Below are 257,347 nucleotides of genomic sequence, written 5' to 3'. Positions count from 1 at the left end.
ACAGAATTGATAAAATGTACCCTTTCTCTAAAAGTTCCTTTTGTAAAAATCTTTTCTATTTGATTTTCTTTATACATTCAAACTAAGTACCGTAACAGATGGATATTTTATGTGAAATTGTATTACAGTTGTATATTTTAGCAGTATATTATATTCATTTGTTCAAGTTGCCTTTTCACCAAACGTTTGGGGTAGCTAGCAGCAACTTTTGCAAATACAACCCAGTATAATGAAATTCAGTTAAGAACATCAACAATATGCAAAGTAAAAAAAAACCCCACACACAACAAGGCATGTAAACATCCATTTTAGACATCCAGTTATTGTTACAGTGGAGAAGAAAAAAAAGCTTTATAAGGACATTATTTTTAACCACCTACGTCAAATCTGAAAGCACAATGTACTCTTGTTTTAAACATTGTTTGTTAAAGAAATATTTTAAACCACCACTGGTTATAATAAGCAGACCATATGTACAGATCAACTTAAAGGCCAGAGAGCTGACTAAACTGAAATGTTTTTGCCTGCTGGCAGATGATCATCATCAGAGACTTATTGTAAGTTTGGAGTCTTTTTTAAAAATGCTAAAATAAAGATTGTTTTAAAACCTAATTAATCTATTAGCCCAGTCCCCCTCGGCCATTTTGCAGAGATGTTACAGGGAGAAGGAGGGGGGGTTGCTTTCATTTTTTTTGCCAAGGCATATCATTGCAGCTACAAATAAATATTATTCACGTGTACAATCTTCTCTAACACATTTTTGAATGTCACCCAGCAAAATAATTCTCGGTTCTTACCTTCATGGATGCCTTCAGGTGCCAGTCATTTTCTGCAGTATACTCCCATCCCAGGGCTTGACTGATTTTTGACCCTTAAAAGGTGGATACCTCTGACCACGGCTGGGGAATCTTTTTCATCCCGGGGGCCACATTCCCTTCAAGAAGACCTGTTGAGGGCCACATCCCAGGGGTGGGCAGAGCCAAAGGAGAAAGTAAGTGAAGCAATGGTTACAAATTGTACCTTTGCAAAGTAGGCTAGCTTCCACACACAAACCCCTCTCTGTGGTCAAGACAGATGGATGCCAATAACCCCTCTGTATTCCGAGGCAAATGACACAATCAGGGTTCTACTCCAGCCAGGGGGAAAACACTCAAAAGGGTGCAAAACTGGGCCAGTGTGGACCCAGATAGAGTTGGTTGGAGGGCTAGATGTTGGACCCCGGACCTGTGGCTTCCCATTTTAGCTATTAACAAAAATGCAAACGCTGGCTAATAACTGTTAGTGAATATACAATCAGTTGTGATGTCATTCAAAATATACAAACAAGCCACTTCAAAATGATGTATATATCATACAACACATCTCACAAAATATACAAGTAACTACAAGTTGTTATATGTATCAGAGCCAAACAAAGAATCAAACAAATCAATGAATAGCGTGGAACGCCAGGCTGTCTCTCGAAGGAAGAGGTCTCTCCAAAGTATCTCCGAAGTGAGCACTGATCCTACCATGATCCCCACTAGTATGAATATTTCATTGATAATTATTCACTGATGAAGACTTTATAGTGGTACCTCGGGTTAAGTACTTAATTCGTTCCGGAGGTCCGTACTTAACCTGAAACTGTTCTTAACCTGAAGCACCACTTTAGCTAATGGGGCCTCCTGCTGCTGCCACGCCGCTGGAGCACAATTTCTGTTCTCATCCTGAAGCAAAGTTCTTAACCTGAAGCACTATTTTTGAGTTAGCGGAGTCTGTAACTTGAAGCGTATGTAACCCGAGGTACTACTGTATTCCGAAACAGTTGAACTGTTCTGGATATACTGTCCTTTTGAAACCGGAGAGACGTCTTCCTTGTATATTTTGAGAGATGCATTGTATGATATACAGTGGTACCTTGGGTTACGTACACTTCTGGTTACATACGCTTCAGGTTACAGACTCCGCTAACCCAGAAATATTACCTCGGGTTAAGAACTTTGCTTCAGGATGAGAACAGAAATTGTGCTCCGGCGGCACGGTGGCAGCAGGAGGCCCCATTAACTAAAGTGGTGCTTCAGGTTAAGAACAGTTTCAGGTTAAGAACAGACCTCCAGAATGAATTAAGTTCTTAACCCGAGGTACCACCGTATACATAATTTTGGAGTGGCTTGTTTGTATATTTTGAATGACATCACAACCGAATATATACTGTATATATTCACTAACAGTTATTAGCCAGCGTATTGCGTTTGCATTTTTGTAGGTTGTTACATTTTGCAACACAGGGGTTTGTGTTTGTTCATTTTAAGTGTTAAGGCACAATTCCTCTATGTTGTGATCATGAGTAAGCACTCTCAGTGAACAGCCGAATGTTGCACCTTGTTGTAGCAAAACAGGTGTGAATCTGATCAGGTACCACCATCACTGAGTTGTATTCGCTGCCGACACTCAGGCCCACAATCAACTTGTGAAAATAAGCTAGTCTGTCAAAAAATACAAAACTTTGCTAGAAGATAAGAGGATGTTCCTGGTGAGAAACCCTCCCAAGCAGCGGCGTAGCGTGGGTTGTCAGCACCCGGGGCAAGGCAAGTAATTTGCGCCCCCTAACCCGGGGCAAGGCAAGCAATTTGCGCCCCTAACCCCTAACCTGCCGCCGCTGCCAGCTTCTTCTTGCTGCTGCCTGGGCTGGGGTATTTACGGTAAGGTAGCCACGGCGGCGGCAGGTCCGTGTCAGGTGATCTGAGGCGAGTTGCTGCTGGCGCTGCCACCCAAACGACGCCGCTTGCCCGGAGGAGGAGGGCAGAGAGGCGAGGAAAATGCAACATGGCCCAGCAGCTGCAGCAGCAGCAGCGGCGGCGGGGCTGTGAGGAGGGGCTGCCTGGCGTGCCCTCCGCGGCCCTGATGCGCGGGGACCACGGCGAGCGCTGAGAGCCGCTGCCTGCCGGACGCCTTCAGCCCGGACGCGCTCACAGCTCGTCGGTTCCGCGAGACATGGGGCTCTGCTACAGCCTGTGCCCGAGGCTCTTTGGCGACTCCGGAGGCGGCGAGCACGCCCTCCCCCCAGATGTTGCGCCCGGTGCGGCCGGCCCCCCCTGCACCCCCAACGCTACGCCACTGCTCCCAAGCTCTTGCCTTGAAGAATTAATCCCGTGCTGAAACCATCGTCTTAATCTGCCGCTCAGCTACATTGCATTTTCCATTTTTCTCCATCTGTGGAAGCCACAATAGAAGTGTCGGCTTTATGGGAATATCTTGCTGATGGATAAATCCCATCCGTCCTCACCAGAGGGCAGCGAGGCAGATGGGTCCCCTCTTAACCTCATCACTTAGCTAATGAGGTTGTTGAAAGAAAGCCCTTTAGCATAAGTCAGCAGGCAGACCCAAGCAGGAGAGTGTGAGGCTAAACAATTGCTCCTTGGGGTATAGTGGGATGAGAGGGAATTGGGGCGGTGAGAAAAAATATATATACACCTTTCCATGATCTGTGACAAAGTTGGAGAACCTGCGGGAGAGAAGAGGTTTCTTAACAGCTCAGAAGTTCCTATGTCCAGCCATCTTGTGACACCCTCAACGTTTCCCCAAGTGGTGTGGAGTTCCACAGGAGCTCTACCTCTGGATGAGACAACGTTGGAGAGATGCCATTCAGGAGTTTTGGACCACAACTGCCATCCACCCTACTCAGTTTGCAACTTTTAAAAAAAGTCCTCATGAAAATTTGTCAGCATTTTAGTATGAATTTCTGTACTGTATGCAATATTGCTGGATGTGCCTCTTTTCATAGAATCATTGTTGTTGTTGTTGTTTAGTCGTTTAGTCGTGTCCGACTCTTCGTGACCCCATGGACCAGAGAACGCCAGGCACTCCTGTCCTCCACTGCCCCCCGCAGCTTGGTCAGACTCATGCTGGTAACCTCGAAAACACTATCCAACCATCTCGTCCTCTGTCGCCCCCTTCTCCTTGTGCCCTCCATCTTTCCCAACATCAGGGTCTTCTCCAGGGAGTCTTCTCTTCTCATGAGGTAGCCAAAGTACTGGAGCCTCAGCTTCACAATCTGTCCTTCCAGTGAGCACTCAGGGCTGATTTCCTTCAGAATGGAGAGGTTTGATCTTCTTGCAGTCCATGGGACTCTCAAGAGTCTCCTCCAGCACCATAATTCAAAAGCATCAATTCTTCGGCGATCAGCCTTCTTTATGGTCCAGCTCTCACTTCCATACATCACTACTGGGAAAACCATAGCTTTAACTATACGGACCTTTGTTGGCAAGGTGATGTCTCTACTTCTCAAGATGCTGTCTAGGCCTGTCATTGCCCTTCTCCCAAGAAGCAGGCGTCTTTTAATTTCGTGGCTGCTGTCACCATCTGCAGTGATCATGGAGCCCAAGAAAGTAAAATCTCTCACTGCCTCCATTTCTTCCCCTTCTATTTGCCAGGAGGTGATGGGACCAGTAGCCATGATCTTCGTTTTTTTGATGTTGAGCTTCAGACCATATTTTGCACTCTCCTCTTTCACCCTCAATAAAAGGTTCTTTAATTCCTCCTCACTTTCTGCCATCAAGGTTGTGTCATCTGCATATCTGAGGTTGTTGATATTTCTTCCGGCAATCTTAATTCCGGCTAGGGATTCATCCAGCCCAGCCTTTCGCATGATGAATTCTGCATATAAGTTAAATAAGCAGGGAGACAAAATGCAGCCTTGTCGTACTCCTTTCCCAATTTTGAACCAGTCAGTTGTTCCATATCCAGTTCTAACTGTAGCTTCTTGTCCCACATAGAGATTTCTCAGGAGACAGATGAGGTGATCAGGCACTCCCATTTCTTTAAGAACTTGCCATAGTTTGCCATGGTCGACACAGTCAAAGGCTTTTGCATAGTCAATGAAGCAGAAGTAAATGTCTTTCTGGAACTCTCTAGCTTTCTCCATAATCCAGCGCATGTTTGCAATTTGGTCTCTGGTTCCTCTGCCTCTTCTAAATCCAGCTTGCACTTCTGGGAGTTCTCGGTCCACATACTGCTTGAGCCTTCCTTGTAGAATTTTAAGCATAACCTTGCTAGCGTGTGAAATGAGTGAAATTGTGCGGTAGTTGGAGCATTCTTTGGCACTGCCCTTCTTTGGGATTGGGATGTAGACTGATCTTCTCCAATCTTCTGGCCACTGCTGAGTTTTCCAAACTTGCTGGCATATTGAGTGTAGCACCTTAACAGCATCATCTTTTAAAATTTTAAATAGTTCAGCTGGAATACCATCACTTCCACTGGCCTTGTTATTTGCAGTGCTTTCTAAGGCCCATTTGACTTCACTCTCCAGGATGTCTGGCTCAAGGTCAGCAACCACACTACCTGGGGTATATGAGACATCCGTTTCTTTCTGGTATAATTCCTCTGTGTATTCTTGCCACCTCTTCTTGATGTCTTCTGCTTCTGTTAGGTCCTTTCCACTTTTGTCCTTTATTATGGAAATCTTTGTACGAAATGTTCCTTTCATATCTCCAATTTTCTTGAACAGATCTCTGGTTCTTCCCATTCTATTGCTTTCCTCTATTTCTTTGCATTGCTTGTTTAAGAAGGTCTTCTTGTCTCTCCTTGCTATTCTTTGGAAATCTGCATTCAATTTCCTGTATGTTTCACGATCTCCCTTGCATTTTGCTTGCCTTCTCTCCCCCGCTATTTGTAAGGCCTCATTGGACAGCCACTTTGCTTTCTTGCATTTCCTTTTCATTGGGATGATTTTAGTTGCTGCCTCCTGTATAATGTTACGAGCCTCCATCCATAGTTCTTCAGGCACTCTGTCCACCAAATCTAAATCCTTAAACCTGTTCCTCACTTCCACTGTGTATTCATAAGGGATTTGACTTAGATTGTATCTTACCAGCCCAGTGGTTTTTCCTACTTTCTTCAGTTTAAGCTTGAATTTTGCTATAAGAAGCTGATGATCTGAGCCACAGTCAGCTCCAGGTCTTGTTTTTGCTGACTGTATAGAGCTTCTCCATCTTTGGCTGCAGAGAATATAATCAATCTGATTTTGATGCTGCCCATCTGGTGATGTCCATGTGTAGAGTCGTCTCTTGTGTTGTTGGAAAAGCGTGTTTGTGATGACCAGCTTGTTCTCTTGACAGAACTCTATTAGCCTTTGCCCTGCTTCGTTTTGATCTCCAAGGCCAAACTTGCCAGTTGTTCCTTTTATCTCTTGACTCCCTACTTTAGCATTCCAATCCCCTATAATGAGAAGAACATCCTTCTTTGGTGTCACTTCTATAAGGTGTTGTAAGTCTTCATAGAATTGGTCAATTTCAGTTTCTTCAGCACCAGTAGTTGGTGCATAAACTTGGATTACTGTGATGTTAAAAGGTCTGCCTTGGATTCGTATCGAGATCATTCTATCATTTTTGAGATTGCATCCCAGTACAGCTTTTGCCACTCTTTTGTTGACTATGAGGGCCACTCCATTTCTTTTACGGGTTTCTTGCCCACAGTAGTAGATATGATGGTCATCCGAACTGAATTCACCCATTCCCGTCCATTTTAGTTCACTGATGCCCAGGATGTCAATATTTATTCTTGCCATCTCATTTTTGACCACCTCCAACTTACCCATGTTCATGGTTCTTACATTCCAGGTTCCTATGCAATATTTTTCTTTACAGCATTGGACTTTCCTTTCGCTTCCAGGCATATCCGCAACTGAGCGTCCTTTCGGCTTTGGCCCAGCCGCTTCATCAGCTCTGGATCTACTTGTACTTGCCCTCCGCTCTTCCCCAGTAGCATGTTGGACGCCTTCCGACCTGAGGGGCTCATCTTCCAGCGTCATAACTTTTATATGCCTGTTGTCTTTGTCCATGGAGTTTTCTTGGCAGGGATACTGGAGTGGCTTGCCGGTTCCTCCTCCAGGTGGATCACGTTTGGTCAAAACTCTCCACTATGACCTGTTCATCTTGGGTGCCCTGCTCGGCATAGTTCATAGCTTCTCTGAGTTCTTCAAGCCCCTTCGCCACGGCAAGGCAGTGATCCATGAAGGGGTCATAGAATCATAGAATCATAGAATCATAGAGTTGGAAGAGACCACAAGGGCCATCGAGTCCAACCCCCTGCCAAGCAGGAAACACCATCAGAGCACTCCTGACATATGGTTGTCAAGCCTCTGCTTAAAGACCTCCAAAGAAGGAGACTCCACCACACTCCTTGGCAGCAAATTCCACTGTCAAACAGCTCTTACTGTCAGGAAGTTCTTCCTAATGTTTAGGTGGAATCTTTTTTCTTGTAGTTTGGAACCATTGCTCCGTGTCCGCTTCTCTGGAGCAGCAGAAAACAACCTTTCTCCCTCCTCTATGTGGCATCCTTTTATATATTTGAACATGGCTATCATATCACCCCTTAACCTCCTCTTCTCCAGGCTAAACATGCCCAGCTCCCTTAGCCGTTCTTCATAAGGCATCGTTTCCAGGCCTTTGACCATTTTGGTTGCCCTCCTCTGGACACGTTCCAGTTTGTCAGTTTGCCAGTTTCTGCAAGCAATTTTTTCTCTCAGTATAATGCATTTTCATATGCTGTTTTCACAGATACATTCAATGTGCTCTTTAATGGTGTGTGAATTTCGGCACGCAATTTTTGTGTTTGGGGACTGCACTGCAAAGCGACGCCATTTTGTACATTATGTTCACTAACATATACATCTGTGTGCGTACTTTGCTGGGATTTTTTGTGCACTCAGCTGGATAACTTCGTTGCAAAATCTGGAGAGGTGCCGATTTCCGAGGATGGCTGGCTCTCCTGCCATTTCAGAAGGTGCAAATTAGCTAGATTAATCTCTCAATGCTAACTGAACCCAATTCCCTCTCATCCCTATGACTGCCACTGTACTCAAGACACACACACCCCCCCAAAAAATCCAATTGGTTTGCAAGCCTTTTCTCTGAGCCTCAAAATCCTTGGTGGGTTCCCCCCACCCCACAGTTGGCTCAAGACCCTCATACAGGGACGGGAGGAAGAGAAACTTTAGCCTCTTCCTCCAACCCCAAGCCTGGCAGCTGCCCCTCTCTCCTAATGGGATATAGGGTTACCTTCCTCTCTGCCTTTTGTTACCAGAGTGGAGTCTGGGGAGGGGAAAACCAAGGGGAAAACCAAGGCGCAGCCTTTTCATCTCACCTCCTGCAGCACCCAGGAATAGGATGGGGAGCCGGGGGCTGCTGGACTCCAAGTCCCATCAGCTGCAGGCAGCATAGCAAGCGATCAGGGGTGATGGGAGTCGTAGTCCAGCAACCTTGATATAACAGACATGGCTAGAGAAATGTGGAGCCAGGTCGACATGTTTAGGCAAAATAAATCTCCCTGAGTTCCTAAGAACATAGGAAGCTGCCATACTAAGTCCATCTAGTTCAGTGTTGCCAACTCTGACCGGCAGTGCCTCTCCAGGGTTTCAGGCAGAGCAATATTTCCCAGCACTTCTTAGAGATGCTCTACGGCATGTGTAGGCAAACTAAGGCCTGGGGTCCGGATCCAGCCCAATCGCTTTTTCAATCTGGTCCGTGGGTGGTCCGGGAATAAGCGTGTTTTGACATGAGTAGAACGTGTCCTTTTATTTAAAATGCATCTCTGGGTGATTTGTGGGGCCTGCCTGGTGTTTTGACATGAGTATAATGTATGCCCTTTTTAAAATGCATCTCTGGGTTATTTGCAGGGCATAGAAATCCGTTCATTTCCCGCCCCGCCCCCCAAATCTAGTCCGGCCCCCCACAAGTTCCGAGGGACAGAGAACTTCCGGGGCCTTCATTTGTCATGCGGCCCCCGGAAGGTTCCCAACAGGGCAATGCGGCCCTCGAACCAGAAAAAAGGTTTTGTTCCAGGTAAATGTGTTTAGGATGGCAGCATTGGTGCCGCACTGAACACCCAGAAGTAGCTTGCATTTGTGCACAGCAATGCAAAGGGTCCCTTGCTCATTCGGAAGCCTCTGTTCTCATGCGTACACCAACCCTGTGGGGTTTTGAGCGAAGCGTCGTGGGCGCCAGCAACAAAATGGCTGCCTCAGGCATTGCACAAAATGGCCGCCACGACCCTGCTATTCAATTTCCAACCCTGGTGTTCGGTGAAACGTGAACCTGTTCAAGGGGATGTGTTGTCAGAGGACCGAGGAGGAAGAGGCGACCATTGTTTTTCAGGGGAAATGTACTGAGAACTTTGATGGGCGCCATAGGAGCCGCTTGCAGGGACGAGGGCACCACATTGGCGATTCCTCCCGCATAATCATTCCTTTGCACTGATGCCAATCTCTCAAAAAAGAATAGAGACAGGCATTTGAGGCGTAAATGCCACCCTCCTCAGCTGCCTTTGATCCTTCCACATATATCATTCCTTTGTGTGGAGTTTCAACCGTGGGTGATGCAAAGAAATAATAATAATAAAGCTCTGACGTTTCCAGAGCTCGGTCTATATTAAACTGAAAATGTGTTATGCGCCAGAAAGATAGGAAGGACTCGAGTGCCACATTAGTCTGGAATCTGGCTCTTGCAAAGAAACCGACTCTGAAACTTAAGAGAGCTCAGAAGATAACTGAAGAATTAGTCACGATATGTGGCTACCAAGCTCGGTAGCCATATTCCCCTCACAGAGCTACAACTCCCAGAGTTCCCTATGGGTCATAGCTGTCAACTTACAGATTTGAAAATAAGGGAACAGCAGCCTTGAAAATAAGGGACCAGCAGCCAAAATAAGGGATTTTAGTCAACCAGTTAAAAGGGACCAGATAATTTTGGAGAGCAGTGCCAGTTTTTAGCCCTTTCGTTTCCAGAGGTTGCTGCTCAAGACACCAGCTGATGAAACACTGCAATTAAATAACTACAAGCAGTAACGACTTTTCGCGCAAAACGAAGTCCAAGCTACGAAGATGCTGCTGCAGTTCTGTATCTTTTCTCTCGTGCTCCATCTGCAGCTCTCAGTTCCATCAGGCGGGGCTGGAGGAAGGGGGGGGGATAGCGCCCGAAGTAAACCAGCAGATCAGACCATCTATGCTAGTCTACCACTACAAATCTATGGGAGAAGCGCTTGCGCTCCTTCCCTTGTAGCCCTTGGAACACCTGCCCGCGCCTCCGCCTCCTCCTCTCCCTCCTCTCTCTGAACTGCTTTCTCCATGGTTGCCCTCGCTCTCCTCTCAAGGCTCCTCAGCAATTCATAGGCTGCCCATCTCTCTTTTTTTATATATATATAAAATTTTTATTAAGGTTTTTACATTACAAAAAATGAAAAGAAAAAGAAAAAAAGAAAAAATACAGAATAAAAATTGTTAAAAACAGTCAATCTTTCCATCACATTATTTTTCATTTACTTGTTTCTCGGACCTCCTCATACCTCCCTTTTTCGTATTCCAAATCAAATTATTAGTTCAACCATTTCTTTCCCTCTTTACACTACCCAAATCTTATTTTTAAATTATTACAATCTTGAATTTTTACTTGTATGAACCCATTTTTTTCATATTCTTTTGACCCATTACAGCTAGAAACCACTTAGTTCCAATCCAACATTATTCTAAAATTCATTAATTTTACAATGTCTCTGTAAGTAGTCTTTAAATTTCTTCCAGTCTTCTTCCACTGACTCTTCTCCCTGATCTCGGATCCTGCCAGTCATTTCCGCCAATTCCATGTAGTCCATCACCTTCCATAGGCTGCCCATCTCATCCGGGTCCTTCGGTGGCCGGAGAGTGAGGGAGAGGAACTGCTTCCTTTGAAACCCAGGAAATTTAAGGGACATCCATCAATAAGGGACAGCAGCGGGACATGGCGCTGGGATAAGGGACTGTCCCGCCAAATAAGGGACGCTTGACAGCTATGCTGTGGGTGTTAAACCACTCTGGGAACTGTGGCGCTGTGAGGGGAATATATATATATGTTCAACTCTCAGCACCCTTAACGAACCACAGTTCCCATAAATATTTGGGTGAAGCCACCACTGATTTAAAATAGTACCATTGTGATGTAAAGAGACTGAAGGTACCTTTTTCCACCTTTGGTGGACCTGCCCAAAGATTAAGGCCTTCTGGGAAATGATTTATAATGAAATTAAGAAAGTGCTTAAGTGCACCTTTAACAAGAAACCAGAGGCATCTCTCTTGGGTATGGTCGGCCAGTTGGTGCCGAAGAAGGATAAGAATTTCTTTTTGTACGCTACTACGGCAGCAAGGATTCTTCTAGCAAAGTATTGGAAGACACAAGAGCTACCCACGCTGGAGGAATGGCAGGCGAAAGTGATCGACTTTATGGGACTGGCAGAAATGACCGGCAGAATCCGCAACCAAGAGAAAGAGACTGTGGAAGAAGATTGGAAGAAATTTAAGATGTATCTTAAGAACTATTATAAAATTGAGGAGTGCTAAAATGCTGAGGGAAAAGAAGACGTAGAATTGCAGCGGAAAATTGTGTTTAATTTTAGGGTGGAATTGAAAAAGAGAATGAATTTACATTTAATTGGTTAAGAAGGGTTGCTGAATAATGGTTTAAAATTAAGGATGCAAAAAGGGAAAGGTATGGGGAAGTCCGGGAAAAGAGGGTTATGGAAATAAGGTTAAGAAAATATGATTTTTTGTGTTTGTTTTTATGTTGTTTTTGTTTATGTTAAAAAATTTGGAAATTAATAAAAAAATTATTAAAAAAAAAAAATAGTACCATTGTGCTTTGAATGTATGGCATTTTCTGTGGCCCAAGGCACCAAAGTGAAACAAAAGGGTTTAGGGTGGCAGGGGGAAAAAGAAGCAAACCTGCCAGCGCAAGCTGCTTGAGGCAGCGCAACATGGAAGCTGTTGTGTCATGAGAAACTGACGTCAAATTAGGGGAGTTTCTGGCCAGACCTAGGGGACGTTTCTTGGGTTTTTTTGTCCCCCATGTTGAAGTGCAGGCAAGATGCTGGTACTCTGAAACAAGGCGAAAGGAAAGAAAAAGGGGGAAAAACACAACCCTGTGTGCTTTTATGAACCGGCCTGAGATCTACAGGTATAGGACAGTATACAGATTGAATAAATAAGAATAAAATAAGAATAACTTATGAGGCCTTTAAGCCCAAGAGCTGACACCCAGTTACTGAATGTCCTGTTGAGGCCTCCTAGAATAAGTTGGAAATAAAAATGATTTGCTCCACAAAAGGGCCATCGTTAACGTGGCACTTGAACGATAGGCCTGCCATACACCCTTAATTTCCTGGACGTAGCCAGGATTTGTCCGCCAAAAATAACATCCGGGCAGAAGTTTCAGAAATCGGTTAAAATGTCCAGGAAAATCCAGGTGTATGGTAGCACATATCGAAAGTGGGTTTTTTTTCTCTCTTCAAATTTCCTTAAAAATATAGCTCAAAAACTGTATATACTTTATTTTTTTGCGATTTTGAAAAAAAAGAGAAAAAGCCGCATATCGGGGTTGGTTTGTTTGCGAATTTCCTCAGAAATACCTCAGAAACGAATTTTTATTAGCTCAACAACTTTTGTGTCTGGATTTTCACTTTTGGAAATATGGCCACCCTATCTTAGCCCCAGCGGGTTCTGCCTTGTTTGCCAAATGGCTCCCACACGACATGAGAGAGAGAGAGACTCAATGCACAATAAGACAGCACTAGGCGCTGTGGCGGAATCGCCGCCCTCCATTTTGTGCCAGTAGTAGCGAAGATAAAAGGGCTTTGGGAGGCGGGCGTCAGGTGAAGAGGCCCGAAACCTTCGCCAATTCTGACAGGAATCTGATCCCGGCTGACGGGAGCCCGGCCATGCCTCCTCAGCTGCCCAGATGCTGAGAGACGGGAGCAGGAGGGCCGCCAAGTGCGGAAAGATGGCCGGGGCCTGACAGGAGCTGAAAGAAGCCGATGGTCTGGCAGGAGTTGACAAAGCGGCGCTTTTAATGGACGTGAAAGGATCTGATGGTGACGACAACAACAACAACAACAGTGGGGGAAAGATGGCCAGTGAAGAAACTCAGGGGCTGGAATGGCGCGTCGTTCAACTCAAGGCCTGTGAAAGCCGTTTGGGGGCCTGAGGTGGTGACAAATCAAAATGGCGCCTGCTGCCGCTCACACCAGTTCATGCGGAGTTGTTGTTGAATTTAAGGCACATTCATGTTTGTGGATCCTCTTCTGCGTAGTCTAGGCCAGTGTTTCCCAACCTTGGGTGTCCAGCTGTTTTTGGACTACAGTTCCCATGATCCCTGACCACTGGTCTTGCTAGCTAGGGATGATGGGAGTTGTAGTCCAAAAACAGCTCGAGAACCAAGGTTGGGAAACACTGGTCTAGGCATTCATCCACCCTGTTGTTTGTTGTGGACAGGGAACTTCCCGTGCCTCCATTATTTCTCTGCTGGCCATGTGGCATTCCCTTCCAAATTTTATTATTTATTATACTGAAATATACCCGGAGTCGAGAGTGGATTTCATGCTCTTTATTCAACTCATAGTGGTGAGGAGGAATGGGAGTTCCCCCAGAATGTCGGCTTTAAATACATTATTTACACAATGGGCCCAACGTGATTGGCTAATTCCGGAATTCTCCTGTAGGCCAATCAGGTTGCGGATTCACTTCCACCTGGAGCTGGATTGGGTGGCTCCTGTAGACCAATCAGACTGCTGCATTCTGGATCCTATTGTTCTAGGACCAATCAGACCGCTGCTTTCTGAATCCTATTGTTCTAGGACCAATCAGACTGCTCATTTTGGAACCTATTCAACTCAGTACATAACATATACATTATTTATTATTTGTATACCATCCTCCATCGGTGGTTCAAAATATAAAAATGCAAGATAAAAGCACACAAGGAAAAAAATAAGAAAAACAAGTACAAAACAAAGAAACCGTCTTCCCACAGCCTTTCCACACTTCCCTCGCTCCAGATTTTCTCATGCCCTCTCATTTTCGGAGCATCCCTGGTATGGGAATATCCAAATTATGGGAGGAGAAGGTGTGAGGGATTTGGAACAGAGCGTCATACAGACGATGGAAAATTAGTGGAGGTAAAGGAAGCTTTGCCATGCACACGAAGCAGCAAGACATAGATGAGCTTCCTTTCAGGGTGGGATCTACTTGGTAGAGTGATCTGAAGTCCAGCTTTTTTAACAACAGCGATAACAAAACGACTCCCTTCTCTGCAAAACCATACTGTTGAAATGAAGATACAGGAATTGGTTTTTGTGTGGAAAGATTGTAAACTCCAGTTCAGTTCTGGTATTTGGAAATAACGCCCAGACGCAGGATTTGTTCACTCTTAAGGGCATGTCCAGAGTATATCGCTATATACAGCTGAGATCCCATCACACGCCAGCAAATTCAGATCACACAATTATAGTTGTCTAGTGCAACAAAGCTGCTTCGCTCAGATTTGCTTTTTGCAGTGAAGCAAACTGACGGTGGAATGCAAACTGTGGGATAACTCTTGCTTTGACACAATGTCATCTAACCTCCCCACAAACAAATCAGAGTAAATGCCCATTTAAACAACCATTTCCTTGCAATCAAATCATAATGAATGCCCAGTGTTTGATCAGCAGTAATTGCCCTAAGGGTATTTTTTTTTCCTGTTTGGACACAAGTTGGCAGATCTTTTGGTGCTGCTAAAAAAACCAAAGTAGATGCCGTAAGCCTGAGACTGTTATAACCTCCTGGTTATACACATGACAACAGAAAATGATACACACACAAAAACAAATCTTTAGGGAAGGGGAACGTGAAACATATTAAGTCCTGAAACAAAGCTGCTTTCAAAAGCATCAAGTTTTTTTTCTTGCTCTAGATAGAAATGATAATTTTTTGAAAGTACGGTACTTGTTAGGGATGTGAAAATGTTGATAATAGCAGAACAGACCCCTTGCCGGGGGGTGGGGGGAGTTTCTTATCTCTTATTTCTCTGTTCTGAAGTTCCCAAGTTGACTAGTTTCACAAAGACCGCAATAAAGACTTGACTTGTGAATCTCACAAGCAGCAGCTGAGAATTTTGTTCTCGGGACCATTCAAACGGTGCTCTGCAACACAATTTAAAGTGTTGTAAATATTGTATGAAAGCTAGATCCATAGTATATGTGGACAACTATGCAAAATTCATTCCGATTCTTTATTCAGAACGATCTGCTTTTTAATTTCATTGTACACAGGTTGTGAAATATGAAGGTATTATGATATGATATGAAAATAAAAGTATTATTATTATTCCTTATTTATTTGCCGAAATTTGTTTGTTTGTTTGTTTAAATAAAATTATTTATTTGTTTCCCTTTCAAGAGACACAGCTCCACTCCAGCACTTACAATCCCTTCCACTTATTTTTCAACAAAGGAAAGAGCTAACTGCAAACCGTTATTTAATTTAAATTATATACTTTTGTCCCCTTCAAAGAATAACTGTCATTTAAAAAGGAAAAAAAAAGTTTCAAGCAAATATTCAAACGGTTACTTTTATTAAAAGCAATGTGGAAACAATTTTATGGGATTTGGATATTTGGTTATTCCTGTTTTGTTCCCTGATCAAGCCTTTTAATAATGATTTTACAAGAGCTATTTATGCAATTATTTGCAGGTTTCGGTGTTAACTCCATAGTGCTCCTCTCCCCTCCAGTTCTCTTAGATTGTGTCCAAACCCTACCTCTCGGTTCACTTTGATTGACAGTGGATGACATGCCCTGACTAGGAGCTGAAGAGTGATGTGATTCAAACCCAAACCTCTAACATGTTTATGTTGAACAAACTCCCATGCTGTAAACTGCTTTTAAAACACATTTTTTACTGGTTTCACCAATCCGGCTTGCAGGATCACAGTTCGGAGGACACAGGATCCGGACGTCTCCTTTAGCCCAACAGAACAGGGTAGTTATTTAACTGCTGATCATGTCCAGGTACTTAAAGATACTGGGAATGATATTATCTATAAGAAATAATCGGAGCAGAATTCGCTGAAGACCTTTTGCTTGGTTATTTGTAGGAGTTTTGGTCCGCAATAAATTGTCTGCCACTATTTGTTTACGTGTCTGTTCTTGATTTTATTGTCTTATCTTTTTGTAAACCGCTCTGAGGGTTTTTGTGTTTTTTGTTGGTTTTGTTTACAAATGAGCGGTGTATAAATATTATGAAATAAATTAATAATTTGTTGTAGGAAGAATGGTGACTATGAGATCATAGTGGTGCAAAAATTACTATTCAAGACATTAAAGATGGGGAATGCTGTTAAAGCTATTAAAGGAAAACCCTCAGAATGTTAGCAGGAGAAAAACCAGGCAAAAAATGGAAAAATGTGAGGGTTGCTCATTAATTTGGGGGGAAATTATCAAGATTTTTAAAAATCCAAAATTTATTTTAAAAGAACTAGAGTAAGTAGGGTGAACTATCAAGATTTTTTTTAAAAAAATCTAGATTTAAATAAAATAGTTTCTTTAATTGTACAGGGTTTAATGAAATGAATTATGGTTTACTGACTGTGAAGTGGAATTTTGATTACATGTAATTAATTCCACAATAATACACTGTTTTAAGATATTAAAAGGGGGCTTTTTTCCCCAGTGTCCATATGACATTGGTGTCATCAAGATATCAGCCTGTCATAATATCAGTCCCCAATTTATATCTGGATATGCGCTTTTTTAAAGTAAATCTTTTTGCAACAAATAAATCTTTCCAACAATCCATTTGTGATATCACAATGACCCATTCACAGAATTAAGTCTCCATCAGAAAGCACCTTAAGAAAATGTTCTCATCCCAAATATTTGATGGCATTGTTTAAAACACATTAAAAATCCACTGAGTAGCATTTAAACAAAAAACTCTGAATGCAATTAAATAGTTGGCTTTTCACAGAAATGCTCTAATTCTAAAGTGCATATAAAATCAGAATGCTTTGGGAAATTAATCATAACTATTGTTTTTTAAAATGCTTTGGAAAAATAATTTATAGCTATTGTTTTTTGTTGCTGTTTACCCACCCTTCAACATAAGGGTGGACTACAACAAATTAAAATACAGCATTAAAAACAGTGTAAAACAAAACAGCTGCACGGAGACCTGGTTTTGTTTGTTTAATTATGATGTAATATGGAAAATCTCACACGACCCTGGAAAACAGAGGACAGTTGGTGCCTCTGAATGTCACTATTTTGGGGAGGAATGAAAGTGCTTTCCATGAATTCAGACTTGTGCAACTGTCTGAAGTAAATGCTCTGTTGACTCTCTGTAACAGATGCACTTTTTGTGGTCTGGAAACTGAAAGAGAAACCCACTGAAAAGTGGAATGAACAAATTATTAACAGAAGACGTGCAACCCCCGAAAGCAAATAGAGATTATTGCAGGATGAATGCTGGTTGTCATATAACCACCCCGCAAACAAACTGTAACAAATGCTCAATAAATTACAATTATTCCTGCATCACTGAATGATTGGCAATTACTATCGCAGGCGCTCCTGTGCATTTTCAAATAATATCCTGGTTGGATCTGCAGCTCTAAATGTGTTCTTCCAATGTTGTTTGATGCTCTGTTTTAGCTACATATTCTTTTATCTATTTTCATCGTTACCAACCACTTCGTGGAACGGCGGGTCGTATGTCTCATGTGGCAGAAAAGGCAGACTAAAAGTGTGAAAATAAATACACGGATACGCAACATTATCGTATTTCAAAAGGCATAATTTAAAATATACAGCTTCATATTTCTTGAGAAAGTATAATCGTCGAATTTCAGGCAATTAATTATTCACTATGGTTTAAGCCCAGAACGGGGAGGGATTATTTTGCAAAATGGATTCAATCTGTCCCTTGGGAGCTGGAAAGCAAATACTGTCAGACACTGTCTTGTTTGTAGATATTTTTTAACAATGGGGAAATTATTATTCTCTCTCCCCATCCCCCCCCCCACCCCAAAGTATCTTATAAAACACTAATAGTGTTCTGTACGCTGGGTTTTATATCAAGCAATGCATTTAAGATTCAGGCAAAGGAACGGTGCTATGTCAGCGTAGAAAACGGGGCAGGAATTTGCCACATCGCTGTTTGATCAATCAATAAGCAATTAACAACAGCAAATACGTACACCAAACAATAATCAGTTGCTACTTCTGAGGCATCTAATCATAAGCCTGCATTTTTATCAAGCTTATATTTTGATCAGGGCCTGTATCTTAAAATGAGCTTAAAGATTTTCAAATGTTCATGCCAGGCAGAAGAGCAGCTGCCTAAGAACCTTGGCAAAATGTTTTTCCTCCTAGACAAGGAGGCCCCCTGATTTATAGCAGAAAACAATTCTCAAAGTCAAAAAGGGAATTATAGGCTGAGAGCGAGGACACTGACCCTACATATTACAGAAGATAAAAAAAGCAGAGATAAACATAATTAAGAGTGGGGAAATAGTAAAATAAAACCATGTGCCTCCCATTAAACTTGAGCCATATTTTCCTAAGGTTCAAAGGTCAAGAGCAATGGAAAAGCATCTGGCTGGCAGAAAGGAAGAGAGTATTTTGGGAAGTCTTTTTCTAAAGTTGTTTCTTTCTTAAACTGAGATCCTTTTAAGATTTCTTTTCCTTTTAAAAGGTTATTTATGTTATGTATTAAATATATTGGCTTAAATGTAATTATGCAAAGGAATTAGAAGCTAAGAAATGTTAAATCCTTATGCTAGATTCTTATTTCATATAGTTGGAAGAGATCACAGGGGCCATCAGCCACCAGCCCAGCCCCCCCTGCCAAGCAGGAAACATCATTAGAGCATTTGTCAAGCTTTTGTTTAGAGACCTCCAAAGGAAGGAGATCTTTCAGTGATGATCCTTGACATCTGTTTAAGATAAAAATTTAAGATTAACCATCTGTTTTGGAGGGCAATAGGGCAAGGAGGGCAAGAGGTGAGCTGGTAATTAAGGTTCCTTGTTGAGACACATGTAAGATATATTACTACTTATTTGTCATTTATAGATAGAAGAATATATAGCTTTTTGTTTCCCAAAAAAGGGCATGAGGAAATGGGTGTATCTTTTGTGATTGGTTCTAGCAAACAGCCAATAGGAATTTCAACCAGGCTGATTGGACAGAGGCAGCCACAGGAGGAGCAAGGGGGCTGGATTAAGGAAATATAAGTGCTGGCCAGAATGGCAGGAGGCCAGGCCAGAGCTTGGTAACCATATACCACTGTGCCTCATATTTATTTGTCTGACAAATAAATTATTATTTTAATTTCTCTATTGCTGCGTTGAATATTTCATTCCAGCTAAGCGTTAACCACAAGCAGGGTGCTACACTTCTATTGCTCTTTAAAATACAATACATTAAGTCTGGGAAAGATGACAGTATCATGGATATTTCAAAGAATCAAGTCAGGGTCCAGCAAACTTTTTCAGCAGGGGGCCGGTCCGCTGTCCCTCAGACCTTGTGGGGGGCCGGACTATATTTTGAGGGGGGGAACTGAACGAATTCCTATGCCCCACAAATAACCCAGAGATGCATTTTAAATAAAAGCACACATTCTACTCATGTAATAACACCAGGCAAGCCCCACAAGTAACCCGGAGATGCATTTTAAATAAAAGGACACATTCCACTCATGTAAAAACATGCTGATTCCTAGACTGTCTGCTGGCCGGATTTAGAAGGCGATTGGGCCGGATCTGGCCCCCGGGCCTTAGTTTGCCTACCCGTGAATCAAGTGTTGTACTCCACATTAGTTAGAGCAGTTCTGTTTAAATTAATGGGCATTTACTAACTTCAGTGAGTCTACTCCAAGTATAATTTAGTTGAAGGCAGCCTATTCTCTCCCCCCTCCATTTTATTATCACAACAACCCTGTGAGGTAGGTCAGGCTGAGAGAAAGTGACTGGTCTAAGCCACCCAGTGAGCTCCATTACTTTGTGGATAGATATAAGATCAGGGCAAAGGCCCATCTTAACCAACAGCCTGTTCTCACAGTGGCCAAATAACTGCCCTGATGAGAAGCTTGCAAGAAGATCCTGAGCAAAACAACTGTCATGGTCCGGCTCACGGGCGATCGAAGTCCCGGCAGGGGACGTCAGGACCGGGGGCAAGATGGCGGGGTGGGAGCAGGAATGGGGGTCCAGAAGCCAGGAAGCCAAAAGTCCGAGGGTCAGGAAGCAAGGAGTCACAAAGTCAGGGGTCCAAGGATCAAGAAGCAAGGAGTCACAAAGTCAGGGGTCCGAGGGTCAAGAAGCAAAGAGCCATGAAGTCAAGGGTCCGGGGATCAAGAACAAGGAGTCAGGGGTCTGAGGATCAAGAAGCAAGGAAGCTGAGGTTCAAGGATCAGGAAGCAAGAAGCCAAATGCAACAAGGCAGGGAGTGTGTTGCTGTGGCAAAGAGCCGAAGGGAAATGCTGACCTTATATCTCTTCTCGGCTCTTGCCAGCAGGTGCTGTGAGTTACCAATCAGCCTCACCTGTGGGGCCGTGCCTTGCCTCTTCAGAACAAACTTAGGAAGGCCCCAATCCTGCAGAGTCCTATTGGTCACAGGGCCTGGCTCCTGCACGTACACCTGACAACAACATTATCCCCAGCTGCGATTCCCAGCATCTGGCATCCAGAGACATGGTGTCTCCGATATAGGAGGTAGGGAGCACCCATCACGGCCAGCCTTTTCATCTGTGAATTTGCCAATCCCCTTTTAAAACCTTCCAGGTTAGAGGCCATTACAACATCTTGTGGTGTTGAAAACCATAGTCCTGTGGCAGAGCATTCCATAGGCAGCAAATCTCAGTGTGCCTCTGTGTCTGTGTGTACACTTCTGGATTCCTTGAAGGAAAGATGGGGGAGCAGTGAATGCCGTCATCATATTTATGTTAATCTGGGCAGGATAGTATATTTGCACTTCTTTGGGAGGCAAGAAAAGAAATGTCATCAACACGGCTAAATCAACAGTGTGTTAGAGATGGCAGTTGACAGCAGTATGATTTTGATATTTCAGTGATGGACTATTAAACGCTAATTTCCGCTTGGCCTCTGGACCAAATCAGTACTTTTCTTCCGGATGAACTTAACAAAGTGCACATTTCAGCAGAGTGTGTGTCAGTGGCCGCCTTGGTAATCAAAGCCGGAGAACTGCAATCTTGTTTCCGCTGCCGCCCGCAAATGAATGAGGATTTGGAGAGGGTTTGGCGATCAGCGTCACAAAGGTGGGATTGGCTAGAGAGCAAGAGGCCGGGCCACTTTGACTGGCTCAAAAAGAGAGGGAATTTGGTGGTGTCGATGGCAGTGGATGAGATGGGAAGTGCCTCCTTTGCCTCCGGCGTTAAGCAAAACATCCAGTTGGTTTACTGGCCAGGTTGACTGGGGCTGTTGGCCGGACCTGGGTAGGCCCCAGCAACGTCCACCTTCTCTGATGAGCGATGGAAGGGTTAAACACAAACAGCTGGGTCCTGAAATCTCCATTCAGCATCACTAACCTACTCCAAGATGTGGCCTCAAGCGGCGCTCCCAAGGGACCACTGTCATCACCGTTGTTGAGGGAAGACGAGAACGTCGTCGTAGCAGCAGCAGCCGCCGCCGCCGGTGAGGAACAGCAGAGGTTGAGAAAAGAAGATCTTTCTGGTGAAAGGAGAGGAAAACACGAGAAGCCACCTTTCAGCTACAACGCCCTGATCATGATGGCCATCCGTCAGAGCCCAGAAAAGCGCCTCACTCTCAATGGCATCTACGAGTTCATCATGGGCAGCTTCCCGTACTACAAGGAGAACAAGCAAGGCTGGCAGAACTCCATCCGCCACAATCTCAGCCTCAACAAATGCTTCGTCAAGGTGCCCCGGCACTACGACGACCCTGGCAAGGGCAACTACTGGATGCTGGACCCTTCCAGCGAGGACGTCTTCATCGGAGGAGCCACCGGAAAGCTGCGCAGGAGGCCGTCCACTTCCCGGACCAAGCTGGCCTTCAGGAGAGGAGCTCGGCTGGCTTCGGCCGGGGTGGCCCTGGCCGGATCTCTCTACTGGCCTCTGCCACCTCTTTACGGTGCCTCCTCAGCCTACCTGAGCCATCCCCCTGGCACCTACTCTTCCATTTTCTCCCACCAGGCTATTTCTCCTCCAGTGGGGCACAGACAGGTGGAAGTAGATGGTTCCTACAGCAACCACCAGCAGATCGCCACAGCGATGTTGGCTTCGGCCATCCCTTGCAGCCTCTCCTCACCCGACTGCCTGGACTCCTGCTCTGTCAACTTCCTGGCCGGACAGGCGAATTACATCTTCTCTCAGAGACATCACACCCTGCCAATGAGCCCTCAGGTTGTGCTCCCGTCCAAAGCCACGAGAGATCTCCTCGGAAGAGGTCCTCCAGCTTTCCCCGGGCGACTTTCTCCAGAGCTTCCAAGCTACTTTGCTTTTCAGAATCAGGGCGTTCTTTTTCATCCAAGCCTGCCTTGACTGTATACCCCACAAGCCTCTTCTTCCCTGAAAGAAACATTATTATTTTTAATTCCTGCCTGCTAATATTTGAACCCAGTCAGCCTCCTGTTGTACTGCGTGCTGCGTTGGTTTTCCACCCGTGGTCCGTGAAAAACTCTGGAGAAATGTCGGCGTTTCACCCCACGTGTTTCCTTCTGACCCTTCACTGGTGAAAGCGAGGGCATCTATCAACGTTTACCAACGTGAACTAATTTCTTTGAATGCCTCTCGCTAACCTGAACTATGAGAAAATCTTTGAGGGCTAAGACAAGTCAGCAAGCTTCCCGTGTAGGTCCGAGCTCGGCTTTGCTGCCGACATTTGGCATCAAGACTGGCACTCTGAACACCAAGTGAGACAGAATTGCCCCAGGCAGCTGCCAGTCGGTTTTGATGCCCATAAATTCTGCACATTTTCCCTTGCCTTGATTCCAATTCTACCCTCCCAATGCCTTTGATCAACGTACCGAATAACAGGACGGACTTTCGAACGGGCACAAATGAACAGCAGTAGCTGCCTGCTTCTTTGCAGAGCATGAAATAAGGCATGCCTGATCCTTCACCCAGCAAAGTTCTAACTTAGCTGGGCTGCTGTGATTCAGCCATTAAGCCTCTCCTGCGATTACAACCTTTGAGCTGTGTGATCCTCCAGGGCACATTGGTTTAGGAGCCAACAGCAAGACTTCTGTTGTGCTAAATATGTTTAAGGCTGAAGAGCCCATGGGTCTCAGACATCTTTGTGTGGCAGGTTTGGGGGTTGCTTTTTTTTATTGATAATTCATAAGCAGCATCAATGTGCATGGCATTTACTGAGGGGTGTGTGCGTGTGTGGAACCACCAGACCCCTATCCCCCAAGGAGCTTCGACTATAAATTTCATCAGTGCAGTAAGCTAATAGCAGAGGGTGGGAATGGAAGACAGAGGAGAAAACACAGTTTGATTGCGCTGAGTGTCAAGGCTTCTCATCTGCAGCTGTAGCGCATGGTCTGGAAGAAAGAAGAATTCCAGGGCAAAGCAGGTATGTCGTCGCCCCCTCCACCTGAGCACCTCTGCAAGCAGTGCAGGGAGCCGGCTGGTAGAATACACAACTCGCAGTGGTTCACACAACTCACTGGAATCATCACAGGGCAAAGTGTCTCATGTTTCTGGACTTGGGAGATTACCAGTGCAATAAAGCCTTGATGAATCGGGCCCAAAAGCCCATCTAGTCTATCGTCATGTCTCCAGCAGAAACGGCTAACCTCAGATGCTGAAAGAAAGCTCACACGCCAGTGTACTAGGGCAATATGCACCCTCTGTGGCTTTGTCCCTATAGCATCTTGGAATCAGTGGCGCACTGCTTTTAAACATGGACATGTAATTTATAATTATCAATGGCTGGTGGACATTCATAGACTTGCCTTCTTTGCAAATGTAACTTTAAAAACCCCCAAAAAACTAGCGAATTCACTGTCTGGCCATCACCACAGCTCGCGTCAACGAATTGCTAAAGTTAATTATGTGAAGCATTTCATTTGTGCGTAACCTGCCAATCGGCTTAATTGGGAGAGGCTAAAAATCTGCCGTTTTGACAGAGATGAAGGGTAATTGCTTGATGCTTGCTTGCTGTCTCTGAGCAGCACATCCAATCCTTAGAATTTGAGGTACTGGAGAAAATGCAGTAAGGTTGCAGTTCTAAGCATTTGACGGAAAATCCTACTATAAATGTGCTCAGTAGGATTTGCACAAAAGAGTGCGTCAGAATGTGCAAATTCCCTTCTGGATTAAATTGCTTTGTGAATCGGGCTCCAGTATCCCCAGATTTCTGCTGGACTTAATTATAAGTAATTAATTGTGCTTTTAATTGCCGCTTAATAATTGATACCCCAGCCCTGAACACATTTACACAAGGGATCGAAACAGTCAAGTCCCATTGATTTAAGGGTTGTGGTTTTAGGCTCTGTGGGTTTGGAAGTGAATTTAGAGACAATCAATTTCTATAGTGTATTTATTCCAAAGTTTTTGCGGTGATTGTAATAGTACTATTATTAATTAGTTCCTACAGTGTGTTTGTGTGTTTAATTATCCTTTATTCATTAGTGTTTGTGTGTTTTACAACTCTTCATTCAGAGAAAACACAAACTCTTAATGTGCGGCAAGAACTTTAGCTTGGAAACATCACACCCCTGAGGGAGCTAAGAGCAATTTATATCATTCAAGTATTTTGATTTTTACTTTCATGTGCATGTCTGTTTAAGATTTGGCTGAGAAGTGACAGATGATAGGCTCAAAAGAGAATACAATTAATGTTTTAGGACATAATAAATCATCTTCTTCATGGCTGTTTTTAATGGAAAAGCTCAAATGTGCAGGCTGAGGCTAATTTTTAGGGTGCTTTGCTTGCTTATCTACATTATTTCCAAACTGTGCGCTAGTTTGAATTGGGATGGGAAGGAGAGAGAGGATGAAATCCATCAAGCATGTCTTATGTCCATAAAGCCGATAAACATACGATATGCACAGCAACTGTGTGATCAGTAGACCTGTAATTTTGTTGAAATTAATTGTGTTTGCATGGGAGAGAGAAGCTCTGTGAAATGCACCTTAGAACGTCCGATATCGCGAACCACAAGTGAGTTTTGCCTGGGTGAATCAACCCCACAATAAAGATACATATCGATCCATTTGTTTCCCAAACCCGACGGCCGTGTTTGATTGTGAACTTTTGTGTCGTTTCATTTTGGTCAGTAGAAGGATCAAGGAATCGAGATGCAGGGATCATTAGGAAAGGAACGCAAAATCAAAATGCCAATGCGAATGAATGAATGAATTTTATTATTACGGTCACAGACCAGTTCCGGCTCACTTACAATATCAGGAAAATCATAAAACACAACATTGAATTGCAATTGGGTATAACAGAGACAATTCAGATATAGTAGCAGTTAAAATATATATATTAAATCTTAGGGAACGAGCTGTACTACCAAAATGATTCAGGTTTTAAATAACAATTTTAGGTTGTATTTTAATGATCAAGATTTAATAAACTGCCAATGTAATCGCGCCATTATACAAATCTGTGCTGCAACCACATTTGGAATACTGTGTATTTTTAAAAAATATTATTATTCTTAAAAGTGGACAGAGAAAAGTTTTTCTCTTTCATAACTAGAGCTCATGGGCATTCAATGAAGTTGATTGCTGGAAGATTTGGGACAGATAAAATGAAGCCCTTCTTCACACAGCCCATGGAACTCCCTGCCACATGAGGCAGGGATGGGTGGCTTTAAAGAGAGGATTAGACAAATTCATGGAGCATAGGGCTACTGATGGCTACTAGCCACAATGGCTATATTTTGCCTTCACATTTGGAGGCAGTGATGCTTCTGAATGTCAGTTGCTGGAAACCACGGCAGAGAGAAGAGGGCTCTCATTCTTGGATCCTGTTTGCGAGTTTTCCATGGGCATCCAGTTGGCCACTGTGAAAACAGGATGCTTGGCCAGATGGGCCACTGGCCTGATTCAGCAGGGTCTTCTTACGTTCTTCAGACTGACCGGCCTCACGAAACTGTGCAGTTCTTTTTTAAAAAAAAATGTTTATTAAGATTTTCCAAAATCATAAATACAAAAACATAATACAACAAAGAAAGAAAAAATACAAAATACAATCAAAAAGAAAGGAAAAAAAAGAAAACAGAAGAAATAAACCTTAAAAAAGTTAAAACAAATCCATTTTTTTTATAACTTTAAGCTCATAAACTTGTTTCTTTGACCCCCTCACACCTCCCGTTTTGTATTCCGATTAATATGATCAAATCAGCAAATCCTTACCCTCTTTCATTTATCTTAACTCTATATCTTAACATGTTAAAACTATGTTTTCACCCATTATCAATTCACTTTTGCATACTCTTTTTAACTTTGTTACTGATACCACTTATTTTCAATCCAACATCATTTTAACATTCATTAATTTTACAGTGTTTCTGCAGGTATTCTTTAAATTTCTTCCAATCTTCTTCCACCGACTCCTCTCCCAGGTCTCGGATTCTGCCAGTCATTTCCGAAAACTGCGCAGTTCATTAATATATACACAAATGGATCTATTTGAATAACAGATGACCTGTTTATTGAGCCTTCCATAGTTCTAGTTACAGGTAGGTAGCCGTGTTGGTCTGCCATAGTCGAAACAAAATTTTAAAAATTCCTTCCAGTAGCACCTTAGAGACTAATAACAAACTTAGTTGGTCTCTAAGGTGCTACTGGAAGGAATTTGTTTATTTAGCATTCATCCTTGCACAAGGTTTATGGAGAGGTTAGATTATATCTGGTCTTTAACAGGTTTATGGTGCTGACCTTTAAAGCCCTAAACAGCCTCGGTCCAGTAGACCTGAAGGAGCGTCTCCACCCCCATCATTCTGCCTGGACGCCGAGGGCCTTCTGGCGGTTCCCTCCCTGCGAGAAGCAAAGCTACAGGGAACCAGGCAGAGGGCCTTCTCGGTGGTGGCACCTGCCCTGTGGAACGCCCTTCCAGCAGATGTCAAAGCGATAAACAACTACCTGACATTCAGAAGACATCTTAAGGCAGCTCTGTTCAGGGAAGTTTTTAACGTGTGATATTTTACTGTATTTTTGGTTTCTATGGAAGCCGCCCAGAGTGGCTGGGGAGGCCCAGCCAGATGGGCGGGGTATAAATAAATTATTATTATTATTATTATTATTATTATTATTATTACATATGTTGTTGTTGTTGTGCCCTTCCCACCTGATTGGGTTTCCCCAGCCACTCTGGGCGCCTTCCAACAGATACAAAAACATAATAACACATCAAACTTTAAAAACTTCCCTATACAGGGCTGCCTTCAGGTGTCTTCTAAAAGTCAGACAGTTGGAGATGTTTAAACCATTATCTTTTATATGTTTCTTTTAGCTTTCTGGACTTTTATCTGTGTCGCTTTAATTTGTTTAAGCTGTCCTCGAGTCCCAGTCTGTGAAGAAGGCAGAAAATAAAATAACAACAGGAACAATTTATTGAGCATTCATTCTGAACTGTTTGCGGGGCAGTGAGCACTCATCTCACTTTGCTTGTGGGATGTTTATACATCTTCCCATTAATCAATTGTTCACCTCACATTTTCCAGGGGAGCATCCCCATCACACTCTCTTAACCACAAGTTTGTGTGGGGTTTTTAAAAGTGGATTTGTTACACTGGAGCAACAAAGCGCTTTAACCCACTTTGATTGCACAAACCTACGTTTTTTGGTGTGTGCTTGAATCCCCTCCTCAGAAATAATGACCATTTAGAGGAGCTTTATGTATCTCGCTAGCTGAAACGTAAAGGCAGCATAAAACAGAAATAAAAAATCTTTATAACCACAAAGAATAAAATGCAGTCACCTTCACATAAACCCTGAGAAGTCGTTGCTTTTTAATGCGTTTCTATATATGTAGAAAGGAGAAAAACAACATGTGCACAACAAAATAAAATAAAGAACACAAATTGAATCCCAACTCTTTCAGCTGCTGACATGTAAGATTGTATGGCCGGTGTAGCAGTGTATAAAATAAAGCTCTACCATACAGCACTGAACTATAGTGGCTTCTTGCTGCCTTGTACTAGGAGTATATATAGTTTTGAATAACTTGGGTTTTATAAACAAGGACCATAGGAATAATAAATTGATACAAATAAATAGAGAAATAAAAAGAATGATTTCCCCTCCAAATGCAGTGATTGACCAAAATTTACTATACCAAACTTGGATGATTAAATGGTCTAAGACAGGGGGTCTCAAGCTTTTTTCCTCTAGGCCACACTTTCAGAATAAAAATTTGCTTCTGCCACACTGAATTTTTGATTGATAAGAAATACATTGGAAAACAAAAAGGAGCAACTAGCAGTGCTTGGTTTTTAACCTAGAATACACCTAATTTATAATATGATCATGGGACACCCAAAAAGTATAAAATAATGCAGGGATGTCAGAACATGAATCATTACCAAAATATAATTATAAACGAGCCTCTTACATATGTACCTTAAGTACATATGAGAGGTGTGAGATTGCTTTTGCCAGGTAATCTCATTTATATTAAGTCTGTTTTGAGACAGACAAACTCTCATCTCATCCACACAAATAAGCCTTTTTTCTTTTCTAAGAACCGTTTCAAGTTAAGAACAGACCTCCAAACAAATTAAGTTCTTAACCTGAGGTACCACTGTAATTGCAGTATTTGGTTTTGAACTGATGCTTATTGTGTGTTTTTATATATTTTTTTAATCAAATAAAATATTTTTTTAAAAAGAGAACCGCTGTTATGAGGTCACCCACAGTCCTCAGATGCCATTATTGATATACCATATTTTTTTGCTCTATAAGACTCACTTTTTCCCTCCTAAAAAGTAAGGGGAAATGTGTGTGTGTCTTATGGAGCGAATGCAGGCTGCGCAGCTATCCCAGAAGCCAGAACAGCAAGAGGGATTGCTGCTTTCACTGCGCAGCGATCCCTCTTGCTGTTCTGGCTTCTGAGATTCAGAATATTTTTTTCCTTGTTTTCCTTCTCCAAAAACTAGGTGCGTCTTGTGGTCTGGTGCATCTTACAGAGCAAAAAAATACGGTAATTTTAAATATTTTAGATGAATGCCCATTTCTTTATCCAGCTAGACCATATACAGATGGTACATGACCCCAGTTAAACTCGCCAAAATATACCATTTGTCTGATAATAAATGTTGGAAATGTAAAGAACATGAAGGTACATTCTTTCACCTCTGGTGGACTTGCCCTAAAGTGAAGGCCTTCTGGGAAATGATATATAATGAGTTGAAAAAGGTATTTAAGTATACCTTCACTAAGAAACCAGAGGCCTTCCTTCTGGGTATTGTCGGCCAGAAGGTGTTAAAGAAGGACCGAACATTTTTTATGTACGCAACAACAGCAGCAAGGATACTTATCGCTAAGAGCTGGAAAACTCAAGATCTACCCACGCTGGAAGATTGGCAGATGCAGCTGATGGACTATATGCAACTGGCCGAGATGACTGGTAGAATCCGAGACCTGGGAGAGGAGAGGATTGAGGAGGACTGGAGGAAAATTTAAGATTTATTTACAAAAATATTGTAATTTGGTTGAATGTTAAGAAGGATGCTAGATCATAAATAATGGCCTACCACTGAATTAGATCTGATTTTGATGATAAGTGAGATTAAGGAAAATATAAATTTATTGGAGAATTGTTAGATTTTATTTAAATGAGTGGAGATAAGATTGTAAACAAGTGGGTAATTTGCTTGGAAAAATTTTTCTTTTCTGTAACGATGTAAGTGCGAGCGGGAGACGTGGGGGAGTCCAAAGAAGTGGTGAAACTATGTTATAATATAAGTAATGTTGTTTATTTATGCATTTTTATTCAAAAACTTTAATAAATATGTATTAAAAAAAAAAAAGACCATAGTCCCAGGCTTCCTTAGATTCCCACCAAAGCAGGGAGTGCCCCCCCACCCTCCATTCCTGTTGCGGCACCACGCCAGAGGGACACAAGCAAAACAGGCGCCTGCCCTTCGAGGGAGCTGTCTGAACACGCAGACATGCGAGATGGGGACGCAGCTGACGGTAACCAGAAGCTTCTGTGGATTAAACACAAATTCTCTCTCTCTCTCTCTCTCTCTCTCTCTTTCTGCTTGCTTGCCTGCCTGGCTGGCTGGCACCTGTTGACTTTTATGGTCCTCAACTCATCCACAAAGCACCAGCCACTTCCGTGCCCTTTGGGCGCAATGACGCACCATTCATAAAAAGGGAGGCCAAGGCAGTTACAAAACAAGTCTAAGCAGATTTCACTGGGGAAGAGCTACAGCTCAATGGTTTGCATGCAGGAGGTTGCAGGTTCGATCCCAGCATATCCACGTAGGGTTGCGGGATTTATAATGAATTGAAAAAAATGTTGAAATATACATTTATTAAGAAACCGGAGGCCTTTCTTCTTGGAATAATAGGTTTGGAATTGCCCAAAAAAGATGTTAGATTGTTTTTGCATGCCACAACTGCAGCTAGAATTTTGTTAGCTAAGAATTGGAAAACACAAGAAGTCCCAACAGTGGAAGAATGGCAGATGAAGATGATGGACTTTTCGGAGCTAGCTGACCTGACTGGAAGAATTCGTGACCAGAAAGAGGAGGAGCACCAGGAAGAATAGAAGAATTTCAAAGACTATTTAGTTAAATATGCTAAGATAGCTTATTTGGAAAAACTTGCAAATTCCAGATAGGCTTAGGAATTAATTATGTAATTTGAGAGAATAATACGCTTAGAGTCAAAATGAAAACAAAGTAAGAGGTTAAGTGATTAAGTTAATTTTATGAGAAAATAGGTTTTGGAAAACTGTTACAATGATATACACTGAAATTCAGCCAGGGGGATTTGAGGAAGTCACTTAACAATGTTACTAAGATTGGATCAAGTACAGCTTAGATGTATGTTTGTTTGTCTGTTTAAAAATTTTGGAAAACCAATAAAAAATTTTGGGAAAAAAAACAATAGGTTTGTGGGAGACTCCCTGTTGAAACTTTGAAAAGCTGCTGCCAGTTCGTGTGGAGAACAGAAGATGGGAGGACATCATCATCATCATCATCATTATTATTATTCTGCTTATTTAACTTATATGCAGAAAATGTAAAAGATAATCCTGGTTGTCATCTGTCTTGAATTTCCCGGACATAGCCAGAATGCTGCAGTCGGAACCAGTGTCCAGGAAAATCCAGGTGTATGGTAACCCATGCGGGAAGACTAGATTTTGGCGAATTTCCTTAAAAGTGGCTCAAAAACTTCTTTTTGGAGAGAGAGAGATTTTGGGAAGAACTAAAGCAAGCTCAACAACTTTGCTCAAAAACGCTCAACAACCTTTGTGTCCGGATTTTCACTTTTTGAAATATGGCAAGCATCCTTTCCCTTCATTTTTGCTGCGGTTTGACTGATTTAGGAACGCCCTTCCTCCATTATAAATGGATTATTATTATTATGATGATGATGCATTCCCCCTCCCCAAAAAAGTACAATGTCTGCAGGCCAGATCTTGCTCGAAAAGAAAGTCCAACAGGGGCTCCTCCCCCGGGAAATGCACTAGAACCCAAGCGAGTAAACAGCCCGCAGGCAGGGCAAAGCCGTTTCGCGGGGTGTTTTGCCTCTTCTCGCGCGCCGTAGCCGCAAAGCCATAGAGACGGTAGGCCTGGAAGGGCCGGTCGGGCAGGCTTGGAAATGCCCCGGAAGCGGAAGCCCGGGAAGGCACTCATATTTGCAAACCCGCGACGGAGCAGTTCGCCGCGCGAGTCGACGGCTAGGAAGACGAGAAGGGCCCAGCCATGTGAGGACGGGCCGGGGAGGGGGGTGGAAGAGAAGGAGCCCAGGGTTTTTTTTGGGGGGGGGGGGAGGTACCCTTTCTTGTGGGTCAGGATTTTTTTTGGGGGGAGGGGTCCTAATCACTATACCGTAAATATTCGAATAGGCGCCCCTGTTTAAGAGCGTTATAATTACTGCCGTATTTATGTATGCCCCACCTTCTTCCCTTACAGGGACTCAAGAAGGCTTACAAAAAAGAGAGACAAAATTTTAAAAAAATCCTTCCAGTAGGACCTTAGAGACCAACTAATTTTGTTATTGGTATGAGCTTTCATGTGCATGCACACGTCTTCAGATATTTTAGTTGGTCTCTAAGGTGCTACTGGAAGGAATTTTTAAATTTTATTTCGACTAGGGCAGACCAACATGGCTACCTACCTGTAAAAAGAAAAGAGAGGGAGGGAGCAGCTAAAAACATAGTGGGGGTCGTGGTGGAAACCAGTCATTAACAAAGCATTCATGGAATTAAATGGCTCCCGCTGCCTTTTTGAAAAGGCTACCCCCAGCTTTCCCCCCCTCCACTCCCTGACACCATCCTCTTCTCATGGCCTTCATGCGCTGCCTCTGGGCTTCCCTTACAAGCAGCTGGTTGGCTGCCTTAAGAACAAAATGCCGGGACTCGCTGCCTCCCCTTCCCCGCTTTGGTCTGATCCAGCTACTGGCCTCTTCCTCACACCCAGGGTCCCCAGATTCTTCCCTCTTGGCTTATTTGGATGCTTCCCAGTGGCTAGTTGAATAATTTTGCCGATTCGGATGGGAGGGTCCCACGTTAGCAGGTTTCCAACCACCTTGCCTTCAATTTGGTAAAGGGCGCTATGTAGCAAAGTAATTGGGTGCATATTTTAAACCTTAGAGTTTGTGACTCTTAACTTGTTTCAAAACTGTTTCTTAATATTGTGTTTTGATCGCTGTAATCTGCCCTGGGCCCTTAGGGTGAAGGGTGGGTAAACAACAACAACACAACAACAGTTAGGATAATTTTATTCCCTGTTAGTTATGAGCAGCAGAGATTTTGCTTCCACACTAATCCCATCGCTCCCCTGCACAGGAGACTTTCAGTGGGTTGTGTCTACTGCCTTAAAATGTTTGAGTGGAGGAATAATGATTCTTGATAGTTAGGATCTTTCTCTTTTTTTCCTTCTACCACCCCTGCACCACAGTGCTTCTTCCATGCTTGCCATGAAAGGATGAGTCGTATAACCACTAGAACATATTTTATATTGCCAAGTCACATTTAGTCGGTGCTGGTTGTCGTACACCAGATGCCTGCATAGTTATCCTATGGGACTTGACAAGCGGCGTCTCTTTTCTTCCTCCTCAGGAGCCTCTTAAACAAGCCCAAGAGTGAGATGACCCCAGAGGAGCTGCAGAAGAGGGAGGAGGAAGAGTTCAACACAGGGCCCCTCTCTGTTCTCACCCAGTCCGTCAAAAACAATACTCAGGTGCTAATCAACTGTCGAAACAACAAGAAACTGCTTGGCCGGGTCAAAGCCTTTGACAGGTAGGATCCTCTGTCGTTTGCTCAGAAGTAAATAAAGCCAGGTTAAGTTCAGACTTTCAAAATAAGTGGCAGATTTCCAGTTTACGTTTTCCTTTTGGTAGTTCCATCTCCTTCAGAAGTTCAGGGAGAGGGGTGTTGGCCCAGGAGAGGGGATTCTCTGGCAGCCCCAGAGTTGAGGAATGCTCTCCCCACAACAATGTGTCTGGTTTCTTCATTTTTTTTTTTTTTAATAATTTTTATTCGTTTTTCAAACACATAATAAAAACAGAACAAAAAAAACAAAACAAGAAATTCAAAACACAAACAAAAACATACAAAACAATTAAACCAATATAACTTCAAAATTATAATTTCATGCCCTTCTTTCTTTTGACTTCCCCATACCTCCCCATCCCTGCATCCTTGTTTAGTGATTCTTTAGCAACCCTTTAGTCAATTATCTTGATTCCCTTTCATTAAATTTCCTTTAGTTTTTTAGTTACAGCTGCAATTCTCTGCTTCTTACCCCATGACATCTTAGCATTCCTCAATTTTACAATAATTTTTAAGATATATTTTAAATTTCTTCCAGTCCTCTTCCACTGTCTCCTTCCCCTGGTCGCGGATTCTGCCCGTCATCTCAGCCAGTCCCATAAAGTCCATCACCTTTGTTTGCCATTCTTCCAGAGTAGGTAGTTCTTGCATCTTCCAATACTTTGCCAGTAGAATTCTTGCTGCTGTGGTGGCATACATAAAGAAAATCCTATCCTTCTTTAACACCAATTGGCCAACCATGCCCAAGAGAAAAGCCTCTGGTTTCTTAGGAAAAGTCCACTTAAGGACCTTCTTAATTTCATTATAGATCATTTCCCAGAAAGCTTTAATCTTTGGGCAGGTCCACCAAAGGTGGTAAAAAGTGCCTTCAGTCTCATTACATTTCCAACACTTATTGTTAGGCAGATGATAAATTTTTGCAAGCTTGACTGGGGTCATGTACCACCGATAGATCATTTTCATAATGTTTTCTTTTAAAGCATTACATGCAGTAAATTTAATACCGGTAGTCCATAACTGTTCCCAGTCAGCAAACATAATATCATGGCCGATGTCTTGTGCCCATTTAATCATAGCTGATTTCACCGTTTCATCCTGTGTATTCCATTTCAACAGCAAGTTATACATTCTTGATAAGTTCTTAGTATTGGGTTCTAACAATTCTGTTTCTAGTTTTGACCTCTCTTTCTGGAATCCTATTTTCCTGTCCGTGTCTGGTTTCTTCATTACCGAGCTTTCAGCAAATGCTGAATATGCATCTCTTTATCCTGGTCTTTGTCAACTGAGATGTGTGTTGATAGTGCCCATCCTATTCCTGCGGCGGTAATCCGTTTATAAATTTAACAACAGTGTAATTTGTGCACTCGGAATTGAACAGTTCCCTTTTGAGTTTCTTCTGGACTCTTCTAGTCTAGAGAATGGGGTTGTTCTTTAGTCACAGAGAGAGGCGTGTTTGTTGGTAGCAGGGAAGAGAGAGCCTTGCATCCAGGTAACAGCTTCCTCTCCCCACCAGGCACTGCAACATGGTGTTGGAAAACGTTAAGGAGATGTGGACAGAGGTGCCCAAGAGTGGGAAAGGCAAGAAGAAATCGAAACCTGTCAACAAGGACCGCTACATCTCCAAGATGTTCCTGCGTGGAGATTCAGTCATTGTGGTGTTGAGGAACCCCCTAATCGCTGGCAAATAATAGGCTGTCAGCAGGCTGTAGGTGCTTGAGAGCCTAGTCCAGTAAACTGGTCTAATCAAGAAACCAGCAAGAGGCTGCTAAGGTGCGCTGGTGGCTTTAGCCAATAGCATCTTCTTAGCATTTACAAGTATTTTTGAGCAATGAGTACCCAGTGAAGGAAAGTGCAAGGCTTTTTGCTATTCATAGAGGTGATGACGAAATTTCCAATCCCCAGACACCTGGTTATGTTCATATATGTTGCCTGATGACCTTTTCTTTTGTAATAAACATTTTGTTAACATCCTCTTTCTGCTTTTTTGTTTGGCACAGGCTCTTCTGCCTGGTGAAGTTTTTGATGGCAATGAAGGGAATGGGAATCTTGTGGCTGGTGGGAGCTGAGCTGTGGGTTACCGTATTTTTCGCTCTATAGGGCGCACTTTTCCCCCTCCAAAAATGAAGGGGAAATGTGTGTGCGTCCTATGGAGCGAATGCAGGCTTTCACTGAAGCCTGGAGAGCGAGAGGGGTTGGTGCACACCGACTCCTCTCGCTCTCCAGCCTTCAGGAAGCTATCCGCAAGCGTTCGGAGCCCGGCGGGAGTGCCCGGCGGGCTCCAAAGGCTTGCGGATAGCAGCCCGAAGCCCGGGGAGCGCAGCGCTGTGCACCCCGGGCTTCAGGCAGCTATCCGCAAACCTTCAGAGTGCTGCCCCAGCCCGCAAGCTCCAGGAACGGCGGCAAGGCTGCATTTTTTTTCTTTATTCCCCCCCCCCAAAAAAACCTAGGTGCGCCCTATAGTCCGGTGCGCCCTATAGTCCGGTGCGCCCTATAGAGCGAAAAATATGGTACATGCTTGGAGCCTGAAGTCCTCTGTGCTGAGAGCATTAGATAGGAAAAGAAGCCACACCCCAAACTGAAAGCTTTTGACTTCTCCCACTGATATAGGTCTATCCATATCCCCACCCCTTATCAGCATTCCCTACAGCTGACCAGCAAGCGCAGCAAAACATCTTCATTTGGTATGAGAACAGAAGTTGTGTTCTGGGCCCTGGTGGCTTCACTGACTTGGACATAGCTGTCTGCAAGTCCTAGTGTTTGGAACAAGCCTGCTGTTGAGGCATGTAGGTTTTAGCTAAAAGGTAGAGGAAAGTTCTTCACTTCTGTTTTCCCCATTCCTTAAAAATATCTCCAGACTCTTAAAAACTTAACATGTATTGGTCAGAAAGAAACCTAGAGACGGAATAATACAATATGCCTGTTCAGTCGTGCCATGGTACTCAGATGTTTGGGCTCCTGAACGCCGCAAACCCAGAACTGAGTGTTCCGGTTTGCGAATGTTCTTTAGAACCCAAACGTCCGATGGGGCTTCCACAGATTCTAATTGGCTGCAGAAGCTTCCTGCAGCCAATCGGAAGCCACCCTTTGGTTTCCGAACGTTTTGGAAGTCGAACGGACTTCCGGAACAGATTCTGTTTGACTTCCAAGGTACAACTGTACTTGAAACAAAATTTGGACCAATTTGCAGTCTTGGGAATTTTCAAATTCATATCCCAAAACATTGCATAAATGTACTGATCAGCAGCAGCAGATGGAGGGATTATTGGGTTGTCTTTGTTCTTATTTTTATGGTGTATTTTGTGTTTTTAATATTGTAATTTTATGTTGTGAACCGCCCTGAGATCTACAGTTATAGGGCAGCGTACAAATTTAATTAGCAACAGCAACAACTGCTTCTGCATCAATTTGCCAGCATCGTTATTTCATTGTATATTCTTTAAAAATTTGATAGCATCCTTGGTGAGTGTTGTAAAAACCACACAAGTGACCATTGCAGTTTATTATTACCACAATTTATTCATATACTGCTGTTTGGGCTTCCGAAGCTTTGAACATAGTATTAAAACGAAATACACAACAGAGCGCAAGAAAGTGCCAAAAATCAGTCGTCAAGCCAAACAATATAAGAGCAGAACCGCAATGAAGAAAAGTGTTTCCAAGATAGAAGATTAAAAGCTGTGCTCCCCAACTGCACATCCCACACACCTTGTGGCTGGAAACTTGAACAGACAATGAAATATTCTTTTTTTAAAAAAAAATACAAAATTGAGTTAGGAAAATGTTCCCCCAAGTTCAATTTAGTAGCACAGGAAGCTGCCTAATTCAGAACATTAGTTGATCTCCCTCAGTGCTGTCTTCACTGACTGGCAACAGCTCTCCAGGGTTTTAGACAGGATACAGTCACCTACTTGGGAGATGCCAGGGACTGAGCAAAGGACTTGCTGCATTCAGATCAGATGCTCCACCACTGAGCTGCAGCCATTTCCCTTTGCCTCTTAAGTAGAACACTGTAACTCTTCATAAAACATGACGCTTTGGGGCTGTTCTTCCTGTAACCCCCTGCTTACTGAGGCTAATGGGATTTGCAGTCTGAACCATCTGGGAGGCCACCAGGTTGAGGAAAGCTAGGGTTGTTCCTAAACCCCAAAGCTGTCTCCCCGTAGTATTTCAGCCTGCTTCTTCTGCTGATGGCTGTGCCTGGTATCTATTCCTCTCTATTGTCTGTCCATCTCTTCCTCTCCCTATGTCAGCATGAGCTCATTCCTACGGCCCAGCTGGCTTCCTCCCAGCCCCTAGGTGAAACCCTAACCCTCTCCAGCCTCTGAAAGTGACTTTGTCTTGCTTTGATACAGGGCAAACCTTTTACCGCCTAGTGCGTCCTACGAGCTGTGTCTTAAGCATTGCTTAAAAACAAATTTACTTAAAGTATCGGTTACCCCCTAGGGGAGGGCAATCAGTCAACGGGGCACAGCAACACAAACCTGCTGCTACACTGGGGAATTTTATACAGGGACAGATGGACGAATCGTCAGAAGGTGCCTGGCGGGGGGTGGGGGGACGACGACTAGGCTACTTGGGGTGCCCTGTGCTTTTTTCAGCATGGTAGATAGGGAGGAAGGGATTTGAGAAATGATTTCAGGCTCATGGGCACTGCATTGAACGAGGAGTGCAGAGGCCCATCAAATTGAGAAAGACTTGGGATATTGCGCAGGTCTTAAAAACTAACCACTTCTCCCCGAAGATGAAACACAAAATGTGCACCTCGGAATTTTGAAGCTCAGTGGGAACTGTTAACAAGCTGGAAATGGTAATTAATTACGTGTCTGAATCTGGTGAATTTTGGCATTCACAGGTGAGCGCTGATGGTTCCAGGTTTTTTCTTACATGTCTGAATAATGGATGTGCTTTTGTGCTTTCTGGATGTAACAGTCCAGTAAATGCTAACTGCTGAATTTTGAAACTTCCCAAAGCTCATCCATTAAGTCAGCCCCTCTGCTCCGTTCTAACGCCCCAACTCAGATTCTGCGCCCGAAGCTGTGAAGGGCGGGTGGTGGTGGTTTGTGAAGAGAGGATGCTGAGCTTGAAGGATGCTGAGCGTGATTTGAGCTGCTTATCACTCAAGAGCCTTCCGCACAGGGGAAAAAGGTGGTACTTGTGCAGGAGGAAATGGTAGCTGGAGTCTGGGAGCCAAAACTGGCTCCTCCACGTTCAGGACATTTCTATCGAGAGACTCGAAGTGGGATAAATAGAGTCACCAACTTGTTTCCTATCCAGCCGCTGATGAAACTCTGGCTGTGCCTACTTACTTTCAGCAGTGCTCCTCAGGTGTTCAGAGTGGTCTTCTTTGGCAATCACTCATAGCCGAGTAAGATTGTCTTCCAAAAACACGGTTTTAACAATGAGTCCGTAAGTGACTGTGGAGGCCAATTCTGGATCCACACATCCTTCCACAGCGGGGACACAGGTTTCCAGGCGAGAGTTGATCACGGTGAGGGTTTGCCAAACGTGCCTTCCTCTTAGCACGTTTCTCCCTTTCACCCTGAATTCAAACGTCTTCAAAGCCCATGACACCTTTGGTAAAGGCTGTTCTCCAATTGGAGTGCTCGCAGGCCAGTGTTTCCCAGTTGTCGGTGTTTATACTACATTTTTTTATATTTGCCTTGAGAGAACCTCTTTTGCAGACCACCAGCATTACGCTTTCCATTTTTAAGTTCGGAATAGTTTCACTTTGGAAGACGATAATCAGGCATCCGCAAACATGACCAGTCCAACAAAGCTGATGTTGAAGAATCATTGCTTCGACACTGGTGATCTTTGCTTCTTCCAGTACACTGGCATTAGTTTACCTGTCTCCCTAAGTGTAAAATTTTCCGGAGACACCGTTGATGGAATCTTTCGAGGAGTTGGAGATGGCGTTTACAAGTGGCCCATGTTTCACATGCATACAGTATGCATCATGGAACAAGTGCACTCTGGACTAGCAAGCAGGGGTGGCCAAAGGGGAGACCACCCAGACTGCAGTTCCAGGAAATATATCCGATATGCAGATGGTGTAAGTTACTTCTGCACATCTATGGAAATCGGTGATTAGCAGACTTCCTGCAAAAGATCCTGGGCCTGAGGCAATGGATATCTTTCTCAACAGCATGTTGACTCCTCTGTTTTGCAAGGTGTGAATTGGCCCATAGTGAATAAGCCTTTTGGAAGTGTTTCAGAGTCCCCTGGTAAAGCAGGAGGCTCTGGCCAATATGTCTCTTCTCTCCCCCCAACATCCCACCCCCTCCCCCAGCCAGCCAGCCCGGCCATCCATCCATCCAGGCAGGCAAGGAGATCCAGCTCAATATTGCAGCTCGGGTTTAGCGCAGGACGGGGCTCCAATTTCGACAAGTCAGAGGTTTCTGCAGAGGCGACAACTCATGTTCAGGAAACAGGGAGACAGCGGAGTCCTGATGATTAATTCAGGACGAAAGGGAGAGGAGGCTGATAAGGGGAAGCTTGAGAACTGCCAGGTCCTGGCTGGACCCATCGATACCTCTCACCAGCTTGAAGCCCAAAGCACTGGAGAAGACCATAAGAAGAGGGTGAGGCCAGTGGTCCATCTCGTCCTGTTCTCAGGTGGCCAAGCAGATACTTCTGGGGACTCTGAGCACAGGACGAGCCTCTCAGTTTGTAGTCCCCGGAGACTATTATTGAGAAGCATCACTGCCTCTGACAATGTGCACCACAGCCATTGTGGCTGTTGTTTAGTTGTTTAGTCGTGTCCGGCTCTTTGTGACCCCTGGACCAGAGCACGCCAGGCACTCCTGTCTTCCACTGCCTCCCGCAGTTTGGTCAAACTCATGCTGGTAGCTTCGAGAACACTGTCCAACCATCTCGTCCTCTGTCGTCCCCTTCTCCTTGTGCCCTCCATCTTTCCCAACATCAGGGTCTTTTCCAGGGAGTCTTCTCTTCTCATGAGGTGGCCAAAGTCTTGGAGCCTCAGCTTCAGGATCTGTCCTTCCAGTGAGCACTCAGGGCTGATTTCCTTAGTAGCCATCAATAGACCTCCATGAATTTATCGAATCCTCTTTTAAAGCTATCCAAGTTGGCAGCCGCCGCTGCTTCTTGCAGGAGCGAATTCCATAATTTAACTCTGTGCAGCATGAGGGAGAACTTCCTTTTATCCGTCCCGAATCTTCCAACCTTCAGTTTGGATGTCCCTGAGTTCTGGAATAATGAGAGAGAGAAAAACCTCTGCCTGCTTTCGCCATGCCATGCGTAGTTTTTATACACTTAAGCAGAGGTTGTATACCTGAAGGAGCATCTCCACCCCCATCATTCAGCCCGGACACTGAGGTCCAGCGCCGAGGGCCTTCTGGCGGTTTCCTCACTGCAAGAAGTGAGGTAACAGGGAACCAGGCAGAGGGCCTTCTCAGTGGTGGCACCTGCCCTGTGGAACGCCCTCCCAGCAGATGTCAAGGCAATAAACAACTATTTTACTTTTAAAAGACAATGATGTATTGCTTTAATATTCAGTTGGAAGCTGCCCAGAGTGGCTGGGGAAACCCAGCCAGATGGGCGGGGTTTGTTTGTTTGTTTATTTATTTATTTATTTATTTTTAATACCCTGCCCATCTGGCTGAGTTTCCCCAGCCACTCTAGCCGGCTTCCAACAAAATATTAAAATACAGTAATGCATCAAACATTAAAAGCTTCCCTAAACAGGGCTGCCTTCAGACGTCTTCTCAAAGTCTGGTAGTTGTTGTTCTCTTTGACATCTGATGGGAGGGCCTTCCACAGGGCGGGTGCCACTACCGAGAAGGCCCTCTGCCTGGTTCCCTATAATCTCACTTCTCACAGCGAGGGAACCGCCAGAAGGCCCTCGGCGTTGGACCTCAGTGTCCGGGCTGAACGATGGGGGTGGAGACGCTCCTTCAGGTATACTGGGCCGAGGCCGTTTAGGGCTTTCAAGGTCAGCACCAACACTTTGAATTGTGCTCGGAAACGTACTGGAATACCAGGTCTTTCAGGACTGGTATTATATAGTCTCTTGTAGTTTCTAGGTAGCCCCACGTAGAGCGCATTGCAGTAGTCCAAACAGGAGATAACTAGAGCACGCGCCACTCTGGCGAGACTGAATTTGGGACTGGAAAAATTAGAAACCAAGAGAACCTGAAACTGACAGGTTTGCACAGCCCCATTCAGGATAGCATTTCAACAGCATACACAGGGAAATGGTATGATTCCTCACTCCAGCTGAGTCTAGCTGGTGCTCTTGCTTTCTCTCTTCAGGAATTAAAAGTGGCGATGGGCAGCACAGGAAGGGGCTTGGGGACTTAAATGTGTGCGAAGTCTTGGAGCACCCTCTTGTGGAGAACGTAGATACCAAATCTCATGCAGCAACCGGTTTATAAAACCAATGAAAGGTCGGAAGGGAGCTGGTGTCATTCCCCGTCTCCCCATAATCCTAGCCGCAAATCAAGGGAATTGTCCAGTTAAAACAATGTCAGATGGAAGACCTTCCCGCAGCACACAATTCATATGCTATGTACCAATAGCAAAACGGGTATATTCTGATGTAGCTGAAATAGCCCAACCTGTCCTCAAGGGGGAGAGGAACTTTGGAGAAACTTCCCAGCTTTGCATAAGTCTTTTTGGGGAGGGAAACCCTACGGCGGGAGAGGTTTAGAAACCCAAAAACACCCCATTGGCGACCGAGCATGCCCAGGGGACAGGGGATGCAACTGATTGTTGGGTAAGGGACAAAATGGAATTAAGTAGAACGGAGTGTCCACGAAAGGGCATGACTGGCCTGGCTGGAACCCTGACCTGGAGCGCTCTTAGGGATGGGAGGGGAATTGGAGTCACTTCACATTTAAAAGCAAGCTTGTACTTTCTGAAATGTGGACAGAAACCCAGCCATCCTTTCTCTGAATTTTGCAATGCAAAAAGTCACGCGGCACAAAAATGCCCATATCATAGTGTGCATATTAAGGCACAGGTGAGCATCAAGGATGTTCCAAAATGCGTTATATTAAGGGAAATCGCCTTGCAAAAATGCATCTGTGAGGGAAAGGTGCATGCAAAACGTGTACATGCAAGGGAAATTTTTTCACTAAAATGCTGGTGAATTTTCGTGAAGACTTCTTAACGGAAAACGTTAGTTGTTGTGGAAATGTAGAGAGCAGAATTTAAGATGGAAAAGGTTGGAAAAGGAGTGAAATTCGACATCTTCGCCCATCTGTGTTCTGCAGGTGGACGGTCACATCAGGAAGTTGTAGCGGAAACTGGTCCATTCGGGTGAACGGGGGCACTGCCCCACCAACCTCAGCCACCCTCAGCCAACCGCCTCCCTTCCTGCCTCCCGGCGTAAAACCTGCCATCGGCTCTAGCACCACCTGCTGTCGGCCTCCTGCCTTGCACCCCCCGCCAGCCTCAATCTGAGATGCTGCATTCACTTCCCTGGCAAAGACAGATTCCGGAGAGGCACCTCCGAGACATTGGAAGGCGTTATCCTGGAGGTGGAGAAGGCATCCGTGGCGGGGGAGGAGCAGATGCCCGAAAAGGTGCTCTCGAAGGCTTTCCGGAAGGATCTCATGCGGAAGACGTAGATGACTGGGTTGATGGCGGAGTTGGCATGTGAGAGGATGATGGAGGCCAGGATGAGCTGGTTTGGGATGGGGCAGGTGGGGCAGAGCAGCATGACCGTGTTGAGAATGTGGACCGGGAGCCAGCAGACGGTGAAGAAAAAGAGGATGATGAACAGCGACGTGGCCGTCTGCAGCTCTTTGCGGACAATCATCCGCCGCCTCTCCTGGGCGCTGACGTCCACCTCTCCCTCGGCCACCTTGCGGATTTGCTGCTTGACCTCTAGGAAAATGCGCCCGTACAGGACCATCATGACCAGCAGAGGAGCCAGCATGCAGGCCATGAAGTTGAAGTAGACCATGTAGGTGTTGGTGATGATGTCGTTGAAGAGGCACTCCCCGCTGGCCGGCAAGGGCTTGTGCCAGCCCATCATGGGCAGCAGGCCGATCAGAAGAGCCAGCACCCAGGACGCCAAGATCACCAGGAGGGCGTTGAGGGGGCTCATCCAGGATTTATACTGGAAAGGCTTGAGGATGGAGATATACCTCTCGACGGCGATGGCCAGCAGCCCGAAGACGGAGGCTTGCGTCAAAACCAGCAGCATGCACAACATCAGGAGGCAGAGCTGCGACCGGTAGCGTGGCAAACCCAGATCGGTAAATTGGGCAAAAGGGATGACCACTGCCCCAACCAAGACGTCTGCCACGGCCAGTGAGACGAGGAAGTAGTTTGTGACGACGGCCCGCAGCTTCCGGCTCTGAAGGACGACGGCGCAGATGAAGACGTTACCCACGATGGAGAACAGCGCGATCAGGCTCTCGCTCAGCAAGTAGGGGACGTCCAGGGCCGGAGGCGACGTGGCGTTCACGGCTTGGAGCGGCTGCTGCTGCATGGACAGCGAATGGTCATAGGCAGCCATTATGGAGCAGCAGCCATGTTGACGCTGTTAGGGAAAAGCTCACCAGACTCTGCAGGTTGCTGGGCCCTTGTGGGTCCCGAGGAAGCCCAGGAGTCTGTGAAATGGGGCAGGGAAGGGGGGAAGAGTTCAGTTAATTGATAAATAGGTATTGCATACCCTCCAACATTTCTCTGAGGGAAATAGGGACATCCTATCCAAGAAGAAGAAGAAGAAGAAGAAGAAGAAGAAGAAGAAGAAGAAGAAGAAGAGTGGGACCTCAGGTTAAGAACTTAATTCGTTCTGGAGATCCGTTCTTAACCTGAAAGTGTTCTTAACCTGAGGTACCACTTTAGCTAATGGGGACTCCCACTGCTGCCGCTATTTCTGTTCTCATCCTGAAGCAAAGTTTTTAATCCAAGGTACTATTTCTGGGTTAGTGGAGTCTGTAACCTGAAGCGTCTGTAACCTGAAGCGTCTGTAACCCGAGGTACCACTGTACAGTGGAACCTCGGTTGTCGAACGTAATCTGTTCCGGAAGACCGTTTGACTTCCAAAACATTTGACAACCGAGGCGCAATGGGCAGCTGGAAAATTCCATTGAAAAAATGGAAAAACACGCCTTGGAAGCCGTTTGACTTTTGAGGTGCATTCAGAAACGGAAGCATTCACTTCCGAGTTTTCGGTGTTTGAAAACTGAAACATTTTGCTTCCGAGATGCTCGAAAACCGAGGTTCCATTGTAATAATAATAATAATAATAATAATAATAATAATAATATTTATACATTGCCCTTCTGACTGGGTTGCCCCAGCCACTCTGGTTGTCTTCCAACATATATAAAAACACAATCAAACATTAACATTTTAAAAACTCCCCTATACAAGGCATGTTCAGATGTCTGGTAAAGTTTGCATAGTTACTTATCTCCTTGGCTTGGGGTTCGCATAACTCCATACCCTCCAACATTTCTCTGATGAAAATAGGGATATCCTCAGGAAAAGTGGGACATTTTGGAATCAAATCAGAAACCGGGACGGCTTCTCTAAATACGGGATTGTCCTTGGAAAACAGGGACACTTGGAGGGTCTGTTATTGCTGCATCTACTACAGTGGTACCTCAGGTTACATACGCTTCAGGTTACATACACTTCAGGTTACAGACTCCGCTAACCCAGAAATAGTGCTTCAGGTTAAGAACTTTGCTTCAGGATGAGAACAGAAATTGTGCTCCGGCGGCGCGGCAGCAGCAGAAGGCCCACTTAGCTAAAGTGGTGCTTCAGGTTAAGAACAGTTTCAGGTTCAGAACGGACCTCCGGAACAAATTAAGTACTTAACCTGAGGTACCACTGTACATATTTTGAAAGCTGTTCATGTTTCCTATGCATTTGAACACCCTTTAAGACACCATAATCAAGTTTCGCATGTTGGTTCTTAAGATCGAGAAGGTGGTTTGTCCTCTATGTTTGGGTGCCATTGTTAATCGACACGGTGCTGGGCTGAACCTTTCAGAACTGCACTGATTTTTCACAATGCACTGAATTTTTTTGTTTATCAGAATTCCTGAGCAATGCCGGGTACCATATATTAGGGGCGCCTCTTAAGATATAGTAACCAAGTTTTGCATGATGGTTCCTGAGATCGAATAGCAGGTTTCTGTCTGTGCCTGGAAACTGTTGGACACCATATCAAATCAAGATGGCAGCCGGAACCTTTCAAAACTACACTGCTTTCTTTGGTTTGTTTGTTTCTTTCTTAGAACTCCCGAGCGACACCAGGAATGAGGCATGTTATTATTTACTTTTTACCGTATTTTTCGCTGTATAAGACGCACCAGACCATGACGCACCTAGTTTTTGGAGGAGGAAAACAAGGGGGGGTGGAATTTGAATCCCAGAAGCCAGAACAGCGAGAGGGATCCCTGCGCAGCAAAAGCAGCGACCCCTCTCGCTGTTCTGGCTTCTGGGATAGCTGCGCAGCCTGCACTCGCTCCATAACACGCACACACATTTCCCCTTACTTTTTAGGAGGGAAAAAGTGAGTCTTATAGAGCAAAAAATATGGTATATATTACTATCTGCCCTTCATCAGAAGGTCTCAGGCTGGGTTACATTAATATAAAATACAACCTTTAAAACAGTTTACTTGCATTGACTGACCAAAACTTCTCTGATAAACCAGGACTCTCTTTTGCACCAAAGACAGTCTTTGTGGCTGATTCTTCCACTTCCACTCAGACCGTTCCACTTACAAATATATGACAGCGTTCCCAGATTTCATCCTTCTTCGGTACCTGTGGTTTTCCAGACACTCTTCATTCAGGGAATGGCACCCTTTCCACATGGACTCATCTGCTGGGCGAGGTGTGAGAGCAAAAGAGAGGGAATCTGCTCAGTGGATTTAGGGGGAATGTTCTAAACTGCACCCTCAATTCACGCCAGGCACTGTTTGTGGCATCATTGCTCCCCTCAAAATGTACCCCAAATGCTTTAGGTAAAGGTAAAGGGACCCCTGACCATTAGATCCAGTCGTGACCGACTCAGGGGTTGCGGCGCTCATCTCGCTTTATTGGCCGAGGGAGCCGGCGTACAGCTTCTGGGTCCTGTGGCCGGCATGACTAAGTCGCTTCTGGCGAACCAGAACAGCACACGGAAACGCTGTTTACCTTCCCGCCGGAGCAGTACCTATTTATCTACTTGCACTTTGACGTGCTTTCGAACTGCTAGGTTGGCAGGAGCAGGGACCGAGCAACGGGAGCTCACCCTGTCACGGGGATTTGAACCGCTGACCTTCTGATCGGCAAGTCCTGGCTGTGGTTTAACCCACAGCGCCACCTGTGTCCCAAATGCTCTAGCTAGCAGAAAATTGCAGGGGAAGAATGCTAGCGGCCGACAAACATTATCACTGCCATTATTTATCTTCTCATTAAGGAAGCTGATAAGTTTCCAGGAAACCCAAGGGGGTCCTGTCTGAAGAACACAGAAACGTGGGAAGATGTTCAGACTATTGGTCTATCTAGTTTGGTATGGTCTATAGCACACGGGTGGCACTGTGGGTTAAACCACAGAGCCTAGGACTTGCTGATCAGAAGGTCAGTGGTTCGAATCCCCGTGACGGGGTGAGCTCCCTTTGCTCGGTCCCTGCTCCTGCCAACCTAGCAGTTCAAAAGCACGTCAAACTACAACTAGATAAATAGGTACTGCTCTGGCGGGAAGGTAAATGGCGTTTCCGTGCACTGCTCTGGTTCGCCAGAAGCAGCTTAGTCATGCTGGCCACATGACCCGGAAAAACTGTCTGGGAACAAACGCCAGCTCCCTCGGCCTGTAAAGCGAGACGAGCACCGCAACCCCAGAGTCATCTGCGACTGGACTTAGCAGTCAGGAGTCCCTTTACCTTTTTAGTGCTTTAAATTGGTGGCATGAGAGCATCCCAGCTCAGCCCGTTTGTCCTTCTGCCTCTGTTTTGTCTACACTGACTTGCCAGCGACACACAACTTATTTGTCAAGGGTTAGATGGCTTCCTCCCAGGTTTCAGGACCGTTCTTTCCCATACTTCCTCCAAATATATAGAATCATAGAACTGTAGAGTTGGAAGGGACCCTGAACATCATCTAGACCAACCCCCTGCCATGCAGACGGCCCATAAGGGGTTCGAACCTGCAACCATGGCGTTATCAGCATCATGATCTAACCAACTATCTCCAGCTTCAATCTGATGCCAATATTTTTGCCAATCACTCTTAAGACGTAAGAGGAGGACACACACACAACCCCAAACACAAACTAAATATTAGCTATGTATTTCACAAAAAAATCCGGGGCACAGATTTTCCCTCGAAAAGGAGGTAGTTAGATGTTCTGGGTTTTCCACAGCATTTGGGTGGAAGGGAATTTGTGGGGAGTAAAATAAGTCGCATTTCCAAAGCCTGCTTCAAGGCACAACCACCAGTCCTCGCATTCCCCCGCCCTCAGTGTGTTGCCAGGTGTTTGGGGCAAAGGCCCATGGCACAAGTTGGCACAATAGTTCCATATGCTAATTTGTATGTCAGGCTGCCTGTTGGAAATGAAAGGGGTGGCCGGCCGATCTCTCGCGAACTACATAGCTGCTTTTCCCGCAGAGTAAAAATAATATTTTTTAACGGGCACCCCCCCCCCAGACCACCCTTTAACCCTTGCCTCTCTCCCCACCGTTTACCCAGCCACACTTTTAATTAACAGCTTCCCCTCACTGTTTGCTAACTCCTCCGCACCGACGATGATCTCTGGGTCCAGCATCAGCAAGTACAAATCGGGCGACATTATTTTTAGTTTCCCAAGCGTTAAAGAGGCCAAGCTAGGAGTGATAAAGGGGGAATTTAGACCTCTGGGCAGTTGGGATAGCACAGCCTAATTCAGGTCTTAAAACAGGGGTCAGCAAACTTTTTTAGCAGGGGGCCGGTCCACTGTCCCTCAGACCTTGTGGGGGGCCGGACTATATTTTTTTTTTTTGGGGGGGGGGGAAATGAACGAGTTCCTATGCCCCACAAATAACCCAGAGATGCATTTTAAATAAAAGCACACATTCTACTCATGTAAAAACATCAGGCAGGCCCCACAAATAACCCAGGGGTGCATTTTAAATAAAAGGGCACATTCTACTCATGTAAAAACGCCCTGATTCCCCAGACCATCCGCAGGCTGGATTTAGAAGGCAATTGGGCCAGATCTGCCCCGCTGGGTCTTAGTTTGCCTACCCATGTCTTAAAAGTTTTCATCCTTGTTTCATTGATGAAGAAGCAAAAGGGATGAAGAAGCAAAAGGGACTCACCCACAGATTTTTGTCCCTGGACCGGCTGCTATTGAAAAGATCAAGATTGGGGTGGGAAAAGCAAGCTCACAGCCGACCCCCAAAGCACTTCCACAGCCTGTGCTGCCTATTCCGTCTGCGTCTTTGTCCTTTTTTTTGTGGCGCCCGTGTTGTGATGATTACAAAAGTCAGATCTGATAAGTGGCGGTTGGCATACAAAAGCACCTGTATTTTCCACTGAAAGGGATGGGCAGGCAGCTGGGCAGCCTGGCTCCGTGGCAGAACATCTGCTTTGCATGCGGAAGGTTCCGGGTTCAATCCCCAGGTTCTCCAGGGATCCAGCGGATCTGTCAGTCCCGGATTCCCGCCGTTGCTCGTTTCTCCCCCAACTCTTCCATTCAGTTCTCTGGGATTCTGCAAATCCGGAGGGGAGTCCCTAAGGCGCCTCTTATCATCATCATCATCATTTTTAATTTGTATACCGTCTTTCTATCTTACAATACTCAAGGCGGTTTACAAGCTGAAGGAACAAAAAATGTACATCTTATAACAATCTAACGCGATACAAAAATGTGATAATAAAACATAACTTTAAAATAGGCAACCTGCATCAAAAAGTAACATTCAACAATCATTAAAGGTAAAGGTAAAGGTAAAGGGACCCCTGACCATTAGGTCCAGTCGTGACCGACTCTGGGGTTGCGGCACTCATCTCGCTTTACTGGCTGAGGGAGCCGGCGTACAGCTTCCGGGTCATGTGGCCAGCATGACTAAGCCGCTTCTGGCGAACCAGAGCAGCGCACGGAAACGCCGTTTACCTTCCCGTCTGAGTGGTACCTATTTATCTACTTGCACTGGTGTGCTTTTGAACTGCTAGGATGGTAGGGGCAGGGACCAAGCAACGGGAGCTCACCCCGTCGCGGGGATTCGAACCGCCAACCTTCTGATTGGCAAGTCCTAGGCTCTGTGGTTTAACCCACAGCACCACCCGCGTCCCTCAACAATCATTAGAATAGTATGAAATAATAATATCAACATATAAGAGTTAAATAGAAATCCACTCAACAGTTACAATAAATAATATCTAAACTATAATCAATAAAACAACGGCAGGCCACAGTACATAATACAATACACATTGAGAAGCAGAGACTAGAGGGTAGAGCCAGGCAGGTGGAAAGAGGCCTTGCCTGATGGAGTCTCTCCCCTCACAGGTTTTCCTCCTTCTGGCAACTCTGGCAGCCAAGATGGGACCAATCGTCTTAATCTGCTTCCCTTGGACAGCAGTGAGACTGGGAGGGGGGTCCTGTCGCCTGGGCCTCCATTAACACTGCCCATGCTTGTGCCCCAGCAGTGATGCTAATGCAGTGGTTTGACTTCACCGCCAGAGGCAGCTAGACTGGTGACTGGGGGCGGCCGCTGAGACCATATAACACCTGTCTTGAAAGACCAACATTGGCTCCTAGTATGTTTGCGGGCACAATTCAAAGTGTTGGTGCTGACCTTTAAAGCCCTAAATGGCCTCAAAGGCCCAGTATACCTGAAGGAGCGTCTCCACCCGCATCGTTCTGCCCGGACGCTGAGGTCCAGTGCCGAGGGCCTTCTGGCGGTTCCCTCCCTGCGAGAAGCCAAGTTACAGGGAACCAGGCAGAGGGCCTTCTCGGTAGTGGCACCTGCCCTGTGGAACACCCTCCCACCAGATGTCAAGGAAATAAACAACTATCTGATTTTTAGAAGACATCTGAAGGCACCCCTGTTTAGGGAAGCCTTTAATGTTTAATAGATTATTGTATTTTATGTTTTGTTGGAAGCTGCCTAGAGATAATTTCTTCATGCATCACAGTGGGCACCGCAGAAGCAGGAAAGAGGAGAATCGCCAGCGTTTTCTTCTTCCGGGGCTCTATTGCCTTAAGCAGCAGCCGTGCACAATGAGTGAACAGATCGACTTTTTCTCCTTGCGGGGAGATCTAATGAAAGGTAAATAATCACCTGCAAAAGAAAAAGGAAAAGTCTCGTTTTCTGCCTCTACCTAGGTTTTAGCAGCACAGGAGCCCTGCAAGATATAAAGAGTTGGCCACACCCAGCACGGCACCTGTGCTGAATTAGGAACAACACGTCAGTTTATTCTCTGCATCTGGGTCAGCAAACAAGTCTCCTCTAATTTGCTTTATTTTTAAAGTTATTTACTTTTACGTCAAACGAGCCTATAAATCTCTTATCTGGGACCATGCCTGATGTAGAAGAAGCAGGGGGGGGGGGGCACCCAAACCATTGTGAGAGGCCTTTTATCAAATGGACGGCTCATTAAACTCGTTACGCTTCTAAAAGTGATGAAGAGAGCCGAGCACAGCTGTGGATACAGACTGGATAAATAAATACACATTAATAGGAGGTGGGAGCCCGGCCTGATTTCATGTCCGCAAAAGGGGAACATCGGTGGGTTTCTGTGAGGAAACATAGAGGATTGGGTTTGTTTCTCTCTCTCGGTTGTGTAATCTATGTTCTGGGAAAACTGTGTTTTGTATTGCCTTGGTGATAAACATAAATATTGATTGAATGAAACCTTGCACATTATGTGAGGGGGTCAGGATGTTAAATGAAATTCAAAGGAGCGCAAGAGGGCAGAGAGGCACAATCTCTCGCCGTAGTGCCTTTTATTCCTGGACTTGCTATAATAATGTTTTTTATAATAATGTTATTATTCCTACTCTGCCCATCTGGGCTATCATGGCCATCATCATAAATTTACTGCATTTATATCCAACGTTTTCTGCAAGGATCTCAGGGTGGCTGGCACGCATGGCTCCCCCTCTCCCATAGCTGTCAACTTACAGATTTGAAAATAAGGGACCAGCAGGCTCGAAAATAAGGGATCAGCAGCCAAAATAAGGGATCAACAATTACTTTGATAAAATACAGATTTTGTTGCGTGCAAATGGCATTAGATACCTATTAGGTCCATAAATTACCATATAGCATATATTCAACACAAAAAAACAGCAACAGTTTGTTGTTGACAAAGCACAGCTGGACATAGAAAGGGCCCCATTACCTTCAGTAGCTAATTTAAGGGACATCATCAATAAGGGACAGCAGTGGGACATGGCGCTGGGATAAGGGACTGTCCCGCCAAATAAGGGACGCTTGACAGCTATGCCCCCTCCTCATTTCATGCCCACAACAGCCCTGTGAGGTAGGTTAGGCTGAGATGTAGGCCCAGTGAGCTACATGGCCAAGTGGGATTCGAATCCAGCTCTCCCAGGTCCTAGTCCAACACTCTAACCAGTGTGCCACACAGCCTTATAAATTTCCACCTCACCGTTTAGCTCAAAGAATTCTCAAGATGGCAGAGATGTAGACAGATAGATGTTTTATTTTTATTTATTTATTGAATTTATATACCGCACTATACCTGGAGGTCTCAGGGCAGCTCATAGAACAAAAACAAAATATAACACCACAAAATATAGAATCAAATATAAAAAAACAACCCAATAGGAAGGCTTTTGTTGTTATGGATTGCTGTATATGCTTGCCTGTTCAATTTTAAGCTGTGTTTGTCTATTATTTTCTATTAGTCTGAATCTTCTTTCTCTCCAAGGTGGAATGCAAACCAATCAGTTAGATAATGTGGGTTCTTTACTAAGCCTTCATTCTGATTTGCTTGCAGGAAGGTTAGACAATGCTGTGTCAAAGCATCATCCCACACTTTCCAGTGCATTTCCAGGGGGCCGCATTCTGTTCTGGGCAATGTTTCAGGGGCCGCATCCTGGTGGTGGGCGGAGCCAGCATCAAACACAAGCAGAAGAGCAATTCAATGTTAAAAGTCACCATTGTACATGGGTAGGCAAACTAAGGCCCAGGGGCCAGATCCGGCCCAATTGCCTTCTAAATCCATCCCGTGGACGATCCGGGAACCATTGTGTTTTTACATGAGTAGAATGTGTGCTTTTATTTAAAATGCTTCTCTAGGTTATTTGTGGGGCATAGGAATTCGTTCATTTTTTCCCAAAAAAATATAGTCCGGCCCCCCACAAGTGGACCGGCCCCCTGCTGAAAAAGTTTGCTGACCCCTGCCTTTGTTCCTGCAGATATTCACCCCCCACTGAAGGAGGTGAGGACAGGTGACCCCTCCTAGGCCCGAAGTCACCCCCCCTCAATAATCATCCCAGGCCTCAAAACTGTCCAAAATTCCTTTTGTCTTTTAAAAATCCACAGCTAAAGCTTTCCTCTGCTTTTTCTCACAAGATGATGTGCATAGGCAAAACGTTAATTTTATCAGCACAAGAAGGCTTCAAAAAGCTAATGAATAGGCTCTGTCATTGCCAAGAATAATATTATGTTTGAGGACTGGGAAAGGTTGTGGACCACCGAGTTGAACTTCACTGCATGTAATGCTCTGAAGGAAAATGTAATGAAAATGATATATAGATGGTACATGACCCCAGTTAAACTTGCCAAAATATACCATTTGTCTGATAATAAATGTTGGAAATGTAAAGAACATGAAGGAACATTCTTTCACCTCTGGTGGACCTGCCCTAAAGTGAAGGCCTTCTGGGAAATGATATATAATGAGCTGAAGAAGGTATTTAGGTATACCTTTACTAAGAAACCAGAGGCCTTCCTTCTGGGTATTGTCGGCCAGAAGGTGTTAAACATTTTTTATGTATGCAACAACGGCAGCAAGGATACTCATCACTAAGAATTGGAAAACTCAAGATCTACCCACACTGGAAGAGTGGCAGATGCAGCTGATAGACTATATGCAACTGGCCGAGATGACTGGCAGGATCCGACACCTGGGAGAAGAGAGGGTTGAGGAGGACTGGGGGAAATTTAAGACTTATTTGCAGAAATATTGTAATTTGGTTGAATGCTAAGAAGGATGCTAGATCATAAATAATTGCCTACCATTGAATTAGATTTGATTTTGATGATAAGTGAGAAATAAGGAAAATATAAATTTATTTTGGAGAATTGTTAGATTTTATCTAAATGAGCGGTGACAAATATTGCAAACAAGTGGGTAATTTGCTTGGAAAAAACCTTTTGCAACGATGTAAGTGGGAGCGGGAGATGTGAGGGAGTCCAAAGAAGAGACGAAATTATGTTATAAGTAATTTTTATTTATGCACTTGTATTCAAAAATCTTAATAAATATGAAATTAAAAAAAAAAGAATACTCAAGCCCGAGAACTGACTTTTATCTCATTCAGTTGCAACATCTTGGACATGCTGAAGCACCAGGGCTCCTCGACCCCTTGGCTTCTCACCCCCCCCCCTTTCCTGGGAAGAGTCCCAACACAGGAACTTTCTGTACATGCTCAGGAACCTCAACATGGGGCAGGACTCCTGAGGGAGAAGAAAGGGGAGGGAACTGGAAGGGGAATATATGCTCTGTGCAAATGACTGTGAACTCGTGCTTGTTTGTGAACTATCACACTTGCTCCTTCTACCAGTTCATGGATGGTAGAAATAAAGCTTTTTCTCCGAAACTATTCCTTGAGTGTCTGTTGACTCCCATCTCCCTTTCCCGGGCGCAATATTTTTCCCACCCGAGGGCAAAGCCTCATAAGGCTACACCCCCCCCCACCCCCGATCTCTACCCTCTTTGCAGGCAAGCCAGAGACACTACCAAAATTTTGGGACACATTTCAGCCAGGCGGAAGCAGGGGAGACAAAGACTGTGGGAGACAAGAGTCCTGAGGGCCAGGCTGCAAGGCATGGAGGGCCACATCCAGGCTGTGGGCCTGAGGATCCCTAATCCTCTTAAAACACAAATAGACATTGTAAATGGATCTGAAATGAAAAAGTGGGGTTGGGGGAGAAGTATTTGCTAGCCTGGTGCCCTCTGGATGTTTTGGACTACAACTCCCATCAGCCCCAGCGATGGGAATGCTGGGGGCTGATGGGAGTTGTAGTCCAAAACATCCAGAGGGCACCAGGTTGGCAGAAGCTAAAGGAAAGCTTTCACAGGACAGATGCCACCTTGCCAAATGCATATATTGTTGTCTCTCCCCTGGAATACAGTGGTGCCTCGCAAGACGAAATTAATTCATTCCGCGAGTTTTTTCGTCTTGCGAAGCACAGACTTTGGAAAAGCTTCAAAAATCACCAAAGTCTTCAAAAACCTCAAAAAAGGCTACCACACTGCATGCTATGAGTTGCTCCTCGAAGTGAATGCACGGTTTTAAGAAAAAGGAAACAAACTTGCAAGACAAAGGAAACAAACTTGCAAGACGTTTTCGTCTTGCGAAGCAAGCCCATAGGGAAATCCATCTTGCGAAGCAACTCAAAAAACGAAAAACTCTTTCTTAAGAGAGAATATTATGAAAATGATATACAGGTGGTACATGACTCCAGTCAAGCTTGCAAAAATCTATCATTTGCCCGATAATAAATGTTGGAAACGTAAAGAGACTGAAGGAACATTCTTTCACCTTTGGTGGACGTGCCCAAGGATTAAGGCTTTCTGGGAGATGATCTATAATGAAATGAAAAAGGTATTTAAATATACCTTCTTGAAGAAACCAGAGGCCTTTCTCCTGGGCATGGTCGGCCAATTGGTGCCAAAGAAGGATAGAACTTTCTTTATGTATGCTACAGCAGCAGCAAGAATACTCATTGCAAAGCACTGGAAGACACAAGACCTACCCACCTTGGAAGAATGGCAGATGCAAGTAATGGACTACATGGAATTGGCGGAAATGACCGGCAGAATCCAAGACCAGGGAGAAGAGTCGGTGGAAGAAGATTGGAAGAATTTTAAAATCTATCTACAGAAACACTGTAAAATTATTGAATGTTAATGACGTTGGAATGAGACGAAGTGGTTCTAGCAATAAGGCAAAATAAGAATATGCAAGAAGGGATTGCTATCAGATGAAAATTTGAAGTTAGAATATGTGAGGATAAACAATTAAGGGTAAATTAAGAGGGTATGAATTTGCTGAACAAATTTTTAAATGGAACACAAAAAAGGGAGGTGTGAGGAAGTCAGGAAAATAGGTAAATAATTGTAAGATATCAGAAAGAGGGATTTTTTTTCTTTTTTCTTTTTACATTAAAGCTTGGTTTTTGTATTTTCTTTGTGTGTTCTTTGTTTATTGTTTACTGTTTTGTAATCCTTTTTTTTGTTAAAACTTAATAAATATTATTTAAAAAAAACAAAACGAAAAACTCTTTCGTCTTGCGAGTTTTTCGTCTTACGAGGCATTCGTCTTGCGAGGTACCACTGTATATGAAAAATGTCTATATTTTTCCCTTTGAATGCCTACATTTCAAGAGTCCCGTTTATCTTGCCTCTGGCACTCCCTGAAAATTGTAAGGTTACTTACTAAATAAATAGGAATATGTTAACAATAACAACCTCTAAAGGGGCCTGTTTCTTTGATTCTGGAAGCAAACTGTCTGATGAAAAACTGGTGGATGCCATACGGCTGCATTTGCGCAAATTATTTCCCTGGAGGCCAGAGGGCCTGGGATGTAATGTAGGCTTTAGGAACATTTTATCCCCGCTGCCTCGGCCCAGATTAACGGAGTAGCTAAACACTCTCCAGATAAGGTGGGCCTCACATCTGCTAGCTTTCCCAGAGAAGCGTGTGCTAGAAAGAAAGAAAATTAAATGCGTGTGTCCTGCTTCGATGTAATTCAGATTAACCTTTCCTGTCAGTAGCTGTTTTAAGGAGGATGCATCAGGGCTTTCCCCCACATCCCTTGTAATAGGAATTTTATGGTCTTAGATATACAGTAATGTTCATAACCATCCTCTGCTAAGTTTGATTTTGGGACGCAGGTGGCGCTGTGGGTTAAAGCCTTAGTGCCTAGGGCTTGCCGATCGAAAGGTCGGCGGTTCGAATCCCTGCGGCGGGGTGCGCTCCTGCTGCTCGGTCCCAGCGCCTGCCAACCTAGCAGTTCGAAAGCACCTCTGGGTGCAAGTAGATAAATAGGGACCGCTTACCAGCGGGAAGGTAAACGGCGTTTCCGTGTGCGGCTCTGGCTCGCCAGATGCAGCTTTGTCACGCTGGCCACGTGACCCGGAAGTGTCTCCGGACAGCGCTGGCCCCTGGCCTCTTGAGTGAGATGGGCGCACAACCCCAGAGTCTGTCAAGACTGGCCCGTACGGGCAGGGGTACCTTTACCTTTACCTTTAATGTTCATAAGTGTACCAACCAAGCACATACATAGATCAGCACAGGAAGGCCAACCTGGAACCGTTTTGATTCCTAAACTGACCGAATGTTTTCTCTGCAAGGTCAAAGTGGAAAAGCCTACCCATTGTCTCTTTCCTCACAAATCCTATCTTAAGGGTACAGTGGTGCCCCGCAAGACGAATGCCTCGCAAGACGAAAAACCCGCTAGACGAAAGGGTTTTCCGTTTTTCGAGGCGCTTCGCAAGACGAATTTCCCTATGGGCTTGCTTCGCAAGAAAAAAACGTCTTGCGATTTTTTTCGCTCCCCCCCCTTTTTCTAAGCCGCTAAGCCGCTAATAGCCGCTTAGCCGCTTAACCACTAAGCCTTTAATAGCCGCTAAGCCGCTAATAGCGCTAAGCCGCTAAGCCGCTAATAGGGTTGCTTCGCAAGACGAAAAAAACGCAAGACGAAGAGACTCGCGGAACGGATTATTTTTGTCTTGCGAGGCACCACTGTATGTCTGTGTTTGAATTGAAGGAAGGTGAGGACAGGTGACCCCACCTAGGCCCGAAGTCACCCCCCCCCAATAATCACCTCAGGCCTCAAAACTGTCCAAAATTCCTTTTGTCTTCTAAAAATCCACTGAAAAGGATATACCAAGAGCTCTGGCCAAACGTTTCAATACAAGGAATAATTCCTACTCGAGAGTTGAAAAGAAAAACGTGTATATTCTGCTAGGAATAACAGTTTTAAACTAATAGTAAATTTAAACACAACGTATAAGTGTGACAGTTTTAAAATAATAGTAAGTTTAAACACAACGTTTAAGTACAGAAATAATGTAGTTTCAAATATGCAGTGATATAGTATAAAGGTACATAAAATACCAGTACACAACAATTGTTTTATACAAGTCTCAATAGCAGTCAAAAAGAGTCCATGTTATATAAAGTCAGAATAAAGAATCAAATAGGGCCAAAAAGAAGATCCGGAGTATGAATTAGATGTACGACTCAGTAGTTGTGACCAGGACAGGGCCCTGTTTCGGAGTAAATGCCTTCTTCAGCTCGGTTTTTTAAGGAGTATAAATCTGTTGGAAGTCTGTATCATTCAATTCTTTTGTGTTTCTTTTTCAACATGCGTCTTAGATAAATGAATCCAAATTTTCTTGCGTTTCTCACAGAGAAACATGTTGAAAAAGAAACACAAAAGAATTTATCTTCTTTTTGGCCCTATTTGATTCTTTATTCTGACTTTATAAGGTCTTGCGCGCCATTTTCTGGGTTCCTCCTCCTTTCCTGCGGGTGAGGGGAGCACCCTGTTGCAACAGATTGTTACGATAAAATCTGGGTGCGAGGCTGCTCTGCCACCCAGCTCGTCGGACTAAGTCCGCGGGTCCCTGCGGAGGAAAATGAGCTCAGCCGGAGACAGGAGCAAGCTGCAGAAGATCCAAGTTTATTGCGCAACAGGTTCAAGGCGAAATTGAACAGCGAGAAAGGGGTGACATGAACTTTTGAAACTTCCCTCCATGTCCCAGAACATGAACTTTTGAAACTTCCCTCCATGTCCCAGAATACAGTGCAAAATACATCCCGGTCACATCATGAATACATTAAAGAAGAGGTTGGGTTACACAGGGTTAACATATGGAGGAGGGAGGGGGGAATATGCAGAGCTGGAGATATGCGCAGATAAGCACATCCTGAGTACCGGTGATGAGAAGACAATGGTCCATGTACTGGCATTGCCCAGAGGAAAGGCTTGGCAGAGTGATTTGACAGGATTAGGGTCTTGACACCTTGCTTGAGGGATTATGGAGGACAGGGGAGGTGTCATGGAGTCCTAGAGAAATTGAGCAAATTGGCACGTTGAGTTTCTATGAATTTTATAGATTTTAGTCTCTTTTGACATTGACAATTGGAAATAAATGGATATATTGTAGCGAAGAAGAAGGTGAAGAAGACATGCCCCCCCCCCTTCCGTATCAAGATCAATAAAGATCAGGCTTACTAGCTGCTTTGCTTCTCAATATTCTCTGGTTGGCCTCTGTTATTCTCCCCTACCAATAGGGAACCTATGTAAGGACTCTATATGGGCTCTTGGATACCCCATAAGGGAAAAGGGCATTTTTTAAATTTACAACACCCTCCAAGCAAACAGCCCCAATTTCCACAGCCCCTGTCAATCTCACTTCTCTAGGGGCAGCTGATGGTGGGAGAGGGCAACTGAGACTCCTTAGGCAGGGCAGATTTGGCCCTGGGGCTTCCAGGCTGCTGGTCCTCACTGAATTATTAATAATAAATAATATTTTATTTATATCCTGTCCTCCCCAGCCGAAGCCGGGCTCAGAGTGGCTAACAACAGTAAAATAACACAACATTCTAAAATCATTTCATTATAAAATCAGTTATAATAAAATTACTATCACAGTCCCCCAGTATGAAATATCAGGGACCCTATGATCAGCAGGTGAGGCCTTCTTGGTGCTCCTGCCTCCAGTGGGGGGCTGATCGGTTGGTGTGTTGAGCTGTGACGGGGCCTTCTCGGTGGTGGTTCCCCATTCGTTGAATTTCCTCTGTGGCAAAGTGTGCCTGCCATTTTCATTGACGATTTTCATGGGGAATTTGGAAACATCCCTGTTCACTCAAGCATTGGGTGGCTTGAAGATAATGTTCCTGGCAACCCTGAAACCAGTGGAAACCAGTTGCAGGGGGTTGGACTAAATGACTCTTGGGGTCCCTTCCAGCTCTACAATGCTATGATTCTATGATTAGTAGTATATATTTATTTAAATCCCGCCTTTCTCCTTGACAGCATCTCAAACCAGCATCTCAAACCAAGTAACAGATAAGAATAGGAACAGCTAAAGTATGGGGGGGGGAATTGTTACAAAAACGATTAAACATTAAAATAATAATAATAATAATAATAATAATAATAATAATAATAATAATTTATTATTTATACCCCGCCCATCTGGCTGAGTTTCCCCAGCCACTCTGGGCGGCTCCCAATCAGAGTTAAAAACAATACAGCATTACATATTAAAAACTTCCCTGAACAGGGCTGCCTTAAGATGTCTTCTGAATGTCAGGTAATTCTTTATCTCTTTGACATCTGATGGGAGGGCGTTCCACAGGTCGGGCGCCACTACCGAGAAGGCCCTCTGCCTGGTTCCCTGTAGCCTCACTTCTCGCAATGAGGGAACCGCCAGAAGGCCCTTGGTGCTGGATCTCAGTGTCCGGGCTGAACGATGGGGGTGGAGATGCTCCTTCAGGTATACAGGACCGAGGCCGTTTAGGGCTTTAAAGGTCAGCACCAACACTTTGAATCATGCTCGGAAACGTACTGGGAGCCAGTGCAGATCTCTCAGAACCGGTGTTATGTGGTCCCGGCGGCCACTCCCAGTCACCAGTCTAGCTGCCGCATTCTGGATTAATTGCAGTTTCCGGGTCACCTTCAAAGGTAGCCCCACGTAGAGCGCGTTGCAGTAGTCCAAGCGTGAGATAACCAGAGCATGCACCACTCTGGCGAGACAGTCCGCGGGGAGGTAGGGTCTCAGCCTGCGTACCAGATGGAGCTGGTAGACAGCTGCCCTGGACACAGAGTTAACCTGCGCCTCCATGGACAGCTGTGAGTCCAAAATGACTCCCAGGCTGCGCACCTGGTCCTTCAGGGGCACAGTTACCCCATTCAGGACCAGGGAATCCTCCACACCTGCCCGCCTCCTGTCCCCCCAAAACAGTACTTCTGTCTTGTCAGGATTCAACCTCAAAGAATCAAAACTATCCCTTCATCTAATATATTTAAACCCTACAAACCAGCACACCACCAGTCCTTTCATTAAAAACAGTCAGTTCCCCAAAGCCTGCTGGAATAAGAAAGTATTTACCTGCTGGCAGAAGGACAGCAAGGAGGGAGCCAGTCTAACTTCTTGAGGCAGAGAGTTCCAAACTCTGGGAGCAGCCACCAAGAAGGCCCTGTCCCATCTCCCCTCCAAGTGTGTCTGTCAGGGTGGCAGGACTGAGAAAAGGGCCTCCCCTAAAGATATTGTACAAGGGGATGCCATCTTTGTTATTGATAGGTTATTGATAGGTTCGCTGCTTGGGCTGCTTTGGGAGGAGGGTACCTTGTAAATTCTATTGTTGTTGTTGTTGTTAACTGCAGAAATTTTTTAAATACTGGATAGAATCTAGATATCTGCACTTTCCGGAAACAGGCTGAATAATTTTTTCTGAGCTGGGAAATGGATCTTTAATGCAAACATCCAATTGTTAGGGTTTTAGCCCTGTTTTAAACGTATGTTTGGTTTTTTTTTGCATTTTAAACGGGTTTTTAATTATCCTATATTGTGTGTGAACCCCCTTGAGGCGGCAGGTGATTAATAAAACGATAATCATCACACCCACTGTGATTTATATTTTCTTTTCTTTCTTTCTCTTTCTTTCTTTCTTTTTTTCTTTCTTTCTTTGGGTTTGTGTGTGGAGACAAGCATATGAGGCAACATGTGAAGCTTTTCCCTAGCGATAAAAAGGGAGCAATAGGCTTCAGCACAGCAACAAGACCGGCGTCCTTTCAAAAAAATAAAGAAATTAGGAGCCTGGCTTGTTCTCACTTGCTCCAGCGAGTGAGGGAAAAGGGAAACGCTTCCGGTGCCTTCAGCGGAGGCAACTGGGCATGCGTCAGAGATCGGCGCATGCTCTCTGGCGCTCACTGAGGGCCGGTGGGGGGGGATTTTTGAAGGGGCGCTTCGCTCCCTCTCTTCCTCCCTCGATTTGTAAAGCTTCCTCACGCGCTCCGCCTCCTCCCGTCGAGTTCACCAATCAGAACGTCCGCCTTGCCGTTCCGCAGGCCCCGCCCCTTCCCTCTCGGGAAAATGCCGCCGATGGCATTTGGGTCTTGCGCTCTCTCTCTCTCTCTCTCGCGCGTGCGCTCTCTCTCCTTCCCTGCGCTGAATTTCGCGGGCTGAAGCGAGCGCGCGCTTTCCCCTCCCCCTCCAGCCCCGCCTTCCCTTTGCTTGGTTGTGAGCGAAGGTATCCCTGAGGGGACAGATTGGAGAAGGGGCTTTTTTTTTTGGTGGGATGGGGGTGGGTGGAATATTCTGCCCACTCTTAACCTCAATTAACGCCTTTTATTAATACCACCATCACTGGAGAGCTTTAGATTCTCCTCAGTAACTTCTCTTCTCCCTCAAACTCCCACCTTTCCTTCGCAATTCAATATAACCCGCTTTTTTTAGTTCCTCACCCCACCCCTCACATTACATTTTGGAAACACGGCCCCCAAGGCACACACCCCATAATTTCCCCCCCCCCCCGCTCTGGGCCTCAGCATGGGTCTTGCTTGTTGTTGTTGTTTAGTCGTTTAGTCGTGTCCGCCTCTTCATGACCCCCTGGACCAGAGCACGCCAGGCACTCCTGTCTTCCACTGCCTCCCCCAGTTTGGTCAAACTCATGCTGGTAACCTCGAAAACACTGTCCCGCCATCTCGTCCTCTGTCGCCCCCTTCTCCTTGTGCCCTCCATCTTGCCCAACATCAGGGTCTTTTCCAGGGAGTCTTCTCTTCTCATGAGGTGGCCAAAGTACTGGAGCCTCAGCTTCAGGATCTGTCCTTCCAGTGAGCACTCAGGGCTGATTTCCTTCAGTATGGAGAGGTTTGATCTTCTTGCAGTCCATGGGACTCTCAAGAGTCTCCTCCAGCACCATAATTCAAAAGCATCAATTCTTCGGCGATCAGCCTTCTTTATGGTCCAGCTCTCACTTCCATACATCACTACTTGGAAAACCATAGCTTTAACTATACGGACCTTTGTTGGCAAGGTGATGTCTCTACTTCTCAAGATGCTGTCTAGGCCTGCCATTGCCCTTCTCCCAAGAAGCAGGCGTCTTTTAATTTCGTGGCTGCTGTCACCATCTGCAGTGATCATGGAGCCCAAGAAAGTAAAATCTCTCACTGCCTCCATTTCTTCCCCTTCTATTTGCCAGGAGGTGATGGGACCAGTAGCCATGATCTTCGTTTTTTTGATGTTGAGCTTCAGACCATATTTTGCACTCTCCTCTTTCACCCTCAATAAAAGGTTCTTTAATTCCTCCTCACTTTCTGCCATCAAGGTTGTGTCATCTGCATATCTGAGGTTGTTGATATTTCTTCTGGCAATCTTAATTCCAGCTAGGGATTCATCCAGCCCAGCCTTTCGCATGATGAATTCTGCATATAAGTTAAATAAGCCGGGAGACAAAATGCAGCCTTGTCGTACTCCTTTCCCAATTTTGAACCAGTCAGTTGTTCCATATCCAGTTCTAACTGTAGCTTCTTGTCCCACATAGAGATTTCTCAGGAGACAGATGAGGTGATCAGGCACTCCCATTTCTTTAAGAACTTGCCATAGTTTGCCATGGTCGACACTAATCCCATATAATTCTTCTAATTTTTCTTCAAAGGTCAAATGCGGGTATCAAATACTGAAACGTGACCAGCGCGCGTGCAACCTCAATTTCATGGAAGAGGCCCCCACCTCAGTTAATCCCCAGATCCCTTCTCTCCATTCGACCCAAAATCTTGAGGATTTCCTTGCCGTGTTAAAAACTTACCTCTGCCCCACATGGCACCCAATGGAAGTTGCTGCTACAGATGCTATATTGAAGCCCTTCTAGACCCCCAGTCATCTTTATCCATCTGAGCCTCGATCCATCTTTCACCCAAACGTGGTTTTGGGGACCCACTTCTTGTTTTGCCATAAATTTATATGGTGGTAGCGCTGCTGTCGTGAGCCATCTTAAATCAGGTCTCAATTCAATAAATAACAACAACAACAGCAACAGACCCATCAGTGGTAGACCATTGCTGCCTCTGGCAGATCCCTTCCCATTGCCACTGAATAGGTGATGCCAACACAAACACTGTCAGAATTTACCTGCCCCCAAATTTCAGTTAAGTGACCCTTGATATCCCATCGTGACCCAGGGAGCCTCTCATCATCTCCCTCAAAAAAAGTCTCCTCCCTAAACAGGGCTGCCTTCAGATGTCTTCTAAAAATCAGAAGTTCATGAAAGTTCCTCTCTTATTGCTGCTCTTCTACTTTTGTTGCCATGGAATTTTCATTTTCCTGTCTTTCCCTTTGATAATTTAGTTCCCCCCAGAATATATTACATTGTCAATTTTTCTTCCCCAGAACCTAAAATGGAAGCAAGGCAATAGCTTGCCTTTTGACCTGATATGAGAGTTTTGATGTAGTCTTCTCTCACTAGGATCTTTGCAAGGAATACATTTTAGGTCAGGCTTGCCCAATTTGACCTTCCGGGCCAGTTTTGGCACACCAGCTATATATTGTAACCGGCAAAATGTTTGACAATGGTCCTCTTATCATAGCTCCCCAGGCCCCTAACACATTGCTTTTCAAACATTTTGAAGTGGACCCCATCTGTAAACGTATTCAGACTTTCAGGACATGCTTGTAAAAGCTAACTCTCCCTTTCCTCCTCAATGACAGTAAATGGCAATACTGTATATTTTGCCTTTCATTATTAACATTAGATTATAAAGGCTGTATATGTTTTGATCGGAGTTAAGCATTGTTCTTCGGAAGGGAGGGAGCAAGCCTGACTCTTAAAATGGCTGCCTGACAGTGATGTTATGTTATTGGTCCAGTAAAATAAATGAAAAACACTTTTTGCCACCCACAGTTTGAGGTTCTTGGGCTTTTATCAGTTTTCTGGCTCACTAGTTGGGCAAGTCTTTTTTATATTGAGCAAGTGCTCTGTACAGTATTTGTTCTCCCTGCTGGAAAAGCTGCATTCTGGCTCCGGCGGATATACAGCAAATATAATGTGCTTCCCAGTTCCGTTTTTCCATTCCTTGTACCCCAACCCTTTCCCCTTTCCCTGTAGATTAATTCCCACCCCCACTCTCTTCACCTCCTTTTTTCTGCATCAGGAATTAACAGTATTTCTCTCTCACACCCCTCACCTTTCTCTGTTATAGATGCGGGACCAGATTGGATGTGTTTGCTCTGAGGAGTTGCAGCCAAACAGCAAGAATTCCCAACAGAATTCTGGTGACAGGTAAGGGGCGGGAGGAAGAAAACAGCTTGAAACCCTACATCAGGGATGGGAGACCTGTGGCGCTCGGGAGGCCCTTGGGCTCTCAACTCCATCAGCCCCAGTCAGCATGGCCAATGGTCAGGAACAATGGGCATTGTAGTGCAACATCTGGAGGGCCGTGAGAGTCAGAATTAAAGTGCTACCTATCAATCTACCGTATTGTTTGCTCCATAAGGTGCACCTGACCATAGGGTGCACCTACTTTTTTTTGTGGGGGGGGGGGAATTCAAGAAAAAAAAAATGCGGCTCTTGGGGGCTTTTGCGGGAGGTGGCGGAAATGAGATAGCCTTGCTCTGTCCCTTCCCCCACCTCCCGCAAAAGCCAGGGATAGCTGTGCAAAGCCTCCCCAGGGCAGCGGGATGAAGGCTCCCCACTGCCCTGTGGAGGCTTTGCGCCGCTAAGGCAGATGCTAAAACAGCTAGAGGGAGCGCTGTGCAGCGCTCTCTCTAGCTGTTCTGGCTTCTGGGGCAGCCTTTCCGCTGCTCCCTGACCTGCCTGATCTTTGGGGCTGGCAGTGGAGGAAGCCCGGCTTTCCTCCGCCGACAGCCCCAAAGAGCAGGCAGGTCGGGGCTGGCGGGTGAAGCCCGGGTTCCCCCCCCTCCAGCCCCAGTGACCACACATTCGCTCCATAAGACGCACAGACATTTCCCCTTAGATTTTAAGAGGAAAAAGGTGCGTCTTATGGAGCAAAAAATACGGTATTTATTTTCTCGCAGTTACATCCCACTCTTAATTCCATCCTGGAGCCCAAAGTGGCATTTACATGCAGGGGCGGACTTTAGAATTTCAACGATGCTTTGTGTGAGCCCAAAAGTTGGTGGCCCGCCCACACCTCTCACCAGTGGCTTGTGGTCAGGGGGACTAGGCTAGTCCCCTAAATGTCCCCTGTAAATTAGAGTATTAAAGTCTGGTGCCTCCTTCCCAAAGTCCAGGAAGCTTCTGCCTGGCTTAGTGAGGGAGGCACAGTGCTCCTACGGGTTCCAAGAGCCAAGGAGGCAGCTGCCTGGTGCCTTATTCCCAGAGCCCAGGAAGTTTATGCACTGAGCAGACCCACACCTGGCTTCAACAAAAGGGTGGTCTCTACACACTTCACTGGGAGTAAGTCCAATTGAACATGGGGGGTGGGGAGGTATTCTATGGAAACATATATCTAGGATAGGATTGCAGAGTTAATAATGTGTATCTGAAGGTTGCTTTGCTCCACAGCACTATATGCAGAACTGCCTCTACATGAATAATGAGATTTTGTTTTCTGCTTTGTTATCATCATTTTATTCTTAGCTATTAAAAGATAGCAAGCATCAGCATTTTAAAATAATATTAAAAATTACCAACTGACTTTTGAAGGAAGTGTCTGACTCCTTCCTTTAATTCTCAACAGAAGAAAATGCAATAACTATACCAGCACACTTAAAGAACTGGCTCAGATGTTGCCCATCCCTATGCGGAGTAGCTGCAAGAGGCTGACAAAGGTACTGTACTGCAGAATTTACCGTGTGCATTCAAAGAAGCTTTCTGATTTGTACAGTTGAAAATTGGCCCTGGCTCTTCAGAGAGTTTAATATGTGTCGCACATGGGGCCTTGTGGTGTTGCTGCGCCCAAATTTTACACTGGTAGGAATTGCAAACATTCCTCTTTTTATTTCCTCTCATTTGCTTTGGATTGTCTGACTTGAAACAGAAAGAAATTCTCCTCCGGGTCCTCCACTACATTGAACATTTGCAGGCGAGCGTTGATACGGCCAGATCGGTTCTCCAGGTCCGTTGCGGAGAACAGAAAGGTAATACAGCACCAAAGGGAGGCAGAGAAGGCAGCAAAACTTAACAAGTTATGTTGCAAGTGTTCTGGATTAAGAACAAAGAAAGGTATGCGGCCACAAAAGGGTTAATTAATCGGACACAGATATCTGTCTGGGAAGGGTGGGGGAGTAATATGAGAATGACTGCCCAAAAGGAGCTAAGGAGTGAATTGAGGCAGCTTATAATGCAAGATTGCAAATAGTCTCTCTCCTGAACTCCTGTGGTAAGAACTGCCTCCTAGTGACCAAGCAGAAGTTTGCTCTTTTCTTCTGGGTTACAAATGAGCTTGTGTGAGTTTATGCCTTCAGCAGAATGTGGATTTTTCTGGTTCTAGAATTAACACAATCCATTTTTTTAGATTAGAGCACCTACATAACCTAGTAAATGTACATAAATAAAAAAATAAAGAAAACAAGCCTTGCCTTCAGACTTGCAACCTATGCAGTGGTTGAGGACCAAAGAAAGGGGACCGTAATATAGAGATAGGAAGTCAGTTTAGGGAATGATGTGATGAAAAGATGAGTTTTTATTGGGTATTTAATGAGGAGCCAGGAAGTAAAAGATTCCAATGTAAGGGCAAAAGGGGGACACTTGAGGGATGGAAAGTGTGATTTCGGCTTTTTGGACAAAGAGTACCGGTGGAAAGATTAGAATAACAAGGGTGGAATGGGGGGAAAGGTAGAGAAATAAGTGGAAGCAAGGGAGTGAAGGCATGTTGGGGTCAGCTAATGTAGAGGATAGAAAAGTCTGAAAGACCTTTATGGACAATTATCTCTTTTATGAAAACAGGAGGGTCTGAGCAGATGGCGGCATCTGCCCTGAAGAGAGGACAAAGAGAAGCCACACCACGAGCAAAGAAAACCAAGCCTCTGGGCGTCTGCAAGAAACCTAGGAAGAGGAGACGCACTCGCAAATCAGGTAGCAGAAAGGATCCTGCAAGTGCTGCGTTCTGCAACCTCTTGCGTTATGTGCTTCAATCTGTTAGGCCTTTCTTTTCTCCTACCTTCCCAAGACAGGCTGCAGCAGACCCCTCCCCACCAACCCTGCGGATTGGGTGCCATGTGCCTTTTGCTTTTGGAGTGGGGGTAATGTGGAGAAGGAGTACCTGCCCTGCACGGCTAAGAGGGCAAAGCAGTTTACTTGGTCTATGTGTCCAATCTCAGAGAAGGGCAGCATGTATTGGAGGGAGGGGGCTCTTGAACCAATGAAGTTTGAGGCTACAGATGGACCTGCAAGGCTTCTGAGGTTCCCTTATGTTTCTGCTCCACGTGGGCATAAGAGTCTCACCTTTACTTAGCAAATGCGCCTGATGCCACAGAGCAAGTGACTGCGATAGCTGAGACTCTTCTCAATAAAGCTTGTGTCACTTGTTTTTGCAGAGCGGCGAGGGGTGAGCAAAAAAGTGTGCAAGTGCCTTGCTTTGGAGACTGGGAAGGGCCCTTCCCAAGCTGACATGCGCAGAGAGGAGAGCATGTCTGCCGTGGAAGAGGTGTCTGCGCTCCTTTCGTCCTCCCAGAAGCAATCTCCTTTCTTTCCCAGCTTCCAAGTTCCAGTGTCAGAATATTACCGGCCTGCAAGCGCTCCCTTTCTGGACATCACCAAAGGTGGAGCCCCGTTCCGTGCTGCAGGGGTGGTTTCCTCGTTGCTTTCTGGACGGTTTTTGTGTAAAGATTTTAACGAAGAACAAGGGCACGATGGTAACCAAAGTGAGGCTGATGTTGTTTAGTCGTGTCCGACTTTTCGTGACCCCATGGACCAGAGCACGCCAGGCACTCCTGTCTTCCACAGCCTCCCCCTGTGTCCAGTATATTAAAGATTAACCTGGGGGGGGGATCTGCAGTCCAGTTTATATCAGTTGTTTCTAAAGGAAATTCAGGTTTGGACTTTTATCAGACCTTGAAATGGAGCCCTTAACCTTGGGGAGAGGCCACCAGGAGCTGTTCTTTGCGTGCTGTTCCTAGCCGTACTTGGCTGTAATAAAACTCTCTTTCTGTAGCTCACAGAGGATGGAGTGAATGGGTTCTGCAAAGTTTCTAACAACTCTCCCCTTCCCTTCCCATTGTCACTGTTACTGGCAGACTGGAACTTGGGTCGCAGCCAAGAAGAAAGCAAGGATGGAGATGTGTTTTCTGTGTGTGCATCACAAGTAGCGTACGAAGAGCTGCGTCAGTATTCTGAAGAACCTGGATATTCACCAATGGGGTAGGAGCAGAGAGTGGATAATTGGCAGCTTGTAAAGTTGAGTTCCCACGAGGGAGTAGCTTGAAGCAGACCTCTGGTCTGGAACTCATTTTTGACAAAGACCTTATGTTTCGAACTGGGCAGGGGCTGGAGAGCCATAAGTATAGGCTTTATTGGATTTCTGTATCACCTTTCATCTGAGGATCACAAAGCCATATAAAAGCACAAAAATGCATAACATAGAAACAAACAAACAAACAAAAATACCTGCCACAGATTGTTTAATTAGCCAAAGGCCTGGGAGGAGAAGAGGAATGTTTTGGCCTGGCACTTTGCCTCTGAAATCTCCAACTATCCACCTAAACTGCTCACTCCCATTTGGCTGTGCCTGGCCTCTTTCGCAAGTGTACAGCTGGGCGATTTCTGGTTTTCAAAATCGCAATATGTCATCAGCTAAACATTGTGATATACCAATAATATCACTATGTCTGAAATAAGGATGAACTATGCAGAGGCAAAAAGTAGGGCTGGGCGATACCTGGTTTTCAACATCATGATATATCACCAGCTAAACATTGCAATGGGACTATGGATTAAACCACAGAGCCTAGGACTTGCCGATCAGAAGCTCGGCGGTTCGAATCCCCGCGACAGGGTGAGCGCCTCTTGCTCGGTCCCAGCTCCTGCCAACCTAGCAGTTCGAAAGCACGTCAAAGTGCAAGTAGATAAATAGGTGCCCCTCCAGCGGGAAGGTAAACAGCATTTCCGTGCACTGCTCTGGTTCGCCAGAAGCGGCTTAGTCATGCTGGCCACATGACCCAGAAGCTGTATGCTGGCTCCCTCGGCCAATAAAGCGAGATGAGCGCTGCAACCCCAGAGTCGTCCGCGACTGGACCTAACAGTCAGGGTTCCCTCTTTACCCTTACTTTTAAGCATTGCAATATATTGACATATCACCATGTCTGAAGTATGGAGCTATGTAGAAGCATAGGTTGGCTTCATGGTTCGTCACACATGTGTGATGTTTGCATCACACACACATACGATTTGCAATACATTGCCAGGTCAATAATTATGAAACTGATATCACGATAATTGGACTTCAAACCAGTTTTGGATGATATATCAATATATTGCCCAGCCCTATGCAAGAGTCAGCAGGCGAGGTGTGTTACTAGGACAAAAATGGAAAACAGATAAGGTACCAACGAAAGAAGAAGGGCATCTCAAACCGTTAGAATATGCGGAATTAGCAGGCATGACCACTAGAATAAGAAAATAAAATGATAAAAGATGTAAGGAGGACTGGATATTATTTATTGATTATATGAAAGTTTATTATAACCTGACAATTAGCCTAGCACAGGCGTCAACAAACTTTTTCAGCAGGGGGCCGGTCCACTGTCCCTCAGACTTTGTGGAGGGCTGGACTATATTTTTTTGGGGGGGGAGGGGGGATGAACGAATTCCTATGCTCCACAAATAATCCAGAGATGCATTTTAAATAAAAGCACACATTCTACTCATGTAAAAACACGCTGATTTGGGCCGGATTTAGAAGGCGATTGGGCCTGATCCGGCCCCCGGGCCTTAGTTTGCCTACCCATGGCCTAGCAGGATAATAATATTTTCAGCAGCGTTAAGTTAGAACTAGAGCTTAACAGGAGGAGCAGAGAAAGATTGGGGAAACTAAGAAAACGCGAGAGGAAGTGAAAGATAAAGGATCCATGGAAGGAGAGGAAGGGAAGTCTGTCAATGACTGGTGTAATATAATATGTAATATGTAATTTTCTTTTTCCTGTGTGCATGCACACGAAAGCTCATACCAAGAACTAACTTAGTTGGTCTTTAAGGTGCTACTGGAAGGAATTTTTTTATTTTGTTTTTCTTTTTCCTATTTTCTATTACTTTTGGGATTTTTTGTTTCGTTTCTTGTGTTGAAATCTATCAGAAATGCAAATAAAAAGAAACAAAAGAAAGAAAGGGGTGTTCAAAATATTCTGTAGGCCCAACTCAGGACCTTGTATCTCTTGGGTCCCATCTCCACCCCACCTCCCACCATCTCCAATATGCTCTTTTTTTTACTGCTGGCATCCTAAAATTTTGCTCTAGCACCCCTTGACTGCCTTGGCCACCCTCTCTATTCTTTCAGGCAAGAGCTTGTGCATTATTATTCTTGTGAGGAAGAAGAGGAAGAAGCATCCAGAGACAGCCCTTGGCTCTCCACCCAGTCCCCAGTGAACAGTTCCCACGGTGAGCTGCAAGCAAAGCTGTGGAAAGGCCCAGGAAAAGGCATTGCTGGAGGGCAGGGTGCTGGGGCTTTGATTCAGGGAAGCTGCAGGGCTGCAAAATGCCGTGTGCTCCTGAGCGTGTCTGCTTGGAACCAGCCCCACTAAATCCAATGGTTCCAGTTACAGATAGGTAGCCGTGTTGGTCTGCCACAACAGGCTCATCACAGCTATCTGCCAATCACCCATTCCCACCACCCTTCTGAGTAATACCCCTCCCCACCTTCTCACTATATAGAAGGGTCTGGTGACTTCTGTTTCAGTGTATCTGAAGAAGTGTGCATGCAAACGAAAGCTCATACCTAGAACTAACTTAGTTGGTCTTTAAGGTGCTACTGGAAGGAATTTTTTTATTTTGTTTTAAATCCAATGGGATTTACTTCCCCAGTGTTTAGGATTGTGTTAACGGAAAAATCTGAGGGCTCCCTTGGACAAAAAGTAAAGACACCAACCAGAGTAAATTGGAGCAAATCAGCAGCCTGTAGGCTTGGCCTTTATTGAACTGTTGCAACAGGGTGTTCCCTTCACTTGCAGGAGAGAGGAAAGACACAGAAAAATGGTGTGCAAGGTCTTATAAAAACTTTTGAAATTCCCATCCTGTTGGTCAAGCTCACCCCCAGAAACATCATGCATACATTACAGAAAGAAGGGGTTGAGGGAGGAGTTGCAGTGGTAACCTGAGTGTCCTGTCACCTGGCTGGTTCCCTTCTCTCCCCCTCCCCATGAGTCACTTCCAGGAGACAAAGGGGAGTTGGCAGTTTCCTGCCCCCAGAGGGAAGATCTGATCATTGTCCTTTGTTTCAGTCCATACTGAATCCACTCCCATATGCAAGTTCTTTGTGATCTTGATTGTCTTTTGTCTAGGACCATCAGGGTTGGCATAGCAACTGGGCAGGGCTCCTGTGGATGTGCTGGGATGGTGAAGGGATTATGGCTGCCCTGTATCAAACCTTCCCCATTTTGTAGTCCTTCCTTCATGGAGTAAAATAAAAGTGGAACAGTGCAAAACCGATGTATGGTTGATTTTCTATGAATTTATAACAGAAGCGTAGTGTATGTAGTGTGTGAGTGTGAGTGTGTGTGAGGTTTGTACAAACTGAATGATTGGGGTGGGGGGTTCCTGCTACAATTGCAACTGAAATGCCATTGAGAGGCAGGCATCAGATGCTTTGCACTGCGGTTGCCGTCTGCCAATATTCAACAGTCTTCCAGAAACGGGACACAAAATCTCTCTCTCTTTTCTTAGCAGGAAGCATGCAGCTATGTTCCCCTCGGATTGAGGCCCAGAGCAACACTTGCTCGGATTTGGGGCTGAGCCCTTCACTTTTCACCTCTCCTGCTCGGCTGCTTCCTAGGCATATCCTCCACGGCAGCCAGGATGAGCTTTCCCCAGGTAAAGTTGCAGGAAGGAGTGGTCTAGCTGTGCCTCTTGCTCCAAGTGTCTCCTCTTCCTGTCCCTGCAAGGAGGGGTTAGTAGGCACATCGCCTTTCCTGTGAAATCAGTTTTATACACAGTGTTTTTCAAAGGCAGGGTAGCTCCTAGAAGAAATTGCTTTAGCCAGAAATGCAAGAAAATGCTTCATGTTATTTACAAAAAATAAATAAGTGAGGCAGGGGAGAATCCAAAGTCTGTACTAATGAAAACCTATTTAAACAAACAGAATATATTATTTAAGTATGGAGAACCCTTAATCCTATCCCACCCACCCCCCGGTCTCTGGAAGTCTTAATCATTCCTCTCCCCCTTTTCTAGTTTCCAATATATATATACAGTATTTTTAAAAGTACTACTTACCATTTTATAAGCTTATCTCTGCAGCTATAAGGGCTGAACATTTTACTGGGGAGAAATTGGGATTTTCAGGCCACTAAGGCAGCCATCCACTATCAACTTATTTTAGAAGAGAGTGCACAGTTGTATCTTCCGATGAAAACTATGTGTAACACAAAGCATCTTTCTCTTCTCCATTAAATATTAAATATATGCATGGATAGAAGGCAAATCCCTGACTGCAGAATTACCACCATAGCGTACAAAATAAACTATTCCATCTGGCTCCTCCAAATAAATATCTCTGTGTGCTTTAGGATTGGCCCAATGCATCTGATTGGCCCAATCTCTTCCTCCGCCTCTTATACTCTGGAGGAGCAACAGAGAAATCTGTTTTTGTGTAATTAAATGACATGCGGCATTTGCCACATTCTCCCCTTGATGTGTTGCTTCACAAATAAGAAGCCATTATGTTGATTGGTGAGAGATGGTTCTGTCTTCTCCTGAAACAATTGTGCTGAGCTACAAGGTTGTTTTGCATTGGCGGTTAATGAAATGCAGCGCTGCGCCTCCGCAGAATTATACGGACATAGTGTATGTAATTCTACCACTGAGCATTTCTCATGTTCAGAATGCAGCTCAACGGTGTCTTGGATACTTCACAGTCCTCTACAGTAGATTTCATTGCTTCGAAGGTCACCAACAGTCACAATATTACCCTTTAGGATAGGATTTACATTTGGGTAAATTGTGACACGCTGAGAGACAGGCAGAGGGAAACCTGAGAGCAAATAAAAAATCTGGAACTTGATTGCTTCCGCACCTGCTTTGAGTTTGGGATGAATTTCACCTGAGATGAGGATACGTGGATAACCTTCTTTGAAAGTGCTTGCTTGAGATTTAGTGGAACCTTGTTTGTTATCCTGCAGTGTTATTTGAAGATGTGTATCTGTCCCCTCAGTCTAGCAGTTTTTCTCAGGCCCTTTCAGGAACCCTCTTGAGAAAGGTAAGTGCATTGCCCCTCAGCTTTATGTATATTCATTCATCCATTTCCTCCATATTTCATACCAAGTTGAGCCATCAATACACCTTGTGAGAGTGAGTTCCAAAATTTAACTACGCACTGTGCGAAGAAATACCATATTCTTTGCTCTATAAGACTCACTTTTCCCCTCCTAAAAAGTAAGTGGAAATGTGTGTGCGTCTTATGGAGCGAATGCAGGCTGCGCAGCTATCCCAGAAGCCAGAACAGCAAGAGGGATTGCTGCTTTCACTGCGCAGCAATGCCTCTTGCTTCTTCTGGCTTCTGCGATTCAGAATATTTCTTTTCTTGTTTTCCTCCTCCAAAAACAAGGTGCGTCTTGTGGTCTGGTGCATCTTATAAATACGGTACTTCCTTTAGTCTGTTTAGAATCTTGCAACATGCAGCTTCACTGGATGTTCCCAGTTCTAGCGTTATGAGAGAGGGAGAAAAACTTTTCTCTCTCGTCCTGTGGTCATTATGGCTTCTTTTCAGGGTGCAGTTCCTGGAAAAGGTGATGATGGGGCCTCTTGTGACATCCCCTGGGGATGGGCACTTAGGTGCCTATCCAAAAACAGTGGCCCAGTTAAGTAGTCATTCCCTTTGTTTTCACCTCAGGTTAAGAACAGTTCAGGTTAAGAACGGACTTCCGGAACGAATTAAATACTTAACCCGAGGTACCACTGTACTTGCAAACGGGCCTGCCTAGCAATGACGTATGTGTAGTAATCTAAATATTCATTTTATTTCTGTCCGAATACACCCATCTCTCTGATTTATGTGGTTTGTGATACAGTCTCTGTAGTTGTCCAATGCGTTTGCACCCCATGAGCAGTTACATTGCTCTGGGCCAAACTATGCGGTTTAATTTCAAGGAATTAAGGGCTGGTGGAATCTAGTCTAGAATCATATTGCGGCGATAGAAAACACATCTCTGTTTTCAAAGAAAAACTGCTTTAATTATAATCTATCTTTCTGTGCACCACCTCCCCTTTTAAGATTCTGTCTGCAAAGGTCCCCACCTCTAATTTCTTCCTTCGCCTCTTGCAGTCGGCATTCACACTGGATCACTGCTACCTTTCCTACAATGAAACAGGTAAAAGCAATTCCAGCCCCGTGTCACGAATAAATGGGAGAACATCTTTATGGAACAAACAGTATCTTCAAGAGGTGAGAAGAAGGTTGTAGAAATGGGTGTGTTAACTTTGTGTGTGTTGGGGAACCTCCTCTTCCATTATTGGAGTCTAGTGTGATTGACTGGTTCATGAATTCTCCTATACATTTGGGGGTCATATAGTTTTTTTTTTTTTTTTTTAAATATTTTTATTAGGTTTTGCATAACTATATTTCACAGACATACAACAGACAAAAGTAAATGAAATAAACATAAAAAGAAAAGAAAAAAAAAGAAAAGAAAAAGAACATAAAATACGTACAACATAAACAACACAACTTTAACAACACAACATTAATTTTACAACTTAAACAACACAACATTAATTTTACAACAACATTGATCGACTTCCCTTTATCTCGATTTCGGATAATGTTATCTTAATTATCTTTCTGCTGTATCTATTCCAAAATAAAATTTATAACGTAGTAAGCGTTATCTCATGCCTACTGTGTTTTTTTTTTTAAAAAAAAAAATACATCTATATTTCTGATTAACATTTTGATTTTCCCCTTGTCTCTATTTCCATATATATTCTAAATTTATCCCATTCATTACTAAATTTTGTACTTTTTTGATTTCTTATTTTCTGAGTCAATTTTGCCAATTCTAAGTAATCCATTAATTTAAATTGCCACTCCTTTAATGTTGGGGTTTTTGCTGTTTTCCAGTACTGTGCTATGAGGGTTCTAGCGGCCGCTGTTGCGTATTGAAGAAGGGTTCTATCTTCTTCTTTAATATCTTTGCCAATTATCCCCAGCAGGAAGGTTTCAGGTTTTTTAACAAACGTATATTTGAAAATTTTTTTTAATTCATTATAGATAGATTCCCAGAATTTTTTGAGAATCTCGCACGTCCACCACATGTGAATAAATTCGCCCTCTTTACTCTTACATTTCCAACACAGTTTGTCGCCTGTTCTATAAATTTTATGCAATTTTATCGGCGTTATATACCATCTGTACATCATCTTGTACATATTTTCCTTAAGTGTCGTGCATGCTGAAAAGTTCATATCTTTACACCATAAAGCCTTCCATTTATCAAACTCTATATTATACCCTAGATCTACCGCCCACCTCACCATCACCTCCTTTACTTCCTCATCCTTGGTGTCCCACTCAAGCAACTGGTTATACATTTTTGATAGTAATTTTGTTTTACTTTCTATTATTTCAATCTGGAATCTAGATTTTTTCTCATTTATTCCAATCTTTTTATCTTCCGTCCACATAGAATTTATTTGATGATATTGAATCCAACCAGTCAACTTATTTTTTATTTCTTCGTATGGTCTAATCCTCCACCCGGATTCTGTTTTGGTTAATAAGTCCTCATACGTCCATCGTTCCCCCTCAATGTTTAATTTTTTAATTGTTAAAATATCAATTGGTGATAGCCACCAGGGTGTCTTCTGCTCCAGCAATTTTTTATTCCTTTCCCAGACTTCCAATAGTGGCCCTCTGAAAATATGATTAGAAAAACCTTTATGAACCCTTCCCTTATCTCGCCATAGATAAGCGTGCCAACCGAATCTTAAGTTAAACCCCTCTAGATCTAACATCTCTCTATTTTTTATGACGATCCAGTCTTTTACCCAACAAAGACATGCGGCCTCATAATATAACCTCAGATTTGGGACCGCAAGACCCCCCCTATCTCTTTGGTCTGTAAGCAATTTAAATTTAATTCTGGGTCTTTTTCCCTGCCAAATAAATTTGGAAAGTAGTCTCTGCCATTCTTTAAAAATTGCAATTCCCCTAATTATTGGAATATTCTGGAATAAGAAGAGTAATTTGGGTAATAAACTCATTTTAATTGCCGCCATTCTGCCCAACCACGAGAGGTGTAATCTGTTCCATATATCCAAGTCCTTCATTATCTCTTTCCATGTTTTCTTATAATTATTTTCCATCAAATTTATATTTTTCATAGTTATCCAAATTCCAAGATATTTTACTTTTTTGGTTATTTTAATTCCAGTTTGTCTTTCAAGCTCATTTATGATGTCTTCTTTCATATTTTTAGTCATTATTTTGGTTTTTTCTTTGTTCAATTTAAATCCCGATAGTTTTCCAAATTCTTCTAGTAATTTTATGACTTTGCCGATGCTCTCCTTTGGTTCTTCCAATGACAACATAAGGTCATCTGCATATGTTTTCAATTTATGTTCATTCGCGCCGATTTTTATACCACGGATCTCTGGGGTTTTCCTTATCTTATTTGTAATTGTCTCTAAGACTATGATAAACAGCAGCGGTGATAGAGGGCACCCCTGTCGAGTACCTTTTGCTATTTCAAACTGTTCTGTCAGGTTGTTATTTATAATTAATCTGGCTCTTTGTTGTGTGTATATTGCTCTAACTCCTTCTAGGAATGTGCCTTCTATCCCTGTTTTTTCCAGACATTTTATTAGAAAACCCCAGGAGACATTATCGAAAGCCTTCTCGGCGTCAACGAACATTAAAGCGGCAGGGATTTCGTTATGACATTCTAGATATTCAATAATGTCTATTGTATGTCTGATGTTGTCTTTTATTTGTCTATTAGGAAGGAAGCCGGCCTGATCACTGTGTATAAGGCTAATTAAACATTTTTTAAGTCTATGTGCCATTATGTCTGCAAAGATTTTATAATCATTGTTCAGTAGTGAAATCGGTCTGTAATTCTTAATATTAAGTTTATCTGAATCTGGTTTTGGGATCAAGGTAATGTAGGCTTCTTTCCAGGATGTTGGCATTTTTCCTCCTCTTAATATCTCATTCATAACATCACATAGTACTGGTGTTATATATTCCTCTAGGACCTTGTAATATTTAGCTGATAAACCATCTGGTCCTGGGGCTTTTCCTAATTTCATCCTCTTGATCGCTTCTCGAATTTCCTCTATTTTTATGGGTCTGTTTAAGGCGGTTCTTTCTTCTTCTGTTATTTTTTTTGGACTATTTTCTTCTAGGTATTTTATAATGTTCGTTAAATCTTCTTTTTCTCTTTTGTATAAGTTCATATAAAATTTAAGGAAGTGCTTTTTTATTATTTTAGGATCTTCCAGAACTTGGTCATCTACTTTTATTTTGTTTATGATGCTACATTTTCTTCTTTTCCTCAGTTGCCACGCCAGAAATTTTCCAATTTTATTTGCTGATTCGAAGAACTTTTGTTTCATTAACTTTATTCCCCATTCAACCTCTTGGCTTATTAATGTTGAATATTGTGTTTGGAGCATTTTATATTGTTGCTTATGGCAATCATCTTTTGGATTTTTTATCATATTTTTTTCACATTCTTTCAGTTGAAAGATTAATTCTTCTTTTTTTCTTTCCTTAGCCTTTTTTCTTTGGGAGTTTTGTTGTATCAGAAGACCCCTTAACACTGCCTTACTGGCATCCCATACTATATCTATTCCAGTCTCTTTGTTAATATTTAAAGCAAAATAATCTTTTATAGTGGTTTTTGCTTTTTCGATCACTTCTTCTTTTTCAAATAGGTAGTCATTCATTCTCCATCTGTACAGACCTTGGGTCTTCCATTTTAATTGTAATGTTATTGGGCTGTGATCCGATAAAGTTCTGGGTAAAATTTCACATCTCTCCGTTCTTATTACTAATTCTCTCGAAATCCATATTTGATCCAGTCTGCTCCAACTCTGGTGTGGTTCAGAGAAGTGTGTAAATTGTTTTGTTGTGGGGTTTCTATATCTCCATATATCTATTAAGTCCAGATTTTCTTCCAAATCATTAAACGATTTTGGTAATTTCCCTTGGTTTAAATTTTTTTTCCTTGTGTTTCTATCTAATTCTGGTGTCGGCACCGCGTTTAAATCTCCAAGTAGGACTAGTTTGTTGTTATCTAAATCTAATAAAAGTTGTTCCAATTTTTTAAAAAACTCCATTCTATTTGAGTTTGGGGCATAGACTGTTACCACATTTATTTTCTCTCCCTGGTAATTAATTTGGATTCCTAAGATTCTTCCTTCCTCATCTTTGCATATTTGTTTGGGTTCTAATTTCTCTTTCGCATAAATTACTACTCCTCTCTTTTTCTTAGAATCTGAATTAATGAATTCTATTCCCAACCTTTTATTTATTAGAATATGCTTGTGTTTTTTAGCAACATGGGTTTCTTGGCAACAAATGACATCAATGTTTTTTTTCTTTATAATCTTTTCAAATTTATTTCTCTTGGGCTTATCGTTAAAGCCGTTCACATTCCACGAAAAAAACTTAAGAGACATTTTGGGTTATTGCTAGGTTCACTTTATCCTTATTTCTGCTTTATAATCTGGTATTATTCCTTCTTTTAGATTTTCTGCCTTCTCCTTCTTCTTCTTCCTCCGACTTTGAATCCTCCGTTTCCTCCTCTGACCCCCCACCCCCACCCCCGGCTCCGTCCCCCCCTGCCCCCCCCCCCACAACCAGGTCACCTCCTTGCTGTCTTGCCTCCTCTCTACCCAAATCTTTTTCGTATCTTCTCAGGAACTTTTCTGCTTCAAGTGTATCTGTCAACTTGAATTTTTTATTCTTGTAATAGAAAGAAACCCCTTCTGGGAATTCCCATTTATATTGGATTGCATTTCTTTTCAACACACTTGTCAGCTGAGTATATCCTTCCCTTTTGCGAAGAATCCTAACTGGAATTTCTTTGAAAATAATGATTGGACGGTCTCCAATCACTAACTTTCTTTTAAAGCTCGTTTTTAATATTGTATTCTTCATTTCAATGGTATTAAAAATTACCAAGCAATCTCCAGGGGTTTTTTTTGATTTGTTTTGTTGTGGTTTCCCTCTTATTCTGAAGGCATTCTCTATAGTATATGCTACTTGCTCTTCTTCCATCTGTAACCATTTTGCAAGTTCTTTGACTATTCTTTCCCTTATATTTTCATTTGCTTCTTCTACTATCCCTCTGAATTTTAAATTAAGATATTTTTGGCGCAGTTCTGTCATAGCTAGATTGTCCCACAGTTGATCTTGTGTTTTATTTAAACTTTTTATTTCATCCTTTAACCTCTCAGTTTCTTTCTTTTGGTCCCTCAAATCTTTCTGTGTTCTTTTATTTGATTCTTCAAATATTTTTGATTTGACTGTGAGATCTTGTATCTTTTTCGTCAGTTCCCCTACAACACTTTCTATTTTGTTATCTATTTGCTCCTGCAGTTCTCCTAATTTGTTTTCCATGTGTACTTCCCTTTGCTTGAATTCTTCTTTGATTTTTAACCATAGAATGTCTAAATCTTTGACCTCCTCATGCCGGGATACCTTCCTTTCCACCGGGGTACCTCCGGGTTTTTTTGTATCTTTCCCCGACATCCTATGGGTTGTTTCTCTCTCCCCAAAGGGGCTCACAATCTTATTTATTTTATTTTTCCTTTTTTTCTTTTTATAATTTTATCTTTTGTTTTTTGTTTTTTGTTTTTTGAACCTCTTTTTTGTTTCCCCCCTTTCAAAACCTTTCGTTTTCTTAATTCAGTATACCTATTTCCACTATTCACTTCACTTACGTTTTCAAAAACCTTTTGTTGTTAAATACTCAAAGTTTAGTTAGTATGTTAGTATAGTTGTTTTAAAGACCGAGAGGGTTAGCCAAAATTAGAAGGATGTAGGCAAAGATCAAATATAGTGGGGGTCATATAGTTAATCCACACACACACCCCACCTGCAAGGCATCAGCTTCTATTTATTCATCCCAAATAAGGAACTTGGTCGTTCTCTGTTGTTTCGACCTTGTATTCTTCTTTCAATTTGAGGCTCCACTAAAAGGTCATTTTGGGTCAGTGAAGTCCTAATTACACACACTCCTCTTTCCTCCAGGCAAACAGAAAGCTTTATCAAAGTTCAAGGGCACATTCCATCCAGGCAAAAACAGTCAAGGAGGGTACAGAGCAGGGCTTGAGAGGGGCATGACTGTGGGTTAGTTGTAACCTAGGGAAAGTCCCAAGGTCCATAGAGAGAAACCTTGAGTGGTACATTTGGTCCCCAGACCTAAGGTTCCCACCTCCTGTTACAGAAATTTACACTGGGGATTGTTACAAACACCACATATTAGCCCTGTATAATTTTGCACTTCTGTACCATTTCATATTGTTTACAGGAAACTGAAGTCAGTTGTCAAATACAGTTCATTGTGTTTTTAGGGTTCTCTTAAAACTGCGACGCAGGTGGCGCTGTGGGTTAAAGCCTCAGCGCCTAGGGCTTGCCGATCGAAAGGTCGGCGGTTCGAATCCCTGCGGCGGGGTGCGCTCCCGCTGCTCGGTCCCAGCGCCTGCCAACCTAGCAGTTCGAAAGCACCTCCGGGTGCAAGTAGATAAATAGGGACCGCTTACCAGCGGGAAGGTAAACGGCGTTTCCGTGTGCGGCTCTGGCTCGCCAGAGCAGCGATGTCACGCTGGCCACGTGACCCGGAAGTGTCTCCGGACAGCGCTGGCCCCTGGCCTCTTAAGTGAGATGGGCGCACAACCCCAGAGTCTGTCAAGACTGGCCCGTACGGGCAGGGGTACCTTTACCTTTACCTTTAAAACTGCGACATAATTGGGTAGGGGAACTCTATTTGTGTTTGATGTCAGATTAGCAAAGTTATTCTCCCCCCCCCCCCAAGAACAGTGGGGTTTAATTCATTCAGTAAGACGATTTTTCTTACCCAGAAAAAAGGCTCAAGAATCGTAAGACTCTGTTTTTATTTACAGTCGTACCTTGGCTCCCAAACACCTTGGGAGTCAAACGTTTTGACTCATGAATGATCGAAAACCGGAAGTGAGTGTTCCAGTTTTCGAATGCTCTTTTGGAAAATGAATGTCCGATGGGGCTTCTGATTGGCTGCAGGGGCTTCCTGTAGCCAATCAGAGGCCGCTCTTTGGAAGTCAAACATTTTGGAAGTCAAACGAGCTTCCAGAATGGATTCTGTTCGACTTCCGAGGTACGACTCTATTTAACAAAATTTACACATCGCTAGATTGTAGTAAAACCTCTCAGCGGTGTGCAGATCATTTGGACCAGTTGGCGCAATTCCACACGCCTCTTCCTGCTCTGAGTAGCCTGACTCCCCTTCCGCCTTCTCCTGTCAGGAAACAGCCACCGCCAGGCCTGAATTCCCAGCGTCTTCCAGTGATGAGAACAGCGACAGCACCTGGACACCACCATCCAAGAGGGCGAGGCCATCTCAGGTCAGCTGCCAGAAGAAGATGAAGAAGGTGGTCAGGAGGCAAAGGCGCCGGCCAGCAGCCTGTGAGAAGCGTAGCAGCTCATCTCCTCTGCAGCTGAAAAAGAAGTGCGTGAACGGCTTCATCATGTTCTGCCGCTTGAACCGCAAGCACTACATCCGGTGAGAACTGGAGGGCAACAAACTCTTATGGAACCAGGGCATGAATCCCTGTAGCGAGATCCACCATATCCAGTTAGGATTGCAGCTGGCTTTTCAGTTTAAGATCATAAAAGACACCCTTTGCCACCACCTGTACTTCCACAAATAATATAGTATCCAGGAGGAAGCCCAGAATGCAAACTTGGTCTATTAGGGGAAGTGCAGTCCCATCCAGTTTCACATGATATCCATCTTGAACTGGTAGCTTTCTCCACCCCCACCCCACCCCCCCTGGCTTGCCTGGATTAAGTTTAAATTGGTTCATCCTCATTCATCTCAAAACTGCCTCCCGCCTTCTGCAGCCAATTGAAAGCCATAGAAGTCCCATCAGACATTCGGCTTCCGAAAGAATGTTCAAAAACCGGTACACTCACTTCCGGTTTTTAGTCGTTCAGGAGCTGAAACGTTCAACTCCCAAGGTACCGTATTTTTCGCTCTATAACACGCACCAGACCATAACACGCACGTAGTTTTTAGAGGAGGAAAACAAGAAAAAAAAATATTCTAAACGAAACAGTGGATATATGATTTTTGTGGTTCATGCTGTGATCTGACAGTGAGTTTGGAGTAGCCCAATGCAAAAATCCTGAGGATCCATGTGGATCCGTGCTTTGTAACCACGTTTTAAGTGGGGAAGGAAGGAAAAGCACTCAAGGGACAAGGAACACGCGTGGGGTGTGTGGCGAAGGATGCTGCTAATAATGCAGGAGAGGAGTTTAAGGGGAGAAGGAACACACGTTGGGTGGGTGGAGAAGGATGCTGCTAATAATGAAGAAGAGGGGTATAAGGGGAGAAGTCTCCTCTTCCCTCCTGCTTTGCTCCTTTAAAGAAGCAGGCTCTCTGTCCCTCTCTCCTCCCCACTCCGCGACTCTTCTCCCGCTTTGCTGTTTCAAAGCAAGCCACGGAGGAGGGAAGGAAGGGGAACCATGGATCCTCTGCTCACGACTGCAGCAGATCCCCTCCGCCACCCGCAGGCATTCGCTCCATAACACGCACAGACATTTCCCCTTACTTTCTAGGAGGAAAAAAGTGAGTGTTATGGTGCAAAAAATACGGTATTTGGGAGCCGAGGTACGACTGTATTTAGATAAAATGCCTCCCCCCACCCCGTGTGCTAGATTTGATTATTATTATTTTTTTCTGTGTTCCAAAATCTCATTAATTTCCATTACATTCAGGTCATAATAATAATCCCTTATACAACAACTGCAATATCAATGACTTCTATTCGTGTTGACTCATTAAATGATTTATAAAACTACAAGTGAGGAGCTCAAACTACCGGTATATCCCTGTTCTTCCTGTGGGTGGAAATTATTCTGTCTGTGGTGTTTCTTCCTGACCTCGTAAGATGTTATGTCTTTCTTTCCCCTGGTTGTTGCTGTTACCTGTCATGCCTTGGGAGGAACTGATATCCCATTGTTCCAGTTTTAGTTTTCTTGCCTGCCCCATTCTGAACACCCAGTGCAGATTCTGTCCTTCACGACAGAGCAGAATAATATTTAATCAAGTGGTGCTGTGGGTTAAACCACAGAGCCTAGGACATGCTGATCAGAAGCTTGGCGGTTCGAATCCCCGCGACGGGGTGAGCTCCCGTTGCTCCGTCCCTGCTCCTGCCAACCTAGCAGTTCGAAAGCACGTCAAAGTGCAAGTAGATAAATAGGTACCGCTCTGGCGGGAAGGTAAACGGCGTTTCCGTGCGCTGTTCTGGTTCGCCGAAGCAGCTTAGTCATGCTGGCCACATGACCCGGAAGCTGTACACCGGCTCCCTTGGCCAATAAAGCAAGATGAGCGCCGCAACTCCAGAGTCGGTCTTGACTGGACCTAATGGTCAGGGGTCCCTTTACTTTTACATTTTAATGTCAATTTTCCCAGCCTAACCCTGAACAAATAGGTAAACTGTTCAAAGCTTCCAAAAAGTGTTCTGTGCAGTGGGTGGGATTCCCATAATTGGGTTGGGGCAACTACTGGGAACACTTTTTCCTACTCCAATCACCCTTGCATCTGTCAACTGCACAACTCTCTGTTGCAATTACAAATCTGTCCCCTAGTCAAGAATTTGAGACTTGTATTAAAGGCCCAACTTCTAGGACTCAGCACCTGCATAGGCTGTGCTTGTGTGTTTCTCAGCCACCCTGAATACATTTATTTTTAAATCCCCCCTATATGAAAGCTGAGATGCCAATGATTTTATCAAGACCTGTAACCAGGGAGAAGAAAATTGCAACATCACAAGCTGTCTCTGGAAACGGGCCTAGATTGGGTTGCACTTCTTCTGTTGCCTGCTAGCTGATTTAATGATAAAATTCTAGGTGCTTCAAGGGAAGAATATACCGTATTTTTCGCCCTATAGGACGCACTTTTTCCCCTCCCAAAATGAAGGGGAAATGTGTGTGCGTCCTATGGGGTGAATGCAGGCTTTCGCTGAAGCCTGGAGAGCGAGAGGGGTCGGAGCGCTCCCGCTGCTTGCGGAGAGTTGCCTGCATGCCGAAGCCTGCGCTCACTGAGATCAGCGCGTCCAGGCTTCACGGACCTCTCAGCAAGCAGCGGGAGCCAGCGCTGGGCTCCCACGGCTTGCAGAGAGCTGCCTGTTTGGGGGCTGGGGTCGGGGGAAGCTTGGGCCTCCCCCGCCCCAGCCCCGCGCCTGGGGGGAAATAATTTTTTTCCCTTTATTTCCCCCCCAAAAAACTAGGTGCGCCTTATGGGACGGTGCGTCCTATAGGGCGAAAAATATGGTATTCTGCGCAAGCTCCTTGCAGCCATGGGCTGGCAAGCTGTGTGTTTGGGCGGGGGTGGGGAGGGAGGGGTTAGGTTTCATTCAGGTGTGTGCGCATGCTAGTTTTTAAACACTGGTCTCTATGGAGAGCAAAAGGCTAGCCTGGCAGGGGGTTGCCAAGGCAACCTGCTTCTCTTGAAACCTTAAGGGAACATGGGGACGTTGGCAAAGCCTCACGTGCGCCCGCCTCTTGTGAATCTGGATGACCAAACCGTCTTTTCTCTTGGCAGCGCTTGCCCAGGCATGGCCTCCACAGTTGCTACGAGAGAGTTGGCCCAGCTGTGGCGTATGATGACGAAGCAAGAGCGGAAGCCATATTGGTATGTCTGGCGCTGATCAAAACACACTCTGGCATGAGGCTGTTCCTTGGGTAGTCCAGTTTCTAGGTCAGCACTGGTTCAAGGACACAGATGTGATAGAGCTCCTGTTCTCCAGGCCCAATGTCCAGGATAAATCTCCAGCACCTGCAGTTTAAAAAGGACCTGTTGTTGTTGTTGTTGTTGCTTCCTTACCACCCTGTCACCATGAGGTCCCAGGGCAGCTTACAAAGATTTGGAAATACAGTATTAAAAATAGTTAAAACAGATTGCAGTCAAGAGACTAGGCTGGGTCCTAAAATGTCTATCTCAGGCATCAAATGCCAGGGTGAGCAGGCGAGTCTTTAGAAAGTCCTCCTAGTGGTGCAGTGATAAAACTGGAAGTACATTTGCAGAAGTTAAGCAGGTTCTGGTATGGTTTCAAATTGGATGGGGGACCGTGTGTTGAGATTCCTGCATATTGAGGGGAGGCAGGTTTGGACTGAATGACCCTCCGGCTCCCTTCCAACTCTACCATTCTGTGATTCAGCATCCAGGAAAAACTGCACGGGTGAATCCCTGTGGAGAGGGAATCCTCCAGTTTAAGGGGCTGCCACAGAGAATTCTCCCTGGGGATGGGAAAGTCCCTGGAGAGCCGCTGCCAGTCAGAGTAGACAGTACTGGGCTAGATAGACAAATTGTGAGGGTTGGTCTAAGGCAGCTTCCTATGTATATCTCAGGGTGTTGGATCCTTTTGGTAGGAAGCTGAGCTTTTCTATTGCCTTTCTATCTCCCTGTGAACTTAACCATGAAAAGAAAGGGATTCCAATTCCAAGTGCTTCTGTCATTTGGTAACCTGAGCACATACAACAGTTATATGAGCTGTTATCATGTTATGATCCACTGTGCAGCATCATCTCCATCACGCAGGGAGGTTAACGAGTGTTTATTTATATTTGATTTTTCTAAAAGCAGGCATTCATTAATCGACAAAGGGGGGTCATGTTATGATTATCACCCCCTGTCGCTTCATGGCAAGCCGCATAAGTCAAGTTCCCTTGCGTTCCAATTCACATCGCCTTGTTTTTGTCACATTGTAATGGCAGCCATCACATGGTGGCTTCGTTATGTGCCGCGTTCACTGCAATCTGGCGATTACAGATGAATTGTCGGCCGGAAATAACCACTTGAGTGATAAGCTTATCATTTTATGTTGCATCTCTTCCAGCATGAAAGCTCGGCGGTTCAGCCGCCTGAATAATCGCATCGTGAGGGACGACTTCTCCAGTGGGGAGGAGGACCCAGAGCCACCCAAACCTTTCCACATGCTGCTCGCTGAAAAATCCCTCCATGGCTCCCAGACCTTTGGTGACCTCTCTTTACTCAAGCTTATCCCCTGACTCTTCGCATTGTAACGGTAATGGCGTATCCATTCATGGGAGAGATGGCCCCTTACTCTGGTCTGTTATCAGTGGTTACAGAATTTTCCAGCTGATGGGTTTGCAATTAAGTGTGTGCTCCCTCCCCCTTTCCAGCAATGTGCCAGACAACAGGGGCTCCATGGACCCCATTGGCTGGGACAGTAATGTAGGGGGTGTAGAAAACAAGGGAGGAGACAGGAGTTTCCTTGTTGCCACCTGTAGCACATAAACACTCCCCTATTTTCTGCTCCTTTCTGCTGCTTGCACCCCACATCAGCTGCTGTGCCTCTAGCTTTCCAGAAGGTGGTTCCTGAGAAAGTAAAACACAAGTGGACTTTTCCCAGTAGCCACATGCATTTTATGTTATATGCCACCAGAGACCCACAGCGGTTTCCACTGTGTTTAAGGCTACCAAAGCTGGCCTCTGGTGGTTTGCAACATAATGATAGTGACATTGGCAAGGGGAAGGGAAATCCCTGGGCCTGGGTGGTAGGACCATGCTGGGCCAACTGAAGTTTTGGCAGTTTACATGGGACTTAACCTTTGTCTTAGGACAGGGGTGGGGAACCGGTGACCCTCCTCCTGTTGTTGGTTCCTGTAACCCCCATTAGTCCTAGGCAAATGTCTAAATGGTCAGGAATAATGGAAGTTACACTCCAGCAAAATCCGGAGGGCCACAAGTTCCCTGCCCCTAGCCAAGGAGCACTACTCCATTTGAAATGAATGGGTTTGATTTTGAAAAAAGGATCCGCGTGGCTTTTTAAAAAAAGTTTTTTTAACCCTGACTAGCACCATGTCTAGCACAATGGAAAGTTGGGTGCCTGTTTTTCAAAACCCCAGGTCCATATTTATTGCCAAAGATTTTAACTCGCCATCCCCTTCACCAGAGGTTAGCTCAGGGAGTAAGTTTTATCCAGCCCAGTCAGTTTAGTTCCTAGTACCTTAGGTCCATAGGAAAATTTTGCTGCAGCATGAAATGCAATTTCTGAAGTCCGCATGGACTCGTTTGCCCCACAGCAAATTTGTGCTTTGTTACGTAGTGAGTTGCTTCATGTGCTCCTTTGCTGTTTACCTGGAGCAAATGAATGAGTTCGAAGTTTGCTCTGGGTAGCATTGTGTCCCCACTGACACAATGGGCATGTACAACAGAAATCTTGAGGAAGGAACAATTCTATATCTTTGGTCTGTGGTTGAAAGGGAGTCAGAAAGGCTCACTTGATACTGAGCTAACAAGGGTGGGTGCTTCACATTGAGAAAGTAGGGCGTCAGGAAGATTGTACTTATGAAGTGAGTGTCTATACAACATTGGTAGTTGGTTTACATCCTGCCGGGGGGAAACCTCAGTCACCCATCCTTTTACCCACCTCTTAAATTATCCCTCCCCCTGTTCACAATCAGTTTGTGTTTGAAATTCTGTTGCAGGCTTGAATGGGCTTTTACCACAGTTGTATTTATGTATTTATATATTTATTGGCAGGTTTTGTCCTCATCTCTATTTATATTTAAAAATAAAAGCTAGCTTTAAAATAAGATAACCATTTTGGTGCCTCTGTGCCTCTCCTCCCTGTGGTCCTTTCAGAACTGGTCCCAGAATATTTCTTGTTCGGGCCCAGGAATTAATTGTGCCAATCAATTTTCCATGCAGCAGCAACTGGTGTGCATGGAGCAGCCACCTGTGTTTTTCAAACAGTTGCTTTTGGGCAATTTAAAACATGCTGTAGGCTCATGTCACAACCTGCTTGCCTCTAGCCAAGTCTTTCCTTTACATTTATGGACACTTATAGTTGCTTCTGACTTACAATGGGATCTCTGTAATCTTCAAGTAGGCTAGGTGGTATTATTATTCCCATCTGAAACAATAGTGGTTTGCCAAGTGAGTTCATGGCAGCAGTGATATTTATTCTGGGGACTTCCTGATTTTCATGTCACTCTTATAGGGTCATGTCTACTCAGAAATAAATCCCCGTTGAGTTAAATGGACCTTAGTCCCAAGTAAGTGTGTATAGAATGTCAGCATTTTTAACTACCCTCCAAAAACCCACAGTAGAGCATTGCTGTGCATGTACCAAATCACCATTGTGCACAAAGCACTCAGGCTAGCAGGATGGTGTGCTTGTAAAGTTGAGCCTCTGCCCCACTGTGGGTTGCTGGTAGAGCCTTTGGAGAGGGAAGGAACTGACACCTGCCACGAGGTTTGTGCAGGAAGGCAAGTCGGCAGTGGATTCTCGTTTTGAGTGCCAGACAGTCCCTAGAAAAGCCATGCCTTTGTAGAATCATAAAGTTGAAAGAGACCTTAAAGGTCATTTAGTCCAACCCCCTGCAGTGCAGGAATATGCAGCTGCCCCATATGGGGTTTGAACCTGCAAGCTTGGCGTAATCAGCACCATGCTCTAACCAGCTGAGCTAGCCAGCTTTGTGTCAGTATGCAAGAGGACGCCACCCTTTTCGCTTTTTAATTTATTAGAAAATTGGCAATACAGAGTAACATGGCTCAGTGGGGTAGAAAAAGAGGGTCTAGCAGAAGCAAGCAACCCACAGCAGGCCTTGATCCCATCCCACCCTCTCCAAGAAGCCCATTCAAGAATTGTCTCCCAACTCCAGAGATTGATTCTTGCTGAACCTTCATACAAAAGAGCTTCTGTCTCTTAACATTCCTCTCCCAGAATGGCTGTAAGTATAATGTAGGCTCAGTAGGCCATTATTTCCCATACGGATGCCCACAAAACTATCAAGTGCTTCATTACAGTCCTCTGTCAAAGTCATTAAGCTTGTTGGAACCTCTGCAAGGCGCTTTAATTGCTCTTGCTGTCTTCAGAGGGTAAGTGTTTGCATGTGCTCAGCTGTCTAGGCTAAAGCCCTAATTAACCTTCTTAATTGGATGCTCCTGCGCTTCCCAGTTTAAGCTGCTGCATGCACTTGTACTCTGTTTCGTACCAATTTTGTTGCTTTGCTAACTGCTTCACCTTTGCTTGGTTCCATGGGGACAGAGCTCCCCTTGCTTTGCCATCAGGCGCATTTCATGCCACTCTTTTATAAGATAGGAAGGCTGGGCCCTCATGATCAACTAGCGTATGGGGGGAGCAAGATTTGGGAGTTTTTCCAGGGGGCATGAGATCAGGAAATGTGTTGAGAGCAGAAATCCCATCTGCTCAAAATCCCCCCTTCCCGCAGAAGTGGTTTCTGATTTTAGCAGAAGTATGTTCTTTTCTATAACAACACAAAGTTTTGCTGCTTTTTTTTTTTTTAACAATGCAGAAAGTGGAGATCTGGTGGGATTCTGGAATGGTTTGTTTGTCAAAATCTGAATTTGGAATTGTGGGGGCAATAGCAAGGCCTTGCAGGTGTCCATAGGCCTCCTCCTCTTATGACTGCCCCCTATAGGTCAGGAGAAGATGAGGAGATGCTTTGTAACCGATGGCGTAAGTTCCTGTGCTGGCTGGGCAGGAGAGTGCTTAGAAGTACGGAAGGAGAACAAAGGAACAGTCCATTGGGGATGAAGTGGGTGCTCCACTGTTCAGTTTCAGGAGCCCAGATCTACAAGGGTAGACGTGAGGGGCCCCAGGAGACTATTGTGGAGCGGCTGGTGCTGCAGAAAATCTACCCTCTGGACGTTGTGAATGGAGTTTCCCGCTGGAGCCGAAAGTGGCAAACCAGAGTAGAGCAGTGAGGGGCTGGATGCATGAGCTGCAGGGCTGTCAATGGGAGAGCTCTCATCATCGGAGCTGGAGAGTAGGTGTCTTTCTCGTGGAAGGCCCCTTCCTTCCTTCAGTGCACCACCGTCGCTGTTCTCCCTGCAAGAAGTAGAAGAGGAAGAGGAGAATATTGCCTCTGGGGGCCAGATTGTTAAGGAATCAGTCCTGCTGGGTGCTTACTAAGATAATAGGCATTGGGGAAGCAGGGATTAGACAGTAACTTTCAGTCTTTGCAGGTATGCCTTTGTATTTCTGACTGTCCACCCCAACCTTCCTGCTGTTTTCTTTATGCCAAATAAGAGGAGATCTGTGTTTTTGGCTGTAGGGCTAATAAAAGCTCTGGAGATGCCATTTTGATCAGGGAAACAGTGCAGGAATGAGCTAGCCCATCTCTCCAGTACTGCTGCTCCAGTAAAATTCAGGTGCCCCACCTACACAGTGCCTTTTCGGTAAAAATGTTTTTTGTTTACCCTCACTATCCTCCTCTTCTATTGTTCACTCTCTCTCTCTCTCGCTCTTTCCACTCTTTCCTTCCAGTTAATGATGCATTTAAAATTACTTGAAGAATGGAATCACTTCTGGTGAAACCCGCCTTAGCCTGAGCTGTGGTCATGCCCCAGTTACAGGTTGCATCTCACCAGTGTTCTGTACTTAAAAACCAGAACATTTTGAACAAGCACATTCCCTTTCTGGAGGCTCATGATCTAAGAACACGGGGCATATCAAAAGAAAAGAGAAAGGAGAGAGCTTGAAGAAAGAAGCAGCCAGATGCAAAAAATTGCAATGGAACAAGCGTGGCTACTACCGTGGTCCAAGAAAGGGTTTGCAGAAAACTTTAGGAGGAATATGGAGTTGATAGAGAACACAGTTTGTGAAGGCAGGGTGATGGGTGCCCACTTGGAGTGGAGGATGGGAGGCCAAGAGTAGGTGGAGTCAGAGCGAACAACAGACAGATACCAATGGATTCCAGTTTTATCGCTATTCTCCTGCCCTCTGAGTTGTACAAGAACAGCACTTGAGGTTCATTCAGACTTCCTTTTGTGCTGTGCTTTCTAGGCACTGGTCTGCACTTAAGTGCTGCATCTGAGTGTCTTTTTTTTTTTTTTTGGCCTTGTCGCAAAACCCACTCTTTACTGCTGAATAAGAGCAAACAGTAATCCACGGAAAACCCAAATAGCTGTTTGTTCCGATTCAGCAGTAAAGATCAGGTTTACATGGGGAAAGAGCTGGGGCAAAACAAAAAACCTGACACAGTGCTTTAAAGTGTGGGCCTGTGTCTCGAAAGGGCAGGGCAAAAGGTAATTATGGGTGAGCCTTCTGACTAAGGAGGAGAAAGGTGACAGCTGATATCACCCCTGGCTGGCAGGTGGGGCTGGCTTAGGTCAGACTGAGGTTGGTGGGGCAGTGCCCCCATTTGCTCTGCTGGACCAGCCTCCGATGATGCAAGGAGGTTGTTCTAGACAGAGAGAAGGACATGGCAGAGTTGGATTTGGAAAAAGGAGACCCGAAGGACTGATAGCAGATGGTTGTGTGTCAAACAAAGACTGAGCGGGAGGGAGGCTAAGGCAGGCTGGCAGCACAATTGCCTGGGGTACGTTCTGTGCCTTAAATGTAAGGGCAAAGGAACTAAAAAAATGGACAACGAGCAGAGATCAAGTGCAGAGAGGAAACTTTTTAGAAAGTGAGAAAAGGAGGCAGAGGCTAAAGTAAGCAAGATATTTCTCAATGGTTTCTGCTCCCGCCCCTCTCATAGTCCCAAGGGTGGGGGCTTCTGGTTCCCCCTGTCCCTTTTTCTGTGACTTCTAGTATCAGGGCTTCCTTCCTCCCTCTCTTCGTCCCCTGCTGTGTTGGTAGGCAGCTCTGCACCTTTTCATTGAACCCACAAAGCCCACAAAACCCACAAAGCCTCACCTCTCCTTGGTCTCGGCCGCACGGTCCCTCTGGCGCCGGTTCTTGAACCAGTTGCTGACCTGGGTGGTGGTCAGCCCTGTGGCTTCTGCCAGCTCCCTCTTCTCGCGAGGGGATGGGTAGGGGTTGTGGATGTACCATTCCCGTAACACGCTCCGAGATTTCTCCTGTATGAGAGCAGAGGGTGTTAGTTTTGCTTTGTCCAGGGAACTTATCCTTTTCATTTAAGTCAAGGGTAGGCAACCTTTTTTCCCCTCAAGGTGTACCGTATATATCCGGAATTTGTTTCACCTGTTGCAGCACTCCAAGCTGACATTTTCAGTGAGCCCATGAGCTTTTCCCACTCAATTGCCGTGGCCTTCTATGAATCCTTTCCTCTCATCTATGTGCATTTGTTTAGATTATTATTCTTAATCTGAATGTGCATTGTTGTACACTTGCAGCTACTAAAGGTGCTATGGTATAACATGAACGGCAGGGGGCAATAACATCATTCTCTCTTCATAGCTGTGCTCTTGACAGTGAACAGTTCTTTCTTTTATTCGTAATCTTAGATATCATTTTGGGAAGTTTTATGGGTTGGTTGGATTTGTAAACCTCTAGGCAGTGAAACATTGGGCGAGGGCAGAATTTGTGTTCATTTAAAAACTAAGGAGAAATATATTTGAAGGATGAGGGGGCACAACAAGCACCAAGCTTCTCTGTGAAAGTTAACTTCCTAGAGTTGCCGCCTTCTTTCTTCCCACCTTTCCTGGCAGGGCTGCTGTGCCTTTAACAGGTTTCTGAGGGGCAGAATTTCAGCTGGCCAATTTCCCCTTAGCAAACAGATGGGGAAAGCTGCATAAGTTGAACTCCTTCCTCTCACACAACTATTAAAGCCACAGGAGACCTGTCCAGGGGCAGGAAAATTACGGCATCCCTAAAGTTTGCCTTCCTTTTCTTTCTCTCCCTACCCCAAACCTGTTTCCCCCTTTCGCTCCCTCCCTTATCACCATAACTCAAAGTCCACAAATGCTGTTTTTAATGCCAGTGAATGCTATTCTATTATGATGGCAGATTAGGTAGCTCTCAGCAATATATTGGCACTGTACTCAGTTCAGAAGTGGCACCCTTCCCCAGGTGATGGGGTGGGATCCAAAGACAGGGCTTGAGAAGTGAAAAGCAAGCTGGGGGGGGCAGCAATGGGGGAGAATGGCACAGGAGTACTGTAACAGGTGGTAGGAAAGCACAGAGAAAGTGAAACATTGGTTCCCCAAGAAAAGCACTGAGGAAGAAGTATTTTTTATTTATGATGTACATATTGCTTTTCCAATCTTAAAGCTCCTTACATTAAAGAAAGATATTTAAAATAATTTACAATAATGAATAGTAATGAAATTCAATTCTACCTCATCCCCCCCAACTCAAAAATAAATCCACAGCTTTACCCACTAAAGCAGTATCCCTTGGCCAAGCGTATTCATCTTAGCTGCAATAAGGCCACACCAAATAAACGGCTTTTGCACAACTGTCACCCAAAGGCCCTCACAGCTGCTGCATCTTGCTTGGGAGTTCATTCCAGAACTTTGCGGAGACGGGAGATGCTATTGGCGCGAAAGACAAGAGTGGGAGGCTGCTGTGTAGCTTTATCATGTAACATGGCCAATACAGAGAAAGACCGAGCCCTGCCCCAAGGAGTGTACAATTGAAGCTTTGCATATGTTCCAGCGTTCCTCAGAAAATAGGGACAGCACAATGCAGACAACAGGGAGAAGAGGGAGGCAGCAGGATGAATAGGACAGGACATGGTTACCTGTGGTACCTTCTCACCTGGGAATGAGGACTAAGGGGAATGGCTGCAGCAGAGGGTTAGAGCATTTGCTTTTCATGCATAAGATCCCAGTTCAGTTCCCAGCATCTCCAGGCAGGGCTGGGACAGGCCCTGGAGAGCTGCTGCCAGTCAGTGTAGAGGATACTGAGCTACATGGACCAATGTTCTGACTTGGTATAAGGTTAATTCCTACAAGAAGAAGGAGGAGGAGGATTTGAGGAGGGATTGGAAAGGGAAGAGGAGTAGAATCATAGAGTTGAAAAGGACCCTGAGGATCATATAGTTCAACCTCCTGCAATGCAGGAATATGCAGCTGTCCCATATGGGGATCAAACCTGCAGCCTTGGTGTTATAAGCATGATGCTGTAACCAACTGAGTAAACCGCATAAGTGATCTTGAATGGGGTTCCAGGGCAAGGAGGTTGCATCAGAGTGGCGGAAAGAGGCAAAGAGGTGAGGGAGCACTTGGGGTCATGTTGAGTAGAGCTGCAGGTAGTGGGAAAGAGCATGCGATGTAATGACCTGCCCAATGCACAATCCCATCACCAGTGGGGCTGTTCTGAGCTGACTGAAGTGGACAAGGACGATAGTAATGAGAAGGAAGTTGCCGTAGACTTAGGCACTGCTTTTCTTCTAGAAAAAAAGGTGCTGGTACTGTTTACCCTTGAATACCCCCAGGAAAAAAGCAGATGGCGCTTGCAATAATCCAAAGCAGGGGGAGTTCAGCTGAACGGCTACTTTGCCAAGCCAAGCCCTGAAAGTTTTCAAGGAACAATGTGCAGATTTTGTGCCTGCAGAAAAATGGAGTGTTTGGTGGCAGTTGTTTCTTTGTTTCCTGCATCTCCCTGATTGCCTTTTCAGCGAGATGCCTACCACGGAAAAGGTCTCTTCAGGGAGCCTTCCTTACCTTGAAACAATAACTGGTTTCCTCTCCGTCCCAGATGGTCCGAGGCAGGGGGAATTTGCGCCGCACCCTGTACTTGCCCACGGCTCCCAGCGGCCTCCCGCGCAGCTTCTCTGCCTCGATGTAATGAGCCTTGAGCCACAATTGCTGCAGCTTGGGGTGGTTGTGCAGAGAGAACTGGTAGCTCTCCAGGATCTTATAGAGCTCCCGGAAGTTTCCCCGATGAAAGGCCACCACTGCTTTGGCCTTCAGGACGCTCTCGTTCTTGTGCAGGTGGTCGCAGGCCGGCAGCGACCAAAGGAAGCGCCCCAGGCGCTCGATGTTTCCCCCTTGCTGCAGGACCTCGCACACGCAGGCCACTTGCTCCTGGGTGAAGCCAAAATTCATGGCGGAGAAGGGAGGGCTCCGCGGCTTAGCAGGTTTCACAAACCCAATACACCTCCAACAAGGAGTCCTGCATGTGGAGGACAACGCTGTCCTTTTGCAAAGCTCTGTGCGGCAGAGCACAGGAAGTGATCCTGCCTCTTTCGAAGAGGGAACCAGATATGTCCCATTAAAGCTGGGGAGGGCAAGCTGAGCGGGAGGCAAGTCTGCCGCCCTCCACGTTTCTCTCTGGGATGGCCATGTCAGCTTTCCCCTCTTGCCTTCTATGTGCCGCCGGGGCTCCCCTCTCCCTGCCTGCCTTCTGGCTCTAGAGACAGTCGCCCAGGGTAGATGTCTTGGGGGGTATCGGTTACAGGCTCAGCCCACGCAGGCTGCAGCTGTGGCCAGCCATTGGCCGACTCCGCAAGGAGAGCGAGAGAAAGGGAGACTTCACCACCACCGTCACCCTTGGATGGAAAGGCTTTCTGCAGAGTGGTTGGCGGGATCTGGTAATGTGAGATGCCCCCTACAGAGGGGGGCATGAGGAGGCAAGCCAGGGAGGAAAGTCCCTGCTTTCTGCCCCCCTGTCCACCTCTCCCTTTGTTTCCCCATGTCTGCTCCAGCCGGCCTGCTTGCCCAAACCTTTTAGGATCGCACCTTGTGCAAGGCTTCCTTGGAATGTGGGCTGTTGCTCCCATCCTGTTAAGCGAGTGAAAGGGACAAAAGAGCTAAGCAGGACCTGAAGTCATCTGCAACTGCGGGTTGGCAGCTTCTGAGACTTCGCTCTAAAATCATCTGCACACTTCCAAGCTTATTTTATTATACGTGCAAGGCTACTTATCCTCAATGCAGCAGATTTTGAACTAAGATTAATCCCTCTTATTTCTCCAGATGTTAAGCTCGCTTCTTCTTTTTAATATCCCTGCTTGTGAAACAAATTTGTTTTCAACTTCTTTCCACGGGTTGCAGTGAGTCTGTGGGAGAAAATTCTTTGTCTCTCCCTTTGTTCTTGGCTCTGCCAGGTGACAGATCGGTCCCCCAAGCCAGAGCTCCTGCCGTCAGTGTTTCCTTTCCTTGCCCCCTTGCTCTTCCCATGTGGAGATCATGTTTCGCACCAAGCTGGCAGCCCTTTGCAAGACAAATAACCTGTTGCAAGACAAATAACAAGAGGCCTTGTGTCCCTGCTGGGTGAAAGCGTCATCCCGTATAACTAGGGAAGGCTGCAGAGAAAGAGAGAGACGTTCTGCTGCAGGAAGCTCCCTGGAACTAGATGGGCCATTGGCCTGATCCAGCAGCTCATGCAGCACAAACTATGGAACTCGCTTCCACAAGAAGCAGTGAGGATAGTCAACCTGGATGGCTTTAAAAGACAAAAGAATGGATCAGAGTGCTATTGATGGCTACTGGCTACAGTTGGACGCAGCAATGCTTCTGGTTGCCGGTTCATGGAAACCATAGAAGGGGAGAGGGCTTCAGTCCTGCCTGCGTGCTTTCCCCATCATGGCATCTGGTGAGAGCAGGATGGTTTTTTAATTTTATTTCTACAGCCAGCTTTAGATCTACCATCCTCCCTAGAGCCATTTTACCATGGAGGCAGGATCAAGCTCCTTCTGGGGCAGACAGCCCCAGTTGGCGAGTGGTCTGCACAGCCCAGGGGGTCTGCAAAACCCACCCAGGGGGTCCGTGGTGCCACTCACATAACAAAAACTACCACAGAGGGATCAAAAATCTCAAAAGGAGGTGGGTCCGTGGCTTGGGGGCTGCAGTACTTTGCTAATTGGGAACCACTGTTCTAGGGGTATTGCAAAGGGTTAACCTTGCCTGACAGTGGGTCTCCTTTTCCCAACCTCCCCTCCCCTTCCCACCTAATTCAGGAGACAAGAAAAGCCCCCTAAATACTCCCACCCCAGACAGTCTTGCTTACACAGCCATCTGAGTAATACTATCCAACCTGGATCACCTTTCTACTTCTTCCCAGCAATATGGGGAAGTGGGGGAAGCTTTGTTTCGGAGCTGAGAAAGCAGCTAGAGCACAAAACCTGCTCTCTGCAGAAAGCTAGTCAGAGAAGCCAGTGGCTCCATTCCCACAGCCTCTTTTTTTTTGCCCCCAGAGAGCCCATCAGCCTCTTGTCTCTCGCCACTGGACACCAACTTGGATGGCTTTGAAAGAGGATTGGACAAATTCATGGTCGGTACGCGGGTGGCGCTGTGGTGTAAACCACTGAGCTTTGGGCTTGTCAATCGGAAGGTTGCGGTTCAAATCCCCGTTACGGGGGTGAGCTCCCATCGTTCAGTCCCAGTTCCTGCCAACCTAGCAGTTTGAAAGCATGTCAAAGTGCAAGTAGATAAATGGTACCGCTCCGGCGGGAAGGTAAACGGCCTTTCCGTGCACTGCTCTGGTTTCTCCAGAAGCAGCTTAGTCATGCTGGCCACATGACCCAGTAAAACTGTCTGCGGACAAACATCGGCTCCCTCGGCCTGTAAAGCGAGATGAGCGCCGCAACCCCAGAGTCGTTCGCGACTGGGCTTAACTGTCAGGGGTCCTTTACGTTTATCTTTTTAAGGCTCCCAGCCATGATGGTTGTGTAATGTTCTGCCTCCACAGTGACATCTGGTTAGCTGCTGGCCTGGGTGGGCCATTGGCTTGGTCCAGTATTCTTCTTATGTTCAGGTCCTGCTTGTGGGCATCTGTTTGGCCACTATGAGAACAGGGTGGAGGCAGCCACAGGGCTCATCTTACGTTATTTCATGCTCCGTAGTTTTTCATTGTTGCTCCAGGCAGCCACCTAAACCTTTGTCCCAAATAACCGTGTTTCCTCGTGCTCATGTACTGCAAGAAATTACACGTTCATGGAGGCTGACATGTATTAGGCCAGCCTTTGCCCACCTGGTGCTCTCCAGATACTTACCAAGGATAGTTCAGTTGGTTAGAGAGTTGTAGGTTTGATCCCCTATGGGACAGTTGCATTGCAGGGAGTTGGACTATCATAGAATCATAGAGTTGGAAGAGACCACAAGGGCCATCGAGTCCAACCCCCTGCCAAGCAGGAAACACCATCAGAGCACTCCTGACATATGGTCGTCAAGCCTCTGCTTAAAGACCTCCAAAGAAGGAGACTCCACCACACTCCTTGGCAGCAAATCCCACTGTCAAACAGCTCTTACTGTCAGGAAGTTCTTCCTAATGTTTAGCTGGAATCTTCTTTCTTGTAGTTTGGATCCATTGCTCCGTGTCCGCTTCTCTGGAGCAGCAGAAAACAACCTTTCTCCCTCCTCTATGTGACATCCTTTTATATATTTGAACATGGCTATCATATCACCCCTTAACCTCCTCTTCTCCAGGCTAAACATGCCCAGCTCCCTTAGCCGTTCCTCATAAGGCATCGTTTCCAGGCCTTTGACCATTTTGGTTGCCCTCCTCTGGACACGTTCCAGTTTGTCAGTGTCCTTCTTGAACTGTGGTGCCCAGAACTGGACACAGTACTCTAGGTGAGGTCTGACCAGAGCAGAATACAGTGGCACTATTACTTCCCTTGATCTAGATGCTATACTCCTATTGATGCAGCCCAGAATTGCATTGGCTTTTTTAGCTGCCGCGTCACACTGTTGGCTCATGTCAAGTTTGTGGTCAACCAAGACTCCTAGATCATCCTAGATGATCCTCAGGATCTCTCCCAACTCTACAATTCCATGAAAGGGGCTGGCTGGTTGGGACTGATGCGAGTTGAGGTCCCAAACATCTGTAGAGTACCAGGTTGTCAAATGCTGTGTAAGGGAGTGGAATGGCATTTCCGCATTGCAACCAGGAAAATAGCTTTTGCCACTGATTTGGCCACGATGACAAGAGTGTTTGGATTTCTGCGACACACTCTACGTGGGGCTGCCTTTGAAAAGCGCTTTGAGACTTCAGCTGGCTCAAAGAGGTGTAGCCAGATTGCTGCACAAGGAGCCTTACGACTACTAGAACAGCTTCTCTGGCTGCCAGTCTGTTTCCTGGCGCGATTCAGAATGCTGGTGATGACCTATAAAGCCCAGCACAGCTTAGGTCCAAGCTATTCCCTCATATGAACCTGCCTGGGTTCTGAGATCTTCAGGGGACGCCCTTCTCTGCGTCTCGCCACCCTCACAAGAACGTTTGGTGGGGACGTAGAAGATGGCCTCAGTGGTTGCTCCCGTATCTTGGAACTCCCTCCCTAGAGAAGTTAAGACTGGCTCCCTCCTCGTTGTCCTTCTGCCAGCAGGTGAAGACTTTCTCATTCTAAAGGAATTTTGGGAACTGACTGCTTTTAAAGAAGGCTGACACCCTGCTGGTTTTATTGTAATTATTGGTATGGTTTTCATAGATGAGATAATTTAATTCTATTGATGTTGGATTGTTTTTAAATTATTGTCGTCATCGACGTCCCCCCAAATGCTTTTAGCTGTGCTTATTTTTACCTGCAGGGATGCGGGTGGCGCTGTGGGTTAAACCACTGAGCCTAGGACTTGCTGATCAGAAGGTCGGTGGTTCGAATCCCCGCGACGGGGTGAGCTCCCGTTGCTCGGTCCCAGCTCCTGCCAACCTAGCAGTTCGAAAGCACGTCAAAGTGCAAGTAGATAAATAGGTACCGCTCCAGCGGGAAGGTAAACGGCATTTCCGTGCGCTGCTCTGGTTCTCCAGAAATGGCTTAGTCATGCTGGCCACATGACCCGGAAGCTGTACGCCGCCTCCCTCGGCCGGTAAAGCGAGATGAGCGCCGCAACCCCAGAGTCGTCCATGACTAGACCTAACAGTCAGGGGTCCTGTTACCTTTATTTTTACCTATAAGCCACCTCAAGTCTCTGTCAGAGCAAGCCAAGCTCTTACGCTCTTGCAAGTGTGGAACTTAAGCTTTGGCGAAGCAGGAGCTGCAGTGGACAGATCGTATAATGGATAGCCACCTCTGTGTGGAGCATATAAGGGGCTGCTCTGGGTATTAGTTGCAGTGTTGTCTTTAAGCTCAGTTGTTGGTTCTGCCATTCAAAGTCCCATTGCAGGTGATGCAGGGGACTCTTCTTCAGCCAGAGGGCCACATCCATTCCTCTAGGCATAGAATCATAGAATTGTAGAGTTGGAAGGGACCCTGAGGGTCATCTAGTCCAACCCCCTGCAGTTCAGGAATCTCCACTAAAGCATCCATGACTGATGGCCCTCCAACCTCCACCTGAAAACCTCCAGGGAAGGAGAGTCCACTGCCTGCCGAGGAAGTCGAACTGCTATTACTGTCAGAAAGTTCTTTCTGACGTTTAGTTGGAATCCCCTTTCTTGTAACTCGCAGCCATTGGTTTGGGTCCTACTCTCCATAGCAAGAGAAAACACACTTGCTCCCTCTTCCATGTGAAAGCCCTTGAGATATTTGAAGATGGCTATCACATCTCCTCTCAGTCTCCTCTTTTCCAGGCTAAACATACCAAACTCCCTCAACCGTTCCTCATAAGGCCTGGCTTCCAGACCCTTGATCATCTTGGGTCACCCTCCTTTGTACACTGGCCTTTGAGAGCCAGTGTGGTGTAGCGGTTAAGAGTGGTAGTCTCGTAATCTGGTGAACCGGGTTTGCGACTCCGCTCCTCCACATGCAGCTGCTGGGTGACCTTGGGCTAGTCACACTTCTCTGAAGTCTCTCAGCCCCACTCACCTCACAGAGTGTTGTGGGGGAGGAAGGGAAAGGAGAATGTTAGCCGCTTTGAGACTCCTTCGGGTAGTGATAAAGCGGGATATCAAATCCAAACTCCTCTTCTTCTTCTACATGTTCCAGCTTATCAATATCTGTGCCTAGAACCGAACACAAATCAGATGTTGTCTGACCAAGGAAGAATAGAGTGGTCCTATTAACCTCCTGAAAACCACTTATCTGTGGTGGGTGGGGCACGAAATGGAAGTGACAACAGTGAGAATGTAAACGTTATCTCTGTACAGTGGTACCTCGCAAGACGAATGCCCCGAAAGACGTAAAACTCGCAAAATGAAAGAGTTTTTCGTTTTTTGAGTTGCTTCGCAAGACGGATTTCCCTATGGGCTTGCTTTGCAAGACAAAAACGTCGTGCAAGTTTGTTTCCTTTTTCTTAAAACCGTGCATTCACTTCGAGGAGCAACTCATAGCACGCTTTGTGGTAGCCTTTTTTGAGGTTTTTGAAGACTTTGGTGATTTTTGAAGCTTTTCCAAAGTCCGTGCTTCGCAAGACGAAAAAACTCGCGGAACGAATTAATTTTGTCTTGCGAGGCACCACTGTATAGCTGGCTAGTTGACCCTTCTCTATCCTCCTCCTGGGCAAGCCAAGAGACAATAGGAGTGTTCAAGGACACATTCCAGCTCGGGGGGAAACATTCAAGGAGGTTGCAAAGCAGAGCCACCGAGTGGTGTGGCTGGGGAGAGTTCTGAGGGCCAGATAAGACGCACGGACGGAGAGCCACATATTGCCCCTGAACCTAATGCTCCCCACTGCTACCACGCTATGGTTATAGCTAAGCAGCCTGTTCTTACCTATGGCAGTGTCATGGAATAGGTGTTTCTGATCTATGCAGCTTTATGGATAGCTCAGTAGGTGGAGCATGAGACTCTTAATTTTAGGGCTGTGGGTTCAAGTCCACGTTGGGCAATAGATTCCTGCACTGCTGGGGGTTGAACTAGATGATCCTCATGGTCCCATCCAATTCTACAATTCTATGGAATAAAAGTAAAATCCAGAGCAGGTTGGATTCAGGATCCTTAATTTCCTGTCCCACATCAGTCCCGGCACTCGGGTAGGGAACCTGCGGCTCTCGTTTTGGCTGCGCTCCCTTTAGATGCAGCCAGCAGAGACAGCAGAGCCAGGGATGACGGGAGTTGTACTCCAATGATATATGGACAGCAGCAGTTTCCCCATCCCTATTATAGAAAACAAGGCACAAGCCTGAAAATGCTCCTTAAATACTGGAACGGTCCTTGAAGCGGAAATGGTTTGAGACCCCTGCGGAAACCCCCCCCCCACCTCTCGCAATTGGCTTATGATGGGAATTTCCAACAGAGCTCAATGAAGGATGAGTACACGCACAGAGAGAGCTTTAGGATAAAATATATTTATATATATATATAATATATATAAAAGACACACGTACACGTAAAAAAGGATATAAAAATATCTTGCAGAAATGATTGTTTCTCACAAACTGTGGAAAATAGGTGTGTAGCTGTAGTACCTGTTTGGGAAGTGTTGGGTTAGGAGACATTCAGATGGACAATCGAAACCCTTTGCTCAGATCCCATCGCAGTAGTGGGGGGGGGGGGAGGAACAGCGAGCCCATCCTTTTGCAGTAGGGAGGGGTATGATCCATGAGGTGCATCCCCTCCCCATTTCTTTGCAGCAAAACATGTTGATTGACACAGGCCTGGCCGCCCCAGCAGACGGCTGTTTTCAAATAGTGTACCATCCACACTCAGCAAAAAGCTTTGTGGGTACTGAGTGGTCCTGAAGTAGGATCCAGTTAGCATGGCCCCATTAAAAAAGAGAGAAAGAAAGCAAAACCAGAAATTTCTGCCCCAAAATTTCTGTCCTGTATAACTCCCTGCACTGTTATCTAATGCTAAAAAGCCAGGGAGCTACCTTAGGCCAATTCTGACCAAGAACAGCCTTCCAAGTCTTACTGGACTACAACGCCCATCATCCCTGACCACTGGCTGTATTGGCAAGGGCTGATGGGAGTTGTAGTCCAAAAGCATTTGTTTGCAAAGGCTGGTCTACACTGTCTGGCTCTCCAGGGCTTCAGACAGAGGTTTCCCCTAGGCCTGCCTGGAGATCCTGGGAACTGGATGTGGGGCTATTTGCAATGCATTCTGCTACAGACCCCACCCTGACATAGAACAAGGTATCTGGAAGGAACACAGTTGTGTCCTGTCCCCACCACCTCACTCCAAAGCAGCTCTATGGATGGAGGCCTTTTCACTTATGGAAAATTCATCAATCCCCGCACAAGGGTCTTGGATTTTGTACTTTGCTCACGGTCTTAAAGTTCGCCACCAGCAACCTGGGTGCAGTGTGAGAAAAGGTTTTGGAAAACGTCAGCGAAAAGAAAAAAAAAAATTCTTCTCCCCTCAAGATGACAAGGAAACTGTTAAATATATAGGAAGGAGAGATGCCACCGGCTTATAGAAAAATAAGAGGAAAGAATTGGTTTTTAAATGACTTTTCTTCTAAAAAATACATTATTAAATATATTTATATATAATTTCTTCTCTGTCTAAAAATAAAAAAGGCAGACCACTTGCTGATTTTAGCATTCAGAGGAAACAGCCCCAGGGAAAGTTTGGGAGGAAACTCGAGTTTTCAAAGCAAATAGTATTTTAAGGAGGTAATGCTCGGTCTGGCCCGAATGCATGACATTTCTATCTTTCAAGCTGGATTGACCCCCAACCTTAAGCGTCCCAGATTGATGTGTGGCTTCTGCTCCAAACCCCCAACACAGGGGATCTCAAGGTGCAGCTAAAGCTAATTTTTATAGTGGCTTAAGAGACTGTATAGCCACACCTGACACCTGCTCCCATGTGCCTTTAATGGCAGAACTAACTGCTGCAGGATCCAATCCCACAATTAACAAATGTGCTTCTTACGCTGTTCCCGCCCAAAGCAGCGGAGATCAGCCCAGGGTTAAAACGCCGGAAAGCTATTCCATAGACAAAAGATGGGTCCAGAGGAGACATTCTAGCCAGGTTTCTCTCTGCCCTGGAGGACTGGAACAACGTCTGCATTGTTTTCTAGGGCCAAAGCGTTTGACTTTGGAACAGGACAGTTCACCTCTCTAGGACAGCACTGCAAGACTAAAAGCCAGCGAGAAGCCAAGCTCAAATGACAATAGCCTCCCCACCCCAACCCTACCCTGGGAAAGAGTACAAGCCTAACTGGAACAGGAGACAAGCACTGGGACCTCGGATGTCCTTCCTGCCCCTCCGAAATGGGACTTGGGCTCAGACTAGCAGCTGGACCCGTTCCCTAGCACCATAGATGAGGGGAGAGGAAGGCTCTCCTTGTGGTGTAAGTCAGCTGACCTGTTTTGGACTACAACTCCCATCAGCCCCCTCTCAGGGATGCCAGGTGGACAAAGGGCAGTCTATATCAGGCACCCCCAAACTCGACCCGCCAGCTGTTTTGGGACTACAACTCCCATCATCCCTAGCTAACAGGACCAGTGGTCAGCGATGATGGGAATTGTAGTCCCAAAACAGCTGGAGGGCCAAGTTTGGGGATACCTGGTCTATATGATGTCCTCCCTGTCCCAATATCAACGAAAATCTCTAGCTTTCCAAGCAAGATGTTAGGTAGGTTTCTTCAAAAAGGCAGAAAGGCCATGAAGGTAGAAAACGCCCTCAACTCTGTGCCTGAGTTTTAGGAGGGCTGGGGAGGGAGGAAAGAAACATGGTGAATGAGCAACACCTCCAAGGGGAAGATAGTGCTTGCTGTTTGACTGGCAGCCACAAGGTGGCACTGGGGTTGCTGAACAGGCAGTTGTACACACCGGATAAAGGGGTCAGCAGTGTCCCAGTGCTGTGTTTTTTCCTTCTGTAGTGTTTGCAAAAAAAAAAAAAGATGTGCAGCAGCAGCAGTGCAGACTGCAGGGGCTCACCCAGGTTTCCCTTTTCAAGGCACTTGTAGCATCCTGTCTGGACCAGGTGGGGACCAAGGATAGCAGGTTTAAAATATCGTTCGGCGGGCAGGCGAGGACTCTGCGACACACCTCGCAGGTGCTTACAAGTCCAGAGGCTCCTCCACCGGCACAGACTGCAGCTGGGTTAGCACCTTCTCGTCCGAGTCCAGAGCCTCGGGGCCCATCGGGTCTCCCCCAGAAGCATCCAACAAGAGGCCCTCTCCCTCTGGGAGACGCAGAAGGCCGCCCTGCACCTCCATAGAGTTCTTGTCCATCTCAAACAGCCCCTCGGCGCCGGTCCCTTGGAGGTCCATGCCCACCGGGCTGGGCCAAACCACCTGCTGCTGAGACATGGCCAGGCCGTCCGGCTGGGAGAAATTTGAAAGGAGGCCAGCTTGGCCAGAGTCCGTGCCGAAAGCCAAGTCGGCTGGCCCGGTGCTGTCGGGCACCGAGAGCGGGGAGACTCCAGGAGGGAGCACGGAAGCACCCCCCGAGAGCAACATGCTGCCGCCTTCGTCGCTCCCCAGAGTTGCCGGCGCCATCACAGTCGGCACTTCCTGCTTGATGGGCAGGGCCAGAGTCGGGGCGGCCTGGGCTGAGAGGATGGGCGTCATCAGCATGCCAGCCGGGAAGGTGGCTGTCAGGATCAGCTTCCCCTGCTGCAAAGCCATTCCGGTGACGATGGTGCTGCTCCCCGTTGCCGGGTTGGTCAGGAGGATGTTGCCTAAGTTGGAGAGGAAACGGGGAAATCTTAATAATAATAATTTATTATTTATACCCCGCCCATCTGGCTGAGTTTCCCCAGCCACTCTGGGCGGCTTCCAATCAAGTGTTAAAAACAATAAAGCATTAAATATTAAAAACTTCCCTAAACAGGGCTGCCTTCAAATGTCTTTTAAAAAGAAGATAGCTGCTTATTTCCTTCACATCTGAATGGAGGGCGTTCCACAGGGTGGGTGCCACCACCAAGAAGGCCCTCTGTCTGGTTCCCTGTAGCTTTGCTTCTTGCAGTGAGGGAACCGCCAGAAGGCCCTCAGTGCTGGATCTCAGTGTCCGGGCTGAACGATGGGGGTGGACACGCTCCTTAAGCAAAGGAAGGGACACAGAGCCCCCATTTCCTCTCCCCCCTGCCCACCCAAATCAGCAAACATCTCCAAGGCGGTCCCTACTCTCCAAGAGAGCCAATGAGGTGGAGTGGTTGGACTAGGGCCTGACAGAGACCAGGGTTCAAATCCCAACGCTGATATGAAGCTCATTGGGTGACCCTGGGCCAGTCACTGTCTCTTAGCCTACCCTACCCCAGAGGGTTGTTGTGAGGATAAAACAAGGAGAGGGAAAACCATGTGCACCACCTTGATCTCCTTGGAGGAAAAGTGGGATAGAAACAAATACATAATAATTAACTAGACAAAAATATTGCTTTGCAACGTTGGAGAAATTGTGGGAATGAAGGGACATTTACAATGGTGCCTCGCAAGACGAAAAGAATCCATTCCGTGATTCTCTTTGTCTAGCAGTTTTTTCGTCTTGCGAAGCAACCCTATTAGCGACTTAGCGGATTACCGCTATTAGCGGCTTAGCGGCTTTTAGCGGCTTAGAAAAAGCGGGGGGGAATGAAAAAAATCGTAAGACTCGCAAGACGTTTTCATCTTGCGAAGCAAGCCCATAGGGAAATTCGTCTTGCGAAGCGCCTCGAAAAACGGAAAACCCTTTCATCTAGCGGGTTTTTCGTCTTGCGAGGCATTCGTCTTGCGGGGCACCACTGTATACACATGTGGTGGAAATGCCCATTGATTAAAAACTTCTGGCTAAAAATATTTCAGGAAATGGAACAAATTACATCTCAATCGATCAATTTAGATCCCCAAATAGCATTGCTTTCTATATTTGCAGATGAAACACAAAATCTTAAGAGACAGAGACTTAATTGTGCATCTTATAACTGCAGCACGTCTTGCTGTTGCTAGACACTGGAGGACATTAAATGTGAACCTATATGAAGTTTGGTATGCTTATGTCTGGGAATTAATTTTGATGGAAAAGTTATCAGAAAGGGTACATGAAAGAAAACAACATGAGAAACTACATAACTTTTACATAACATAGTCCTCCTTTATTACCTATGCATCAAAGAAAGAACATGCATTTAAACCACGTACATGCATTTAAACCACATGCATTTAAACCACATTTAAGCCTACGTACTTCTCTTCCTCCCCCGTTTTATCGCTCACAACAATTCTGCGAGTGAATTATTGGCCCAAGATCACCAAGTTTCTTGGCTGGGAGGGGATTCGAACCCTGGCCTCCCAGGTCCTAGTCCAGCACCTGAATCCCTTGAATTGTTTTTGAAACCTCCCTGGCCACCCTCTGCCCAAAGCACTTACCTGGTGCGGTGCCCGGGATCTGCAGCGTGGTCATGCCCACGTTGGCGTTGATGAGGTGCACGTTGCTCTGGCCAAGGCTTCCTCCCGCCGACACTGCCACCTGCGGCGCCCCTGCCATGGCCCCCACTTTGATGGGGGTGCCACCAGTGGTCAGAATTTGGATGGGGCTGCCCATGCCCTGCTGCAGGGTGACCACCTGGGAGGTTGGCACAACTTGGGGCAGAGAGATAATCTGGGAGCCCTGGGCCACTTGGGGGAGCGAGACGAGCTGGGGGGCAGATGCCCCCTGCGGGACGGCGTAGATCTGCGTCGGGGACACAGGCACCATTTGGGACGGGGAGAGCACCTGGGTCCCAGAGACAGGCTGGGAGAGCGGCACCACCTGGGAAGGGGGCGAGACTTGGGCGATGGGGACCAGGGATGGGGCAGGGACGTGGAGAACAGCGGCCTGGGGTGGTGAGGGGCCTGGCATGGAAAGCAGTGGCGTGGCTGTGGTAGTCTGGGAAGACTGGGCCATCTGCCCACCGACCGTGGCTGCGGTCACCTGGGGAGCTGGCAGGGTTTGGGCACCAGGGGCCAACTTGGCTAGAGGAACCATCTGAGGACTAGATGTGGCTGATGGCTGAGGTGCTGAGGGCAGCTGCTGTGCAGCCGTGGGGGCTTCTTCGTTTGATGGGACCACTTGCGGCATGGCAACAGCCGCCAGCAGGGGCCCCTTGTGGTTGGAGAGGAGTGTGGCAGCGTCGGGGACCGGCAACAGGGGTGGGGTAGATCCCTGCCCCTCTTCCAGCTTGACCTCGACACCAAACGCCAGGGCCTCTGCCGCTTCCGACTTCACTTCCCCCTGAAGCGCGGCAGCCGGGCTGAGAATGACGGTGGCCGGGGCAAGGGGCTCCTGGAGAGCCTTGTTGGCCTCCTGGCTGCCAGGTGGGCCTGGGGGCTTGCCACCCAGCAGGGGGCTGGATCCGTTGAGGAGGATGGGCGGGCTGGGCGCTGCCACGGGGCTGAGGGTGATGGTCTGGTTGTCGCCAAGAGCCAAGCCGTTCAGGATGACGCCTCCGCTGGGAGTCTGGATGACGGAGCCGCCGTTCAGCAGCATGGTCGGGGAGCTAGCGGTGATAAAGTTGCCGTTGAGGAGGATGGAAGAGGCGCTGGAGCAAGCGGCTGGCAGGAACAGGCTGTTGGGGGTGGGCATCCCTTCGGGGGTTGCAGAAATCCCCATGGACGTTTCGGTTTCTTCGGTGCCGTGGCTGGACTCGTCCTCCGTGCTGGGGTTCCCGTCAGACTCACTGTTAAGGAGAAGAGGTTGAGGATGTAGTAGTAGTAGTAGTAATAATAATAATAATAATAATAATAATAATAATAATAATAGTAATAATAATAATAATAATAATAATAAAATTTATTTATACCCTGCCCGGCCAGAGCTGGGCTCAGGGCGGCTAACACCAGTAAAATGACAGTAAAAACATAATGCGGGGGGGGGGGGGGAATTTAAAATACAGGTTAAAATGCAATTTTAAATGCAGCCTCATTTTAAAAGTCAAAACCATAAGGGGAGGGAAACATAAGGGTCAGATTGAGTCCAAACCAAAGGCCAGGCGGTACAGCTCCGTCTTGCAGGCCCTGCAGAAAGATGTCAAGTCCCGCAGGGCCCTGGTCTCTTGTGACAGAGCGTTCCACCAAGTCGGGGCCAGTACTGAAAAGGCCCTGACCCTAGTTGAGACCAATCTAACCACCTTGCGACTTAGGACCTCCAAAATGTTGTCATTTGTGGACCTTAAGGTCCTCCGTGGGGCATACCAGGAGAGGCGGTCCCGTAGGTACGTAGGTCCTAGGCTGTGGTTGCCACAGTGAACTGTCTCTGAATAATAGTTGTTGGGAATCTCAGGGATGGGGGGGAGAAGTGCTCTTGCGTTCAAATTCTGCGCATGGTCACCTGATCAGCCACCGTTAGAACAGGATGTTGGACTAGATAGGCCACTGAGTTTCTCCTCTATGAACTGGTCTAATCCACAACAACAACTGTTTATTACTTATGCCCTGCCCATCTGACCAAGTTGCCCCAGCCACTCTTTTCAAACAGAATATATATATAAAAAAACCCACAACAAAACACCAGACAATAAGAACTTTCTCTTTTACAGGGCTGCCTTCAGATGTCTTCTAAAAGTTGTATGGTTCTTTATCTCCTTGACATCTGATGGAGTGGCGTTCCACAAGGCGGGTGCCACCACCGAGAAGGCCCTCTGCCTGATTCCCTGTAATTTCACTTCTCGCAGTGAGGGAACCACCAGAAGGCCCTCGGATCTGGACCTCAGGGTCCAGGCTGAACGATGTGGGTGGAGATGCTCCTTCCGGTATACACAGTCAAAGCCATTTAGCGCTTTAAAGGCCAGCACCAAGACTTTGAATTGTAGTCGGAAACCTACCGGGAGCAGCCATCGTTCTAGCCTGTGGCAAGAAATGCCACAAGTTATTTATGCATTGCATGAAATACTTCCTTGTATCTGCCCTGAATCTCTGAAAGAAGAAGAAGAAGAAGAGTTTGGATTTGATATCCCGCCTTTCACTCCCTTTAAGGAGTCTCAAAGCAGCTAACATTCTCCTTTCCCTTCCTCCCCCACAACAAACACTCTGTGAGGTAAGTGGGGCTGAGAGACTTCAAAGAAGTGTGACTGGCCCAAGGTCACCCAGCAGCTGCATGTGGAGGAGCGGAGACGCGAACCCGGTTCCCCAGATTACGAGACTACCGCTCTTAACCACTACACCACACTGGCTCTCTCCAGTGGTGCAGATTCCCTGCACAAAAATGCTGGTATTGTCTGGGGGCAGTGTTAGAAATTAGCCAGGTGCCGAGTGCATTTTGCACCTAGCTATTGGTTGCTATTGGGATGTGGGTGGCGCTGTGGGTTAAACCACAGAGCCTAGGACTTGCCAATCAGAAGGTTGGTGGTTTGAATCCCCGCCACAGGGTGAGCTCCCGTTGCTCAGTCCCAGCTCCTGCCAACCTAGCAGTTCGAAAGCACATCAAAGTGCAAGTAGATAAATAGGTACCACTCCGGCGGGAAGGTAAACAGCGTTTCCGTGCACTGCTCTGGTTCGCCAGAAGCGGCTTAGTCATGCTGCTCACATGTCCCTTTACCTTTACCTACTGGTCGCTAGTGACCAAGTGAAGATACCTGGGCACCAGGATGGCATCTGGCGTCTCCGCCATCTGGAGGTACATGCCTAAGGATTATTGGATCTGGACTGTTTTCGCACACTAGCAACACATCCTGCAGAATTCTATCAGTTATATTTTTATCTGCACAATCGGAATGAACTTCAGGAACCAAAATGCGTTCTCCGTGCAGCCTGAGCAGGAGCAGGGAACAACCTTCTAGTTAACTGTCGTCACCTGTCTTAACTTACCCTACCCCATGGCCCTGCTCATGGCTGTGCAAAATATTCCTGCGTTATGAAATGTCTGTGTCATCATTAAGAAAAAGAGGTTGGAATAGGCCAATATATATGTAGACTGATTCTGGATCAAGTGACTTTTCTTGTTTAAGTTGTCCTAGTTCTTAACCTAGCTCAAGGCTGTCTGTCATCTGAACTAGCAAAATGCAGTCACATGTAGAACATACAACATAAAAACAAGATTACGAGGAATCTCTGGGACTTCCCTCCTCCCCTTTGTGGGTCCTATTGTTAATCATTTCCTACATCTTTTTAGAATAATCCAAATCTTTCCTTTCTCCATTGTATCCAAAATTCCCCATCACAAGTGCTATTCCAATCCTACTAATGATTTTAACTGTTTACAGTGGTCTTTAAGATCAGTTACAAATTTTCCCCATTCCTTATTAAAATTTTGGTCTTCCTGATTTCTGATTCTTCCCGTCATTTTAGCCATTTCGGCATAATCCATCAACTTGACCTTGCCATTCTTCTCTAGCAAAACGTTTTAACTGAGAATCAATCACAGCCAGTCCATCATTTGAAAAAGAAAACTTTGGAGACCCAAAATGGCAGCTAGGCGTTCCGTTTTGAAAACTGGTTTAAAGAGCAATTTGGCACCTAGGTTATATACCTGAGTTTCTAACCCTGGCCAGGGGGGAAGCCTCTTTGAATTATTTTCTTTGAACGGATCGTGGGAGCCCCCACCTGCAGTGTAACAAGCCCCAACCCCTGATTTACTGTGGGGAAGGGTTGTAGCTCAATGCTTAGAGCACCCGCCTTGCAAGCAGAAGGTCGCAGGTTCAAATCCAGTTAAAAAGACCAGGTAGCAGGGAATGGGAAAGTCCCTGGAGAGCCGGTGGTATTCAGTGTACAGTATATGTTTCTGAGGTAGAAAGGACTGAGAAATAGATCTTTAGTTGGAGAGTGAAGGCAGGAGTCTGGGCTCCTTGGGCAAGGTAATTTCCACCCTCAGCCCAAGGAAATTCAAAGCCAAGGGATTCACATTTCACAACAAAGGGGATGAGCTTGGCGCCTTCCACGTTGCTGCAAAGTGCAGCTAACTGGAGGCAAAGTTTTTCTCCCAGGAGAGAAAGGGGGGGGGGAGAGGAGAGAGAGCGCCAGCTGCAGGAACATCTGGAGTAGCCAGCTTGGCTGTTCCCCACCCCCTGAACAGTCTGCAATAGAAGAATGAACTAGAACTTTCTCAAACTCAAGTGGTTTCTCCCTTTTGTTTGCAGAGGGGAAGGCAAAGGCGGACACACAAAAAATCCTCCGTGCCCCGGAACAGCTAGAAGAGAAAAGCCCTCTTCACTCTCCTGGGTGCATCCTGCTCTGGAAGCACCCAGAATGTGGGGGTGGGGGGAGGAGAGAGAAACCAGGGAGGGGAAAAGCTCTGTCTGCAGGGTTCAGGTCTCCCACCTCCTCATTCCTTCCTTACAAGCCCATCCAATGCATATTTATTCGAAAGTAAGGCAGTGGTGTTACCCAGGGGTTCCCAAAGCAGGGAGGGGGATTACATAGGGGCAGTAAGAGGCCAGGGGGTGGCAGGGGGGCACTGGAGGTGTAAATGGCTATCAGACTTTGAAAAGCTGGTATCATCAACTCTTGTTGAATTAATTGAACTAAGCAATTTGAACTGGATGTTTAATGACTGTTTGGAATTTTATTGCATTATTATCTTCCCTTTTCTGGGTCATGCAAATCGCTATTCTGAATAATGCTTTTTACAGGGAATTATCTTTCTTTCTTTCTTTCTTTCTTTCTTTCTTTCTTTCTTTCTTTCTTTCTTTATACCCTGTCCACCTAGCTGGGTTTCACCTAAAAATACATTAAAAATCAGTTACAGATAGGTAGCCGTGTTGGTCTGCCATAGTCAAAACAAAATAAAAAAATTCCTTCCAGTAGCACCTACTTAGTTGGTCTTTAAGGTGCTACTGGAAGGAATTTTTTTATTTTGTTTTGATTAAAAACTTCCCTAGGGCTTGCCAATCAGAAGGTTGGCGGTTCGAATCCCTGTGATGGGGTGAGCTCCCGTTGCTCAGTTCCTGCTCCTGCCAACCTAGCAGTTCGAAAGGACATCAAAGTGCAAGTAGATAAATAGGTACCACTCCGCCGGGAAGGTAAACGGTGTTTTCGTGCGCTGCTTTGGTTCGCCAGAAGCGGCTTAGGCATGCTGGCCACATGACCCGGAAGCTGTACGCCGGCTCCCTCGGCCAATAAAGCGAGATGAGCGCCGCAACCCCAGAGTCGGCCACGACTGGACCTAGCGGTCAGGGGTCCCTTTACCTTTTAGGGGGCACCAGGCAGGATTAAGCCTTCCGTAGCCCACTTTGTGGATTGTGCAAATACAAGGCTGTTCCTGTGTCTGAGGCAGCCTGTCTCAGCACTCTCACACAGAAGACAAGAGTTGAAATTTAGGGTAGCTTGTGGGTTTTGCAAAGCCTTGGCCATACCTCGCTCTTCTTGGTTTGGCTAGAACTGGAGAGGATGTAACTGATGTTACCCCTCTTTCTTAGCACCCGGAGTTTAGTAATTCCTTACAATATGCCACATTTATTTCCCAGCCTCTGTAAAAATGGTTGTTCCTTTTTGCTGGAAGTTACTTTCGACAACTTTTTTCCCAGGCAGTGGGAAGGAGTTTGTAATGCATGCAATGGAAATCAAGTGTCTCCCAATCTGCCAATAGTCAGTCATGATGGGTACTGTAGTCCAGTATCTGGAAGGCCCTATGACAATACCCATCATGCTGGCTGAGACGGATTGAAGCCAGAATCCCAAAACATATGGAAGGCACCACTCTGGCTACCCCTGCCCTAGAAGGACAGGAGCTTTGTAAAGGGTCCATTAGAGACCTATAAAACTTAGAGACGGGTTTCCCAGCAGGCTCATTCTCTCTTCCTGGGAGTGCTTACTATAAACCGAGAAGCACATGTAATTCAGGAATTTCTCTCCTTCTCCATCACCCTAGACTTTTTCTGAAACTTGGGAGGAACTTGAACTAAGAATAGGTGGCATCAATGTCCCCCAAAAGCCCATCCAGAGGAAATAGGTATTCTATGGTGGGTTGGAGTCAAGTGTCTCTAGGATGCTGGGTTTTCCATGAAGACCTCAAAGACCCCTTCAGAACTTCAAGATCTCTTTAAGGAGAGTTGGGGGTCTGCCCCCTAATTATCAGCACGTGGTCTTTAAGAATATTAGAAAAGCCCATCTGGTTCTGACCCACATCCAGCTCCATTCCTAAACCCATTTCCTCAAGAGTAAGCTCCACCAACTTCCAAGGGACTTCCTTAAGGGGCTGCTGCAGTCCTAGTTGGGCTGCATCCTGCTTCCCAACAGACTACGGAGAGAATAACTGGGTGAACTCTTCCCACCTTGGATCAAATCTACGCTTCCAGGTGTCATAAGAAAGCTGCAGAGATAGTACAGGATAGTACGTACCCCGGGAATGATCTCTTTCAGCTTCTGCCTTCTGGAAGAAGGTACAGGATTATAAAGACTAGGACTAGCCGCCTGAGAAACAGTTTCTATCCAAATGTGATTTTGGTTTTAAACGCACTGTAAGGTAGTCTCAGAATGGGTGGCGCTGTGGTCTAAACCACTGAGCCTAGGGCTTGCCGATCAGAAGGTCGGCGGTTTGAATCCCCACGATGGGGTGAGCTCCCGTTGCTCGGTCCCTGCTCCTGCCAACCTAGCAGTTCGAAAGCACGTGAAAGTGCAAGTAGATAAATAGGTACCGCTCTGGCGGGAAGGTAAACGGCGTTTCTGTGCGCTGCTCTGGTTCGCCAGAGGTGGCTTAGTCATGCTGGCCACATTACCCGGAAGCTGTACGCCGGCTCCCTCGGTCAGTAAAGCGAGATGAGCGCCGCAACCCCAGAGTCGGCCACGACTGGACCTAATGGTCAGGGGTCCCTTTACCTTTACCTTAAGGTAGTCTCTGTGGGAGTATATTGTATTTAATTATGGGGTATCAGAGTTTTTAGGGGGTCAACCAGGCTGGGATAGCAGGGATAGCAGGCTTGTTGGTTTTTGAATGTCTGATGTAGATTTTTTCAATTTCGTTGTTCTGTATGGGACAACGACAATAAATATTATCGTATCGTATGGTATCTGGCAAGGCTAAGCAGCGGCCAGGGAGGCAGCAGTCACCCCGCTCCCTCCCCGCAACCTGTAGACTGCTCTTATCCATGCAGTTACAGATAGGTAGCCGTGTTGGTCTGCCATAGTCAAAACAAAATAAAAAATTCCTTCCAGTAGCACCTTAAAGACCAACTAAGTTAGTTCTTGGTATGAGCTTTCGTGTGCATGCAGGCTCCCACGATCCATTCAAAGAAAATAATTCAAAGAGGCTTCCCCCCTGGCCAGGGTTAGAAACTCAGGTATATAACCTAGGTGCCAAATTGCTCTTTAAACCAGTTTTCAAAACGGAACGCCTAGCTGCCATTTTGGGTCTCCAAAGTTTTCTTTTTCAAATGATGGACTGGCTGCGATTGATTCTCAGTTAAAACATTTTGCTAGAGAAGAATGGCAAGGTCAAGTTGATGGATTATGCCGAAATGGCTAAAATGACCGGAAGAATCAGAAATCAGGAAGACCAAAATTTTAATAAGGAATGGGGAAAATTTGTAACTGATCTTAAAGACCACTGTAAACAGTTAAAATCATTAGTAGGATTGGAATAGCACTTGTAATGGGGAATTTTGGATACAATGGAGGAAGAAAAGATTTGGATTATTCTAAAAAGATGTAGGAAATGATTAACAATAGGACCCACAGTGCTCGCTTCGGCAGCACATATACTAAAACAATAGGACCCACAAAGGGGAGGAGGGAAGTCCCAGAGAGCTCATACCAAGAACTAACTTAGGTGCTACTGGAAGGAATTTTTTTATTTTGTCTTATCCATGCAGGTTCCACTTCGCTCTCTTTCCTGCGCAGCAGCGCGCGCGCGATTGCGCCCCGAGAGAGTGTGGCGCTGCGCTCTGCCCATGCCCCGGGGCCGCTCACCTCTTGCTGGGCGTGCCGGCACCTCCTTCCCCGGCTCCTCCTCCTCCTCCTCCTCCTCCGCTGCGGTCGCGCTGCCGCCGGTTCTTGAACCAGTTGCTGACCTGCGTGAGCGACAGGCCGGTGTCCTGAGCCAGGCGCCGCTTCTGCTCGGGGCTCGGGTAGCGGCTGCGCCCGTACGAGTCGCGCAGGGCTGCCCGCGATCGCCGCTTGAAGCAGTACACCGTCTCCTCGCCGTCCCAGATGGTGCTGGGCAGCGGGAACTTTTTGCGCAGCCGGTACTTGTCGACGGCGCCCAGAGCCCGGCCCCGGGCAGCCTCGGCCTCCCGGTAGCGGGCGCGCAGGTACAGATCCTGCAGGAAGGGGTGGTGCGGCGCGCCGAAGGGCCGGCTCTGCACCAGGCGGTACAGCTCGGCGAAGTCGCCGCGCTGGAAAGCCAGCAGCGCGCGCGCCTTGGCCAGGCTCTCGCCCGCCTGCGCCTCCAGGCACGGCGCCTCGGCGTCGGGCGGCAGCGAGCCCAGGAAGCGGCCCAGCCGGCCGGGGTCGCCCGCCTGCAGCAGCGCCTCGCACACGCACGAGACCTGCTCGGCCGAGAAGCGCGGCGAGCGCGGAGGATCGGGCGCGGCGGAGGCGAGCCCCGCGCTTGGAGAGGGCGCGCCAGCCGTCGCCAAACCCGATCCTGCTCCGCCGCCGCCGCCGCCGCCGCCGCCGTCCTCTGGCTCTCGGCCGGGAGGAGCCTGCGGAGACGGGGCGGGCGCCGAAGTTGGCACAAGTTGGCGCGCCTCCTCGGCTGCGCCCTCGTCCTCGTCCTCCTCCTCCTCCTGCCTCGGCTCTCCTCCGGCGGCGGCGGGGCCCGCGGGGAAGGAGGCCATGTTCGCGGCGCGCCGGATCGCGGCCCCCCTCGCCCGCCTCCGGCCCGCTCCCCTCCCCCTGCGCGCTGCCCTAGCCCTGCGGGTCTCCTCCCCCTGCGCCGCCGTCCCCTTTCCACATCCTAGGAGCCGCGGGCCGCCTCCCGCCCCCGGGCTGGCCTCCGCCTCCTGGGACGCGCTTCGCCCACCCCCCGCCGCCCCCCAAACTTCGGAGCAACTCTCCGGACGCTTCTCCCCCGCCTCGGTCTCCCTCCTTTCCACTTCTTTCCCCCCCCCCCTTTTCCTTCCTTCCCTCTTTCTTTCTCTTTCTCTCCCACCCGCCTTTCCCTCTATTAACTTTCCTTTCCCCTCCCTTCGTCCTTCCTTCTTTTAGTCCTGGGCTCCTCCTCCCTTTGCGCAGCCACAAATCAATCTCTCTCTTTTTCCCCCTCTCTCTCCCTTCCTCGGTCAGACGCAAAAAAGCGCCGCTTTTTGGAAATCCGGAATGCTGTCCCCGCTGAAACGAAACTTTAAAAAAAGGAGAAGCCACTGGCTCTCATTTCTGTTCATAGCAGTAGATCCCGAACTCTTTTTGGCCCACTGCCACCTTGGTTCCACAAGCACATCCCCCAGTGTCCCCTATGCTTACTCTATAGAAAGCATTATAGGGGTTAACACGGCTCGCTAGGAAAGATATTAAGTGGTACCTCGGGTTAAGAACTTAATTCGTTCCGGAGGTCCGTTCTTAATCTGAAACTGTTCTTAACCTGAAGCATCACTTTAGCTAATGGGGCCTCCTGCTGCCGCCACGCCACCAGAGCACGATTTCTGTTCTCATCCTGAAGCAAAGTTCTTAACCCGAGGTACTATTTCTGGGTTAGTGGAGTCTGTAACCTGAAGCGTCTGTAACCTGAAGCGTCTGTAACCAGAGGTACCACTGTAAAGCATCAGGGACAGTTGCAACACAATAAAATTCAAAACAGCGATTGGTCGCACATTCATTCAAAAGCCATGTAAAACTACTCAGTTTAATTCAGGGGTTGGCAAACTATGGTCCAGGGCCCAGATGCGCCCCCCCCCCAGGCTCGTTGATCCGGCCTGCGGACCCTGCCGCCCACTTGGTCAGTCCCTACAAACTGTGGATGCCTCGCCGTATGAAATTTACGGCATGTAATGCCCTAAGAGAGAATTTAATGAAAATGATTTATAGATGGTACATGACACCAGTCAAGCTTGCAAAAATTTACCATTTGCCCGATAATAAATGTTGGAAATGTAATGAGATTGAAGGTACATTCTTTCACCTTTGGTGGACATGCCCAAGGATTAAGACATTCTGGGAGAATGATTTATAACGAAATGAAAAAGGTATTCAAATATACCTTCCTGAAGAAACCAGAGGCCTTTCTCCTGGGCAGTGGTCGGCCAATTGGTGCCAAAGAAGGATAGAACATTTTTTATGTATGCAACAACAGTGGCAAGAATACTCATTACGAAGTATTGGAAGACACAAGATCTACCCACTCTGGAAGAATGGCAGATGAAGTTGATGGACTATATGGAACTGGCGGAAATGACTGGCAGAATCCGAGACCAGGGAGAAGAGTCGGTGGAAGAAGATTGGAAAAAGTTTAAAGATTATTTACGGAAATATTGTAAAGTTAATGAATGTTAGAAAAATGTTGGAATGAAGTTATATGGCTTTAGTAGAAATGTTATAAGGAATTAAGTATAAATAGATTAATAGATTAGTAGAGTATTAAAAGGAAAAATAAGGTTAGAATGTATTAAGATAATTATAGGATGGAAAACAGAGGAAGATGGAAAGGAATTGCTGAAACAATTAACAGAAGTGGAATACAAAAAGGGAGGTGTGAGGAGGTCGCGGAAATAAGTGAATGAAAGATAAGATATTGAAATTATTTGATGTGTTTTTAAACTGTTTTTGTTTTGTTTTGTTAGTTTAATGTGTTAGTGTTATGTAGTGTTTTTGTTTTTGTATTGTATTGTTCTTTTTTTTTGTAGTGTTTAAATTGTTGGAAAACTAATAAATATTATTATTATTTTAAAAAAACAAAAAACTGTGGATGCCTCGCCGTGTGGGGCCTGACTTCCACGATGCTGGCGCAGCTTCAGATTGGCTGCTGGAAGTTCCTGCAGCCAATCCGAAGCCTCACTGCCCATGCACTGAGGTAAACTGGGCATGGCCATGGACGGAGAGGGTGGGTGGTGGGTCTGGGACTTGCCATGGGCATCGTGACGGGTGCATCGCGGGGGTTCAGCCAGAGCTTGGCGGGCCTGCTGGCCCCACGCCTGGCGCCAGACTCAGCGCTGCTGCTGGTGGCGCGCTCGGTGGCATGGCTGTCAATGTTTCCCTTTTTTAAAGGGAAATTCCCTTATTCCGAATAGGATTCCTTGCAAGAAAAGGGAAAAGTTGACAGCTCTGCGTGGCTGCGCTGCAGCGGTTGGGGGGTCAGCTGCGCACCGCCAGCACCGACCTTGGCACCGAATGACGGGCCATAGCGAGTGGTGCACACTGCCGGGAAGCTCTGCAGCGACAGGCCGGTGGAGTGACTGCTGCCCATCAACAACGCCGGTGAGCAGGCAGCGCCAAGATGTGCTCCTGAACGCGTGCAGAGTGCGCTCCTCCTCCAGGTCCGGAGGCAGCTGCGGGACTGGCTTGCAGGGTACAGTGGTACCTCGGGTTACAGACGCTTCAGGTTACAGACTCCGCTAACCCAGAAATAGTACCTCGGGTTAAGAACTTTGCTTCAGGATGAGAACAGAAATTGTGCTCCAGTGGCAGCGGGAGGCCCCATTAGCTAAAGTGATACCTCAGGTTAAGAACGGTTTCAGGTTAAGAACGGACCTCCGGAACGATTAAGTTCTTAACCCAAGGTACAACTGTATTTATATATTTTTCTAAATATAGTCCGGCTCCCCACAAGGTCTGAGGGACAGTGGACCAGCCCCCTGATGAAAAAGTTTGCTGACACCTGGTTTAATTCAACAAAACTAATGAACTTGAGCTTGGGCTGCCCAGAACTTCCAGACACACTGCCCAGACTAGAGTCCTGGAGACGTCACTTTGGTGGAGGACAACAACCAAGAAGATACCAGCTTTTCAAAGTCTGAAAGTCATTTCCATTTTCAGCAGTCCCCCCTGATGCCCCCAAGCATGCTCACCTGAGGTTTGGAATTGCCCAAGAAAGATGTTAAATTATTTTTGTCTGCCACTACGGCGGCTCGAAACTTACTAGCTAAGAATTGGAAAACGCAAGAAATACCAACAGTGGAAGATTGGCAGATGAAGATGATGGACTTTTCAGAGCTAGCTGACCTGACTGGAAGAATCCGCGACCAGAAAGAAGAGGAATATCAAGGAGACTGGAAGAAATTCAAGGACTATTTGAATAAATATTGCAATATAAAAAATTAGAAACTACTTGAAAGGACCAAATAGGCCCAGGATTAAATTAAGATTTAATAAAATAAATGGGATTTAGAACAGTAAGAAAAGCGAATAAGTTAGATTATAAATGGAAATATTTTTGTCTAATAATGATATTGGAAAGCTGTTACATCCAGATACAGTGGTACCTCGGGTTAAGTTCTGGAGGTCTGTTCTTAACCTGAAACTGTTCTTAACCTGAAGCACCATTTTAGCTAATGGGGCCTCCTGCTCCTGCCACGCCGCCAGAGCACGATTTCTGTTCTCGTCCTGAAGCAAAGTTCTTAACCTGATGCACTATTTCTCGGTTAGCGGAGTCTGTAACCTGAAGCGTATGTAACCTGAGGTACCACTGTACAAGGAAACTCAGAAGGGAGGGACTAGAGGAAGTCAACTAATATGTACACAAGGTTGGATATTTAAAGAATTAAGTTTGTTTTATTGTTTGTTCATTTATTGTTTTCTTCTTTGATGTATCTTTTTGTTTTTGTTTGTTATTCTGTTATGTGATATTTGTTATAATTGTAGAAAACCTTATTTATTTATTTTTTAAGCATGCTCACCTGAGCGGTCCTCCCCACTTTTGGAACCACTGGGGAAGAGATGGCTTGTTTCCAAGTGGATAGCTCAATTGGTGAGAGAGTGGTGCTGGTAACGCCAAGGTTGCAGGTTCAATCCCCGTCTGGGGCAGCTGCCTATTCCTGCGTGGCAGGGGGTTGGGCTAGATGGCCCTCAGGGTCCCTTCCGACTCTACGATTCTGTGAATCTGGCAGAGAGAATCCCGCTGCTGCCGTTTATAGACCCTCTTGTGTTGCTGCCTCCTTGTGATGATGTGAATGAAAAAAGAAGGGGGTTGGAAATGGCATACACAAGACACCTCCTCTGCTACTTCACACTGTTAAACTATGGAACTCACTGCCACTGGAGGCAGCGATGACCACCAACTTGGATAGGTCTCTGAGAGAGGGTTGGACAAGTTTGTGGAAGATAAAGCTAGCAATGGTTACTAGCCAGGATGCCTAAGCTCTGCCTCCATGCTCAGAGGCAGCAATGAATCCCAGTTGCTAGAAACCCCAGGGGAGCAGATTAGCTCGTGTACTTGGGTCCTGTTTGCAAGTTTCCCACAGACATCTGGTTGGTCCCTGTAAAGACATGATGCTGGACTAGGTGGGACGCAGGCCTGGTGCACCAAGCGATTGTTTGGTTCTCATCATTTGGATGGATGGCGGCTAATGGATCGAGGTTGAATCCTGACAAGACAGAAGAACTGTTTTTGTGGGACAGGAGGCAGGCAGGTGTGGAGGACTCCTTGATCCTGAATGGGGTAACTGTGCCCCTGAAAGACCAGGTGCGCAGCCTGGGAGTCATTTTGGACTCACTGCTGTCCATGGAGGCGCAGTTCAATTCTGTGTCCAGGGCAGCTGTCTACCAACTCCATCTGGTACGCAGGCTGAGACCTTCCCTGCCTGCGGACTGCCTTGCCAGAGTGGTGCATGCTCTGGTTATCTCCCGCTTGGACTACTGCAATGCGCGCTATGTGGGGCTACCTTTGAAGGTGACCCGGAAACTACAACTAATCCAGAATGCAGCAGCTAGACTGGTGACTGGGAGCGGCTGCCGAGACCACATAACACCTGTCTTGAAAGACCTACATTGGCTCCCAGTACGTTTCCGAGCACAGTTCATTCAGGTGCTGACCTTGAAAGCCCTAAACGGCCTCGGCCATAATTCAAAAGCATCAATTCTCCAGCGATCAGCCCTCTTTATGGTCCAGCTCTCACTTCCATACACTATGTAGGCCCCACAAATCACCCAGAGATGCATTTTAAATAAAAGGACACATTCTACTCATGTAAAAACATGCTGATTCCTGAAGGTCGGCGGTTCGAATCCCGTGACGGTGTGAGCTCCCGTTGCTCGGTCCCTGCTCCTGCCAACCTAGCAGTTCGAAAGCACATCAAAGTGCAAGTAGATAAATAGGTACCGCTCCGGCGGGAAGGTAAATGGCATTTCTGTGCACTGCTCTGGTTCGCCAGAAGCGGCTTAGTCATGCTGGCCACATGACCCAGAAGCTGTACGCCGGCTCCCTTGGCCAATAAAGCGAGATGAGCGTCGCAACCCCAGAGTCAGTCACGACTGGACCTAATGGTCAGGGGTCCCTTTACCTTTACCTTTAATATTCTGTTGGGAGCCGCCTGGAGCAGCTGGGAAAACCCAGCCAGATGGGCAGGATATAAATTGTTTGTTTGTTTGTTTGTTTGTTTGTTTGTTTATCATCATCATCATCATCATCCACATCAAACATCAACATCATCACAAAAACAGGGAACGGAGACCGCACAGAATACGATGTGCTGCCTTGCCGTCAAAGTACAAGGGTGAATGTTCGAATAGAGTGGCAAAATGCTTGGTTCACGGCACAAGTCCGCAAGCAGTTTCTTTCAGAATTGTGTGTGCGTTGAACATGATACCTATACCGTTAAGAACGGACGTCCAGAACAAATTAAGCTCGCAACTAGAGGTGCCACTGAATATTGTTAAGAATTAAATAAAGCATGTGCAAAATAGTCAGGGCCCCTTCTAGACCGCTGGGCACGGAAAATTGTACTGGCTTCCATTTCCCCTTTGCCATCTGCCTGGAGGGAGGCAGCTGCGAGTGCCAGCCAAGACCTCGGTGGGCATGAGTACACAGGTGCCACATTGGTGATGGCCTGGCCTACGTCCTTGCGCGCTTTCCGGCTCCTGAATCAGTTTTGCGATGGAGAGCCAGAAAAAGCTAACAGGTTCACTCTGGAGAGAAAACTGGGGGTTTCATTTCCAGGAAAATGTGTGGTGGGTGAGTAGCTTAAGTGATGCAACTCAGTAATTTTAGACTCTGGGCTTTAATGCTCTCGCAGGGAGGGGTGGCGGCCTCTGTAGTCGTGTGCGTTCCTTCACTTACAAAATGTGGGGAACGAAAAGCTAGTTAAAGCTATGGTTTTCCCAGTAGTGATGTATGGAAGTGAGAGCTGGACCATAAAGAAGGCTGATCACCGAAGAATGGATGCTTTTGAGTTATGGTGCAGGAGGAGACTCGAGAGTCCCATGGACTGCAAGAAGATCAAACCTCTCCATTCTGAAGGAAATCAGCCCTGAGTGCTCACTGGAAGGACAGATCGTGAAGCTGAGGCTCCAAGACTTTGGCCACCTCATGAGAAGAGAAGGCTCCCTGGAAAAGACCCTGATGTTGGGAAAGATGGAGGGCACAAGGAGAAGGGGACGACAGAGGATGAGATGGTTGGAAAGTGTTCTCGAAGCTACGAATATGAGTGACCAAACTGCGGGAGGCAATGGAAGACAGGAGTGCCTGGCGTGCTCTGGTCCAGGGGGTCATGAAGAGTCGGACACGACTAAACAACTAAACAACAACAAGTCCTGCTGTGTCTGTGGGGAGGGGAACTTGCTCGTTCTGCGGAGTGGGGCTCTGGACATCTGCCTTAAAGTCCTGGCTAAGCGTTGCCGTTGTTAATTACCCCATTTCTTCCTTGCTACCTTGGCCCACCCTCTACCCGCTTTGCGATCACTCTGTGGACGAATTTGCAGGCTAGGCACAAGAGGTCACTGTTGTACATGGAAACTGGACCGGTTAACCAAGGGCTCAAACCTCTCCTGGCTTACTTACAAACCTCTCCTGGCTTACTTGGGGCTACTCCCCAAGAGTTGTTACCCCAGGGTAACAAACCCGTGTTTACTCAAATAAGAGTGTTTTAGTCACCCCCCACCAAGCCACTGCTACTGGGATAATTTGCAGAGTGCTGAGTTTCTTTAGGGAGGGAATGATGATCAGCCCCATATGTACACACGCTGGAGGTTGGGAAAACCACAACTTTCTTACAATGAAACAAAAGTGAAATAGAGGCCTCTGATCTTGCCTCACATATGTCAACTCCATGTGGACCAGTGCCGGATTTACGTATAAGCTAAACAAGCTATAGCTTAGGGCCCTGCTATGTTGGGGGCCCCAAAAAAAATTTAAAGGGAAAAAACCCCAGGATGTACTTTTCCAAAACGTAAGATAAAAAACACATAAAATAAAACTGACATACAGCAACAGTATTTTATGTTGCAGAGACATCACAAAGGTCCGTATAGTAAAAGCTATGGTTTTCCCAGTAGTGATGTATGGAAGTGAGAGCTGGACCATAAAGAAGGCTGATCGCCGAAGAATTGATGCTGGAGGAGACTCTTGAGAGTCCCATGGACTGCAAGAAGATCAAACCTATCCATTCTGAAGGAAATCAGCCCTGAGTGCTCACTGGAAGGACAGATCATGAAGCTGAGACTCCAAAACTTTGGTCACCTCATGAAAAGAGAAGGCTCCCTGGAAAAGACCCTGGTGTTGGAAAAGATGGAGGGCACAAGGAAAAGGGGACAACAGAGGACGAGATGGTTGGACAGTGTTCTCGAAGCTACCAGCATGAGTTTGACCAAACTGCGGGAGGCAGTGGAAGACAGGAGTGCCTGGCGTGCTCTGGTCCAGGGGGTCACAAAGAGATGGACACGACTGGACAATTAAACAACAATAACATATATTCAACACAAAAAACGGCGACAATTTGTTGTTGACAAAGTACAGCTGGACATATAAAGGGCCCCATTACCTTCAGTAGCTGAGAGCCTCATTGGGCCCTGATGTGGACTCTGATGCACACCTCCCCACCTGACACAAAAGTAAGCCAGCTGGAATAGCTCAGTCGGTAGAGCATGAGACTTAATTCTCGGGGTCGTGGGTTTGAGCCCCACATTGGGAGAAAGGGGGTGCACTGAAGGGGGTTAGACTAGATGACCCTCTTGGTCCCTTCCAGTTCTATGATTCTAACTCCACTCTTCCACATTCCTACTGCTGCCTCCAGAAAGCCAGGCCACTGCTGGGAAGGGATTGCTGCCCCTTGTCTTTGCTTCTGACAAGAGCACCTTCCTTTCTTCTAGAACATGGGTAGGCAAACTAAGACCCGGGGGCCGGATCCGGCCCAATCACCTTCTAAATCTGGCCCGCAGATGGTCTGGGAATAGGCATGTTTTTACATGAGTAGAATGTGTCCTTTTATTTAAAATGCATCTCTGGGTGATTTGTGGGGCCTGCCTGGTGTTTTTACATGAGTAGAATGTGTCCTTTTATTTGTGGGGCACAGGGAATTTGTTCATTTCCCCATCCCCAATATAGTCCGGCTCCCCACAAGGTCTGAGGGACAGTGGACCGGGCCCCTGCTGAAAAAGTTTGCTGACCGCTGTTCTAGAACTACAGATCCTCTGTTAGTCTGCCCCTGGTCCTTTGCAAGCTCTCCTCTCCCAACTCCCTCCAAGGCATGCAAAGTTTTGTGGAAAGGGGACCCCTTGGGAGAAAGGGTTCACGAAGGACTGGGTTGGAGAGAGTGTCTCTGGGCCTGGCCCAATATCATCCCGAAAGGGAGGGCGCCAGCTGCCTTCATACAGCCAAAAGTCCTGCTTGCTCCGTCCCTCGATTTAGGCTCCAGGAATGTCTCTGTTGTTCTAAACTTAGCTCGGTGGAGACTGGCCAGCGGAACGGGAGAGAGGGGAGGGCGCTTCAGGCAGCAGAGCCTGTGGCCCCGATCCCAGCATACCGCTCCTACTTTATATATATATATATATATCATTAGTTTTTTAACATAATTTTCAACAGTAATTAAACATACCGTGTTTTTTGCTCTATAAGACTCACTTTTTCCCTCCTAAAAAGTAAGGGGAAATGTGTGTGCGTCTTATGGAGCGAATGCAGGCTGCACAGCTATCCCAGAAGCCAGAACAGCAAGAGGGATTGCTGCTTTCACTGCGCAGCAATCCCTCTTGCTGTTCTGGCTTCTGAGATTCAGAATATTTTTTTTCTTGTTTTCCTCCTCCAAAAACTAGGTGCGTCTTGTGGTCTGGTGCGTCTTATAGAGCGAAAAATATGGTACTTTTACATCTTATTTGATTTTTTTTTACTTCCATCTGTCCTGTCTGAAAATTTTCCAATCTAATCTCTTGGTATGCATTTCTTATTTTCCCTATTACATTTCAGACTCATAACCAATATCTCTCTCTTTTCCTACTTTGTAACACTTCATATATTTCTCCTTACAAAACTGGCAGAGGCTGCCAGGCAGATAAGACCATGGTGCCAATGGCAAGTGCTATATGGCTGAGTTCACGGTATGCAGGCTGAGACCCTACCTGCCCGCGGGCTGTGTTGCCAGAGTGGTGCATGCTCTGGTTATCTCCCGCTTGGACTACTGCAATGCACTCTATGTGGGGCTACCTTTGAAGGTGTCCCGGAAACTACAACTAATCCAGAATGTGGCAGCTAGACTGGTGACTGGGGGCGGCCGCCGAGACCACATAACACCGGTCTTGAAAGACCTACATTGGCTCCCAGTACATTTCCGAGCACAATTCATTCAGGTGCTGACCTTGAAAGCCCTAAACGGCCTCGGCCCAGGATACCTGAAGGAGCGTCTCCACCCCAACCGTTCTACCCGGACACTGAGGTCCAGGGCCAAGGGCCTTCTGGCGGTTCCCTCACTGCAAGAAGCCAAGTTACAGGGAACCAGGCAGAGGGACTTCTTGGTGGTGGCGCCCGCCCTGTGGAATGCCCTCCCACCAGATGTCAAAGAGAACAACAACTACCAGACTTTTAAAAGACATCTGAAGGCAGCCCTGGTTAGGGAAGCTTTTAATGTTTGATGCATTACTGTATTTTAATATTTTGTTGAAAGCCGCCCAGAGTGGCTGGGGAAGCCCAGCCAGATGGGTGGGGTATAAATATATTATTATTATTATTATTATTATTATTATTATTATTATTATGTGCACCTCTAAACCCGCTCAGTGGCTCCATGGGTAGCTGATGTAGGGTCTTCTGGAGGACTCCACTTCCCATCATTCCCAGCCAGCATGCTCAGTGGTGAGAGTGTTGGGTACCCCTGCCCTAGATATTTATCACAACTGTAGTGTTATCAGAACTTGTATCATTTGGGAGCTATGGGGGCTTCCAGACTGCCACAGTTTTCAGGTGGGGGCCAACAAAATCAACACCCCACCCACCCATCTGCAACAACAACAAAATAGATTTTTTTTTTTATAAGGACAGAGAAATGTTCAGGAAAGTGCTGGATAACACAACATTGTATAACCTGCCAACAAATCAGAAGTAAATAGATAACCCCGTCTAACCTGAGATGAGTAGGTAACAATTTATGTTATGAGAATCTGAGGTATTTCTTCTCGTAATTGCATTTATAGAACTGCTTTAATTTTTGTATTATATAGACATGTTTTGTATCTGACATGTTTGTTACATTTAAATGCTGTAAACCGCTTGTGGCCTTTTGAAAAAGGGCAGTATCTAAATTTAAGAATAATCTCCCTACAAATTTAGGTGAAACAAATCAGAACAAGTGCTCCAGAAGCCGGTTGAAGACGGAGAGACACCCGAATTTCAGCTTTGTTTTTATGAATTTGATTTCTAATTCGTTCAAGCGGTTTACAAACCACTTATACAGTTGTACCTCAGGTTAAGAACTTTTGTTCTGGAGGTCCGTTCTTAACCTGAAACTGTTCTTAACCTGAAGCACCACTTTAGCTAATGGGGCCTCCCACTGCCATCACACCGCCGCTGCACAATTTCTGTTCTTATTCTGAAGCAAAGTTCTTAACCCAAAGTACTATTTCTGGGTTAGCAGAGTCTGTAACCTGAAGCGTCTGTAACCCGAGGTACCACTGTAAACCAAAATAATCTCTCCAAGCGGTGTACTGAAAAGACCACACAGGAAAGGTAAAAATCAGTTAAAACTAAAGAACCAGACTTTCTTCCTGGAAGAATAAAGGGCTGGGTGGGGAAATCTTTGCCAGGCACCGGAAGTCGTTTTAACAGGAATGCCCAGTTCTGAGCCTGCTTGGTTTGGAAGAAAGTTCTGTTCCCAGTTTGCGGGGCAGGAACAGTCAAAAGAACTGGGGGTGCCTGTCACAAAAAGCAGAGCTTTCCTTGCCCTTTCAGGGTCCAGGGTGGGGAATCGGGTGGAGTAGAGAGGTTCTGATCAAGGACCAAGCTATGTAATCCTGATTGCCTGACGCTGGCTCCATCTTCCCTGTACCCCACCATCAGCTGTCAGGTTATAATGGAGCCTGGGTTCTAGGGAGACTAGTGGAGCTCTGTGGCTGGGGAAAGGGAGAGAGAGATCAGGAGAGAGAGAGCTGAGAAGGGGTTAAAGAGGAGTCCAGCCTCTTGGCCTCGAACTCCATTCCTGGGGCCTTTAAATGGGCATGGGGTTGTTTGTGCCTGCGGCTGCTGCTGCGAGTCCCTGGCACAGAGGCATCCCAGGCTGGGCTGGGCTGGAAGGGCAGGGTGTGGTCAGGAGGGGGGGGGGGCTTTTCTGGAGTAAACTGAGCCCGGGGGGGGGGGGGGAGAGACAGGACTTTGCAAGTTGGCTCAGGAGAGCCACTGCCAAAATTTGCGCAAGGTTTCTTTTTGCAGTGCGCAAAAGTGAAGGAAGAGGGGAGACCCAGGTCTCGCACGTTTGTGGGGCCTGGACGCTGGGGGGGGGGTGTGGAAAGGTTGGGTGTGCTTGTGTGATTCAAGGGGAGAGCTGCTAGTGAGAGGGAGGGGGCGAGGGGTGTTTGTCCATGTGAGAGAGTGGGGGCAGGGGAGGAGCGTGGGTGTGTTTTCGGACCACAGAAAAGGAGGAACAACGGTGCGCAAGGCAGCATAAAGGACGGGGACAGTGGCGTGCGCGAGGGACGAGAGCGCACAAGTCCCTGTGTGCCCGGCGAGAAAGATTGGCACTTCGGACAGCGTGAGAGAGGGAAAAGTCTGGGAAAGTTTGTGCGGGGAGAAGGTTGAATGTGAGACAGAGAGAAAGAGTCACGCGCATCTCCAGCAGCCGCCAAAAAGCTGCGCTCTCCATCCTGCCCGTCATTCTGGACCACCCTGTGGACTTCTAGAAGCCGGGTTGATCGCCCAGGAAGGAGAAGACTGTGCCCCCCATGGGGCAGGGGGGTGCCAGCCTGGCATAGAGGACGCAAGCCAGGGCGGCTCCTGCCAGCCGTCCCTGGATGTGGCAGGAGGCACGGCAGACGCTGGGGTGCGCCCCGCCCCCGCCATGGCTGCCGAGGTGCGACTGAAGAAACTGGAGGAGCTGGTCCTGGACCGGAGCGCTGTGGGTCTGGAAACTTTGGTGGACCTTCTGCTCTGTGTGCACCACGAGCTGAGCACGTCGCCCCTGGCCCAGGAGAAATACATCATGGAGTTTTTGCAGTGGGGTGAGTCTGCCAGATCCTTGCTGGAAAGCTTCCTATCCAGGCTTGCAAATAGCCACTGGCCCGGTAGCCAGACAGGGAAGCCTTTTCAAAGTAAAAAAAAAAAAAGAGAGGGAGATAGTCTCCTTCTTTTTTCTGTTGTTGTGCCATAGCCTCCTTAGAGCTAGTAAAAATGGGCTTGTGGCTTTTTTGGGGGACATATTAGCTCAGCTTTCTTTACCTGTGCCCAGATCCCACAAGCTGCCCTTTAATACTGGAATCTGAGGCGACTTTCTCTCTCCCAGTGACTATTTTACATTGTGCTTCCTGAATGTTCTCCTATAGTTGCCTTGTCGGTCTTTAGCAATGGTCTCATAAGGTAGCCTTTCCCCCTGTCGCTTGTCTCCAGCTAGAGTGATAGACTGCCTCTGTTCCTGGATGTTCCACTTAGCTATTATGGTCAATAGCCATCGACAGACCTCCGCTCCACAGTGGGTTTGTTAAACCCCGTAAAGTCATTCCACCGTACTGTTCCGGTTTTGCGGAAGGGGGGAAACCGAGGCCCTGGAATCACGCAATTTGCAGATTGGGCTGCAAAACCAGTGTCTCCTATATTCTCGGCAGTGACACACCCACCCATGTCCATCTAAAATTGATTTGTTCTCTCGCCGTCCTGCCCAATTTAGAAACCTGGTTAGCTCCTGCACATTCTGTGCTGCTTCCTTTCCCCGCCTCCCCCAAACGGATCTTTCCCCTGTGACTCGGTTTCCCTCTTGTCCCTACAGCTTCCCTCCTCCTTTGTGATGATCTCATCTTTGCTCTGCTGGGTTTGCCAGTGAGTAGAGCCACAGCTCAGACTTTTAAGAACCTCCTGCAAGGAGTGGCCTCTGTATAGACCTGTTATTGATACTAGTAACCCATGCCTGGCCCCTCACTTCCCACCCTGGGCTGGTGGTCATCCTGCCGTCCAGGACCTTGAAACCTTGTGAATCAGGTCCAACAGGATAGCTCAGCTGGTTAGAGCGTGGTGCTGATAATCCCAAGGTTGCAGTTTCGATCCCCCATTGGGACAGCCGCAGATTCCTGCATTGGAGGGGGTTGGACTAGATGATCCTCAGGGTCCCTTCCAACGCTGTGATTCTTTGAAAACAGGCTAGCCCCTAACCGTGCTAGCGTAAGTTAAAAAGGGTTGGACTAGGATTTGGGAGTCAAGTGTTCACATCTCAACTTGGCCCAAGAAGCTTGTTGGGAAATATTGGCTAGTGTCTCTCTCTGGATGGATCTACACACAGGGGAAAAAACCCCCGCTATAAATAAGTCATAAATTAAATTGTTACAACAAAAGGGGGAAAAAACCTTATGTAAAATCTCATAGAAAAGTTTTGTGCTCTACAGCACCATCTGGTGTTGAATGTTTATAATGCATTTAAAACACTGTTGTAGCTGAGTCCTCTCAGCCTAGCCTACCTCACAAGGTTGTTTTGAGGATAAAATGAGAGCTGTGTAAGCCACTTTAAATTCCTTGGACGAAAGGCAGGATATAAATTTAAAAATACTGCCCCAGGCTCTTTCGGGAGGAATGTCAATTGAATGAGTAATATAAAAGAAATCCAGTAATAAATGAAATAGCATGTTGAAGACCCCAAAAGGAAAAAAAATCTTTTGCGGTTGACAAGCTTTTCCTGGCTGGTTGCTTGCGGTTCATTTCTTCCTCTCGTTGGTGGTGCTGGTGGGGTTGAGGAGTGGGGAGCCCCCCATTGATAAAAGAGAGATCAACAAATTGCACCCAGAAAGAGGTTTGCTTCCATTGCAAGGGGTTGGAGTAGATGACTGTTTGGGTCCCTTCCAGCTCTACAGATTCTGTGATGGGAATCTCCTTTACACCAAACAGGGCATCTTCGTGCCATCTGTACTGGGGTCCTTTAAAAAAAAAATTTAAAAATGGAAAACCATTTAATCTATTGTGTAATGACACTTCTTCTTTGGCGATCCCTCATAGCCGAGTAAGATTGTCTTCCATAAACACGGTTTTAAGAATGAGTCCGTAAGTAACTGTGGAGGCCAGTTCTGGACCCACATGTCCTTCCACAGTGGGGACATGGGTTCCCGGGCAGGAGTTGATCACGGTGTGGATTTGCCAAGCGTGCCTTCCTCTTAGAACGTTTCTCCCTTGCGTCCTGAGTTCGAGTGTCTTCAAAGCCCAGGACACCTTTGGTAAAGGCTGTTCTCCAACTGGAGCGCCCGCAGGCCAGTGTTTCCCAGTTGTCTGTGTTTATACTACATTTTTTAAAGATTTGCCTTGAGACAGTCTTTAAACCTCTTTTGTTGACCAGCAGAATTACCAGAATGAGGTGTGGAAGGCTGGATTTCTGCCTTTGATTTTTGTGGCTCCCCACACTCACGCCCAACAAAGGTTGCTTTTTTCCTTGACTGGGAAGGCCAGAGCAGGCTCATTGCATCCCTTGATTCTCATCAGCCCCGCTGTGGCCAAAGATTAGTCCAGGAGGCAGGATCTCTAAGAATCACAGATTTGGAATTGGAAGGGACCTCCCATGATCATCTAGTCCAACCCCCGCAGTGCAGTTCTTCACTTTGAACTTCTGAGGTTTTTCACGCAGCGGATGCTTGCATCTCATGTTTCTTGGTGCTTGGTTGGCTTGCTAGTTGCATTTCAGAGAACGGGCAAATTCCCTACCTGTTTCCCACCCCACCGTTGGTGTTTCATTTAAGGTGCTTTAACCCCATTGCCAACTGCTTAGAGTTGCGTTTCAGCAGGAGCGGCAGAGAAGCTGCCCGCAGAAATAAATAAATATAGAAATAGAAGCGTTCGAGAGGGCAGGGAATGCAAGGCGCTGAGCTCGCAGTCAAACACACAAAAATCCCACACCGTATCCTGCCTACAGTTCACCTGCTGGGGAGATACCCAGATATTCCAGCTCCCTTTGCTCAGATCTGTTTGTTGTTTGAGTGCCGGCCGGCAGGCCTTGAACAGCTGTGAATAACGTACTGTAATGGGATTTTCGCCTTTCTTTCCTTTGAAGTTTACAGAAGCTGGGGATAGGATGCTGTCGTCGTCTTTCTTTAAATAGAAGCAGGTTTTAATACCAGTCTTATTCAGGGTGGCGTCCCTTTTTAGAGTTTAGTTCTGGAAATCGGGTCAGTTCTTGGTGGATATCAGCACCCTGCAAACTGTTGCAGCTGGACGTTGTAGGGAACGCATTTGTGCGCCAAGAAGAAGCCATGAACTGCCCCCACCCCTTTCTGTGGTCACTTCTGCCATGCGCGAATAAATTTGAAAGCGGTTAGTCAGTGTGGTGTAGCAGTTTGGGTATCAGACTAGGACCTGGGCCAGTCTTCTCTCAGACCGGCCTACCTCACAAGGTTGCAGTGGGGATGACTTGAGGAGGGGTAGATTTGTGTACGTCACGCTTTGAGCTCCTTGGAGAAAAAAATGGTGAGGTATAATGGCAAATAATGAATCCATGGAATCTCCAGGGCTCAGTCTAAAAGTTATTGCAGTTCAAGCATGCCTGGAATTTAAGTGTTTTGATCCAAGCGCCCGCCCTCCTCTGCTGAACCCAGGCAGATAGAACTTACGTGCGAAGGAGGCTCTAATCACTGAATAGTGAGAGAGGCACTTTGCACATGTCTAGGGGTCATCTTGCTCCTGTTTGGACAATTCCAGAGCTGAGCCCTGGCACCGAACCACGTCTGTGTATGTGTGCACAGAACAGAGCCCTCAAAGTCCTTGCTGGCGTTTTACGGACGTATAAAAAGCCCTTTCAATAGCACGTGCCAGCGATCAGGAGTTCCCGGCTACATGTTTGTTTGTATTTTGTGTTTTTTTCTAAAATAAGGGGCTCTAGTCTTTGGAACTGCAAAGGGAACTTCCTGGAAAACGGCGAGCCGCCTTTGCAAAGAGGACTCTGGGCATCACGGTGGCCGTATTATTTGTTGTCCCTGTTCCGTTCTCTCGCAGTCTCTCGCAAGCTTTGTGTTAGCTGCGGCAGAAAGGGAGAGAGCGGACAAGGGAGGGTTGTGCAGACTGTTCTGGCAGCTTCCTTTTCAACACCGCCGCCACAGCAAAGCATGCACGCCATCCCACCCCCTTGGCCGTGCACAGACTGCCTTTTGTGGACAAGATGGCATAGCCCTACCCCCTTTACCAGGGAGATCCGGCCGTGCGTGTTCCTGCGACGGCCGGGGCTTGTGTGAGATGTTGCTTGGGCCGCGGAGACTTTGCAAAACGCCATAAAAGGCTGCCTGCTATGGACATGCACTCTCCATGTGCCCGTTTGGCTCCCTCGCGTCCTCTTCCTCGCCTCCTCCTCCTTCTCTCCCCCCCCCCCCCCCGCTCTCCACTCCAACACCATGCTATTGGGGGAGGGGGCTAAGTTCCAGGCCTAACACATAGAATCATAGAGTTGGAAGAGACCACAAGGGCCATCGAGTCCAACCCCCTGCCAAGCAGGAAACACCATCAGAGCACTCCTGACATATGGTTGTCAAGCCTCTGCTTAAAGACCTCCAAAGAAGGAGACTCCACCACACCTAGTGCTTATTTCCCCTAAACTGATTTCTGAATTTTGAATTTTATTGTTATTCATGTTTTTATACTGTATTTTATGCTGCTTTTACAATTAAGTTTTAAATTTGTTGTTAGCCACCTTGAGCCCGGTTTTTGAACAAGGAAGGGCAGGGTATAAATAAAAATTTCTTCTTCTTCTTATTATTATTACTTGAGAATCCACTGCAATCCTCAAGAGTAGGCCAGGCTACAGGGAATATAATAGAGGCTCGGTCTTGTGGTTAAACCATGACAATAAAAATTCATCTTCTTTCAAGGTTACCTTAGTTGTGTTGCGCACGCAGTTGTGTCCAGTGGAGGGGAATTGGAGGAGTGGCTGGAACAGGGGGCACTGCCACCTGAAGTGGTTGACTCATGCTTGCAATCTCTGCTCATTTCTGTGCCATTAATTTCCTATCGTCGTGAGAATGGCACCAAACGGAGAGGGGCAGCTCATGCTGCAGAAGACAGAATCGGGATTCAAAATGACCTTAACGTATTGGAGAACTGGGCCCATCCAAACTAATAAAATGAATTTCAGTAGAGACAAATGTAAGGTTCTGCACATGGGCAGGAAGAACTAGATGCACAAATATAAGACAAGGTACACTTGGGTGGCGCTGTGGGTAAAACCTCAGCGCCTAGGACTTGCCGATCGAATGGTCGGCGGTTCGAATCCCCGCGGCGGGGTGCGCTCCCATTGCTCGGTCCCAGCGCCTGCCAACCTAGCAGTTCGAAAGCACGTCAAAGTACAAGTAGATAAATAGGGACCGCTTACCAGCGGGAAGGTAAACGGCGTTCCGTGTGCTGCACTGGCTCGCCAGATGCAGCTTGTCACGCTGGCCACGTGACCCGGAAGTGTCTGCGGACAGCGCTGGCTCCCGGCCTCTAGAGTGAGATGAGCGCACAACCCTAGAGTCTGGCAAGACTGGCCCGTACGGGCAGGGGTACCTTTACCTTTACCTTTTTACACTTGGCTTATTAGCAGTTCATGTGAAAAGGATCTAGGGGTCTTGGTGCACCACAAGTTTAATATGAGTCAACAGTGTGATGCAGCAGGAAAAAAAGGTAATGTTATTCTAGGCTGTGGCATCAACAGAAGTCTAGTGTCGGAAGTAATAAAGGTAAAGGTAAAGGACCTCTGACAGTTAAGTCTAGTTGCGGACGACTCTGGGGTTGCGGAGCTCATCTCGCTTTACAGGCCAAGGGAGCCGACGTTTGACCGCAGACACTTTTTCCGGGTCATGTGGCCAGCATGACTAAGCCGCTTCTGGCGAAACCAGAGCAGCGCACGGAAACGCCATCTACCCTCCTGCTGCCACGGTCCCTATTTATCTACTTGCACTTTGACGTGCTTTCAAACTGCTAGGTTGGCAGGAGCAGGGACCGAGCAACGGAAGCTCACCCCGTCGCAGGGATTCGAACCGCCGGCCTTCCGATCGGCAAGACCTAGGGTCTGTGGTTTAGACCACAGCGCCACCCGCATCCCACAAGGGAAGTAATAGTGCCACTCTATTCTGCCATGGTCAGACCACACCTGGAATACTGTGTCCAATTCTGGGCACCACAGTTTAAGAAGGATGTTGACAAGCTGGAAGGTGTGCAGAGGAGGACAAACAAAATAATCAGGAATCTGGAAACCAAGCCTTATGAGGAATGGTTGAGGGAGTTGGGCATGCTTAGCCTGGAAAAGAGGAGACTGAGAGGAGAGCCATCTTCACATACAGTGGTACCCCGGGTTAAGAACTTAATTCGTTCTGGAGGTCTGTTCTTAACCCGAGGTACCACTTTAGCTAATGGGGCCTGCCGCTGCCACAGCGCGATTTCTGTTCTCATCCTGAAGCAAAGTTCTCAACCCGAGGTACTATTTCTGGGTTAGCAGAGTCTGTAGCCTGAAGCGTCTGTAACCCGAGGTACCACAGTATCTCAAGGACTGTCATATGGAAGAAGGAACAAGTTTGTTTCCTCCGGGTCTGGAGGGTAGGACTTGAACAAGAAAGGAGATTCTGGCTAAACATCAGGAATAACTTTCTGATAGTAAGAGCTGCTTGATAGTAGGTCTCTGTCAAGAGGCTGTGGACCTTCCTTGCTGGTTTTTAAGCAGAGGTTGGATAGATTAGGCTGATCGCCAAATAATTGATGCTTTTGAATTATGGTGCTGGAGGAGACTCTTGAGAGTCCCATGGACTGCAAGAAGATCAAACCTCTCCATTCTGAAGGAAATCAGCCCTGAGTGCTCACTGGAAGGACAGATCCTGAAGCTGAGGCTCCAAGACTTTGGCCACCTCATGAGAAGAGAAGACTCCCTGGAAAAGACCCTGATGTTGGGAAAGATGGAGGGCACAAGGAGAAGGGGACGACAGAGGACGAGATGGTTGGAAAGTGTTCTCGAAGCTACAAACATGAGTCTGACCAAACTACGGGAGGCAGTGGAAGACAGGAGTGCCTGGCATGCTCTGGTCTATGGGGTCACAAAGAGTCGGACATGACTAAACGACTAAACAATAACAACAGGGAGCTTCCTTATACAGGTTACAGATGCTTCAGGTTACAGACTCTGCTAACCCAAATATAGTACCTCGGTTTAAGAACTTTGCTTCAGGGTGAGAACAGAAATCGTGCTCCGGTGGCACAGCAGCAGTAGGAGGCCCCATTAGATAAAGTCTGTTTCAGGTTAAGAACAGTTTCAGGTTACGAACGGACCTCCGGAATGAATTAACTACGTAACCAGAGGTAGCACTGTAACCATGTCCTATTTGGGGAATACCAAATTCAGCCTTGACCACACTGACCGGCAGCAGCTCTCCAGGAGATGCCATGGGGGAGGATTAAACCTGAGATTTGCATGCAAAAGACGATGCTCTAACCACTGAGCTACGGCCCTGCCCCAGCAAATGACCAACCCTGTAAGATACTGAAGGCCAGCAAGCTGCCTGTTATGTATATGATTATATTTTTGCTGTCTTTGGTTTGGTGGGGGGGAATTATTTGGATTTTCTGAAGCAGGATTAAAAGTTCGAGGAGGGTGGAAGGGTTTCTAAAAAAGCAGGAAGGTTAGTACAGTGATACCTCAGGTTACATACGCTTCAGGTTACATATGCTTCAGGTTACAGACTCCGCTAACCCAGAAATAGTGCTTCAGGTTCAGAAATTTGCTTCAGGATGAGAACAGAAATCGTGCTCCGGCGGCATGGCGGCAACAGGAGGCCCCATTAGCTAAAGTGGTGCTTCAGGCTAAGAACAGTTTCAGGTTAAGAACGGGCCTCCAGAATGAATTAAGTTCTTAACCGGAGGTACCACTGTAGCATAATCCCAGTGCTTTTTTTTCTTAAACAAATGTTTAGGGGTACTCTCATTTTGACTCAGGAAAATCACCATTTTATAGTTCGAACCGGGGGAAATAAATGCAGTAAATGGACAAAAGTACAGTATTCAAAACATGTTTAGAGGTATGCATACCCCTGCGTGCTCCCAGAAAAATAGCACCGCGTAATCCTATGTATGTTTAGTAAGCCCCACAGATTTCAATGCCAAACGTTGGAAGCAAAGCCACGACTCTGAGATAAAGAGTCGCATGTATACACACTCTCTCTCTCTCTCTCTCTCTGGGACCTTTGGGTATATATTGTAGAACTGTGGAGTCCATCACCCTTTGCTGCCAGGGGATCAGCTGCGGTTGTCGATTGGCAAAAAGCACTCTGCACGTGCTCCGGAACATCCCTTCTGGCGGTGTTTCTGCAAAAACCCCGTGGCTGAGGCCCGGCACGGAAACGGTTTCTGAGTGCAAGCCCCACCTTTGGGCTTCGGCAGTCTTGCGTCCTGAAAAAGTTTCCATGCACAGGAATTCCACAAACACACACACACATACAAAACCCCTCTGTCCTCCTGTGCTAGTATGCAAGAGAGTCTCCGAGGGCCCTGCTTGGAATCTGAGAATTGCTGCAAGCCCAGATTCCCAACCCATCATCTCCTGCCCGAAATAGGAAGCCACCGAAAGGGGAGCAAAGCAGCTGGTTTCGGACAGAATCTGACAAATGCCCCAGGGCAGCTTGGAAGGAAGCCTCTCTCTCTTTCTTCCTCCCCCCCTCCTAGATGGAGGGTTGGGGTTTGTTTTGGAGGGGGGGGGTCTTTTTTTTAAGTACCCAAAAATATCAAGCCATCGGATCTGTTGTGTGTGCAGCTTTCCACTGTAGGAGACTGAGTGAGGCCTTTGTAGGTCGCAGCTAACAGATTCACAGACACTGCATCCACCCATCCAATACTCTGGGGGCTGCTCAGCTGTTTGTGTGAAACCATTCTTGCAGTTGGAACTCCTTGCCTCTTGATTTTAGATCGGGCTCTTTCGCCGTTCTCTTTTTGGGCATCTGGAAAACCACTTTGCTTTGGACTTCCCAGATGTTTAGAAAGTCAGTGCGAGTTTTCATCTGTTTTTAGTCCGTTGTTATTTTGGCTTTTCGAACATCTCACGCTATTGCTGCTGGTTCTTCCTATTGATAGCTTTTATTGTTTTTGTAAACCTGCCTTGAGGTTTTTTGGTTTTATTTTGGTTTTACACCCAAGCACCGTATAATAATAATAATAATAATAATAATAATAATAATAATTTATTATTTATACCCCGTCCATCTGGCTGAGTTTCCTCAGCCACCCTGGGCGTCTCCCAATCAAGTGTTAAAAACAGTACAGCGTTAAATATTAAAAACTTCCCTGAACAGGGCTGCCTTCAGATGTCTTTTAAAGAGAAGATAGCTGCTTATTTCCTTCACATCTGGCGGGAGGGTGTTCCACAGGGCGGGCGCCACTACCGAGAAGGCCCTTTCTCTGGTTGCCTGTAACCTCACTTCTCGCAATGAGGGAACCGCCAGAAGGCCCTCGGCGGTATACATTTTATGGAAGAAAATACAAATAAACAAAGCATCCCAGGCTCAGTCTGGCCTGAGATAAGAATCCCTGTCTAGAAACTTGGAGAGCAGCTACCAGTCAGTGCAGGCAATGCTTAGCCAAATGGACCAATGGTCTGATTTCTCCCATCCCCCCCATGACCCATTGCCAACCTGGTGCCCTCCAGCTTCTCAAAGCTGGCCATGGCTAAGTTCCAGGGTGCGATTCCTGGCATCTATAGCCATAAAGGATCTCGGGTAACAGGCAACAGGAAAGACGTGTACATGGGACTGCGTGGAAAGCTGCTGTCGGTCAGAGTCCGTAATCCTGGGCTAGATGAATAGACTCAAAGAACTGTAGTGTTGGAAGAAGAAGAAGAAGAAGAAGAAGAAGAAGAAGAAGAAGAAGAAGAAGAAGAAGAGTAGTTTGGATTTGATATCCCGCCTTTCACTCCCTTTAAGGAGTCTCAAAGTGGCTAACATTCTCCTTTCCCTTCCTCCCCCACAACAAACACTCTGTGAGATTAGAGAGGCTGAGAGACTTGAGAGAAGTGTGACTGGCCCAAGGTCACCCAGCAGCTGCATGTGGAGGAGCAGGGAAGCGAACCCGTTTCACCAGATTACGAGTCCACCGCTCTTAACCACTACACCACACTGGAAGAGAGCACAAGGGTCTTTTGGCCAAACACACAGCAGTGCAGTAATCACAGGTAATTGTTGACGTTTAGTCGTGTCCGACTCTTCGTGACCCCCTGGACCAGAGCACGCCAGGCACTCCTGTCTTCCACTGCCTCCCGCAGTTTGGTCACACTCATGCTGGTAGCTTCGAGAACACTGTCCCACCATCTCGTCCTCTGTCGTCCCCTTCTCCTTGTGCCCTCCACCTTTCCCAACATCAGGGTCTTTCCCAGGGAGTCTTCTCTTCTCATGAGGTGGCCAAAGTATTGGAGCCTCAGCTTCAGGATCTGTCCTTCCAGTGAGCACTCAGGGCTGATTTCCTTCAGAATGGAGAGGTTTGATCTTCTTGCAGTCCATGGGACTCTCTAGAGTCTCCTCCAGCACCAGAATTGAAAAGCATTCATTCTGAGGACTGCAAACTTTCATTGGTTGATCAAAAGCTGATTGGCCTTTTAAACTGCCTAGAAAGACCTGGTTCCCTGGGTCATTAATTTCAACATCAACAGAAGTATAGTGTCCGGATCAAGGGAAGGAATAGTGCCACTGTATTCTGTCTTGGTCAGACCACACCTGGAATACTGTGTCCGGTTTTGGGTGCCACAATCTAAGAAGGATATTGACAAGCTGGAAGGAGGGCGACCAAGATGATCAAGGGCCTGGAAACCAAACCTTATAAAAACAGTTGAGGAACTTGGGTCCTTTTAGCCTGGGAAAGAGGAGACCGGGAGGAAATATGACAGCCGTCTTCAAATATCTTGAGGGCTGTCACATGGGAAATGGAACAAGTTTGCTTGTGTGTGGTGTAGAGCCAGTGTGGTGTAGTGGTTAAGAGTGGTGGACTCGTAATCTGGTGAACCGGGTTCGCTTCCTTGCTCCTCCACATGCAGCTGCTGGGTGACCTTGGGCCAGTCACACTTCTCTGAAGTCTCTCAGCCCCACTCACCCTACAGAGTGTTTGTTGTGGGGGAGGAAGGGAAAAGGAGATTGTTAGCCGCTTTGAGACTCCTTAAAGGGAGTGAAAGGCGGGATATCAAATCCAAACTCTTCTTCCTCTTCTTCTTCTTCTTTCTCCTGCTTGGGAGGGTCGGACTCGAACCAAAGGCTTCAGGCTACAAGAAAAGAGATTCTGACTAAATATCAGGCATAACTTTCTGACAGCAAGAGCCGTTCAACAGGGAAATGGACTCCCTCAGGAGGTTGTGGACTCCCCTTCCTTGGTGGTTACATATATGTGTGTGTGTAATTAGTTTTTTAACATACCATTTTCAACAATTATTAAACATACTTTTATATCTTATACAATTTTTTTTGACTTCCACCAATCATCTGAAAATTTTCCACTCTTATCAATTAATTGACATTTCTTACTTTCACTATAGGCACGCGGGTGGCGCTGTGGGTTAAACCACTAAACCTAGGGCTTGCCGATCAGAAGGTTGGCGGTTCGAATGTATTGTTTGAAATAAAAATAACATTTTCAGTAGCACATTCATCTTTATTGTTGCAATCCTTCCCCAAAATGAGAATTTCATTCTACCCCACACCTCCAGTTCCTTTTTTATCTTATTCCATACTGGTACATAATTATCGTGAAATAAATCAATACCTCTAGTGGTTAGTGTAATCCCTAAATATTTAACTTTTTTCACCATTTCAATCCCTAATTGTTGCTGCAATCTTTCAATTACATCCTGTTCAATGTTTTTCCTAATTATTTTGGTTTTCTTTCTGTTTAACTTAAAGCCGGCTACCTCTCCAAATTGTTCTACCTCTTCCAACACTTCATCTACACTCTTCATAGGATCTTCTATTGTAATAACTAAATCATCTGCAAAAGCTTTGACTTTGTATTGATTTTGCCCTACTGACACTCCTTTGATATTCTCATTATTCCTTATTGATCTTAAGAAGACCTCCAATACTGATATGAATAACAGCGGTGACAATGGACATCCCTGCCTTGTACCTTTAGTTATAGCAATTTTCTCTGTCAATACATTATTAACGATTAATCTTGCTCTTTGTTCCAAATAGATTGACTTTACACCTTTTAGGAAAGATTGGCCCATTTCCATTAATTCAAAATTCTCTAACATAAATTCCCAAGAAACATTATCAAAGGCCTTTTCTGCATCCACAAATATCAACATTCCCTGTTTATCCTTCCTGTTGTTCAGATACTCCATAATATTAATTATATTTCTTATGTTATCTTTCATCTGTCTACCAGGAAGGAAACCTGCCTGATCTTTGTGTATCATCTTATTTAAAATCTTTTTCAGTCTACTTGCTAGGATGCTTGCAAATATTTTATAGTCATTATTCAACAATGAAATCGGCCTATAATTCTTAACTTGAGTCAAATCCGAATCCTGTTTTGGGATAAAAGTTATATAAGCTTCTGTCCATGTTTCCGGAATTTCTGCCCTTATTAGTATATTATTCATCACTTCTTTTATTGGTGCAAACAGTATATGTTTCATCTCTTTATAATATCTTGCGCTGAATCCATCTGGGCCTGGTGTCTTCCCACTTTTCAATTCTTTTATAGCCATATTAATTTCCTCTATTTCAATTGGTTCATTCAATTTAAGTCTGTCACTATCAGTTATTTTCTGCACTTCTTTCTTCTTTAGATACTCTTCTATTTTCTTTTTGTTGCATCTCTCCTTTTTCTTATATAAATCTCTATAAAAGTCCACAAATCCTTTTCTTATTTCTTTTGGATTAACAATCTCTTGATCTTCTATTTTTATCTTATTTATCATATTTTGTTCCTTCCTTTTCTTAATTTGCCATGCTAACCATTTCCCTGATTTATTTGCCCATTCAAAGTTCTTTTGTTTCATTCTTTTTATATTCCATTCCACTTCCTTGTTGATCATCATTGCAAATTGTGTTTGGAGCAATTTTATGCTTTGTTTCACTTTTACATCTCCAGGTCTGGTAATCAATTTTCGTTCATTCTCCATAATTTGTTTCAGGACTTCTTTTTTCCCTTTTCCTCTCATTCTGTTTTTAAATAGCATTTTGTTGTATAAAGAAGCCTCTCATTACTGCTTTACTAGCATCCCAGACCGTACTCATCTTAGTTCCTTTATTTACATTATTTAGAAAATAATCAGTTAGACATTGGTGTGCTTTTTCCACAATTTTCTGATCATTAAAAAGATTCTCATTTAATCTCCACCGGAAGGATTTCTCTTCATAACATTTTAATATAACTTTGATCGGATTGTGGTCCGATAAAACTTTTGGTTGAATCTCTACTTTTGTGAATCTCAAAGATAATTCATTAGATATCCATATCTGATCTAAGTTCGAAAGCACTCTTAAGTGCAAGTAGATAAATAGGTACCGCTTTATAGCGGGAAGGGAAACGGTGTTTCTGTGTGCTGCGCTGGTGCTGGCTCGCCAGAGCAGCTTTGTCACGCTGGCCACGTGACCTGGAAGTGTCTTCGGACGGCGCCGGCTCACGGCCTCTAGAGCGAGATGAGCACACAACCCTAGAATCGGACATGACTGGCCCGTACGGGCAGGGGTACCTTTACCTTTACCTTTTATTCTTCATACTCCAATCTCGAGTCTTGAAGAAGAAGAAAAGAAGAGGAGTTTGGATTTGATATCCCGCTTTAACACTACCCTAAGGAGTCTCAAAGCGGCAAACAATCTCCTTTCCCTTCCTCCCCCACAACAAACACTCTGTGAGGTGAGTGGGACTGAGAGACTTCAGAGAAGTGTGACTAGCCTAAGGTCACCCAGCAGCTGCATGTGGAGGAGCGGGGAAGCGAACCCGATTCCCCAGATTACGAGTCCACCACTCTTAACCACCACACCACACTGCCATGGATTTATTCAGGCTGGAAACATCTTTTCTCAGGGGAAGTAGAACCTGAGACAAATCCTATTATGATTCTTTGCGGACTGATGAGATGAACACTTGGGTCTTGATGGCTTCATCCCACGTCTCCCGTCTGTCCACCTCATCATCCCTACAGTGGAGCCCTGCAAGACGAATGCCTCGCAAGACGGAAAACTCGCTAGACGAAAGAGTTTTCCGTTTTGGAGGTGCTTCGCAAAACGAATTTCCTATGGGCTTGCTTCGCAAGACGAAAATGTCTTGCGAGTTCCTGCGGGTTTTTTCCCCTCCCCCCCTTTTTCTAAGCCACTTATCCGCTAAGCCGATAAGCTGCTAAAAGCCACTAAAAGCCGCTAAGCCGCTAATAGCGCTAATTGCAGGGCAAAATGGAATGGCTAGCAAAGCTGCCATCTTGAGCAATGTTGTCACCAGTTCTTCCCCCAAATGCTTTATTAAGGGGGTACAAGATCTAACCAGCTTTCAGCAACCAAAATGCCAGTTGCTAGTCTCAGGTTGTTGTTTTTTAAGTGAACCTAAGAACATAACATAAAGGGACGCGGGTGGCGCTGTGGGTTAAACCACAGAGCCTAGGACTTGCCGATCAGAAGGTTGGCGGTTCGAATCCCTGCAAAGGGGTGAGCTCCCGTTGCTCGGTCCCTGCTCCTGCCAACCTAGCAGTTTGAAAGCACATCAAAAGTGCAAGTAGATAAATAAGTACCGCTCTGGTGGGAAGGTAAACGGCGTTTCCGTGCGCTGCTCTGGTTCGCCAGAAGCGGCTTAGTCATGCTGACCACATGACCCAGAAGCTGTACGCCGGCTCCCTCGGCCAATAAAGCGAGATGTGTGCCGCAACCCCAGAGTCGGCCACGACTGGACCTAATGGTCAGGGGTCCCTTTACCTTTTAAGAACATAATGTTGCACAACACCCTGATCCCTGAGCAGATTCCAGGGGTTCCAGGAACTTACCCAGGGTTTGGGTTTCCTTCGGAAATAAGGCACAGAGGAAGCAGTGGTGTCTTTATGATATGTGGTTTCTTTATACATATATACAACCTGAGCTCATGTGCAATGGAGGGGTTCATAGCATTAACACCCAGAAGGATATTGTTTATCCCACAGCCACAGCCTTGGATTCAAACAGGAACTAAACGTGTTTCTCTCTCTCTCTCTCTTTCTCTCTCTCCATTTTGCTGTTTTTTCCTTTGGCTCACATCACTGAACCCTTTGCCTTTTTTCGTAACTACCAGCCGTTTGCATCTCGCACAGATCCACTTCCCTTTAATGGCTCATCGCCCGGCAATCGCCTCAGCAGGAAGCTAGCCTGGCTTCTATTTTAACACATGCTGGATCCATGGGTTAGAAGGGTCTCAGCATACAGCCCACTTGCCCCTAACTCCTAATAATAAGAAGAGTCCCACTGGATCAGGCCAAGGGCCCATCTACCCCAGGATCCTGCCCTCTCCGTGGCCAACCTGAAGCCTCTGGGAACTTGATACCACAGCACTTTCTCCAGCGAATATCCTCCACAAATTCATCTACTCCCCTTTGAAACCATTCAAGCAGGTGGCCATAATTACAACTTGCGGGAGCAAATTCCATCCTTTTATCTACTCTACTGGCATGTGAGGGACGTGGGTGGCACTGTGGGTTAAACCACAGAGCCTAGGACTTGCAGATCAGAAGGTCGGCAGTTCGAATCCCCGCGTCGGGATGAGCTCCCGTTGCTCGGTCCCTGCTCCTGCCATCCTAGAAGTTTGAAAGCCCGTCAAAGTGCAAGTAGATAAATAGGTACCGCTCCAGCAGGAAGGTAAACGGCGTTTCCGTGAGCTGCTCTGGTTTACCAGAAGTGGCGTAGTCATGCTGGCTACATGACCCGGAAGCTGTATGCCGGCTCCCTCGGCCAGTAAAGCGAGATGAGCGCCGCAACCCCAGAGTCGGCCACGACTGGACCTAATGGTCAGAGGTCCCTTTACCTTACTGGCATGTGGCTACTAGTCACCTGGGTTTTTGCATCCCTGAGATGAGAAGATGATTTGTAAGCTAGAACTTCCTTTATTGACTCCCAATTGCCTGCTAGTTTGATTTGCATTAACTGAGTGGTCAAACTGATTTTAAACCCCTAGGCAGTCTGGAGGTGTTTCATACTGTGAGTGGGTCATTGGCAACAGGTTGTTTTAAAATATAGTTCCTGAATTTGTTCTCAAGCTGACAGGATCCAAGAGAACCTTACAGTAAAACGAATCAAGCCGTTAATAACAGACTGAACGTTGACATCGTTCATTGTAAAGAATGAATGGAAACAGTCGTCTAAAAAGCCCTTTACATTCAGAATGCTATTTTGTTCATTCTGTCTACTTTCTAACGTTACCTCAAGGCTCACCCATATCTCAGGGCTCACTTCTGTTGGGTCCAGGATTTGTTCTGTTTGCCCCACGTTTGCTAGGCATGGGTCTGAGAGGTTTTTCTTCCATCCTGCCTCTCCCCCCAGGAAAACCTGCTCTTTACTGCTGAATCAGAACAAACGTCAATCCCTGACTGACACGTCTTCCATCATTAGTGGAAAGTGGCAGGATGAAAGAAAAAACCTCTATGACCCGTGCCTAGGAGGAATGGAAATGTAGATTATCTCTAAGTCAAGGTTTTTTTTTGTTTTTTTTAAAGGAGAAGATACAACTAAAAAACTTCAAAACTATTTTGAGGTAGTAATTCTCTGGACAACGCTGTATAGGGACCCTAGGGTTCCCAGAAAGTGTTCCTACAATAACTTGGTGCTTTTGCTCTGAAATAATATGTTATTTTCAGCATTACAGTGGTATCTCAGGTTACATATGCTTCAGGTTACATAAGCTTCAGGTTACAGACTCCGCTAACCCAGAAATAGTGCTTCAGGTTAAGAACTTTGCTTCAGGATGAGAACAGAAATTGTACTCCGGTGGCGCGTCAGCAGCGGGAGGTCCCATTAGCTAAAGTGGTGCTTCAGGTTAAGAACAGTTTCAGGTTAAGAACGGACTTCCGGAATGAATTAAGTACTTAACCTGAGGTACCACTGTATCTGTTTTTAGATTGAAGGCCATTTCCAGGCACAGTGGTGCCTCGGTTTACGAATTTAATCCATTCCGGAAGTCCATTCTTAAACCGAAACCGTTCTTAAACCAAGGTCCTTTCCCTTAATAAGGCCTCCCACCGCCGGTAAAGTTCGCAAACTTCCAGTTTTGCGGAGTTCGTAAACCGAATAGTTTGTAAACAGGGCTGTTCTTAAACCGAGGTACCACCATATAGCAAAAAAAAAAAAACCTTTTAGTTTTCACTTGTTGGATTTCCCCCTGAAAGGGACAAGCCCAGATGACATTGAGCTGGTATGTAGAAACCAGCATTTTTACATCAGGTCTGCAAAACAAAACTGTGCTGGGTCTGGGGGTAACCCGAGTAGCATGGGCCAGGTCCAGTCCCAAATCCAGGGGTGAGGAGTCAGTCTGGCAGGTCCAAGGCAGGACACGAGGCAGAAAACCAGGCAAGGTCAGGCAGGTTCTGGCAAACAACAATGTTGCTCACGTAACCTGGAGCAGGGTCCGACAGTCTTTTATCTTTGTCGGGATAATGGCTGGTCCTGATCCCCCAGCGACTCACCTCCCTGTTTCGCCCGAAGGCGAGCACTCCTCCTGCGAGTTCTCAGGTCTCTCCTTCTCTCAGACCTCAGTCTCTGCAGCTCGGGAGACGTCGGTGGGTTACTAGACCCAGAGGCCGCCTCAGCCTCCCCTGACCCAACTGGTAGTGGAGCAGCTGTAAGTGATGGCCCAGCTGAAGGCAACGAGGGAATCCCCACATCTGGAGCTAGGGCAGGCTCAGGCCCCTGACTCGGCCCAGCTGGTGTTTGTTGCAGGGGAACCTGTGCAGACTCGGGCTCTTCAGGATCAGGCCCCAGACTTGGTTCAGATGCCGCCTGAGGCAAAGGATCTGGTGCGGACTGAGACTCCTCTGGTTCCGAGTCGGAGCCCGAGTCCCAGGCCATCACACAAAACAAAACAAAAAACCTTGCATGCTTGAGAAGTCGTCCTCTTGCAATTAGTACCTGCCTTGGCGATGCACCCTAGCAGGATGTCAGGCAGGTAAGACTGGGGTGAAGGAAGAGCTCCCTCCTTTTCTGGGGAACTCTTGAAATATCCTGGTCGAAGAAAGGCCTCTTCCGGGATTTGGGACATTGAGGGCAGAAGTGAAGGCAGAGTCAGTGACGGAAGCGACGAAGGTGGATTCACAAAAGGGGTTTCTCAGCATAGCTGTCAACTTACAGATTTGAAAATAAGGGACCAGCAGCCTCAAAAATAAGGGATCAGCAGCCAAAATAAGGGATTTTGCTTAGCTTATACAGAAATCCGCCACTGATGGAGCCATGCTGCTTTTGCTGCCACTGACTGTGTTTTCCAGGGGGTTGGACTAGATGATCCTAAGGGTCTACAGCTCCCACCAAAGAAGAGTGGCAGACAAAACTGATGAACGACGTCCAGATGGCAAAGCTTACAGGCAGAATTAGAAACCAGGAAGAGGACCTCTTTAATGAAGAATGGGGAAAGTTTATAATTCAGTTGAAAAGCTATTGTCAATAGTTACATACATTGGTAGGATTGACAGAAACCTTGTAGTAAAAATTTGAACTATGGATGGACAAATGATTTGTAAAAATAGTTATGAAAGGGATGCAGAGGGGGAAATCACTACATTAAGATGCTGCACTGGTTGGAGGGGATGCTAAGCAGCACGTCGGGGCTGCCGTCGTCCTGGCGCCAGGAGTTCCATCGGCCCTTCCCCGCCTGAGAGGGGGTGGGGAGAGAGACTCTCGCCCATGCCGCCCCCGAGTCCGGCATGAGGCGGTTGCGGCGCCGCTGAAGCGCCGCCCTTCTGCGTCCCTCCCCATCCCCTCCTCTTCCTCCTCCCTCAGGCCGCCTCCTCAGCCGCTACTGCCGCTGCCGCTTCCGGCTTCCCCTGGCAGCGCGGCAGAAGTCTTGCAAGAGAGGGGCTGCCTGCCCGCCGTCCGCCACCTGTCTCCTCACAATGCGCCCCTGAGGGGAAAAAGGGAGAGACGGAGACGCGGCAGCTCGTGTGCACGCTCTCTCTCACAGCAGAGGACCCCGAGCCGCTGCTTCCCTCCCGAGCCGGGCGAGCATGAAACCCGGGAAATTTAAGGGACATCATCAATAAGGGACAGCAGCGGCACACGGCGCTGGGCTAAAGGAGTTTCCCGCCAAATAAGGGACGGTTGACAGCTATGGTTTCTCAGACACCCCAGACTGTAGGTTTTGCACTGCCCAGATGCAGAGGACGCTGAGCAACAGCTGAGAGGGGGCTGCTGGCTCTTGGCAGACCCCCAAACAGGGCCAGGTGTCCCAGCCATCGCTCTGCTCTGCCAACTTCTGGTGCCAGACTGAAAAGTCAAAAACAGGTTGCTGAAAGAGAGCAGAAGCACGTTGGAAGTGGGGTAAGACCGGGACTTTCGTGGTGGCAGTTCCTGCGGTCCGTCTCTCTCTCTCTCTCTCAGCTCCTGAAAGGCAGAGAGGATAAACAGGAGGTGCTTGTTCACCCGCATCTAAATCTGCGCCCTTTTTTAAAAGCTTGCCCGCAAATTCTTAACAAATGCAGCCAGCCAGCCTCGCCATCTTGCTGCTGCTGTTTGCAGGCTTGAAAAGAAGTTAGGCTTTTGCAAGAGCTGGCAAATGCGCTGCAGCGACTCAGCTGACAGGTTGTCCTCAGGAGACACGGCTGGCTCTGGTGGATTTTTCCATGAGGCTTTAAGAAGAAAAAAACACCCCCCAAAAACACAACAACATTGTTGCTTTCTTGTGCTGGGTGCAGGAGGGAACGGGGGAAATGTACTAATATTAAGCCTTGGCCTCGCTGGCTTGCCTTGTGTGGTGTGTTCTCTTGAAGAAGAAAGCCTGCCCTGTTCTCCATCAGCAGCATCTGAAAGCAGACGGGATTGCGAGGAAGCACAGAAAGATGGAGAAAGATACCTCCCCCCCACACACACACTGCAGGCTCTTATTTTCATAGTAGAATCATATAATGATAGAGATGGACGGGACCCCCAAGGGCCATCTAGCCTGACCCCCTGAAATCAGAGGCGTAGGAAGGGGATGAGGGGCGGCGGGCCACCCTGGGTGTCATCACTAAGGGGGCGACATTTGGCACGCTACCTGCCCGTGACTCCCAAGCCTACCCTGAGCCGTCAGTGGGGGGGAGTGACAAAATAAATTCGCACCCGGTTCCACCTGACGTTGCTACGCCTCTGCCTGCAATGCAGGAATTTCAGCTGAAGCCCCCCTGACAGATGGCCACCCAACCTCTGCTTAAAAGCTTTCAAGGAAGTAGAGTCCACAACCTCCAGTGGGGGACAGTTCCACCGTCAAGCAGCTCTTACTGTCTGAAAGTTCTACCTGATTTTTATTCGGAATCTCCTGTCTTGAATCTCTTGGATCTCCGATTCTCCCCTCTGGAGCAGCTTGTTCCACTTCCATGTGGCAGCAATTGGAAGATGGCTATGAGTCTCCTCTTCTCCAGGCTAAACTTGCCCAACTCCTTCAACTGTTCCTCATAAGGCCTGGTTTCCAGACCCTTGATTATCTTGGTTGCCTTCCTCTGCATACCTTCCAGCTTGTCAACATCCTTCCTAAACTGAGGTGCCCAGAACTGGACACAGGACTTCCAACCAACCCACCCCTCCCGCTTTTTATTTTAACCTTCTCATATCTGACTTGTTTTGTTGTTGTGGAGGTCAGATGAGCGGCAGCTGTCAGCTACTTCTTGTCCGAGCAAAGCATTTTGCAAGAGAGCCGCTGTTTAAGATGCCAGTTAAAGCATCTTAAAAAGTAGAGACATCACTTTGCCAACAAAGGTCCGTATAGTTAAAGCTATGGTTTTCCCAGTAGTGATGTATGGAAGTGAGAGCTGGACCATAAAGAAGGCCGATCGCCGAAGAATTGATGCTTTTGAATTCTGGTGCTGGAGGAGACACTTGAGAGTCCCATGGACTGCAAGAAGATCAAACCTCTCCATTCTGAAGGAAATCAGCCCTGAGTGCTCACTGGAAGGACAGATCCTGAAGCTCAGGCTCCAATACTTTGGCCACCTCATGAGAAGAGAAGACTCCCTGGAAAAGACCCTGATGCTGGGAAAGATGGAGGGCACAAGGAGAAGGGGACGACAGAGGACAAGATGGTGGGACAGTGTTCTCGAAGCTACCAGCATGAGTTTGACCAAACTGCGGGAGGCAGTGGAAGACAGGAGTGCCTGGCGTGCTCTGGTCCAGGGGGTCACGAAGAGTCGGACATGACTAAACGACTAAACAACAACAACAACAAAACCTCTTCAAGTTCCCTTTGTATTGTGTGCTCACAGTTATACTATCAGGGCAGTCATACTGTAATTCCTCTTTCGATGTCATGTACACTCTGCAGAAATTTTGAGGTGCCCCCACTACTTCATTTCCAACCAGTGTGTAGCTTCCTGCTGAAATACTTCTCATTCCACAAATGTGTTTTTTTTTGGGGGGGGGAGCAGTGTGGGGCCTGACCCACTTTTGTTGGGCTATTAGTAAGTTGTAGACCTCTTATCCTTTGTAAATTCCCCTGCTCTGTGTTTTTCTTTAAAGCCTTCTAAGCCATTGCCTATGAATACATCTTGTGGCAGGGAGTTCCAGAAGGTAACTGTGCATTGTGGAAAGTAGTCCTTTCTTTTTTCTGGCTTGAATCTATTGCCCGCTTAATATGATGCGAGAGGGAGAAAAACAATGCTCTCTACTACTTTCTCATGAGAAGAGAAGACTCCTTTTCTTCTTCTTCTTCTTCTTCTTCTTCTTCTTCTTCTTCTTCTTCTTCTTCTTCTTTCTTTTTTTGATATTTTATTCATTTACTTATTTATACATACATACTTTCCAAGTTTATACATTTCACTAATTTTATACATTTCACTAATTGTACATTCATTTTGACATTTCCAAACTTGACTTCCACCCCTCCTCTTTCTGCGGTTCCTTAAATTTGTGTTTAATATCTTCTGCATATCCACATTAACTTCATTTGCTCATTTATTTCATCTTAAGTATATACTCTTCTGAAACTGCAGGTTGTTACAAAAATCCTGCCAATGTTTTTACCCATTTATAATTTATCTGTAAATATTCAACAAACCATTTCCATTCAATATATATATATACAGTAGTACCTTGGGTTACATACACTTCAGGTTATATACGCTTCAGGTTACAGACTTCGCTAACGCAGAAATATTACCTTGGGTTAAGAACTTTGCTTCGGGATGAGAACAGAAATCGTGCTCCGGTGGCGCAATGGCAGCAGGAGGCCCCATTAGCTAAAGTTGTGCTTCAGGTTAAGAACAGTTTCAGGTTAAGTACGGACCTGTGGAACGAATTAAGTACTTAACCTGAGGTACCACTGTATATGTATACACACACACACACAAATTCATCTTATAAGCTTCTATCATGTCCCACCCCACCTTGCACACTGAAACATCGTGGGCACACGAATCTCTTTCCTGGTTCAATATCTTGCAAGTCTAGCAGCTGCCAGAGAGCAAATTAACTTCTCCACCCCATGCCACCTGCAACCTGGCTCTAGTCCTGCTCCTTGAACAATGCCTCGAAGGCAAATAAATATATTTACCCAAGCAAATATATTTCACTCCCTCTCGAAAAGCCACTGGAACAGGGCCAGTCTCGGGACGGAGAGGGCCGGGGCGTCAAAAGGGAGCCACTCTCCCCCAGACGCAAACAAGGTCAAGGCCCCCTGTGCCTTTTGAGAGTCCTTCTCGTGCAATATTTCGGCAGGTCCAGAGGGAAGAGAGGAGGAACAGCTGCTCAGGGTGTGAGCCTGACCTTCTCTGCCTCCGCGGCGCAGGGACTGCGAAATCCCCTCTGCTGCTGAATGGCTAAAGATACACAAATGCCTTTGAGCTGGAAGCTGGAAGCAGCCCACCAGGCAGACAGCAGAACAGCAACCACCGCAAGCCAGGAGGCTCAATGCGCCTCTGATGGGTCACCATGTGCAGTTGGGGGAGGTCCATGCGCCACAATTTCTGCAGGTTCAAGAGACGTGATGGGTTGAGCGAGCTCCGGGGGGCTTTAAAAGCGCTGCTATTACAGACGCTTCAGGTTACAGACTCCACTAACCCAGAAATAGTATCTCCCGTTAAGAACTTTGCTTCAGGATGAGAACAGAAATCGTGCAGCAGCGGGAGGCCCCATTAGCTAAAGTGGTGCTTCAGTTTAAGAACAGTTTCAGGTTAAGAACGGACCTCCAGAACAAATTAAGTTCTTAACCCGAGGTACCACTGTACATCTTTCCGGAGGGCGTGCAAGACAGAGCTGTTCCGCCTGGCCTTTGGTTTGGACTCAGTCCCTCCCCTTATGGTTTTGTTTTATGGGCTACTTTTAAAATGAGACTGCATTTTAAATTGCATCTTAACCTGTATTTTAAATTGTTTTTTTCTTTTTTTCCTTTCCCCCCTGTATTTCCCCCCTGTATTTACTGTAATTTTACTGGTGTTAGCCGCCCTGAGCCCAGCTCTAGCTGGGGAGGGTGGGGTATAAATAAAATTATTATTATTATTATTATTATTATTATTATTATTATTATTATTATTATTATTATTACATACCCTCCAATATTTCTCCAATGAAAATAGGGATGTCCCATTCCGTAATTATATTTTTAGTGTTTATAACCCACACATCTTACTGGAATGCACCAGCCACTCTGAGCAGCTTCCGACATATATCAAAACATTAAAAGAAAAAAACTCTTTCCCTATACAGGATTGCCTTCAGACAGCTCGGGAGTCAAATGACTCCATACCCTCCAACGTTTCTCCAATGAAAATGGGGACGTCCTAAGGAAAAGCAGGATCAAATCAGAAACCAGAACGGCTTATCTAAATCAGAAACATCCCTGAAAAATAGGGACACTTGGAGGATCGGCAAAATATTTTGGGAAGTGGTTTTTGTGACCTCTGTGCATTTGGACACCTCTAAAGGACGCAGGTGGCGCTGTGGGTTAAAGCCTCAGCGCCTAGGGCTTGCCGATTGAAAGATCGGCGGTTCGAATCCCTGCGGCGGGGTGCGCTCCCGCTGCTCGGTCCCAGCGCCTGCCAACCTAGCAGTTAGAAAGCACCTCCGGGTGCAAGTAGATAAATAGGGACCGCTTACCAGCGGGAAGGTAAACGGCGTTTCCGTGTGCGGCTCTGGCTCACCAGAGCAGCGATGTCACGCTGGCCACGTGACCCGGAAGTGTCTCCGGACAGCGCTGGCCCCTGGCCTCTTAAGTGAGATGGGCGCACAACCCCAGAGTCTGTCAAGACTGGCCCGTACGGGCAGGGGTACCTTTACCTTTACCTTTAAAGATGCCGTAACCAAATGATGTGGTTCCTGAGATCAAGGAGCAGGTTTTTGTCAGTTTTGGGGTACGATGGGGTGCAATTTTGAATCGACAGCAGACGAAACCTTCTAAAAATGCCCTGAGCAATGCTGGGTACAAGGTTGTAATGATACACACCCGAGAGAGAAATGTCTCCATCGATAGCTAAAAGGTAAAGGTACAGGGACCCCTGACCATTAGGTCCAGTCGTGACCGACTCTGGGGTTGCGGCGCTCATCTCGCTTTACTTGTTTTACTTTACTGGCGGAGCAGGGACCTCACCCCGTCACCGGGATTCGAACCGCCGACCTTCTGATCGGCAAGTTCTAGGCTCTGTGGTTTAACCCACAGCGCCACCCACGTCCCTATCCATCAATAGCTACGAGTCACAAAAACTCAAAGTGGAACCTTCAGCTTCAGAGACAGTCTATCTTTGAATCCTGGGTTCTGGGGAGCGAGGAACGCATGCAGGTGGTTCTTGCCTTCCTGCTCTGTTTCTGCGCCTTCCCCAGAAGTATTTTATGGAGAGCAGAATCTTAGATTAGATGGGACTCTCTGGTCTGACCCTATAAGGCTCCTTTTTTTAAAAAAAATAATATTTATTAAGATTTCAATAGGAAAAAAGATACAAAGATAATAAAAACAAAAAACAAAAAAATACAAATTACAAAAAGAATAAAAACAGTTAAAAATAAGTCCCTCTTTCTATATCTTACAATTCATTTACTTATTTTCATGACTTCCTCACCCCTCCCTTTTTTGTATTCCAGTTCACATAGTTAATTCAGCAAATCCTTACCCTCTTTGTTTTATCTTAGTTCTTTATCTTCACATATTATAACTTTATATTTTCATCTAATATCAATCCATTTTTACATATTCCTATTTAACCTTATTGCTAAAACCACTTCATTTCATTCCAACATCATTTTAACATTCATTAATTTTACAATGTTTCTGTAAATAATCCTTAAATTTCTTCCAGTCTTCTTCCACCAACTCTTCTCCCTGGTCTCGGATTCTGCCAGTCATTTCTGCCAATTCCATATAGTCCATTACTTTCATCTGCCATTCTTCCAAGGTGGGTAGGTCTTGTGTCCCTATAAGGCTCCTTTTGCCCCGATTCCTGCCCTTCTGGCTGCCTTGGCAGAGGGGTAGGGTTGCCAATGTCACACACACACTCTCCTTTTCTGCCTTGGCAGTAGTAGGAGGTGCGCAGAAAATCTGCTGGTGATTATGCTTTCCCCATCATTTCTCCCAGCTGAAAACAAACAGCCCCAGATTGTCTGCATGTTGGGTCATTGTCAAAGCCGATGGAGCATTAATTCATTTTTTTTTTAATGTGGCAAACACAGGGATCAAAGATGCCCTTTGTGCTTGCATGAGAGTGGCGGAAAATCTGTGAGAGAGGGCCTCTCCACACTGGTTTTTTTGTTTTTATTTTGGGTGTAATTCTGAAGCATGTTTTTAATGCAGTTACTGCTGCTATCATGGTAGACATTATGGATTGTTGTTGTTATTATTATTTACAGTGGTACCTTGGGTTACATACGCTTCAGGTTACATATGCTTCAGGTTACAGACTCCGCTAACCCAGAAATAGTGCTTCAGGTTAAGCACTTTGCTTCAGGATGAGAACAGAAATTGTGCTCTGGCGACGCGTCAGCAGCGGGAGGCCCCATTAGCTAAAGTGGTGCTTCAGGTTAAGAACAGTTTCAGGTTAAGTACAAATCTCCAGAACGAATTAAGTACTTAACCTGAGGTACCACTGTATTGCATTTATATGCCGCCCTATACCCCGTGGTCTCAGCATATGTTGTTCTGCCGTTGTACCCCAGTGCTGCCACACATTTAGCAAGAGGACCCCTAAGGTAAAGGACCCCTGGATGGTTGTCCAGCCAAAGGCGACTATGGGGTTGCGGCGCTCATCTCGCATTCAGGCCGAGGGAACCGGTGTTTGTCCACAGACAGCTTTCTGGGGCATGTGGTCAACATGACTAAACCACTTCTGGCCCAATGGGACACATGACGGAAAGCAGAGTGCACGGAAACTCCGTTTACCTTCCCGCCGGAGTGGTACCTATTTATCTACTTGCACTGGTGTGCTTTCGAACTGCTAGGTTGGCAGGAGCTGGGACAGAGCAATGGGAGCTCACCCCGTTGCAGGGATTCGAACCGCTGACCTTCTGACCGGCAAGCCCAGGAGGCTCGGTGGTTAAGACCACAGCGCCACCCGCGTCTCTGTGGAGGACTGCTATTCCTCTTCCAGAGCAACGATTCCCAAAGCCCCCTGGAAAGAGGGATGGTTTGTTAAACTGCTCTTGGAATAGGGGTGTCTGTTAACAACTCTGAGCACCCTTAACACACTACAGCTCCCAGTATATTTTTTGGGGGGGAATCCATCGCTGTTTAAAGTGGCATCGCAGCACCCTAAGAAGGATGAAAAGACGCCATTTTGGCTGGTTCCTTTACCTTTAGGGACGTGGGTGGCGCTGTGGGTTAAACCACAGAGCCTAGGATTTGCCGATCAGAAGGTCAGCAGTTCGAATCCCCGCGACGGGGTGAGCTTCCGTTGCTCGGTCCCTGCTCCTGCCAACCTAGCAGTTCGAAAGCACACCAGTGCAAGTAGATAAATAGGTACCGCTCTGGCGGGAAGGTAAACGGCGTTTCCGTGCGCTGCTCTGGTTCGCCAGAAGCGGCTTGGTCATGCTGGCCACATGACCTGGAAGCTGTACGCCGGCTCCCTCGGCCAATAAAACGAGACGAGTGCCGCAACCCCAGAGTCGTCCGCGACTGGACCTAACGGTCAGGCTCTTTTTAGGGCGTGTGACGATCGGGCGAACCAAGCATGCCATGCTTTCCCTCCTGCCTCTTCCCCCGAGTCTTTTGCAATCTCCTCCCCAAACAAACCCCATTCCATCCTCCTGGGTCACATCCTTGAGCTATTTATAAGCTGTTTCTCTCTCTCTCTCCCTCCCCGCCTTGAGACTTCCAGCTGTCGCTCTGCCAAGGCGGCGGCGATTGCATCTCTCTCTGAGCATCTCTTTGCTTCATCTTTCCGTCGCCATGTGAGGAAATCGCTTTCGAGATCCTCAGGGGTTATCTGTTTCCCCAAACACCTAATCTCTGAGACGTCGTTGCCGCCGGCGGTTGAGTCACCCGGTTGACGCCAAGTGCTGAGGTCACCTGACCCCCCTCGCCGGGTCACGTGACCTCCCCACCCCACCAGTTGGCCGCACAGTTTATTTTAAGGCATGCGCTCAGGCCTCTGGTGGTGCACAGGGCCTTCTCTGAGAAACCTCTGAGTCATGCTACCCCTGCCCAGAGTTGGCATTGCTGTATAAGGGAAGCTCTGGCCCACTATTAATAAGACCGAGGCCAACGCCTAGGCGGTCCGGAGGCCATAGCAGGTGGGCTCGAAAATGCCACATTATTTCCCCGCTTCTTGCTCATCCGAAAGACCATCTGCCAGAGGGTAGATAAGGCACAAAAATAAACGTGAGCGCATCTGCCTGCGTTATGCGGGGTTGATGAGCCTCTGCCAACCTGGTGCCGTCCATATTTTATTTTATTTTTGGATGACAACGCCCACAGAACCAGACTTTCCTAAAGGAATGGAAGAAGTTTTTGACCAGAAAGCAGTTGTAATCCATTGACATCGCTCGTAGGGTTAAAATAAGTTTCGTAAGGAGTAATTTATAAATTATTGCGAGGAGAATTAAGAATAGATGTATCGGAAATGTGAGTTTGTAGCAGTAACTATAGTAACAAAATGCATAATTAGAAAGGCTTTAGAAAAACATCGGTTGAGGTTGAAGGAAGTCTCAGGTGGTGATAGCCAAAAAATTCAAAATGATGCTTAAAAGGATGTTATGCTGGAAAATATGTGTAAAATCAAATAGAAATTATTTATTAGACAGTGCCCATCCGACCTCGGCCAGGGTGCTAGGTTTATTTTATTTTTGTTTATTGTGTTTATAGCTCACTTTTTTCTCCAAGGAGCTCAAGGTGGTGTGGGGGGGAGTGTTTCCCACCTCCTCATTTTCTCCCCACAACAACCCTGTGAGGTAGGATAGGCAAAGAGATGCAAGGTCCAAAGTCTCGTCCAGCGAGCTTCATGACCGAGTGGAGGGAGCCAAACCCTGGTCTCCCAGATCGTAGTGTGATGCTCCAACCACTACACCCATGGCTCTCTCTTCCTCCAATTATTTTTTTATTTGCATTTTCAAATAGAATCATAGAATCATAGAGTTGGAAGAGACCACAAGGGCCATCGAGTCCAACCCCCTGCCAAGCAGGAAACACCATCAGAGCACTCCTGACATATGGTTGTCAAGCCTCTGCTTCAAGACCTCCAAAGAAGGAGACTCCACCACACTTCTTGGCAGCAAATTCCACTGTCAAACAGCTCTTACTGTCAGGAAGTTCTTCCTAATGTTTAGGTGGAATCTTCTTTCTTGTAGTTTGGAGCCATTGCTCCGTGTCCGCTTCTCTGGAGCAGCAGAAAACAACCTTTCTCCCTCCTCTATGTGACATCCTTTTATATATTTGAACATGGCTATCATATCCCCCCTTAACCTCCTCTTCTCCAGGCTAAACCTGCCCAGCTCCCTTAGCCGTTCCTCACAAGGCATCGTTTCCAGGCCTTTGACCATTTTGGTTGCCCTCCTCTGGACACGTTCCAGTTTGTCAGTGTCCTTCTTGAACTGTGGTGCCCAGAACTGTGAGGTCTGACCAGAGCAGAATACAGTGGCACTATTACTTCCCTTGATCTAGATGCTATACTCCTATTGATGCAGCCCAATAGCTGTTGATCTAAATCCTCTGGCTTTTCAGCAGCTGTGCCACACAGAGCCGGCCCTATTGTTAGGCAAAGTGAGGCAGGGGGAGAGGCAGAAGGAAGGAGAGGGGTGGCAAAGTGTGGATGTGAGCCATTATTATTATTATTATTATTATTAATTATTTTTTTATTAAGTACAAATTAGAAAACATACATATTTACAACAAAAGAAAATACAAAAGAAAGAAAAGAAAATACATATAACCAAGGAAAAAAATTAGAGAATACTTTGTCTCTTTTCATATTTACAGTTATTTATACCTCTATAAAATGCTATTCACAATAAAGGAGTGAAATGATAGGTAAGATATCAGAAAAAAGAACAAAGAACAAATAAAGAAGTAAAAGAAAAAGATAAGTATTCACTATACATAGCCGTTTCCCATCTATATTTATATTCAATTGTATAATTTCATCTTGTCCTTATCTACCTTAAATAAAGTGTTGTTTTTTTAAAAAGACTTCCACCGTTTGCCTCACACGTTTTTAATCATCCGTTCGTCAGGTCCTCTGTTCTTCATATTTTCCCTTTGGCTTTCCTTAATGTCTCATTTTGTATTTTTTATATTACGCACAAGATTATTCTAAACACAACCATTATTATTATTAATTAGATTTATATGCTGCCCTTCATCAAAAGATCTCAGGGTGTTTCACAAGATAAAAACACAAGATAAAAGCACACATAAATAGTTAAAACAGAAACAATGAAACAATAACCTCCCTCACCCCCCAAAAAAACAAATTTTAAAGGCTGTAGAATATTAATCAGCCAAAGGTCTTGTTGAAGAAGAACGTTTTTGCCTGGCGCCTAAAGAAATGTAAAGAAGATTTGAAATTTTGAAATGTAGAATTGAAATTTACAGACTGTTCTCTTTTGAAAGAAAACTCTATGAAAATTACACGAGTATAGATAGCAAAAATGTATAAAACCGGGTCAAACAAATGTTGGAGATGTAAAGAAAAAGAAGGGACTTTTTATCATATGTGGTGGGAATGTAGAGAAGTTAAAAAAAGTTGGGAAATGATATACAATGAATTGAAAAAAATGTTTAAAATGACATTTGTAAAAAAAGCCAGAAGTGGTTTTGTTAGGGATTGTAGGACAAGACCTGCCAAGAAAAACAAAGAATCTATTTATGTTTGCTACGACAGCAGCAAGAGTCTTGATAGCAGAAGGATGGAAGAATGAGGAAATCGCAATGAAAGAACAGTGGCAAGAAAAATTGATGAGCAGAGCTGACTAAATTGACATACAAACTGTGTGATAAGGACAACTGTGACTTTAAGGAAGAATGGGAACTTTTTCAAATTATCTAAAAAATCCAACAAAATGAACTGGCCTCCTTGGCAGGTTTTGAATAAACATCCACAAATTTATTGGTCGATTATATGATAGATAAGGCAAGGCTATGTATAATTTTATAACATGCAGAGAATAATATGTGCAGAGAAATCAGAGGGAGGAGCTGCAGGAAATCCCTTTTTTTTGGGGGGGAGGGAGGGATGGAAGGGGGGACGGGGGAAAATAATGTATGTGCTTATATGGTCTGATAATTTGTTATGTTGAAATTGCTTAATTATTATTTTTTAAAAAAAAGAAATGTAATGAAGGCACCAGGCGAGACTCCCTGGGGAGAGCATTCCACAGACCGGGAGCCACCACAGAAAAGGCCCTGTTATTCTTTTGCCACCCTCTGGACCTCACACAGAGAAGGCACACAAAGAAGGGCCTCAGATCATAGAATTGTAGAGTTGGCAGGTATCCCAAGGGTCATCTAGTCTAACCCCCTGCAATGCAGGTGTCTTGGCTAAAGCAGATGGCCATCCAGCCTCTCCTTTAAAACCCTCCTAGCTGCCCTGCTGCCCTTCTGGGTTTCTCTTCTTTCCCCTCCCTGCCCCCCCCCCGAAAAATAATTTGCTTTTCTGTCCCACCAGCGGAGCCAGTCACCTCCAGGCTGAAAGCGCTGCGGCTGCAACGGGACGATTTCGAGATCCTCAAAGTGATTGGACGGGGAGCCTTCAGCGAGGTGAGAAAGGCTGGGTTTTTTTTGGGGGGGGGCTCTCTCTGCTACCAGGTGCCCTCGGTACCAGACGGCCAGCGGGGCAAACTTTTCAGTAGTCCAATAGAAAACAACGCTGAAATATCAGTCCCTTTCTGGTGACCGTAGGGCAGCCTTGACCAACCTGGTGCCCTGCAGATATAATAATAATTTATTATTTATACCCCGCCCATCTGGCTGAGTTTCCCCAGCCACTCTGGGCGGCTCCCAATCAAGTGTTAAAAACAGTGTGGCATTAAATATTAAAAACTTCCCTGAACCCTGAACCTTAAAGATAGGATAGCTGTTTATTTCCTTCACACCTGAAGGGAGGGTGTTCCACAGGGTGGGCGCCACCACCGAGAAGGCCCTCTGTCTGGTTCGCTGTAACTTGGCTTCTCGCAATGAGGAAACCGCCAGAAGGCCCTCGATGCTGGACCTCAGTGTCCCGGCTGAACGATGGGGGTGGAGACGCTCCTTCAGGGATACAGGACCGAGGCCATTTAGGGCTTTCAAGGTCAGCACCAACACTTTGAATTGTGCTTGGAAACTTACTGGGAGCCAATGCAGATCTCTCAGGACTGGTGTTATGTGGTCCCGGCAGCCACTCCCAGTCCCCAGTCTAGCTGCCGCATTCTAGATTGATTGCAGTTTCTGGGTTGCCTTCAAAGGAAACCCCACTTAGAGTGCATTGCAGTAGTCCAAGCGGGAGATAACTAGAGCATGCACCACTCTGGCGAGACAGTCTGCGGGCAGGGAGGGTCTTAGCCTGAGTACTATAACTCCCATCAGCCAGCCTGGCTAAGGCTGACTTGGGGCAAAGTTCCGGCAGAGACGGCTCCTCACTGCGCTACAATTCCCAGAGCGGTTTAACAATCCGTCCCTCTTCATGCATCACCTTGGGAACTGTAGCTCTGCAAAGGGAATAGAGGCCCCTTGACAGCGCTCTCCACCCTCGGCAAACTAAAGCTCCCATAATTCTTTGGGGGAAGCCACGACTGTTTTTGAGTGGTTTCCCCAGATGGGCTGCATATAAATAAAATAATAATACAGTGGTACCTCAGGTTACATACGCTTCAGGTTACAGACTCCACTAACCCAGAAATAGTGCTTCAAGTTAAGAACTTTGCTTCAGGATAAGAACAGAAATTGTGCTCCGGCAGCAGGAGGCCCCATTAGCTAAAGTGGTGCTTCAGGTTAAGAACAGTTTCAGGTTAAGAACGGACCTCCAGAACAAATTAAGTACTTAACCCGAGGTACCACTGTATAGCAGGCATCCCCAAATTCGGCCCTCCATCTGTTTTGGGACTACAGTTCCCATCATCCCTGACCACTGGTCCTGTTTAAAAAAAAAGAATGGACCTCCGGAACGAATTAAGTACTTAACCCGAGGTACCACTGTAATAATGATGATGATGATGATGATGATGATGATGCATGGTGCAACTGTGGGATGTGTGTGTCAGTCCAGCCCCTTCTTCAACACACAGACTCCCACCCCCTATTTTACCTGCACAGGTAGCGGTCGTGAAGCTGAAGAGGACATCCCAGGTGTACGCCATGAAGATAATGAATAAATGGGACATGTTGAAGCGGGTCGAGGTGGGTATGGCAAGGTGTGCCCTCAAGGCCCTGCGGGTGGTTTGGCTTTTATAGGTCAACACCAGCTCTTTGGATGGTACCCAAAAAGAGTGGGATTCTCAGGTGACTTGTCATGGACTGGTTGGACACAAAGGAATGGTGAGAGGAACCAGTTGGGGAACCACCAAGGAAGAAGGCACAGAGCCAGGAGAGTAGTGGTGGGACGACAATGAGCGGTCAGAGAGAGAAGAGGGAGCAGACTGGGAGAAGGTGGTGCAGGAAGCTGAAGAGGTAACAGGGCTTAGTGAGCAGGGAGAGTCTGGGGCAGAGAGCAGTCCAGAATCAGAGGCAGAAGTGGAGGCCAAGAGGCAGAGATGAGTCTGGCTGGGGAAGAGTCATGGGTGTCTCCCTCTCCTCCTGCAACCAGCTTCCTGCCTTTACTCACAGAACCAGAAGAGAGATAGAAAGGGTGGAGGGGAAGTTGACTGCATGTAGACACAGTCTCTGATTGCTTGGGGAAACCCTGCAGAGGAGGCGATTTATGCAAGCGGCCAAAATTGTGGAAACCTTTTAGGAAAAGTGTATTTCCGAGGTTTGATGGCTCGTAACACCCGATTGGCTCTCTAAACACTCACTCCCATTGGCTACATTCAGATGAAGGAAAGCTACTGCATATCAACCTAAGCAAGTTGTGCTTCCTTTTTCTGGTTATTTGGCTATGTTGTTGTTTAGTCGTGTCCGACTCTTTGTGACCCCCTGGACCAGAGCACGCCAGGCACTCCTGTCTTCCACTGCCTCCCGCAGTTTGGTCAAACTCATGTTCGTAGCTTCGAGAACACTGTCCCACCATCTCGTCCTCTGTCGTCCCCTTCTCCTTGTGCCCTCCATCTTTCCCAACATCAGGGTCTTTTCCAGGGAGTCTTCTCTTCTCATGAGGTGGCCAAAGTATTGGAGCCTCAGTTTCACAATCTGTCCTTCCAGTGAGCACTCAGGGCTGATTTCCTTCAGAATGGAGAGGTTTGATCTTCTTGCTGTCCATGGGACTCTCAAGAGTCTCCTCCAGCACCAGAATTCAAAAGCATCAATTCTTCGGTGATCAGCCTTCTTTATGGTCCAGCTCTCACTTCCATACATCATGTATTTGGCTATAACTTTTGATAGAATACAGATAATTGAACAAACTTTGTTGCATTACATTCTTCATTAAATTATCCTTCCATTGATATATAATGTTATGATATTACTCCAATAAAAAAATGGTGTTATGAGCCATCAAACCGCAGAAAGACACTTTTCCCAATTTCAGCAGCTGTGGAAGGCAGGACTTTCAGTCTCGGACACTGATCCATAGGGCAAGACCTACTGTGAATGAGCCGCTATGCTCTTTAGGCGTGACCCTCCGACCAAGTCAGTGCAGATCATGTTCTTGCCAGTAAGGAGTTAACTCCGACTTGCACAGTGTGATTTACTGCTGGTTTGCTCCTGGCCTGACCCACAGAAGTGCAGCACTTTCACAGCAGGGATTATTTCAGTTCACATAGGGGTGTCGTTTTATAAACCACAGAGCCTAGGGCTTGCCGATCAGAAGGTCGGCGGTTCAAATCCCCGTGACGGGGTGAGCTCCCGTTGCTCGGTCCCTGCTCCTGCCAACCTAGCAGTTCGAAAGCATGTCAAAGTGCAAGTAGATAAATAGCTACCGCTCCGGCGGGAAGGTAAATAGCGTTTCCGTGCGCTGCTCTAGTTTGCCAGAAGCAGCTTAGTCATGCTGGCCACATGACCCAGAAGCTGTACACCGGCTCCCTCAGCCAATAAAACGAGATGAGTGCCACAACCCCAGAGTCGGCCACGACTGGACCTAATGGTCAGGGGTCCTTTACCTTTACCTATGCTTAGCTACCCAAAGAAGATCTGAAATTAGATGGTATAACAAATAATTGTGAACTGAATTGAGAAAATAAATTGATTTTGCTGCTGCGCCCATCAGGTTTCCTGCTTCCGAGAGGAGCGGGACGTGTTGGTCAACGGAGACAAGCGCTGGATTACGCAGCTGCACTTTGCTTTCCAAGACGAGAATTACCTGGTGAGTCATCATCATCGTTTATCTGTAGGCCGGCTTTCCATGGATAAAGCCACACTCAGGGCTGCTTACAAAAATACACCATAAGCAGTACATAAAAATGTTTTGAAACATGCATGAACAAAATTAAGCGCCGTATTTTTTGCTCTATAAGACGCACCCGACCATAAGGTGCACCTAGTTTTATAGGAGGAGAACAAGAAAAAAAATATTCTCTCCCTCCCTGTGGCAGCGCCCCTTCAGCGAAGCGGCAGGAGAAGCGGAGCCCCTTCCATTTCTCCTCCCACTTCGCTGAAGGGGCGCTGCGCAGAGAGGGAAAACTGTGCAGTGCCTCTCCAGCGGAGCGAAGCCAGGGGAGCAAGAGGGGGTGTTTTTCATCGTCTGGAACGGATCAATGCATTTCCCATTACTTTCAATGGGAAAGTCCGCTTCAGGTTAAGAACGCTTCAGGTTAAGAACGGACTTCCAGAACCAATTAAGTACTTAACCTGAGGTACCACTGTATTGGCAAAACAAATAACCCAAAGCAATACCCCACCCCAATAGCCTCTAGGCATCCTGAGCCCCAAACTGGCAAAAGATTCTTCCATTGCAGGGAGTTGGTCTAGATCAGTGTTTCCCAACCTTGTGCCTCCAGCTGTTTTTGGACTACAATTCCCATCATCCCTTGCCACTGGTCTTGCTAGTCAGGGATGATGGGAGTTGTAGTTCAAAAACAGCTGGAGGCACAAGGTTGGCAAACACTGGTCTAGATGATCCCTGTGGTCCCCTCCAAGTCTATGTTTCTATGACTCACGACCAAAACATTCCCTTATGCAGCCTCATCTTTTGTAGCTGGAGTCAGTCCGCTAGTCTGTCAGTCAGCCAGTGAGCGCTCCGCCCTCCCCAGTCAGGTGGGAAGAGGCTAGCAAATCAGGGAGTGGGTCTTGCACAACTCACAGCCAATATGGGGCTGCTGAGTATGACATAAGAACCGAAGGAGACGCAGTGGAGATCCATTTGGCCCAGTGCTCTGTCTCTGACAGTGGGCAGCCGGGACTCCTATGGAAGATCACTGGCAGGACACGGGAGCCAGGGCTCAGCCCCGGAATCCAGTTTCTCAACGAGGAAGTCAGGACAGAAGCAACAAAAGGAAGGGGAGATCTGGACATGTGTTCCTTTCTTTCCTCACTGGATTATGTCCAGCCCACACGGGTCTGGAATTAAGAGCCTCCGCTTCAAAAGGCAAGCCGTCCTCCAATTTCGAAACAAAGCGCTGATGTTTGCCATCCCTTCTAGTTTGCTCCAGATCCGGCGGTATTCTGCCCCCAAATGACCACCATCGACAGATTTGTTCTCTCTGGAGTTTAGCCTTTTAGGGTGTTTGTGGGCATGCGAGTTAGCAGGGAGTCTGCACTTTGTGGTTTGGGGAGTCGAGACGTTTTGTTTTTTTAATTCGGAGGGGAAAGGGAGGAGTGGTGATAGATGGCCCCTGTGGCGGCTACATCGCTTTTGCCGTGAGCTGTGAGACAAAGAAGCTTTTGCAGACTGAAGGCTCATCAAATGCATCAGCTTATCCTCACGATGGCCAACCTGATGCCCCATATAGGAAACCCACAAGGAATAATAATAATAATAATAATAATAATAATAATAATGATGATGATTTATTATTTATACCCTGCCCATCTGGCTGGGCTTCCCCAGCCACTGTGGGTGGCTTTCAACAAAATACAGTGGTGCCTCGCAAGACGAAATTAATCCGTTCCGCGATTCTCTTCGTCTAGCGGTTTTTTCGTCTTGCGAAGCAAGCCCATTGACAGCTTAGCGGATTAGCGCTATTAGCGGTTTAGCGGCTTTTAGCGGATCAGCTGATAAGCGGCTTAGGGCTTAGGAAAAGGGGGGAAAACCCCGCAGGAACTCGCAAGACATTTTCGTCTTGCGAAGCAAGCCCATAGGGAAATTCGTTTTGCGAAGCGCCTCCAAAACGGAAAACCCTTTCGTCTAGCGGGTTTTCCGTCTTGCGAGGCGTTCGTCTTGCGGGGCACCACTGTATTAAAATACAGTAATGCATCAAACATTAAAAGCTTCCCTAAACAGGGCTGCCTTCAGATGTTTTCTAAAAGTCTGGTAGTTTTTAATTTTCTTGACATCTGAAGGGAGGGCGTTCCACAAAGCGGGTGCCACTACCCAGAAGGCCCTCTGCCTGGTTCCCTGTAACTTGGCTTCTCGCAGTGAGGGAACCGCCAGAAGGAAAACCTGAGCACAACAGCCCTCTCCTCGGAAAATTGTATTCAGAGGCATATTTTGCCCCCCTCGGTGGAGGCAGTACATAGTTTCAGTTTAGTAAAACTGTAGCCCTGAACTTTCAGGACACAAAGGCTAAACAGAGAGCGGCGTATTCTACAAATGAAGAACAGAGCCCTTCAAATTCGCGCGGCGGCCTTCGCTAAGTCAGTATACCTCAGCTTCTCCATCTGCAATATGGGGATAATAATAATAATAATACTATCTTGCCTTGTAGGGTTGTTTTAAGACAGCTGGGAAAAATATTAGTAAATAAAATAAAATAAAAATAATAACTAGGGTTGGGCAGAACTTATTTACTGACTCCAGGTGTGGGCATCAGTTTGACACAGAGTGTAAGCACCAGCCCTCTCGCCAGAGTTTTTTCGGGCTTCATAGAATCATAGAGCTGGAAGGGACCCTGAGGCTCATATAGTCCACCCCCTACAATGCAGGAATATGCAGCTTCCCCATACAGGGATCGAACCTGCAACCTTGGCGTTATCAGCACCACACTCTAACCAACTGAGCAATCCTGAGATTTGAAACCCTGGACTCAACTACATTAGTAAAAAAATAAAACGTTATAAATGCGTTATTACACCATGACACCAGATGGCGCTGTAGAGCTAAGATAGGAACTCTATGAAATTTTCCATTGTGGGCTTTAAAACGTGTGTTTTTCCGTCAGAGCATTTTTTTATAACTTTGTAGATGCAGCCTCTGTCTCTGGTTGTGGCAGCTTGTGGGGGGATTTTGAGTTTTCGGGGCCCCAAACAGCAGTTGGCGTTGCGATAAACGATACCCCAGTCTTTGCCATCCTGGTGCCCTCTGGCTGTTTTGGACTACAATTCCCATCAGCCAGAGCTTGTCAGGTTGGAAAACACTGGTCTATGAGAACACGGCTGCCTAAAAAGGAGGAACTGGTGCTGTTTCTGAACCTTTCTCAACTCCATCCATCTGTAGTATCTGGTGATGGACTACTATGTTGGGGGAGACCTCTTGACGCTGCTGAGCAAATTTGGGGACCGCATCCCAATGGAGATGGCTCGCTTCTACCTGGCCGAGATGGTGATGGCCATAGACTCAATACACCGGATAGGTTACGTACACAGGTAGGTGGAGCAGGCAGGTGGGGGTCTCGTGGGGGGAAGGGCCAAGAAAGAGCACTCTAGGCTAGGCCCGATGAAACTCCGGCCCAGGGTCTGAATGTGGCCCCCTAGCCCTCTTTATGTGGCCCTCAGGACTCTCCCTAGGCCTCACCGTAACCAGTTCAGCTTTGCACCCAGAAAGCTTTTGACTGGCTAGACTGGCGTTTGCCAAAGTGGACGATACCATCCCCTGGGGGGGGGGGGCTGGAACGATCCAGGGGGCAGTCGTAGTCTCAGGTGCAATTGGGGGGGGGCATTGAATAAAAATAAGGAGGCAGTGGAAACATAAAGGAAGAAAAGGAGAGAGGAAAAAATTGTGAAATATACTCAGAGTCGCAAAGTGATTTCATGCTCTTTATTCAGCTCATAGTGGTGAGGAGGAATGAATGAAAGCCTCTCAAAGTATCTGCTTTATATACATTATTTACACAATGGGCTGCACATGATTGGCTAATTCTGGAATTCTACTGTAAGCCAATCAGGTTGTGGATTCACTTATATCTGGAGCATGATTGGGTGGTTCCTGCCAACCAATCATACTGCTGCATTGTTCTAGGACCAATCAGACTGCTGCATTCTGAGTCCTATTGTTCTAGGACCAATCAGACTGCTGCAGTTTGGATCCTATTCAACTCAGTACATAACAAATTGAAAAACCATTTAATCTATTATGTAATGACACTTCTTTTCCTTTGGCGATCATTCGTAGCCGATTAATAAAATAATAATAATAATAATAATTTATTATTTATACGCCACCCATCTGGCTGGGCTTCCCCAGCCACTCTGGACGGCTTCCAAAAAAATATGGAAGATTGTCTTCCATAAACACGGTTTTAACAATGAGTCCGTAAGTGACTGTGGAGGCCAATTCTGGATCCACACGTCCTTCCACAGTGGGGACATAGGTTTCCAAGCGGGAGTTGATCATGGTGTGGATTTACCAAGCATGCCTTCCTCTTAGCACGTTTCTCCCTTGTGTTCTGAGTTCGAGTTTCTTCAAGGCCCATGACACCTTTGGTAAAGGCTGTTCTCCTATGGAGCACTCGCAGGCCAGTGTTTCCCAGTTGTCTGTCTTTATACTGCATTTTTTTTAGCTTTAGAGAGTCTTTAAACCTCTTTTGTTAACCACCGGCATTACGCTTTCCATTTTTAAGTTCGGAATGACACTTACCAGCTGGTGGGGTGCCATTGTAGGATGGCAGCAACACCCCCGCCCCCCCCAGATCTGGCCATTGTATTGGAGGTGAGGGGTTTTCCTGGGCTCGGGAGAACCCTTTTCAGCTTCCGCCAGGCCTGGGAAGTGGATCACAGCTTGCCTGCCTCTTTAGCCAATGCCAGGCGGCTGTGGTGACGACCTGGCCCCTGGGGCAGACTGGACTATGCGTGGGATTGAGCTACTTGTTAAATTATTTCTCAAGACGTCGTAGGTAGAAATATAGATACGTAAAAGAAGGCAGATTTGTCACGGCTCAAAGAAGGTAGATTTCCAAGAGGGTGGGGTTGAGTAATTTTGGGGGGAACCTCTGGGCTAGAATATGCCTTCGATCTCTGCTCATGCATCTTGCTTGCTTAGATAGAGGATAGAGCAGGGGTCCCCAAACTAAGGCCCGCGGGCCAGATAAGGCCCGCGGGACTCGTTTATCTGGCCTGCGATGACCTCCGCTGCCCGCTCTTACCAGTGCTACGCGGCTGCCCACTTCTGGGTCGGAGGAGCACCGGAAATAGCTTGTGCGCATGTGTTATTTCCGGTGCACATCCGGGTCGGAGGAGGCCCGTGCACATGCGCACAAGCTATTTCCGGTGCTCCTCCGACCTGGAAGTGCACCAGAAATAGCGTTTGCGCGCACACGTATGGGCACGCGCTCCCATGCCCTTCAGCCCGACGCGCGATCGGCGCTGGAGACACCGGTCCGAGGCGCGGTAAGTTTGCTGACCCCTGGGATAGAGGGTTCGAGTCTGCATCCTATTGCCCGCTCCCTGCACCCATTCACTCACCTCCGCCCCCCCCCCGCCCAATCAGTCACCCTAAATCCCAGCTCTGCATTCCAGAATGGGCAGAACTCGAACCCGGCACTGGGGCTTTCTCCTTGGAGTTCCACGCCGATTTGCCGCCAGCTCCTCAAACCCCCAAATCCCTTCTCCTTTGCCCATCGCAGTGTTCGAAGAAGCAGAATATTGGAGGCAGAGTGTGTGTGGGGGGGGGTGTTGGGGGGGAGGTACCAACCTCCTCCCACTTTCTTGCTTTTGCCTCTGGAATTTCTGGGCTATAATCCCCTTGCAAAGGAAACTATTTCGGTTTGCAGATCTCCGCCAGGCTCCCCCCCCCTTCCTGACTCTGCAGCCTGCTCCAGAGGGGGCAGAGGCACGTCTATGGGGTCAGGAGGGGTTGTGGGGTGGGGAGGACCAGGCAAGAATTCCAGAGTCTTTGTGACTTCCCCGCCCCCAGCTGCTGGGTCCATGAGGCCGGCCGGCGCCCCCCTCGCACACAGAGCTCCTCCACGAGCCAAAACAGCCATAAATGTTGTCCTAGATTCATAATCGCCTAATTCATCTCAGGCTGTGCAAGACAAGCTGGGCTTCCCTCCAAACCACATGAGCGGCAGAGGCTTGGGAATGCAGAAGGGCCTGCCGGTGGGGTGGGGGCAGAGCGAGGGAGGGGTGCTGGGGGGTATTGAAGGAGAGAGAGCCAGTGTGGTGTAGTGGTTAGGAGCGGTAGTCTCGTAATCTGGGGAACCAGGTTCGCTTCCCTGCTCCTCCACCTGCAGCTGCTGGGTGACCTTGGGCCAGTCACACTTCTCTGAAGTCTCTCAGCCCCACTCACCTCACAGAGTGCTTGTTGTCGGGGAGGAAGGGAAAGGAGAAAGTTAGCCGCTTGGAGACTCCTTCGGGTAGTGATAAAGCGGGATATCAAATCCAAACTCTTCTTCTCTTCTGAAGGCAGAGTGGCTTTCAAAGGAGGAATCCCCCAAGCAACGGAAACCCCGACAGAGGCTTCTAGGGACCCCAAGGGAGAATCCCCCACACTGTGGACAGGGTCTTTCCAGTGGTGACCTCCGGAACTCCGTCCCCAGGAAGTTCCTGTGTCTCCACTTTGTCCGTTTTGGGGAGAAATCTTGAGATGTTATTCTTCTTTGGAATCCCAATCTTCGTTTTATTCATTGCGACAGGGAACTGACTGCCACTGCTCATGTTTTTGGGGAGAGGAGGTGGTCAGGAAAGACCCCCAAAGAACCACCTCCTGTGTGCTTTTCCTCTCACCTAAATAGCCCCAAATGCTGCTGATTAAACAAAGCAGGAGGTCTTAATTTGGGCCCCAGCTGTGGACAGAAATGCCCTGTGGAGCATCGGATGGCATTGCCTCTGAGCATGTGCAGAGCTTCCTTCTTTTGCTGTTCAGTAACCATGAGCAGTGCCGTATAGTTAAAGCCATAGCTGTCAACTTTTCCCTTTTCTTGCGAGGAATCCTATTCAGAATAAGGGAATTTCCCTTAAAAAAAGGGAAGCGTTGACAGCTATGGTTAAAGCTATGGCTTTCCCAGTAGTGATGTATGGAAGTGAGCTGGACCATAAAGAAGGCTGATCGCCGAAGAATTGATGCTTTTGAATTCTGGTGCTGGAGGAGACTCTTGAGAGTCCCATGGACTGCAAGAAGATCAAACCTCTCCATTCTGAAGGAAATCAGCCCTGAGTGCTCAATGGAAGGACAGATCCTAAAGCTGAGGCTCCAAGACTTTGGCCACCTCATGAGAAGAGAAGACTCCCTGGAGAAGACCCTGATGTTGGGAAAGATGGAGGACACAAGGAGAAGGGGACGACAGAGGACGAGATGGTGGGACAGTGTTCTCAAAGCTACCAGCATGAGTTTGACCCAACTGCGGGAGGCAGTGGAAGACAGGAGGGCCTGGCGTGCTCTGGTCCAGGGGGTCACAAACAATCGGACACAACTAAACGACAACAACAAACCATGAGCAGCAATCTGGCTGCCTTGCCAGAGGGGGCAGCCTCTGAGGAGGGACTGAGCCCCTCTCTACTTCCCCAGGACTCCTCGTTTCAGTTTCCCAGTCTCCAGCCTTTCTCACTTATCTCTTTCCACTCCCCAACAGAGACATCAAACCAGACAACATCCTCCTGGACCGATGTGGACATATCCGGCTGGGGGACTTTGGCTCCTGCCTCAAGCTCCGCAAAGACGGGACGGTGAGACTTGAATTGGTGGTGGGGGCGATTGGGGACAGGGAACCAGGCACAGGGCCTTCTTGGTAGTGGCACCCGCTCTGTGGAACACCCACCCGTCAGATGTCAAACAGATGAATAGCTACACAACTTTTTGAAGACATCTGAAGGCTGCCCTGTATAAGGAAGTTGTTAATGTTTGATGTGTTTTTATTATGTTGAAAGCTGCCCAGTGTGGCTGAGGCAACCTGACCAGATGGGCGGTGTGTTGTTGTCGTCTTCTTCCTCTTCTTCTTCTTCTTCTTCTTTGAATTTTTCAGGGCAGTTCTCCAGCTAATAATAATAATAATAATAATAATAATAATAATAATAATTTATACCCTCCTCATCTAGCTGGGTTCCCCCAGCCACTCTGGGTGGCTCCCAACAGAATATAATAAACATGATGAAACATAAAACATTAAAACTTCCCTAAACAGGGCTGCCTTCAGATGTCTTCTAAAAGCCAGAGAGTTGTTTATTTCCTTGACATCTGATGGTAGGGCGTTCCACAGGGTGGGCACCACCACCGAGGAGGCCCTCAGCCTGGTTCCCTGTAACCTCACTTCTCACACTGAGGGAACCGCCAGAAGGCCCTCGGCGCTGGACCTCAGTGTCCAAGCTGAACGATGGGGGTGGAGACACTCCTTCAGGTATACTGGGCCTTTGAGGCCATTTAGGGCTTTAAAGGTCAGCACCAACACTTTGAATTGTGCTCGGAAACATGTGCCAAAATGTACATAGCTACGGCAAAGTGTAGGAAACCCCTACCCCAGCAAAAAAACACAAAAAACCAGCACACAAATACGTGTTCTGTGTGTGGCAGGTCTGCTCAACGATAGCCGTGGGCACCCCAGATTACCTGTCCCCCGAGATCCTGCAAGCGGTGGAAGACGGCGCTCACTCCTACGGCACAGAGTGCGACTGGTGGTCTCTCGGCGTCTTCGCCTACGAGATGTTCTTCGGCCACACTCCTTTCTTTGCCGACTCCGTGGTGGAGACATACGGAAAGATAATCCATTTCAAAGTAAGCAAGGGGCAGAGGTCTGCATGTCTGTGTGGGTTTGCCTTTCCAGACGGAGAATCGGGGCCAAAATCTCTCCCTGGGCACCCTTGCCGATTGTCAAAATTCCCCTTTCCAAAGGAGCACTTCCAGTTCCCTCCGTCGGTTCCCGATGTCCCTCCCGAAGCTCTGGCCTTGATCGAAGGGCTCATCTGCCCCCGAGAGATGCGGCTGGGGCGCAATGGAGTTCAGGACTTCCAGGAGCACCCCTTCTTTGTGGGCGTGGACTGGGACTCGCTGCGGGACTGCGTGCCGTCGTTCGTGCCCGAATTTGCCAACGCCACGGACACCTGCAACTTCGACGTGGTGGATGACTGTCTCACTGACATGGTGAGCGGGGGAGGGGTACGTGACTTTTTATTTGTCCCCCTCTACTCCCGATTCCTCTCTCCCCCCCCCCAGTGCCAGTTCATCTGAGAAACACCGTTTAGGTAATAATAATAATAATAAATTTTATTTATATCCCGCCCTCCCCAGCCGAAGCCAGGCACAGGGCGGCTAACAACAATAAAATAGTACAACATTCTAAAATCATTTCATTATAGAATTAATTCAAATCAAATTGATGGCAACCATTAGGCTAAAGTTCTGTGAAGATTGCCAAAGGAGGGAGTCAGGCTGTGCCCTGGCCAAAGGCCTGGTGGAACAGCTCTGTCTTGTAGGCCCTGCGGAAAAATCTCAAGTCCCGCAGGGCCCTAGTCTCTTGTGGCAGAGCGTTCCACCAGATCGGGGCCACAGCCGAAAAAGCCCTGGCTCTGGTTGAGGCCAGCCTAACCTCTCTGTGGCCCGGGACCTCCGAGATGCTTTTGTTTGAAGACCGTAAGTTCCTCTGTGGGACATACCAGGAGAGGCGAGCCCGTAGGTACGAGGGTCCTACGGGTAATTGTGGACTCCGGGGTTTGAGATGGTTCTACAGAGGTGTCACCTTCCTCGTCCCACCCTTCGGACAATAATTTCCATTGCTTCACTTGTTTCAAAATGTGGCGAGCCAGCCCTTCTGGGTATGGGGCAGTGAGGAGGGGGTTCATGTTTATTCTCCTAGGTGGGGCCCAGGAAACCGCCCCAGAGTCGTGCCTTGAACTTGGCAGTTTACGACAGCTAAAACACAATCTTCACACATTTGGCTGAGGTTCAGACCTAATGACTACAGAAGCTCATCCCCAGTAGGTCTTAGAAGAGTTTGGATTTTTTTCTTACCCCTTGAATCAGTTGCCGAGACTAAAAGTAGGGTTGCCATATGTCTGGGAAAATCCGTACGTAGAGCAACCCATGTCGGCAGTGTCGTTTTTGCCGCTTTCCCTGAAAAATTGCTCAGAAATGTCAATTTTTTGTGTGATTTCCGCCAAAAAAGTTCAACTTTGTTCCCTTGCCACAAAGCTTTTGTGTCCAGATTTTTTTGAAATATGGCAACCCTACTCAAAGTTCCTATCTCACCACTGCCATCTAAGTCACCTCCCCTCCATGGGTTTTCCCCAAGCAATCAGAGACTAAGCCTGCCTTCAGCCAACCTATCCTCCACTCTTTTCATGCCTCTCCTGGTTCTGGGAGACAAGTGGGGAGAGGAGCTTTGATGAGAACCCACTCGCCATCCGTAAATCATCAGTCTCACACCAAGATGGGTTGCAGAAATCTGGCCGCAGCTCTCTCTCTAGAAACTGCTGCAGCCCAACACATTTATTGTGAGCAGAAGAAAGATACAAATTCAAGGAGAAAACTTTGCCTCAGTCAGCAGATAAAAGACAATACAATACATTAGTCTCATGTTCTCACGCCAGACCACGCAGTTGATCATGTTATACTACGTGGACCAATCATTGGATGGCATGAGCTGTGCACGCACTGCTCATGCTTCCAAGCAATGCTTTCTGCTATGAAATCATCCTTGCAATAATAAACTTTTGCCCATGCTCTTATGGACAAATGACCATATTCCCACAGAGCTTGATGCAGGAGAGGCGGGAAACACCTGTGTTACTTCGCCACCCAGACTCATCTCTGCCTCTTGGCCTCCCGCCTCTCCTGTTTCCTCTCCTGCCTCTGATTCTGGACTGCTCTCTGCCACAGACTCTCCCAGCTCACTAAACCCTGTTCCCTCTTCCGCCTCCAACACCTCCTCTTCCCCATCTTCTCCCTCTGACTGCTCTTTTTATTATTATTATTGGTTTTCACATATTACATTACAATACAGATGTACCAAAGCCAACGCCATTTCCTCCCCATCCCCCCATACATTTCCATTTCTATTTCCTCAATGCATCATATTATTCTTTTCTCCTTCCTCCCCTCCGCCCCCACTCAATTTCCTCCACATACAATTTACAATAATCTTTGCATTCTACAATCTTCTCAAATCATCTATATATTCTTATTATCTTTCCTTACTAATTTTTTTCCATCCAGTACTTCACATCTTAATCTAGGCATATCTTTTTTTGAGCAATATTTTGCCATATATTCATCAAAGCATTTTTAATTTTGGATTTGACTGGTTTCTTATTATAGCAAGGTTGAGGTACCACTGTACGTAAATCCGGCACTGCCAGTAGGGGGCGCTATGCCCAGCCTGCTGCTGCTGCTCCAGTTAGAACTGACGCCCCCCCAAAACACCCACCCACCCTCTGTGTGCTTGTGTCTCCCCTTTCCTAGGAAACCTTGTCGGATGTGATGGAGAGCTCTCCGCTCGGCGTGCACCTGCCCTTCGTGGGGTATTCGTACACCTACACGGCAGCAGCAAAGTAAGACGCCTTTGGGGGTGCCAGGGGGCGCTTGGGTTGGGAACCCCTAGGCTGGTGTCAGAAGCCAGTTGCAGGCCCTGGAATTGAGGTAGCCGGACGCCAGGAAAGGAGAGGGGTCCCGTCACCTGTGCAGAAGGTGGCAGTGGTACACCTAGGCTGAATCTAGACCTATATAGAAAAAAAATGCTTTTAAAAAAACGACCGTTTTAAAATATATATTGAATTTTTCATTAGCTCACCATCGCCATCTGGTGTCCCGTTTGTGTAATGCGCTTAAAACACACTTAAGACGTTACATTTGCAACCACGTAGTTGAGTCCCTGAGGCGCTGTGGGTTAAACCACAGAGCCTAGGACTTGCCAATCAGAAGGTCGGTGGTTCGAATCCCCACGACGGGGTGAGCTCCCGTTGCTTGGTCCCTGCTCCTGCCAACCTAGCAGTTCAAAAGCACGTCCAAGTACAAGTAGATAAATAGGTACTGCTCCGGCGGGAAGGTAAACGGTGTTTCTGTGCGCTGTTCTGGTTCGCCAGAAGCAGCTTAATCATGCTGGCCACATGACCCGGAAGCTGTACGCCGGCTCCCTCGGCCATTAAAGCGAGATGAGCGCTGCAACCCCAGAGTCGGTCACGACTAGACCTAATGGTCAGGGGTCCCTTTACCTTTACCTAGCTGAGTCCCTGGTCCCAAGTTGACCCCTGGGCAAAACGGTCCTGCGGCAACGTGGAGACCCTGCCAGGATTGGGTCCGTGAGGCTCTCCCTTTCTCTCAGACAGAATGAGCCGGAGGAAAGAGGCCACGGGGACGTCAGCATGGAGGTCGACAGCAGCCAGAGGACTTTGCCCCCAGAGCAGACCCCCAAGCAAACCCCGGAGGAGCTGGTAGGTTGGGGGACCAACTGGAGCCAGGATGGGGCGGTGGAGAGCCTGACCTGTTACCCCAGAGGCACCTCAGTGTCTGAGGTTTCACAGGCACCTCCGTCTTACTCCCTACCAGGTATGCAAACTCCCGGATGGGCAGAAACTTGACGTGGCCACTTTCCTAGAGTTGCAGTCGTCACTTGAAGAGGAGTTGAGAAGCCGGGAGATGCTGTGTCAAGAGCTCAGCATGGTCAAGGTGGCCAACCAGACCTTTGCTAGGTGAGGGTTATGGGTGTTAGGATATTGATGTTCCATTCCACCTTAAGAGTGGGCATGTGGAGTTGTTGTATGTCACGTCTGTTTACTTCCAGCACAGCCTGCTGGGAACTTCCGTTGTGTATAGCTTTTGCTTTTACTTGGACATGAAAGAGAGCAGGCATGTTTTCTTTGTCCTGAACTACGCTGAATAAACTGCTTGAAAATATGCTTTAAGGGACGCGGGTGGCGCTGTGGGTTAAATCCCCACGACTGGGTGAGCTCCCGTTGCTCGGTCCCAGCTCCTGCCAACCTAGCAGTTCGAAAGCACCTCAAAGTGCAAGTAGATAAATAGGTACCACTCTGGCGGGAAGGTAAACTTCCTTGACCTCCATTAATTCTCCTCGAATGATGCTCTCTTCCACATCCCTGTCTCCCCACACTTTCTCCCTCTCTTGATCTGGATTTTCTCATTCCAGAGTTACTCCGTGAGAATTATCCCATTCGAGAGAGGGGAAAGGGTGGGAAGGCAGTAATTTGGAGGAGACACTCCTATGTTTCCACGAAGAATGAATAGAGTCCGAGGAAGCTGGACTTTCCACGTTAGACGGCAGACAGGGTGAATGGGCCCAATCCCCTCAGGCACATGAAGGCTGAAAGATACTGAAATGATTAGTTAATAGGGCATGAAAAAAAAACCTAGTTTAGTTGTTCTTAACCATTTTTCAGTGGGATTTCTTTCTTAATTGTACTGTTTTACTGCTTTGTGTTTGCCGCTCCTGGGCTCCGTCGGCAAGAAGGGTGGCGTGGAGCTTTAATAAAGTTAAATAACGCAAGTTGCTTCAGGGTAAGAACAGCAGTAAAACTTATATCTGAAAACAGTGTGGAGAAGATCAGGTACAGAATAACTAGAATATGCAGCGTTCATTGGGAAACTGGGGAAACCATAGAGGAGGGGGGATCCCAAAATTACTGAATTGTTTGATAGGAATTTCGAACGTGTTGTAAATTCTATGGAAAATATATATACAGTGGTACCTCTGGTTGCGAACGGGATCTGTTCTGGAGGCCCGTTCGTGTTATGAAAAGAGCGCAACCCACAGCGGCGCCTCTGCGCACGTGCGGGTTGCAATTCACTGCTCCTGCGCATGCGCGTGATGTCATTTTGCACTTCTGCGCATGCGCGAGCGGCGAAACCCGGAAGTAACCCTTTCCGGTACTTCCGGGTCGCCGCGGGACGTAACCTGAAAGAACGTAACATGAGGTATGACTGTATATAAAATAATAATAACATTAAACAACAGGTAGACCAGTCCTTCTCCCAGGCTTCCAACTTTCCTCGCATCAAATACTGATTGTTTTGCCTTTTCCTGCCCAGCCAACTCAAGGAAGCTGAGAGCCGCAATTTGGAACTGGAAGCTCAGATCAAACGCCTGGAGGAGCAGATCGAAGGGATGAGGCCGATGGCCGAGGAAGGCAAGTTTCACCGGAGCCCCTTCCCTCCTCCTGCCTGCAGCCCCTCGCCAAGCTCTGCGCTGCGACCCCTCAGCTTGCTGACCAGTCCCTTCGGTTCCAGCTCTTTCACCCCCTTCCCTTCCACGGTTTGGAAGAAGCACGTGTCCCCAGGTCAGCGCTGTGCCCAGAAGCAAGGCAGGGAGCTTGGCCCCAGCTGCATGCACGGACTGAGTGCTTTGGACTACAACTCCCATCATCCACAGCTAGCGTGGCCAACAGTCGGGCATGGTGGGAGTCGCGGTTCAAAACGTCCGGAGGGAACCATATTGGTGACGGCGGGCAGTTGAAGGCAGGTGCACGCGAGAGAGAAAAATCATTTTTTGCACCACACATTGAAAGCATTGTGGTACCACTTTAAACTGTCATGGCTTCCCCCGGAGGATTCTGGGAGCTGTGGCTTGTTCAGGATGCTGCTAGACCTGTTGTTGTTTTTATTTTGATTACGTATTTTGTGGTTTTTATATTTTTATTTCGTTCTCTGAACTGCCTTGAGACCTCTGGGCTATAGGGCGGTATATAAATTCAAATAATATTAATATTATTATTAATAATAATACAGTGGTGCCTCGCAAGACGAAATTAATCCGTTCTGCGAGTTTTTTCGTCTTGCGAGTTTTTTGTCTTGCGAAGCACGGATTTTGGAAAAGCTTCAAAAATCACCAAAGTCTTCAAAAACCTCAAAAAAGGCTACCACACCATGTGCTATGAGTTGCTCCTCGAAGTCAAGTCGCAACTGCACCCCCTGAATGCACCCTGGGTATTAACGGTTTTAAGAAAAAGGAAACAAACTTGCAAGATGTTTTCGTCTTGCGAAGCAAGCCCATAGGGAAATTCGTCTTGCGAAGCAACTCAAAAAACGAAAAACTCTTTCGTCTTGCGAGTTTTTCGTCTTACGAGGCATTTGTCTTGCGAGGTACCACTGTAGACCTACAGTGGATGCTTGGGTTGCGAACATAATCCATGCGGGATGCACATTCGCAACCCGCAGGGGCGCATCTGCGCACGCGTGGGTTGCGATTCAGCGCTTCTGTGCATGTGCAAAGCGCTTCTGCGCATGCGTGATCTCTGAAACCCAGAAGTAACCCATTCCGGTACTTCTGGGTTTCGGAGCGTCCGTAACCTGAAAAAACGCAACCTAAAGCGCCTGTAATCCGAGGTATGACTGTATTTTCCTCCAAGAGCTACGATTTCCAGAGTAGTTTATCCATCTATCCCTCTTCACAGGGAACCCTGGGAATTGTAGTTTGGGGGGGGGGATAGGGAGGTTTCCTAACAACGCTCAGCAACCTGAACAACCTACAGCTGCCAGGATTCCTTTGGAGGAAGCCGTGACTGTTTATAAAGTGGTCTCTTGGCTCTTTGGGGGTATGGTGCGTACTCAGAGCAGACCCCTTGGCCAACTTGAGCCCACTGATTCTGAGGCTATGTGCACACGAGCTGCTTAAAACACAGTGGGGCCACTCCCACCCCCTGCCTTTCCAGAGAGGGGGGCCACATTTCCAGAGAGACGACTGGGCTGTCTTTGCCCGATGTTCATCGCCGGATCCACCAGCAGGCTGAATGCTTGGATCTCTAGGCCCAGCTCCTCGCTGATTGGGTTTGGAGTGAGGAGCCTCCACCTGCCCCCCGGCCCCATCTAGCAGTAGCCTAGAACAAAAGGGCATAACTTGGAATAACCTATTAAACATTAAAAGCTTCCCTAAACTGGGCTGCCTTCAGATGTCTTCTAAAAGTCTGGTAGTTGTTGTTCCACAGGGCGGGTGCCACCACCGAGAAGGCCCTCTGCCTGGTTCCCTGTAACTTGGCTTCTCGCAGCGAGGGAACCGCCAGAAGGCCCTCGGATCTGCACCTCAGCGTCCGGGCAGAACGATGGGGGTGGAGACGCTCCTTCAGGTATCCAGGCATGCCCTCCGAGTCTCAAAACCAGGACATGGAGCCCTAAATACACTATTTTTCTCGGAGCTGTGCTCTCGCACAACGGCACGGCACCCCAAAACGTGTTTGGGGGGGCGCGCCATGTGAGATTGCGGCCCTGAGAAAAGCACAAGGTCTCGGCGCAAAATCATGTGAGGTCACGACCTCTTGCCAGGGCAGGGAATGAGATGTGCCAGTTTTTCTGGGACACTTGCAGGGTCTGTTCTATGCTCTGCCTCCGCTGTTGTGTCTCAAGTGGGGAAGAGTTGTTCATGCACTCAAGTCCTGCTTGGGGCATCTGGTTAGCTATTGTGATAACAGCTATTGTTGAACCAAATGGAGCCTTTATAATCCTGGTGCATCAGGCCTCCTCCTAGGTTCTTAGGTGTGCTGCAGGTGGTCTGTACTCAGGGCCGTCTTAGGAATATCCGGCGCCGTGCTGCAAAAATCCTTCCAGCCCCCCCCCCCCCCGTTTCCCAGAGTTGTCAACCTTTTCCCAAGCCTCTGCAAGGTTCGCTCTCCTCCCGAGGAGGCTTGGGAGGCAAGCTGCATGCCCACCAGCCATATGGTTGACGGGGCACAGCTGGCGGGCCTTCAGGAGGGAAAGGGGAGGCGACCGGCAAAGCCGCGCAGCTCCCCCACTCGCTGGGGCGCCCACTAAGCCCTATGGGAAAGACGGCTCTGTCTGTACGGGAGTGTGCTGGTCCCGTGGGTTACCCGAGAAGCAAGGTCCAAGTCCGGTCCGTGGTCAAAGGTGCAACGAGGAGGCAGTCCGTAGTAGCTGAATCTGGGTGCAGGGCAGGGAGTTGGGTGAAGTCAGGATCAGGCTTGCAAGCAGGGAGCCAGGGCGGGTCAGGCAGAAAAGCAGGACAGGGTTCAGGCAGGAACTAGCAACCAACAATATTGCTCCCGCAACTTGGGACTGGGGCTGGCCGGCTTTTATCTGCCCCGAGGCACAGGGCGGCCCCGATCCTCTGGTGACTTGTCTCTCCTGGCTTGGAGGCGAGCCCTCCTCCTGCGGGAACTTAGTTCCCTCCGCCTCTCTGCCCTGAGCCTCTACAGCTCAGGAGAGGCTGGAGGGTTACCGGACCCAGAAGCAACCTCAGCTTCCTCTGACGGGGCTGAGAGTGGAGCACCTGCAGGCAATGGGTCCTCCATCACCTCAGGAGCCAGAGCAGACTCAGCTGATGCCTGCACCTGAGGATCCAGCACAGGTGAGGACCCTTCAGGCTCAGGCCCCAGCCCCGGCTCAGCTGGTTCTGGAGGCGGGGACTCCTGTGCAGGCTGGGATTCCTCAGGTTCAGCATCCGAGTCTGAATCCCAGTCCGTCACAGTGAGCCACGACAGCACATGAGAGCTGTCAATCGCCGAGGGTCAAGTGAGGAGCCTGCTAGCCTTTGTGCGCCGAGGGAAGCATTGCATGCGATGTGCGGCGCATGGCAACGGAGCCGCTTCTTTTGCCCAGCACGCCTGCTGGCTTGTTCCTGCATGCCTTGTAGGCTAGCCTCTTTCTCTGTACATTGTCCTCCCCTTCCCCACCTGTTCACCACCAACACCCCACCCCCCCACAAAGGAAACTCGGCCCCACGTTTCTCTTTTCCTTCCAGCTGCTCTGGGCTGGAGCCCCCGCTGGCCCCCCAACCACACCCACCCTTTCTTGTGCCGCGTGGAGCGCCTGGCAAATGTAAGCCTGACTCTGCAGGTTGCCGTACCTCATGGAGGAGGTGGGGGAGGGAAAGGGATGTGTGTGTGTCCCCCCTCGCCCCACAAGCTTAGGCTCCCTTCTGGGTAAGGAGGGGAGATGACCCTTTCTAGTCTGCCCAATATTGGGGTCCTCTGTCTCTGGGGTCTGTGGGTTCTGCATCAACCTTCCGCACCCCCCAAGTTCCGCATCCAGAATGTATTTTGCATTTTATTTTTGGAAAGGGGGTGGGTGCAGCTTATTCACATTCTCTTATGCAACTTTGCTTTTGTGTTTCAAATATTAGACTTCCTGGTTTGTTGTGTTTTTCTTGAAAAGGCGAGAGGCGGGAAAGGTTTAATTTCAAAAGGACTAGAAACTTGGTACCATAAAGACAAGGGGCTGTTCACAAGGGGCAGCTGGAGTGTGTGTGGGTTTCTGGCTGGTTTGTGCACAGAGAAAGCAAGGAGCTGTGCTTTGATCTGGTCTCTCCCCCCAACCCACCCACTCGCCGCTACCCCCCAATTGCCTGGCACTCTGCACTGCTGACTTCTGCTTTCTCTTTCCAGCAAGGCGGCACCATGGCATCTCGGCTTTGTGAATACCCGCTTGTGGTACCTCTGTACCGGCACTTACTGCTCTTTTCTAGGGTACGTCGGCTGGCATCATCGCGCATGTGCGAACACACAGACCTCTCTCTCTCTCTCTCTCTCCTCTGCTCACGTGAAGCCAGTGCTTGCTTGGCCTGAGAGCAGCCTTCCGCTCCCAGCTCTTCTGGTATCGTGTTCTTTTACACACACACCCTGACTGACGGAAAGCCATCGAAGGCAAAAAACAGGCCCTGTGCAGAGACGGGGCAACACAGCCTGATTGGAAGGTGGTTGGGGCAGAGCACTGATTGCAGAAGAGGGATTAAAATACCTGAAAAAACTGCCTCCTTCCCTGCAGGTCCTCTTGGGGGGCTGAGCTTGGCAGTGGGGCCCCTCTTGGTTGTCCCTCTGCCCTCAAGAGGATTGCGGGTGGGGTGGGCCTTCTCTGTAGTGGCCCCCAAAGTGTGGAACCCCCCCTCCATTATGCAGCTTAGGGAGGATGCTCTTGCACCCTGGCCTTTGACACCTGAGGTGTATATCTTTAGGACCAACTTAATTTTAGGGATTGAAAGTTGTTTTGAACTGTTTTTTAATGCAGTATTTTAATCGGGTAACCCGCCCCACCCCCACCCCAGGGACCTTGGGGTGAAATAAATAAATAAGTTTAACGGCAATAAAAGCTGCCATTTACTTAATAGCCTTTCTTGTGGCACATGGTTTTGGAATAATACGGCGCCAACGGGCCTGTCCGCTTAGGCTGAAGTGTTTCCCTGTTTTCTTACGCCTAAAAGTCAGGCCGAAGGCCCAGCTTGCCAAGAACCGGGCCACCCCGTCCCATTTTGCCGCCCCCACCAAACCCTCCCCAACTGGAGTCACATAGCCTTGGCTTCTGGCGGCATCGTGCAAGAGGTCCCAGAAGTCTCCGTACAATTTCGCAGGGCTCTCGCAAGATCTTGCCAGAACCCAGGAGCCACTGCAAACCCCTTCCCCAGCGGTAGGAGACGCGCCTGAAGAATGCTGCTTGGATTCTGTCGCCTGAGGCAGCTGCCTCGGCCTGCCTCCTGGACGGGCCGGCCCAGAACTGTCTGCTCCAGTTCTCTCCAGCCATTTTGTCCTCTTGAACCCATTGTAGGCAACCTCGTGGGAGGCTGGCTGCTCCGTCTCTCCGTGAGTGCCAGTTCTTCACAGTTTGTTCTCCGCCAGCCTCTGCTGAGCACTACCAAGGACCAATCCATTCCTGAAGAAATCTAGTGTGCCTGGGAGAAAGGCACTAACCTACTTCAACAGGCTAGCTTTCCATGGGCAGGAACCTTTTAATTTTAGGGCAGAATACTCAGTTGTGAGGACACCTGGCCTTGCAGTGGTATACCCAGGCATGGCTTGTGTGAGAGTAGGAGTGATTGAGCACAGAGAAAGCAGGATCCCTCGTACCTACGGGACCACCTCTCCCGATATGCCCCGCGGAGGACCTTAAGGTCCATAAATAGCAATACCCTAGTAGTCCCGGGCCCTAAGGAGGTTAGATTAGCTTCAACCAGAGGCAGGGCCTTTTCAACACTGGCCCCGGCCTGGTGGAACGCTCTGCCTCATGAGACCAGGGCCCTGCAGGATCTGATTTCTTTCCACAGGGCCTGTAAGACAGAGTTGTTCCACCTGGCCTTTGGCTTGGAGCCAATTTGATTCCCTCCCTCTCTTTCTTTTTTCTTTTCCTTCTCCTCCTGCGATGAGGCTACATTTTAATATTTTAATGTTTCAATATTTTAATGTTGTATTTTAATTTTGTTTTTAAGTTGTATTCATTCAACTTGTTTTTTGTTATTGCTTGTAAGCTGCCCTGAGCCCGGCCTTGGCTGGGGAGGGCGGGGTATAAATAAAAATTATTACTATTATTATTATACCTGAAAGCAAACCTTCCCAGGGGTTTGGGGCGCCTCCCAAGTTTTATTTCAAATAAGTGTCCTTCGGCTGAGGTTTCTGGGAAGGCAGGGCCTTTTTGGAGTGGCCCCGTCTGCCCAGAAGCTCAGCCCATTATTACAACAAGGGGGATGATTTACAGTCCCTTGTGGTTCCAGCAGCAGGGATCCACTGGGTCTCAAACTCACTGGCTCCCCCTTTTCCCTGAAACCCAAGGGCTTCCTTCTCTCCTTCTGTCTTGACCAGCCTGTTTTCCCTTCCCAGGTACATAGGCCCTGCATCGTCAAGGTGGGTTACCTGCTCTTATGCACTGGCAGATTTGCCCTGGACGCCTCTCCTCGGAGCCTGGTGGAGGTGGCATGAAGGCCACCGGCGAGGTGGGAGACCCTTGTGCCCAACAGCTGCTGCTCAGTCCGCTCTGCCCTTGCCAGGCGCCTGGGACAACCTCCTTTATCACTTGCCAGCTGCCCCCAGAAGGGAGATTGGGGCCCAGAGGGACGAAAGCCCCCTTCTGCTTGTGCCCCGGCAAGGAAGAAGACCCTTTGCGATCCAGACGCTGCCTGAACCAACGGCCGAGCCCACGCCACTCCCTGGGGCCTTGCTTCCCTACACTCTGAGCCCTGCCTCTGAACTTGCCTTGCTTTGCGAAGACAGCAGTGGTCTCCCCAGCTCACGTTAATGGAAGAAGCCAGGGAGGAATTTCCTAAAGGGCCACGAGTGGCCAAAGAGAACCCGGCAGAGACCCCCCCCCAAGACCTCTCGACCCCCAACTCCTTCCCACTTTTTATCCTCAGGCTGCTCCGCCTCAAACGCAAGGGGCAAAATTTGGGAGCTGCTGTAGGATCCAGGAATCCCAGCATCCTCAGTTTAACCCCTTAAATTCCTGTAGGGGAAGGAGCCCAGGAGTCCTGCCCCCCCAGCCCTTCTAGTCAGCCCCCCATCTCGGATTCTGACATGGCTATTTCCAAGAGGTGAAGGCTTGGGGGGGGGGGATTCCTTCGTGGCAAGTGTCTTCCTGGGGACGCAGTTTCCACTTACCCCTTTTGCACCAACGAGGCGACGCTCCCCCCTCGGATCACAACTGCCGCCCCAATGACCCATGGCTGCTTTGCACCAGCTCCTACCCACCCCCTTGGGAATTTGGCGCAAAGGCAGTCGGCGGAGGGGCGGCTGATGGAAGAGGACTGGACTCGGATTCCGGTTTTGCTTGGAGGACACTCTGCTATCGGCGGAATCTGCGCAAGCAGATGTTGTACGCCGTGCTTCCGAGTCACACTTCGCACCTGGGACTGGCTGGGCTAAGACTAGGACGGTCTCTGGGTAGCTGCCCCAAAGCCCAGGCGGGACCTTGGAGAAGACTGCAAAGCTAGGCATGTCTCAAGTTCGCTTGATGGGAAGCGCCACCGGCAACAGAAAAACGACTTATACCTGCACTTCTACACTTCTGGCACCTGGTGGCAGCACCAAGCCTTTCTTGCTCCACACTGCCGCACATACACAAGGTTGTTGGTAATTTATTTGGGATTGTAGTGTTTAGCTGTAAATCTTATTTCCCCCTCCAGCAGGTGGCGGACCTCTGTTCCCTGCCTCTTCCAAAAGGTGTGCGCGCACTTGTCTCTAACGAAGGGAAGCGCACAGGAGAATTGAAGTGTGTGGGGGGGGGAACTGTGCTAGTTTTAAGGTTTTGCACTATGCTTTCCTCTTGGTCCCTGGTCACCTTCCTTTCTCCCCATATTTATTATTCCGTCTCCCCCCTCCCCGTCCCCTCCTTTGTGTAATAATATGGCACACAGGGGCTGGATGCATGAGAACACTGTACATTTGTGACAATGTGTGTTAAGGATGTTGCTGCTCCCTCTTCAGAGATGAAATAAAATTGGATTCTTCCGTAGCCTTTTGCTGCACTGCAATGTAGGAATTTTGCAACTAAGGGCCAAGACAAAAAACATGGGAGGGGAAGGAACTGGGGCAGGTGGCAAGACACACTCATGCCACCATCACAAGCAACTCCACGCTTTCACACGTGACAAGGAAAACGACTGTCTCACACACTGATTTTTGCAGAACAGAGCTCTCTCCGTTTCCTTAGAGCACCCACCGTGGTGGGTTTTTTTTACTGGCACCAGAATTTATGTTCCACAAGCTTCCGTTCCTCCTCCTCCTCCTCCCTCGAGCCCCCCACCCCACCCCACCAACATTTAGCAGGGGAGGCTGTGGTGTGAAAACTGTCTCTTTAGTATAAATAGGAGTTCACAATTCTATAATTTAAACACTCTTCAGACACAACAGTAACAAACGTTTAGAGAGCAGGTAGTAAAGTGACGAAGGCACAGGGGGGGCATCATCGTCGCAGCTTCCGGGCGTGTTCTTCTGCGGACTCTGGGGGGGGGGGAGAGGAGTTTGGGGGTCTCGGCTGCCAGACACCAGCTGGCAGGTAAAGGCCGCAGGACTGGGAGGGGAGGGAGGCAGACAAGAGTGCGAGGGCAACATGCATTTGGGAGGCGGGGGGGGGGGGAGAGAGCAAAAGTAATACTGTCCGTCAAGGTCTCTGCGAAGGATCCAAGCAGACTGGGGGGGCAAGGCAGAGTCCCTCCTCTGCTCCCCACGTTCCTCTGACCAGGCTGGGATGAAGCGGGTGTGAAGACTGTGTGAAGTGGCTCGGCACCCAGTATGGCTTTTTTTCCTGGGGGAGGGGAGCCAGTCCCGTGGTCGTCAGTCCTCTGAGAGAGGGGGTTTTTCACCCACCCACCCATCCCAGTTGGTTTCTCTGGCAGCTGGGCCGCGTTTTGCAAAATGCAGAGCTGACGATGGGTTCACAGTGAGCATAGCGTGACATACAAGACGGGTCCCCTTGCCAGGCTGGCGTCTGTCCGCCCGCCTTCGAGCCTTTGCCGGGCAGCTGATAGGCGGTCCCAAGGTGACGGCTCGTGGCAAACGCGGGTGGTTGGGCTAGAGGCGGGCAGAGTCTCCTGGATGCGTCCCGAATGCTAAGGGCCCAACCCCAGGATGTGTGCAGGTATTACCAACGAGAGCGTGGGCGCCTCTGGGCATGTGCAGGTGGCCACCGTAAAATGACAGCCGGCTTCCCTGGGATCCCAGGGAAGTTCCTAACGCCCTCTTGTGTTAGAAACCAGGCATGGCAGGCAGGCTGTCCTGCCTTCAGAGCAACTTAGTCAAGCCCTGCTCCTGGCCAGGCTTGCCGCCACCGGAAACGCTATAAAACAAGAGCTGCTTTTGAATACACTGGGCAGCGCCAGGCCTCAACCAATTCTACTGGTGAGTTTGGAGACTGTTACAGGCACAAATCCTGCCCCCCCCCCATGACCACGATAAACAGGCAAACTGGTAGGACATGGGATGCTTCTGCAGAAACCAGCATCCTTTATCCTGGCTCTTGCTGGAAGCTCAGATACGCAGGGCAAGGAGCTGCAAACGGAATACTACTCCCCACAAAGAAAACTGCTCTTAGTGCATGTAGCCCAGGGCTTCCCTCTAAGCCTGTCAGTGCTAAAGCAAAAGCAGCGAGAGGGAGAAGTCCAGGGATCCTCTTGGAAGTTTGCGGGAAGTTTTCAGCCCAGGTTATTGGAATTTTTTTGCCCAGCACCCCTCCCCAAACTGCACCCTCCCAGGTGTTTTGGGCTACAACTCCCCACGGCTGCGCAGGCTGGGCCTTGTGGGAGTTGTAGTCCCAAACACCCGGAGGGCGCCGGGTTGGCGAAAGCTGCTCTTCCTGAACTGCAGGGTGTAAGATAAACCGGTACAAGTGTGGCACTGAGTACATAAATGCAGGTGTGGTAAAGAGAGGCTCAAAGCTGCCCCAAATTGTACTATTAACGCTTATGAAGCAATAAATAAAATAGAACACACTTGCAGAAAACTGGCTCTCTGTGCGTGTCTCTTAAGACTGCCCTCAATCGCCAAAGGATCAAAGGATGTTAGGAATATTTTAAATGGCCACATACTGAATGAAACACGTGTATTTCTTTGAATCCATTCTGGAGCAGCTGTTTTCTGCGACAGGAGGGGTTGTAGCTGGCGCTAAGCCCTACTTTGAGTAGACCCACTTAAATTACCCGGCCTAACTTAGGCCCACTAATTCCAATGGGTCTACTCTGCGTAGGGCGTCGCATCAGGTGCAACCCAGAATCCTCAAGCAGCTCAAAACCTTTCCCAGAGTAGACACATATTCCTAGAATTTTTTCTGTGGACAGAATACAGATAGGCGGCTGAAATGTCTAGAGATAAGCTCTACTGGGATCCTTGCCATGCCTCAACAAAGACCTACCATGGCACCCCCAGGGCTCTCTTAAGGCTCTGCGCAAAGTTATGCACCAGAACGGCTGCCCAGCCTGAATTTCTGCCCATGCTGCTCTTTGCTTCAGCCCTCGACTCTTGTCTCTGGCCAAGAGGCTTGGGGAGAAAAGAAAGCAGACGGTTTTCTCTGCCGCCGGCAGCCAATGACATCACAGAATTGGCTCCACCTAAAATATTTGCCCTCTCCTACTAAGCCACATCCACAGTAGGAAAACCGCCGAGCCCAAGCAACCATCTACCGGGACAGATGAACTTCCAGTTACTGCACGGATAATTCCGCTTCCGTATCCTGTTCTCTTAAATCTTCCACTAGTGTCCAAATTTATTCTTTTGAAAACAAGCTGGCAGCTGCTCTTCCTGTAAATGCAAGCCTTCAAAGTCGAGGTTTTGAGACTCTGGGCTTCTGAGCGGCTGAAACATCCAACTGATTTCCTTGCACCTGCCTGGGGTTGGCAGCCCGTGATCAACTTGAGGAGGGCTGGCTATTTAAAAGGTGCATTGGCAGACTGGGCGCACATATGTCAGTCAAATTAGGGTGGGCGTGGGGAAAGCCATGTGGTACAAACAGGTCCGAGCAGTTGAGGCCAGAGCGCATCTTGCTGGCCCAGAGACGAGATCGAATCCAGAGGCAGATCCGTGGAGGAGAGAAAGAGCTGAGAAACCAAGCTGCCTGTCAGCTCAGTTCAGAGGAAAAGGTCCGTTTTGCTTCTGAAAGGACCACAGAGAAGGTTGTGAGGATGGGCAGCTGTCTAGGCCCCAAGGCTGGGACACGGGACGTCGGCAAGAGGACCCGGGCAGTATCTCGCTGGATCTCAAATACCTGGCAACGTGTGTCTGTGGACCAGTTGGTTACACTGGGAGGAGGAGGAGGAGGGAAAGTTGGGGAGATACACCTGCTGTTAAAGACTGAAACGACCCTGCTGGCAGAGGGGAGGGTCGTGGGTCCCGCAAGAAACCGGGACGCGTTGTGCAAAAACACGTAAATTTAAAACGAAGATATGAAGAGGAGGGGAGGTGTTCTTCCTTCGGAGCTGGGCCGTCCTCCCCCTGTGCAAAAGGGATTCCTTCCGCTTTCTCCGAGGAGCTGGGTGAGGGCGGGTGAAGATCGCAGACGGGTCCTATCCAGTCCAGAGCAGCAGGGCAGCTGGAAGGCAGTGAGGAATCCCCGCCTGGGAGACGAGGGGCAAGGGGGCAAGGTGGGGTGGAGGCAGCTCAGTTCACCCTTGTGCAAAATCTGCCCCGGCAGCAGCCTGTGCTAAGATCTTAGCTTTAAATATGGTTCATATTAATACTTTTTTTTCCTTTAAATAGCTGAGAAGAAGTGCAAAGGGTCCTGTGCTACATAGGTCTCAATATATTAACTCTGTTAGTCTCTCTCTCTCTCTCTCTTTTTCCATACAGTTAAGTGTCACAGGCGAAGGAGGAAGGGGATAACCTGTACATACTCAGAAGCTGCTGGAGTGGTGGAGAGCTTTGCCACCTTGGCCAAGGGGCCTCGGCAGGGCAAAGAGTCACAGACACCTGTGAGGAGGAGGTCAGCCAAAGGAGGGGGGGGCGCCGTCTGGTTATACCACCGTGCCGCTGGGAGAGCCGCCGTTCTGGGAGTTCAGGGTCTGAAAAGGAAACAGGGTGGGGGAGAGAAGAGTTTTAAGCGCGGAGAAGAAAAATAGCAGGTCAGGAAGGGCTGCTGGGCTCCTCCCTGAGATGCAACTTTTCTAAGTACAGGGCGGTTTGGAACTTTTATGTATACAGTTTATATACACTGCTTAGTAAAAAGAAAGTGGTTTATTTAAAATAACATGGGATGAAAACTAAAGCCATCTAATACACGCCTTCTGAAAGGTAAATAAGGTAAAGGTAAAGGGACTCCTGACCATTAGGTCCAGTCATGACTGACTCTGGGGTTGCGGTGCTCATCTCGCTTTACTGGCCGAGGGAGCTGGTGTACAGCTTCTGGGTCATGCGGCCAACATGACTAAGCTGCTTTTGGAGAACCAGAGCAGCGCATGGCAACGCCGTTTACCTTCCCGCTAGAGCGATACCTATTTATCTACTTGCACTTTGATGTGCTTTCGAATTGCTAGGTTGGCAGGAGCAGGGACTGAGCAACGGGAGCTCACCCCGTCACAGGGATTCGAACCGCTGACCTTCTGATCGGCAAGTCCTAGGCTCTGTGGTTAATATATATATTTTATATATTATATAATATATATACGATATTACATTATATATATTATATTATATATAATATAATATATTATATATAATATATAATATAGAAAGCTAAATATATATATATATTTAACTAATTATTATAGAAAAAATGAGCGAAGAAAAGGAAAAGAAGGTTTAAGAATTGAGTATCAGAGCTCCTGAAAGCTTGGGTAAGAATGTATGTCTTTAAGACAGGGACCATCCAAATACTCCCACATGCAGCATGGCCAGGGATCAGGGGTGATGGGAGTTGTAGTCCAACAACATCTGCAGGGCTGCAGGTTCCCCACACCTGCTTCCAGAGGAGTTTAAATCAGGTTACTGTCCCTGCCTCTCAGGCCACCTGGGGAGGGTGTTTCAAAGGGCCACCACTGACAGAGCCCACCTCTGCGTTGCCCCCAAGAAGCAAGCCAGGCCTCCTCAGAAGCTCTTAAGCTTTACTGCTGCCTTATGCCCAGACTGGTCCTTTGCTTTCCCAGCTGGAGAAAACAGGCATTGAGCTTGTCCGTCTGCCTGTCTGCCCACTCAGTATTAAAGTCAGGAGGGAAAGAAGGAGAGGCAGGCAAGCAGGCAAGTATCAGCCGCTGCCCTGAAGGCCCAGCGCTGGGTTTTCTCCAACTAGACGGGAGCAAACGGTACTGGGAAATGGTAGCATCTGTTTGTGGGGTGGGGGTGAGGAGTTGTGCAGTAGGCCAGAAGCACTGAGAGAATTGCTACAGGAAGCTGTTTAATGGCCGGCTGGGATTTGCTCCCCAGTGAAATCAGGGGAGAAGAGACCCTCTCACTTGCCCTCCCGGATCTTGGCCTCTTTACTCCACCCAAAGCTGTTTCACAGCAGTTTTGCTCCTCTTTTCATGTGCTGCAGTGCTTAAAAGAGTGTCTGGCCAGGACCCAAATCCCCACTCAGACAGGGACTTCACACTGGGCGACCCCGGGGGCCGGCCACTATCTCTTAAGCCCAGCCCACCTCGCAGGGTTGCTGTGAGGACGAGACGAGGCAGAGTGGGAAAGAGAGCCACGTACGCCACCTTCCGCTCCCTGGAGGAAAAGGTGGAATATAAAAGTAATAAGACAAAAAATGAGACCACCTCATCTCTCTCGATGGCGTTCTGAGAGCACACAATGCAGCTCCTGTCTTGCTTGTTCTCCTGGCCTCCACTAAGCTGATCTTCTGTATTTGTGCCTGGGCTTCAACAAGGAATGAAGCATTCGGCCGGTTTGGTGGATAGATTTTGCTTCATCACTGATGGAAGCATTTCACCACTGCAGTGTTTGGGGCCAGGGCTGGGCAGGGCTCCCCCAACCCACTCTCTCTCCTCCTAGCCTGTGGTTTGGATTAATGGCCTGCGCCATCGGAGGCGCCACACCGCACGAGCCAGCAACGCCCTGCTCCCGTTCTGGACTTGCGGCTCTGGGGGATAAACAAAGGTGGATTCGTGGGATACTGCTTGGGTTGCTGGACTCAGGGACTTCCTTCACAACTGATGTGAAAGGAAGGATGAAGGAACCAAGAGGAAACAGGCACAGGGAAGAACAACACTGGGATGAAGAGTTCTGCTGGGAACATTTCATTATTCCACGGCGGTCTAACATGCAGCCATCGAGTAACTGAAGCTCTGGGCTTTGGGAAGGAGGCATGAGAGCTCTGACAGGGTCCTAGAGCCCTCCACCCTGCTTCCCAAAGCCTAGTTCAGTGGTTCTCTACCTGTGGGTCCCCAGATGTTGTTGGACTACAACTCCCATCATCCCAGAGCTCTGGCCTTGCTAGCTAGGGGTGATGGGAGTTGTAGTTCAACATCATCTGGGGACCCACAGGATGAAAGGATGGCCTAGTTGGTGCTTTTCCAGCTTTGGGAAAGAAGTGGGAGGGCTCTAGGACCCTGCCACAGCCTCGTCCCTCTTTCCCAAAGCCCAGTGCCATGATTACCAGGTGCTGGGAAGGAAGCATGAAGGCTGTGGGTCCCCGTCTCTCCCCACCCCCAAATTTTGGCCTCTCCTCCGCATGCGACAAGGCAGTGAGCAACCCACAGGTTCCATGTTGAAGTACTCCTGTGGCCCACTTGGTGTGAAAAGTTGGCCTGCCCTGCTCTAGATCGGTCCCACTCGCTGTTACCTCCTCCTGGTTGGTGACCAGCAGTTCTCCAGGGTCTCAGGGCCTTTCCCAGCAGATGCTGCCAGGACTGAACCAACGTTAAATAAGTTGGAGTCCTTGTTATTAAATATACCAAGAAAAAAAGCACACCAAGAACTCTGGGCCAATATAAATTTCAATAGTGGGAGTGGTAAATCTGACTACGGACTAACATGAACTTATCTCTACTCATAAACTTTTATCTCTAAACACTATAACGAGTTATTGTTACACATATCCGAGTTTGAGTTTGTAATCTCTGTTATCCTTGTCAGAATACATACTTTGGAACGGATTAGTTTTTGTTATAACTGACTCTTGATTTGCGAGGAGGGACCACTCCCACTATTGAAATTTATATTGGCTAGAGTTCTTGGTGTGCTTTTTTTTCTTTGCCAGGACTGAACCAGCCTGCTGGTCGCATGCCCTACCGTGAGCCACGCCCCTTTCCCAGGACGGCTTCCCCCTAGATCAGAAGCGGCCACTTCCTAGGGCAACCCAAGCTTTGAAGGCCTCCTGCCAGTCTCAAGGGGCTGCCCCACTCACCGCCTTCCCTGGCCTGGCCCACGTGCAGATGAGGCCCTCCTGGCAGGCGGTGATGATGCAGTCCTCCAGGAAGAGCAGCACCGTCAGCCGCTCGTGGGCAATCTTCTTGCAGACGAGGGGCTCCAGGAGGGGCACTTCGTTGATGCGGGGGCACAGCGCCGTGCCCAGGACCTTTGCCGTGTCCAGCTTGCTCCGGGGGGCAACGTTGAGCTTGTCGTTGCTCTTGCTGATGTTGCCCAGGCTGTGGTAGCGCTTGTGCTCCTTCTCGGCGTTCTTGTCCTTCCGCTCCTGCAGGGTGAGCGTGGCGAACTTCCCGATGCTGAAGGGCACTGCGCCGTCGGCCACGTGGCTCTTGGCGGCGCTGGTGACGGCTGGGTGTGGCAGGCTGTTGGAGCGGGACAGCGAGCGGGGCAGGGCCCCCCCGCCGGCCTCGGCTGCCAGGTTGCTCCCGCCGCTCCCGGAGGGGGGGATGCCGGCGCTGAAGGTGTTGGTGAGCGTTCGGGCCCGGGAGAGCGGGTGGTGGGGGTACAGGACGTCCTCCGTCAGGTCCCAAAGGCAGAACTGGGTGTCCTGGCCAGCAGACCCAAACCGGTAAGTCACCGTCGGGGTGCTTTTGGTGCTGTGCTTAGAGAGGTGGGACAGCGTGCTGCTGGTCCGCACCCTGCAGAAATTGGCAGAGTCCTGGATGTCCTCGTCGCTGCCGCTGAACTCGCCGCTCTCGTCATCCTCCGTGCTGGTGGTGAAGGGGTCAAAGGCCACCGCGTTGACCCACGACTTGTGGCCGTGGCCCCTGGCGATGACCCGGCCCTCGGCAAAGGACCAGACCGTCACCAGGTCATCCTCGCCGCCCGTCACGATGTAGCGGCCGTCGGGGCTCCAGCAGACGCACAGCAGCCCCCCAAAATAGCTCTTCATCATCCCTTGCAGGAGCATGGAATCAAAGTGGAAGACGCGGAGGCAGCCGTCTTGGCTGACGCAGGCCAGGTAGCGGCCGTCGGGCGAGAATGCAAACTCGTTCAGCGCCCCTTCGCCCACCGCCCACTTCAGCAGCGGGTTGCGGGCGCTCTTGCTCTTGCAGGCGTAGACCGTGAAGCCCTCGCCCTGCTTGAGGAGGGTGTACTGGGGCGAGGCTGAGCCGCAGGGGTGCTCTACGTTGTACAGGTACAGGTGGCCGCTGGCGTGGGAAGCCAGGAAGAGGCTCTCCGTCTCGGGGATCCACTTCACAAAAGTGACCTTTGTCTTGTCAATCAGCCTCTGTCGGGTGGGAGGCAAGGAGAAAGGTGATTGAGAGGGCCCATGGAGCTCCCCCAGCCATTCAGTGCAGCCCTCCCTGCTTGAAGTTGCTGGGAACAGGTCCACAAATGTGCACCACACTCTCACTATAAAATATTTAACAGGAACGAGTCTCTTAACTGCCCTTAGTGATCTCTAGGCAGAGATCATTGGCACAGGCCAGGGAGAGTCAACAAGAGGTTATGAAGAGCTACCGTTGCAACCCCCAGCACTAAACAACACATTCAGAACTAGCCTTGGGCCAAACTCCTGTGCCAACTTTGGCTTGAAGTACAGTGGTACCTCTGGTTACGTACTTAATTCGTTCCAAAGGTCTGTTCTTAACCTGAAGCACCACTTTAGCTAATGGGGCCTCCCGCTGCCATCGCGCCACTGCCGTGCGATTTCTGTTCTCATCCTGAAGCAAAGTTCTTACCCCGAGGTACAATTTCTGGGTTAGCGGAGTCTGTAACCTGAAGCGTATGTAACCTGAAGCGTATGTAACCCGAGGTACCACTGTACTTCTTTTTCCAAGGCATCATTTCTTGGGCACAGCTCTATGGCTATGAACTGGCAACATTTCCCAGCTGCCTTTCTGAAAAATCTCTCAGGGCGACTTAAGCATACAATTGACAAGCAGTCACATTAAACCACACTTTGATTGCTAAAGCCAACTAAAACTTGTAGGCCTACACGTTATAAGCAATTAACAGCAGCAATTAAGGGAAGAGCGACATTTAAACAGAGGCCCTAACCCAAGCCCATTGACCTGGGAGGAATGAAATAAGAGACTCCAATTGATCTGTATCGACTCTGAGTCGCTGCTTCTGCAGAACACTCTGGACTCACCTCCTCGTTGAAGAGTTTACTAGTATCCTTCTTGATGAGATCCAGGTACTGCACTTGCCCAGCCGAGAAGCCAACCAGCAGCGAGATGCTTTCGGAAGCAGCTGTGAACTGGTTGAAGTCGTGGCAAGTGGGCTGCGTCCCCTTATAGATCCGCTTGTCGATGGGCTTCTTCAGGTCGATAGACTGGAAAGCCAACAAAAATAGAATGGGTGGGAAGTTAGACTGCAGGAATCAAGCACTGGAAGGGAATCTGACATGGAAGCAAGAGATGGCAAAGCCACTTGCTGACACTTCCTCCACTTTGCATAAGAAAAACACAGGGAGTGCCTACAGCTGTGTGTGGAGCACAGCAATGGCCTCGGAGCACACAGAGCCCTCTCTGGAGACAGGCACCGACCCCACATTTCTTGGCCTTTCAGCAACTGCCGTTCTCCACCCATTTCATATCGGCTACCTGCATTGACTTTGCAAGCAAGGCTATGAAAGTCACTCGTCCCTTTGTGGTCTGACAGCTGCTGGTGGGAAGGAGCCTTTATTAAGCTCTCCTGCCTGGTTACGCTGAAGCGATTCTCAGTTGCCACAGGAGACCACAGCTCCAAGTTAAGCAACAGCATCCTTTTGTCATTTTGCATTCCTGCTTTCTCTGGCTATCGGGACCGGCATATACCTCTGCAAGCAATGGATTCTCCCTCTTGCGAAGAATTGAATCCACACTCCTCTGGCTTCTGAGATTAGCCACCGACCAGCCCATTTCCTTACCAACCCCTGGCCATTTCTGAGCCCTGTTCTCCTACCACCATAGCCTCCTCTTCCACATCACCCCAATGCCTTCCCACCTGCTTCTGCCCATCTCCCGGCAACCTGGCCGCTCCTTCCCTCCCCGCATCCTCAGCTGCCCTTTCAGCATCCTCCTCCTTGCACGCCCTTCCTCAGCTTGACTACAAAACACACGCACAGAACACCCCGATACTGGGACAGCTCTGCCAATTAGAGGCTCTCAATCCCAGGGCTGTGGGTTCAATAATAATAATAATAATAATAATAATAATAATAATAATAATAATAATTTATTTATACCCCGCCCATCTGGCTGGGCCTCCCCAGCCACTCTGGGCGGCTTCCATAGAAACCAAAAATACAGTAAAATATCACATGTTAAAAACTTCCCTGAACAGGGCTGCCTTAAGATGTCTTCTGGATGTCAGGTAGTTGTTTATCGCTTTGACATCTGTTCAAGTCCCAAAAAATCCTTGCATGGCAAGGGGTTGGACTGAAAGACCCTCCTGGTTGCTACAACAACTCTCAAATTGTCTCCATCTTTTCTGGTCCTACACACCCCCCCCACCAACCACACCCTAAACCTCCCTCTTCTGCATACCTGCGCACCCCCACTTCCTCCCGCTCCTCACCTGGCCCAGCCCCATCCCACCCATCGCCCCCCTCCCTCTGACCTCCCCCCACCCCACCCCACCCCACCCCCCAAGCTCGGCGGGCGCTCACCCTGCGCCCCCGCCCCGGCGCGCCCCCGGAGCCCGAGTAGAAGTACAGCTCTCGGCCCAGGTTGAAGCAGACGCGGCTGCGCTCGGCGGCCAGGCCCCCCGGGTCCCCCTCCCCGCAGGGGTCGCCTCCCCCTCCTCCTCCCCCCGCTGCGCCCCCCGAGGCCGGGCTGAGGCGCACCAGCGAGAGGCGCACGGGGGGCAGCGAGGGGGCGGGCGGCGCGGGGGCTCCGACGGGGACCCCGGAGGGCGGCGGGGGCGGCTGGGGCGGGGCGGCGGCGTTGGCCGAGGCGGGGGCGGCGGGCGGGGCGGGCCTGGCGCGGGGCTCCGGGGCCCCCAGCAGCCGGTAGGAGCCCTCTCGGGTGCGGAACTGGCTCTTGATCTCGTGCGGCGGCTGCGGCGGGGACGGGCCTCCGTCGGGGAGCGCCGCCGCCGCCGCCGCCGCGGCCGGGGCCGGGGGAGCCAGCGCCGCCGCCATCTTCCCGCCGGGCCGCGGCCGCCGCCTCCTCCTCCTCCTGCCTGCCTGCCTGCCGGAAGTGGCGACCCGCGGCTCACCTCGCCGCGCCCGGAAGCTGCGCCGCGGCGCCTTGGCAACGCCGGCCGGAAGGGAGGTTGCCGGGCGACGGGGGAGCCCCGCCTCCCTGGAACGACGGCCGCCTGGAGCGGGGCGGGGCTTGGGGGAGAGGGCGAGGTCCTTAGCAACCGAGGGAGGATGCGGGCCTTAGCAACGGGGCCTGCGCTGAACAGGCCTGACTCAGGAGTGGAGGATGGAGGGCAGGGGGTCTTCGGAAGCGGGAAACCTCAGGGGGGCAACACAAGGGCCTTCTCTGCAGCGGCTCCCTGTCTGTGCAATGCTCTCCCCAGGGAGGTTCAACTGGCACCTTCCATTACAGTTTTACAGACGCTTCAGGTTACAGACTCCGCTAACCCAGAAATAGTGCTTCAGGTTAAGAACTTTGCTTCAGGATGAGAACAGAAATTGTGCTTTGGCGGTGCAGCAGCAGCAGGAGGCCCCATTAGCTAAAGTGGTGCTTCAGGTTAAGAACAGTTTCAGGTTAAGAACGGACCTCCGGAACGAATTAAGTACTTAACCCGAGGTACCACTGTATACACTTTTAGGTGCCAGGCAAAAACATTCCTTTTTTAACCAGGCGTTTGATCTGATTTACATACAATGCCCTTTAAAAATGTGGTTTTTTAGAGTGGGGTAGGGTTATTGGGATGTTTCTTTTATTTTGATTATATAATTTGTGGTTTTGTGTTTTGTGAACCAGCCTGAGACCTCCGGGTATAGGGCAGTATATAAATTCAATTTAAAAAATTCCTTCCAGTAGCACCTTAGAGACCAACTAAGTTTGTTACTGGTATGAGACAAATTTAGTTGGTCTCTAAGGTGCTACTGGAAGGCTTTGTTTTATTTTGTTTCGACTACAGCAGACCAACACAGCTACCTACCTGTCAATAAAAAAATGTTTGACAGCACCAGGCTTTTCTAAGCCATCTCCTTCCACCTCCTCCTCCTCCTCTCAGCCCCACCCAAAAAACCAACCATATTTATTACCTCTAAGGCACATGAAGTTCAAGGCAATTTACATATAGCATCAGCTGTGTTTACCCAACTAACAGATTATCTCTTTTTTATAATTAAGAACTACGCCACCCCACTTTACACCAGCAGGATAAAAAAAAAAAAAATCCAGTTCAGACAGAAAAGCAGTTGAGACCCGAGATTCTTTATTTAGAAATCTAATCCACTTTATTCTTATTTTCCTGGTTCCTTTTCCCAGTTAACCCCTTTCCCCCCAATCTTCTTTTCCTGAATCATCAGCTGTCCGCTTTCTCATCTTGCTCCACAACGGGGTCCGGCAGCTCCTCTGCTGGGCTGGGAGAGTTTGCAGCCAGAGCAGCGGAAGGGGCAGGAGGTGGTGCCCCACCGTCTGTGGCCGGCTCCTCTTCCTCGAGGGAGAGGGTGGCTTGCTTGGCTGTGGCTGGCTTGCTTGAGGATCCCTCATCTGAGCTGCCGCTGCTGCTGCTGCTGCTACTGCTGCTACTGCTGCTGCTGCTGCTGCTACTACTGCTGCTGCTGGCTGCTCCTTCCTTGCTCTGCAGCTCCTGGGGGAGAGACGAAGAAACCACCATCAGTGTGCAGAAGAGCCAAGCTCTGCCTGGCTCATCTCAGAACTCGAAAGGCAGAGAAGCTCAACATCACTTGTGTCAAAGACTGCCGTCTTCGGAAATTAATCCGGCTTTCAAGTGGATGCCTGCCTGAACCAGATACGGTTTCGGCGGCTTGCGCTGCATCTATAATCCTCTCGGCAGGGAATGACAGAAATCCAAGACACAAGGTTTGATGGCCACTTCCACTGACAAGCAAGCAAAAAAAAAGTTGCGGTACCTTGGGTGGCCAAGGGCCCTCTAAGCTGGAATCCAGCTGGGAGCTGTCTCCTCCAAAGCTCTCGTCTTCCTCCTGCATGCTGATGAAGATGGTGGGAGTCTCTGCCTCAGGCACCTCCTCCTGCAAGTCCACAGATTCCTCGGAAGGGAGTGGGGTCTGGGGGGCTGCCGGGCGGGGAGGCTGCTGCTGCTGCTTCAGTTTCTGCTCCTCCTCCAGCTGGCGCTTGAGGGCCTTCTCCTGCGCCAAGCGCAAGGCAATCATATCCTGGGACACGCGAGGCAGGAGGGGCTGAGGCTCCATTTCTTCCTAGGATTGGCATTGAGCTGCGTTAGTGTCCTGCAAAGTGTCCATTCCTTTTTCAAACCCCTTTCTGGTTGGGGGGGGGGGGAATGAGCACATCATGCTCCTAGCACTAGGTCCAAATTCCCAATACTGTTCTGTGGTGGATCCCTCCCTCCCCTGGCTTCCCTTCTGTGAAAGTGTTCCAAAGCATGCAGAAATAAAAGAACACTACGCAAAACTTGTTTGCGTCAAGGTCTCCGAGTTCGGGCTAAGCTGCGCTGTCTCCAAACGTTGCGATCACGTATCTGCAGTGCTGCAGGCTTGCAAAAATAAAAACCATTGCACTTCTGCTCCCATTTGCAAACTTTGACTGGACACCACTGAAGTGGTTCTCTCTACCCTCCAAGGCCCTTTCGAGTGTCTCCACAGTGCTTTGCTCCTCCTACCATCACCCACTCAAGCTGCGCTCCTATATATGCTCACATAGGAGCATAAGCCCTACTGAACACAGTGGGACCGACTGCCAAGGATCACTGTGAAGGTCACAGAAATCCAAAGACAGATGAATTGTCCTTCACAGTTCCCTTCTCCCCACCCTCTGTTTCTGGCAATCCCAACACACTGACTGCTCACTATGCATGTTACTGTAACCTGGCAAAACCCACATTTGTTCAACGCTATGAACGCCGCCCCCTCCCTGCCCACTGTGTGCTCTGACCTCTTTCTCTCTTCTCAGCTCCTTGGTCCTGGGCGGGGCTGAGCCCCTCGTCTCCTCCAGAGGCTGCAACTCCTTCCCTTCAAGATCTTGCTTGTTGCTGGCTTCTAGGATGGCCATGGTGGAATTGGGAACATGAGCTTGCTGGTGGAGAAAAAGCAGAGGGGGTGCCTCATCCATATATGTGCCAATCATTGCATTTGAAAGTATTCTCTCAAACAGTACTCTCTCCGATACTTTCACACATACCCTATCTTGGTTAAAATCCTACTGGGTTGGTTGAACGGAAGTTCATTAGTACGTTTTGCAAGAAAACCTGTTTTAGACTTCGTCGTCTTATTTAAAATTACTGTTCTGTACTGGAGGTGCGTGCATGTGAGTATTACTGATGTGGTACTGGGTTTTCTTGTGTCTTCTGACCTATCCCAACCTGTAAGGACTGACTTTCAAGTAGGACTTCTAGGTCTGCCATGCCCCACTCTTTAGACCAGGGCTGGGGAGCCCCTCCCTTTCTGACGCCAGCTCCCTTCAACTCCAGCCAGGGTGCCCAATGGTCTGGGATGAAGGGAGTTGTAGTCCAACAACATCTGGAGGGCCACAGGCTCCCCAGCCCTGATTTAGATAGAAAAGGTCTGCATGTGTGGGATCTTTGTCTTCAGAAGTGCCTGTCCACGGAAAAGCCTAGCACATACAAGGAGCAGGAACCAAAAGACCGTAATAAATGTCTCTGTGTATCTTAATATACCATGCCTTTCAGTGGTTTTTAATCGTGGGCTGCTTTGGGAGCCAATCCTAGCTAAAAATGAGATATGAATATAATACAGTAAAATGAACCAAGAAGTTACCACTTAGGATTCTTTAAACCAGAGCTTTTCAAACTGTGTGTCGTGACACATTAATGTGTTGGCTGCAGTGTGTCATGTGAACACTCCCCATACTCCTCCTGGGGCTGGAAAGGGGTTAGTTTAACCTCTGATTTGCTACCAGTAGCACCTTAGAGACCAACTAAGTTTGCTTTTGGTATGAGCTTTTGTGTGCATGCACACTTAGAATCATAGAATCATAGAGTTGGAAGAGAGCACAAGGGCCATCGAGTCCAACCCCCTGCCAAGCAGGAAACACCATCAGAGCACTCCTGACATATGGTTGTCAAGCCTCTGCTTAAAGACCTCCAAAGAAGGAGACTCCACCACACTCCTTGGCAGCAAATTCCACTGTTGAACAGCTCTTACTGTCAGGAAGTTCTTCCTAATGTTTAGGTGGAATCTTCTTTCTTGTAGTTTGGAACCATTGCTCCGTGTCCGCTTCTCTGGAGCAGCAGAAAACAACCTTTCTCCCTCCTCTATGTGACATCCTTTTATATATTTGAACATGGCTATCATATCACCCCTTAACCTCCTCTTCTCCAGGCTAAACATGCCCAGCTCCCTTAGCCGTTCCTCATAAGGCATCGTTTCCAGGCCTTTGACCATTTTGGTTGCCCTCCTCTGGACACGTTTCAGTTTGTCAGTGTCCTTCTTGAACTGTGGTGCCCAGAACTGGACACAGTACTCCAGGTGAGGTCTGACCAGAGCAGAATACAGTGGCACTATTACTTCCCTTGATCTAGATGCTATACTCCTATTGATGCAGCCCAGAATTGCATTGGCTTTTTTAGCTGCCGTGTCACACTGTTGGCTCATGTCAAGTTTGTGGTCAACCAAGACTCCTAGATCCTTTTCACATGTACTGCTCTCAAGCCACTTCTTCAGATACTGTGTGCATGCACACGGAAGCTCATACCAATAACCAACTTAGTTGGTCTCTTAAGGTGCTACTGGAAGGATTTTTAAAAAAATTTTTATTTTGTTTTGACTACAGCAGACCAACACAGCTACCTACCTGTAACTCCGATTTGCTAGTACAACTGAATATGTCACAAAATGAGGCGTGTCTAAAAACTTGAAAAGTTTGGAAAGCTCTGCTTTAAACAATGCCCTTCAAACTGCAAACTTTGATTTAAAAAGGCAGCTATGGATTAGAGACCCTGGATTTTGTTTTGACTCGAATACCCTCTCCCCCAGCTCGCTGCAGGACCATGTGCTCTGCAACTGCAGCTTTGTTTGGGGCAGTACCTGATGTGGGGTGAAGGAGCGGACATGGGCCAGCAGAGGCTCCCGCAGCTCTGGGCACTTCTCGAAGACGGCGGTGAGTTGCTGAGGAGGCAACTGGAGGATAACTTGGAAGGACTGGGGCTTGGTCCGTTGGCAGCACTTGATGAAGCCCTCCCAGACCTTGGGGTACTTCCAAACCTGGGGGAGGAAGGGGAAGAGTTAAAATGCGGCACCAGCTGTGTCTCATTCCAGTGGCCTAAGGTTCAACAGGCTGAACGGCCTGTTTCCAGCAGTGGCCACCAGCCAGATGCCCCTGGACGGGTCACAAGCCAGGCATGAAAGCACTGGACTTCCCCTATAGGCCAACCACTATGCAGAGGTATAGGGGCATCTGTACACAGAGGTTGCATTTCTCTATCGTGACATCGTGGGCACCCACAGGCCTACGCTGCATGAGTCTGTCCAGTTATTTTAAAAAGCCATTGTGATGGGATGATGAGCTGCTTGTGCGTAAAAGCTTAGTCCCTCAGGGTTTGCTCAGCTTAGCAAAACTCTGTCTTTAGTGGAGCCCTTAAGCATGGCTCCCTCAGTCGCTGGCAGAATCCGACAGTGGGCGTTTGCGGGATCTCTTCCAACATAAAAGCTCCTTAACGGAAACGCGTCTTCTGGACTCTCGGCGTGACAGTTTCCGGCGAGGTGTGGGTGTCCCTATAGGAGGTCCTGAAACCTCCTCACTGTTTTCGCTGGAAGTGTCCCAGAGCCCTTTTTCCGACTCCCTTTCCCTCGGAGCTCCTTCTCTCCCCCTGCTGGTTCCTTCCTCTGCTGTTAAGTCTCTCCTAACCTCCTTGAGCCCTTCCACCACCTGCTCTGATGGCAGTTCCCTGACAGCCATCTACAACAGTGTCTTTTGCTACTCAAGTTTTTCTCCCTCTTATAACACTAGAACTCGAGGACATGCTATGAAGCCGAATGATGGAAGATTCAGGACAGACCAAAGAAAGCTCTTTGTGTAGGGAAGTTTTAAATGTTTATTGCTGTATTGTGTTGGTATTGTTCGGTTGGGAGCCACCCAGAGTGGCTGGGGAAACCCAGCCAGATGGGCGGGGTATAAATAAATAAATAAATAAATAAATAAATAAATAATAATAATAATAATAATAATTATCACTACTACTATTCATAAAAAGGTAAAGGGACCCCTGACCAATAGGTCCAGTCGTGACCGACTCTGGGGTTGATGCGCTCATCTCACTTTATTGGCTGAGGGAGCCAGCGTACAGCTTCCGGGTCATGTGGCCAGCATGACTAAGCCACTTCTGGCGAACCAGAGAAGCGCACGGAAATGCCGTTTACCTTCCCGCCGGAGCGGTACCTATTTATCTACTTGTATTTTGACATGCTTTCGAACTGCTAGGTTGGCAGGAGCAGGGACTGAGCAACGGGAGCTCACCCCATCACGGGGATTCGAACCGACGACCTTCTGATCGGCAAGTCCTAGGCCCTGTGGTTTAACCCACAGCGCCACCTGCGTCCCATGATTATTCATGCACCGCAGTTAATCTATGGAACTCCCTCCCACAGGAGGCAGTGATAGCTACCAACCTGGGTCACTTTAGAAGAGAACTAGACAATGGCTATCAATGGTTACTAGCCACAAGGCTCAAGAGGCAGCAATGCTTCTGAATACCAGCTGCTAGAAGCCACATTATGAATTCTGGTGCTGGAGGAGACTCTTGAGAGTCCCATGGACTTCAAGAAGATCAAACCTCTCCATTCTGAAGGAAATCAGCCCTGAGTGCTCACTGGAAGGACAGATCGTGGAGCTGAGGCTCCAAGACTTTGGCCACCTCATGAGAAGAGAAGACTCCCTGGAAAAGACCCTGATGCTGGGAAAGATGGAGGGCACAAGGAGAAGGGGACGACAGAGGACGAGATGGCTGGACAGTGTTCTCGAAGCTACCAGCATGAGTTTGACCAACTGCGGGAGGCAGCAGAAGACAGGAGGGCCTGGCGTGCTCTGGTCCAGGGGGTCACAAAGAGTCGGACACGACTAAACAAAGAAGCCACAGGAGGGATCCTGTTCTCAGATCCTGCTTGTGGGTTTCCAACAGGCATCTGGTTGGCCACTGTGAGACCAGGATGCTGGACTTGACAGGCCACTGGCCACCTTCTTATAATATCTTGTGTGCTGGGCTGTTCCTCCCAGTCTTGGGAGATATTTTTGTTTCTGTGGGATGGCGAAGAATCAGCCATGCAGTAAGAGACCTCCCTCTGCCCCCAATAGAGTGAATCCGCTGAAGCAGTTCCCTGAGAAGGGTGGCCACGTTGCCCAGAAGTGCTGCCCTCTGCAGCAATGATTGCAAGAGGCAAAGTACGACGGGAACCTGGCTGCAGAGGAGAAAGGCAGGTCTCTCCCACGTCCTCCTTGTTAGAATTCCTGCTCCATGATTGCAGTCATGGGATTGTTGTCTTTCACATGACGGTATATGTTTTGACTCCACAAAGTGGGAAGTGACAGAGACAGGATGTTTGTATTACTGTGTTCCGTGAAGTGGGATTATTGTCCTTTATTTTTTCTCTTTGCTGTCTGATGCTAGAGAGAACAGGAACCATGTTGCAGTGCTCTGTGTGTGTTTATATGTAAATAGATTAGCTAAAATGCTGAGTTGCTGAGGTCTGTTACGCGAGATGCGCAAACTCTGCAGATCCCCAAGTGTGCCAGTGTCAGTTGGCATCAGTCACTGTGATGTTTGGGCAGAAGAAAGCTTTTGAAGCTCCCGAACGATCGCTCAGGAGGGAGGGAACATGCCAGTCGGGCATGTGTCTCTGCCAGGGTCCTACTCAAGTGTAGACTGAGCTCCTGACAATTCTCACCTGCTTCAAGATGAGTCGGGAGAGGATGTTCATGACGAAGCCGCCCAGGCGTGGGTACATTGTCAGTGACTGGATCACGGTCCGCATAAGGAGCATGGGCAGCGGGTTTTGCTCCATGAGCTGCTGCATCACCACGGCCAGCACCTCAGACGTGTAAACGTTGCGCTCAGCAAAGCACATGTTGGTGGCTGCAAGCAGGGAAATGGGGAAGATCAGCTGCTGCAACTGCTGCGGCAGAAAACTCAGAGCAGCTGCCACAAGGTAACAGGGACGGGGGCAGGGGAACACCAGAGGTCAAAAGCTGCCCATTCTTTCACGACAGGAGTGGGGAAACCTTTGGCTCTGCAGGTGTTGCTGAACCACAGTTCCCATGAGCCCCAGTAAGCAAGTAATGGGAGTTATAGTTCAGCAACATCTAGAGGGCCGAAGGTTCCCCACATCTGCTTAAGGGGAGAAGCTTTACTCCATGCTTCCAAATAGATGTACAGTGGTACCTTTAGAGATGCACACCTCTGATTGCATATCTTTCAGGATGCAAATGCAGCAAACTCAGAAGTATTTTTCCGGGATTCGCTGTGCGCGCATGTGCAAAAGCGCTTTACGCGCTGCGCGCATGTGCAGAAACAGCTCCCCCGGTTGCGAATTCCTCGGGATGCGGCCAGACCTCCGGAATGGATCCCATTCGCAAATTTGGATGCAAAATAAACTCCAGCACTTGCAGCCAGTTCAAGTATACGAATTTCCTCTATGGATGTAATTTCGCGAATGGAAAAATGTATGGGGAAATTTAACCATTGTGTCTTGAAAGGGTGGGGTTTTTTTGCAGCCCAAAATATTGAACAAAAAGAACAGGAGAAATGCTAGGAGGATTCTAAACAAGCAACTGAATTCTCCCTTACCTTTGATGATGGACTTCATGTCACACTTGGTGGAGTCGATGTTGTGGAGGGCAATCAACAACTCCCCAGGATTCAGAGGAGAAACTGCCGAGTTGCCTTCACCTGTCGGAATCGATGCCAATGAAGAGATCAGCCACTGACAGAGGGGACGGTAAAGCCAGCCAGTCCGCTGATCCCTCCCAAACCGTGCAAACCTCTCTCCCCACAGCCTCAGGACACCCTTTTGAGAGAACCCCCAAGAAGCCACGGAAAACTCAAGGTCCCCATGTGGCCAGGATCCCTACCATGTTGTGTTCCCAACAGGCGGTTGAAAACCTCCTTCACAACAATGGGATTCAGCTTGATGAGCTTCGGCAGGGCCTGGATCACCTCTTTCTGGAAAGGAAATGCAAGAATGCACATCACACTTGACCACACCCCCAGAGGAGAGAGCCCCCATAGGGTATGAGGCACCACAAACAGAGAAGAGGCATACTCAGGGATACTTAATAGAAGCAGCAGGGACATGGAATCCTTCCTGCAAATTGCTAGAGAGCACACAGAAGCTGTCTCCTCCATTGGTAATCTCTGGGGTCCTTTTCCCGCATTCCCATCCTTGTGCCATCTTCCCCACTGCTCCCCTCATCTCTGCCACTCAAGTAGGGCTCCCTCTCGTCCTTTAAGCCTCTTCTCAATCCCCACGTCTTATGAAGTTTCCCTCTGGATTAACTCCTCCACATCAGCACCCAAGGGAGAGGAGACTTAACTGTAAACCTCTAAGCTCTCTCATTTGCACAATCCTCGTTTCCCCAACTTCTGTTCCACCAACTTTTAAGTCTGCACTGGATTCACTAAAGTGCACACATCGGTAAGAAGGAAGAGCTGTTTTAAATCCCGACACGTTATGTTAAATCCCGACATATTACGACATGAAGTGAGAGCTGGACCATAAAGAAGGCTGATCACCGAAGAATTGATGCTTTTGAATTCTGGTGCTGGAGGAGACTCTTCAGAGTCCCATGGACTGCAAGAAGATCAAACCTCTCCATTCTGAAGGAAATCAGCCCTGAGTGCTCACTGGAAGGACAGATCGTGGAGCTGAGGCTCCAAGACTTTGGCCACCTCATGAGAAGAGAAGACTCCCTGGAAAAGACCCTGATGTTGGGAAAGATGGAGGGCACAAGGAGAAGGGGACGACAGAGGACGAGATGGTTGGACAGTGTTCTCAAAGCTACCGGCATGAGTTTGACCAAGCTGCGGGAGGCAGTGGAAGACAGAAGTGCCTGGTGTGCTCTGGTCCAGGGGGTCACGAAGGGTCGGACACAACTAAACGACTAAACAACTAAACAACAACAACATGTTACGTGTTGGCTGTCCTTCCTTCATCTACTGTACTTTTAGGAAAACTGTTTGTCTGCTATGTGCTTGGACACCTCTTGAGATATCGTGCCCAACTGCCCATGGCGGCTCGCAAAATCAAGGAGCAGATTTTTTTCTGTGTCTGGATACAATGGCATGCCATTTTGAATCCAGATGACAGGCTAGGCTTTTCAAAACTGCACTTATTTGGGGGGTTTCTTTGAATTCCTGAGCCAAGGACAAGGCTGCTAGTTTCCAAATAGCCTGCACGTTGAAAATGTCAACTAAAAAGGCTCAAGACCAAGATAATATTGGCAGGGAGAGCGGGTGGGGGGAGAAGTATTGCGGATCACCAGCAAGCCTCCAACTGAGCCTCAGAAAATACCTTCTCCAAACCATTGAGGACAGGGATAAGGAACCGGACGTCCGGGAGCCTCTTGTTGTACAGATCTCGAACTCGCTTCACAAGCTCCGGAGAGGGGGGAACTAAGTAGAGAAAATCACGTTAGATTGTGTGACTGAACAGCAACTCTCAAGCTTGGACTGCTTTGCATAGCCCATATCCCAGTTCCACAGCATTTATCAAAAGCAACTACTTGCGTGGAGTTGCCATGAGCCACCGTGAGGCCTTTGTATCGGACAGCACCTAAATATAAACGCTGAAGTAACTGTACCTTTGTCCGTCAGGCTGTGCAGACAGCGGGTCACCAGGGTCTCTGCACCTTTGGGGCAGTTTTTAACCAGCTTGAGCAGCTCCCGGGAATTCATCCCCATCCCACGGATCTGGAAGCGATAGGAAAAAATAAACAAAAGGATGGTTTCTGGGGTGGGGTGGGGGATACGAACATGCGGAAAGGAGAGCCATCTACTGTATCGGCCCGAATATAAGCCACGCTATTTCCCCCCCCCCCAAATTCCGATTGTGAAAAGTTAAAGTGCGGCTTATATTCGCGACCTTACGCCGCGACCTTATGCGGCTCCCCACTCCCAGGAAGCAGCCCAGGAGCGCGGGGAGGAAAAGAGCACGGGGCAACGGCACCCAGCCTGCCTGCCACTCCCAAGCCTCCCCTGAGCTGTCAGAACGCTGGCAAAGTGGCGTGGCTCCCCCTCCCCCCGCAGAGAACAGCGCAGGAGTGCAGGACAACGGCACCCATCCTGTGCGCAGTTCCCAAGCCGCCAAATTTTATTTTTTTATTTTTTTAAGATATTTATTAAAGTTTTCAAAGTTAATACATTATAACAAAAAAAAGAAGAAAAAACAAAAATACAAAAAGTAAAAACAGTTAAAAAAGAGAAAAAGAAGAGGAAAAAAAACCCACATATAAATTCCATTTACTTATTTTCTTTTAACTTACTTTCCAGACCTCCTCATACCGCCCTTTCTTATATTCCAGTTTAAATTGTTCGATCAGCAAATCCTCACCATTAGATCTTTTACTTATCTCAAAACCTTAATTTCTATCTCTTAAGCATTACAGCTGAAAACCACTTAATTACTATCCAACATCCTTCTAGCATTCCTTAATTTTACAGTATTTCTGCAAGTAGTCTTTAAACTTCTTCCAATCTTCTTCTGCCGACTCTTTTCCCTGGTCTCGGATTCTGCCAGTCCCACCAAGCCGCCAAATTTTAAAGGTGCGGCTTATTTGTGGGTGTGGCTCATATTCAGGCCAATACAGTATAAAGAACGATGGTGGACCAGTGGCATCGCAACAGGGGGCAGGTCCCATGTCTGGGGGGTGACAAGAAGACACCCCACGGCAGCGTGAACAGCCATCGCACCGCCACAGCCATTGCATGTGGAGGATCCTCCGTTTGTGGATGCAGCCACGAGCAGAGGATCCCGGCGCCGGTGGCAAACCGCTATGTACAGCGCATGTGCGGTGTCGCATACATGCACTGTACGTAACAATGCCACACATGTGCTGTACATAGTGGTTTGCCACCGGTGCTGCTTGAGAACTGTACTGACAGCGGTGGGATCCCTCCATTGCTGCTATAGCCGCGGAGGATCCTCTGCAGCCACAAGCAGAGGATCCTGGCACTGTCTGTACAGCGCTGGAGCGCCGCCGCCACCAAGCCACTATGTACAGAGCATGTGCGGCAGCGCTGCGTACAACACATGCACTGTATATAGCGGCGCCGCACATGCGCCGTACGTAGTGGTTTGCAGCCCCGGGTGTCACAACGCCTTCGTTTGCCCCTGTGGTGGACCACCCAGTACCCCTCTCTAGCCGACTCACAGGCTGCTCAATAACCCTGAGGACAGTGCGCTTGATGTCGGCAATGGCCTCCGTGTATACAGACGCCAGTTCATGGATCAGTTTGTGGTTCTGGGGAAGGAGGGCCAAGTAGAGATAGAGGCATTGCTTGATGGTCTCTTCTGTCCAGGGAGCAGCCACCTCTGCAAGGCAAAAAGAGGGTTGGGAAGAAAGAGAGCGGGCGCCAAAGATTATGCAGAGTGCCACATCTCACAGGGACAGGCTCCTTTTTTTTTTTTTTTATAAAGATTTTTATTAATTTCCAATTTTTTAACAGAAACAAAAAACAACAAAAAACAGACAAACAAAAAACTCATATTTTCATAACCTTATTTTCATAACCCTCTTTTCCCAGACTTCCCCATACCTTTCCCTTTTTGCATCCTTAGTTTAGTACCATTATTCAGCAACCTATCTTGCCCAATTAAATATAAATTCGTCCTCTTTCTCTATTCCACCCTAAATTTTAAACCCAATTATCGCTGCAATTCTACGTCTTCTTTTCCCTCAGCATTTTAACACTCCTCAGTTTTATAATAATTCTTAAGATACATCTTAAATTTCTTCCAATCTTCTTCCACAGTCTCTTTCTCTTGGTCACGGATTCTGCCGGTCATTTCTGCCAATCCCATAAAGTCAATCACTTTCGCCTGCCATTCCTCCAGCTCCTTGCCATTCACAACTAGGGAAACAGAGCTGTGAAATGGGAAAGATCTTCTTTTGGACTTCCTGTTGTATAAATTTAACTTAAAAGAGGGAAAGCCATAAACCTAGAAAAGCTTCTTTTACATGGGACGCCATTTGAGCATGGGGGAAAGCGTACGTCATCACCCGTCACATATAGAACCACAGAATTGTAGAGTTGGAAGGAACCACAGGGTCATCTAGTCCAACCCCCTGCAACCAGGAATCTTTGCCCAATGTGGGGCTCGAACCCACAACCCTGAGATCAAGGGTCTCGTGCTCTACGGACTGAGCTATCCCAGAGGTTCAGAACACACACACTGCTTTGCCTTACGGTGAAGGCTCCATACAGGAAGCAGTTTCACACGTGACACTTTCTAATTGGTGATGGGGATTGTTTTGCCCCTAATAATAATAATAATAATAATAATAAATTTTATTGATATCCCACCCTCCCCAGCCAAAGCCGGGCTCAGGGCGGCTAACAACACTAAAATAGTGCAACATTCTAAAAACATTTCATTATAAAAATTAATTAAAATCCAATTGATGGCAACCATAAGCTTAAGTTCTGTAAAGATTGCCAAAGGAGGGAGTCAGGCTGCGCCCTGACCAAAGGCCTGGTGGAACAGCTCTGTCTTGTAGGCCCTGTGGAAAGATGTCAAGTCCCACAGGGCCCTGGTCTCTTGTGACAGAGCGTTCCACCAGATTGGAGCCGCAGCCGAAAAAGCCCTGGCTCTAGTTGAGGATAGCCTAACCTCTCTGTGGCCTGGGACCTTCAAGGTGTTTTTATTTGAAGACCGTAAGTTCCTCTGTGGGACATACCAGGAGAGGCGGTCCCGTAGGTACGAGGGTCCTAAGCCGTATAGGGCTTTAAAGGGCTTTTGATAGGGCTTTTTCTAACACTCTTTTTTGGCCAAGGCTCACGGACACAACTGGACATGGTGCGGCCCAGTTACCTGTATCTTTGTCTGCGCCAAAAAGAACAGAGGGAGGATTGGGGTGGACCAGGAGCTGCAAATAATTCAGTGCAAACTTCTCCACGTATTCCCGCAGCTGGTCCTTCTCGTACATCCGCTTGATGAATAGCAGCGCTTGCTGGCGAACCTGAGATGGGAGGCAGGGGCGGCAAAGGATGGGTCATTTGACAGTGCATTAGAAAGCTTCAGGAATCCCAAGGATGTTTTAAAAACCAACTACAAATTTGAGATTATTTTTAAAGGCTCTTCCACACTTACTTTCTGCCCCACCCCTGGGGACTTTCCCTGCAAAAAGCCACTCTTTCGTGCTGAACAGGAACAAAGAGCAACTCGGGTTTTCTGCAGGTTGCCTTTTGCTCTGATTCAATGGTAAAGAGCAGGTTTTGCAGAGAAAGGGTACGACGGGGAGCACTCTGACATGATGCTTTAAAGCATGGATCCGTGCCTAGAAATGCAGCACAAAAGGAAGCCTGGATGAGCCCTAGTGTTCTTTGGTTCTTGTTCCCACTGTGAGCAAGTTCCAGAGCAGACATTCCCCGAAAGGAGAGCAAAAGCAAAAGAATTTTAAGAGGGTTGGAGACAGAAAACGTACGGGCATCACCAAGGCCCTCAGTCACCTAGATCAGCTAGGGATGTAGCCTTTTTCTAAGGGCTCAATGCCCCCAAAGCGGTTCAAAGTACCACCAAGTCCACTCTCTATTGCCCAGCACTGGTCCACTCCCATAACACCATTGTAAAATCCATTCAACAAATCACAGCAAGCAGTTACGTATTCCAGCGTGCAACAAAATTTAAAAGGCCTGTTGCACTGGTGTCCTGCTTGCATGTTTCCCAGGTGCATCTCATTGGTCACTGTGAGGACTGTTGACATGCAGAGGGCCAGGAGGCCAGCTGGCTAGCCCTGGCTGGGTCGTCTCCTTCCAGCTGTCCCGCTGCGAAGACCCATCAACCTCTGCTCCGACGTAAATCAGCAGCCCAGGCTTGAGAGCCAGGGCACACTATCAGCGCACACAGAATAGGCGTGAGGCTTGTGGAAGAATACTACAACTACAGATTTATTAATCATAAATCAGGACAAAGAAACATGTCGTCTCTCTCTCATGTCGTCTCAGAGAGAGGAGCTAAAAGCAAAAGCTATACATAACGATAGATCCCAGCATACTGTGTTGGAATGTAAACAGACATGTGACACGTAACAATCCCATGTCTGTTCCTTAAAGTGTAATGAAAATGTCAACAAGGACATGCTGCTGGGCTAGATTAACCTCTTACCCCACCCCACCCCAGTCTCTTCTTTCGGCAGGAACCAAAGTGATAATATAGATGGCACTAGGCCATCTCTTCAAGAGATTCCAAAGTCAAGGTGCCACAGCTGAAAAGGCCCTCTAGTCACCACCCAGCTTACTTTGTATAAGCAGGAGGACACAGAGCCATGCCTCTGAGGGTGATCTTAGTACAGTGGTGCCCCGCAAGACGAACGCCTCGCAAGACGGAAAACCTGCTAGACGAAAGGGTTTTCCGTTTTGGAGGTGCTTCGCAAAACGAATTTCCTATGGGCTTGCTTCGCAAGACGAAAATGTCTTGCGAGTTCCTGCGTTTTTTTTCCCCTCCCCCCCCCTTTTCTAAGCCGCTAAGCCGCTTATCCGCTAAAAGCCGCTAATAGCGCTAATCCGCTAAGCCGTCAATGGGCTTGCTTCGGAAGACGAAAAAACCGCTAGACGAAGAGAATCGCGAAACGGATTATTTTCATCTTGCGAGGCACCACTGTAGCTAGGCAGGTTCATGTAAGAAGAGGCAGTCCTGCAGGCACCCTGGTCAGTTAGCTTGCAAGCTTATTTCAGCTGCATTGCTCAGACCACACCACAGCACCAGAGAGACAGGCTTAAGGCTCACCTTGTCCTTGTCGTGGGAGCTGAGATCCAAGAGAACATGCAGATACTGGAACTGCCTCGACGGGCGCTTGAAGATCAGGTCCCGAAGCGTCGACATGCCCAGGTACGTCCGGCTCTGCAGGAGAGTGGCAAAAGAAGCTCTGAGCATGTGCAGTGTGTGTGTGTGTGTAGTGGTACCTTGGATGTCAAATGGCTTGGCTCCCAAACAAATCGGCTCCCAAACACCACAAACCCGGAAGTGTTCCGGTTTGCGAATGTTTTTTGGAAGTCTAACATACAGTGGTACCTCGGGTTACATATGCTTCAGGTTACATACGCTTTATGTTACAGACTCCGCTAACCCTGAAATAGTGCTTCAGGTTAAGAACTTTACTTCAGGATGAGAACAGAAATTGTGCTCCGGCAGTGGGAGGCCCCATTAGCTAAAGTGGTGCTTCAGGTTAAGAACAGTTTCAGGTTGAGAACGGACCTCCGGAACGAATTAAGTACTTAACCCGAGGTACCACTGTACAACGCAGCTTACGCAGCTTCTGATTGAGTGCAGGAAGCTCCTGCCGCCAATAAGAAGCAGCGCTTTGGTTTTCAAACAGTTCTGGGACTCAAATGGACTCCCGGAACAGATTCCCAGGGAGGCTGTCAGGGGGAAGAGTAACAGTGTAAAATGTTTAAACTTTTAAACTGCAGCCAGGGGGGGGGGGCGGGCAATCCACATGCTGTTTCCAACAAGCCATAACTATGTGCCAACCTTTGGACAACTTCGCAGGGATGCTTTTGTGAAACAGGAGCGAGTTGGAAGGAAGGAGGCAAGGTCAGAATAGCCAATCCAGCAGCCTATTTTTGTAGGCCCCAGAAGCTTTCGTTGCATTTCTTCTAGTTTGGGGTAGGATTACTGCTAGGAATGCCTTTTATAATTGCCCTAAAACGTGTCAAGCATACTATGCTGGCCAGACCCCGGTGCTTCAGCAGTGTTTCCTTCCTTGCAACCTTCTAAGGCTATGGAGGGAGCTCTAAAATGAACCCCAGCTGGTATCTTATTAGGGACGCACCTCATCTTCGCAGTACTTCCGAATCACCTCCAGGGCACTCTCAGTGATCAGTGGGGCCTCAAGTACCACCTTGGTAAAGATCCTGTGTGAGGCAAAACAACAACAACAGAAAAAGCCTTGGTCACAGCCAGGAACTTGGAGGAAAAAAATCAGAAATAACTACAGTGGTGCCTCGCAAGACGAAAAGAATCCGTTCCGCGAGTCTCTTCGTCTAGCGGTTTTTTCGTCTTGCGAAGCAAGCCCATTGGCGGCTTAGCGGATTAGCGCTATTAGCGGTTTTTAGCGGCTTATCGGCTTAGCGGATAAGAGGCTTAGAAAAAGGGGGGGGGGGAGGAAAAGAAACCTGCAGGAACTCGCAAGACATTTTCGTCTTGCGAAGCAAGCCCATAGGAAATTCGTTTTGCGAAGCACCTCCAAAACGGAAAACTCTTTCGTCTAGCGAGTTTTCCGTCTTGCGAGGCATTCGTCTTGCGGGGCACCACTGTATTATTTTATAACTAGGGATGCAACATTTTAAGTTGGTGGCCTTTACAGTCCTGTGGTCCCCACAGGAAAGCATTCCAAGGGCTAGAACCAGAAAAGGATGGAGGAGTGCAAGAACCTCTTCTTCCCACTTCTCAGGTTTTATGATAGCATCCTTATTTGAGTAAAAATCACCTCTAACAGATGCTCCTAAACAATATCAGGCAGCAGGATTTGATTATGGTTTTTTTAATGGAAGCCCTAAAACAACCATTTTCAAAAAGGAAGAACTTAAAACATGTGTTTCCCCCTGCTCAGTCCAGGCCTCTTCTAAAAAGCTGCCGTGCCAACGTGCTCCATCTCAGAACAAAGTATGCATGCTTTCCCCCCTTCTCTAGCCTTAATCTTATTCCTCTGCATATTAGAAATTGATTAAAACTTGTACGAGAGAATTGGTTCTTTGAACAAGCCCCGATTTAAAAGAGCAGATTTTGATGTTCCAAGTTCTTCCGTGTTTCACTGGCTCCACCAGAATATTCCACAACCGTAAGGAACTTGTGGCCACAGGCCTGTCTTGTAGGAGCTGTGGGGCAAGGACTGAACCACTACGCTCCGCTTCCCTCTCCAGTCCCCAGCACGGAGACGGTGCTAATTTAACTGTTAAGATGTCAAGGAGACAAATGGCTACATAACATTAAGAAGAAACCTGCAGGCAGGGAAGTTTTCAATGCTAGGTGTTTTATTGTGTTTTCATATTGTGTTGGAAGCAGCTCAGAGTGCCTGGGGTAACCCAGCCAGATGGGTGGGGTACAAATAATAATTTTATTATTATTATTCAGATTGGCGCCATTGAGTTTTACCTTGGGTGAACTTTATATGCACAGAAGTAGAAATGGAAATGAGGGATAAGGAGGGATGGCTTATGAAACTGATGGAATATGGTAACATTAACTTCCAAAACTAAGAGGACATAATGACAAAGTGTCTAAGGAGGAAAAGAGAGCCCGGATGGATTACCTATCAAAATATCAACAACCTATCAAGTCAAGGGCAGGATTTGAAATATAAGCAGTAGATTAACAAAAGTTTTATGGTAGCAGGGTTTAGACAATAAAAATACAGTGGTGCCCCGCAAGATGAATGCCTCGCAAGACGAAAAACCCGCTAGACGAAAGGGTTTTCCGTTTTGGAGGTGCTTCGCAAAACGAATTTCCTATGGGCTTGCTTCGCAAGACGAAAATGTCTTGCGAGTTTTTCCGACTTTTCCCCCCTTCCCCCCCTTTTTCTAAGCCGCTAAGCCGCTTATCTGCTTATCCGCTAAGCCGCTAATAGCCGCTAATAGCGCTAAGCCGCTAAGCCGTCAATGGGCTTGCTTCGCAAGGCGAAAAAACCGCTAGATGAAGAGAATCGCGGAACGGATTCTTTTCGTCTTGCGAGGCACCACTGTATATGCGTTAGAAAACACCTAATAAAAAGGAGTAAAAAAAACCCCAAAACATTAGGAAAGGAGGGGTGGGAAGTCAAGAAGAAAATTTGTATGTTTACAAAATGTTTATGATGATAAATGCTTTGAAATATTCTGGGGGGGGGGGCTTTACTTGGGTCACCATAGCTTATATTGGGGTGTGTTTAGTAGCTTACCCATCTTGCTCTCAAGATGCCTGGCAGTCACAGGGCTAAAGGGGAGATCAAATAATCAAAGGGGAGGTTTTGTGTCCCTAAACCTCACCCTGCCACACACCTCAACAAGGCCCCCAGGTACCCACCCATCTTTTTGGTCCGGCTTCTCCTGCAGACCGGAGAGCAGGCCGATGAGACACTCGTCGTAGTTGTCGAGCGAGCCAGAGGGGTACTGGCTCAGGTAGGCATTGTATTCCTGGTACAACCAGGCGAAGGCGAGGTCCAGGCGGTTGCGGATGTCGTCCAGGATGAAGGTCAGGACTTCGCTCTTGAGAGGGACCTCGAACTGGGTCACCAGAGAAGAGAGGATCTTCACCCGGGCCTGCGAAAGAAGGAAGTTGGCGAAGGTGAGGCAGAGATGCTGGACCCAACCAGGGTCCCACCATGACAAGGCTGCAGGAGACACTTACGTGGGCAGCCCCGCTGCAGGCCACGGCCTTCTCGGAGCACAGGATCCGCTTCACAGCCGCCAGCTTCAGCTTGTCCATCTGCACGTCCGTGAGAGGCTTGATCACGTCGCTCAGGCGGAAAATCTTCTTGCGGCCGGTGGCACCGGCCAACCTGGGAAGAAGCAGGCGGGAGAAAGGAAAACAACATCAGCCTCTGAAGGGCAGGCAGAGAAAAAGTTCAAGCGAAGAGGGTGCTTTATCCAGCCAATGCCCCATGTCTTCTTTGCAAGGATTTGGGGAAAACCTTTGCCATTATGCAGGGGAATTGGAAACAGAGTAAGGACACAAGTTCACGAAAGTTGGGGATCTTCCAGCAGCTGGAAACAGAAGCTGAGCGGCCACTCGGGAGGGGATTTGCAAAAAAGGAGACTGCTCCCGCGAGAGCTGGTTGCTCAAAGCACATGCCTTCTTGTGTACAACCAGCCCAGGAGAGCAGCAGGGAGACCACAGTGGCCACCAGCTGGAGAGAATACGTTAGTTTTTTGTGTAGCTCCATCCACATACAGGGTGCTTTTAAATAGAGACAAAGCGAGAGGCCAGTTCCCGGTCCCTAGAGGGCTTACAATCTAGATAGACGAGAAAGGATATGACAGCTGAGGTGAATGGGAAGAAATCATCCCAACTTTTTCTGACAGGTCTCCCATTTTCGTTGATTTCTCTATAACTAGATAGTCTTGTAAATTTAGGACCACGCTGCAACCTTGATAAACTCCTTTTATGTTATGTGTTTGGCCCTTTCCCAAACGGTGTTTATCATTTGTCTCATGACCTGCCTGTTAATTGTTCTTTAACTGAAACCTCTCTCTCTCTCCCTCTCAACCTCAAAGGACAAAGAGGTGTTGCTGGCTCTCACCTGGGCTGAGTGGAAGGGATGATCGGTTCTGGGCGCCGCTTGGTCTGCGGCACCCCAGACTCAGTAGAGGGGACAGAGCCCTGGGCTCCCAACACAGAAATGGCCTGGCCTGTACTGAGAGCAGAGAAGCGCCGCTTGATCAGCACGCTTTCCGGTTTGAGCATTTTCTCTTCTTTCAGCGACTCCTTGACCTGCTTGGTTTGCTCCACACCTGCAGGAGAAAGGGAGAGGGAATTAATCATCTGGCAAAACTTCATCCTCTGCCCCTAACTTGTGACTTTTTAAACTTCTCTTCTGTCTTACAGGTAGAGAGAGACCGCTCCCAGACCTCTTAAATAAATAAATAGCAAGAACTGAAATAGAGTGCTGCAAATGTGTATAGCTGATACCTCAGTATGTGGCTCAGTTTTACTGTTTGGGCTTGGTAACCATGTATGACCATTAGCCTCAATAACAAGCATTCTGAGGATCTGAATCAGGGATCAGGAACCTCAGTCCCAGGGTCAAAAGCAGCCCTCTTCGTCTATCCCACAGAACTCTTTTGAAGCCATGCCTTCGCCCCAGGCCCCAGCTCTCCTTGGCCTGCACCAAGCCCTCCCAGAGTGCTTTTGCCTAGCTGGAATGTGTCCTTGCACTGTGACAATTGCCTCTTGTTTGCAGGATGTCTGAAAACTCTGGCGTTTGTGTGGATGGAGTGAAGCCTGCTATAGAAGACTCACACCCATTATTCTGCCCACTTTGGGTGCCCATGAGGGAAAGGAAAACTCCCTCACCCCTAAATTAAATCCATTCAGCTGTATCTATGGTAAAAGGTAAAGGGACCCCTGACAATTAAGTCCAGTTGCGAACAACTCTGGGGTTGCAGTGCTCATCTCGCTTTACTGGCCGAGGGAGCTGGCATCTGTCCACAGACAGCTTTCCGGGTCATGTGGCCAGCATGACTAAGCCGCTTCTGGCGAATCAGAGCAGCGCATGGAAACGCCGTTTACCTTCCCGCCAGAGCAGTACCTATTTATCTACTTGCACTTTGACGTGCTTTCAAACTGCTAGGTTGGCAGGAGCAGGGACTGAGCAACAGAAGCTCACCCCGTTGTGGGGATTTGAACCGCTGACCTTCTGATAGGCAAGCCCTAGGCTCTGTGGTTTAGATCACAGTGCCATCCATGTCCCTTGTCTATGGAACAGTTGGCAAAATCACACCCACAAAACATCGCATCCCAGTTAGTTTTTCTTTATGGGCCCATGCAAAAACAAAGCAAAACCTTGCAAATGCAAAGAACACTGTATTGCTCAAACTCCCAGAGATTGGGGCAATCTGTGCTAGCAGTTCATAGCAACTAGGGCATACCTGGCCCTAGCCCAGCTGCTGTCATCTGAGTGGCCATGAGGCGGGCAAGGTGCTTGATCTGGACCTCAGTGCCAGCAGATTCCACGGGGGTATAGGTGGCTTGGAAGGAAGCAGGCATGTTTTCAGGCAGGTACACCATGCTGATGAGCACCTGGGGAGCAGAAAAATGGTGAGAGGGCCTGGCGTGCCAGAGCCAAGCAGGAAAACACTTCTATTCCTAAGAAAAAGCCAATCTTGCCCTACACCTCCACTCATCCAGCTTTCACAAGGATGAGGCATGCCAGGCTAACTTTACGCAAAGGGACACGTGCCTCTCCGGCTTTTCCAGAAAGATCACCCTTTGGTCAAGCTAAAGTTGTGTCTCCTGCCACCCCGTTGGCTTTCTAGACCCCTTGGCAAAAGGTTCTCCGCTCCCGGCACTCAAGGGAGGAGCAGCCAAGAGCCCCTTTCGCCAGCTAAACCTACCAGGTTGGCCACGTTATCTGGCGTCAGAAGGGGCTGTAGAAACTCAGCGGTGATGTCCGTGTCCGACTGTGTGCTGACTTGGATGGAGGGCTTGGGGACTGGAGCTGCCACCTGCTCCAGGTCTTTATCCTCGTCATCCTCCCCAAGATTTGGCTCTGCAGCAGAAAAAGAGAAAGTGTTTGTGTGTTTTATGTGGTGGGGCAGCTACTGCACGGTTGGTGGATCATCACAGCATTTGGAGAAGAGCCTGTCCCTCCCCACGGACCGCTCCTGCCCCTCCTTTGCCCGCTCACCCATCTTCATCTTCTTCATGGCAGGGTCACTATCATCCCGCGGGCGCTTGCGGAGCTCCTTCAGGTTAGGCATGTTGCGGGTGATCTCGGCTTGCTGCGTGCCCAGGTCCATCAGCAGGGTGGTGATCTGGGCCTGGAACTCCACGGATGCCGGGTGCTTGAGGACGCTCAACAGGTGCAGCTTGAGGTTCTTCCGCACGCTGCTCACCTGGGACTTGGCCAGCGTTGGGGGGAGGTTGGCTGTCGGCAGGAGGGCAGAGGAAATGAGTCAAGCAAGCGACAACGTTAGAGAGGAACCCAGCTCCCGGGCCCAAGGAGGAACATCCTGTGGAACACCCTCCCATCAGATGTGAAGGAAATAAGCAGCTATCCTATCTTCAAAAGACATCTGAAGGCAGCCCTGTTCAGGGAAGTTTTTAATATTTAATGCTGTATTGTTTTTAACACTTGATTGGGAGCCGCCCAGAGTTGCTGGGGAAACTCAGCCAGATGGGCGGGGTATAAATAATAAATTTATTATTAATAATTGTTAATAATAATAATAATAATAATAATAATAATAATAATAATAATAATAATATCGAGTGCAAATATGAAATATGCAGCCTCCCTCTGTTCCCACTTCTACAGCACCTCACCACTGGGCCCACTTAATTTAGCTGATTAAGCCTATACAGCGCTACCTTGGGTTAAGAACTTAATTCGTTCCGGAGGTCCATTCTTAACCTGAAACTGTTCTTAACCTGAAGCACCACTTTAGCTAATGGGGCCTCCTGCCGCCGCTGCTGCACAATTTCTGTTCCCATCCTGAAGCAAGGTTCTTAAACCGAGGTAATATTTCTGGGTTATCGGAGTCTGTAACCTGAAGTGTATGTAACCTGAGGTTCCACTGTATGTCCATACAGCTCAGGACCTCAATACCTTAAGGATCACCTGTTGTGCTTCTGGACAGCCAAAGGTTTACACTCCAGGAAGCGTTCTGATTCACTGGGTGCACTGCCCACATGACCCGGGCATTTTCCTTTGATCTGTGCTCTGTGGGGGCTGAGCTCTCTCTGGAGAGCAGTCTGTCTGAGAATGTGAGCAAGGTAGTTTCGTTTTTGTTAGAGACGGAAAGCTGCAAGCATGCAGCTAGATTCTGTAGGTTTTTCTTTTCTGTTTTGAATGCTTCTAAATAAAGAGTGTTAGAACAGAAGCACTGGTGTCGAGCTGAGTTATTGAAGACACCACGTTGACACAGACAAGCCATTTTACGCTGCGTGTGCTATTATCCGGCAACTGAGAAGCGTGGCAGTGCGTGAGTGGAAGCGTGTGGGCGCCACTGGAGTTTGTCGGAGTGGCAATAAATCAAATTTATTGCAGGGCCGTTGCAGCAGATTCACGTGGGTCAAAGGATTTACGACCCACAAACTTTAACATCACTTCTCCCCATATGAACTGACCCAGACCCAGCACTTGTCACCTGAGGCCCTTCTCTGTGTACCGCACCCCAGAGAGGTTCGGAGGGTCCCTGTTTGTGGAATGTTCTCCCCAGGGGCACACCTGGCGCCATCACTACAAGTCTTTAGGGAACACCTCAAGGTGATTGGATTTTTTTAAAAGACTAGGGCAGCCCCAATAATGAAGACCAGATCGATCTTAATAGGCATACTCGGGGTCCCAGATACTGTGAGCTTGGCAGGCTTACCGTGCAGTGTCTCGTAAGCCTGGATCACCTCCGACATGAACATGGGCCGCTGGCGGGCGATGGAGGCCAAGGAGCCCAGCGCGGCGGTCAGGTTGATGCTAGAGATAGCTGGGTGGACCATGAACTTCAACAGCTGGTCCAGCGCTGTCTTCCCTTCTTCCCACAGAACGTCTGAGAGGGAGAGGCAAAAAGCAGCTGTGAGGAAAGGCTGGTAGAGATCTCAACGCATTCTGCAGCCGCCGCCACCTTTGCTAGCACCTTGCCATGTTGCACCTGCAGCAGGTGATCCAGGCGAGACAGGAGGGGGCTTGGAGCAGACATTTGTGATCAATGTTTGTGATCAGGCAATGTTTGGTCCCTTCCCAGGATGACCAAGACACCTGATACCCCTTCCTGGGCTCTGCACTTATCCATCCTTATCGTTAGTCCAGACCAGGACTGTTTCCCCAGGAGCCCTGCCGCCTCCCTTGGCTTCACCTGCTTACTGTATTATTATTTTTTAATTAAAGATTTTCTTGACTTACCAAAGTGTGTGCAATGTCTCTCTCTCCTATTATTATTATTATTCCATGTAACATTTTTACAAATCAGTTTCATTTGTTGAGACATTAGGAAGAAAAGGGGGAAAGAGGTGGGGGGTGGGAAAGATGGGTGGGGTCGGGTGGCGATGTTTCTATTATACTTAATATACCGTATTTTTCGCACCATAGGGCGCACCGGACGATAGGGCACACCTAGTTTTGGGAGGCGGAAAACGAGAAAAAATTATTCTGAACCCCAGAAGCCAGAACAGCAAGAGGGATCTGGCTTCTGTGATACCGTGTGGCTGTTCTGGCTTCTGGGGTAACCGCGCCAAGCCTCTTCAGGGCAGCGGGATGAAGGCTCCCCCTGCCCAAAGAGGCTGCGCAGGGCTAAAGCAGAAGCCAGGACAGACGCGTCGCTGAAGGAGCACTGCGCCTTCTCTCTCTCTGCCCAGCGCCCCTCCTTCAGAGGAGAGGTGCTGCGCAGAGAGGGAGAAGGGGCATCGCCCTTCAGCGAACCTGGAGAAGGAACAGAAGGAGACCCTTCTGCCGCCCTAAGCCTCCCGCCGGGCGCAAGGCTTGCAGACACTCGCCCAAGTACGGGGAGCCATACGGAGGGCTCCCTGTGCTTTGGGCAACAGGCTGCTGCCCCAAGCCTCGCGCGCCTGGCGGGACTTCCTGCCGGGCGCGCAAGGCTTGCAGACACTTGCCCGAAGCACGGGGAGCCATACGGAGGGCTCCCTGTGCTTCGGGCAACAGGCTGCCGCCCCAAGCCTCGTGCGCTCGGCGGGACCTCCCGCCGGGCGCGCAAGGCTTGTGGACACTCGCTGGGGCTGCAGGCTGCTGCCCGCAAGCCTCAGGAACTTCCGCCGGGCTTGCAAGGCTTGCGGATAGCTTCCTGAAGCCTGGAGAGCGAGAGGGGTCGGTGCGCACCGATGCCTCTCGCTCTCCAGGCTTCAGCGAAAGCCTGCATTCGCACCATAGGACGCACACACACTTCCCCTTCATTTTCGGAGGGGAAAAAGTGCGTCCTATGGAGCGAAAAATACGGTACGTGGGGTTTGGTGTCAGCATCACTTGTGCAGGTTGTCTGCTATTCACTTGTGTTCCTTTGGCGGTGAGAGGTTGGGGTTGGCCTAGGGTGTGGCTGTTCACTTGTGGTTGGCTGTGGTGGTTTATGTTTTCATGTGTGAGTGCAGTGGGTGGGTGTTTTGGATCAGGTTAGCCATACTGATTTGTATGCTGTTGGAGGATTTTTCTCGTTGTCTTGTTGGGCTGTCTGTGTGATAAAGGGGAGCCTTATACCCGCTTACTGTATTTGATGTAGGGGTGGTCCTCTGGGACACGGTCGAGGCTGATGTCATTCTCGTGGCGCTTGGGCACCTCCGACTCCGGCATCCGGGGCGAGAGGGTGATGATCAGCGCCTCCACGAACTTGATGGCGTGGGTGCGTATGCCGTCGTTGTCCGAGTCCAGCAGCTGGATGATTTCACTGGCCATGGCGGACACCATCTCCCAGCAGGCCTCCTGCATGTCATTGATCACTCTGGATTTCACCATCCACTGTTGGCAGGGAGCATTATAGGCAGGCTCAGGTTTGAGAGAGAGAGGCAGAAAACAAAAGGCAGGGACCAGGCAGGCAAAGGGGCCCCAAAGAGGAAGCTCAGCTGCCCCCAAGTCCACCCTGGGGGAGCAACTCACCTGCAGCGCCACCTTATACAACTGAGTCATGGCGAGAATGGCCTTCTTCACCACATTGACGTTCTCATCCCTCAACAGCATGTTGAGGTTGGCAATAAGCTTGAGCAGCAGCTCGGTGTCCCGTTTGCTGGAGGCGAGAGGCAGCGGTTTGGGAGAAAAAGGAAGCAATGAACGAAATGGGACCATGCAGGGGTCTATTAGTCCCCAGTGGTACAAACCCTCTCTCTCTCTAGATATATATGCTGTCCATCTGACTGGGTTGGCCCCAGCCACTCTGGGCAGCTCCCAACAAAAAATAGGAGAAACACAATACAACATCACACACTAAAAACTTCTCTGGGATGGGCAGTATACACACCCCAAAGATCCACAGAAACAGGTAAGGGGAGGCCAATTGCTAGGATGGCATAACAACATCTGACTTACCAGGCTTCCTCTATGAACCCGATGACAAACTTCCGAACCTCAACAGATTTGTCTGCCTGGAAAGCAATGATCTCCTGCGGTGCAAGGATAAGGAGAAGGTCAGAGGCGGCCACCTCTCTCTCAAGCCTGCCACCAACAGGCAGAAAAGCCCCATCCACTTTTGAGCTGGGCCAGGCCAGAACAGAACACACAAGGAACAGAACCAAGCAAGACCAGCAGTGGCTGTTCCAAGTCCATGGAGGGCAGAGATGGTGGAGGGAAGGTTGTTTATAGCACAAGCAATACTCACATCCAGGAAATTATCCAACAGTGTGGGATCTTTGTTTATAATCAGTTCCTGGACCTGAGAAACAAAAAGAATAGCTAATGTAGGCAAGTAGAGAAGATAAACCAGGAGAACATTTATGGTGTATCATCAGGCGATCAGATGACTCCCTACTTGCCTGTCACTAAATCAGGCATAGGCAAACTCGGCCCTCCAGATGTTTTGAGACTACAATTCCCATCATCCCTGACCACTGGTCCTGTTAGCTAGGGATGATGGAAGTTGTAGTCCCAAAACATCTGGAGGGCAGAGTTTGCCTATGCCTGCACTAAATCTTACCAGCCAGACCCACACAACTCCTCTTCCCAACAGTCATCTTGGAAGAGAGGTGGGGAACGTTACATGATACAGAGCACCTAACTAGGCAGAGGAAGATTAACTCATCAGATCCTGAATTCAGAAACACTTCCCTCCCACTCCCAGCACAAACCCTGTTCCAAAGTGTTCAGAATGCAACTGCACATAAAACACATATACTTGAGGATAACATTCGTTTAAGGCTGCCTTGGACACAACATCGCCATTTTTACAAGATGGCAAATTTAATGGAATTTAATGTCAGATGTAGTGGTACGTGGGTGGCGCTGTGGGTTAAACCACAGAGCCTAGGACTTGCTGATCAGAAGGTTGGCGGTTCGAATCCCATTGCTCGGTCCCTGCTGCTGCCAACCTAGCAGTTCGAAAGCACATCAAAGTGCAAGTAGATAAATAGGTACCGCTCCGGCGGGAAGGTAAACGGCGTTTCTGTGCGCTGCTCTGGTTCACCAGAAGCGGCTTAGTCATGCTGGCCACATGACCCGGAAGCTGTACGCCGGCTCCCTCGGCCAGTAAAGCGAGATGAGCGCCGCAACCCCAGAGTTGTCCGCGACTGGACCTAATGGTCAGGGGTCCCTTTACCTTTACCTTTAATGTCGTTTGTGGGGCTCCTGATCTTAAGAGATTTCAAGGGAGGAGGAGCTGACTCACTTGGCTACAACTGTAGAAGGACATGACTGGATCACACAGAAATTTCTCTCTTTCGTCCCACCACCCCCAGCCCCCACTGGACAGGATATGGACTATTTTCCGAGAATCATTACTGCCAGTCATTCCCAGACTAAGGTTAGGCCATGCAGGTCCTGGAACTGGGAAGTATATTTCAATACCCTTTCTAGTTTGTTAGCCTCACGTGAACCTACAGGTCTTAAGACAGCCCAGGTACACATGGCCCTGTTAGAAACAAGACCGTTTAACCAGAAAGCATTCCCGGTTTACACCTAAGATCTTATCAATGCAAGGGCAGCGATGCCACTCACCTGTTTGAGGATTGTGATTTTAGAATCATTGCTGATTAAGGCGGCTTGATTTAGCAAATCCACCACCTGTTTTTTGAAAAGGAAGGGAAAGAAGGCTTTTCAGAAAATGTTCTCTGAAAGTGATTATCACAACCTATCCACATTTAGACCCAGAGCCTGGGAATCTTACCCTCTCCGAGGTAGTCATGGTGTCTATGCCTGACGTCTCCTCCCCGGCAAAGAACTGGGAGGCGATGCTCATGCGGGACAGGCCAGAGTCGCCCATGTTGCTTACGCCAGCCATTGCTGCCCACGCTCTTCAGTGGGCAAAATCCAGCCAGTCAGGGTGAGATCTAGAAAGGAAGCATGCAGGGAAACATTAGGAACCTCAGGATGGAGAGCAAAATGTGGTCCTCTCTAGCCGGCCCTCAAGATTCTCCAGAGGCTGTTTGTTCTATTCATTTTTGATAATCTATCTGGAGCCAAATACCATCTGTGGTGGATCTTCATGCAGTACGAACAGTAACAAATGTTGGAGATGCAATAGGATGAAGGGTACCCTATACCTTTTTGGGATATGATTCATGAAGAGATTAAAAAATTGATAAAGGTTTCACATAGCAAAAGGGCAGATGCATACTTACTAGGAATCTTGAGTAAAGATATCCCTAAAGACAAAATCAATATATTTTTATACGCAACAACAGCAGCGAGAATATTGATAGCCAGCCATTGGAAAGGAAATAATATTCCAACAAAAAGAGACTATGTGAGTACCTGGAGTTAGCTAAATTGACGGACTTAATAAGGCAAACCCCCAAAACTATGGTACAGAAACAGTGGGATTGTTTAAATGAATATTTACATAAACAGGGCTCAAATACGAAAATTTGGTTGTGTTTATTTTAACCTTGTGAAGAATATAAAGAATACAAAGATTTAATGGATTAGAAAAGAACTTAAGGGAAGGAAGTGAAGAACAGAGGTAAAGGCGAACTAGATAGTAAAAGACATGTGGTGAAGGCGGTGGAAGTCTTTTAAAAGATTTTAACTAAGATTTTTATTCCGTAATGTGTGTAAGTATAAATTTGGTATTATGGTTTATGGAAAGAACTTTTCTTTTTTTGTCTTTTCTTTTTTCTTTATCCTTTTCTATAGTCCTCGTTTGGGAAATATGTAAATAACCATGTTTATGTGGACGTGTTTGGAATTTGTTTTGATATTCTTGTATTATTCAATAAAATTTAATTAAAAAAAAAAAGATTCTCCAGAGGCCATTCCCTCTCCCCAGCCCTGCTTTGCATCCTCAAGTGGTTTCGCCTGGCTGGAATGTGTCATTGAACAAGGCTTCCTGTTTTCCTACTGTACAAAGGTACACCAAGAAAAAATTTCCCTCCTATTCTTGTCCAGTTTCTGAAAATACTTACCGCAAACCATCTCCATACACCCCCAAAGACCTTGGATCTAATGAACCCAAAGACCACCTTGGATCTGTGTGCGAGAGGCTTTACTCAATATGCTGGAAATGGCAATGGAGTCGCCCCCCCTCCCCCTGTGTTGCTTTCAACATGTAGTTTTAACATGGGAGGCTAAGCTCCCAGCCAGGAAATCGGTGGAACAGATCACTTTGGCTGGGGAAAGCAAGGGTCATCCAGCCAGGCCCCACTCTTTGAAAACAGGGCTAAATGGACCATTGGCTATATGGAATTGGCTGAAATGACCGGCAGAATCCGAGACCAGGGAGAAGAGTCGGTGGAAGAAGATTGGAAGAAATTTAAAATCTATCTACAGAAACACTGTAAAATTATTGAATGTTAATGACGTTGGAATAAAATGAAGTGGTTCTAGTAATAAGGTAAAATAAGAATATGCAAGAAGGGATGGATATCAGATGAAAATTTGAAGTTAGAATATGTGAAGACAAATAACTAAGGGTAAAATATGAGGTTATGAATTTGCTGAATAATTTTTTAAATGGAATACAAAAAAGGGAGGTGTGAGGAAGTCATGAAAATAAGTAAATGAATGTAAGACATTATAAGAGGAATTTTTATTTTTTATTTTTATGTTAAATTTTTGGTTTTTGTATTTTTGTGTTTTTCTTTTTTGTGTGTTATTATTTTGTAACTCTTTTCTGTTAAAAATTTAATAAATATTATTAAAATAAAAAATAAAAAATGGACCATTGGCTTGAACCAGCCAGGGGCTCCTCTTGCCAGGTCCACCTTGCCGTTCTGCCCCCAAACCAGCAGTTCCACCCTTGCCATAGCAGAAAGCGGTGGGCTCTCTCCTTTGTTGGGGTTATTTTACACAAGAGGTTGAGTGGTCACCCTTCCTGCAGTATAATAATAATAATAATGATAATTTTATTATTTGCACCGCACCAATCTGACTGGGTCGCCCCAGTCACTCTGGGCGGCTTCCAGCGTACAGTGGTACCTCAGGTTAAGTACTTAATTCGTTCCGGAGGTCCGTTCTTAACCTGAAACTGTTCTTAACCTGAAGCACCACTTTAGCTAATGGGGCCTCCTGCTGCCGCCGGAGCACGATTTCTGTTCTTATCCTGAAGCAAAGTTCTTAACCTGAAGCACTATTTCTGGGTTAGCGGAGTCTGTAACCTGCGCTGCTGACGCGCCGCCGGAGCACGATTTCTGTTCTCATCCTGAAGCAATGTTCTTAACCTGAAGCACTATTTTTGGGTTAGCGGAATCTGTAACCTGTGCTGCTGACGCGCCGCCGGAGCACGATTTCTGTTCTCATCCTGAAGCAAAGTTCTTAACCTGAAGCACTATTTCTGGGTTAGCGGAGTCTGTAACCTGAAGCGTATGTAACCCGCTGTATATAAAAACATACTGCCGCAGGGGGTTGGGCTAGATGACCCCTGGGGGTCCCTCCCAACCCCATCAGCTCCCCCAGCTCCGCCCCGACTCAGGGGCTTCCAGGGCAGCCAGGCTTCAAACCTCGCTCCCCCCTCAGCCCGGCCTACCTCGCAGGGCTGCTGCGAGGATAAAACGGGGAGGGGGATAATAATAATAATAATAATATTTTTTTATTTATACCCCGCCCTCCCCAGCCAAGGCCGGGCTCAGAGCGGCTTACAAGCAATAATAAAAACAAGATGAATGATTACAAACTTAAAAACAAAAATAAAATACAACATTAAAATAACCGGAGAAAACGGTGGCGGATAAATATAACAGTGTGACGGAAGGAAATTCATAAAAACTACTAAGTCCCCATCTTTGCGGGGGGGGGGCTTCCGTACTCCAACGGCCCTTTCCGTTGCCATGACAACCCCTAGGCCCCAAAGCCTGCCTCTCCGTTTCAAACCGTATCGGCCTCCTCTTATCGACAGAGCCGCACCGAGCGAAGGGAAGCAAAGGCTTTCTTTTTCTTTTTTTTTAGCCGGCCCTCTTCGAAGCCTCCATGTTCGCGGAAGCAAATTTCTCGAGAGATAAAGATGTGTTTAATAATTATTAACTAGTGCGCCTGCGCGTGGAGCAAAGCCTCTTGGGTAGCTTAGTCGGCTTCCTCCAAAAAGGCTCTCTCTGCTCGGCCCCACCCCGCCCCTTTTAAATCGGAGAACGCGGACGCGAACCGTGCTGCATTCTGGGTATGTGGCTCCCGGGGGAGGGCACAACCCGCTTCCAACCTATCAAAGAAGAGGCCTGCTTGCAGGGGTTTATGGGTAATGTAGTTTTCTCTCGCTCAAAGGGCGGAATTGTGAGACTCTAGAGGTCCGCGAGGAATTCTGGGAAATAGAGTCCAATAGGCCCCTCCCATCCAATGGAAGTTCCTAAAATGTGGATGCGATCACCCGCATTTCTTCAATCTACACTTGATAATTAGGATTAGAATTGAATATACTGGGTCTTACATTCTGAGAAAAGCTGCCTGTCTGCTTCATATTCATAGGTGTAGAAGAGGCCTCACAGCCACATGGCATTTTGCTTCCTTCGAAACAGGCTTTGTCTTTTTGTAACCAGCCCCTTTTTATTTAAAGTGTCTTAACCTTCTCAGTAAGGGACGCAGGTGGCGCTGTGGGTTAAAGCCTCAGCGCCTAGGACTTGCCGATCGAAAGGTCGGCGGTTCGAATCCCTGCGGCGGGGTGCGCTCCCGCTGCTCGGTCCCAGCGCCTGCCAACCTAGCAGTTCGAAAGCACCTCCGGGTGCAAGTAGATAAATAGGGACCGCTTACCAGCGGGAAGGTAAACGGCGTTTCTGTGTGCGACTCTGGCTCGCCAGAGCAGCGATGTCACGCTGGCCACGTGACCCGGAGGTGTCTCCGGACAGCGCTGGCCCCTGGCCTCTTGAGTGAGATGGGCGCACAACCCCAGAGTCTGTCAAGACTGGCCCGTACGGGCAGGGGTACCTTTACCTTTACCTTTAACCTTCTCAGTCAGAATTCATCATGCGAAAGGCTGGGATGGATGAATCCCAAGCCGGAATTAAGATCGCCGGAAGAAATATCAAGAACCTCAGATATGCAGATGACACAACCTTGATGGCAGAAAGTGAGGAGGAATTAAAGAACCTTTTAATGAGGGTGAAAGAGGAGAGCGCAAAATATGGTCTGAAACTCAACATCAAAAAAACGAAAATCATGGCTACTGGTCCCATCACCTCCTGGCAAATAGAAGGGGAAGAAAGGGAGGCACTGAGAGATTTTACTTTCTTGGGCTCCATGATCACTGCAGATGGTGACAGCAGTGACGAAATTAAAAGACGCCTGCTTCTTGGGAGAAAAGCAATGACAAACCTAGACAGCATCTTAAAAAGCAGAGACATCACCTTGCCAACAAAGGTCCGTATAGTTAAAGCTCTGGTTTTCCCAGTAGTGATGTATGGAAGTGAGAGCTGGACCATAAAGAAGGCTGATCACCAAAGAATTGATGCTTTTGAATTATGGTGCTGGAGGAGACTCTTGAGAGTCCCATGGACTGCAAGAAGATCAAACCTCTCCATTCTGAAGGAAATCAGCCCTGAGTGCTCACTGGAAGGACAGATCGGGAAGCTGAGGCTCCAAGACTTTGGCCACCTCATGAGAAGAGAAGACTCCCTGGAAAAGACCCTGATGTTGGGAAAGATGGAGGGCACAAGGAGAAGGGGGCGACAAGATGGTTGGACAGTGTTCTTGAAGCTACCAGCATGAGTTTGACCAAACTGCGGGAGGCAGTGGAAGACAGGAGTGCCTGGCGTGCTCTGGTCCATGGGGTTACGAAGAGTTGGACATGACTAAACAACAACAACATATGAAGAGGGAAAAGGGATGCAGGTGGCGCTGTGGTCTAAACTACAGATCCAAGGGCTTGTCGATCAGAAGGTCGACGGTTCGAATCCCTGCGATGGGGTGAGCTCCCGTTGCTCTGTCCCAGCTCCTGCCAACCTAGCAGTTCGAAAGCACACCAGTGCAATTAGATAAAAAGGTACCACTCTGGCGGGAATGTAAACGGCGTTTCCGTGCGCTGCTCTGGTTTGCCAGAAGCGGCTTAGTCATGCTGGCCGCATGACCCAGAAGCTGTCTGCGGACAAATGCTGGCTCCCTCGGCCAGTAAAGCAAGATGAGCGCCGCAACCCCAGAGTTGTTCGCAACTGGATTTAATGGTCAGGGGTCCCTTTATCTTTATATGAGGAGGGAGGGACCTTTGGCACTTCAACAGCTGTTGGGATACAAGCCCTGCCAGCCTTGACTTGTGAGCATCTGTCTGTCTCGAGGGAGAATGGAGTGTGCCTTGTGGGGGATGTGAAGTCAAACCGCAAGCCTGGGCAGTGTGTCTGGAGGTTCTGGGCTGCCCAGACGACAAAAACAAAACAAAACAACCCTCTTGGCCTCGCTGGTCCAAAGGAAAGCAGAGCAATGCGTTTGGCACCAGCTTGGCTGCAGGAGTTGCCGGAAGGAGGCGTACAAGGTGCCACCCAGTCATCTTAGGGACTCCACTCTGGATTTGTGTAGGGTCTCCCAAAGATATCTTACAAGGAGGGTTTGCTCCTCTTAGAGGGGCTCCCTTCTCACCAAATCTTTAAAAATGTAATATAAACAACGACAACTGAGAAACACTGGCCTGCGGGTGCTCCAACTGGAGAACAGCCTTTACCAAAGGTGTCGTGGGTTTTGAAGACGCTCAAACTCAGGACGAAAGGGAGAAACTTGCTAAGAGGAAGGCACGCTTGGCAAACCCTCACCGTGATCAACTCCCACCTGGAAACCTATATCCCGACTGTGGAAGGACGTGTGGATCCAGAATTGGCCTCCACAGTCACTTACGGACTCATTGTTAAAACCGTGTTTATGGAAGACAATCTTACTTGGCTACAAGTGATCACCAAAAAAGACTCCTCGGTCTTCTCTCCCCCCCCCCATATATCTCACAATGAGGTTTTGCTCCTCCTAGAGCAGGGGTCAGCAAACTTTTTCAGCAGGGGGGCCAGTCCACTGTCCCTCAGACCTTGTGGGGGTCGGACTATATTGGGGGGGGGGAATTAACGAATTCCTATGCCCCACAAATACCCTAGAGATGCATTTTAAATAAAAGCACACATTCTACTCATGGAAAAACACGCTGATTCGCAGACCATCCACGGGCCGGATTGAGAAGGCGATTGGGCGAGATCTGACCCCCAGGCCTTAGTTTGCCTACCCACTTCCAGAGGGTCTCGCTTCCCAGATGGATGAGTCCCATCTGCCCCTCGCTTCCCTCTACAGCACGTGCAGAAGCTGCCATGATTGCTGGACCCACTCTCAATCTCGACTCTCTGCAATGTGGCTCTCCTTCTAAAACGTAGTATGGAAACGCACATGCTGTTTCTCAGTCTGCGGTTTTTACTGTTTTGCATAAATTAATCTTCGATTAGTCACACAGTGTGAGGTGAGGTCAGAGCTACGAAGGATATGAAACCCATCATTTTAAAAACTGCCAATCTCATTCAGCCTTTATGCCTTCTAGGGCTTGTTGGCCCGCTTCCAATAATATCTGCAACTACAAGGCCTAGAAACATCCTCTGTGTTTTTTTAAGTGAAAGCTAAGATACTCAGGGAAGCTGAATTATGTAGCCAGTGTTGCATTCTACAGCTTTCACCCCATTTTCCATGATGTGATGAGTTCAGACCAAGAGAGGAAAAACTGGGAGAAGAAAGGGAATTTTCTTCAGAGAAGAAAATGTCTTCCACGTGGTTGAATTGGGGGTTAATCCAATCACTTAAATTCTAGGCTGCCTTCTCCCTCTGCTTCTTATTCTCAAATTTCTGAAATTTCCATTTTGTTGTGTGCCAGCGTTCAGCTGGGATTTCCCCCCTGCTGCCAGTCTTTTCCTGCCCATTTGCCCAGCCAGTCAGATGGACTTCTAACACAGATGTTTACCTGGTTTTAGCTGGTTTCCCGGGAGCTTAATTGTGTAACCGGGGTGCAACTAAGATTGGGTTACCCGCCGCTCCTTAACTAGGGATTAGGAGGAGGGGAGGTAATTAGTTAATTGTGCTCTTTTCCTGGTTTCCTTTTGTTTCCCTTCTGGATCCTTAATCCTAGAACCGGAGGCTGGATCAAGCTTTCTCCTGACAACGCCTTGGGAACCAGGGAACCGGCGGAGGTAACGGGAGCCTCTTTGGAAATATGATTCGGGGTGACAAGGACACTATGGGGAAGGGAGAAGGAAAGCACCGAAGAGAGGGGAAGAGATATAGGGTCAAAGAAGAGCAGCTATAACCCCCTGGCTCTTACAAAGGCGGCATTTTTTCATCTCCGCCAAGCTAAGCAGTTGGCTCCTTACCTCTCTTGCCCTGACCTAGCCACTGTGATCCACGCGACGGTCACCTCCAGGCTTGATTATTGTAACTCGCTCTACGTGGGGCTGCCCTTGAGACTGATCCAGAAACTCCAGCGGGTGCAGAATGCCGCAGCGAGACTCCTTACAGTGTCCTCGCTGCGGGATCACATTCACCCGGTGCTATACCAGCTGCACCGGCTCCTGGTGGAGTATAGGATCAGGTTTAAGGTGCTGGTTTTAACCTTTAAAGTCCTATACGGCCAAGGACCCTTGTACCTACGGGACCGCCTCTCCTGGTATGTCCCACAGAGGAACTTACGGTCTGCAAATAAAAACATCTTGGAGGTCCCAGGCCACAGAGAGGTTAGGCTGGCCTCAGCCAGAGCCAGGGCTTTTTCGGCTGTGGCCCCGATCTGGTGGAACGCTCTGTCACAAGAGACTAGGGCCCAGGATTTGACATCTTTCCGCAGGGCCTGCAAGACAGAGCTGTTCCACCAGGCCTTTGGTCAGGGCACAGCCTGACCCCGCTCCTTTGGCAATCTGCACAGAATTTTGCTTAATGGTTGCCATCAATTTGATTTTAATTAATTTTTATAATGAAATGTTTTTAGAATGTATTTCAATTCATTGATGGTGATTTTATGTAAACTGTGTTGTTTTTACTGTTGTTAGCCGCTCTGAGCCTGGCTTCGGCTGGGGTGGACGGGATATAAATAAATTATTATTATTATTATTATTATTATTATTACTACCTGCTTCTGTTTGGTAAGGAAACATCCGTAAAATAAACCAGGTGGAAACGGGGTGCTCTTTGCAACTTCTGCAAGTGGTTTGAATAGGGCTGTAGCTAGGTAGTAGAGCAGCTGTTTTGTCCCGGGTTCAATCCCCGGCGTCCCCTGGTAGGACTCGGAGAGAGCTCTGTCAGAAACCCTGAATAGCTGTGGCCAATCAGTGTAGACAGTACTGGACTAGATGGACCAATAGGTCTGACTTAGGAGAAGGCCCGTTTCTGTGCGCATAGGAGAGTGTGTGCCCACATGGAGATTCCAAGGCGTGGTTGCTCTCTGGTGGTGCCACTGCGCACAAGCGGATCTTGCTTCTGTTATGACATCCAGACCATAGCTGTCAAGCGTCCCTTATTTGGCGGGACAGTCCCTTATCCCAGCGCTGTGTCCCACTGCTGTCCCTTATTGATGATGTCCCTTAAATTTCCCGGGTTTCAAAGGAAGCAGCTCCCCTCCCTCCCTCCCTCCCTCCCTGCCGGCCAGGGAGGAGGGAGGCTCCAACTGTGTTGCTTGGCTGCGTTGCTCACCCAATAAGGAGTCTAAGAACGACTGGGGGGTGGAGGAGTTTGCATGCCTTGTGCTGATCAAATCGGCCGTGTTGCCTGGGGACTCGCCTTTGCTCAGCGCTTCCCAGCGGAGAGGTGACGGTGGTTTTCCTTGCTGCATCCCCTTTGCCGGGTTGCTGCGCTGTGGGAACCACCACTTGAGGTTTCGTTTGGCTGCTGGTTGACTAAAATCCCTTATTTTGGCTGCTGATCCCTTATTTTCAAGGCTGCTGGTCCCTTATTTTCAAATCTGTAAGTTGACAGCTATGATCCAGACTGGGGCTGGAATCGTAACCCTACTCACCTGGAAGGAAGCCCCTCTGAACTCGATAGGACTTGCTCAGAAGTGAGTGGAATGGGCCATGTTCGCGCCATGCATTTAAAGCACTTTGCCCCAAAGAATTCTGGTAGCTCTGGTTTCCGAAGGGTGCTGAGAGTTGCTGGGAGACACCCCCCCCCCTCGTTCCCCTCCCAGAGTTACAATCCCCCCAATTCCCCGTGAAGAGGGCTTGATTGTTAAACCACTCTGCGAATTGGGAGGAGAATTGGGGCCTCCTGCCAACTCTCAGCAGGACGCGGGTGGTGCTGTGGGTTAAACCACAGAGCCTAGGGCTTGCTCTTCAGAAGGTTGGTGGTTCGAATCCCTGCGATGGGGTGAGCTCCCGTTGCTCGGTCCCTGCTCCTGCCAACCCAGCAATTCGAAAGCACACCAGTGCAAGTAGATAAATAGGTACTGTTGTAAATAAAAATATGCCCTTTTCCCTTATGGGGTATCCAAGAGCCCATATAGAGTCCTTACATAGGTTCCCTATTGGTAGGAGAAAATAACAGAGGTCAACCAGAGACTATTGAGAAGCAAAGCAGCTAGTAAGCCTGATCTTTATTGATCTGTTGCAACAGGGTGCTCCCCTCACTCGCAGGAAAAGAGGACGACCCACAAAAATGCTGTGCAAGGGCTTATAAAGACTTTTGAAATTCCCATCCTCTAGATCAAGACCACCCCCAGAAACATTATGCATACATCACAGAAGGGGTGTAACCTAAGACCACCCCTCAGATACATCCCAGAAAAGGCGGTCTAAAACAGAACATTTGCATGTTGTTTTTCTCCTGTTGTTGTTTATCTCCTGTCTGGCAGGTTACTTGATTGGATTTCCTGGGGAGCCTGGCCAGTCTTTTGTAGTGGTAAAATACTTATTTCCTGGGCCAGGTCACAGGCTCACACCTTATTCATATCTTAAATGTGTCCTTGAGACAGGATTTGTGAAGAAAGAGACAATGGGGAGACTTTTCCAGTTTGACCTTGCAGAGAAAACATTTGGTCAGTTTAGGAATCAAAATGGTTCCAGGTTGGTCTTCCTGTGCTGACCTATGTATGTGCGGTTATGAACATTACCATACATCTAAGACCATAAAACTCCTATCACAGTACCGCTCCGGCGGGAAGGTAAACGGCGTTTCCATGCGCTGCTCTGGTTCGCCAGAAGCGGCTTAGTCATGCTGGCCACATGACCCGGAAGCTGTATGCCGGCTCCCTCGGCTAATAAAGTGAGATGAGCGCCGCAACCCCAGAGTCGGCCACGACTGGACCTAATGGTCAGGGGTCCCTTTACCTTTACCTTACCAACTCTCAGCACCCTCCACAAACTACAGCTCCCAGAATTCTTTGCGGCGAAACCACAGGTGGCGCTGTGGGTTAAACCCCAGAGCCTAGGACCTGCCGATCGGAAGGTCGGCAGTTCGAATCCCCGCGACGGGGTGAGCTCCTGTTGCTTGGTCCCAGCTCCTGCCAACCTAGCAGTTTGAAAGCACGTCAAAGTGCAAGTAGATAAATAGGTACCACTCCGGCGGAAAGGTAAACGGCGTTTCCGTGCGCTGCTCTGGTTCGCCAGAAGCGGCTTAGTCATGCTGGCCACATGACCCGGAAGCTGTATGCCGGCTCCCTCAGCCAGTAAAGCGAGATGAGCGCTGCAACCCCCGAGTCGTTCGTGGACCCTTTACCTTTTTTTACCTTTTTTTTTACCTTTACCTTTACCCTTTACCTTTTTTTACCAACTCTCAGACCCTCCACGAACTACAGCTCCTAGAATTCTTTGCGGCGAAACCACAGGTGGCGCTGTGGGTTAAACCCCAGAGCCTAGGGCTTGCTGATCGGAAGGTCAGCGGTTCAAATTCCTTCAATGGGGTGAGGTCCCATTGCTCGGTCCCTGCTCCTGCCCACCTAGCAGTTCGAAAGCACATCAACATGCAAGTAGATAAATAGGCACTGCTCTGGTGGGAAGCTAAACAGCATTTCTGTGCACTGCACTGGTTTCGCCAGAAGCGGCTTAGTCATTCTGGCCACATGACCCAGAAAACGGTCTGCAAACCTTGGCTCCCTCAGCCAGTAAAGCAAGATGAGCACCACAACCCCTGAGTCATTTGCGACTGGACTTAACTGTCAGGGGTCCTTTACCGTTTTTCCCCAACTCTCAGCAGCCTCCACGAACTACAGCTCCCAGAATTCTTTGGGGGAAAGCCGTAACATCAGATGAGCAGAGCTTGGATGGCCATCTGTCATGGATGCTTTAGCTGAGATTCCGGCATTGATTGATTGATTGATTCCGTTAGCTGAGATTCTTGCACTGCAGTGGATTGGACTAGATGACCCTCGGGTCCCTTTCCAATTCTAAGATTCTGTGATTCATAATGCTTTAAGTGTAGGTGTGGCCATAGTTAGGGTTACTCTGTAAGATATTACAGCACGCTCCACATTGGAAACCTTCAGCTGGCCCAGAGAGGGCTGCTGTGCTGGGGTCAGACATTCGAAACTCCCACATTGTTGCTCCGGTTGCGAATTAATTACTGGACCCAGTTCAAAATATTGTCCCCTGATGGAAAGATCACGAGGCTCCAAAAATAACAGATTGGCAAATCTAATTACAGGAGACTGGCAAATCTAATTACAGGCGGTTGCTCAATTGACTAGCAAACTCAGAGGAAACTCAAAGCAAAAATTTACAGGAAAATGGGATGGTTATAGAAGATATGTTCAAAAATACAATAATAGTTTTGACTCCGTGCTAGCATTCGAGTGACAAAGCAAGTAAAAGGAGGTGGATAACAATTAAGGATTATGTTTTCAGGATGTATTGGAAAATTTATATAGAAAGGTTTATTGTTTTGTGTACATTCGATTGTAAGATAAAAGATATGTGAAGGGACTTGACAGGAAGTCAAAATTGAAGAAAAGATTTTGTAAGGTAAAAGGGGAAAATAATTACTTTCATTATTATCATTTATTTTGTGTGTGTTTTTGTATGGAATGTTTGGGAGGAAATAAGACGGTAAATAACAAATAACAAACTAAATATTGACGTACGTAATTTTTATTTCTCAATTATATTTAGTGGCAGTATGGTTGTAATGTTTTTTTGTAACATAAAGTCATTCTATAAAAAATATTCTAAAAAAAACAAAATCAAAATTTTGTCCCCTGTATATATTGGGTGCCAGTTTTATCCAAAGGATTCGCAGTCTCCATTACACCTCTCCTGCAGGCTTTGTCTCAGTGCTTTTAAAACTCCATTGAGGCATCACTGCGCAATCCATGTCAGGGGCAGCTTCATATTCCTGCAATGCAGGGGATTGGACAAGATGATGCCTGGGTGTCCCTTCTGTGATTCTTCCTCAGCCCCACAGGCCACATGAGGAAAACCTGTCTTGAACACAAGCCAGGATCTGGGCCCTAGAACCTTTCCTGGGTGCCAAGACTTGGCTGTCGGCCCCCAGAGGCAATCGAAGTGCCTATCTTGTTGCACCACAAGGAACTCATAACCCACCTACTTTCGGCAGCCATAAACACCATAACCAGACACTGGAGAGACCTGTCAGGAGTAAGCGTGGACCAATGGTAGCAAATAGTATGGGAAACAGCCTTACTAGAAAAATTATCATAGAATCATCGAGTTGGAAGAGACCACAAGGGCCATCGAGTCCAACCCCCTGCCAAGCAGGAAACACCATCAGAGCACTCCTGACATATGGTTGTCAAGACTCTCCTTAAAGACCTCCAAAGAAGGAGACTCCACCACACTCCTTGGCAGCAAATTCCACTGTCAAACAGCTCTTACTGTCAGGAAGTTCTTCCTAATGTTTAGGTGGAATCTTCTTTCTTGTAGTTTGGAACCATTGCGCCGTGTCCGCTTCTCTGGAGCAGCAGAAAACAACCTTTCTCCCTCCTCTATGTGACATCCTTTTATATATTTGAACATGGCTATCATATCACCCCTTAACCTCCTCTTCTCCAGGCTAAACATGCCCAGCTCCCTAAGCCGTTCCTCATAAGGCATCGTTTCCAGGCCTTTGACCATTTTGGTTGCCCTCCTCTGGACACGTTCCAGTTTGTCCATGTCCTTCTTGAACTGTGGTGCCCAGAACTGGACACAGTACTCCAGGTGAGGTCTGACTAGAGCAGAATATCCAATAAACTGAAACTGACATGGGGACAAATAGAAGATGCCTTCACCCCGGTATGGCTCCCCTTTATCACATACACAGCCCAACAAGATAACGACAAAAATCCACCAACAGCATACTGTGATAGGAATTTTATGGTCTTAGATATATGGCAATGTTCATAACCGCACATACATAGATCAACACAGGAAGACCAACCTGGAACCATTTTGATTCCTAAACTGACCAAATCCTTTCTCTGCAAGGTTAAACTGGAAAAGCCTCCCCATTGTCTCTTTCCTCACAAATCCTGTCTCAAGGATATGTCTGTTTGAATAAGGTGTGAGCCTGTGACCTGGCCCAGGAAATACGGTAAGTATTTTACTACTACAAAAGAATGGCCAGGCTCCCAAGGCAATCCAATCAAGTACAGTAACTTGCCAGACAGGAGATAAACTGTGACAGGAGAAAAACAACATTTAAATTTCTGTGATGTAGGTGGGATGTATCGGAGGGGTGGTCTTAGGTTACACCCCTTCTGTGATGCAGGCATAATGTTTCTGGGGGTGGTCTTGATCTACAGGATGGGAATTTCAAAAGTCTTTATAAGGCTTTGCACGCCATTTTTCTGGGTTCCTCCTCTCTCCTGCAGGTGAGGGGAGCACCCTGTTGCAACAGATCAATAAAGATCAAGCTTACTAGCTGCTTTGCTTCTCAATATTCTCTGGTTGGCCTCTGTTATTCTCTCCTACCAATAGGGAACCTATGTAAGGACTCTATATGGGCTCTTGGATACCCCATAAGGGAAAAGGGCATATTTTTATTTACAACAATACAAATCAATATGGCTAACCTGATCCAAAACACCCACCCACCCCACTCACACATGAAAACAAAGACCACCACAGCCAACCACAAATGAACAGCCACACCCTAGGCCAACCCCAACCTCTCTCACCACCAAAAGAACACAAGTGAACAGCAGAGAACCTTCACAAGTGACGCTGACACCAAACCCCACATATATTAAGTATAATAGAAACATCGCCACACCATCCCCCCCCCACCTCTTTTCCCCTTTTCTTCCTAATGTCTCAACAAATGAAACTGATCCATGTTACTTGGAGAAAAAGAGAGCGCATACTTTTGTAAACCAAGGAAATCTTTAATAAAAATACATTAAAAAAAGAAGAAATGGCTATCTTGGAGCATGTGGAGAGTGCCGTTTGCTGCACTACTGAGAGAGCACAAGAAAAGCCGACTGGATCAGGCCAGTGGCCCAATGGGCCAGCATCCTGTTCTCACAGCGGCCAACCATATGTGTTCAGGATTCGAACACAATCCTGCGGTTTCCAGCAACTGGCGTTCAGAAGCACAACTGCTTCTCCCGATAGCCTTTGAAATAAAAAATTGAAAGATAAATGTTCATAACGGCATATATAAACCACATGTCTGAAACCCCACAGAAAAGTCCTGAAACCATTTTGTCCCTCCCAAATTGACCTCAAAGGTCGAAGGTCGACCTCAAGGTCGAAGGAAAATGGAAAAGCCTCCCCATTGTCTTTTCGTTCACAAATCCTGTCTTAAGGGTATGTCTGTGTATAAATAGGGTGAGCCTGTGACCTGGCTCAGGAACTAAGTATTTGTCATTACAAAAGACTGGCCTGGTAATCCAATCAAGTGACCATTAACAGGTAACCTGCCAGACAGGAGATAAACAACACACTCAGATTTCTGTTGTAGACCGCCCTTTCTGTGATGTATGTATGATGTATCTGGGTGTGGTCTTGGACTCCAGGGTGGGCAATTTAAAATGTCTATATAAGGGTGGACACACCTTTGTTCTGGGTCCTCCTCCTTTCCTGCGTGTGAGGGGGGCACCCAGTTGCAACAGTTCAATAAAGATCAGGCTTACGAGCTGCTTTGCTTCTCAATATTCTCTGGTTGGCCTCTGTTCTTTTCTCCGACCGATGGAGAACCTACCAAGGACTCTATAAGGGTTCTTGTGTCCCCCATAAGGGAATAAGGGCAGATTTTTGTTTATTACACCTCCATGAATTTGTCCACTTCCCTTTTAAAGCCATCTGTGTTGGTGGCCATCTCCTGCAGCAGCGAGTTCCATAGGTCAACAGTGCGCGCTGTGTTGAAGAATTATTTTCTTTTTATTTAATTTTTTGTTCCTGAATCTTTCGACGGCAGCAGATCCAGCAGAAGGGCTTCAAGGTCCAGATCTCTCTCTCCCCCCCCCCCCTGCTCCTAAATGAATCACCAAAGAAAGCTGAGGGCGGAGAGGATTTGTCACTGATTGCTACAAACTTCTTTTTGACCTAGAAGATCAGGTGTCCCATTCAACGCCTACGCCTGTAACAGGAGACTTTGGCAACTGGTTCAGTGCCTTCCATCCCCGACAGATTGGGCTCCCGTCAGGTGATCTTATCCCTCCGGAGCAGGCCTCTGGATTGGTCCCAGGTAAATCCCTCGCAAATCTCCCTCTGTCTCTCTGCACCAGCCCCTGGCTCTTAAATAGAGGGGGGTCCAGGCAGCGGCAGCTCTTTCCACGCCTCGCCTCTCCCCCAGAACCCGCCGGCTGAACCCACCGAGGAAGGCGCCATCGGAGCTCCGAGACGAATGGCCAACACCAGCTTGGACAGTTCCAAGAGGCGTCCCCTCTCCCTCTTGGTCAGCAGAGAGGGGGCTGCCACCTTGGCCGCCCAGACGCAGCCTCTGTGGCATCATCCGAGCCGCTGGGACCTCCTCGTTCCGCAGAGGAACAAGCCTACCCAGCGAGTGGCAGATTTCTCCATCCGTTCCATTCTGGCCCAGGATGGCTCCGAAAGGGAAGGGGAGACACACCAGGAGCCGGCAGAAGGAGCGAGCGTCACGCCATGGGGCAGCCCCTCTCAAGGCTACACCTGGATGCATTGCGGCCACTTCAAGCCCACTTCCGTTCCAAGTAAGGCCTCAGCACCAAAAAGTTGCCTCTCTCGCCTCCCAGGGCTGCACTGGAGGAGCCAGGATAAAACATGGGTGTTGTTCTGAGCTCCTCCGGGCAAACCGTTTAGTCAATACAGTGGTACCTTGGGTTAAATACGCTTCAGGTTACAGACGTTTCCGGTTACAGACTCCGCTAACCCAGAAATAGTGCTTCAGGTTAAGAACTTTGCTTCAGGATGAGAATAGAAATCATGCTCCGGCGGCACAGCAGCAGCAGGAGGCCCCATTAGCTAAAGAGGTGCTTCAGGTTAAGATCAGTTTCAAGTTAAGAACGGACCTCCAGAACGAATTAAGTTCTTAACCCGAGGTACCACTGTATTTATCCTGATTTGCTTACGCAAATCTTACGCGGTGGTTAGACTGCGCCCTGTCTTGACTAAGCATTTATTCTGCTTGGCATGGATAACTAATATTTGTGTCCATTTACTGCATGCACGTGACGCAGGTGGCGCTGTGGGTTAAACCACGGAGCCTAGGACTTGCCGATCAGATGGTTGGGAGTTCGAATCCCCGTGACAGGGTGAGCTCCCGTTGCTCGGTCCCTGCTCCTGCCCACCTAGCAGTTCAAAAGCACGTCAAAGTGCAAGTAGATGATTAGGTACCACTCCGGCGGGAAGGTAAACGGTGTTTCCGTGCGCTGCTCTGGTTCGCCAGAAGTAGCTTAGTCCTGCTGGCCACATGACCCGGAAGCTGTACGCCGGCTCCCTCGGCCAATAAAGCGAGATGACCGCCGCAACCCCAGAGCCGTCCACGACTGGACCTAATGGTCAGAGGTCCCTTTACCTTTACTGCATGCACATAGCTGCCTGCATTATCTGTCTGCAGAGGTATTGTTAACCAAGAGGTCTAGAAACATAAGTCGGCAGATAGTTTTGCCAGGGATGGGCCAAAGGCAGGCATGGGGAACTACTGGCCTTTCAGGCATTGTTGGTGTTTAGTCGTTTAGTCATGTCCGACTCTTCGTGACCCCCTGGACCAGAGCACGCCAGGCACTCCTGTCTTCCACTGCCTCCCGCAGTTTGGTCAAACTCATGCTGGTAGCTTCGAGAACACTGTCCCGCCATCTCGTCCTCTGTCGTCCCCTTCTCCTTGTGCCCTCCATCTTTCCCAGCATCAGTGTCTTTTCCAGGGAGTCTTCTCTTCTCGTGCGGTGGCCAAAGTAGCCTCAGCTTCAGGATCTGTCCTTCCAGTGAGCACTCAGGGCTGATTTCCTTCAGAATGGAGAGGTTTGATCTTGCAGTCCATGGGACTCTCAAGAGTCTCCTCCAGCACCATAATTCACAAGCATCAATTCTTCGGCAATCAGCCTTCTTTATGGTCCACCTCTCACTTCCATACATTACTGTATGGAATTCAGGCATTGCTGAACTACAACTCCCATCTTCCCTGGCTATTGGCCATGCTTTCTCGGGCTGATGGGAGTTGTAGCTTGGCAGGGCTCAATGAGCTTCTTAATCTCAGGGACCTGGGTTCGAGTGCCGCATTGGGCGAAAGGTTGTTCCATTGCAGGGGGGTTGGGGTTCCTTCCGACTCTACAATTCTGTGAACACCAGGAGGGCCTTTAAAGGTACAGGTACATTAGAGAGTGGGATGGAGTGAAGGAATACATGAAAAAATATGGTTCCGGAATTGAAATATTAATAGAGAATGTGTAAAACGTGCAGGGGTAAGCAAGAAAATAATAAGAGAATCAATTGAATAATTATAAAAGATGGAAGAAGTAAAATATTCCAAGATGGAAGAAGTAAAATATTGAGATCACACATGGGAGTGGGGGGTATATGGGAACCTATAATATCATTTATAATATAATTTGTTACATCTTTGTTATAATTTGTTATATAAGCTAAGTGATGAATTAAAATATGTAATTTCAAATGGAAAGATTTGAGGATGTTAATCTTCAAGTTAAATTTTATAAGAACTGTGATTTGGAAAACCGTTAATAAGTGTAATTTTTAATAAGGTTATGATTTATGTTTGTTTGTGTTTTTTGTTTATAATTATGTGAAAATCAATTTTAAAAAATTAATTTTTTTTTTTACAAATATATATATATATATAATATGTTAATTGCGTTGTATTTACATATAGCAAAGGGAAGCCTAGAGCAATTAGATATATTTTAATTTAGGTAATCTATGTAAATAGGCTTATGTTAGAAAATGAATATGGATTTTGAATTTGATGTTTGTAATTTTTTTGGGGGAGGGGGGTTGAAATAAAAATTAGAAAATAAATAAAAATAAAATAAAGGTACAAGTATCCCAGGAAGGTGCCAATTCTCCCAGCGCTCCAGGTTCTGACCTGGGTTTTCTCCCTTCCCTGCAGAGATGAAGCAGATGGGCTGCGGCCCCCGGCCCCCCTACCGAAGCCCCCGGGTCCCCTTCTCTGCCTCTCAGCTAGGGATCCTGGAGAGCTGCTTCCAACAAACACATTATCTGAGCACCGAACAGATGAAGGAGGTGTCTCTGCTGCTGGGCCTGACGGAGAACCGGGTAAGAAAGGACCCCAGTCCTCCAACCCTGTGGGCACCTCTGCGTGCTGTAGCTCTGCCACCTCCTGCACGGCAGCGGGTTGGGCTGGATGACCCTCGGGGATCCCTTCCAGCCCAACAGTGCTATGAACTCTATGATTCCTGGGCCACCGAGCTGCTCCTGGAGTGGCCCTTGCCCCTCAGCTTTGTGACAGTGCCTCCTGGTGGAACAAAGCAAAGTTGCTCTTGGGACTGGGAACCGGCAGCCTTCTGGACGTCCTTGGACTCCGACTCCCATCAGGCAGCGCAGCAACGGCAAGGCATCATGGGACTTGTAGTCCAACAAACTCTGGAGGGCTGCCAGTTTCCTATACACGTTCCCTGGTGCCAGGTGGGGGCAGGGCACTTTTTGTCAGGCCGAGGGCCGCATCCCCCCAATGGGAACCACCTGGGGGCCACATGCCTTTGGGCCCAAGTGGGGATTCGAACCCTGGTCCCCAGGGTCCTAGTAGTCTAGTCCACCACACTAGCTCGTGGGAGAAGCATAGCTGTCAACCGTCCCTTATTTGGCGGGAAACTCCCTTATCCCAGCGCCGTGTCCCGCTGCTGTCCCTTATTGATGATGTCCCTTAAATTTCCCGGGTTTCATGCTCGCCCGGCTTGGGAGGGAAGCAGCGGCGAGAGAGCACACGCACGAGCTGCCACATCTCCGTCTCTCCCTTTCCCCCCTCAGGGGTGCATCGTGAGGAGACGGGTGGCGGCAGGTGGGCAGGCAGGCAGGCAGCCCCTCTCTTGCGAGACTTCCGCCACGCTGCCAGGGGAAGCCTGAGGGAGGAGGAAGAGGAGGGGATGGGGAGGGACGCAGAAGGGCAGTGCTTCAGCGGCCGCTGCGGTGCCGCAACTGCCTCATGCCGGGCTCACAGACAGCGTGGGCGAGAGTCTCTCTCCCTCCCTATCTCTCTCTTGGGTGGGGAAGGGCCGATGGAACTCCTTGCACCATGATGACGGCAACCCCAGCGTGCTGCTTAGCATCCCCTCCAACCAGTGCAGCATCTTAATGTAGTGATTTCCCCCTCTGCATCCCTTTCATAACTCTATTTTTATAAATCATTTGTCCATCCATAGTTCAAATTTTTACTACAAGTTTTCTGCCAATTCTACCAATGTATGTAACTCTTTACAACAGCTTTTCAACTAAATTACAAACTTTCCCCATTCTTCATTAAAGAAGTCCTCTTCCTGCTTTCTAATTCTGCCTGTAAGCTTTGCCATCTCAACGTTGTTCATCAGTTTTGTCTGCCCTCTTCTTTGATGGGAGTTGTAGACCCTTAGGATCATCTAGTCCAACCCCCTGCAAAACACAGTCAGTCGCAGCAAAAGCAGCATGGCTCCATCAGTGCCAGATTTCTGAATAAGCTAAGCAAAATCCCTTATTTTGGCTGCTGATCCCTTATTTTTGAGGCTGCTGGTCCCTTATTTTCAAATTGTAAGTTGACAGCTATGGGGAGAAGGCACCGAACGATTTCCGATTTTCGGACCCATTTCTCTCTTCCGTATTTTCGTAGAAACTGACCAGGGGCTGAGCATCCCAGGTGGGTCAAATCTGTGCGACGGGCGACTGACCTCCTCTTCCTCTTTTTCTCTTTCTTCCTCCCCCCAAGGTGAAGATTTGGTTCCAGAACCGGAGAGCCCGAGAAAGGCGGGACTTCATGAAGCAGCATGGCTGTACCGCTGCCACCCCCAGCGCCAAGGAGACCCCTCTTCAAGGCCAGCCCCCCTTAGGTTGGCAGTAACACCAGGGGGGAGTCAGGGTGGATGGGGAGGAGGGGAATTGGGGTCAGGCAGTTTCCAAACCCACCCCCAAAACCCTGCTGCCTGATCCAGAAGGTTTGGACTACAACTCCCATCAGTCCTTGCCCGCACTGATGGGAACGGTAGTCAAAAACACCCGAGGGCACCAGATTGGGGCATATCTGTCAACCGTCCCTTATTTGGCGGGAAAGTCCCTTATCCCAGGGCTGTGTCCCGCTGCTTTCTCTTATTGATGATGTCCCTTAAATTTCCCGGGTTTCAAAGGAAGCAGCTCTTCTCCCTCCCTCCCTGCTGGCCAGGGAGGAGGGAGGCTCCAGCTGTGTTGCTTGGCTGTATTGCTCACCCAATAAGGAGTCTAAGAACGACTGGGGGGTGGAGCTTGCATGCCTTGTGCCGATCAAATTGGCCGCGTTGCCTGGGGACTTGCCTTTGCTCAGTGCTTCCCAGCGGAGATGTGACCGTGGTTTTCCTTGCTGCATCCCCTTTGCTGGGTTGCTGCGCTGTGGGAACCACTGCTTGAGGCTTCGTTTGGCTGCTGGCTGGGCTTTCTGCCTATGGCTCGGCATAGTCGAACATAACTATGTTCTGAAAGTCCCTTATTTTGGCTGCTGATCCCTTATTTTCGAGGCTGCTGGTCCCTTATTTTCAAATCTGTAAGTTGAGAGCTATGTTCCAAACCCACCCCAAAAACCCTGCTGCCTGATCGAGAAGGTTTGGACTACAACTCCCATCAGTCCTTGTCCGCACTGATGGGAACGGTAGTCAAAAACACCCGAGGGCACCAGATTGGGGAAGGCTGGTGCAAACTTTTCAGGGACTGCATCTTTGAATTCTGCGGCTGTCAGGGAGCCAGCAAAGCGGTCCATTTATTTTCGGTCAGGCTTTGCCTGTAGCCCACCAGAATCCGCCCTGTGTGACCAGTGGTCCAGCGTTGTGCCGTTGATGCAATATTTCTGCCGCTGGAGGGTCCCTGCCTCCAGCGTCTCAGAGCCGCTTGATCAGCAGAAAAGGGAGAGCTTTTTAGCCACTGCATGCTCCAAAACCGGGCCTTTAGGGACGCTGGAGGTTTTGAGGGAATCGTGCGCAAGTTCTGCGATGTAAAATGGAAGACACAGCTTGGGTCACAGAACGCACTGTATTTTTCGCTCCATAAGATGCACCAGACCATAAGGTGCACCTAAGTTTTTGGAGGAGGAAAACAAGGGAAAAAATATTCTGAATCCCAGAAGCCAGAACAGCAAGAGGGATCTGGCTTCTGGGATAGCGTCTGGCTGTTCTGGCTTCTGGGATAGCTGCAAGCAGCCTCTCCCGGGCAGCGGGATGAAGGCTCCCCCTGCACGAAGAGGCTGCGCAGAAGCCAGGAGAGGTGCTTCACTGAAGGGGCGCTGCACAGCTCTCCCTCTCTGCTCAGCGCCATTCGCTCCATAAGACGCACTCACATTTCCCCTTACTTTTTAGGAGGAAAAAAGTGCGTCTTATGGAGCGAAAAATACAGTAGTAGATCTAGCTGAAATGCAACAAATATGCAACATTGATTGTGGCAACGCACCCCTGTTACTGTATAATTGCAAGATTGCATCGTTGTAAGATTCAGAATTGTGCGAGGTGCTACTAACTGCCTATCACCTAGTGTCAAATTGCACCTTGCCAAAATCTGCTCCAACTCTGACGGTCTTACTGTACCCTTGGCCCAATTCAGATATCTGCATTTTTTTGCAATTTAAAAATCTGCATTTTTTTTTTGCAATTTTAAAATTGGCAACTATGCTCCCCAAAGAGTTCGCTCTGTTTTTTCCTATCTGCTTTTTATTTTATTTTTTTTAAGTACCGGAGGGCTCAAAATAGTGGCTGTGCCAATTGAGCTCCTTTTGAGACAAAAGCGGGCTATAAAGCAATGAATGAAATATCGGGTAAATAAAGAAAGGGCCACAGTTAATCACGACCATTCATTTAAACGAGTCTGCTCTGCGGACAACTGATGTTGGGTACAGAAACCCCGATATATTTGTTTAAGCCATTCCTAGACCACCCTTCGTAATATCTACCGCAGAGCAGTTTATAACGCACCGCTCCATAAATATAGTAATAAAAGGGGTAACGATAAGTAATAAAAAACCAAAACACAAATAGATTATTCCAAATACAGCCCCGTAGACTCTTCCCCCGTGACTGCCTCTCCGACCTTCTTCAGCTCCCGAGGCGTTTTCTTAAGTGGAATATTTATTTATTTTTATTATTAACGTATTAACGGAATTTATATAGCCGCCCTGTAACAGGAAGTTCTATTCATATCGACTTTGAATTGAATTTACAGGAAGGTCTGAGTCAGGGACTCCACTTCTGTCACTGTAGCTCCCCCTTGTGGCCAATGGCAATATAAAATGTAAAGGGACCCCCTGACCATTAAGTCCAGTCGCAAACGACTCTGGTGTTGCGCGCTCATCTCGCTCTGTAGGCCGAGGCGGCAGCTCTCAAGGCAGGGGACATTCCCAGCCTCACCTTATATCTTTCCCTTAAGCAGGGCATCTCTACAGCCGGGCAGGGGAATTGCGCGAAGTGTTGACCGCGGTCAGCCATTAATGCTCCCATTTTACAGGTGTGGAACACTGACAGCTCAGCCAGACTTCCTTTTCTGCCACATTTCTAGGCACAGGTCCAGCCCGTAAAACTTCATGTCAGAGTAGTTTTGTTTTGTTTTTGTCCTGGCACTGGGAAAAACGTGTTGTTGTTGTTGTTGTTATCCCATACACATAGCTATCAATGTTTCCTGTTTTTTAAGGGAAATTCCCTTATTCCAAATAGGATTCCTCGCAATAAAATGGAAAAGTTGACAGCTACCGTATTTTTCGCTCTATAGGACACACCAGACCATAGGATGCACCAGACCATAGGAGGGAGAGAACGGGGGGGGGGGTGAATTCTCCCCCTCTCTGCTCAGCGCCCCTTCAGCGAAGCGGCAGGAGAAACGGAGCCCCTTCCATTTCTCCTCCTGCTTCACTGAAGGGGCGCTGCACAGAGAGGGAAAACTGTGCAGCGCCTCTCCAGCGATGTGAAGCCTGGAGAGCGAGAGGGATTGGTGTGCACCGATCCTGCTGCGCTCCGAAGGCTTGCGGATAGCTGCCTGAAGCCCCCGGAGCGAAGCGGGAGTTCCCACTGCGCTCCGGGGGCTTCAGGGGGCTTCAGCGAAAGCAATGCGAAGGGGGGGAGCTCTCCCTCTGCGCTTCAGAGGCTTCATGTTGCTATCGCTGAAGCCAAGGAGCCTGCATTCGCTTCATAAGACGCACACACATTTCCCCTTAATTTTTGAAGGGGAAAAAGTGCGTCTTATAGAGCGAAAAATACGGTGTGTCCATACAGTGAATCAAACTTGTAGCCTTGGCCTTATCAGCACTGCACTCTAACCAGCGGAGCTATCCAGGCATACTATAATTCAAGTTTTCCCAGGGAAAGCACCAAGGCAAAACAAACAAACAAACAAACAAACAAACAAACCCCAATGCTTGGGCACAGAGCTTTTAATTGCCTGGAAACACAGCGCAAAAGTCTGGATGAGCCCTGAGGTTCAGAGAGAGAAGCAACTTGCACCAAGCTGACCACAACCCACAGCAGAGAATAATTTTCAGCAACCCTCTCCTGGATATCTACTCCCATCTGTAGATCCCTCAATTACCCTCGTCCTCCCCCTGTGCTAAGGGTTAACCTGCTCCGAATATTCAGTTACCTGGAGGTGTGCAATGCAAACAGCTCGCACCCCCTGCTGCAGGAAGACCCCTTCTGTTCAGGGGGCTGCCTCTCCCCACTGAGTCTTTTACCCTGACCCCCAAGAGCCCCCCTTCAGCCTCCAGAGCTAGGGTAAACACTGAACAGGCCAAAAGCCCTACAGCTGTGGGTCCAAAGTCTACGCTCGCTTGATCAGCTTCCAGCTGGTTGTGCAGAATCGGCCTTTCTCGCTGCCTGAATATTTCCCCCCACTGCTACATCTTTCCCCCCCCTTTCGGCGCTTTGTTCTGAATTCCACATCCGTTTTGTCTGGAACAGCTTGCCCCGCCACACTGATTAAAGAAGCAAAGAGGGAGTTTGTTCTGTCAGTTAAAAATATCCTTGAAAGAAGCGTAATTGCCTTGGAAAGAGACAATTGCCAGCTACAAGGGGATGTCACCCGCTGCTGCAGCGGATGAAATGATAGGCTATGCATTGCATGCAGTCTTAATGCTGTTGCCAGTTAAACACATGCCCCGTGAAGCTAAGATGGCGATCTCCCAGACCCCGCACTCGCCATCTGAGACCTTTCTTCGTGGGCCTCCTCCACGAGAGGTCCGTAGGGTGGCAACATGAGAGCGGGGCCTTCTCAGCAGTGGCTCCCTGTCTGTGGAATGCTTTCCTCAGGGAGGCTCACCGGGCACCTTCATTACATATCTTTGGGCACCAGGCAAAAACATTCTTCATCAACCCAGCCTTTGGCTTATTAACATTCGATGTCCTTTTAAGTGTGTTTGTGGGACAGGAGCTATGGGTGTGTTTGTTCTTGTCTTTGTTATGTGTTTTGTGTTTTTATTTTTGTATTTTTATGCTGTGAACCGCCCCTGGATCTTCAAGTGGAGGGCGGTATGTGTATTTAATAAAACAAATAAACGGCAGAGAGTCTTTGTGATACCTTAAAGGCTGAGGGTTGACGCCAGCGAAGGGTCAATTTCGCACCATTTATTTAAAGCGCTGTGATGTTGCTTTAAACAGGCATACACACTCCAATAATTCTGGGAGTTGTAGTTCGTTCAGGGTGCTGGGAGTTGTTAGGAGACCCCCCCCATTCCCCTCCCAGAACTAAAATTCCCAGTGAAGAGGGGCTGAGAGCTAAACCACTCTGAGAATTATAGCTCTGTGAGGAGACCAGGATTCCTCCTAACAGCTGTCAGCACTCATCACAAACTACAGCTCCCAGGATTCTCTGAGAGAAGCCATAATTGTTTAAAGTGGTAACACAGCTCTTTAAATGTATGGTGCAAATGTGGCCTACATCATACTGAACTTGCATTTCTGCTTACTGGGCACACCCGAGAGAGGACTGGGATGTCTTCAACTGGTGCTAACTTCCTGTAAGCACCCCAAAACTCCTATCCAATGAAGCCATCATCTTTGCAGGTATTGTCATCTGAGCATGTGCAATGGCTGTCTTAGCTGTACACACCTTGGGTAAGCCAGGGCTTGTATACAGTGGTACCTCGGGTTAAGTACTTAATTCGTTCCAGAGGTCCGTACTTAACCTGAAACTGTTCTTAACCTGAAGCACCACTTTAGCTAATGGGGCCTCCTGCTGCCGCTGCACCGCCGGAGCCCGATTTCTGTTCTCATCCTGAAGCAAAGTTCTTAACTTGAAGCACTATTTCTGGGTTAGCGAAGTCTGTAACCTGAAGCATATGTAACCTGAGGTACCACTGTACTGAAATCGGAGGGAAGCTGGTTTGAGGGGAATTGCGTCAAACAGAAGAATTTTTCACGACACCCCAAAAGAGAGATGGATAGTGGCCAACGTCTCTCAGCAATGGGAATGTGCTGGAGTTGGAATAAAACGTTCACAGCCAGGGTTGCACACATAATACAACCCTGACACATAATATTACATTATAAGCTTTCATAGACCACAGTCACTTTATTCCACAAATGCCCCGGTACATTTGTAAATTTTTAAGGTACAGTAGTAACTAGGAATTCGAATGCAATCCATTCCAGAAGACGGTTTGACTTCCGAAATGTTCGAGTTCCGAGGCGCAGCTTCCGATTGGCCGACAGCTAGGTTTTTGCACAGGGGAAGCCGCGTCGGACGTTCGGGTTCCAAGGAACGTCCGAAAACGGGAGCGCTTCCTTCCGGCTTTTCGGCATTCGGGAGTCGAAACATTCGAGAACGGAGCCGTTTGAGTTCCAAGGTACAACTGTACCACAATTCTCTTTGCTGCTTTTGCAATGGCAGGCTGTTCCTGAAAGGCTGTTTTGCTTTTTAAAAAAACACATTATGTCCTGCATGTACGTTCCAAAATCCACAGTTGGGTAATACCTTTAGTTGGACCAACCAAAATGTCACAAAACCATGGCCCGTTTTCAAGTTCCTCAGAACCTGTCCATCTGATAAGGAGTCGCACAAAGGTGTTTTCCTTCTCGGAAAGAATTGGCAATGCCCATCCATGCAAATGAACCGATGGACTGATTAACTGAGAAGGCACCCCTAGGAGGTACAGAGATACACACACACAAATACACAAGTTCATGATTTTTGCCAGGGACAGAGAGCAGAAACCAGGATTGTTCCCGAAACAGAGGAACAGTTAGACCGTCCGTCATTGGGTAATCGCCACTAAACTGGCAACCTCTGCAATTGTGAACAGAACGTCCAGGTCAGGAAATATGACTTTTCTGAGCAGCATAAGCTCTGAACTGCTGGGGTTCTAGCCAGTGTTCACAGAATCGCAGAGTTGGGACCCCTGTGGTCATCTAGTCCAACCCCCTGAAATGCAGGAATCTCAGTGAAAGCATCCGTGATAGACGCCATCCAACCTCTGCTTAAAAACCTCCAAATAATAATAATAATAATAATAATAATAATAATAATAATAATTTTTTATTTATACCCCACCCTTCCCGGTTCAGAAAACCGGGCTCAGGGCAGATAACAACAAATTTAAAACAATTGATGCAACAAAAAACAGCATAAAATACAGTATAAAACGTTAATAGCAATAAATTCAGAATTCAAAAATCAATTTAGGGGGGAAATCCATCCAATAAACATTAGAGGATCACCAGGGTTAGCTGGCTAAATTAGTCCTATTTGGGCCAGCGAGGAGACCAGGGGAGAATTAGCTGTGGGATCCCAGAGCGGGTAATCTTCATAAAAAAGGGGAGGGGGAAGGAAAGAAGGGGAATAAAAGATCAGGCTAAGTTCAAAGATCAGGCTAAGTTTGTCTGCAGGTAGCGTATGGTATTTAGCATTTGGTAAATAAATCAGAAAAGGTTATTTTGTGGGGCTTCCCGGTGTTTGCTTATTTGTTTCTTTTAAATGGCAAAAGCCCACAGGAGAAAATGACCCACTGAGCCCACTAGAGGGCAATAGACTTCCACTGGGCTGGGTGATTATCCCAGGGATACCAAAAGAGGTTGAGGATGTTTCTATTTGGGTACCATCCCCGAAGGGTTGGTTGGTTGGCCTGCACCCAGACAAGATTGTAAAGGAGATTAAGGATCCAACCTCCCCCTTTAAAAACCTCCCTGAGCTCTGCCCCTTCTTCGGTCAGGTCAAGGTTTCCCAAAGCGGGAACTTAAATTCACGGGAGATAATCCTGCGAAAGTTTAACTGGGGCACGAGGCATGTGCAGAGTGCACGTCCCTTGCTAATGAGGAACAGCTGCATTTAACCATTCCACAAGGCCAACGCATTCTCAGGCCGTGCTGCCTTGCAGCTAAAACATCATATACAGTGGTACCTCGGGTTACATACGCTTCAGGTTACAGACTCTGTTAACCCAGAAATAGTACCTCGGGTTAAGAACTTTGCTTCAGAATGAGAACAGAAATCGTGCTCTGGCGGTGCGGCAGCAGCAGGAGGCCCCATTAGCTAAAGTGGTGCTTCAGGTTAAGAACAGTTTCAGGTTAAGAACGGACCTCCGGAACGAATTAAGTACTTAACCCGAGGTACCACTGTACTGGCACGGAGCTTTGCTTTTCCAAACAATTGTTTTTACAGCATCAGATGAAGAACCATTCTAGCGTCTTTATTTCCCTCCCCAAAAAGGTGCCACACAACATAACTGCCTTTTGCAAAACCACAAGGGGCTTTTGGAAAGGCGTTGGAGGGAGGCTTTCGAGTCGCAACCCCCCTCCCCGCCCTCTTTAATGCTCCAATTTAAGACGTCCACGACGCCAGAATTTGGGTCAGGGTTGACGGCAGCTTTATAGTGAACAGGTGAGTTTTAGGAGTTCTGGTCTGCTAAGGCTCCAGTTTTGAGAGTTCTTGAGTCTGGCTTCTAGCTCTTAGCGGATGCTTAGCCAGGATGCCAGCAAGGCTGGACGACCTGGGCCGCCTCTCGTTTCTCTTTTCCATTTCTTCGTTCTCTCGCCCTTCTCTAACTACCTGGTCCCTTCTGCCATGCTACAGCCACAAACAGGAAGTCCTGGTTAATCATCAACCGGACAGCATCACCGGTGACAGGTGGGGGCCAAGGCCGCAAGAGATAAGGGAACAGACGGTAGAGGTAGCCATGGAAGGGACCCACCCGACAGATAACACGTAGCCGCCGCGGCTTAACCGTTTCCATCCCGCGGCACGTTCCACATGCACCGCCACCAAAAACCAGCGTTCATAAGGAATCAGCAGGGTTATCTGTGGCACAGCCTGATAGCACAAAATTGGTTTCCCCAGACAATCAGTCCCAGTGAGTTTAATGGGGTTTTATTCCTGCGGTGGATGCAGTCAGCTCCAGTTCAGGAAGCAGGGCAGTACAATCTATGACATGCTGCTGTGTGAGTGTCTGGAGGCGGTTGGAGGATGGATGGCGGCTAACAGATTGAGGTTGAATCCTGACAAGACAGAAGTACTGTTTTGGGGGGGCAGGAGGCGGGCAGGTGTGGAGGATTCCCTGGTCCTGAATGGGGTAACTGTGCCCCTGAAGGACCAGGTGTGCAGCCTGGGAGTCATTTTGGACTCACAGCTGTCCATGGAGGCACAGGTTAAATCCGTGTCCAGGGCAGCTGTCTGCCAGCTCCATCTGGTACGTAGGCTGAGACCCTACCTGCCTGCGGACTGCCTTGCCAGAGTGGTGCATGCTCTGGTTATCTCCCGCTTGGACTACTGCAATGCGCTCTATGTGGGGCTACCTTTGAAGGTGACTCAGAGACTACAACCAGTCCAGAATGCGGCCGCTAGACTGGTGACTGGGAGCGACTGCCAAGACCATATAACACTGGTCTTGAAAGACCTACATTGGCTCCCAATACGTTTCCGAGCACAATTCAAAGTGTTGGTGCTGACCTTTAAAGCCCTAAATGGCCTCGGCCCAGTATATCTGAAGGAGCATCTCCACCCCCATCGTTCTGCCCGGACACTGAGGTCCAGCGCCGAGGGCCTTCTGGCGTTTCCCTCACTGTGAGAAGCCAAGTTACAGGGAACCAGGCAGAGGGCCTTCTCGGTGGTGGCACCCGCCCTGTGGAATGCCCTCCCACCAGATGTCAAAGAGAAGAACTAATACCAGACTTTTAGAAGACATCTGAAGGCAGCCCTGTTTAGGGAAGCTTTTAATGTTTGATGTATTACAGTATTTGATGTATTACAGTACAATATTTTTTTGGGAAGCCACCCAGAGTGGCTGGGGAAGCCCAGCCAGATGGGCGGGGTATAAATAATAAATTATTATTATTATTATTATTATTATTATTATTATTATTATTATTATTACTGTTATTAGACTGCATTTGATGCACCAGAAGATGAAATATTGAGATATCTGTGTTCAGAAATAGATGGGAGAAACCTCCACTAGGAAGCTGAACTGGGCTTGGGGGCCTTTTGAACAACAGAGCACTCTCTGACAAGCTGGGCCACCTTGCAGGATTGTTCTGAGATGAATGAGATAGACAGAGACAGGATTTATGTTAGAGAGGAGCAAGAGACCCACCTGTCATCATCTTCTGTCTGGCTCTGTCTAGCAGATCCGGAACGAAATGTCTCAACAACCGTTGTTTTAAATTACTTCTCTTTTGACCCCGAGTGCTCCGAAAAACCTGCCACAATCTTTCCACAATTTCTACTTTTCGTGAAGTATTTTTATTTATTGACGTGATTGGGGGCAGCAGCTGCCCCCCTGCCTATGCCCAGGGATAGACAGTGTGGCATAGTGGTTAGAGGGTCAGGCGAGGACCTGGGAGAATGGGTTTCAAATTCCCCAATCAGATGTCATGTTCACCTTGAGCCAGACGCTGCTTCCTGCCTAACCTACCTCATAAGGTTGTCGTTGGGATTAAATGAGGATGGGGAGAACCCTGTACACCACGTGGAGCTCCTGGGAGGGGAAAGTGAGCTATAAATGCAGTTAATTCAGTTCATCCAGCATGCTGGGATTCTGGGCCTCGTCGTCCAAAACATCTGGAAGATG

The 257,347-nt window shown here is 47.7% G+C and overlaps 7 protein-coding genes, 1 long non-coding RNA gene and 2 pseudogenes across 16 annotated transcripts; 5 read left to right on the top strand and 5 right to left on the bottom strand.

Moving 5' to 3' along the window:
• Positions 1 to 12,385: 12,385 nt before the first annotated feature.
• Positions 12,386 to 13,362, top strand: LOC307223439. The gene is made up of 2 exons (XR_013842087.1): positions 12,386 to 13,096; positions 13,241 to 13,362. It is a non-coding gene; the product is annotated as an uncharacterized lncRNA (long non-coding RNA).
• Positions 13,363 to 20,623: 7,261 nt separating this feature from the next.
• On the top strand, positions 20,624 to 22,330 carry LOC307223370 (forkhead box protein G1 pseudogene; annotated as a pseudogene). The gene has a single exon. The product of its transcript is annotated as a forkhead box protein G1 pseudogene (transcript).
• Positions 22,331 to 31,535: 9,205 nt separating this feature from the next.
• On the top strand, positions 31,536 to 35,230 carry SNRPD2 (small nuclear ribonucleoprotein D2 polypeptide). The gene is made up of 3 exons (XM_079989283.1): positions 31,536 to 31,688; positions 33,045 to 33,224; positions 34,771 to 35,230. Coding segments are annotated over exons 1-3 (357 nt in total). The 5' UTR covers positions 31,536 to 31,686; the 3' UTR covers positions 34,946 to 35,230.
• A 6,987-nt stretch (positions 35,231 to 42,217) lies between these two features.
• On the bottom strand, positions 42,218 to 43,833 carry LOC307221838 (adenosine receptor A1 pseudogene; annotated as a pseudogene). The gene has a single exon. The product of its transcript is annotated as an adenosine receptor A1 pseudogene (transcript).
• A 17,736-nt stretch (positions 43,834 to 61,569) lies between these two features.
• On the top strand, positions 61,570 to 88,353 carry MEIOSIN (meiosis initiator). 4 transcript variants are annotated; one of them, XM_079985531.1, is made up of 14 exons: positions 61,570 to 61,673; positions 64,621 to 64,700; positions 66,121 to 66,211; positions 66,421 to 66,520; positions 67,329 to 67,457; positions 67,919 to 68,143; positions 68,618 to 68,741; positions 70,873 to 70,973; positions 72,255 to 72,401; positions 73,709 to 73,785; positions 74,851 to 74,970; positions 82,035 to 82,291; positions 85,337 to 85,426; positions 86,631 to 88,353. In XM_079985531.1, the coding sequence occupies exons 2-14, from the start codon at positions 64,621 to 64,623 to the stop codon at positions 86,800 to 86,802; spliced, it is 1,713 nt and encodes a 570-aa protein (XP_079841657.1). In that variant the 5' UTR covers positions 61,570 to 61,673; the 3' UTR covers positions 86,803 to 88,353. The 4 variants fall into 4 exon arrangements, with proteins under 4 accessions (XP_079841657.1, XP_079841658.1, XP_079841656.1 ...); XM_079985532.1 differs by lacking the exon at positions 61,570 to 61,673 and adding an exon at positions 63,068 to 63,424; XM_079985530.1 differs by lacking the exon at positions 61,570 to 61,673 and adding an exon at positions 63,470 to 63,569 and having other exon boundaries at positions 72,258 to 72,401.
• Positions 88,354 to 89,317: 964 nt separating this feature from the next.
• Positions 89,318 to 97,636, bottom strand: LOC307223286 (homeobox protein six1b-like). Its single transcript, XM_079989220.1, has 3 exons — positions 95,141 to 97,636; positions 92,427 to 92,590; positions 89,318 to 90,614 (listed from the first exon to the last, which is right to left on the bottom strand). The coding sequence occupies exons 1-3, from the start codon at positions 95,522 to 95,524 to the stop codon at positions 90,344 to 90,346; spliced, it is 819 nt and encodes a 272-aa protein (XP_079845346.1). The 5' UTR covers positions 95,525 to 97,636; the 3' UTR covers positions 89,318 to 90,343.
• Positions 97,637 to 102,559: 4,923 nt separating this feature from the next.
• On the bottom strand, positions 102,560 to 117,512 carry SIX5 (SIX homeobox 5). The gene is made up of 3 exons (XM_079985340.1): positions 115,970 to 117,512; positions 107,522 to 108,810; positions 102,560 to 105,858 (listed from the first exon to the last, which is right to left on the bottom strand). Exons 1-3 carry the CDS (start codon positions 116,836 to 116,838, stop codon positions 105,236 to 105,238), a joined length of 2,781 nt encoding a protein of 926 aa, XP_079841466.1. The 5' UTR covers positions 116,839 to 117,512; the 3' UTR covers positions 102,560 to 105,235.
• Positions 117,513 to 129,011: 11,499 nt separating this feature from the next.
• On the top strand, positions 129,012 to 186,528 carry DMPK (DM1 protein kinase). Of its 4 annotated transcripts, none has more exons than XM_079985441.1 (15): positions 129,012 to 129,559; positions 160,720 to 160,811; positions 162,342 to 162,425; positions 164,389 to 164,484; positions 167,713 to 167,861; positions 172,004 to 172,097; positions 172,939 to 173,139; positions 173,257 to 173,520; positions 175,822 to 175,910; positions 176,681 to 176,789; positions 176,905 to 177,047; positions 178,402 to 178,499; positions 182,060 to 182,136; positions 182,707 to 182,783; positions 184,902 to 186,528. In XM_079985441.1, the coding sequence occupies exons 1-15, from the start codon at positions 129,400 to 129,402 to the stop codon at positions 185,314 to 185,316; spliced, it is 2,148 nt and encodes a 715-aa protein (XP_079841567.1). In that variant the 5' UTR covers positions 129,012 to 129,399; the 3' UTR covers positions 185,317 to 186,528. The 4 variants fall into 4 exon arrangements, with proteins under 4 accessions (XP_079841567.1, XP_079841566.1, XP_079841568.1 ...); XM_079985440.1 differs by having other exon boundaries at positions 129,267 to 129,559; positions 173,257 to 173,505; XM_079985442.1 differs by having other exon boundaries at positions 129,267 to 129,559; positions 182,703 to 182,783; positions 184,902 to 185,151.
• Positions 186,529 to 186,854: 326 nt separating this feature from the next.
• On the bottom strand, positions 186,855 to 197,947 carry DMWD (DM1 locus, WD repeat containing). The gene is made up of 4 exons (XM_079985494.1): positions 197,464 to 197,947; positions 195,964 to 196,146; positions 193,843 to 195,096; positions 186,855 to 190,564 (listed from the first exon to the last, which is right to left on the bottom strand). The coding sequence occupies exons 1-4, from the start codon at positions 197,935 to 197,937 to the stop codon at positions 190,517 to 190,519; spliced, it is 1,959 nt and encodes a 652-aa protein (XP_079841620.1). The 5' UTR covers positions 197,938 to 197,947; the 3' UTR covers positions 186,855 to 190,516.
• A 1,224-nt stretch (positions 197,948 to 199,171) lies between these two features.
• Positions 199,172 to 229,789, bottom strand: SYMPK (symplekin scaffold protein). The gene is made up of 27 exons (XM_079985287.1): positions 229,766 to 229,789; positions 226,593 to 226,755; positions 226,424 to 226,489; positions 225,093 to 225,146; positions 224,804 to 224,877; positions 224,378 to 224,504; positions 223,990 to 224,239; positions 222,156 to 222,326; positions 220,469 to 220,708; positions 220,176 to 220,330; positions 219,711 to 219,861; positions 218,363 to 218,573; positions 217,471 to 217,621; positions 217,147 to 217,382; positions 214,919 to 215,000; positions 213,874 to 213,987; positions 211,960 to 212,107; positions 210,299 to 210,459; positions 208,730 to 208,838; positions 208,441 to 208,541; positions 207,002 to 207,092; positions 206,718 to 206,819; positions 205,819 to 206,006; positions 202,966 to 203,142; positions 200,855 to 200,995; positions 199,855 to 200,160; positions 199,172 to 199,571 (listed from the first exon to the last, which is right to left on the bottom strand). The coding sequence occupies exons 2-27, from the start codon at positions 226,704 to 226,706 to the stop codon at positions 199,284 to 199,286; spliced, it is 4,008 nt and encodes a 1,335-aa protein (XP_079841413.1). The 5' UTR covers positions 226,707 to 226,755; positions 229,766 to 229,789; the 3' UTR covers positions 199,172 to 199,283.
• Positions 229,790 to 257,347: the final 27,558 nt, after the last annotated feature.

The sequence above is a fragment of the Podarcis cretensis genome, assembly GCF_951804945.1.
Source record: "Podarcis cretensis genome assembly, chromosome: 8".
Lineage (NCBI taxonomy): Eukaryota > Metazoa > Chordata > Lepidosauria > Squamata > Lacertidae > Podarcis > Podarcis cretensis.
This window is presented reverse-complemented; position numbering and strand designations above follow the sequence as displayed.

Excerpts from the sequence above, each read along its gene's own strand:
- DMPK (XM_079985441.1), top strand. The coding sequence starts at position 129,400 with ATGGCTGCCGAGGTGCGACTGAAGAAACTGGAGGAGCTGGTCCTGGAC. Across the intron at positions 129,560-160,719 it reads CATGGAGTTTTTGCAGTGGG|CGGAGCCAGTCACCTCCAGG; the intron begins GTGAGTCTGCCA and ends CTGTCCCACCAG. Across the intron at positions 164,485-167,712 it reads TCCAAGACGAGAATTACCTG|TATCTGGTGATGGACTACTA; the intron begins GTGAGTCATCAT and ends ATCCATCTGTAG.
- SIX5 (XM_079985340.1), bottom strand. The coding sequence starts at position 116,838 with ATGGCCTCCTTCCCCGCGGGCCCCGCCGCCGCCGGAGGAGAGCCGAGG. Across the intron at positions 108,811-115,969 it reads GCCGGCACGCCCAGCAAGAG|TGAGTCTGACGGGAACCCCA; the intron begins GTGAGCGGCCCC and ends TCTCCTTAACAG. Across the intron at positions 105,859-107,521 it reads GATCCCGGGCACCGCACCAG|GCAACATCCTCCTGACCAAC; the intron begins GTAAGTGCTTTG and ends TCTCCAACTTAG.
- LOC307223286 (XM_079989220.1), bottom strand. The coding sequence starts at position 95,524 with ATGAATTTTGGCTTCACCCAGGAGCAAGTGGCCTGCGTGTGCGAGGTC. Across the intron at positions 92,591-95,140 it reads AAACCAGTTATTGTTTCAAG|GAGAAATCTCGGAGCGTGTT; the intron begins GTAAGGAAGGCT and ends GCTCTCATACAG. Across the intron at positions 90,615-92,426 it reads GCGGCCGAGACCAAGGAGAG|GGAGAACAGCGACGGTGGTG; the intron begins GTGAGGCTTTGT and ends TACTTCTTGCAG.
- SNRPD2 (XM_079989283.1), top strand. Across the intron at positions 33,225-34,770 it reads CGGGTCAAAGCCTTTGACAG|GCACTGCAACATGGTGTTGG; the intron begins GTAGGATCCTCT and ends TCTCCCCACCAG.
- SYMPK (XM_079985287.1), bottom strand. The coding sequence starts at position 226,706 with ATGGCTGGCGTAAGCAACATGGGCGACTCTGGCCTGTCCCGCATGAGC. Across the intron at positions 226,490-226,592 it reads CCATGACTACCTCGGAGAGG|GTGGTGGATTTGCTAAATCA; the intron begins GTAAGATTCCCA and ends TTCAAAAAACAG. Across the intron at positions 206,007-206,717 it reads CATGAAGTCCATCATCAAAG|CCACCAACATGTGCTTTGCT; the intron begins GTAAGGGAGAAT and ends CCCTGCTTGCAG.
- MEIOSIN (XM_079985529.1), top strand. The coding sequence starts at position 63,525 with ATGCCAACACAAACACTGTCAGAATTTACCTGCCCCCAAATTTCA. Across the intron at positions 63,570-64,620 it reads TTACCTGCCCCCAAATTTCA|ATGCGGGACCAGATTGGATG; the intron begins GTTAAGTGACCC and ends TCTCTGTTATAG. Across the intron at positions 73,786-74,850 it reads CAGGAACCCTCTTGAGAAAG|TCGGCATTCACACTGGATCA; the intron begins GTAAGTGCATTG and ends CGCCTCTTGCAG.
- DMWD (XM_079985494.1), bottom strand. The coding sequence starts at position 197,937 with ATGGCGGCGGCGCTGGCTCCCCCGGCCCCGGCCGCGGCGGCGGCGGCG. Across the intron at positions 196,147-197,463 it reads CGCCGGGGCGGGGGCGCAGG|TCTATCGACCTGAAGAAGCC; the intron begins GTGAGCGCCCGC and ends TTGGCTTTCCAG. Across the intron at positions 195,097-195,963 it reads GTAAACTCTTCAACGAGGAG|AGGCTGATTGACAAGACAAA; the intron begins GTGAGTCCAGAG and ends CCCACCCGACAG.